This window comes from Sceloporus occidentalis, unplaced genomic scaffold (genome assembly GCF_023333645.1).
Source record: "Sceloporus occidentalis isolate IW3139 unplaced genomic scaffold, rSceOcc1.0.p SCAF_13, whole genome shotgun sequence".
Taxonomy (NCBI): domain Eukaryota; kingdom Metazoa; phylum Chordata; class Lepidosauria; order Squamata; family Phrynosomatidae; genus Sceloporus; species Sceloporus occidentalis.
Genome location: NW_028316993.1, coordinates 12,869,558 through 13,157,915, shown reverse-complemented (window position 1 = coordinate 13,157,915; position 288,358 = coordinate 12,869,558). Strand labels below are relative to the sequence as shown.

At 44.3% G+C, this 288,358-nt stretch overlaps 2 protein-coding genes across 6 annotated transcripts in view; both read right to left on the bottom strand.

The window, feature by feature from the left end:
* Positions 1-79,609, bottom strand: part of COL16A1 (collagen type XVI alpha 1 chain) — a 121,230-nt gene extending 41,621 nt beyond the window's left edge. The window contains exons 1-45 of the mRNA XM_089479163.1: positions 79,127-79,609; positions 74,500-74,605; positions 63,994-64,068; positions 63,260-63,377; positions 51,836-51,959; positions 51,026-51,301; positions 48,625-48,705; positions 46,779-46,913; positions 44,633-44,680; positions 40,253-40,288; positions 34,848-34,874; positions 32,584-32,646; positions 32,237-32,278; positions 31,875-31,919; positions 30,789-30,824; positions 30,547-30,609; positions 29,873-29,917; positions 29,681-29,776; positions 26,288-26,326; positions 26,127-26,171; positions 25,538-25,573; positions 24,914-25,030; positions 24,736-24,771; positions 23,911-23,946; positions 22,869-22,979; positions 21,965-22,009; positions 21,324-21,359; positions 20,456-20,509; positions 19,574-19,699; positions 19,113-19,148; positions 16,987-17,094; positions 16,126-16,248; positions 12,399-12,452; positions 11,675-11,716; positions 11,544-11,579; positions 10,269-10,322; positions 7,744-7,812; positions 7,565-7,618; positions 6,990-7,016; positions 5,558-5,623; positions 5,302-5,355; positions 5,105-5,158; positions 4,192-4,245; positions 3,833-3,868; positions 2,772-2,882 (exon numbers count right to left, since the gene is read on the bottom strand). Of these exons, the coding sequence (XP_089335289.1) occupies positions 2,772-2,882; positions 3,833-3,868; positions 4,192-4,245; positions 5,105-5,158; positions 5,302-5,355; positions 5,558-5,623; positions 6,990-7,016; positions 7,565-7,618; positions 7,744-7,812; positions 10,269-10,322; positions 11,544-11,579; positions 11,675-11,716; positions 12,399-12,452; positions 16,126-16,248; positions 16,987-17,094; positions 19,113-19,148; positions 19,574-19,699; positions 20,456-20,509; positions 21,324-21,359; positions 21,965-22,009; positions 22,869-22,979; positions 23,911-23,946; positions 24,736-24,771; positions 24,914-25,030; positions 25,538-25,573; positions 26,127-26,171; positions 26,288-26,326; positions 29,681-29,776; positions 29,873-29,917; positions 30,547-30,609; positions 30,789-30,824; positions 31,875-31,919; positions 32,237-32,278; positions 32,584-32,646; positions 34,848-34,874; positions 40,253-40,288; positions 44,633-44,680; positions 46,779-46,913; positions 48,625-48,705; positions 51,026-51,301; positions 51,836-51,959; positions 63,260-63,377; positions 63,994-64,068; positions 74,500-74,587 (3,057 nt within the window). The 5' untranslated portion in view covers positions 74,588-74,605; positions 79,127-79,609. The remainder of the gene's footprint in view (positions 1-2,771; positions 2,883-3,832; positions 3,869-4,191; positions 4,246-5,104; positions 5,159-5,301; positions 5,356-5,557; positions 5,624-6,989; positions 7,017-7,564; positions 7,619-7,743; positions 7,813-10,268; positions 10,323-11,543; positions 11,580-11,674; positions 11,717-12,398; positions 12,453-16,125; positions 16,249-16,986; positions 17,095-19,112; positions 19,149-19,573; positions 19,700-20,455; positions 20,510-21,323; positions 21,360-21,964; positions 22,010-22,868; positions 22,980-23,910; positions 23,947-24,735; positions 24,772-24,913; positions 25,031-25,537; positions 25,574-26,126; positions 26,172-26,287; positions 26,327-29,680; positions 29,777-29,872; positions 29,918-30,546; positions 30,610-30,788; positions 30,825-31,874; positions 31,920-32,236; positions 32,279-32,583; positions 32,647-34,847; positions 34,875-40,252; positions 40,289-44,632; positions 44,681-46,778; positions 46,914-48,624; positions 48,706-51,025; positions 51,302-51,835; positions 51,960-63,259; positions 63,378-63,993; positions 64,069-74,499; positions 74,606-79,126) is intronic.
* A 55,717-nt stretch (positions 79,610-135,326) lies between these two features.
* ADGRB2 (adhesion G protein-coupled receptor B2) lies at positions 135,327-259,918 on the bottom strand. Of its 5 annotated transcripts, XM_089479336.1 has the most exons (31): positions 259,481-259,918; positions 229,571-230,369; positions 211,605-211,688; positions 203,697-203,861; positions 195,259-195,423; positions 191,025-191,189; positions 189,954-190,055; positions 187,650-187,756; positions 186,822-187,016; positions 185,967-186,035; positions 185,772-185,880; positions 184,746-184,892; positions 184,038-184,113; positions 183,673-183,775; positions 182,539-182,582; positions 174,411-174,537; positions 167,574-167,677; positions 166,260-166,362; positions 159,035-159,185; positions 157,706-157,775; positions 156,835-156,901; positions 155,742-155,827; positions 154,522-154,620; positions 149,214-149,385; positions 146,175-146,270; positions 145,566-145,605; positions 143,993-144,657; positions 141,377-141,412; positions 137,968-138,072; positions 137,258-137,311; positions 135,327-136,335 (listed from the first exon to the last, which is right to left on the bottom strand). In XM_089479336.1, the coding sequence occupies exons 2-31, from the start codon at positions 230,352-230,354 to the stop codon at positions 136,156-136,158; spliced, it is 4,470 nt and encodes a 1,489-aa protein (XP_089335462.1). In that variant the 5' UTR covers positions 230,355-230,369; positions 259,481-259,918; the 3' UTR covers positions 135,327-136,155. The 5 variants fall into 5 exon arrangements, with proteins under 5 accessions (XP_089335462.1, XP_089335463.1, XP_089335464.1 ...); XM_089479337.1 differs by lacking the exon at positions 141,377-141,412; XM_089479338.1 differs by lacking the exon at positions 154,522-154,620.
* Between the last annotated feature and the right edge of the window lie 28,440 nt (positions 259,919-288,358).

Genomic DNA, 288,358 nt, shown 5'->3' with positions numbered 1-288,358 from the left:
TTGTGAAGTCGAAGCCTTTCATGGCCGGCATCCATAGTTTTTTGTGGATTTTTCAGTCTATGTGGCCATGTTCTAGAAGAGTTTATTCCTGACGTTTCACCAGCATCTGTGGCTTTGGCATCTTCACACAAAGTTTGCGAGTTCTCTGAAGATGCCAGCCACAGATGCTGGCAAAACGTCAGGAATAAACTCTTCTAGAACATGGCCACATAGCCCAAAAAACCCACCAAAAAACTTTAGATGTCATTATTGGATCACACAACATGGCCCCTCATTCCAGTAAAACTTTCAGGGCAGGGATGTGATTCTTCACTATGTGTCTTCTCAAAGGAAACAATGAACAGTTTTAACCATTATCCCGCTGTTGCAAGAAAGTCATCCAAAACCATACAGTTTTCAAAGCCTCTTTGGAATTCAGGACTTATTCTGCGCAAAATTCGCACAGATTGTTTTGCACGGGAAACAGCCATACTTAGATTTAGTAGTGTCAGAAATGACTTGCTTCAGTAGCTTTATATGAGGGCTTCCTCATGCTGTATAACATATATAAGACACTTGTGGCTCTCCAGAGGTTTTTGACTGCTACTCCCATTAGTCCCAAGTTACCAACACAGCCACTGGTAAAGCCAGGAATGATGGCAGTTGCAACCTAACATCCAGAGAACTACCCAGCTCTACACTTTACACAGAATTATCAGAAGAAGTGTCATTGAACTGAAACAAATATTTGCAGACCTTTTCAGATACCTGACTCTTCTAATACAGGTTGAGTATCTCTTATCCAGAAGTCTGAAACCAGAAACACTCCAAAATCGTCCGCATAGGATGCGGAGATAGGATAGAATGCGGAGACCTTTCTGATGGTTCGATGTACATAAACTTTGTTTCATGCGTAAAATTATTAAGGTAATATTGTGTATAAAGGTAGCTTCAGGCTATGTTTATGTTTAGCCTTGGGTCTCATCTCCAAGATATCACATTATGTATATGCAAATATTCCAAAATCCAAAACACTTCTGGTCGCAAGCATTTTGGATAAGGGAGACGCAACCTGTATATGTTCTAACTCATCTTCCAAAATATTACCAATGCTAGTAGAGGTGAGGGAGAACTGGAGACTACACTGAGTAGATAATTTGAAAATAAGGTCTGGATAGTGATCAATATTTCAAAATTAATAGCTTCTCTGTAGATAAGGTGATCTCTATTGCAGTTAAGACCTAGCAAATGGTCATGAATCTGGGTTGAATTGGATGATCTGTGAGTGTATTTTTGATCGGACCAACAGAGGAAAGGTTTGAAAACGATCACTTTTTGGTAACAGTCAAATGATTCATGTAGGCTAGTTGAGTACTACGTCTTTTATGCATAACTTTATGTTGATTCTTTTATTCTGTGTTTAATGTATTTTAATAAGAAAATGAATTTTGATTACTGCGAAAGAAATAGCAGACGTAGAACCATCTGTTAGGTATAATTTTATAATGATAGATATTTATTAGTGTGATTAACAAGCAGAACTATTTAAATGTAATAAAAAAACCCACACATTTCGGCTTCTGCTTCCCTATGATAGATCATTACGATCTTATAATGATTTGTCGTGAAAAGGAAGAAAGAATAGGATTGCAGTAAAATGAGAAAAGGAATGGTATATTATGAAAGGTTGGAATAGTTAGGAGTTGCATGCCTTTGTAATTGTTTTATGACAGAACAGATAATACGAATGTTTTCTTTTTAAATGAATTGCTGCTAAATAGCAATATTCACTGAGGCTTTTGCATTTACTTGGGATTGAAAGAATATTTGTAATTATTCATTCCTATGTCAAAAAAAAGGGGGGAAAAAGGTTTCCTGGAAACATAGTAAGACCATGAACAATTTTGCACCATTTTCTAAGGATGTCTTCAAAAAGATTTTTTAGCTTGAGTTCTCTTATATTGTTATATTCTATTTTATCTTTATTGTAAGCTGCTTCTATCCTGATGGAGAGGCGGGCTATAAATAAAATATTATTATTATTACTATTATTAAACTGACCAGGATTTGGTGGCTGTTTCCATTCTATGACTCTATAGGCCAACCTTGGCTGCATCCGCCCTGCAGAAATAATCCAGATTGACACCACTTTGACTGCTAGGGTTCAGTGCTATGGAATTCTGGGAGTTTTGTGAGACATTTAGCCTTCTCTGTCTGACAGCTCTGGTGCCGCAGCAAACTACAACTCCCAGAATTCCATCGCTCTGAGCTTTGGCAGTTAAAATGGTATCAAACTGGATTATTTCTACAGTGACGATGCAGCCCTTATTGCAAGGTCCTTCGCACTATACAATTGTATTGCTGTTATTCATATATAATTTAGTCCTGGACTCCTAACGTTTGGAGTTAAGGAAAGGCATTTGGGATTCCCAGCCACAAAGCCCTAGTGCCTCACCACCAAACTATAAAGCCTATGATTATACAGGATGAAGCCATAACAGTTAAAGTGGAATCATGGTTCTTGGTATACTGGGTTTGGTTCCCACCATCGATACCAAAACTCACAGATGCTCAATTCCCTTTAAATACAATGGTGTAGTAAAATGGTGTCCCTCGCATAAAATGGCAAAACCAAACTCTGGTTTTAGGAAAACAATTTTTGGTTGTTGATGGCTGAATCCATGGATGCAATATGAGTGACTGTGGAGGGTCGACTGCACTGGCGTAGTATGAATGGACCCCTGGTTCACAGTGTTTTTCAACGCCTTCTCCTTGAACCCAAAGTTACTCACCCGTGCGCAGTTATCGATACCTGGGGCCCCAGGCATGCCCTGGTCACCTTTTTCCCCTTTGACTCCATTGGAGACTTGGGAAGACGGGTTCTGAGCACAATCTCTGCAAATCTGTTGCCACGAGAAAGCAAAAAAATACCATAAGATGCAAATAAAATAAAATACAATTCCTCACTGCTTTCCCAAGATCGATTGTGCCGTTTGTCTTGTGAATGATACATGAGCCATGGGGGATGAAGGAAAGCCCTGCCAGCTCCAATCGGGACATAAACAGGTAGGTCTGGTAGTTTCTGCACTGGACCATGCATTGACAGATCTCTCAGCAAGGGCGAGTGCGCACAAACCATGCAGTAACACCAACCCTCTGAGCTCCCATAGACAACCCCCCAAGCCCCCCATTGTTTTTGTTTAAAGTTCTGCTTGATTTTCAAGTGATTTTTCACACCCAAATGGCCCAATGCAGCCCCCCAAACCATGCTGGTTTCACTCACCCACTTGCACAGACCCCCAGCACTGCTCAAATAGATGTGAAATGGCTGAAATCAGCCCCCCAAATAGTACAAAATAGTGGCTGGAAGTGGCATGGCATCACTTTGGATGTGACCTGGGAAGGTGCTGAAAATTGTCCCCCATCCCCATTGCAGTTGCCCATTCTTGGTTTAATTCATTACTATAGCCCAATGGTAAGAGCAGGCAGTGGAAAGAGAGACCCAAGTGCGAATAACTGCTCCGCCATGGAAACCCACTAGGTGACCTTAGGCAAGTCATGCTTTCTCAGCCCAAGAGGAAGACATTGGCAAACCTCCTCTGAGCAAAGGAAACTCTAGGATAGGCTTGGCATAAGTCAGAGTTGACTTGAAGGCACCCAACATTAGCTATCTTTTCTAAGGTAGGATTGATCAGTTCCTGAAACATCTCTGACAGTCCTCTAGTTGAAGTGCTCTTTGGAGCACAATCCCACTCCCTCCCCAAAACTGCCGCAATCCCAGGTTCTTACATTTTGCATACAACAGTTTTTAAAAAGAAAAAAAAAGTCAGTTTGAGAAGTCCTTTTCACCTACCTTAAAGATGTCAATGCTTTCAGCAGCCAATGGCCCCTGGAAGTGAGAAACAGAGAAGAAAAATAAGAAGCCAATGGACACAGGCAATCCTCCTCCTTCATGTTCATTTTAACAACATAAAAAGTGGAATGACGAGCTTCTAGGGTTGTTTTTTCCCAGCCAAAGCAGGGTGAACGCTTCAAGGCTTCCCTCCTCATCACTGCTCTTCAAATTCTTCTTTGTTAAAACCTTCTTTTCTGCACTCTCTTCTTTTTTTAGAAGAGGAGGCTTTGGGAATCAGCAGAGCAAAGGAAGGGACAGCCTTCACTGCAAGCCTGAGCAAGAGCAGGGAAAGGTGGACACCACAGTCTTTTACCTACCAAGTCTCCCGCCGACCCAGGCAGTCCTGGCAAGCCATTGTGTCCTGGGATGCCCTAAAGGCAAGGAGAAACTTTGAATATTTGTCATTAAATTGCCATCCCTTGATGTGACCCTTGCTACCTCAAAGGGAGCCTGATGGTTGTTAGTAGCTGGGACCCTGTGAAGGGCCAGAACATTGAACTTCAGACTTATGCTCTAGAAGAACCCATGGTTAGATGCTATAAAATGGTTTGACTGGTTCCAAACTCTGCTGTTCTTTTGGCACACCTCAGAACATACCCCTCCATGATTTCCCAGCTCCTTAACCTTGTCCTTAGACCCTGATCATCCCTTTAATCTGACCACTTAATGGCAGGGTGTCCAAATGGAAACGTCCAGATCCTATATTGATCTGCCAGAAGCTCCACCAGACGTAGCTGTGTTCCTAGCACTCTGAGGAAGTAGTCCCACTGACTACTTCCTAGCCTCTAACATTTCATACAAGTAAAAATCAGGACAAGTAGTACCAGAATGTGGTCAAGATGGGAAGCTGAAAGGAAAAGGATCCATTTATTTGAAATATGGTGCTGGAGGAGAGTTCTGCAGATACGAAGGACTGCCGAGAAGACCTACAAATGGGTCTGAGAGCATATCAAGCCTGAACTCTTCCCTGGTACCAAACAGAAGCCATTGAACCTTGGATATTTCATGGGACAGCATGGCTCATTGAAAAAGATATAGTGCTTGGTAAAGTGGAAGGTGAAAGAAGAGTGCATTAAAAGACAGACTGATTCAATCAAGGAAGCCATGGTTGCCTTGAGTTTGCAAGACCTGAGCAAGGCTGTTCAGGATCTCGTGGAGCAATTTCATCCATAAGATCACCAGATGTTGAAGCTAACTTGATGGCACCAAGAAAATATCACCATCACTGACCTGTCTACCTGGAGCTCCTGGTGGTCCTGGTGGTCCCGGAGCACCTGGTGGTCCCTGTAGTAGTGGAAGAAAAGGAGAGGAACAAACTCTTATGGGAGTGATGTGTGTATATATGTGAGAGTGAGCCAATGGGGGATGGAGGAGCCAAGGTTGCCACGCACAGGGGAGCAAGCATGCACATCCACACCCACACACACCTGAGGGCCTGGCTGAGGCTGCCAGGAAGTCCCGATCCACAGTCCTGGGGCACCCTGCGGGTCCAAAAGGGGAGAGCGTTTAGCAAAGAGCCAAGCAGGACACAGGTCGGCCTGGCCTCCAGAGCAGCAAAGGCGTTGAGCGCTTGAGCGGAGGATGGGAGGGACACACGGGCGGCTTGAATCACCATCCAGCCTGGTAGCAAATCACCCCGAAAAGGGGCCTTTGGGGGAAGTGGGAGTGTGAAGTGACGCTTACCGGCAGACCAACCAAACTGGGGTCCATGCGAGAGCCAGGCTGGCAGGTGCATTCTCCAGCATCTCCCTGGGAAGATAAAAGATGGTGGGGAGGGAAGAGTAAGAGCACCACGTGTGATGAACGAATGCATGGATGTAATGCTACAGGAGACCTTTGGCTGCTGGATTCATGGCTCAACTTGCTGGTGGCACCCCATGTCAATGGAATAGTAAATCTATCTCAGGATCTCATCTAAACTATAAAGGAGCTTGAGAGAAAGCATGATTCAGGAGTTTGAGTGTTGGACTACAATCCTGGAGATAGGGGTTCAAATTCTCACTCAACCATGGAAACCCACTGGGTGATCATGGACAAGTCAGTGACTCTCAAGCTCAGGAGAAAGCAATGGCAAACCTTCTCTGGAACACACCTTGCCAAGAAAACCCCATGAGAGGTTTGTCTTTGGGTCACCATAAGTCAGAAATGACTTGAAGGTGCACAACAAACCTGACTGTAAGAGCTGTTTGAAGATAGAATAGACTGCCTCAGAGGGAGGTGGACTTTTTCTTTGGGGGTTATCTTTAAACAGAGGTTAGATGGCCATCTTTCAGGAGTGTTTTAGCTGTGTGTTCCTGCATTGACTAGATGGTGCATGCAGTTAGACCAGTAATTCCCAAATTTTGGCCTTCCAGGTGTTTTGGACTCTGGGTCACAGAATCCCAGACCATTGGTCAAGATGGCTGAGGCTTCTGGGACCTGACGTCCAAAACACCTGGAGAACCAGAGTTTGGAAATGACTGAGTTAGACTAAATAGCCCTTGCAGTTCCTTCTCATTCTATGATTCTATGTTTTTATCCCAGTGTTGTATCTATTCTGAAGATGTAAAGAGTGCAGCAATTTGGATGACTTCTTTAAGGTTGAAACAAAAATGTGGTGAGGGATCACCATCCCATTGACGTGGAAGTCACCACCTGCCAGCCACTGGATTACTTGCATAACTAAGACTCAGGGGTCGGTGGTGGTACAGCAACACCTCCAGTCTACAGAAAAATGGAATTTGGGATCCCACAACCCTAGTTTCTTTCAAAGGTAAGAATTGTGAAGATTATGTACAACACATGATGAGATAACATCTATGTAGAGAGATCTTGTAGCACCTTTGAGACTAACTGGAACAAAGAAGTTGAGAGTAAGTGAAAGAAAGATGCATTTGAGGATGTAAACTGAAGTCTAGGAAAGCTCAAGCTGCCAACATCTTTCTTTCAGTTAGTCTCAAAGGTGTTGCAAGGTCTCTCTACATACTGATTTGACAGACTAACACGGCTATATCTTTGAAGATAACATCTATTTATTGTAGACAGTGATGCACCACGTGGAAAACCTTCCAAACCAGAGGCTGATGATAGGAGAGCGTTCCCAAACTTGGAATGGGTGCAAAAGAAAGTAACTCACCTTCTCGCCCCTGGCTCCCTTTTCACCCTAGAGAGCAAAGTAAAAGAAGAAAGTGAGTTAATACAGAATTTTGTATTGATGCAACACAGTGGTGATGAAAAACACCAAATGATGACCAGGTCTAACTTTGGGACTCAGGCCTAGGGCTTGTTCTGCTCACCACCACTCAGTTTGCAGAGCATCCAAGAAGCTCAGAGGCCCATAAAGGCATTTTTGGATTGCAAGAGCCACCTCTTTCAGCCCGGGGGCCATGTGTGTATGTGTGGTGTGTGTGACATGGCTCAAACCTTGCTCATTTTTGCATTACCATTTTGCAGGGGCTTCTCTGACGAAATGTCCAACTAGGGAAACTTCTGTTGCAATGTGTTATCTGATAGGACTGGTATCAGGTCCCACATGTTTTGAGGATTCGAAGGTCAGCGCTTGTTTTTGCCAGAAAAGGGATTGTCAGAGTTGGGGTGGGTGGGATCCAAAGAAATTCAAAACCTGGTGCAACCAGATAACTGGACAAGATTTCCGACTCGTTTCCAAACATAAACCCCCCTTGAAAGCATACAGAGCTGCAGCTTACCTACCGTTAAACCACTGGGGCCAGGAGCTCCCGGGGGGCCACTTTGGCCTTCTGGACCCTGGAGGAGAAGATGAAGACAACGTGGGAAGTTACAAAACAGGCCACGCTGGAACCTGGGAGCTTTAGGAGTCTCCTAGTTACAAAAAGACAGCCACAAAGCAGAAGGAGAGGCTTTCCACTTACCGGCGGGCCAGTGATGCTGGCACCTGGAGGCCCAGGGAGACCTGTGGCACCTTTAAGACCTGGAGATCCCTATATATATAAAACAAGAACATGGTTACAAAAACAAAGCTGAGCGCATTCTGCCTTCCTAATTGTTCCAAAGCCAGGGTCCCTCCAGTCTGGAAAAAAGAAGTCTAAGGTCTGTTACAGACTGCCAAAATAAAGCTGCTTCAGGTCTCTTTGGAGGTATGCTGTTTAAATGATGCATGCATCCTAAGAATCCGGAAACTGCACCAAAGCTGCACTCCAGTGCTTAGGAATGGAGTGTGGCTTTGGCACGACCTCTGGACTCTTAGGATCCATGCATCATTTAAATAGCATACCTCCAAAGAGACCCGAAGCAGCTTTATTTTGGCAGTCTGTAACAGGCCTAAGGCTTCATCTGCACTGCAGAAATGATGCCATTTCAAGCACTTGAACAGCCATGTCTGAACGACATGAAAGTCTGGGACTGGCAATTTTATGAGATATTTTGCTGTCTTTTTCAGATAGCTCCGGTGTGACAACAAACTATACATCCCAGGATTCCACAGCACTGAAACAAGGCAAGTAAAGTGGTGTCAAACTACAGTCAGAAATGACTAGAAGGCCCACACAACAACAACAAGGAGGAAGCTCTGAATCAGTGCATCGTGAAGACAGTCCGCACCAGATTCAGGGTTTCAGTCCTGTGTCATGTAAATAGAGACTGTGAGTCCAGGGGGAATTTGGAGTAAATCATCCATTGAGCCATCGCAGTTAAAGTAATGCCAAACTGGATTATTTCTGCAGTGGAGATGCAGCCGTAGTGGGTTTTCATGGCTGAGGAGGGATTCGAACCCAGCTCTTCCTGAGTTCTTAAACCCCTTAAATCACTACACCATGCTGGCATTTTAGTATGTGTGTGTGGGAATGTTATCCGCAGGTATGTGCAAACTATATTCATTCTTTCACAGCTATTTCCACTTCTGCACAAGGTGTCAGGATCTGGTGGAGATCCCTGTTTGCACAGTGTTTGCCAAGAGGATCCTTAATCATGATTGCAAATCATGTCTGCATAAGAACTTGCTCTTGCGCTCCATATTCCCAACACCATTAAAAGGGAAAAGCTTGCTACAGATCTGAATAATTTGTTGTGTATCACAAACGCGATTGATTTACCGAAGCAATACCTTGAGCAACGAAGCCTATACTTTCCTGCCGAATTGATCGTACAATAATATTCTGTTCACATGCCAGCTGTCTGCTCAGGTTCCTTATAAAGCAACCCTGGATATGTGGGCTTTGTTTTGGGAAAGCGACGCATGGGTATTCACAGTGTTTGTGTTGCTTTTATTTGACGGCGTTTACAGGCCACCTTACCAGAAAGTTCTCAGAGGGGCTCGCAACTTGAAATGGCAATAATTGAAAATTCAATAACCATAAAAATAGCAATGAAAGGATAATGCTGCATAAAAACACAAGCCGGCGAGATTAAAAACAGCTTAGCGGTAAGACACATTAAATGTTTCTGGGGGGAAAAGCCTCATGGTGGAATAATGCTGATGGAGGCACCGCGGCATGTCTTGGAAATGTAATTGTAAAAACTCAAAATCCATGCCGACTGAAGGATTCTGGGACCCGTAGTTCAAAAAAAAAAAGAGAGAGTAATTTTTCCATACTCTGAGCCAGACTAGCCTCTATGCGCAGGACATTCCACACCAATGTACTTCTGGAACAGAACTGGGAAAGTTGCTTGTCAACAAGGATTCATCTCTGCTACTCATTATGGTGTTTGGAAAGCATCTCTCTTTCCAAACTTGCCTGCTTCTTGTATTGTTGAAAAAGTAAATGCTTATTTGTTGGAAAAATCATTTTATCCTCATTACTTCCTATTGCTTTTTGGAAGAAGGGGCTTCTTTGCTAAGAAGAGCACGACTCTTGAACTTTTCTGTCCAAAGGGCTCAAACCATTCCATGATGCAACGGGAAGTGGACATACTTTACCATACATTTGGAAAGGGGCCCTTTGGGGACTGTGGAGCAAGGAAGAGAATATCAACCTCTACAGTGACTGACAAAAGACAGCCATAACTTTTTGGTGGCCCTTGATCATGAAGCCTCCCTAGACCATCAAAAAAGAATGAACTGTCTTTCTTGGAAGATCTTAGGAGTGGCAATTCACCCTTGGATTTGCATGGGATTTTTGGCACCGGCAAGATCCCAAGGAAGAAATTTGGCTGCCGCACCTACTACTCCTACTTTATCCACCCCTGCTCTAGGAAATGGATGTGAACAGTACAGAAGAGGCGGTTTTTGATGTTACGGTTAGCCTGGGAGGAGACTAATAATCTTTGTAAAAAGAGATATGGTATGAGAAGGTGGAAAGATGCTATCTACGATCAGCATCCGCCCGTTGCAATTTGCAGGAAATGAATGAGAAATGAAAGTTGAAGCAATCGCACCTAGATGCCAACGCGTCTCACCCGCCCCTGTAGCAAATGAAGCCATCTGCATGCAAAGGCTCACCTTGCCACCTTTTTCCCCAGCATTTCCTGGGGGTCCTCGAGGTCCCGGTGGTCCCTGCGGAAAGAGAAACAAAGCAGGAGCACAAGAAGGCAGAGAGAAGAGACTCGGCTTCTGGGGGAAAGGGGACATTTTGATGGAAACTAATCTTGCCACACACTGTTTCCCAGTGTGCATCTACACTGCAGAAGCAATGCAATTTGAGTCCAATTTAAGTCCTATAGCTCCAGTCTATGGATCCAGGGATTGGTAATCTTATAATGTCTTTAGCTTTCTCTGCCAAACAGTGTTGGTGCCTAACAACTACAGATCCCAGGATTCTCTAGGATGGAGCCACGGTAGTTAAATGGGTGTCAAACTGCATGACTTCTATAGTGTAGATTCACCCCTGGTTACAAGTGTCTAAAAACATTAAAGTAGAATTTTGTGCAGTGAATTTCCTTGTCATTAATTTCAAAGGGTTCAATACATCCCTACTTGGAATTCCTCACTTCAGTGGTGTTCCCCATCTACATCTTCTGGAGGTGTCCTCTTTTGGGACATTTTATGATGGTGAAAAAAGTACCCATGAAGCCATGCCCTATCAAGCCAAACCATGAGATCAGCTCCTCTCATGAGACACCAAGTTTCATCTGAGATGGAACTGGAGAGTTGGTCCCTGGATTTCTCTTTGGTGAGCCATTCTGCCATCTGTTCCCTCCAACATGCTCTTCTCTGGACTGGGATGGTAGGGCATCAGGGCTACATGCCCCTTGTACGATGGTCTCTTCCATACTATCCAATCCAATTTTAACTGCCAAGGTAACAACTTATGGAATACTGGGGTCTTTGGTGAGAAACTAGACTTCTCTGGCTGAGAATTGTAATACCCCTTTCTAATCTCCAAACACCAACATTTCAGAAGATGGAACCATGACAGTTAAAATGGAATCACAATGCTTTAATAGTGTAGGGTGAAAGAGCCAAAAGTAAATACAAGTCTGGATCAGGTATCCTCTGAATCAATGCATGTTGAAGAACTACAGCATTCAGACAAACAAGGCCGGGCAACATAAGAGATAGTTTTTTGAGGGTTTATAGGGCTATGAGGCCATGTTCTAGAAGAATTTCTTCCTGACGTTTCACCAGCATCTGTGGCTGGCATCTTCAGAGAATGCAGACGCTGGAGAAACGTCAGGAAGAAACCCTTCTAGAACATGGCCACATAGCCCGAAAAACCCACAAAACACTATGGGTGCCGGCCGTGAAAGCCTTCAACTTAACATAGGAGATACTTACAGGATTTCCTGGTATGCCTTTCTCCCCTAGTTCTCCCTAAGGAACAGAAGAGAAATAGTTAAATCTTATTTTAATCCCAACACGTAGCAAGGACAGCCATTGGCATATCCAAGAGAGGTGGAGATACTCACTTGTGGGCCTTGGATCCCTCTTCCTGGGGGACCTGGCTCTCCCTGGAAAGTTGCAAGAGAAAGGTTAATGAGAATATGAGATGCCCATCATGATTGAACCCACACAGGCCATGGCTACTTGAACAAACACAACAGAGGATGCTGGCTTTGTGTTTGTACTTTCCTTTGTGAGGTTTGATGTGTCTCTTCACATCCCAGACCCTGCATCTCTGCACCAGTCTCCAAATCAATGCTTTTAAGTCTTCCCATGTAAGAGTTCCATTTATCATCCCACCCTCTCTGCAAGGCATCCTTTGCCGTACGGATGATGTGGAGTAGGATGTACATCTTTCGTTTATTTTGCAAATAATTTCAAAAAAATCTTCTCTGATGAGTGGCGTTATGAAAGTTATTGATCACCCACTGGGTTCTCGTCCTTGAGTGAAGAATTTGAACCCTGGTCTCTGAAGTCCTAGTCCAACATCCAGGCCATTACGCCACATTGGCTGACATCTGAAGATGTTACATAAGTGAACCCATTCCCTCCCTTTCTCCTTATAGGATGAGAACATTTCTCAGCATCCTTTACATCTTTGTTATGGAAGCATGTTAAGTGGTTGCTTAACAACCAACCCCTTATTCTGCTTCATGCATTGCAACGTATCTGAAAAAAGCTGTTCTCTCTGACCAAACGGACCGTGTATCATTGAAACCTCCCCACATCTGACACAATAACCCGACATACCTGTAGCCCCTTTAAGCCAGGAGGTCCTTGAATTCCTGGGAGCCCTGGTTTTCCCTGGAGAGGGATGAGGAACATGCAGAAGAATTAGGAGATATAATTTAAATTTCCTCCAAATCTGCACCCCCAAAACTGAAGACCAGTTGAAAAAATTATTCATCTATCTATCTATCCATCCATCCATCCATCCATCCATCCATCCATCCATCCATCCATCTTTCAATTCATCTGTCTGTCTGTCTGTCTATCAGTCCAGCCAACCAGCTAGCCATCTATCCAGCTATCAAAATATTTATATCTTGACATTTATCATGGAGTATCAGGGTAGCGTACAATATAAACAGTTTAATACACTTACAGGCTAAAAGCAAAAGTAAATTAAACAAGGCCTCATTCCCACTTACAGAAAAATCATTTTCCGATCTGAATCAATGGATCGATTCGACATCGGATCATGGTTCCCACTACATTTGCTCCAATCGCATTGTCTGGCATGGAATTGAATCAAAATAACCCACTTATGGTTCTCATTCACAAATGAATTGGTTCTATTTAAGCTGGTCCCTGATGCAGATAACCCACTTGTGGTTCACATGGGGAAATTAATCGGTTTAAATAGAATCGGTTCCTGCGCAGGGCGTCCATTTCCGCTTTACTACATGTCATAATAAACTGATTCTGATCTGCACCCGGCTCCCATTTGCGCTGAAGCGATTCATTAAAAACTCAGTTGTGAAACCGAATCTTTAAATGTCATCACCAGTATCTTGAATTCAGTCACCTATTAGAAAAAATTCAAGGAGTCTATTTTCCTCCATAGATTTATCTGAAAGTTGACTTTGCAAAACCAGCGTTTAAAGAAAAGTACTCCAGAAAGCATTTTTGCTAGAACAAAAGATTACTGGCCTTGTATAGCCCAAATCCATGAAAAGCTATTTGCACTCCAGCTATCATTGACAAATGAAAGCTATTAGCATGCTGTACCCTCGCCTCTAAAATTGTTTACCGAGGAATACACAATAACACCACTTGTTTAAGCCATGCATCTTTGCATAAATATCCTTTAGTTTCCATACTGATTCTGTTAGTTGCTGGAAGGAACAATGACCAGTGAAGGACAATTTAAATTGTAAACCTTACTCCTCTAAAGATGATCATGAACTGGCTCTTTCTTCCAAGGATTTTACCAGATATTGTGCTTTCAGGTTTCCTTCAATAGGATATAAATCATTGCTTATTTCACTAGTGCATAGAAGAAGAGATGGTTTTAATACCTTTCCCCACAATGGACAATGTTATGAGAGATTTGTACATTTTTACATAACTTTTCACACTTTGGGACTGTTTGTGCAGGGAAAAAAGGTTTCTTCAAACATTGTTTTTATGTAATAAAAATTCCCCTAGTTGTTTTTTTCTTACACAAAACAACTACTTTGGTGCAAATGTTTCAATTGCTGTAAAATCTGCCATTTTTTTCTTGTACAAAATTGTGTGTGTGTGTGTGTGCAAATGTTTTCTCCATTAAGAAAAAAATTGTACATCAATTGGACATTTTCTTCGAAGGGTGTTTGGCTGTGCCAAGGTTGTGAACGTGTTTTGAAAAATTCCTTGCATTTCTTCCCTTTCTAGCCATGAAAAGAAAAGAAAAGGAAGCAATTTGTGAAGTCGAAGGCTTTCGTGGGCAGCATCCATAGTTTTTTGTGGGTTTATCGGGCTCTGTGGCCACGTTCTAGAAGAGTTTATTCCTGACGTTTCGCCTGCATCTGTGGCTGGCACCTTCAGAGAATGCATTCTCTGAAGATGCCAGCCACAGATGCTGGTGAAACATCAGGAATAAACTCTTCTAGAACATGGCCTCATAGCCCTAAAACCCCACAAAAAACTAAGTGGCTGGACAGACTACCCCAAAAGGGTGGCTGCAGCCACCCGTTTTTACCCTGGATAGAGGCCACACCAACCAAATAGCGCAGCCTCCATGAGGAATAAAAAGAACCCACTTCCAGGGGTTCTTTCTGGGACACACCTGGGCTGCCATTGGCGCCCTCATGCACAGCAATGACATATGCACGGTGCAGCGCCATTTGGACACGGCATTGACTGTACATCATCATGGCACCCCCCGTGTGGATAGGGGCGAGCCATGATGGCACTTGGACATCACAGTAGGGCTCAGGAGTGTGCAGACGCTCCACTCTGCCAAGCCCTAAAATCGGTGCCAGGCAGGCGCAAGATGCCATCTGTACCAGGACTGTGAAAGCAATTTCTTTTCCTAATATTTTTGGGGAACTGAAATCCCAAGCCCTGGTTAACAAAGTCTACATCTTTTTCGGTGCATTATGCATTAAATTGCAGGACACACGCACAGAGAGAGAACAGGGCTTGCGTATCTCTTGATTCTACCAGTGTGAGATAGAGCCTGCGTTTGGCACGAAGGCCAAAGAACATTGTTTGATTGTGAGAACAAAGCCACAACGCTGTCTCTGCTGAGTTATCTCACAAAACCACCACTTAGATTCCCAAACTTAATAGGAGTTGGAGTGCGGCTTCCCTTCCAGCTTTGATGGAGACAACAAAGGTGCCTCTCCTTTCTCTAACCGCGCTTGAACACAAAAATGCTAATTATTTGACATTCTCATGCTTAACAGAGACGGTCACTTTTTATCCAAAGAAGAGCCTTTATGGAGGTGGTGCGATATGTAAATCAAACCAAGTTAATTAAAGGAATAAAAAAATAGACAGTTAACACCATGTCATCGAATAAATTTGACTGGCAGCAGGTTCCGGGAGGATGAAAGGAAGCACTTTCTTTTCACAATGCATAATTAACTTATGAATTTTGTTACCGCTTGTTAGAACGGTGGCTGGCACGTTCTTAAAGGATTAGATAAATTCGCAGGAGGAGATCTTAGCCATGCCATTTAGCTATGATAGCCAGAGGACATTTCCATGTACAGAAGAAGAATGCCTGGGTGCCAGACTGGGCAGGAATAAAACAACAAGCGTTGAGACACAGAGGTGTATTACATTGGTTGTTAATTTATTTCTATCTGGTTTAAAGCTGAATTCGGGCGGCATCCGGATCTTATCAGACATTTTTTGCCACCGAATCTGCTGCCCGGGTTCATCCTTGCTTTGAGAGCTGCTCCTCCCGGCTCTTTTCGGATCCAGGATAATGAATTGGATTCCAAATTACATAATAAAATGGCCAGCAGAGCAGTTCTGGAAGCAGCTCTGGAAGCAGGGACAGGCAGCAGATTCAGCAGCAAAAAAATCTGATAAGATCAGGATGCTGCCCGAATTCAGCTTTAAACCGGATAGAGGTAAATCGATTTAATAACCCTCCACACAGGTTTCTGACTCAGAGTGTAGTGGAGTCTCCTTCCTTAGAGGTCTTTAAACAGAGGCTGGATGGCCATCTGTCAATGGGGATGCTTTGATTGAGATTTCCTGCATGGCAGAATGGGGTTGGACTGGATGGCCCTTGCGGTCTCTTCCAACTCTATGATTCTATGACTAGCCACCCCCATAAAGCTTACTCCTTCCTGGGACCTGAGATGGCCACCTGAAGTTGTCCTCTTCCCATGTCAGGAGGGCAGTGAATCCACACCGGGTTTTGGATGGCTGTAAAATCCTGAAGGTATTTTGATGCCAGAGGTTCAGAATTCAGTTGTAAAGGTATCCCAGGTCATTCTAGGAGGACAGCCATTTGAAGAGGTGGAAAGCTACTTACAGGCTTTCCTGGCTGGCCCACACCTGGAAGTCCGCGGTCCCCCTTGGGTCCAGGTTTTCCAGGGATGCCGATGGCACCAGAAGGGTCTCCAGTAAAGATGGGACAGGAGTCGCAAGCATCACCCTGTAGGCCAGGATGAAGGAGGAGAGACAGAAGATAGAGAAATGTATCAGAAAAGCAGAGACAACGTTTGATATAATACCATCCCGTATCTCTTACAATGATGTACTGTTATGTAACTCTGTATATATCAGAAACATAGCCTGGAATGTTAGTCTGGAATATCAGTATGCAATGGCATCTTGTCGCACCTTTGAAACTAACTGTGTAGAAAAAGTTGTCTAAACGTTTATAGACTTGGTCTACTTCCTCAGATGCAATGTGTACATAATTAATTGGCATCCCATCTTTCACTCAGTATCGAATCCAAGGCAGTTTACAACAGAATTTAAAACAAATAATTATTATTTCATGTACGGAGTGTAATGTTCTGCACATGTAACACAGGACTTGAGCTCTTGTGTAATATATTGCCACCTTATCAGGATGAGTCTACAATGGCAAGAGACAGTTCACAGTGTGTGAGTTTGGTCCTCCGTATGAACTTATGCATTTATATGTATTTATGTTGTGCACACACCAAAAGGAGTTTGTTTAGAGCAATGGTTCCCAATCGTTGCTTCTCCAGGGGTTTTGGACTTCAGCTCCCAGAAGCCCCAGGCACCTTGGCCAATAGCTAGGAATTCTGGGAACTAAAGTACAAAACATTTGGAGAAACAATGTTTGAGAACCACTATTTTAGAGTCCTTGGTAGCCATACGGCGGTTGTTGCGACCAACCAAACCATTGTTCCCTACTCACCTTTTCGCCTTTGGCTCCTGATGGCCCTCTGACACCAGGGTCTCCAGAAAGACCGGGCAAACCTGGCGTACCTGGTGTCCCAGGATCACCTGGGTTCCCTGCATCACCCTACGAATAAAACAGAAGGATACTTGTAAGGAGATACAGAGACTCGTTGGGGACTGGTCTCCTCTCTTCTATTCCCTATAGCCTGGGAAACCATCTCTGTCTACAGCAGAGATGGGCAGATGGTAAACCTAATGGTAGCTTTCTGGGTGATTTGCAGCAGATCTGTAAGGTTTTCTGAGTTGCAAATGGTTAGCAACATAACTGCAAGAAGGAACGGATGTCGGTGCAAGGGAACTCACAACATCATTTGGTACAAAAAGGTAATAGCAGTCCTCTGTCTTCATTCTAAGGCATGATCTTCCCTTATCTTAGTTTGTACATGACTTTGTTTGATGGATTTTGTGGTTTGGGTGAAAGACAAAATAGCTTAAATTCTTCCATAGAAGTTTTCTGCAGAGAGCAATGGAAACAACATGGAGTCTGGCCTCCCATCTGTATGATTTAACATAAACAGAACCTGGAAAAGTAACTTGTCCAAGCTCTAAGGCAGGGATAGGTAACTAAGTGGTTCTCAAATGTTGCTCCTGCAGGTATTTTGGACTTCAAATCCCAGAACCCCTAGCCAACTTCAGCCAAGGGTCAAGGATTATGGGAGATGAAGACCAAAACACTGGAGGACCACAATCTGAGCACCACTGTTCTAAAGTATATTAAATGTTTCTAATTTTTGCTGTAAGTGATGCACAAACATTACGATTGCCAAGGCTGCCAAGCAACCCAGTGGATGGGAGGCTTCCAAATGCGGTTGCTAGGGGGAAGGTGTGCATCTGCTCTAGCGATGGTTGCTAGGCATCACAGGCTTCTCTGAAGTAGTGGTGGTTGCTAGGCAACAGTGGCTGGAGCCCAAAGGCTGTATCCCAGTTGTGGAAATGGATGGATGGATGGATGGATGGATATCACCATAAACTACCACAATTTTAGGATGCTTCCTTCTCAAGGTGTAGTAATTTAAGAGACGGCTTACATTCCTTATTTTACAAATCCCTTATTCTATCCTTGGCTAAAAAGTGTTAATGCTCGCTCTTACACTTTAAGGGTGCAGTTAAACACATGCAAAAACACTACAAGTTCTCCTAGCGCTTAAAACCAAAGGATAATGAATTGGATTCCAAATTACATAACTTTAGCCAAATGGGCATTATTAACCGTATGATTTATAGACTTAATGTACCAGATGGTGTGTGTATGTTTTCAAGCCGCTAAGTATGTTACTGTAGCTTTTCATCAACCGGCTGCATTAAAGAACTGGTACTTCTCCAGCCCTTATCTAATTACCCCATTTGTAGCTTATTTTTCCCCCCAATTATATTGGGTCAATAAAATTAGAACGCAGTTGCTCCCTAGCATGCAAAATATCTAAAGATGGATTTTTCTGAGCCTCCAGTTTCACTCCTGGCCCAAAGGAGCCTTGCGGTTCCAGTATCACAGTGGGGTGGTGAATCCGCTCTGGGCTTTACTCCGAACTTTAGAGGACTAAAGGAGTTAACCAAAGTCCAGGGATGTGAATCCAGAATTTTGGACCGTTGCTGTATAGTTTAGACTAAAAGGTGGAGTGCGTTTGCCATGCTGCTGACATGGGGGGTCACCCTAGGCCCGTGAAAATACCAGATTTCATTCTCAATCTCTGGACCCAATCCAGTTGTCGTCATCATCATCATCATCATCATCATCATCATCATCATCATCATCATCATCATCATCATCTTATGTTTTAAGTTCTTAATAAGTGGGTAAGGGGATGATGTAATGTCATTTTATAGTTGTAACCCTCCCCTTCAGGGAGAGGCGGGCTATAAATCATCTTCTTCATCAACGTCATCATCATCTTCATCATCATCATCACCTATAATCCAACTTTCAGGTAAAACTGGGAATCAAGGCACCATGCCAATTAAAATAAATATAGCATCATTAAACCATAACCATATGGAAGACAGACATTAAAACACAAGAAAACTGTCAATGGCAAATGTCTTTGGGGTCATTCAATCTGATAGTTTGCTCAAACACTTTCTTACCTTCTGTCCTTTCATTCCAGATTCTCCAGCTTTTCCCTGAAAACGAACAAAAAAGAAAACATAGGCATAAAATGGGGAAATCAATTCAGACTGGACAACTGGGTTTGGCCTCCCCTGTCCTTCTGTATAAGGCAACTCCTTTTATGGACCACATCTACAAAGTAGCCAAATAATAGAGGTATTTCTTTTTATCGCATGGTATTACACAGAGCTTGGGAAATTCACTTTTTCTGGATTCTGATTCCCAGGGTTCCCCATCCAGCTCTATTTTGCCACCCCACCGTAGCTATTTCCTACTCATCGTTCACATGCCCTACCATGTATTGTACTACCACCTGCTCCAAAATCCTTTCCCTGCCCTGAGAAATCCGTTTCTTCCACACATGCAAAGGTCTGTGGTCACCGGCTCCTCACAGTCCTCTCTGCTTCCAAATGAAGCACAACACTCAAGAAACACTCACTGCTTTCCCTGGAAGTCCGATGCCAGGAAGACCCGGTTCGCCCTTTTCTCCTGGCGGCCCAGGGATGGCCACAGTGGGCTTCCCACCTTCGAGAGAAGCTGCAGAGCATTCCATGCAAGGCTCTCCCTGAAAAGAAGAAAGGTTACAAACTGAAATTAGGGGTGCCTTTCTTTCCTTATTTCATAGGAATATCTAGGTCCTCCAGTGCAACTCTATGGTCAACCTTAACTAAAAGTTGCACTGAAAGGCCTAGAGATTCCTAGAGAGAATACTCTACTAGGCGCTTGTAGCTCGTCCAGTGCAGTTCTATGGTCAGTGTCTTTGTCGGACGTTGACCACAGATTTGCGCTGGAGGACCTAGAGATTCCTAGAGAGGTGTCTTCTCAGGTAAAAACATGGTTTTTTTTAATTTGCAGTTTTTCCATATTGACGGGGGTCTTGTGCCCCTAACCCTAGCAAATATGGAGGGACAAGTGTAATTCTGGTGACCAGGGTTTGCCATGAAACCCACTGGGTGACCTTGGGCAAGACAAACTCTCTCAGAGAAAGGCCATAGCAAACCCAATCTGAAGAAACTTGCCAAGAAAACCCCAGGAGAGGTTTGCCTTAGGGTCGCCATAGGCTGGAAATGCCTTGAAGGCACGCAACGACAATAGCATTTTTTTTTCCTGGCTGAGAAAGTCTTTGAAAACTTTGCAACTTTTGAAGAGTATTTGTAGTCCAGAGGCCTTCTTTTGCACAAAATTTACATGTGGTGTTTTGTGTGTGTTCAGAAAATAGCCCTTTCCCCAACAGGGACAACTTTAGGAGGAAGATTTTCCACCACTTGGGTGCCATAGCAAAGAAGGCCCTGCTCCCATATCTTCCCACAGTCTTGCTTACTTTTTCGCCTTTGACTCCTGAACTTCCAGTGTCGCCTTTGTCCCCATGGAGTCCCTAGAAGGAAAGGAAGATTTCAGATGAGACCCATCTGTGAGTAGAACAATTAATAAAATTAATTGGAAATTAATGGAAAGAGAAAAATGCAGATTTGTTGTGCTGCACTATGGTACAAAGATGCAGAACAGCTTATACTCTTAGAGTTAATGTGCCAGTACTAGAGAGTACTGAAGAGCATTGTGTGGGTACTTTAAACCTGAAAGTGAGGCTTTGAGCTTGATACCATGTAAGCTCAAGAAATTGGCACAACTGTCATGGAGAAGAAAGTTCCACTCTATCTCAAGAGCAAAGCGATAGCAAATCAGCCAATCAATCAATTCATCAATAATCATTTCAATCCCATCATTATACATGTGACTTTGCTCTTGCCTTTGCAATATGTTCTTCTTCGTGCTACACAGTTATACCACTATGATTCTACTTTAACTGCTGTGGGTTGAATCCTGGGATCTGTAGTTTAGGGAAGAGTTCTGAGCCAGAGCGTTCAAGTGCCTCTGTGAATTACAAATCTCATAGGATGCAGCCACAACAGTTAAAGTGGGATCAGAGTACTACAAGTATGTAGTGTGAACAGGTACTATGCCTGCCTCCTGTTTGGACCACAATAAATAGCTACGCATCTGGTCTCAGGGGGCACCTGGCACTCTGAACCAAGAACAGCAATGGCATGGCCATCCAAATGTTAGTGGTTTGCAGCTCCCAGAAGTCCTATCCAGCACAGGTCATAGAGAGGAATGCTGGGAGTTGCAGTCCAACAGCATCCAGAGGGTTACATGATTCTCAACCCTGCTTCACACATTCTTATACTTACCGGTTTGCCCATGGGACCTGCAGTTCCAGTATCTCCCTAGGGAACGAAGAAGAACGTTGGGGTCACTGGAGGAAAAAGAGTGACTAAACAGATATTTCAGTGACCCAGAAATCTGAGAAAAGAAGTATTCGCTAACAGTGAAGGGTTTAATCTGAAGTAAAAGGAACCTTGCTTTTTTCATGGTGAGTGTGGTGTAGTGCTTTGTTGGACTTAAGAGACTCTGGAGACCAGGGTTTGGTTCCCAGTTTGGCCATTAAACCCACTGGGTAACTTTGGGCAAGACAATACTCTCAGCCTCAGGGGAAGGCAATGGCAAACCACCTTTGGACAAAACTTGTCAGCAAAACCCCATGATAGGCTCTCCATTAGGGTCGGCATAAGTCAGAAATGACTTGAAGGCACACAACAACAGCAACAACAAAGTATGTGAACCTCAGGTCTGCTAAGTATAGCTAGATGTGAAGATTCACAAACAAGATACGATAATATATTAGTACCATGTGCAGAGAAAACCAGCATCACATAGTGGTTTGAACATTGGACTTCAACTCTGGATTAGCTTACATTTTCAGGTAAGGGCAGGTTTTGCAGCTCCAGGAAGATCCTAACCTTCTAACTGTCAGGTAAAATATTGCTCTTACCTTTTCTCCTTTGGTTCCAGCGAGTCCAGGAGGTCCAGCTTTGCCCTGTGAAAGATGGAAGAAACAACTCAATGAAGAGGCTAACAGAAAAGTAAGGGAGGAAAAAATAAGAAGTCTTGTTAGGATAGCTCCCCCAAACTGGTATGACCTGATCTGCTGTCCCTTTGAATGCTGTATCACTAATTCAAACGACTCTGCAGGTATTATGCCATGGTCACCCATCATGGTTTTCTTCAGTGTTGTTCCGTGAAGCTAACAAGAGTGATCTCTGATCTTTGTTTCACAGGATGACAGTTCTTCAGTGATGAGAAATGGTGTCACTAGGGTTGGTGCCGCCCCAGTGTAGTAGCTCATGAACTCACCCCTAGGCATGGCCAACTGTCGCATAATCGGGCCATCATGGAAGAGAAAGGCTCTGGTTTACTTGTCACCAAAAGCAACCTTAATGGACTGTCTGTCTCCTGGCTTGTTCTGGTCTACCTGCCTTAGTTTGCAAATCCTGAAGGGCTCCAGGTGCCATTTGGTGACAAGAGAGACCTCCAGGAGTTTGCCATGGTGTCCATTCAGGTGGGTCGACTCGGTCTTTCTCAGGACCTTCATTCTCTAGTCTACCCATGGAGACCTCTGAGGTGTCACCCGGTACCATTCACACACCCCGCACCCCTAGAAATGCTCCTGGTTATAAGAGTGAAAATCTTTTTTGAAACTGGCCCTTATAATATCTACTTACCTGCACACAGAAAACACTCAGGTGATAATGGAGAGTTTTCACCATGACCCTAACGCTAACCCTAGCCCTAGCCCTACATGTGTTCAGTCTGGCACTTGAGCCTCATCCTCTCTGCCATTTTTCCCAAATCCCTATAGCGGTCAGAAAGAAGAGGTAAGGTGGTCCTCTACTTACAGGAAGACCAGGAATTCCAGTCCCTGGAGCTCCAGGTTCTCCTTTGGGTCCTTCTTTCATGGGAAATTGTGCCGATGATGCTGCAACATTGCATGAAAGACATGATGCACCCTTAGGGAAGAGTCCACAAAGCTTGGTATTAGCATCATTATCCATTTGTTTCATTTTGCAAAAAATAGTAGTCATAAGTCAGGAAAGGCTCTACTGGACATGGAGGATGAAGGAAGGCATAACTAAGCAATGTAGGGGACTCCAGGAAAGGCATGAGAAAGTAGAAAACTTGTAGTACAAACATACCAAACAGTTCTCTTGGTGCACCTAGAGAGGACATATCTCTAGGCATTTTCCAGCATGACTGTATGGTATGCATCCCTATTTTTTCCAGACACAGATAACTGAAACCACGGATATTGATTCTGTAGATATGGGGGTCAAGCTTTACTATTTTCCTCCTCACTGTGAGAAAGGTATCAAAAACTGCTCACTTGGAGATAACTCTTCCTCACCGCAGGTGACCAGGCACTCAGCTGCTTACAAATCTCCTACATTACAAGGTCTGAGTTCCCCAAAGCATCATCATCACAGACAAAACATTCATCCGTTTTAGGGGCTGCAAACCAAGGAGTACAGGTCTCTTTGTTGTGGCTTCTAGTCTCCTTTGTTGGCCTCTAAGCAATATTCTCTCAAAGTAGTGCTTTTATGAGCCAGACCCTGCATTCAAACATGTCCATTCTACCATGGGGAAATGTGTCTCTCTTTACACACCAAAAGATTTCTTCTGCAATCTCCTGCTAGAATCTGCAAAACGAATGAATATGCATTTTGCAAGCTTGTACCACCCACTGCTTTCATTTAACTTCTGGGTTTTTTCCCCTTCTCTCCATGGAGTTGTGCTCCCCATTTCAGGAATCAAGACCTAGGAACCCTCATAATGAACCCTATAAGATCTAGTTCACAGAGTAAGTTGGCAATGGTGGAGCAAATGTGACCCGGAGCCAAACAGAGACAAGAAAGGACTATTAAAAAAAGAAAAGCCAAATACCTTCTCTCCTTTGATCCCCTGGAGTCCAGGATCCCCCTGAAAAATAATGTTAAAAAGTAAGGGAAGGAGGAGAAGGGAATAAAGAATCAAATAGAAGAGATACACAGAAGAAGTCAGAGAGTCAGGAGACGCACCTGAGGTTGCGAGTGAGTTTTCATCATCCCACAGAGAACCACTTCACCTTTAAACATCCACTTTCCAACATTCGCCATTTGGCTTGCACAAAATCAAGGCGATTACATTTTAAAAGCTCATCAGTATTACAAACTGTACCGTTTTATCTGCTAAGTTAAGTTGTCTCTCACTAAAGCATTCAGCGTTTTGTTTGCTTGTTTGGGCTTGATTTAAACACAAGTTTTGCATATATTCAATTTCCCCACCCATCCAATTTCCATTTGTATTTTAATTTTTTTGTCTCCCAAGAAAAACTGAGCAAAAGCTTCTCCCAGCTGCATTGGTTTATCATGAAGAAAGCAGTGATGTGTGTCAATGGTCAGAATCGAATGAGGTCTTGGGTAGATTGCAGCCAGATCCAATTCAGAACATTGAGCTACAGGCCTTGACTAAAGGCTTTGTCCACACTGCAGGAACAATCCAGTTTGACACCACCTTAACTGCCGTGGCTCAATGTTATCTAATTCTGGGAATTGTAGTTTGGTGAGCTCTTTAGTCACAACAAACTACAAACCCCAGAATTTCATAACATTAAGCCATGGCAGTTAAAGTGGTGCCAAACTGGATTATTCCTGCAATGCAGATGCAACCTTTGCCTCACTTCCGTTCTGATTTTCCCTTGTTCTGTTCAAATCTGAGTTGGACACTTACCCTGTCGCCTTTGAGGCCTGGACTTCCAACCTTCTCCTGAAGAAGAGATGCAAAGGAGAACCAAAGAAAGTGGTTAGACTTCTATGCTCAATCAATGTTCCAGCAACCAACACACTAGCTTTACCTTTGGGACCATCTTATCTGGAAGAAAATATCCTCATTGCAACCTGAGACTCACCACTTTGCCCGGTTTCCCTGGAGGTCCAGGTTCCCCTTTGGGCCCAGTTTTTCCAGGGAGGCCAATAGCGTTGGTTATTCCTGCCGGGATAGTCGGGCAAACTTCACACGGATCGCCCTGTTGAGAAAGATTACAAGTGTCTCTGAGGTGGAGAAAGGAAACCCAAAGAAAAGTGATTGTGAAACAATCGATGCAGAAATGTTATGCCCTGTACAGAAAAATGCTATTTTCTGCACCAAACGACCATGAGTGAATTTTGTGCACAATAAGTTCCAAACTGCAAAGATTCTCCTCAATCCAGAATTCTTGCCGCCAGGGTTTCGCAGCACTTAAAAAACAGGGTTTTCAACCAGTTCCCAACCATTTTCTAATATTCTTTCCATCTCTATTTGTCACTCCCAACAAGCTGGGTACCCATTTTACCAACCTATGAAAGGATAAAAGGCTGAGTCAACCTTGGAGCCCTCTGGGATCGAACTCACAACCTTATGAGTTCCTAAGTGGCCCTCATTCAGCTCCAATTCAGTTGAGACGTGTCACCTGAGTTCGCTATTAAGAGGTGAAAAATAAGGGAGTAAAAATAATTCATGGACTATAATTCTTCCCTGCCTGGCTTCAGCTCACCTTGTCTCCCTTCAGGCCAGGAACTCCTGGTTTCCCCTGGAAAAGAAGACAGAAAACTCAGTTCAGTTAATCAATCCATCCATCATTATTATGCAGTCATAGACCTACTCTGTGCATGTGCCTTCAAGTCGCCAGTTGACTTATGTATTTCAAAGGGTTTTCTTAGGCAAGGTGGTTTTGCCAGTTCCTTCCTCTGAAACAAAGCCTAAAGCACCTGGTATTCCTTGGCCGTCTCCCATCCAGGTGCTAACCAGGGCTGACCCCTGCTTAGCTTCCAAGATGACCCATTGGTTCCTGCATCCTTGCACAAAATTCGGCGAGCTACATGATTCCTACCACAACTCAGGCTGCCAACACACTGCAGAATTAATGCAGTTTGACACTGCTTTAACTCTCACAGCATCTCCATTCTTCAATATTGGCAATGGCTGCTGGGTCTTGCACGCCAACAAAATTCTGCAAGCCAGATGATCCCTACATCTGGAGAGGCGCAGTGAGGATTCCTATTTGGGGAAACACCTTTATTCTACCCCCACATAGCTGCACTCCTGGGTCCTTTCCACTTTCACCCCTTGGACAAGGTACTTACTGGCTTTCCAGTTGAACCGCCAGGCCCTGGAGGTCCAGAACCACCCTGGAAATAGAGATCAGACAATAAGAGCTGCATTAAGTGATACTGGGAATAAAAGAAAGAAAAGAAGCATGATGTCAGGGAGAGCATCAGCAAATACCATAGAGTTTTGCCCTTACCTTCTCTCCTTTTGGACCAGGCGGTCCACCGGGGTCACCCTGAAATGAAATCAGAGCTGTTAAACATTTATTTTCTTGGAAGCAAAATGATATTTGGGGGGAAGCACCAATGTTCACAGACATCCCAAACAGGACTTGGAATCAGGGCCTGCAAAAGTTCCTTTGGGGGACTGCAATTCCTCGACTCTCTAACAAGGTGTTCTGCTTCAAGCAAAGCCTGAAAAAGTTCCTTTGGGGGACTTCAGCTCCCATAATCCCCTGTGAAGTATTCCATTTCAGGCAAAGCTTGCAAAAGTTGTTTGGAGGACTGCGGATCCCAGAATTCCGCATTAGGAATTTTGTTTCAAGCAAAGCCTCCAAATGTTCCTCTGGGAGACAAGCGCTGCATCCTTGTTGCAGAAATAATCCAGTTTGGCACCCCTTTAACAGCCATGCTATGGGTTTCTGGAAATTGTAGTTTGTTGTGGCACCATAGCTCTCTGATAGAAAAGGCTAAATATCTCACAAAACTATAAGTCCCAGGATGCATTCACTAACATTTGCTTCCAGGCACAATACAAGGTGTTGGTTATTACCTATAAAGCCCTAAATGGCTTGGGCCCAGGGTACTTGGAGGACCGCCTCTCTCCATATAATCCGCCCCGCACACTCAGATCAGCCGGGAAGCAAATGTTAAGAGTTCCGGAGGCTAGATTGTCTATCACCACCAGGAGGGCCTTTTCTATCTCGGCCCCCAAGCTCTGGAACTCGCTCCCCGGTGAGCTCCGCTCGGCCACCTCCTTAGTCCAATTTAAGAAGGGGCTGAAAACACACCTTTTTGAGCAGGCATACCCCTGATTCCTGACTCCCGAATGCTCTCCCCCCCTTCTGACAGCACTGTTGAGCTGGCATGAGATATGGTTTATTGTTTACTGTGTTTTTAATATATTGATGTTTTTATATTGTAAGTTTTACATGTTGTTAAACTGCTCTGATCAATGGAAAAGCGGTATATAAATAAAATTTTATTATTTTATTATTATTAACATTGAGTCATGGCAAATGAAGTGATATCAGAGTGGATTATTTCTGCAGTGTGGATGCAGCTGAGAGCTCCCAGAATCCTGGGAGGCATTTTGTTTCAAGGTGTTCTGCTCTACACTAAACTTCAACATTTATTGTTTCCTTAGTTCCAGCTTCCCGTGCTGAAGCCTCAAACACAAGAGGAAAAAACTCTGAGTTTGTGTGCGGTACAACAGACAGACTGAAAATTGTCTTTAACCTTAAGAGGGAATTTTGTCAGGCGTCGCTTGCCATGCAACTAGGTAGCAAGCAACAGCTGCTGAAATTTCTTCTTTTACACAACCAGGGGTCGTCTCCAGTTTTCCCATTGGCAACCCTACTCCGGGGGAAAGGTGGTCATGGTCACTTTAGCTGACTGGGTTGGAAGATAACCAACGACAATGACGACAGCACTTCCCAAACCTCTCCACCTTCCATTTCATGTTCCTGGAAGGCAACCCTCCTTTATCATTCCGCCTCTCAAAAAATCTGCCAATGGCTACAAACGTTGCTGAGATTTTGGGAAAACAACACGCGCTGGCTCTTGCTCAACGTTCCTCTCGGCTGCACAATCCACTGCGCTGGCATGGGACCAAAGTTGTAAGATTGATTTTTTTACACTTCAAAATAGATACACAGCAGAGTGAATCCAACAATTTATTACACACTGGGGAGGGAAGTTTTGTTGGCACTTCATTCAGTATTTTAAGGAAGCATTTCTTTAACAAAAACATTGTTCAAATCCTGTACTGCTATGCAAATTTATGGTTTGTCTATATTTTAATGAAGGGTAAGAAATCCATGAATAAGATGTCCTCTTTTAGGGGCCTTGGTTCAAAGCATTCATGGGACAGGGGTGAAGTAGATCACAGAAGGACATAGTACTGGTGGAAAGAGAGGTTTAAGATGAGTTGATATGAGATGCTGAGCTTTTTATAGAGGTGCTTCAAGAGGTAAAAGATATCTGTCTGTCCTTGCATGTGATTTTTCCTCACCTCCGTATCTTGCATTTAGTGTGCTTTGTGTTATGATAGGTTACTGAGCTTAAATGGGAAATCCAATTGCTGAGGCATCTGTCTCTGAGAGTATGGGAAGGGATGGTTAATTTAAAAGAGTATAAATCCTCCTCAACCGTTCTGACTCTAAATCATGCTGAAGAAGCTACTTTTTCTCCTGTGGGGGAAAACACATCTATTTATTCCTCATTACAGAAGACAAATATTAGCTGTGGAAAAGAAGGAGCTAAGTTAGAAAAATGGTATGGGAGGTAAGCGTTCAGGGGTCCCCTTTCCACATTGCAGCCCTTAACTTGATTTGTTCTCACCTTCCAGCAAGGATGCAAAGAATATGCTCTACAAGAAAATATGTCTCATTGGAGGGAAAAAGCCATGGTTTGAGATTTATTTATTTATTTGCGTTTCAGGTCTTGTTTTGCAAAAAATTCACAAAAGTGTAAACAGCAACCAAAAAGTATTTTGTGCAGTCCATCTCAAAGTTTCTGCACAAACGCCGCTGCATTTTGCACCAAGGCCAGTTTATTTTGTGCAAGGTATCTCTGATGTTTTTTGTGGGGTTTTCGGACCATGTGGCCATGTTCTAGAAGAGTTTATTCCCGATCTTTCGCCGGCATCTTCTCTGAAGATGCTAGCCACAGATGCTGGCAAAACATTGGGAACAAACGCTTCCAGAACAGGTCCACAAAGCCCCCCAAACCCTCAAAAAACTATGGATGCCGTCCATGAAAGCCTTCGACTTCACACTGGAAATATCTCTGATGTGTGTGTTTGTAAAGAAACAAACCAACCCAGCGACATTTCATGATTATTATTTTTGCAGAGAAGTCCCAGAATGCAAACAGCAAAAGTCCTGTGTGCACATTGGAAAATGCTCAGCAATGTTCAAAACCTCCACTCCATGGCGGATGCATTTTGATGCTTTTTGTGTACCAGAGTGATATAAGATTGATTCTCTGCCAAGGCTGGATCAAAGTGGTTGATCCCCAGGGCAGTGTCAAAAAACAGGGGCTCCCATTCTTCCCCAGTGTGACTCAGAGCGGAGGTGCCGAAAATTAATTAATGAAACGAAAAGTACAATAGCCGGCAGCGCAAACGTATTCCGGCATGAACCCATTTCCAGCAGGGCATCTTGGGTGAGACTAACAGACCAGCCCTTATTAATCTTTGCTCAGTTATTCAAGGAATGCCAAGAAGTTGGTGATCCCAGAAGGATCGGGAGTGATCCTACCACGCCTTTCTTTTCCCCTTTCAGAGCTTGGCCTCTAGCCATTGAGGAACCTCTGGAGTAGGAATGTTATTCTTTGCTAACATCATTCTTTGCTAAAAACCTTCTTACCGGCTTTCCTGGAAGTCCAGCTCCAGGTGGACCAGGTTTTCCTGGAGGCCCCGGTTCTCCAGCAAGCCCTTCAGGACCAACAAACCCTGGGTCACCCTAAAACACAGTCATTACAAGTCGTAAATCCATCAGAAGAACAGTCATATCTCCCTGAGGTATCTTCCGCCCTCTTGAGTTGGAGCATCCTGGTACCTTCTGGCCTTTGGGTCCCACCACGCAGATCTCTCCAGGTCGGCCCTGGAAGGAAGAAAACATGGGATTTGGAACAAGGAGCTTCTTAACTTTTAACATAACTCACCCAAGATCCTACTTATCCATATAGTTCACAAACAGTTCTGTATCCTTTAAACCAGTAGTTCTCAACTTGTGGGTCACAGCCCTTTTGGGGGGGGGGGGTCAAACGACCTTTTCACAGGAGTTGCCTAAGACCATCTGAAACACACATATTTCCAAAGGCCTTAGGAACCCGAGACACCACAATTTTATGGTGGGGGGGGGGTCACCACATCATGTACTGTATTAAAGGGTTGTGGCATTAGAAAGATTGAGAACCATTGCTTTAAACACTGGGAGGCAGCCCTGTTGATGTTCCTTACTGGTGGAGAAGGATGATTGGGAGGTGATTCAGATCATAGATAAGTAGTTGGTCTCAGCTTGGTTGGGAAAGGAAAAAAAAGGAAGGTGCCATCTCAAATGGGGTGCACCTGCCTTTTCCTTCCCCCTGGAGCTTACAGCAGATGGGTCTTCATGGTGTCAATCACCTCCACTGACTTCTCAGAGGTAAGAAGGAGCACCAGCAACTCCTCATGGAGGAGAAGACAGAAGAGAAAGCAGAAGGAGATAAGAGAGGTAGCTGGGCAACTTACGTCGCGTCCCGGACTTCCTGGTTTGCCTTGGATCCCATAGTCACCCTTTTCTCCTTTCTGTCCCTGTAGGAGACAAGGAACAAGGACTGACTTTAGTAATCCATCCAGTTCCCTCTTTGACTTGTTCCAGGTCCTGGTGAGGAACGTGCACCTTGTGGATTACATGTGCCTTCCCCCCAAAGCCAATTTTTTGTCACATATGCCTCCCTAGAGAATGTAATGTCCATTCAACATAATCTTACCTTCTGTCCAAGGCTCCCAGCCAATCCCGACAGCCCCTGTTTGCAAGAAAATTATTTTATTAGTCCATTAGTCCATACCATCACACCACGTCCGGTAGCTGTTTTAGGGCCAATGTTTGGCCAAAGAAACAAGATTTGTGGAGGAGTTGATGGGGCTCTGGGTAGTGGAGGCAAACTGCTACATTTGGGGGCATTTGGGGAGACTTGGGGGGGGGTCCTTATTCACCAAAACATCAGGCAGAAAAATAGTGAGAGCGAGGAACCAGTGCAGGGCTTCAGGAGCCACAAAAAGTGGAATTGGGGCTGCACATGGTCTGTGGGTCACCCTTTCCCCATCCCTGGTTTCAAAGGTGAAAATTTTACTGCATTTTTGGGCTTTCAGCACTAATGTGCAAAGTGAAAAATGCCAGAAGCAGCTGGCTAGATCTGGACAGAGGTGTACACAGTGCCTTTCCTGGCCTGGCTGCAGGATGCCGTGACTAAATATTTATCGTTCACAGTATAAACTTTGGCCCTGTGCAGTGAACCCGTCTCCCTGGCCTTTCTTCACATTAGCTGCACTTGACTTGGAAAACAAGTCAAAACAGCACAGGAGAGATCACAGGGAAGAAGTGCAAAACGGCCAGTTACTCCGGTCAAGGAAGGTCTGTCAGCGGAGGTGGCTGGTTCTCCGAATGACTTGCCAAGTGCAGGTGATTCTCAAAGGATGTGGCCCAAATCAGTTCAGGTTGAGCCAAGAAAAGCAGAGCGTTGGATTGTGGCACGTGGGCATTTTTGCACAGGGATGTCTTGGCTAAGGAAGATGTCTCTGGGCAGACCAGTTTCTGTTGGTGAGGGGCACAAGTCTGCAAAATGAGGCATCATTCTCTTCCCAAGGGCCTCTATGTCCAAATGGAGATCATGTCAAAATGGAGATCCAACTCCAAATCATGTACCTTCACAGGCTTTAGGAATGTTTTTTTCTCTGGTTCCGATGCCAGTAGTAGCAATGGGCATGAATCCGCTCTGGATTTTAGTTTGAACTTTAGCAGAGCCCTAAACAAAACACAAATGTGTTGTGATGCCGCTTGTTAAACTCATACTTACCTTTTCTCCTCGCTCTCCCTTCTCCCCCTTTGGACCTTCAGCACACTTTGTAAAAGAGAAAGAAGAAATAGGAAGAAAGTTAGAGTGACAGCACTGGGCAAAGTATGAGTTATGAGAAGAAGGCTGCATAATAATAATAATAATAATAATAATAATAATAATTTATTTATACCCCCGCCTCTCCAATTAGATCAAGGCGGTGGCTGCCAACATTAAAAGAACATTAAAATATAATAAAACGCTACATCCCACAAAACCACCCACCTGCACTAAAAACAATACAATTAAATTATTAAAATAAATTAAATTATTTTAAAATAAATAAATACATGGCTTCTCTCCAGAGATGGGAGGCAGCTCACCTGCAATGGGGCTTCAGGTGAGATCCGGACACAGTCAGCACCCTGCAAGAGAAGAAACAGAAATCTTAGGAGATGCCAGGAAATATTATTTTAAAAGTCACAAGGGCTCAGTGGAAGTGATGTTGTGTCTCTTCTGGATCCTATTTGGATGAATTATTGTCCCACCTTTGCCTAAGAGTATGTAAGGAAAACTGCAGAACTTATTATTAACCTTTATTTATAAAGCGCTGTAAATTTACACAGCACTGTACATACAATCTTTTAGTTAGACAGTTCCTGCCCTCTCAGCGGCAGAGTCCACACAAGTATATGATGGATTAAAGTGTGATAAAACCAGAACAACTTACGCGATCGCCTTTCTCCCCTTTGGATCCATGGCTCCCTGATGGTCCACGCTCTCCTTTTCCACCCTGCATGAAAGAGGAATACCATATATACTCGGCTATAAGTCAACCACATATATAAGCCGAGGGCAGGTTTTGGGGCCAACTGGAGTGGGGTCCATTTTGAATAAATTCATCTGTCAATGTGAACCACAAGTGGGTTATTTTATTTTGCAGCAAGAAAATGTGATTGGGGCAAATGTAGTGGGAACAATGCTCCGCGGCCAAACTGATCCATTGATTCAGATTGCAAAGCGATTTGTTTGTAAGTGGCCCTAAAGATTTTCTCGCACCTGGAGGTCTAGCTCATGGATCTTCTACAGATGTTCTTCATACATATAAACACCACACTTTCCCTCCATCCTCAATGTCTGGAGAGCGATGTAGGATTGGAAGTTAGGTGGGAGAGATGAAGAAGTGATTTAAGTGGAGAGAGGGAGTAAAAATACCAAATTTGGGTCTGGACATTTGCTTATGGTTTCCTGACTGGTAGGGAGTAACAACCCCAATGCTTGCTTTAAGTCTCTAGTCTGGAAATTAATAGCAGGTGCAGCAGCTGTTCCAACATCGGTGGTTGTCCTTCTTGGCCTGGCAAGGCAGCCACAAAAGAGCATGCTCTAACCTCACCTAAGACTTACTGAAAACATGCATAGATAAAATGCTTATGTAATTACAGAAATCGGATTGCATGCCTCGCTCTATCTTCAGCCCACAGCAGGGGGGACAAAGTGTTTAACCGAGAAAAGGACATGTCTGGTGAAGGCGAAGGAAGAGGCAGCGCACCGTTCAGACACATGGCAAACATTACCAACTTTGGAATCCATATGCAAAAATGTACAACCCGGGGAATGTTCTACCGGTCAAATTTAATCAGGAGAAGGCTTTTTTTCAAAAAGCAAATGCAAAACAGCAGCAATAGTCTCCAGCCCTTCTGGGTAATGTCTATATAGGACATTAACAACAGAAGCTCAGAAAGAGTGAAGCCTGTGAGATTTTGATCAAATCTCATACCCACCAGCGTTTCACAGATAGAAACTGGGACATGTCTGGCCAAACCACAAACCAGAGTGTGGTTGGGATGGCAAAATTTAGTAAGGAGGAAGAAGATATAACATAGGAGAGTACAGCAGTTTGCTTTTGTCTGAGCCCACTAGGAAATGCAAGATTCCCCTGCCTCCTTCCCTCCCCACTGAGTTAACAGAATGCAAACTATTTTTGCATTTGAACTCAAATTGCAGCAATTGAAATAAGCTGAGGAGAAATGGTGGGAGGTGAATGGGAAGAGGGGAGAAAAACCAGGGGGTTTATTGCATGCACTTTTTGGTCCATTGTGGGCATGGGTTGGGTGAGTGAAGGTTAATAGATTTTATCAAACTCTAAACTGTCGGAAAGCCATCGCCATGCCCTCACCCAAACATTACCCGTCCCCGAGCCGGGATCATCCTCTTAATTTTTCACTCTGTGAGAGCTTCCAGGCAATGGCATGGTGACGGCTTGCCAATGGTTTAGCATGTGATAAAATCCATTTTCTCTCGCTCACATGCATCTCCAGCCCACACCCAAAACAGACCAAAAAAGTGCATGCGATATACCCCCAGGGCATTTTAAAAGCAGGTGAAAATTGGGATGGCAGAGAATTAATCTGGAATGTCCCTGCCAAAGTAGGATAGTTGGAGGGTAAGCTACTACCTGCTCCCCATGCAAAGCCATGCCAGACCCAAACAGTAGCCAGTACTGCTCTCTGCAAAGCTGGACAGATCCCAAACGCCTGGCTTTGAGGGGTTTTGGTGTCTGCAACCTTCCAGTCTTTGTGGTGCCTTCCAGCTAATTCATTACCTCCAACAATTTCACAGATGAAAACCAAGACACGTGTGGCCAAGCAATGCCAAAACGTGGTTCAAGATGGCAAAAAGGTTTGGATAGCTAAGAGAGGCTGCAGTAGTTTGCTTTTGCCAGAGCCTACAGGGAAGGACAAGATTCTGCCTGCTCCTCCTTTTCTCTTCTTTGGATTCAACTGAGTGCAAACTACTTTTTGTACTTGAACTCATTTTATAGCAACTGATGTAAGCTGAGGGCAAAGAGGAAAGCAGGAATTGAAGACAGAAATTGGGACATTTTTAAAAGAAGCTGGAAAAGTGAGATGACAGAGGATGAATCAGGACTGTCCTTGAGAAACCAGGACAGTTGGAGGGTGTGAATTCTGCTTTTCATACAGGTGAAAGACTTACCTTCAGCCCTGGAGGACCCAGTGTTTCCTAAGGAGACAAAATAAGTGAATAAGTGAATGATAAATAAATGAGGCCATACATTGGAGGCTCTGCGAAGCATCGCTTATCTTGCAAATGGAAGCAAAAAGAAAGAAAACTGGCCAAAAGGGAGGAAACTGAGTAGTGAGCGCTAATGCTGATAAAATGTTAAAACTACAAGGGACTGTGTATCCTTAGCCTAGAGAAAACAAGATTTAAAGGCGGCATAACAAGGCTGCAAACCTAAGAGCCTGCCATAAAGAAGACTTAGAGGAATTCTTTCCCGCTTTTCCCCCCAGGGAAGAATAAAAGGGAAAAAGAGTTAAGTTGCCCAGAAGAAAAGGTAAGGATGTGATCAAAGGACGGAGGATGCGGATTTGCAAAAGCTGTTGTTGTCACTGGGAAATGAAAGAAACTGACACAAAAATAGTATTAGGAAGCTGATATTAAAGAAGGAATGCAGGAGACGTTCCAGGCCTTGGAGGCTATTTCTGTGTGCTAGATTTAGGGAGAAAGCAATTGATGGAGGGATGGAGGTGAGGAATGGGTTTATTTAATACAGTCGGCCCTTCTTATACCCTGATTTTTTATACACGGTTTCAAGCATACACAGTATGAAAATGTTCAAAAAAACGTACAAATTTCAAATATCAAAGTTTGATTTTCCATTTTTTATAAGGGATTCCGTTTTGCTATGTCATTATATTAAATGGGACGTGAGCATGCACGGATTTTATTATCCACGGGGGATCTTGGAACAAAACCCCAGCTTATAACAAGGGTCCATTGTATAGGGATACTCTGCAGAAAGGAGCAAGCAGCAAAGGCACAAGGAGCAGCAGAATATAGGGATGAAGCAGACGGCCCCATAGCAGCTACATGGATATCTCTGTGGATATCAATATCCATGGATGCTCATGTCCCATTAAATACCATGGCATAGTCAAATGGTGTCATTTATATAAAATAGCAAAAGCAAGGTTTGCTCTTTGGATTTACGCACACACACACATACAATCAACCCTCTGTTTTTGTGGGGGATCCATTTTGGAATGAAGTTTTGCATATATTCAAGCCCATTGGCTTGACTATAGGTGCGTGGCCATGGGAACGCATGTGCCTCAAGCATGCACCACATTACTCTCCCCTCCATCCCTCATACCTAAGTGAGGGACGCGGTTTCCAAAACCGCGAGAACAGAGGGAGGACTCTGTGTGTGTGTGTGTGTGTGTGTGTGTGTGTGTGTGTGTGTACACACACACACACACACACACATATATATACACACACACATACCCACGCCATATGCAGGTGCACTATACACGGCTTTCTGCTTACTCTGAAACCATGTGGCAATACAAAAAATGGTGCATGTGCCTCTGGCGTGTGTGCACCACCACATCCAAACCCCATTATATCGAATGAGGCTTGAGTGTTTTCTGGAACAGATCCCCCGCGTAAGATAAGGCTCTACTGTATGGTATATTTGTGTGTGTGTGGCTGTTTTCAAGCTGTAGATGGTTGAACCCGTGGATGCAGAATCCGTGGATATGGAGGGCTGACTGTGTTACGAAAGAGTTGGAATTAATATTTCCCTATCTACTTTCTCCACACATCCTGAATAATTGTGTATACTTCTATCACAATCCCCTTTCCGCAGCTCTTTTTCTGCCTTGTGCCATGAGCTCAGACCCAAAAAGGAATTAATTTATGTGAAAAGCCAGAAGCGGAGATATCAAGTATCTCCCCACCGCTAGCTTTCATCCTCTGTGCCAGGAGGAAATGCAAAGCAACTAGTTTTTTAAAAAGCCCAAATTAACAGGCATGTTCTGCATAGTCTGGTCTGTTGACGTATGATTTGCACTATATGCAAAGCTAAGTAAAAACCGCATTCTTCTGGATCAGTGAGCAGAACCGAGACAAAGATGCCTGAGCTGAGAACCAATGTGGGATGTAGATATGCTGCAAAAATAGCTGGCCACCTTTGGGACCTGCCCTGACAAGCCAGCATAATGTGTTTCACCTTTGAAGGCAAAGGCAGCCATGTTTATGGAGGGCTTACAACAATCTTTGTTTGTCTGGGGAGGTGAGGGGATTGAGATACAGGTTGCGTCTCCCTTAGTTATCAATTCCAAAATACAACATATTGCAAGACATTGTTCACGGGTGGCTGAGATAGTGGCGCCCTTGCGTTCTGACAGCTCAACGTACGCAAGCTTTGTTGCATGCAGGAAATTATTTTAAACTATTTTATGTATTTATTTATTGGATTTATCCCTTTCTCCCAAAATGGCATAAGATTACCTTCAGGCTATGTATTTAAGGTGCATAGGAAACATAAATGAATATTATGTTTAGACCAGGGTTCCATCTTTAAGGTATCTCATTATGTACATGAATGCAAATGCAGGTATTCCAAAAACTTAAAAAAAAATAATCCAAATCCCAAACACTTCTGGTCCTAAGCATTTTGGATAAAGGAGTCAAGTACCTATCAGGTTGCATTGGCCTACAGACAAAATTATCCTGTGGGAAGTACTTATTCAAAACAGACAAAATGTATATGCAGACTGCTCAATATGACTGAAGTTGTGTTGTTGTTCTATGCCCTATACTCCAAATTATGACATAAGGTTCTTTTGGGGCAAGAGTTAACCAGAGGATGATTGTCACTGCCTCCCTCTAAGGCTGAGAGGGTATACATTTCAACAATATTTGAAATATTTTTCAATCCAGGTTCAATCCCTGATATTTCCAGGTAGGGATGGGAAAGACAGTCCGCTCCAAAACCCCGAAGAGACCCTGGCAAACTTATACATTAATGGTCAGTGGTTCCCAAACTGTGCTCCTCAGATGTTTAGAACTTCCACTCCCAGAAATCCTGATTGTTGTCCATCCTGGCTGGGACTTCTGGGAGTTGAAGTCCCAAATATCTAGAAGACCAACAACTGAGAACCATAGCTGTAAATAACACTGAGCTGAATGGACCATTGGTTTGATTCAGAATATGTGTCCCTACCAGTTGTATCACTAGGGATGAGGTCATCCTAGTGTGGTAACTCATGGAGGGGCCAAGCCAATGGTCCCTCGGGAGTAGATCAGACTGCTATGGAAGAGAAAGCCCACCGGTGGCTGGTGGGACCAGAGCACCCAAAAGGATTGTCCATCTCCCAGGTTGTTCCTGTCTATCTGCCTTGTTTGGAGGTCCCAAAGGGGACCAGACCCCATTTGATGATGGGAGAGATCTCCAGGAGTTTTCTGTGGCATGTCAACAGTGTCCTGGCCAGGTCTAAGTCCTGGCTAAGTCCTTACCATTAGTCTCCAATACACACCACACCAGAAGGCAGACTCCCCTCTAAAGTGTCACCCAGTGTGGTCCGCACCCCCTGCACCCCCTAGAAATGCCCCTGGTCCCCACATCCCATTTCTGGCACTAAATCCAAGTTGAGGATTCAACCCCCAGTGCCTAACAGTATGTCCTTAGACAGCTAAGAGGGAGGCCAGCCAAGCCAACAAGATGCTGGTCTGTGGTTTCCTCTCAAGTGTTGACTTTTCCTCCAGAAACCCCAGTGCAACTACTTGGCAGCTCTGGCACCTTGGTCTGCTAAGAAAGTATCAGCCGGTAAACAAGGGAAGGAGGAAAGTACTAAAAACTTAGAGCTCTCCAGCGGCAGGCCTTTTCCTACCCCACCTCTTTCTTTCATCCCCACACACACAAGTGTGGTTGTCATAGGAACCCCTTTCTTAACATCTGGAAGCCATCCAAGATGTCTTTCTCCAGCTGTTCCTGTGGATGAGTGCCAGAAAGGAGCAGGGGAAAGTGGGGTGGGTTCATGGGTGAGATCGGGGACCTTTCCTTGGGTAATATGAGCAAACAGCCAAATCCAACCCACTAGATTTGGACTCAGAGGAGAGCGGGGATGATGGAAATGGGACTTTCCAGCACTGGATCCTAGCATTGGGATGAAGGATTGAACGGATCTATGCTCTTGTTGAGTTTACAGCTCCACAGCTGCTGCTCAGTCTTTTGCGTCAGCAGAGCTGAGGCTGCCAAATGGGGGGAAGATCTAAGAATATAGCCTTGTACCATTAGAGGCCCCCTGTGTCTACAGAGAGAGCTAAAGGTCTGACAGTTTCAACATTGCTCATAACTGGGAGTGAAAGGCCATTGCTTTGCTAAACTCAGGCACTGCATTTTCGGTTACAGCTGGAGTGGACGATGGTCACAGTAGTGAGTCAGACCCAGAAACACTGGAAAGGCACCAAGTTCCAAACATGATGACAGAAACTCATAAAAGCAAAGCCTTTACAAATTGTTTCAGTCCTGCCACTGCCTGCCATGCCTCTAGGTTTGTCCCTCAAAGGTCAGTTGGTGGCAATAGTTAGGTTGGAAGGGATTTTTGACCCTTGGTCTTAGCTTTATACATTGCACCCCTGATCAATGTACTTTTTGCATCATACAGATAACTGGGAAGTGGGATTGGGGTTGAGTGGGCAGCCCCTTCAATATTTCACAGATGAAAATGAGGACGCATGTGACCAAGGAACATTAGAATGTGGTCAAGTTGGCAAAAGTTGTTAGTGCAGAAGAAGAAACAAGCTAGGAGAGTCTGCAGCAGTTTGCTTTGGCCTGTGCCTACAAGGAAGGACAAGATTTTTTTCATCATCTTCTCCTCTCCACAACAACTGAGTTAAGTGACTATAAACTACTTTTGTACAGTCAGCCCTTCTTATACACGGATTTGTTATACACAGATTTAAGCATACACGGTTTGAAAATGTTCCAAAAAAGTATAAATTTACCTTGATGTTCCATTTTTTATTAGGGACACCATTTTGCTCTGTCATTATACTTAATGGGACTTGAGCATACACGGATTTTGTTATACACTGGGGATCTTGGAACCAAACCCCAGCGTATAACAAGGATCCACTGTACTTTGAACTCAGTTTGCAGCAACTAAGTTAAGTGGAGGGGAAAAGTGGGAGGAGGTGAGAGAAGTTGGGATATTTTGAAAGCTGAAAAAGTGGGACAATAATAGATAATGAATAATAAACTTTATGGCAAAGGATGAATTAGAATTGACCCTTCTAAATCAGCATAAGTTGGAGGGTACAGACAGACAATAAGGCCACCACTGCAAAAACGTTGAAGGATCTCACTATTGCTGTGCCTCCAAATCCCAGATCCTTGCTCCGTAACTTTCTGTGTGTCTGGCCCCAACCTCTAGGGAAAGATAGGGAAGTAAAAGAGGAATTTAAAAGAGCCTGAACTTGCAAACTACAGCAACTGCCCTCCTGAGTTAGCATCCAGGGGATTCGTCAACCCGGCTTGTCCAGAGCTCATTAGAAATTAATACCGTATTAATATTGGCCCCTTGACTTACATTTGCATGCGGTGACCTCTGCAGGCATGGCGGACACTGCAAAAAGGAGAGTGCAATTAGAGAGTTGGAAAGGAGAAATGCCTCTAATTAAGGTTGAAACATGGACTGAGGAAATCTAAGCATATTTATGCAAAAGTCTGCTTTGTGTGGCCTCTCCTCAGGTAACTAGGCATAGGATGGTTAGCCTAGCATTTGTTAATACTGACCGATTTTGCATGTTTCGATTAACTCTGAAGATGCCCAGGTTCATACGATCGCCGATGTCTTCTTTTTCGCTTTAACATGAACTGTTTTAAATACAAATCTTTACAAAAATGGCAGGGGGGTCAGGCACCATTTTAAAAAGAGGTATGGTATGCCCCCTTATGCTTCACACTGGAAGGATGCTCTTTTCAGATGATGCACACATGTGAGCATGTTTCATCTGAAAATAAGGAAAGACCGTTTTCTCTAGTACAACTGCTTTATGCATACTCAAAATATATTGCAAAAGGGGGTTGACCTGCAGGGCAAGATAACAAGGGTTTTTGTTAATACTTTTCAGACTTTGGGATTGCTTTTGTGAAGGATTCACTTCGTGTTTGTTGCATAACCCTAATTTATGGACTTTTTGGACATTCTGGGCACTAAAGAAAATGAGATGTGACGAGCGGAGACTTAAATGTTGCCCTACTAAGTATGTTTATTGGGGAGTAAGTATCAATACGTATGTGACACTTATTTTTGAGTAGATTAAGGAGAAGATTGGATAGTTAGGAAACTAGATGCTTTTAATGTGACAGGCCACCTCTCTTTCCCTTGGCAAAGTTCTGAATGTGGCCAAAGGCTTACACTACATAAGAGGGTTTGTGGCTTAACCACTATTTCCTTCTGCCAAACCAGTTTGGTATGAGATGATCCCCATGGGAGGAACAACTCTTAAGATGCCCAAAACCAGACTTCAGAATGTCAGATGGCAGGAATGTGGTTTCCTTCCATCAAGTCGGTTTACATAACGTTGATGGAAATTCCTGCTTTGTGGATTCTGGACAGGTACCTTTTTCTGCCTGTACCCAACTACGACATCTCTTCCCACAGATATTAGTCAGATGCTTCTGGGAATCTATAGGCATCTAACAGCAACTGAAAGACTGAATCTGTTCTGGATTTGAGTCCAGACTTTAAAGGTGCTATCCAAGAGGCTAAACTTTAAAGGACTGATCTGGAGGGTTGGGCTGAGTCTGGGGATAGTGTTTAATACCTTGAATAGTGCCTTGACAGTTAAAGTTCACCATAGGCATGGAAACCAATAGCTATTACTTCCAAATATACATGACCTGGGCATGTGAAGCCTGCCTTTTATTTCTGTACAGTTCTCTGTTTTAATATCGAAGTCAGATATCCATAGAGGCTCCATGGAACATATTAGAGCATTTCTCAGGTGTACACTTTAGGTATCCATCTGAACACACCTTTAGATGTGCATTCAGATTTGGATGATGCTCAGGATTTCCAAAGGGATTGCACATCAAAATGCAGGCATGGTTCCTTGGTTTTCAGCAGGGTCTAGGTATAAAAGCACCTACGCATTTATGAACCTGTTCGCTTAGGCTAAGCTATGCAACCGGATTAGGCATCCAATTCAAGGGGGACGTCAGTTGAAACAGAAAGCAAAAACAGAAAACACCATAAAACACACAACTGCCCTGATAATAAATAATGGATAATATATGGATGATTAGGAAATTCATTGCCTTTTAAAAAAAACCAACACATACCCATCTGTTGTCGATTGTGGATTTATTTTGGATGTTTTTCCAGTCCTGCTTATAGGCGTGCTACCATTCCTTTCCTTTACAGTCTGTTGTTTCTTGCCATTTTTGCGCTGCCCATTTCTTAATCATCCGTATATCATCCATTATTTATTATCAATGGAGCAGTGTGCTTTTGAGTACCTTTGGATTTTGCTTTTGGTTTTTCAAATAACAGATGGGAAATCTGATTGAATTAGGGATGGGTGGGCTTTAGCAGAGCTCCTCTTAGATTAATGGGGAATTGCCTCTAGAAATCTGCCTCTGTTTCTTTCTTCATGGCTATAGGGCAGGGTTGGGCAAAGTGAGGATGGTGGACCACCATGTGGACCCCAGGCCTGTTTTTGTGGCTCCCAAGAACCCCAACGGTCCAAACATTTTCAACAACCAGTGACTCCTGGTTACTTTCTAATTTCTAAAATGACTCCAGGGGGGCTAAAACATGGTGAAAATGACCCCCCCCATAACCTCTAGAAGTCATTGGAGGGGTATTTGGGGGCATATTTGTACTACTAATGTGCCCCCAAGTGTTTGTAGGAGGCTAATGTGGTTCCTCTAGCCTCCCACTGACCTGCAGAAGAAACAAGATATATTGAGCAAAAGGCACCATGTTGTTGTTGTTGTTGTTGTTGTTGTTGTTGTTGTGTTCCTTCAAGTTGTTTCCAACTTATGGAGACCCTAAGGCGACCCTATCATGGGGTTTTCTTGGAAAGATCTGTTCACAGGTTTGCCATTGCTCTCCCCTGAGGCTGAGAGCATACGACTTGCCCAATGGCAACTGGTGGGTTTCCAGGGCTGCACTGGGAATTGAGCCTTGGTCCTAGTCCAATGCTCAAACTACTATTCCACACTGGCTCAGGGTAAAACTCATCCTATTTTGCACAACCTTAAACAGATGTTTTTTGTTTTTGTTTTTTGGCCGAGGAAATCTTTCCAAAACATGGAGGTAAAAAAGGCCATTTTTTAAAATGTGCAAAAGCTCTCATCCAGCAGGGAGAAAACATTTTGAGAATTTATGCGTTCTTGAAGGTGAGAATGAAATAAGGGAAGATTTATACCTCGATTAATGACTGTAATGACTGTAATGGTCAAATGGGCAATGAAGCCAATGGTTCTTCAGGTCAGTCTATGAGCCTCCAGGGCACACAGGACTTTCCTTGGCTTCTTTGAAGCATTGATGGCTGAGGAGTCTGGAACATACAAAGAAGCCCTCAGAAACCACGGTTTATGAGGCGCTCTCCAGGAAAGGATTTGCATCAATGGAGCCTTAAGTGCTACATGCTCCGCAGGAACAAGGTGGGTTTTTATTCTGAGTCTAGGAAGGTCTGGTAGGTGGGTGGAGGAATAGGAAATTCCTTAAGAAGCTCCTCCAGGAACCCTTTCACATTACAGAGACATGCTTCAAGTGTCGTGGATGTGTCCTTTGGAACCCTGGGATTTGTAGTTTGTAGTAAGGTCTTCTGGGGATTGCGGGTGGCAATAGAAAACAACAACAACAACAACAAGAGCATGCACATCATGCCTCCTGGCTAGGCTCCATTTGTTGTCAGATCTTCCCTTGAACCTCACTATTGACTATCTAATATACCTGCTTCTTCCTGTCTCAATCGTTATTAATTAATGGGTTTAATTATTTATTTTATATTTCATTATCATCATATTAGAAATTATGTTATACACTTGTCCCTCCATATTTGCTAGGGTTAAGGGCACACAAGAGCCCTGTGAATATGGGGAAACCGCAAATAACAAAAACACCATGTTTTTACCTGAGAGGACACCTCTCTAGGAATCTCTGGGTCCTCCAGTCCAACTCGGTGGTCAATGTCCAACACACACTGACCATAGAACTGCGTTGGAGGAGCTACAAATGCCTAGTAGAGTATTCTCTCTAGGAATCTCTAGGTCTTTCAGTGCAACCTTTAGTTAAACTTGACCATAGAGTTGCACCGGAGGACCTAGATATTCCTAGAGAGAACATATTAATCAAATGCGTGAATAATCACATCTGCAAATATCAAAGCCGCAAATATGGAGGGATGAGTTTATATGTAAGGAGGGAGGGGGGATTTATTTATATTGTATGAATTTATTAGAGTTGTATTGCATTTTATTTGTGTATTGGATTGATGATTGTATTATTGTATTGTATTGTATTGGGATCGTAAGCTGCCTCAATCCTATGGGAAGAGCCTGGATATAAATAAAATTTATTATTATGTATTATTATTCCACCACACCCCCTGCCCTTTAGTAAATCTTTCACATTGTTGTAACCTTTAACAACTCTATGAGCTGGGTCAACATTAATCATCAACCTATGGCAGATAGGGCTGGAATAAAAGGTAGGAAGCCTAAGGGCAATTGGAGGGAAGAGCTTCCCAATGGATATGGCAGCATCTTATCCAGCGCACCAGAACTCTTATCCAGAAAACAGGAGATTTTTTAGACACTGCAATGCAAACTTGCCCAGTTGGATTCCATTCCCTACTACACATGCTGGGGGATTTTGGAAACTGCAGTCCAACAAACCTAGAGGGGAATGAGATTGGGATTGAAAGTACAAAAATGTTCCTCTTTTACAACTCACCGTTTCCCCTTGGTCACCTTTCATGCTAACCTTCCCAGAAGTCAGCTCCTGAGAAAACAAGAAAGAAACGGTTGTGTTATAGGTCAGCGGTCCACCAACTCCTCCTGCACCTCAACAGTTGTCAAACAATGGGGTTGTGTAGAATAACACAAGAGGTGCCTGTTGAGATGCTGTACGCCCGTCAAGGGAATGGCACAAGTGTAAGACGCTAGCAGGGTTTTGCCATTGCAATCCCTGTCCTAATGGAGAGCAGAGAGGGATAGGAGACAAGACTCAGAGCAAAGACTAGGATCCACCAAAGTCCTCCAGAGGTCTCAGGCTGCTGCTACACTGCAGAAATAAAGCAGTTTGAGACTATTTTAACTGCCATGACTCAATGCTATGGAATTTGTAGTACTGTGAGACAGTTACCCTTCCCTGATCAAGGAGCTTGGTGCCCCACCAAACTACAGCTCTGAATTCCATTGTACCGAGCCATGGAAAGCTGAAGTGGCATCGAACTGCTTTATTTCTGCCATGTGGCAGCAGCTTCTGTGGATGATCCCAATGGTTTGCTTTGGGCTACAGGAAAATCCCTTCAAAATGGTTCCTGGAGGCAGCTGTCACTCAAAGCAACACTGTCATGGGGTGGCTTTGGTCACTGCAGAAAAATGGGAATACCAATCTCTGCAACAACTAGAAGCATCCATATGCTAGCATAAAATGGAATTACGCTTCTGTGTGTGTCACTAATATCCCACTATGGCACTACCTTTCTGTTGTGATGGGATTGGGTGAGCCAAGAAGCTATGGCGACGGTACTGTTGAAGATGCTGGCCCTTGGGTACTGGGAAAATCTAGTACCAGTGGTCTCTGTGGTCGATTCGGAGGACATTTCTGTTCCTATAGGTAGTACATTTTTTTGTGTAAGCATCGCACTGCAACACGGGGAGACACTGTGAAACCTTCATCCAAGAGAAACAATAGCACCAGACAGCATTGGGAGCAGGTCAATATTTGCCAGAGGGAGAGAATCCCATCAAGACGGCCAGTTTCTGATCCAAACCTTGGATCAAAATGAGAGGATGCTGGATGCAGCCTGAATCTATTGCTGGGCAGGCTGAGGTTTTTATGGCCCATCTGATGGAAATTCAATTTGCTTTTTTACATCGCTGCGCTGCAGTTTGGCAAATAGGTTAAAGGAGGAGAGAGAGAGAGAGGGAGGGAGAGAGAACGGCTGGAATTAAACACAGCCTTCTGCATCTACGGAGAACACATTTGCTACTAATTTAAGGATTTTTCTTTTTCTTTTTTGTCCTCCTGTTAAAAAGAGTCCACCAAGGAGTTAGGGGCAGAGGACGTTTGAGGGGGAAATTTCAATTCAAACCATGCGAGGCCTTCGCTAGCCATGTGCGGACATGGCAGATGGGATGGAGGCACTTTCAGAAGTCATGGAAATACTTATATGCTGCCCACTGACAATATTTATTGTTGCTGTTATTTATTTATTTCCCTCCTTTCCCCCTGGTTTGAAACTTACATCAGGTAAAACAAACATAAAGCGTTAGATGGTAACAGCCTACGCTAGTTAAAAAGCAAAGCATTGCAAAATTGGTTAAAACAAGTTAAAACAGCAAATAAATGTCCAGCACTTTATACAAGCCACCCCTCTCTGTATGTATATGTGTGTGTGTGTGTATCCAGAGACAGCATGGTGTAGTGGTTTGACTGGACTATGACTCTGAAGACCAAGGTTCAAATCCTGGTCTGGCCATAGAAACCCATTGGGTGACCTTGGGGCAAGTAACACACTCTCAGCCTCAGGGGAAGGCAATGGTAAACCTCTTCTGAACAGATCTTTCCAAGAAAACCCCATGATAGGTTTGCCTTAGAATCTCCATAAGTCGGAAACAACTTGAAGGCACACAATAAAACAATACACACACTTAAAGGTTTGCCAGAAATGCTCTCACCTAGTTCTGGAAAGATAGTAAGCAGGACACCAGTCTAACCTGACTGGGAAGAGAGTTCCAAAGCCTGGGAACAGCCACTGAGAACCCCACCAAATGCACTTTTGACAGTGGGGCATCCCTACAGGTTTGTATTATAACCATATGAACTGCATTAACTACATCCGTTGTCTCTTCCAGGGTAGTATCTCTCTCACCTGCTTGCTCTGAGGCTCCTCCAGGCAGAAGCAACGCGTGTAGACTTTCCCTTCCGTCTGGGGATTGATCTCTATCAGGTCATTGCTCTGCATGACTTCCACATCCCGGCGGGTTTTAGAAGCTTCCGGGAAGCACTGTCGGAAAGGAGAGATGAATATTGAAAAGAGTTTTGGTGAGCAAACTAGTTCCGTGTTTATGAACCAGCCTGGCCTGGCTTACTAGAATGGGCTTGGAACTGGGAGATCAATGATTATGGATGCAAGTGGCCAAGATCTTTTGGGAAGTCAACATAATGCTCATGAGAAGACATGACTCACTAGAAAAGATAATTAGACTTGGTAAGGAAGAAGGCAGTCGGAAGAGAGTAAGACTACATTACAAGTGGAAAGACTCAATGAAGCAAGCCATGAGCCTCATTCCCACTACCTTTTAAACCGGATCGCAAATCAGTTTGAACAGGTTTAAATGACCCTGGTTCACACTTGAACCAAATTGCTGAAGTGATTCGAAGAGGGAGGCCATGCGCTAGACCCATTTTGACACTGATTTCCCCCCCGCATCCTTTTGGGTAGATCGATTCTGCACAAGTGTGAACCAGATGTGGATCGGAATCGATTTAAATCCGCCCTTCGGCCAGCTGGAGCGAGTCCATTCTGAATCGATTCATTCATCACTGTGAACCACAAGTGGGTTATTTTATTTTGCAGCAAGAAAATGCCATCAGGACAAATGTAATGTGAACCATGCTCCGCGGCCGAACCAATCCATCAATTCGGATTGCAAAGTGATGTTATAGCCAAAATAAGACAGTCTCGGTTTAGGTTTAAGAGTAGATTTAGATCTGGCATAACTCTGCTCCTCCCTCCATGTGCTTCTATTCCGTCCATCATTTGGTTCTTCTGCTGAATGGTCTCCAAGATGGGTCAGCAGAAAGGAGTCCTTCCATAATGTAGGCAGTCCAGCCTCCAGAAGGTGCCACAACAAACTACACTTCTCAGAATTCCATAGCCTGGCAGCAAAAATAGTATCAAACTGGATTATATCTGCCATGCGGATGCAGCCTTAAAGCCAATTCATCTGACTCAAGAGTCTCCTTCTTATTCCTGATCCCTACAGCCAGAGTGTCTCTGATTTAGGAATGCACCAGAAGTGTAGGACTATGACCTTAGAGTCTATTCAATTACAGTAAAACCAATGTCTCCTGATCGAATGTGTGGGACACGGATTTTCTCATTAGCCTTCTGCTACTTGAAGCAAAATAATTTTCTGCCTCTGAACACAGTTGCTGTTCCAAATGTGTGCAGGCCTGCAAATATTATCAGATTCACCCCCAATGAGCTGTTAAACACAAATTCTTCTGCATTTAAGTAAGTGCATTTACAATGGGCGCTGGGTTTATTAATCTTGGGATTATAAAATTTTGCTTTTAAAACTGCTTTCCGCTTAATCATATTTTAATAAGACGATTGGTTTAATTGTGTTCTAAGATGGTAACTTCTCGTGCCTTTTGAATTTTTGCAGTTTTTAATTCTGCGCAGAGGCCCCTTGGGTCCCTGGGAGCAACACCGGATCTCCAACGCACAGCGGCAATCCAGATCTCCGTTAATAGAAAGTCTCGCTTGTGCTTTTTGAATGGGGAACATGATGCACAATTGCAGAGACTAATAAATGTAGATGAGCGACATCCATTATTTGAACTCTGGGAAAACTGAATATCCGCTTCTTTTTTTGCAGGGCGGAGGGAGATGTGTCTCGGTTATGGAACTTCAATGGGAAAAAATATATATGCAGCAACACACCCATCGATAAAACTGACAGCTTTTGCATATCTGCAACGTGACTCACCCCATTATCAGAGATCTCGCAACATCCCTCATGCATTGCCATAGCCGGGTCGCAGTAAATGTGCAGCTGCTGGATATCAAACTGCAAAAGAAATGGGCAAATTCAGTTAGATAGGAGAGAGACTGGGAGCCTACATAAAGGAGATGCAGTTCAGGATTGGTCAAGTTGGGTTTATCCAGTCCCGAGAAAGAAGTTTCTCCCACTCAACACCATTTCTGGAGTTATGGGCAATGCTACAAGTCACCTGTCTCTATTGACAGATCCTTCTTAATTTGTCCTGTGATTCCCATATTGCCTAATGTCTGGCATTGGATTTGATATCTATGTTTTGTAGTGGGTAGCCTCAAATACTGGATATAGGAGTTTGCAGCTGTATTACCCTATGTACTCAACTGTAAGTCATTCTCATGTTGGATTATGGATTTTGATATGACCCATGGATAAATTGAGGGTCAAACTTAGGGGCACGTAACAAAGGATGTAAAGGATGATGCAAACGAAAATTATGTCGAGAACTTGGAAAATTCCAGCAGACATTAACGGTTTGTGCTGACCCTAAAGGCTGCATAGATGAGAGAATAGAGAGGATCCATGCTTCTTTTTGGTGCTCCCAGGGTGGACTAAACCCTCGCCTTTTACCAATTTATTCAGAAAAAGGGGATGGCTCCCTTTATATATATACTTATACATGAGTTAAAGTACAGTACTTACATTGACCCATGGATAAGTTGACCCAGTTTCTCCCCGTTTTCTGGAGGTAGCATTTTGAGGTCAGCCATCTTGAGAATGGACCACAACACTTGGGTCTCTGCACCATCAAAGTCTGAGTTGCTATCCATACTGCCAGGTCCCTACACCTGGACTTACCAAAATCACCATTTAGACTTCACTGGCTATTTATTCCCCTGATATATATGCACAGTGGAGGCAACATCACTGGGATAGTGATGCTCTCTGGCTCCAAGTTGCAGGCCTAGAGCTTTGCTCAGCAATGTTTCTGGATTTCTGGCATCTCTGCTACCTGCTGCCATGGATGTATAAATGGTTAGGAGCTGTCTTGCAACAGAAGTATTTTTCGGCCGTTGTCGGTGAGTGCCACCAGTAGTACTAACATCAGTCCTGTGGCAATGTTAGCATCCCAGCCCTTGCCCAAGAATGCCACATAATGACAACAGGCATAAAGGAGGCTTTCTGGAAACTGTTTGATTTATGACAAAATGCACTTATGCCCTAAATAGCTAAGTTAGTTGTTAATGATGCCTTGGCTAATCAATTCCAGTGATTTTAAAATTGCTTCCTGGAAATACAGTCATTTCTCTCTCTCTCTCTCTGTGTGTGTGTGTGTGTGTGTGTGTGTATGCAGCTTTTCTCTTCTTTCTCTCTCTAAACTCTTCTCCCATCTTTAACAAGCATCCTCATATTCTGTTACCACCTTTTAAATATCTTGTTCTTTCTAGGGGTGCATGAATGATGAAACCTCCAAAGAAATTTCATCGATCCTATGAAAACCGTATTAATCTCACACTTAACTACTCAGATTTGTTTTTTTGTCTGAACTGGGATCTCCAAATGGCCATGTGGTCTGGGAATAGGATTCTGGTCCAAAATGAATCTTTCCAAGGCTGTGAATAGACTAAGGAATTTTGCATGACAGTGTAGGTTACATTTACATATACTTCGCTATGTAGCGGAGGCACTAAGAAACCCTCTTCTTGAATTGTGAAGATGCAAAGCTACATCTGCCTTCTGCAAAGAATGTGTTTTTGTTAGGAAAACCCAGATTTATCTTGACACAGAATAATTATCTGGAACGCTTTGCAACATGAAAATACTGGGGGGAAATGCAGAAAGAGCCTGCTGCTGTGTTAATCTTTCCAATGCGATTTCTTGAGCGCTGGGACTTCTTTCTTCATGAGAAATGAATAATGGTAAATATTAATTCCATCTCAGCTTGTGGGCTAGAGGAAACCTTTCCATAGGACTGCTGGAACTTATACCACATCTATCTAAAGTGGACTTTTGGAGTGAATTTGGAGGTGAATTGCCTGAATAATTTCAAGAGGAGCTGAAAGAGTAACCGACCCAAAATATGATAGCCTCTACGAACTGCCACCAAATGTTAACTTCATGGAGCTACAGCACACAAAGTGGTATCAATCTGCTTTATTTCTACAGTGCAGATGCTCCCTTGAATATGATATCTGGCTCCAATTTCCTTTATGGTTCCTGAGAGTTTTTATGTAGATCTTAAACCCCCTTTTCCTCCTCAGCAAAATTTCTTAGGATTCAAGGGGATCTTTCTACCTTAGGGAGGGCATGAAACTAACTATATCTTTATGGTGAAGGCCAAAATGACTGAAGAAAGAGAAATGTCAGACCGCCATGTCCTACCATGACCCACCGAGACAGGAGCACCCTGTACGGCATCCAGTCCGACAAATGCGTTGCCTTCCATGGCCAGCTGTTGGCGGAGCTGCAGTGGTTTGGATGAGATGTAGCTGCAGTCGATGTGGATGGAAACCACCTGGCTTTGGACATTGAGGACCATCTTGTGCCACTTCAGGTCGAAAAGCGAGGAGACTCCTTTGCCGGTGAAGATGGCGCTGACAAATTCCTCCTCCTGGCCCTTGGCCTGGAACTCCAGGCTTCGCTCTTTGCTGTTGATGCCCAGGGAGAACTGCAGGGATGCAAACATATAGAGTTCATCATTATTATTGTTATTATTATTATTATTATTCAAAGTCTACCAGGTGTTACTGACTGGCGTTTTGGACCATAAATGATTCTCTCCAAGAAATTAAGAGGCAGTACAGACTTTGTGCCGGCCTGACTGCATATTAGTGCTGAACTAGGATGGAGCATTCACATGCTCTGAGCCCTAGTTCCACCACCCCGCCACCATCATGGCATGCACACATTCATATGGTGTGTGCCATGATGACGCACGGGCAGCGCAACGCCCAAATGGCTCTGGCTAGAAGGGGCATCATCATGGTGCGTGACCACGCCTGTGATGAGCCTTTGAGGAAGCTGCTCAGAGCAGCTTCTTTTGGGGTGTGAGTCGGTACCGCAGTGTGCGGCTGCTGCAGCACCAACCCAGGGCAAACAGGGGCAGCATTTAGCTGCCCATCTATATAACCCTTAAGAATCAGTCATGTGTCACTTGATTCTGTGGACTGTTCCAAGTTGTGTCACTTTTTGATGGACATACCTGGGGGTATCCCTGCCGATCAGCAACTTGGAAGAGGTACCAGTTCTCTTTTGTGGTCTGCTTCTTCAAGAGTAGAGTGATCACTAAGGTGAATTCATCTGGCAAGCCCAAGGGGAACAGCTGTCTGGGAACAAAGAGAAGGACAAAGATGTGGTGGCACCTTGGGCAATGCAATAAAGCCAGCTACTGATGCATGGAAACGTAAGGAGTTTGCTTCCTATTGAGTTAGTTCCATGTATTCCCCTAAAGTTTACCGTGAGAAAAAATATATCATATGAAATCTACTAGGTGACATTAGGCAAGGAAAAGGCAACTGCAAATCTCCTCTGAACAAATCTTGCCAAGAAACCCCCATGATAGGGTCACATTAGGTTCACCATGAGTTGGAAATGACTTGAAGTCACAGAACAACAACAACAACAACAACAACCCAGGCTGCTGGGGTTTGCAGTCCAACCACTACTGGGCTTCTACATTATTCTTCCCCTGGTGCAAAGCATCTTCTAATGTGCAAAAATCCACAATAGACACCGAGGGAGAGATATCTGCATCCCATTCTCAGGGAGTTAGATCACACAAGCTGAGAAGATGCCAAGAAAGAAGCATAGAGGGCCGTGCGAAGACACAAACGTCACGGTGGGAGGAAACTTGAAGCAAGTTTTAATTTGCAGATTAGTCCACAACAACTTTGTTTTATTCTAGGGAGTCCTTTTAATTGGAAGAAAGGTCATGCAGAGACACAAAATTTGCAGCTATTTTGGTGCTGTGTCTTAAAAGAACGGGAGCCGGGAACACGAAGGATGACATTTCCATCTACGAAGTGCTCACTTTTATTGATTTAATTGCAATTTATCTTTCATTTTCTTCAATATCTAAAAAAAGCATGCATGGGCAGCATGCCCATTTATTGCGCTGAAACGGAATACAGTATTGCAAGGGAGATGATTACTCAACCAAAGAGTGTTTAATTGGTTCCCCCTGCCCCCAGTAGCTCCTGCAAGAACAGAAATGTGACAAAAACAAAGACGCCATTATGCCAGCCCATTAAATCATTTCTTACTATAAGCGCAGGAAGGTTTCTGGCTTTAAATCCATCCAAAGCGCTCTTTCACCCCATGTTACGCAGTGGCTGCGTTTTGCATCTAGAGCCCACTCAATGAGATGCCACGGACCAGTTCTTGAACCCGAAGCTATATATGCGGATGATACAACTATTGCCCCTCATGATACAACGGTTGCTTCCTTGATTCAGTCTATCCATCTAGAACGTGGTCTTCTTTTTTCTCTGCTTCCTTTGACTTTCTCAGACATTATCATCTTCTCTAGTGAGCAATGTCTTCTAATGATATGGCCACCAAAAAAGACCAGGTAAATGGCTCTTAGAGGAAATCAAGGCTGAACTCTCCCAATAATAATAATAATAATAATAATAATAATAATAATAATAATAATAATAATAATAAATTTTCTTATATCTCACCTTTCTCCAATATAGAAGCCAATGTGACTAAACTGAAGCTGTACCTTGGAACATCCTGAGATGACATGGCTTGCTAAATAGTTATACAGCTGGGCCTCTTTATCCAAGGATTTTTTTATCCATGGATTCAAGCATCCACAGCTTGAAAATATTTTTTAAAAGGTTTAAATTCCAAATAGCAACCCTTGAGTTTCCATTTTATATCAGAGGCACCATTTTGCTCTGCCATTATATTTACTTGGACTTGAGCATCCATGGATTTTGTTGTCCATGGGGGATCCTGGAACCAAACCCCAGCGGATTACAAGGTCCCACTGTATTGAGTAAAACGGAGGGCAGTAGGAAAAGAGGAAGACTGTATTTCAAGTGGACTGACTTCATCTAGGAAGCTACAGCTGCCTTGTGTTTCCAAGACCTGAACAGACCTGAACATCGCACAACACAACAACAGGCTGTGGATAGGTCAACTAAAACTGAGAGTGGATTCAACAGCCCAATGACATCAGCCGCCTCTATTCAAAACACAACAAAATATTTTCAAGAGAGTACTTTAGTGAGGTCATTTTGGTCCTATCACTGGAAAAACTGTCCAACTCTCTGAAAAAAACCCAGCAGTAGCAACAGCAGCCACTAACTTCTGATCTCATTTCTTTGGACATCAAAAATAACATCTAGACCCAACCAGACATAATTGAGAGATTTGGCAGCAAAGCGGAACTGAGATCCGTTTCGTCGGTGGAATTCTTTTTAGTCTTGCAACATCGCTCACTAAGTGTGTGCAATGACCCATTCTGGGGTTTGACCGGCACCAGATATTTATTAAAAACTTTCCCACTACTGACGTCCCAAGGGCATCGCGGGGTCTTGGCAGTGCGAGTGCCTGCAAGAAGCCGATGTTTGGATGCCAGGGATGGGAATCAGGTCCCAATAAGATCTAATTGAAGAGAAGAAAGCTTGCAAAACGTGTGACTCATCCCGCAGTATGCAACCCCTCAGGCATGGACTGGGGCCGGCCAAAGAAGGGCTGCTTCCAAAATTCTTCACTTTGATTGATTTTATTTGTAATGAATTACGGAATCTTGACTTTATTGTTATGTGTCTTCAAGGCTGTTGCAACTTGGTAACCCTCCGGTAGGATTTCCTCTGCCAGGTTTGCCCAGTGAAGGTTAGCATTGCTTTGCTTTTAGGCTGAGAGTGTGTACCATGCCCAAAGCTACCCAATGGGTGTCCATGGCTGAGCATGGTCTCCCAAAGTCCTAGTCCAACACTGAAAGCATCGCCACACCTTGGTTTAGAATATTTATTCAGCAGAGGTTTGCTTTTGCCTCCCTCTGAGACAGAGAGAGTGTGGCCTCTCCAAAATAACCCAGTGGTTTCCATGGCTGAGCGAGGATCAAAATGCTCTTCTCCCTTTTTGTAGAGTTGGACACCACTTTAAGCACTGTAGCTTCATCCTATTGAATCCTAGGATTTGCATTAGAAGGTCTTTAGCCATCTCTGCCAAAGAGTTCTGGTGCCTCACCAAACTACAAATCCCAGGATTCTGCCGGGTGTTAATTAAAAGCTGTGCCAAACTGCATTATGTCTACAGTGTACATGCACCTTTAGTCCACCACTCAAACCACTACACCATACTGTCTTTCAATCCAGAATTACTGGACTTGGTTTTCCCAGTAAAATCAATGCACTGAGAGTTCATCGTGTTCCTATTTTACACACATCTAACCTTTGAACAGACCACTGCATGTACAATGCGTTACCGAACGTTGTGCCATTATGCCTATCATCCCCTGCATTCCGTCTTATGCTATTGGTCAAATTGGTATTGACATAACGCTGTAAAAGGCCAGTCTTTATACAATCGTAATTCTGCCTCCATTAAGATTGTTGCTGAATTGCCTTTTTAACGCCCCTTTAACGTTTGTATTCAGATTGTTCCAGCTATTTTGTTTTAGCTTTCTGCATAAGCCACTTTGGATCCCTTATAAGAGAAAGGTGGAATATAGTTCAAATAAATAAATAGGCTGATTAAAGCTCCCAGGTTGACTGTTTGGAGAACTACATTTTACGCATCCAATGCAAAGGAGCAGGCAAAGTGACAGAGAGGGAATGTGAACACAGCAGATGCAAGAGTTCTAGGTAGGAATAGCTTTCAGGGGCCTAATTCCCAGTACCTTTTAAACCGGATCACAAATCACTTTGAACCGGTTTAAATGACCCTGGTTCCCTGAAGGTGAAGCAGTTCAGAGAGAGGAGCCATGCATTAGATCCATTTAACTTGCGTCTTTTTGACACTGTTTTTTCCCGCGTCTTTTTGGATAAATCGATTCTGCGCAAGTGTGAACCAGATGCGAATCGGAATCGATTTAAATTTTGCCCTCTGGCCGGCTGGAGCGGGTCCATTTTGAATCAATTCATTCGTCAACGTGAACCACAAGTGGGTTATATTATTTTATTTTGCAGCAAGAAAATGCGATCAGGGCAAATGTAGTGTGAACCATGCCCCGATGTCGAATCGATCCACCAATTCAGATCTCACACTGATTTATTTATTTGTAGGTGGGAATGAGGCCTGTATCTCTCTCTCCGCAATGCTAGAAATTTGGGGACTAAAGGAAAATTTGACTGGGAGACAGAATTCTTATTTAGGGGGCAATTCTTTCATTCTCCTCGTACAAACATAGGTATACAATTGCAGCAATCCTGTTCTTTCTCTGCAGAAAGTGCCCATGTGGGCATCAGAGGCTGGAGAGAGATACGGATAAATGGAAGGAACTTAGGGCTGGGACTGGAATTGATTTCAGCAATTCTCCTAGTTGCTGGAAAACTGGCAGACAGGGCAGCTTAAACTAAAGGAACAACAATGGAACGGAACAAGGGAAATTGTCTTCTTTTTTGCCAGGAGCTTGATGGGAAACCTATTTTTTATTTTATTTTTTAATTATTTTGTCCTTTGTCTAGGATTGCAAAAACAAACACACAATAGACTGGCACCTGCCAAGTTGACATGCACATCTTGATGAGGGCACATTCAGGGCAGCCTGTTCTCAATTATAAACAATGTTCCCCTTTTTCTTCCCTAATGGATTGCAGGTTGCATGGCTTGCCTGTCCCACCAAGCTCCAAGCAGCCAAACAGTTGAGGTTAGCCCCAAGATATCTTGCTGCCAGAGATACAGAATGAGAGAGCACCCTTTGCCCATTTGCAAAAGGCGACCGGATGGCCAGGGGTTGCTTTCTTTAGTAAAGGCGCTGTGTGGGACAGGGCTATCTCAGGTGACCAGATTTCAGCACCAAAAACTTGATATTGAAGAACAACCCTTTGAGATATCATGGACATTACAAGGATGGTGTTATAAAGGGCAGTCCCTGGCAATGACATTAGGCTTGACACATTAAGCATCGACCCCAGCAGTTGCTCAGGACATGCTGCTGAAATAATAATGATAAAGATAATAATAACAACAATAATAATCCATCCTTTACAAATGAGGAATTCATAAACATGTACACACACCTTTCAAGGCAGTGCTCTCATCCTGAGATCCCTTCCCTCCCCCTGAAGTACTAATACTATTTATGATAATGATGATAATAATAATAATAATAATCCATCTCTAACAAATAAGGAATATACAAACACACACACACACACTTACTTTTCAAGGCAATGCTCTCATCCTGAGATTCCTCTCCTCACTGAGATATTTATCATCATAATGATGATAATAATATTAAGCCACGGCTAACAAGTTAATAGATAAACACGGGCACACACACTTTTCAAGGCAATGCTCTCATCCTGAGATTCCTCTCCTCACTGAGATATTTATCATCATAATGATGATAATAATATTAAGCCATGGCTAACAAGTTAATAGATAAACACGGGCACACACACTTTTCAAGACAGTGCTCTCACCCTGAAATTCTTCCTTTCATTGAGATAATAATAATAAGCCATTTCTAACAAATGAATATATAAACACGCACACTTTCCATGACAGTGCTCTCACCCTGAGATTTCACCGTCCTGATGTAATGGTAAAAATAATGATAATAATAATAATCCATATCTAACAAATGAAGAATACATACACATTCACATGCACTTTTCAAGACAGTGCTCTCCCCCTGACATTCCTCCCCCGAAGGAATAATAATCATGATGATAATAATCTGATCTGATGACACAAAAGGAAAGAGAGGAACGAGGAAAAGAAACAAATGGAGGCATTATGGAGACCATTGCATGAGACTACTCTGAGAGAAACTGGTGTAGTCCCAAACAGTAACTTTTCCAGGAGTCTGAGTAGCATTGGAAGACCAGCCTCAGAAGAGCTGAAATCTGACCCTTTCGCATATCCTCAGATCCCCAGTACATGCCAATGTCAAGTTTCACTAGCCTGCTACTGGCCTCGGTCAATATTTATGGAAAGTAGCAGCGCGTTCTTTCCATTGCAAAACCACAACAACATCCCCTTCTGATAATCATCTCCTGGAGTACGGCAAAGAGAGAGGTCCCTGGTGACGGGGAGCACAATAACTCCTTGCAAAAGTTATATCACCGTTCAGACGGTTTCCTCATCACTGCGTGGGTGGATGGATAGTTTCTCTCTCCCTTCATCTCTATCTGGCTCCTTTACTCAGGGAATGAGAGAGGCCTGAATGACTAGACCTTGGCCATGGCACCGCTACTGGCATCTCCATGGGGCTGGATGGAAACGGATCCCCTTCTTGCCCTCCGCTTGGAGGAGCGGATCCAGGTTGTCCGTCTTTCATTTGCTCCTCTCTTTTGTTTTTGTTGGGGGTCATCGTCGTGCCTGGCTTGCGAATCATCCCAGCAAAACAATAACTGGCCTAAAGAGATCATAACTGGCTACCCGGGGACTAGCCAAACAAACACACCTATTCCCAACAGCTCACGGCGCCGTCCATCTATGCAATAAACTGTTTAAAAGACTGTCAATAATTGGGAAAAGCTGCATGTGTTTGGGAAAGGGGAGACGCAGAGGGATTTGTAGCAGACATTTTTGACACAAGGGAAATGCACAGACAAAACAAAATTTTGCACTTAAGCCACAGGTTAGGAAAGGCTAAGGACCGGCAGCTAAGAAATTGGAGACTGCTGGAGAGTAGAAATTTCGTAGGCTCCACGAAAGCTTATGCTACCAATTTCTTTCTCCCACTTAGTCTCAGAGATGCCACGAAACTCCTCTGTATACTGATACGGAATAAGACAGCTTTGTCTATATTAGGCAAAGCATAGTTCTTTCCGATTCAGTCCTCCTTTGCAATATGGCAATAATAATACTGGCCCACCTTACAAGGCTATGGTCAGGTTTCCAATGCAGTGGTGCAGTCAATCCATGTCAGGTTTTAATTCACACTGCAAAAAGCTTATCTAAGGTGCTGATCTATATGCTCCAAATGGAGTCAAGTCCTTTGGACAGCTCCTTTATTGCTATCCAAGCCTTAGAATTGCTTCACCGCTCCGCTGACATGGGAGACACCAGCCAACATGTTCCTAACCCCCTGAATTGCCCTCTATGGATGCATCTACACTGTAGAAATAATGCAGTTTGACACCACTTTAACTGCTGTAGCTCCATCGTACAGAAATTCTGGGGTTTGTTGTTTTGTGAGGCACCAACCCTGTTTGGCAGAGAAGGGTAAAAATCTTGGAAAACTATACACCCCAAGATTCCATAGAATGGAGCTACGGAGCTTAAAATGGTATCAATCTGCCTTATTTCTGCAGTGCAGATGCACCCAATTGAGGCAGATTGAGAGGAACTGAATGAGGAAGGAATGGGGTGTCAACATCCCAAGCTTCAGCATTGCTGTTTTATGAGTATGTTCACTCCCTCTTCCTTCTGTTTCCTTCACACAATCACAACCATAGGCCTTCTTGTTCTGCTTCTTTGGAGGGTTGGGGGAATTTGTCCTCTACGGATTTTCTTTGTACTTATTTGATGTACTTCTGCAAAGAACGGAGCGTCCTCATGCATGCACAATAGCCCCATCTTGACTACAAAGCTGTCGGTATGAGCTGCCCAAGTCCACCATTAATGGCTTCACATGGGGTTTGCCTGCTGTGAAGATCAGATGGATTGGTCCTGGCGGCTTACCTCCAATTGCTGCTCCAAGCTGCCGTTATAGCCAATTTTTACGAGACTTATCCTGAATTGTAATTTTTTACTACGCGGCAGTGCTTAAATTTTTAAGTATTGTTACTGCTCTTTGGTGCTACGGTGGTTGGGTGATTCTAACGTTCCAAAATGGCCGATAAAACAGGTCAGCGCCGTACGTTAAGATTACGGTTACATCTTAACAAGGGACTTCACTGCTTTTCCAGTCTAACTGCAAGATTTTAGGATGGTTTTATTTTTTAAAAAGTTATGGGTATGTGGCCTCATGTGCAATTGTGGACACTGAAGAGACAGTGTAGGAGATGGAAAGAGAGTGCATTTCTTACTACACAGCACATGTCACCAAAAGGATCCTGGCCATAGGCTTTTTCCTGCCTTTTCTGTTGCCAGTAAGCTTGAGTGCCATTGAGTGGAAAACCAAATATTTGAGGAGCCCAGTTTGAGAACTACAGTGAGCCCTTAGTATCCACCAGGAGGTTGGTTCCAGGACTTTATGTAGATAACAAAATCGGTGATGCTCAAGTTGCATTATATAGACCGCCACAGTAAAATGGTGTCCCTTGTGTAAAATAGCAAAATCAAGGCTTGCTTTTTGGATTTCTTCCCGAATATTTTCAAGGCGTAGTAGATAGTGGGTTCCATGGATGCAGACTCCATGGATACTGCTGTCTGACTGGACATTCGGCCCGCCGTATCCATGGATTTTTTATCCATGGATTCAAACATCCATGACTGGAAATTATTCAAAATATATGTAAATTCCCCAAAAGCAAACCTTGATTTTGCAATTTTATATAAGGGGCACCATTTTACCATATCATTGGATATAATGGGACTTGAACATCCATGCATTTTGCTATCCGTAGGAGGTCCCAAAATCAAAACCCAGTAGATACCAAGGGCTCACTGTACAGTCCCTTTTCTTTATCATAGCATCTCTGTACAACATGTCAATGACACAACATTAAATCTTCCTGTATTGTATCTGAGCAAAGAACTCTGGAATTTTGAAAGCTGGTACAGAAACATGTCTGTTTCTGGTTGGCCTGAGGATGGTGCAACCACAACATGGAGTTTTCAAGTGTACCTTAGGGCAAATGTAGCTGTTCCTGTGTTTTTAAAAGTTGTGACTACAATGGTATCAAACTACATTTTGATGCCTTGCAGGGACGTAGCTAGGATTTTAGGAAGGGGGGGGGGGGGTCCAGACTAAGTGCCACCATTATAATGGGGCTTGAGTGCTGCGGCGCAGCAGCACACACCATTCATTTTTCTAATGGAAGGGGGGGGGGTCTGGACCCCAAGAACTCCCCCCCCCCCGGCTACCTCTCTGTGCCTTGGAACTATAATGCCAACTAGTTACCCATTAAGAGATGTTTTTCAGGTTCTGCTAGGGGGCAGCTGTCCTCTCCAAGCTCTTCCAAGAGAAGCCATCAGAGGTGGCTCATGGTTTCCATCTCAATGGCAGGTGAACCTGCTGCAGGTGGTTGTAGATAGAGGAGCTATCCCAGGTGCTAAAACCCTGTATACAAGTGAGGTCCAACTCCTTAGACAGGTCTTTTTAAGTCCAGCTAAATCCAGAACCAGTGATGGTGAAGCTTTTCAAGGTCGAGTGCCCAAACCGCAACCCAAAACCCACTTATTTATTGCAAAGTGCCATGTCCCTCTGGCTTTCTAGTAACAAACTCTGGCAAACTCTGTGCTGTGACAATGGCACATGTGTCCACAGAGAGGGCTCTGAGTGCCACCTCTGGCACGTGTGCCATAGGTTCGCCATCACTACCTGACGGATGTGAGAATACCTAGCCCAATTTCTTGGGGCTGAGAATGGCAGCTAGGAGCTCCATGGCTTCCATCTAGGTTGGTCTATGACAATGACTATCCTACAAGCAGAAGCCAGAGAGTTGGGGGGGGGGGGGGGAGACAGATTCCAAGTTTGCCTTTTCTGCTTCGCCTCCGGGCCTCGATGGAAGGGAAGGCCCAGCAAGTAAACAGCTTAAGCTGCTTCAATCCACCAGTCTAGACCCGTCAGGCTGAATGCCAAGCTTCAGCGAGGAAAAGAAAAACACACATGGAGCAATACTGATTGCATAAGGCCTTGGAAGACACCCAAAAACTCTGTTGGTTTTGAGCTATGATTTACTTTCTAGGATTAAGAAGAACGTCTTCCTGCCCTTTGGCTGTGATTGAATCACCCACAAAAAACCTTGCCTTGGAGGGGCCTAGAAACTTTATAGAGTTGACAGGTTGGATTTCTTGGGTCCCAAGACTGGTACCAACATAGACCTCATTCCCACTACCTTTTAAACCGGATCGCAAATCGGTTTGAACTGCTTCAAATGACACCAGTTCCCACTTGAACAGATTCGCTGAAGCAATTTGGAGCGGGGGGGGGGCATGCACTAGAATAATTTAACCTGTGTCTTTTTGATGCTGATTTTTTCCACGTCTTTTTGGATAAATCAATTCTGCGCAAGTGTGAACCAGATGCAGATCAGAATCGATTTATATTTGCCCTTCGACAGGCTGGAGCAGATCCATTTTGAATCGATTCATTCATCACTGTGAACCACAAGTGGGTTGTTTTATTTTATTTTGCAGCAAGAAAATGCGACCAGGGCAAATGTAGTGTGAACCACACTCCGATGTTGAATCGATCCATCGATTCGGATTGCACACCGATTTATTTGTAAGTGGGAATGAGGCCATGGGGACCCAACTGTCCGTGGCATACCGTGTTATGATACACTCAAAGGGCTCAGAGGATTCGGCTTTCAACATAAGCAACTTTCCTGAAGGCAAACACATTTGAAAGCGGACTACAATTCCCTCTGAGTCCTGCGCAGAGAAGATGCTTAACCAACCAGTTTAAGTCTGTAGCCTTTCAGCCATGCAGTTCGTCCACACAGTATATAGATCAACTGTGGAATTCACTGCTACAAGAAGCAGTGATGACTGACAACTTGGATGCCTTCAAAAGTAGACTGGAAAAAAATCTACGGAGGATGGGGACATCAGTGTCCACTAGTTACAATGACAGTAGAAACATGGAGTTGGAGAGGACCCTAAGGGGCATCCACTCCAACCATCTTCTGCCATGCAGGAACACACAATCAAAGCACTCCCTGAGACAGATGGCCATCCAACCTCTGTTTATATCAATAATATATCAATCCATTATCAAAGGCAGGATGCATCTGTAGATCAGTTGGTATGGGACCTGAGCAAAGCCAGCTTAGTAGAAGAGCCAATGTGATGTAGTGGTTTGAGTGTTGACACTGGGAGGCCAAAGTTCGAGTCTCTGCTCAGCCATGGAAACTAACCAGGAGTCCTTTGGCAAGTCCCACTCTCTCAGCCTCAGGGGAAGGCAATGGCAAACCTCCCTGTGAACAAATTCTCCCAAGAAACCCCCATGATAGGTTTGCCTTCGGGTTGCCATAAATCATACATAACTTGAAGGCACACAACTACAATAGGACATGAGACAAAGAGTGCAGTTGTCCTCATCTCTTGCTGGTGCGCTTTCCAGAGATACGTAGTTGTCCACAATGTGAACAGGAGGCTGGACTAGATAAGCCTTTGTTCTGCTCCATCATGGTTTTTCTTGTTATCTTATGTTCGTAACATGCATTTGGACAGGTTTGCAGAGGCATGCTTTCTCTGTCTGTGAAGTAGAAAATGCTCCATGCCACAGCTGGGATTAACAAGCTCTGTTTAGTGTAGTAACTTAACCCATAGGTGATAAAGCCACACTATTGATGTGCAGCCATTTACTAGCTTTGAGAATACTTACTTTGTGGGTCGAACCAGAGGGGTGCTGCCCAGCCGCAGGATCAGCGGGCCTTTGGGGTTACGGATTTTCTTAATGGCGGAGGTTTTCAGGAGAGCAAACCGTTTAATTAGATTAAATCCTGCAAAAAAGGACAGAAATGAAAAGAGCGGGGATCAAGAGTCAAGCAAGGCCTGTGCGAATGCAGCCGCCTAAATCTTCCACTTCTCTGCCAACCAAATTCCTTTGAATCTGATTATTATGCTGGCTGGGTGCTGTTGCAGGCAAAATCATTCAGAAAACCTCTCTAAAATGGAGAACAGTCATACAACATTTTTTTAAAATGCAAATTTAGGAGATATTCCTTCTTCCTTTTTGCACAAAAAAAGAAAAGAAAAAAAAAGCAATTGTTCTCTACTAGAATGGGAAATTTTGACTATTTCTGTCTGGAACTCTGCTTTTAACAATATTATTTGGTGACGCAAGTCACTAGTCCTCATGGATGTGGCCTGGAGCTTTCACTTCCTCATCTGCGCACTGCAAGCCCCATTGATCTCAACAGAAAGAGAAATATCATCTGCCTTGTTTCTTCCAGCAAAGCCTTGAAGAGAACTCCAAAAATTTGGAGGTTCTCCTGCCTGTCTCTCATTGACTTTTGCCTTTCCATCTGCCAATCTGGCTTCCCTTGAAAAACGGATAGGAAGGAAAGAAATTCTGGGGAAGGAGATGAATTTTGGAGAAATATGCAAGATCCTCACCTGTAATATTGACATATTCCTCACTGCTCTGGTCCAAGCGTAGACCTTCTTTCTGCATCTGTGGACACTTCTCCACTGTGAGACAGAACCCAGTGATTAGTTATATCAAGTTATACTTTCTGAATCTCAAGATTAAATCAAATTCGAAGGCTTTTATGGCCGGCATCCATAGTTTTTTTGGGGGGGGTGGGGTGGGGTTCAGGCTCTGTGGCCATGTTCTAGAAGGGTTTATTCCTGACGTTTCGCCAGCATCTGTGGCTGGCATCTGCAGAGAAAGATACTGAAGATGCTGACCATTACCTTCATTCTCTGAGGATGCCAGCCACAGCTGCTGGTGAAACGTCAGGAATAAACTCTTCTAGAACATGGCCACATGGTCCGAAAAACCCACAAAAACATGTAAATTAAATTCATTCAAATAACAATATCCTGCAATTTTCTGAAGGTTGTGATGCAGTCCATCTCCCCTCCACCATTGCACATAAATAGGTATGTCCCAAAAATGGGAACATTTGAAACCGTGTTTGCAAAAGTGCATGGGATTTGCAAAACACACGCAAGAACACGTCATTTGTTGGGGAACAATTGTTCAGAAATCATGCATATATTTGACAAAGTTGTTGTCGTGGGCCTTTTTGGGAGGTGGGTGGGAGGGAAGGAAGTCCACCCAAATTCATACCAGTGTTCATGCAGATCAGAGCAAAAATAACTTGCAGTCCAATGCGGAAAGCAGATGGAATAAATGATTAAAACAACAACAACAAGGGCATGAGGGAAATCAAGTCTGATCGCTTGGCCCACCTTTTAACTGGGACGCTGGTCCGGGTTTTGCCAAGACGGCATGTGAAATCCTTCAGCTTCCAAGTGTTACACTTTATTTTGGAAATTATGACAATGAATAATGAAGTGGCATTTTGAAAAGAAAACTGACTCACGCTTTGAGATGCGTTTGCTGGAAACGGCATTTCCTTTCTCTTGGGGTAGTCTACCACTCAGCTGGAGGCTCTCAATAGGGCAGTGAATCCACTCTGGGTTTTAGCCCAAACTTTACAGGAATCATCTAACTGGCTAGCCCACATTCCTCCAACAGGTTTAGCCATTTCAATGGACCCTCTAAAATCTGAACCAAGCCCAGGAGGGACTCAACCACTGCAGTAACATGGCTGCTATCAGTTATCATGGATGCTAAACGCACACATACCCTTAAAGCACCAGATCCCGCATGATCTTAGAAGCTAAAGCAGGATCGGTCCTGTTAGCACTTAGATGGCAAATGAATATCAAGTGTGTGGTGCTCTATTTCAGAGGAAGGAACTGGCCAAACCACCTGTGAGTATTCCTTGCCTAAGAAAACCCTATGAAATTCATGGGCTTGCCATATGTTGACAGGTGACTTGAAGGCACACACATACCCTGAAGCCACCAGACCCTGTCTGATCTTGAAATCTAAGCAAGATCAGCCTTGGTTAATATTAGGATGGGAGATCACCAATGAATGCCAGGTGATGAAGAAAAGTGCCCAAAAAACCCAATGATAGGTTCATCTTAGGGTCGCCATAGGTCAGAAACGAGTTGAAGTCACACAACAACAACAACAACAACAATGGTGGACTCATGTCATATGCAGTCCAAAGTCTGCATTTTTCCCACTCCTTCCAGATCGCCTCCTGAAGCAGTTGTCTCAATGTGTCTAATGGCAGGGCTGATTCTGATGCACATACCCAGATGTAGATATCCAGAGCTAATGAATAAAAGATGGGAATGCAGCGCTCCATCCAGCAAGCAGAGCCACCATTGGTTTTTTGCTTTTCATTCTGTCTGCTGCAGTTGCTAAGCCGTCTCTACTGAGCTTCTGGAGGACCCACAACACAATCTTCCCAAGTTTGGATATTATCAAAGCCCTGCCATGTCCCTGGGGTCTACAGCAGCGACACTGTATGCGTGGCTCCAATGGTGAGAGAAGGAAAGCTTCATCCCTGCAGCAGAATCGCACATCGCGAACCGTTGCTTAGAGGCCCAGCGCTGGCAAGAGGAAAGCTGGTCCCTCTCCAGTTTCCACATTAGACGGCAACCAAGCTGATACATTTCTCAGGGGGGTATCCCTCAGAAGACAGTAAAGGATGAGCTAATTCTTCCCAAAACCTTTGAAGTCATCCTTGCCAAGAGGCTGATTCTCTCTCCATCTCATATCAATCCCACTCTACTAGGACTATGTTGTTTTCCTCTTGCAGTAACTCTGGGAGATGGGATGGGGTGCCCAGGCTCACTATGGTCCAAAACACACGGCAAAAATAATCCAGTTTGAGACCGCTTTTTAAGAAGGCGACAATGGCAAACTTCCTTTGAAGAGATCTGTGTAAATTTACAGCGCTTTATAAATAAAGGTTAATAATAATAATAATAATAATAATAATAATAATAATAATAATCTTTCCAATCAGAGGCAGTGTGGTGTGATGGTTTGAGCATTGGACTCTGACTCCAGGAGACTAGGGTCGCAAGTCCTGTTTATCCATGGAAACCCACAGGGGAACCTTGGATAAGTTTCAGCCTTGGAACAAAGCAATGAGTGAAAACTAGAGAGGGCTTCCATTATCATCATCATCATCATCATCATCATCATCATCATCATCATCATCATCATCTTATATTCCGCCTTTCTCCCAACATAGGGACTCAAGGCGGCGAACAAATATAAAGCAATACAATTTAAAAACAATACAAAATGTTAAAATGCATAAATATAAAATTAAAAAAAAACACAATTAAATGATGTTAAGGATTAAAACAGTTATAAATTAAAATATAATATATTAAAATACAAACCATTAAAAATGTGGGTAGCCCCAGGGTCGGAATACAACTATTGATCTATCCCAACTAAAGTAGTGCCTTTGAGTCAACTTTTCAATGGTCTAAGTGTTTCTAATTGATTCTGTGTGTCTACTTAAGGCTGCAATAAGATTCAAGCCAATGTCTCAAGTTAAGTAGGACAAACATTTACTCTTTTGCCATTGCAGTTGACTTACAACAGAAGGATTACTTCCACTCAATTCGCCACTAATCCTGTTCCATTATTCCTGCCAGTCCATTCACTTGGCATGCGTCCCAGAAGGGCAGCAGATCTCAACCCTAAATCGACATGCTCTTTTTTTCACATTCCTCTCCGCTTTGAGCTCAAATCTCTAATTTTGATTCAAAAATCTTTCTTCTTTTCTTTTTAGAGACCTAGTCCTAGTATCATTAGTATTAATCAATCTCCCCAAGAACCCTTTACCTTACTGTCCTAAGCCCTCCGTTGTTCTCCTCCTATCCAAATGATACAGAAGGACAAAACCATGCATTATCATTAAACCCTTGTGGACATGTTGATGCCGGAGAAGTGTGCCAAGCAGGGAGACAGAGTCAATGCACAATAAGTGAAGAAGACTGAAAAGAAGGCCTTTGACATGGATCCCGCCTTTGTCCTACACATGAGTAAGTTCCCTTACACATGTGGTCATATTTCTTGGCTGTAGTACAATGACTGGATTCAGTTCATAGTTGTGGAAGTGACATCCCACAAGTTCACATGGGCCTAACCTTCTTGTTAGCCCTCACTCCAGGAGATCCATGGCACTTTCCTCTGTGCTGCTGTGCTGGCTTTCCTATGTGTATGGGCAGCATGGTGTAGTGGTTTGTGTGTCCGACTGTGACTCTGGGTTTGAGTCTCCACTAGGCCATGGAAATCCACTGGTCCCAACTAGAGGAAAATTCCAACTAAAAGAGACTCACTATATCAGCTACTGAACAGGGCGACAACACTATGTTAGTCCCTTTGATTCCATGGGTCTATTGTACAGTGAGCCTTTGATATCCGCTGTGGTCCCATTCCAGGACCACCAATGGATACAAAAATACAATGGTGTGGTAAGATGGTGTTCCTTATATCAAATTGAAAAATCAAGCTTTGCTTTTTTTGAATGCATATACACTCATTCCTCCATATTTGCAGCTTTGATCTTTGCGGCTTTGATTATTCATGGATTTGATTAATATGTTCTCTCTAGGAATATCCAGGTCCTCCAGTACAACTCTGTGGTCAACTTTAACCAAACATTGCACTGAAAGACCTAAAGATTCTTAGAGAGAATGCTCTACTAGGCCTTTGTAGCTTCTCCATCGCAACTCTATGGTCAGTGTCTGTTGGACGTTGACCACAGAGTTGCACTGGAGGACCCAGAGAGGTGTCCTCTCAGGTAAAAATATGGTGTTTTTGTTATTTGCGGTTTTCCCATATTCACAGGGGCCTTGTGCCCTTAGCCCTAGCTAATATGGAGGTGTGTGTGTGTGTGTGTATGTATATATCTCCAAGCCATGGATGGTTGAATCTGTGGATGAAGTATAGCAATAGCAGTTGAACCTCCATTGATATGGAAGACTGATTGTAGTTGAGGGTAACAAAAAGGATTGAGACAGAAGTCTTGAGGAGGCCAGGATCTGGTTCCAGCTCTGAACAGGATGGACGAGGTTGACTTTTCCTCTAATACTGCCTTGGGCCTTTTCTTATGTCCTTGGGTGTCATCCTGGAGCCACAAAGTCATGAATGGTTCCTCTCCACGACGAATGGTTTCCTTAATGCAGCGTCCCTCGAGTTGCAAGCCACATAATCACAGTCTCAGAACAGCTGCAGCCTCAGTTCACTGCAAAGTGTTGTGGTTGTTTCTATATATATATATATATATATATATATATATATGTATATATATGAAAACAAATGGACACCATAGCTCCCGAAATAAACAGCACCTGAGGGCCCTTGAGAGGTATCCAGACTACAGCATCTGCTTCTCAAATTGCTGCCAGAGCCATTAAAAATCCATCCAAAAGGAAGTCAATGGATTTGTGTGGGCCAAAGGATGCCTTTGAGCGGGTCATCTGGGTTGCTTTCGACACAGTGAAAGGACAGTGGTCCGGAAAAGAACGGTGGCTGTCGCTGCCGCCCAAATGCGCTGTGAATTTCCCCATTCCTCCTCAGGCTAAAACATCTAAAGGGCTTTGAGAGAAGCGCTTAGCCAACTTGAGCTCTTTGATGGAAATACTATGAATGTTTTTGAGTGAATCAATAGTGACTAAGGCAGAAAACAAAACAAAAAAAATCCTCCACAAACTAAGAACATCAGGGTGGGATCGTGGTTTCCTAATCACTATGGCATCTCCAGATTTTGCCCAAAGTGAAATTCAAAGAGAGGTGTCCTCATGTTGCGTGAGTCAACATCTGAGGAATTTTAAGGAGAGCATGTCTCAGTAACGCAAAAAGAGATTGCAAGGAAAGGAGAGGAGGAGAGCCTCAGCGCATGGATGAAGCCGGAGAGCTGCAAAAGGGTAAAATAGCAACATCTGAAATAGTAACTGGCAAAATCTTTGCCTGCAGGCAATGAGTTTCCCTGCGCTGCTTCCCCTCGAAGGAATTTGGAAGGCTGCTTTAAATTTCGCACCGCCCGGGAAAGAGCAAAAATAGAGTGTTTTTGCCAGAGTTTGAACATTGCAGGGGCAAGCTCTCGGCACAAATGGTTCCTTTAAAAATAATAATTGAAAAGGGACAATGGAAGGTGGGGAAAGGAATATATATATATATTCCAAAATTTCTTACTTCAGCATCGGATGTTGGAAATCATTTGGAGACCGAATTGGAATAGACTTGTTTGGTCAGTCATGGAACAGTGAGTCCACACTTAGGTGGATCCAATTGATTCAATGGATTTGTTTTAGTCGGGATTAACAACAGCTTGTTGTTTGTTATTGTCGTCGGCCTTCTATTCATTTTTCAACTTATGGCAACCCCAAGGTGACGCTATGTTGGGGTTTTCTTGGCAAGATTGGTTCAGAGGAGGTTCGCCATGGAAAACCTTGAGGCTGAGAGCATATGACTTACCCAAGGTCTCCCAATGGGTTTCATGGTTGAGCCGGGAATTGAATTGGTCTCTAGAGTCATAGTCCAAAAGTCAAAGCACTACTCCATGCACAGCACTTCGGCCCATGTTAAGAAGATACCCTTGTTCCAAAGCAGTAGTTCATACTGATCAGGGAGTATAGCATATATTCTATGGTAACCTCTTCCATCTTGAAAGCCATTCCCATTGCTCACCCTGGCTAGGAATCATGGAAGTTGCAATCCAACACATCTGGAGGAGATCAGGTTCGGGAAAGCTATTTTTATGAGCTCTGAAGAAAGTTGCCCAAGGTCATAACGGGAAATCTGTAGCAGTGCTGGGAAAGCTTGGAATTTCCTTTCCAAAGTGCCCTGTTTTGTTCGGAGCTACTGAAGTATTCTTTGTCTCTGAAGCAGCCAAACATATCTGTAGCTCACACAAGTGCCTCTTGCCTTCATTCGATGGAACTGTTCTGTTTGGGCAAACAATATCTTACTTTTCCATCTGGGTGGGGAACTGGAAGCAGGGGTCTGGAGGTCAATTTGATGCCTCCGGGACCCTTTGGGAGCCACACAGATTGTCCAAAATTGCAACAAACGAACAAACAACAAAACCCCCAAATGAAACCAGAAGTGTCTGCAAATCTACTTCTGGTTTGGGAGGAGGAGGGTTTTTTTGGCCCTCCATATCCATGGATTCTGCAGCCACAGACTCCGCCACCAACAGCTTGATTTTGTCATTTGATATAAGGGACACCATTTTCCTATTCCACTGTATTTAATGGGATGTGAGCATTCATGGATTGCGATATCCATGGGGGTCCTGAACCAAACCACAGCACATACCAAGGGCCCACTATATTTGGGGGTTGTTATATAGTTGCCAAGAAAACCTTAGGGACAACATAAATCAGAAAGAACTTGAAAGTACACAACCACAACCACAACCACAACAGCAAACATTATAAATGAAGCCATAAAGAAGAGGTGCCTGCTGTTTATAGGTCAGCTTAGCCAATTCCTAGGGGGGAAAACAAGCCCGTAAGTCAGGGAGATGGACGGTCTTTCTGTTTTATATTTCACAGTGGGAGAGATGGAGAACCCTTAGAGGCTGGAAGGAGAGGTGCAGTTCAGCTTTTGATAACAGAAATGGATAGGAGAGAGGTTGTTATGAGAGTCCATCCAGGGACCCAAACTCAGGGACAAAGTCGATCTGAGACAAACAGCCACCCTCTGGGGCTGAGAGAGTGCGACTTGCTCAGGGCCACCCAGTGGGTTTCCATGGCCAAGCAGGGATTCGAACCCTGGTCTCCAGAGTTGTAGTCCAACGCTCAAACCACTACACATCAAACAGAGTCTGTAGCAGGGCAGAAAAGATCTTCTGTGCTCAAAATTTATGGAGATATATATGCAAGTGTGTGTGTATGTCTACAAGCTGGCTGTTGACTTATGGCGGTCCCATGAATTTCATAGGGTTTTCTTAAGCAAGGAATATTTTGAGGTGTTTTGCCAATTCCTTCCTCTGAAATATTGCCTACAGCCAGTGGAAAATACTATGTTACTTTGCCAGTGATGGATGACGGCGGAAGAAATACAAGTGAAAGGGAGGAGAAAAAAGAGAGAGAGAGATTTGCACATTGTCATTGTTATGTGCCCCTGAGTTATGGCAGCTTTGTCCTAGAGTTTTCTTCTTGGTAAGATCTACTCAGAAGAGGTTTGCTGTTGCCTTCTTCTGAGGCTGAGAGAGTGTGACTTGGCCAAAGTTGCCCAATGGGTTTCCATAGCTGAGCACCAACTTGAAACCTGGTCTTCTATAGTCATACTCAAACCATTTTGTTTTTAAACTGGTGAGTACTGGACTTTTAAAAGCCACCTCATTATGGGGACAGGGAACCCCAAATAAGTTCAGTACCCTGGATGACTCTTTTCAAGAATCAGAGCGGATTCGCCATGCCAAAAAACATGGAAGCCACGATCTGGCCTTAAAACAGTTTTGCCTTTCTTATCCTGATTTCCTGCTTGAAATATATTTCTGCTTAGTCTTTTTTGGCAAAAAAGAAAACCTTCAACAGCTGACAAACCAACATGCAAAGAAACGGAGGCAGACTTGGCCTCAATGAATTATTCACCGCGCACCTGAGCATTGAGCCCAGTTACGATGTAGGAGACACCAGACATCAAATAGGGCAGGTGAGTTACCCCACGCAACCAGGAGCCTTGGGTTCCTGCTGAGAGGGGTTGGGAAGTTGCACAGATCATGTGCGTGGAGCCAGAGGCATGCGTTTGCAACCCCCCGTGAGATGCACAAGCCTTGCCTTACATCGAAGTGAGGCTGCTTTGCCGAACAAAAGGTTAGAGGGGGTCTGTTTGAAGTAGTTCCTTTAGTGTTCAGCCTTTGCACACTGGTGAGACAGAGAGAAAGAAAGAACCAGAGGGAGAAGGAAAGACAACGTGTGCTTGGGGAAGAAAAGAAATGGAAGCAAACCAAGTGTAAAGCAGAAGATGCTTTTCAAAAAGATCCAGCTATGGCTGAGGGTTTCCATGTCAGAATGGGCTCCAGCTTTTAAGGTACATTTTAAAAGGCGCTATCCAGGATGCTGAATATATTTTGGAGCTCAGGCTCAGCACCTTGGAAAGCACTTTCAAACTGCAGCCTCAATCCCAGTGTGGACTCAAAAGTTTTTCCAGAGTGCTGAATTTATTTTGGACTAAGTTACTTTTAGTCAGCACTGAGGATAACTTGGAAAACTTGGGGGAAACAAAATACTGTCTGGTAGCATGTGAGTTATTGTTGCTGTTGTTGCTGTGTGCCTTCAAGTCATTTCCGAATTGTCGCAGCTCTAAGGCAAACCTATCATCGGGTTTTCTTGGCCAGATTTGTTCAAGTTTGCCATTGCCTTCCTCTGAGGCTGAGAGCGTGTGACTTGCCCTAGGTCACCAAGTGGTTGCATGGCTGAGTAAGGAATCGAACCCTGGTCTCTGTAGTCCAACACTCAAAACTACTATGCCACAGTTTCCACTAAAGTAAATCCATGGAATTATTCATCGAATAGTGAGTTGCTGCAGAAGTAAAGCCAGCTGAATAGAATCATAGAATCAAGGAATCAATAGCTCTAATGTAACAATAGGGTTTAGGCCACCTTTTTGGGGGGGGATGACAGTCCCCAGAATCCCCCATGCCACCTGGCAGATCTAGAGAGCTGTTTTTCAAAGAAATGGAGGCCACACTTGGGATCTGAGCTGAACTGACAGATAGCATTTTATCCCGTTACAACCCTGGCCGGATGTTGGCATTGCATTTTCACCGCGACACGGACAGCTCAGAAATGTTTCTCCAGAGGCTGCCTGCAGCAAAACGCCGGGAGCAATGAAGGCAGCTATCAGTCACGGAGAATTGTTGCTGAACATGCACCTTCGGGCACCTCGATCTGTCAGTCAGAGATGGCAGCAGATTAATTCTCCAGCAGGCCTTCCATGGTTTATCTTGCTGACTTTTGCCCTCCTGAGCCAAGGCACAATGGCACAGGAATTGTGGCATTTGGGGCTCAGGCTTGATTGTGAAAAGTCATCCCGATGCCCTCAGCTCCCCAGCTCTGGGCAGAATCCTCTGGCGGGTGTTTGGGAGAGATAAGGAGGGCCTCAAGATGATGGCAAATATCACGGGACTCTTTTACAAGTGGCTTTTTACAACACTGTTGCACACAAGTTTTCCATCCTGGTTTGCAGAAACTGGCCTAAATCTTATTGTTAGTCCTCAACTCAAGTAGAACCATTGAATCAATTAGATTTGCCTACATCTTGACTCACCATTCAACAACTGGGTAGAATACAAAGAAATAGCCATGTTAGTCTGGAATAGCAGTATGCAAAGGGATCTTGTAACTGAGTAAAGGAAGTTATAACATAAGCTTTCATAGACTTGGTCTACGTCCTCAGAATCATTTAAGGAAGTAGACTAGAGGTGCATCTATATAGAAATAATGCAATTTGACACCACTACTTTAAGATCTGTAGCGCCATCCTGTGGGATCCTGGGATTTAGAGCATTCTTATCCAGAGAGCTCTTCTAATATCTCATTGAACTATACATCCTAATGGTTAAACTCATTGAAAACCAAATGTTCATTCAGGCAGAATCTTGATTTGGATGCAAAAAGAAAAATACAGCCCTTGGTTCCTGGACTCCCCATGGATACCAAAATCTATGGATACTCAAGTCTTATTATATACAATGGGGTAGAAAACAATGTCCTTTGTATAAAATGGCAAAATCTAAGTTTGCTTTTAGATTTTTATTTTTTGGTGGGGGGATATTTTCAAGCTGTGGGTTGTTGAACCTGTGAAAGCAGAATCTGGGGAAGCAACGGGCCGACTCTATGTCGCCAAAGGAAACCTTGCCTTCATAGACCAGGCTGGTGGTACGTTATTATGTGCCCAACACTCATTGCAGCTGCTGGTAGTTTGTATCGATTTTGGTAGATTCTCTGACATGTAATACAAGACGCAATCTTAGCCATCCATCTGCAGCCCATTAAGGAACCAGCTGTGTGTGTGTATCGATATCGACCACATCTTCCTATTGCTGGCTCTCTTACCTTCTGGAGAGGTAAGCAGTTTCCCTCCTCTGCAGGTTCCAAAGAAGATGCCAACCAAGCATGCAATGGGAAGCCCAGTTCTCCTCATGGTGAGTCTGTAGGTGACCTAGAAGAGAATGAGCAACGGTCAGGTAAAGCCCCTTGGCAGGAGAAAATGGCCAGAATCCCATTAAGATCACTGGTTAAAATTAAAGTCATAAAGAAACCCAGCCTCAGCAGCTAATTCTCCCCAGTTCACTGCAGAGGTCCTTCTTGGGAAGACATGAAGCTTTATATGGCTTGCATTCGAACCCTGGTCTCTCCGGATCCTAGTGCAACTCACAGACTACTACACCACACTGCCTTCCTATATGGGAATGCAGAAATTTCACCTCTCCTTCTCTACACCCTTTACTTTCTCAGGAAGCATCTACACTGTAGAGACAATGCCATTTGGCACTGCTTTAACTGCCATGGTTCCATCCATTAGAATCTTGGGATTTGTAGTTTTGTGAGGCACCAGCCCTCTTGGGCAGACGAGTCTAAAGTCCTTGCAAAACTACAAATCCAAGGATCCCACAGGATGGAGCAACAACTCTTAAAGTAGTGTCAAAACTTCATTATTTCTACACTACAGATGGACCCTTGGAATTTCCCTTGGGCTTTATCCAAGCAGACAAGGAACCTCTGAATTCACCTCAATTTTTATTTCTGTTCTTTTTGCTTCCAGTGAAATGCATTTGTAATGCCAGCTGCAGCAACCACAACAGTGGTTGTGCTGGAGGGAGGTTGCAACCAAAGACTGGCTTAGCCATTCCATATACAAATACATTTTGTGGAGGGGTTGTGATATCCACACACTATGGATGGTCAACCCTAAAGGAGATGCTCTCACATGCGCCTTCTATGCGAAGAGCTATGAAGACACCTCTGGATAGTTATCTGCAGGTCAGTTTATTCTTTCACCTTTTCTTCCTTTGTGTGTGTGTGTTTTTGACCCCACTTGCATTCTGGAAGGATGGGACATCTGGAAAAGGCATTACAGCAGAGGAACTCAGTAAGAAAGCACCAGCCTTAGTCCATTCCTCACACTCTCTTGCTCTCTCTCCGCCACCCCCAAGTTTGCTACCAGCTCTGATGAAATTTCATTCATAATAAGAAACGGATGTGTGAGGAGATGGATATTTTGTGGCAGCATCCAGGAAAGAAAAGTGGTGGCCGGGGGGAGTATGGAAGTTATTTTGTGGAATTAATTTTTGGGAGAAAAGTGTGCAGGGAAGCTGTTTCTCCACTTCGGAGGGCCAATTTTGCTACCTAGAGATAGGCTATTTAATCATTTTTAATTGCCACGGGTCGCTCATAAACTTTGTTGCTATATCCGCGGGATTTCAACACATTTTAGCTGAATCATCCCATAGGCCCGTAAGAACAAACATAAACTCCTAGCAAAAGAGTTGCAGTCCGGACGCCATCTGGTTTGGTGACCAGAATGTGAAGAAGGATGAAAAGGGAGGAGAAACTCTGCTTTTACTCCTCCACTTTACCATTCAACAACCTCCTATTTCACCTTGATTTCCTTGTCCTACTTCCCTCCCTTGCTACTATAAACCCTCCAACATTTCACAGGTGGAAACCAGGACACATGCGGCCAAGCAACATCCGAGTGGGGACAAGATGACAAATATTATTCACGGGGAAGAACGCACCAGCGAGGAGAGGCTGCAGCAGTTTGCTTTTGCCTGAGCCTCCTTGGAAGAGCAAACTCTGCACCCTCTTTTCCTCCCCTCCCCACTGAATTAACTGCGTGCAAATTACGTTTGCAATTTGAACCCATTTTTCAGCAATCAACATAAGCTGAGGATAAAGTGGGAGGAGTGAGAAAAGGATTTTTTAAAGCAGACGAAAAAGTGGGAAGGAAGAGGATTAATCCAGAGACTCTTCACTGAACTGGCACAGTTGGGGGGATGGATATGCTGCTAGCTGTAGAAAGCAGTGCTGGACTCACATGGTGCCCAGCCTATACTGCTCTTCATGGAGGTGGATAGATCCCAAATACCTGGCTTTGGGGGTTTCTAGATTTTATGGCCTTGTGGATAGGATGCCCTAAGAATTCACTTGCATAAGCAGCAGCAACCCAGACGCATAGAGGTCCAAAGGGTGAAATGTTCTTCTTATCTCCTGGAGACGGAAAGGGCAGTTGGAAGCCATTGTGGCAGTTGTGTCCCCTGGCTACTGGTTCATAGTGAATGTGTGGCTGGACACATCAGGACAGGGGGAAGAAGCAGCTGTCATCCCATAGCAGACAAAGATGGAAGCTGGTTCTTCATTCTTGGGTGTGGAAGGGAAGCTGGACAGCTCCCAGATGCAACTCCACAGCCCAGCAATGCCTGGTGAGTGAAGGGCATGCAGAATGGCATACAGGAGCTTCTGGTTGCTTTCCCACCAACCTCCCCCCCCCCAAAAAAAAACCCAATTGCACGAGATGCAAGACATCTCTTTAAGCAATGCCATTAAATGTTGGCTTAATCCATCCATATGAAGTCAGTTCTAGTCTTCCTGAATAACCTGCTTGCAATATTTTTCCCTCTCTGCTGTGAGAAAGTTGTTGAAAATTTGCTGTGGTCCTTTGAGGTTTTGGGACACCATGGGAGCAACCCACTAGGCTGTTGTTGGTAACTGCCTTTGAATCGATCTCAACTCATGTGACTCTTGGATAAGACATCTCCAAGACCCTCTTTTGTCTTCCCCTGCTCTGCATAATTCCTGCAACTCCATAAAACCCACAGTGATCTCCTTAATAGAGTCCATTATCCATCTTGCAGTGTGGCCTTCCTATCTTCCTACTTCCCTCCACCTTTCCCAGCATTATTCTCTTTTCCAATGAGTCCTTCTTTCTCATGATGTGTCCTAATTAAGATGGCCTCACTTTGGTCATCTTGGCTTTGTCCGGGGAGGTTTCCGGCTTGATCTGCTCTAGGACCCATTGGTTTGTCATTTTGGCTGTCCATAGGATCCTCAGCACTATTCTCATATTAATGGATTTTCTTCCTATCTTCTTTCCTAACTGTCCAGCTCTCACATGTATCCATGGTAATAGGAAATACGATGGCTTGTATAGTTCTAACATTTGTGCTCAGTTGTATGTCTTTGCAGTTTAGGATCTTCTCTAGTTCTTTCATAGCCACCCTCTCCATAGTCGTCTTCTGATTTCCTGACTGCAGGCCCCATTTCTATCAATGTTTGATCCCACCAGGTAGGAAATAGCAGCATTGAGGTATGCTCACATTTTAACTTTGGCAGGTCTTAACATCTGCAGAGTGACTGGGCCGCAGTGTAATTGTGAGGCTGCAAAATGAATGCATTGGTCCCCAGTAAGAATTCTGCCCCCGAATTAAATTTTCCTTCAGTCTCTGAATGTCTAGCTTTGCGGAGCATGAGACACTGAACATCATTTGCACGCAGAACCCTTCTATTTGCTGCCTTTGCCTACCTTTAGTCATGTTTCCTGCTCCTTTTCTTTGGATGCCAAAACTGTATTTCTAAATGATCAAGTGAGCAGTTTTAAATGACTGCAAAGCTAGAAATTTGGGGATTGTAGGGACATTTCATTGGGGGGCAGAATTTTTATCGGGGGAGAAATGCCTTCCTTTTGTCCCACCTTGCAGCTTGTGATTTGGTCTAGCTGGCTCAAAAAAAATGAGCCAAACCACATGCTACAATCAAAACCCTCCATCTGGGTAAAAACAAAAACCAAAACCAAGGACCTGGAGTCTCACTAGTTAATCTGCCTTGAGGGGACATGTCTCCTTAGCGAAACTTGCAACACACCTTTTAGTGATGGATTATTTATCTCATCCTCTTTTAATCCCAAATTGATTGATGTGGCATCGAGAAGGGAGGAGGAGGAGAGTTTTCTTTGCCCTGAAACATCTCCAACTGAGCCTTCGGTAAATAAAGATGGGCCCCATGGTGCATACATCATAATTTCCTTGCAGGTGTGTGTACAGAAAACATGTGCTGAATTCCCATCCAGCAACGCACTCTCTCTTCTGACAACGGCCTGCTTTAAAACAGCGTCTGGCTTCCTGAGTCAATACGGTGAGACCTTGCCTTGAAAAATCCCACCGTTTTCCCAAGTTGCAAGACATTTGTCTGTTAGTCTCTTTAGCTGGGATTTATTGCTCATAAAATACATCTGGAGGTATTTGTAGAAATGTAGACGAGATGACATTACAAAGCCCCTGCCTTTCCTCCTCCACATCTTCCTGAGCCTCCTGGTCGGATCCATGCACCCGCACCCACATTCCTAAATTTAAGCGAATGAAAGAAGAATGTGAACGCTTCTTTCCGAGTAGAGAGAAGATTTCCTCTTTAAGAATCATCAACACAGTGACCATTCAGGAGATTCCTCTTGGTGCGCGAATCTTGCTGTGGCACTACACCAAAATTGTAACCTCCTTCTATGCTCAGTGACCCCAAAGCTCTCACTCCAAATGAACCTCCCAGCAAGAATCCCCTTTGACTTGCCTAAAGCAGCCCACCCCATCAAAGCAGCACATGCACAAGCAGATCCAGACATTGCAGACAGATGTGTGGATGAGATTTTGTTCTCCCTATGGAGCTGCAAGAGATTGAGTAGTTCTCTTACCTGGTGGAGGTGCTATACACAGCTGGCCATGGCCTTTCCAAAGAAAGGAAAACCGTTGTTCCCCCAGGCAAGCAAGCAAGGAGTGAGCCCGCAGCCCACGTCACTCTTGGATCTGGCAACCGCCTGCTCCAAACTTTTGGAGTTGCTTGGAATTCCCCCTGTCTCCTTCTCCTCCTTCTTCTTTTTGGTGTGTCTGTCTGTGTCCCAAGCAGAGAAAGCAAGGAACCGGGGAGGGAGAACAGAGGAAAGCTGGTCCCAAGCTGGAGAGTAAATCTGTAGAGAGGGTTTGGGACATCCCAGTGGAACCCAACTGGATCTCTTTTTGGAGACTTTCCCTCCCCTCTTTGCTTCCACTGTTCCTTCAGAGGTGGAGGAGTGAAGATTTCGCCCCCTTTGCTCCAAGCCAGAGGCTGACTCTCTGTGACGAAGAGCGGTTACTTCACCAGGCCCCTGCGCTGGAAGCGAACGGCTCTTAAACGTGCCGGAATGCCAAGAAAGCTTAATCGAGCCCAGCTGGGACAGGAACAAAAGGCCTGCTGCAGGCTGCGCAAAACCTCATCCAGCTCATCTACTGCCTCCTTGTCTCGTGGTTTCTTCTTCTCTCGCTTACAGTCTCCCTGAAGTTTGGCACCTCTTCAGGACTAGCTTTCCTGGGCCAAGCCATCGCCGCAAGTGGGATTCAGCTTTGTGATGTGTAATCTCTCCACCATCACTGGAAAAAAGGAAGCAGCCCTATAGTAGGGCGGACCGCTGCATATACCCTCCGACTGTCCCAACTGAGCAGGGATAGTCTTGGTTAATCCTCTGCCATCCCACTTTTTAAAAAATGTCCCTGTTTCTCTCTCCTCCTCCCACTTTCCTCTTTTGTCGTCCTCATTTAAGTTGCTGCAAACTAGTTCCAAAATGCAGAAGTAGTTTGCACTCACTTAACTCAGCAGGGGAGGGAAGAAAGGGGAAGATTTTGGTTGCAGCTACAGAAATAATGAAGTTTGAGACCGTTTTAACTACCACAATTCAATATTATAGAAACCTATAATATTGTGGCACCAGAACTCTCTGACACAGAAGGCTAAAGATCTCATAAAGATGCAATTCCTAGAATTCTATAGCAATGCTATGACAGTTAAAGGGTTGTCAAATTGCATTGTTTCTTTAGTGCAGATGCAGTCAGAATCTCCCCCTGAATGTTCAAACGAATATGAAATGCGCAATTGCAATGTGAACGCACCTCTGCCTGTGCAATGCAGACTGCGCAAAATGCTTCTCCAGCTATGAAACTCACAATTGCATGGTATGACCTTTGCTTCTGCAACCTATAACAACTGAATACAGGCTTCCACATTGGAGAAAAAGGTCCAGCTACTTTGACAGGAAAATGTATGAATGCATCAGTCACTAACAGGATGGCATCAATCCATGTGTATTAGCTTGAGTTATGCCCACATATGTCACCAACAGTATTCCAGCCAAGGGATGCCACCTGAATTTCAGGGCACCAATGGACTTGTCGGTGGCCACCCAGAGAGTTCATAACTGAGATAGGATTTGAATGGGGGATTAATTTCTGGGCCTGTTCTCTGAACGCCCACACAAGGCAAGATCTTGACTTGCATAATCCCAGAGAGTCTCTCACCTCCCTTGTTGGGAACTCCGGCAAACTTACTGGCGCATGTCGGTCACACAGCTGTCTGTGTGACCACATGTGGCCTTTAAAAAGGAGACGGGGGAAGGAGGAAGGCAACCCTTTAAGGCTCATCACAAAGAGCAACCCATTAATCTTCAACACATTTGCACAGGAAATGTGTGCGAAGGAAGCTGGAGAGAGGCAGGAACCCAAAACTTGGAGTGCAAAGCACAGCAGTTGAATGAGACGCAAGATATTTTAATACCATCCTCCCTCCTCCCATTATTCCCATTTAGTCCTGTAGGTAAATGTAGATGGGATGGTGAGACTGCATTCAACTCATAGAGTTGGGGTTACCTCTCAGGCAGTAATGAATACTTGCAATCACTGAGATACTGTATTGAGGAGATGAAGCATCCTTTTATGCTGCCAGAGTTACACAGTGGTTGTGCAGTGCGGCCTCATTGGTGGAAAACATCAATGCACAACCAAAGACACAACCCATTGTGTTTGTGCATCTGCATACACAATTCACCATGAGCAAATAAAGTGCATCCATGTGTAATGAGCATGAGTATTGAAGCACAACTGTATGATTTGAGCACATCCATGTTCAATCTGCATCCACATACAGTGCATCATGTGCAAAACTCACCTGCAACCTTGACCTGAATGTAGGTGCTGCACTTGCATACCTCCATGCAGGTAAGGATAAGTGCTTGAACACTCGGGGCACTCTTCCACACTTTGCAGCTGCTAAAATATATTCTGAACTGCTCATAAACTCTTGTAGGATAATTACATTTTTCCAAGTATGCTCTTTCCCTTAATTGCCCTCTTGGCTTTTCAGTTAAAGGAGGATAAGTTTATTGTAAAAGGAAGCAGGATGGCAGGAGACAGTCAGAGATGGGGAATTTTGAGTAAGGTGTGAGCAAGAAGGCTTGAGCTGTGATTCCTTGGTGCTATTCAGATGGTGAATATAATCCTGGTAGAATGTGGGTTGAATCTTTTGTTGTCCAGATGCATTTCAAATGCATCCGATTAAGTTTTGGGGGAGGCTGCTAAAAACCCCCACTTAACCCAGAATAATCAAGCTCTGGTTTTCCTCTCAAATTTTCCTAAAGGTTTTGCATTGTCGGTGAATAACCGGTGAATACAGTCTGCCCTCCTTATCCACTGATTTTTTATCTATGGATTCAAGTATCCACATATTGAAAGTATTAAAAAAGATTATAAATTCCAAATAGCAAACATTGATTTTCCATTTTATATAAGGGACACCATTTTGCTATGCCATTATATTTAATGGGACTTTAGTATCCACGGGTTTTGTTATCCGCAGCGGGTCCTGGAATCAATCCCCAGTGGATAACAAGGACCCACTGTATATTTATTTTATTAGCATGTTATTTTAGCATTTCTATTGTCTGTATTTTATTGTCTGGTTTTGATTATATATGTTTTATGTCCCACTCTTTGGTGGAAAGGGCATTATAAATAACCATTATTATTATTATTATTATTATTATTATTATTATATTAGGCCCAGGATAAACCAGGCAAAAACTCTGCATGCTTTGAACATGTTTGGAATAAATCCGCATCATCCATCTTTATTTGCATGCCAACACGTGCGAGCAACAAGAGATGCACAGAGACGCGGTCCCGATGAAATAAATTAGTGCAAACACCAAAACCGCAATGTGTGAGTGAGATTATTTGAATAGCTGTGCTAAAACAACAACAACAACGTGAAGTTGAAGGCTTTCGTGGCCAGCATCCATAGTTTTTTGTGGATTTTTCGGGCTATGTGGCCATGTTCTAGAAGAGTTCATTACTGATGTTTCGCCAGCATCTGTGGTTGGCATCTTTAGAGAATGAGAATCTTCTCTGAAGATGCCAGCCACAGATGCTGGCGCAATGTCAGGAATAAACTCTTCCAGAACATGGCCATATAGCCCCAAAACACCACAAAAAACTGTAACAACAACAACAACATCTGAATAAGGCCCTTGCAGAAAAGAACAGGGATGGTGCAAGCACTAAATGTCTCTGTTTCCCTCTCTGGGATGCAGAAGAAATGAATGCAGAGCTTGCCTTCCTGTGGAAGCTAATCCCTGAATGGGAGCGAGCGTTGCCAACCCAAAGTGCCTCGTTGTACAGTTCGCTTTCCAGGCTTGAGTCTGCGGTTTGGTTTCTTCCAGAGTGGGAGTCATTTCTGGAGCCGAAAGAAAATTAGCCGACATTTGCTCCTTATGGAAATGGTGAAGCTGTAAGAAAAGAGAGAAGGAGGTTGGGAGGAGTGACGTGGAGGTGAAAGAAAGTGTGGGTTGGCTTGCAGGGTCTCCAGTTCAGGACTTGCAAGACGCTTGAGGAGGCCAGAGTTTGGCAAAGTTACTGTTTTGGACTCCAAATGCCCTGAATCCATCTGTAGCTTTCATAAGCTCTAAAGCAAATGGGCAATTACCATATATACTCAACTATAAGCCAACCTCATGTTTAAGTCAAGGGCAAGTTTTGCGTCCAAAAGTACAGATTTTGCTAAGACCCATGGATAAGTCAAGGGTAAAGTTTAGGGGCATATAGCAGAGCATCTAAAGGATGAAGCAAAGCAAAACAATGTCAAAGAACTTACAAAATTCCAGCAGACATAACTCTTTTTGCTTTCACTCTTAAGGCTGGATGGATGAGAGAGTAAAGGGGTAGATTATACTTTTGCTTTTCGCCAGAGGATGGTTCCTTCTTTTATATAAGAGTTAAGATACAGTACTTACATTGATCCATGGATAAGTCAACTCAGTTTTTTGGGGTCAATTTTTTGACCTAAGTTTCTAGACTTATACATGAGTATATACAGAAAACAACCACGGCTTCAGATCAGCTTCCAGGGTGAAAAATATTGCTTTTACTGTCCTTAATCCAGTGATGTATTTGAATGTGGGAAAGTTATGGGACTTGTAGCCACATGGGATAGGCAGTGCTGTATTGTTTTCACTGAGCTGTTTTTCAGAGCATCCCTGTCTTTTACGTTGGATTTTATTCTTGGGCTGTGTGCCTTCAAGTCATTTCCGACTTATGGAGACCTTAAGTCTTGGTTGAATGACCAAACATTGGTGGTTGCACCAAGGCATTGCATTTGCTGCAAGGGAGAACTGTTTGCAGTTCTGTGCAAGTCTGTGAAAAATACAGCTATGACACTGTAATCCAGAGTCCCACCAGTGTAGCATCGCCATGGCTTTCCAACCCACATATCTGGCCTCTAGCTCCACATCCCAACCATGCAACTGCGCTGGGAACCAGGGGGAAAGTTTCACAGAACAACTCAGTTTGGAACTTGGGAGGGGAAGCTTTCTTGGCGCTGGCTGTTCCAGCACTTTTTAAAACATGCCGCATTTTTGGAAATTGGACTCTTTTTAAAAACAAATAAGAAAGAAATCTCTCCTTGGAGTCCCAGGTTAGATAGCCGAAAGCCTCGTCTTAGCTATCGGCAGCACATCTCAGGCTGAGTCCCGACAATGAGGATTCTGTCTTGCTTCTTGGCACCAGCGCCAGGCCTCTGTTGCACTTTGCACATAATTGTGAAGCGTGAGCCAGAACGGTTTTCGACTCCTTTCTCTGTAACCATGTTGGCTGGGCAGACCCAACAGGAAAAAAATAAAATAAGAAGAAGAAGCATTAAAGACAGCTATTTTTGTCCCCCAAAATAGGCTTCCAGTGCCTCCTCCAAATGTCTCTGGCAAATTTCGCAGTGGTTTTTTCTTCCCCTTCTCTTTTATTTATTTTCTCATGCATTCATCCTTTGCCTTTCTTTCTTTCTCTCCTGCCATTTTGAGACCTAAAATCCTTTAATAATCCTTTTCAAATAGGGAGGTCTAGGGTTCCCAGATATCCATATTCCTTAGAATGAGAGGGAGGAATCTCAGGGCAAGAGCACTCCCTTCCAAAACTAAGCATATCTATATAATTTCCCTCATTTGTAAGATGTGATGTTTCTTTAACTGGGTGGCAGACACTGTACAGTTATTGTTGATGCTTCATATATGGCATCAACCCATGCAACGATGGCCTCATGTGCATTGCAGAATTAATAATAATAATAATAATAATAATAATAATAATAATTCTTACCTGCCTCTCCTCTCGGCTTGAGGCAAGTTACAACATAGTTAAAACTCAACCATTACATAAAATGCACACATTGAGCTGCATCTCTATGCAATAATAATAATAATAATAATGTTTTATTATATCTCGCTTCTCCAAATGATTGAAGCGGCTTACACTAAAAATGTATTTTTTTCCCTGTCAGGTCTGCCCAGCCAACATGTTTATGGAGAAGGGAGCCGAATGCAATATTTGTATTACAATACTTAAATATAAAATCCATGTTTAAAGTTCATGATTAAAAACTGCCTGGATTAGTGCAGTTTGACACCACTTTAATGGCCATGGCTCCACCCTGTGGAATTCTGGGATTTGTAGTCTGTTGTGACACCATGGCTTTCTCTGACCAAGAAGGCCAAATATCTCACAAAACTACAAATTCCTTGGCAATGAACCAGGGCAGTTAAAGTGGCGTAAAACTGGATTAATTCTGCATTGAAGATGCAGCCATGCTGCATGGCATGTTAGCCATTCCACATAATGGATTGTGTGATAGTGCATTGCACAGTTTCATGGTTGTGCAATGGTTGCACGGATGTACTATGAGGAGGCGTAGTGCAACTAAAGTGCAACTCCATCAGTATGAATTTCCTACAGCTCTTTGGTGCAGCTTGTATGTCCATAGTTTTCAGACCATGACAAATGAAATCTCACCCTCCAAAAGTAGCTTAGCTAACACAGTAGCCATATCCAATGACTTAAGTGCTATCTAGTATGGACAAATGAACCCATAAAGAACCTCGTAAATCATACTATCCCATCTCGGCACTAATGTGAGTTATCTATCTCTGTAGAGATAGATATTTCCATATATCTCTATACAGATACTTACTTCTATCAGGGATGGGCAGCCACAAAGGAAGAAAGGCAAAGAACTGCACTGGAACCTTGCAAAACCCGATCTATTCCTGCCTGTCCATTACCCAAACTCAGAATTGCACTTTTAAGAAGACTGAATACAATGGCATTCATTATATGCCTCCGTCTTAAAAAGTCACCTTCCAAACTCTGCAGATTAGTCTGTAAGGTTTGGACCAAATCAGTTTCAAGTATCCCTTTCACTTTTGCAATCAAGGTGACAGCTCAGCCGCAAAGACCCCCAAAAGCACCCAAAAAGCAATCAGCACTTTTCCGTTCCTGATGCTCACTCCGTCTCCAAAAAAACCAACTCACAAGGTGAAACAAGACATTAAGGGAAATGCCTATTCCTTAGGATTGACTCATAGTCTCACTCGAAACAAGACGTCCTTAAAAATAGATGCCTCCACAATTAGAGGGACCAATTAAACCTGTGTTTGCCTTCCAATAATGCATAAAAACATTAAAACAATTATATTCCAATAAAGTCCAATAAAGCCAGCGTGAGGGTAGTGGTTTGAGCGTTGGACTACGACTCTGGAGAGCAGGGTTCGAATCCCAGCTCAGCCATGTAAAACCCACCAGGCGACCATGGGCACGTCACACTCTCTCAGCCTCAGAGGATGTCAATGGCAAACCTCCTCTGAAGAAACTTGCCTCCCAAATCATGATAGGATTGCCATAAGTCAGAAGCGACTTGAAGGCAAACAACACACAGAGAGAGCAATAAAGCTCATTAAAAATGGCTTGTATTATATTTTTACATTGACGTGAGTATAAATGCTCTTTGCTATTGCATCAGTGTTGACTGCCTGAAATAAAAGAAAATGTATATTTAAACTCCAGACAGCCGACTCATTTTCAATCAAGTAATGAGCCATTCCTTATAATAATACACCCCAACTTTGGCACATTTTATAGAAGTCTTTGGATGCTATGGGGGGGAAAATCCACTCATTTTATTTATAAAGTATAAAGTATTTATATAGTATTTATAAAGCATGGATCTCACAGGGGATCCTTTCCAGTCCCCCCTCCCCACGAGTTCAAAATATCAAGCCCCATAGGCTTGAATGGGGTGCATGCATGCGGGGGGTGTGCCATGGGCGCGCGCCCCATTGCCGTTAATGGCAGTCGCCCCTCCGCGGATTTCCAAGTCCACAGATCTCAAGTCTGTGGACTTGGAGGGGGGGGGGTGACTGTAGTGCTGTTTATGTTGGCAATCTCATTCTGATAACATTTTCCACGCAAGATACAGAGGCAAGGAAAATGATGTGCCGGGACAAACAGACTCCTCTCAGCTCTCTTCATGAAACTTGGCCATTCTCAGTGCTCTCATATTTGCTTCCCAGGCAATATTTGGAGTGAATCCTCCCAAGTATCCCCACAAATGGTTTTTCCCCCACAAGAGGGATGGAAAATTGAAATGCAAGCCCAAGCGACATTTCCAAAACCATGTCGAGGGAGGGTTTGCACAATCTCACATCTTCCATACGTCCCACTCTGACGGCCCCAGAGCTGAGCTGACTCAGGCAAAACTGAAAACCTCAGAAGTCCTCTGGCATTAGACCCAACAAATGATTTTCCAGGAACAACAGGGAAGAAATCAAATTGCAAACCCCTTGGCCGGTCTGGCTGGGAAACCACTTAGCAAGAGGCCTTGCTCAGCAGATGGGAAGACCATTGTGAATCTGTAGGTTTTTTCAATCATCACTTTGAATCTTCTCTGCAAGAAAATGATTGAAAGTCCTTTTCAAGAATTCCTGGATGGGGAAAATGTGCTGGGTTTTTCTTCCTCTCCTTTGTAATTCACACTGTTCTTGTTGTATCTTTTTTCTTATTCAGAACTTGGAAGTAACTAGTTACCGATATCTAGTTCCTTGTTTTTGTGCCACGGAAAGGATGCGATAGCTTTTTGGTGCTGCGTCATCTGGATGCAGCACCAGAGGAGCGCTGTGACGCCACCCGCCATGAGGTGGGGTGCATGGCATCACGATGGCATGGGGCTGAGTTGATGCGTGCGTCTTGCAAACACCATGCGCCCACTCCACCCCAATGCTGGACTTTATCACTGGTCTGTTGAGGCTGTTAGTCTCCCTACCCCAATAACCTTTCTCAGGTTCCAGAAAAGGTTATTCACTTTTGAAGGACGGAGAAGGTCTGTAAAAATAACTTTGGGGCAGCACATGGCCTGTGGGCCACACTTTGCCCATCCCTGGTCTGTTTATATGACAGACAATCACAATTTGGATCTAAATGCATCTGAGGAAGCAGGCTCAAGTCTGTGAAATCTCATGCTTCCAACATCTCTCCTTCAGGTAGTCTCAAAGGTGCTGCAAGAGTCCTTTGCATACTAATTTTCCAGACTCACATGGCTATGTCTTTGCATTTAGATGTGACTTCTCCTCCTTAAGGAATTGGATCCCATTCCTTAATGGTGACAAATCTTTCTTTCTGAGAGTCTGTGGTTGTTTTCTCATTAAGAAATATGACTGCATACATCTCAATAAGCAAGCGCCTAATTAACACCTGATGGTGGCCTTCCCCACGTGGCACAATGGAGATTTCTCAGGCAGCCAAAATGATTTTGGACTGCTTTGCTCCTCTGGCGAACCCCCGCCATTTGTTTTCCTGACAACCCCCAATGAATTTGCAACAAGGAATTTATTCCTTTGCTGGTTACACATAGGTAATATGGGGGGGGGGGTTAATTAGAATTGCTGCCTATGAGATATCACACAGTTTTTATAATTCTTTCTTTATTGGGCAATTAATTTTTTTTACCCTAATGGCACTGTGACTTATTTGAGAGAAGAACCAGGGCTCAGGTTCTGCATGGTGCCTGCGCTGTGTAAATCAATGTTCACATCATGGTTGCATTGCACCACCTGTCTTCTGCATGCGCCTGCCTCTTATCTTGCTGTGCAATGGGGAATGCATAGTGGCTGCTTCTCTAGTGCCAGGAAAGCAAGGTGTCATTCCCACTTACAGATAAATCGGTGTGCAATCCGAATCGATTGATCAGTTCAATATTGGATCATGGTTTACACTACAAAGTCTCATTATTTTGCTAGCTCCCCTACATGGTACCATCACGGCAGCCCTTTGTTGGATACAGATGGTGCAAAACTGCTCTATTTCCCATTTACCTAGGCCTCTTTAGGAGGACATACTTACCTTACTGAATTCTGAGCCTGGTTTCTTGGAAAGGTCAAAAGAGGATCAGATGCCAAAGCCCATCTAGTTATTTGTCCCTCTGTCATCTGCTAACTAGTGTCCACTCACTCCAGGGTGGCTCTTTTGAATTTCTCCAATGCTTCTTATGCAATGTGATTCCCAAATCCTAGAATCCCTTTGATATCAACTCTTCTGTCTCAGGAATCACCAGGATGGGAATTCAATGCAAGTTGGCAAGCAATTAATTGCTAATAACGGCCGGTGGCTTTGATTCCATCCCAGAAGTCACTATTAAGGCCGGCTTCGCTTAGTTCCCGAGTTGGGAGAGGTGGCGCATTCAAAGGCATATTTTGAGTTTGTATTCAAATTTGATGCCAATTATTTTTTAGGCCCGCAGGGGGAGAGCCGGCGCCCTGCAGAGGATCCAAGCAGCAAAATCTTACGTTCCTGCTTCTAAGATGCTTCTCACCACCTCCTGAGCACTTTCCAATTTGACCATTTTATGAGGTGGTTATTCCACAGTAAGAGCCGACCGGTTAAGGTTTGCAAGTCTTTTCCAGCTTGCTCTAAACTAAGGGCAAGTTTTATGAATAGAAAAATTCATAAAGATTCTCTCTGTTTCAGAGTTGATCCTTTCCAAGAATGTTTAAGGAGAACTGATTAAGGTGATCCTTCCTCTTCCTTCATTGGAAATTTCATTTCTCTACATATCCATGCCTGATCAGTCTCTGCTTTATATGGGGGGTGTTGCACAAGGAGGTATCTAGTACCTCTTTGTGCAATTGTTTTTTCTGGACACACAATGGTTGCCAGTTGGCACTAGGCATCAGTTCTACCCTCTGTTCTAAACAGATACTCATTGGCCAGGGTGAGTGAGTGTGTGCATAAAGTTGTCCTTCTGTTTTGCAGACTTTGAATTCACATCCCTTGCTTACTCGCAAGGGGCAAATGGAGGGACTTAAATGGGGCACGTACTTGTGGCACACACCCATGGGTGCCCACAGGGACATGCCAACATTTAAGCCAATATTGGTGGATTTCTGTTTTCTTGGGGTGGTGGTGGTCCGGAATGGATCCCCTGCAAAAGTGGAGGGGCGACTGTATTTGGCAAGACCACTCCCTCATACCATTATTAGACTGGCAACCATCATGCTCACAGATGTCTTGTCTGCTGGTGGAAAACCATGCCCTGACAATGCTGAAGAAGATCTTGGCCATGATTTTTAGCTGTAAGGCTCTTCTAGGAGGGTATGGTTTTACATTTAAACACAGCTTCAAGGGTGCCCACTCAGGGACGTAGCCAAGGGGGGGATCTTTGGGGTCCAGACCCCCCTTCCGTTAGATAAAATGAATGGTGTGTGCTGCTGCGCCACCGCACCCAAGTCCCATTATAATGGTGGCACTTAGTCTTGACCCCCCTTCCCAAAACTCTGGCTATGTCCCTGGCCCACTCCAAATTAGCCCCCTAAAAAAGTCCAAAAGTGACCAGAACAACACTCCCAGTCCCCAAAATGTTCCTCCAGCCCTCCAGCTGTGTTCTACTACAACTAAGCTTGAGGATATGGAATGACAATGCTCATGCCCTGCCCTCCATAAACGAACATAAAAAGGACCCTCTGGATTTTTTTAGATCAGGGAGATATAAATAGATAGAAAGCGAGAAAGGAAAGAAACACTCACACAAATGCACATGCACAGAGCCATGTCAGGTTTGGCATTTAAGACAGCTTGCAGTGTACATGCGCACATATGCAAATGCCTCACAGCCCAGCAGAGCCAAACCAAACTGCTCATGCAGCAGGAGAAGGCAAACTTTCAAAGCTGCACTCTCTGGATTTTTATCCCCCTCCTAGCTTTGTGAAATTGCATCGTGGAATCCAAGTGTCACTTTAAGAGAAAACCAATTTATGGTGCCTAATTTATCTTGGCTGTCCCACTTCTGCTTCTGCCTCTTCCCCCCTTTTCTGCTTGACTATAAAGCAGATTTGTGTGGGTTAGGTTTTTTCTTGGTTGGGTTTTATATTTTGGCAGGACCGGTTTGGGGGTTAACGTTCCATCTGGTGCCCATTGGAAAAGTTCCCAATGGAGCTGCTTCAGTTACGAATAATGAGTTACTGATGGAGAGAAACCGCATGGAAAGAAGAAAGAGAGAGAGAGAGAGAGAAAAGAAGGAAGAGGGGATGGTGCTGTCAGGAGAGGAACGAAGGGGAAACAAGACCCAGCCAAGGGACCATTTTGTAGATGACGTGGCAGCAAACCCAAGTTTTTGTCTTAATGCACACTCCAGAGCTGAAGCCAAATCTGGATTTTCCATGAGACTGCTTGAACAACCTTTTATTCATGAACTATAGCCGGGATCCTATATCATGGCTGTATAGTGGAAACCTACATTCATATACAGTGGATCCTTGTTATACGCTGGGGTTTGGTTTCAAGATCTCCCGTGTATAACAAAATCCGTGTATGTTCAAGTCCCATTAAGTATAATGACATAGCAAAATGGTGTCACTAATAAAAAATGGAACATCAAGGTAAATTTATACTTTTTTGGTACATTTTCAAACCGTGTATGCTTAAATCCGTGTATAAAAAATCCGTGTATAAGAAGGGCCGACTGTACAGTTGGTCCTCGGTATCCACGGGTTCTTTATCCATGGATTCAAGCATCCAGGAATTGAAAATATTATTTATATACATGCACACATACATACATAGTCTTTAAAGAAAGCCCTGATTTTGCCATTTTATATAAAGGACACCATTTTACTATCCATTATATTTAATGCGACTTGAACATCCACAGATATTAGTATCCACAGGAGGTCCTGGAACCAACCCCAGCAGATACCAAGGGCCCACTGTAGTTACACACCAGTTGTGCTACTTTACTTTGCTGCAATGGACTGTATATTTTAGCAATGCCCCTGTTGCTTGTCCCATTGTGAAACAGGGGATGCACAGGGGCTGATCCTGAGATCCCAGTGAAATCAAGTGGAGCACCAAGGAAGATTTATGTGCCATCTTGAGAATGTGCAGCAGCTGCATGGTTGAAATCCTGATGGTGAGTCCCAGCCCAAATCAATTGCTGAATGGTAGGTCAATTCATGGGCAAATGGAGTTTGTTCAGGGGCTCTACTCTGGTTGGGACTAATAATAAGATTGAGGCTCATGCAAAATAGTTGTGGAATTCTGCTTGCATCACTATGACCTGACTAAGTCTGAATTCAAAAATATAGCCGTGTTAGTCTGTAGAATCAGTACATAGAGAGATCTTGTAGCACCTTTGGGACTCACTGCACTCACTGCAAGAAAGAAGTTGGCAGCACGAGTTTTCGTAGACTCCAGTCTACTTTCTCAGATGCATTTTGTGGAGTGGAAGCCCAGGACAGACATATATATGCCATTGGTATGTGATGTGAGGCTAGTCCCATTGCAAAACTGGATCTGCCACTTCATCTCCATGCACAAAGACATAGGTAACTGGTTTTTGTGCATGGAGATGAAGTGGCAGATCCAGTTTTGCAATGGGACTCCATAAACAAAAACCAGTTTCCTATGTCTTTGTGCACTAACAACCATCATTAAAATTGGTCCATAACTTCATTTCCATACACAAAGGACTTGTAAATTGTATTGACACCCTCACATACCAATGTCACATATATATGTCTGGGATTTAGACGTCTGACTGCTATGGCATATATCTCTGAGGAAACCCCACAGTGGTCAGGGAAATGGGTTCATCCCAGGCAACATCCATTCTTCCAAATGTTCCAGCAGTCAGTTTAGGTGAGAAGGTTACTCAGTTCGTACCTCATTGTGAATGGACCAAGTTTGTATTTCCCAGATCTGAACACAAACTGAAACACAGTTGGACATGCCATTCTGTATAGTTTGGATGTTTTCAGTTCACTGACTCATCCATTGATTCAATAGCTTTACTCTAATTGGGGTTAGCAGCTGGATTTAGGCCAGTGTATAGAGAAAATATGTGTATTTGGAAACATTTGCATACATGCTATTTTATTCAACCAGGGGTCAAAAATCACTTGCAAAAATATGCACATTTGAAATAAATGGGCACCAAAATGCAAGCATTTGAAAAGTACAAGCAAAATTGCATACATTTCAAGGGTGGGGAGTGCACATAAATATATTTGAACAGTTACATTTCCCCACCCTTTTTAACCATAATAAGATGTAGCACCAGGACGAAACAAATGTGAACGGTGGGGAGAGGGGAAAAATGAGAACCCAAGTGAAATTGTGTCTGACAGGTTTGTCCAGCCCCTAGCTAAGAGTACGATGTATCTGCTAAAAAAGTTAATGTAACCTTAGGCTGCATTAAGAGAAGCATTGGGAAAAGAATATACCCAGTGGAATAGATTATGGATGAGATTCTACACCAAGCAGGCAGAATGTAATGTTCCACCCCTGCAGTTTTGCATCCTCATCTCTTACCCCCAGCATCTGACAAGCCCTGCTTCTGCTTTTGCTCACCAATGGAGAAAGGAAGGAATGAGAAGAAATTCAGGCAAGGAAGAAGCCCCTCGGTCCTAGCTCAGGGAGGAAGAGAAATGAGAGTGTGCTCCCAGATGGAGCGTACCCTGCTTTTCTTTCCCTTGGAGCCCAGGCCAACCACATTTTCATTTCTTAACTGCCTCCATTTCCTTTGCCTCCACACTAGGGCCCTTATCACACGAGGGACTTACCGTTGCCCAAATGTACCAGAGGAACCACGTGAGCTTCTAAAATGTCATTGAGACATTTTGCTGTTATTCCATGGATGAACCATTTGCGGAGAAGCCATTTTTTTTATAATGGAAGATCCCATTATTACCAAAATGGCTTCTCCATGAAGAATTCGTCCACAGGAGAAGAGCGGGAGGGCTCCAGTGACATTTCAGAAGTGTGACCGGCGATCCCATTTACACGCTTCTGGTACATTTGGGCAGCGGTTAAGTCCCTCGTGTGATAAGGGCCTATAAGGCAGCAGCAGACCAAGGATTCTGATTGGGGTCCAAAGACCTAGAGCTCCAGATGCTTTGGACCTCCAGATGGAGGTCTGTTTTAGACTTCCACTGCCAGAATTGCTGACCGTTGGCCAAGTCAGCAAGGGCTTCTGGAAGCTGAAGCCCAAAACATCAATGTTTGGGAATCACTGAGCTAGAGAATAACCCCTTGCATCTGGTCCAAAAAAAGAAACGCACATGTACATAAGCCATGCTTATGCATCTGTATGTTGTCACTAAGAGGATGCCACTCTCTCTGTGTATGTGTGTGTGTCTATGTAAGAGAGAGAGAGAGGAAGGGAGACACATAATAGATAATGACCACACCATTCCCCCATGACTGTGGGCAGTGTCCTGCTTACCTCTCCTGAAGGCAGCACAGCAGGGGAATATACAAAGGAATAACCCAAAGTCCAGTCCAAAGGTCCCACAATACCAGTCAGTCAGTCACAACAAAGGGCAGAGGCAAGTCCAAAGGGCAGATAACCAGAGTCAGGCATCAAAGAGCAAGGAACACAGGAACAACAAAGGTGCAAGACTGGTTGTCCCTGCAAAGAACCTCTGCAGCTAGAGGTCTTTTAAAAGGCCTCTGCTTCTCTCAACTGAAACCTATTAGCTCTCCTACTAGGAGACTCCTTGACCTGTCTTGGCTCCACAGGTCCTTGCACCTGCAGCCTGGAGTCCATAGAGTCTGTTTCCCCCTCTGCAGCTTCATGCTGAGCCTCATCTGGGACTCTAGATCCAGGCAGCCCCAGATCTGCCCCTCTCTCAGCTTCCTCCATGTCTTCAGGGTCTGAGTCTTCTGACTGCGCCTCTAAGTCAGGCCCAGGGCAGTCCATGACACTAAGAGGATGTCACTCTCTGTGTATGTGTGTGTGTCTATGTAAGAGAGAGAAAGAGGGAGACACAGTGGTGGCCACAATAACAGATAATGCCCACAACATATTTTTCCCCCATGACTGTGGGCAGACTCTGTGACTTGGAATTAGACACCTGATCAGTGTGGGCAAGGTAGCATTTCCATGTTGAAAATTCTTTAAGTCTCAGAATGCAATGCCAAGAGGTGCCCCTTGGTTGTTGGTTGTCAGTAGTCGCCAAAACTCTGTGTGTGTGTGTGTGTGTGTTTAATAAAATTAAAAATTAAATGCTGTCCAAATTGTTTTAAATTTCCCAAGATCCATGTCAATGGCTTTGCTATAATGCTATTCCAAACACAACCCATGTTCCTACTGAACACCTACAGGTTTATAATCTCAAAAGACATGACACAAAAGGAGAAGGGAATAGCAGTGGGGAAGGGGATCATGTCCAGCAGATACTGCTGGTTCTTCTCCTCCTCCAAGGCGAGAATGGTAGCAGTTAAGATGGCGGGAGAGTCTTTCATCTTCCTCTGGAGCAAGGCATGGAAGAGCTATGCCTGCCTCTTCTTCTCTCCCTCTAAGGCCAGGATGGTAGCAATTAAAATGGAAGGAGGACCTTCAATCTTCCTCTGGGGCTAGGCATGGTGGAGCTTTGCTTGCCTCTCCTTGTCTCCTTCTGATGTTCACTTGCTGCCTTCTTGAGCCTTTGCCAGAATCCTGGAGGCTCCAAAACTCATCTCTTGGCTCTGGTCCCAACTGCCGATGCCCCAACGGTAATGCAAATGCCTCTTCCTTCCACAACCCACTTGATAGAACGGCTTGGATCGTGAGAGATGGGAGCCTCCAGCCATGGAGAACCAAAGGAGGACAGCATAGCACAGCATCCTGGGGATGGCAGTGGCGGCAGGGACTGAAGCATCTCCAAATCCACCAGGACAGAAAAGATTGTGTTTCCAGATAGCTCAGATTGCAAGGAGAACTCAGTTGGCTCCCTTCTTAGCAGATTTGCTTAAGGATGCAAAAGAGGGCCTCAGGCAGGGATGGGAGGAGATCGCAACTTGTCTTTCCTGGAATTCCCATAATGTGTTACTCATTCAGTGATGCATGAAGCATCCTCCCAGAATACTTTCAAATTTCATCAGTATTCCATAGGACCAGTGCCAAGCACTAGACAAGCCTAAGCTGGGCCAAATGCATCTACCTACAAACAGGGGAGGGCAATTCCACAGTGTTTGGAGGGCATTTCTTTCATTTCCGAGGCCCAATGTGGGCCACAATAACACCACCCCATAAAACCTCAAATGACTGGTAAATGTGTGGAGGGGGGGTCCACCTCGTCTTTAAGGATACCAATTCTTCACTACTTTTCTTCTCCACAAGGAAGCAATGAAACAACTGCAGAGTTTGAAGACTATTCACAGTTCAAGATGTATTCTCCACAAAAAAAATGCACATGGTTGTTTTGCACCGAAAACAGCATTTTCTATGCAGAACTAAACTGTACACACTCTGCACTGAATACAATGCTCAGAAAGATGCTGTTTTCTGTGCAGAAAAGAACATCTCTGCACAGGTATTGATATGTATCTCTATATCTAGAGATACATATATCTATCTAATGTATATCTATTCCTGAAGACTCTAGTGAGTGCAACTCTCCTATAAAAGGAAAACAAGGTCCTACAAAAGGAAAACTGTCAAATTAGCAATCTGTACGCCTTTGTGTCTGAAAAGCAGAGTATGAATACTCTCAATAAATAAATAAATAAATAAATAAATAAATAAATAAATAATCCAGGTATAAGAGGACCTGCTTCTGGCTGATTTTGGAACCTATACAGGATCAGCCCTGGTTAGTCCTTAGATGGGAGACCACCAATGACTACTAGGTGCTGCAGGCTATATTTCAGAGGAAGTAACTGGCAAAGCCACTTTGGAGTATTCCTTGCCTAAGAAATCCCTGTGAAATTCATGGGGTCACCATAAATCTACAGGGGTCTTGAAGGGACATGGAGGCACAACTTAGCAATGGACAACTTAGCAATGGAGCCATTTTTGGACCGAGAGACGGTAACAGATCTACACAGTCTTCAGCCACTCAACGCAAGGGACACAGGTCAAGACACATAACACACATCCAGGTCCCTGGTTAAAATCTTGCTTAATCTCGATCTGTTTCTTTCTAATTGCTTGACTTTATTGCTCCTTCATTTTATGATTGGCAATTTTTCCCCAGTTTAAGGTATTGTCGCCCCCCCCCCCCCGTCTTTCTGCTCCTGCAACCTTCAACCCAAAGTGGGGAAAGTTCCCTTTTTGCTCTACAACTCCCAGAATCCCCCCATCCAGGATCCCCTTACCCATACAACGTATCATGTCCCCCCCAAATCCGTGTTACTTTTGTATGTCTTCACTCTTAATTCTGCTCTTAATTAAGCAAGTGTTTTCTCTCCAAATAATTACAGTATTTGAATGCATGCTTTGATACGCTGAGGCTGCCAAGAAACTGCACTACAACGTTCAGAGAAGTGTGAAATCCCCTCGATGGTGAAGTTCCAATCCACGTTAATCTGAGAGGTGTGCATTGGGTTCATTTTTTAAATAGGAATCTGCAAATACTGGATTCCTTGAGCATCTCTGCCTGATGTACAAACTTAGATCATGTTCACACCTCCTTCTTTTCTCAGTTCCACAAATCCCTTATCTGCTTGGATGCCTCTTGGGTTCTTGCTGAGAGCAGACAAGGCCTCCAAAGGCTGAAAGTCTGGTTATACGAAGAGCAAACTGCAGGAGACCCATAAGCAAATAAAGTTTGGTCCAATGGAGAAGGGGACTGAGATAGAGGGCAGACTGGTAAAATTAGTACTCAGCTTGTTGGGGGCAAAGGGCTTACAGATTGTGATTGGCACTATAAAGCAGTAGAGAAATGTAAATGATATTGCTATTATTTCTTCAAGGCAGATGAGGCCATAGTCACTTGGCAAAGCAAACAGCACAATGGACCAATGATCTGGCTAAATATGGGACCATCTAAGCTGGGGAAACATGTCCTGAAATAGGATCAAGGGACACAAAAATGGCCTCCAGGTGCCACCCATGGCCTGGTTGCCCAGTTCTCACACAAGAGATGCTTCTAATACTACTCTGAAAATTCAGTTGGTGCACCAGAAATTTCTTCTTCTTTTTCATGGACGTTCTTCAATGTGGGACTTGGATTTTGGATCTATAAGAATTCATCCTAGACTATGCAGAAATTGAAACAGTCAATTGTCTCATTGTCTAGGATGAATTCTTGTAAATCCAAAGTACAGAACCTGTTTGGTGGGTGGTGGATAGGGTTCAGCAGCATGGAAAGTTCCAAGTTGAACGTTCACGAACGTCCAAGTTCAGGCTAAAACCCAGAGCGGATTCTCCCCCAACACACGGAGACACACACTGACATGGAAGTCCCCAGCTGCCAAGAGTTATAGAGCTGACATCCCATCCAAAACCGGGGGATGAAGCTGTGGCAAGTTCCTGGACGCTTCTCCTGCCTCCCCTCCTTCTCTTCCCCAGCCTCACTCCCTCATCGCATATGGCATCTCTGTAAAGCGTTCAAAATGCTAATTACTAACAGATGCCTCGCAAACATCTTAGTGATGCTTTCCTTTTTCTTTTTTGCCTCCCCACCCGCTTTCCGCTGGCTTGCCTCATCCTTTCCTATATTCGGAGCATGAATTATGTACTGGAGGGCACTGGGGTCAGATGGAGCACAAGGTGAGGACAGAAATAGAAGAAGAAAATCTCTGGTGCGCCAACTGAATTTTCAGAGTAGCATTGGATGTATCCATTGTGTGAGAATTTGGCAACACATCCCAGGCCATGTGTGGCACCTGGAGGCCATTTTTGTGTTCCTTGATCCTATTTCAGGACATGTTTCCCCAGCTTAGATGGCCCCATATTTAGCCGGATCATTGGTCCATTGTATTGTTTGCTTTGTCTAGTAACTGTGGCCTTATCTGCATTGCAGAAATAATAGCAATAGCATGTACATTTCTATACTGCTTTATAGTGCTGGGTACTGTCTAAGCGGTTTACAGTCAGTAACAATCTGTAAGCCCATTGCCCCCAACAAGATGGGTATTAATTTTATCGACTTACAAAAGGATGGAAGACTGAGTCAACCTGGAGCCTGGCAGGATCAAACTCACAATGTTGTGGCTACAGGACCGACATTTGATCACTGCACCATCAGGTCTCCAAATAACACAGTTGGATGTTGCTTTAATGCCATGGCTCCATCCTATGGAATTCTGGGATTTGTAGTTTGTTGTGGTCCCAGAGCTCTCTCTGAAAGAGAAGGCTAAATAGCTCAGAAAACGACAAATCTGCACAGAAAACACTTTTCCCCCAGGAAACACCTTCTTCTGCATTAAAAATGTGTGTGTGGGGGGGCGAGGTTGTGTGCAAAAATAGCCACATATTTCTCTGTGCATAAAAATCCTGCAGAACACCATGGCAGAAAATTGCATGAACATCTCATTCTTTTGACTTTCAGGAAACCATTTATTTTATTTTATCTTTGGATGGGAAATGACTAATAGAGAACATCCTATCTGTCCCATTCAGATATTGCCCTTATCGCAGAATCACAGGGTTGGAAAGGATCACAAGGTCTATTTAGTGCATCCTCCTACCATGCAATGTACTGAGAGATGCCCATCCAACTGTTGTTTAAAGAGCTCCAAAGAAGGAGAAGCCCACCACCCCTTGACACTGTCTATTCCATTGTCAGACAGGGCACACATTAAAGACCTTCTTCCTAATGTCCAGGTGGGATTTCTCAAATTTTGGGGGTGAGTTCAGGCTCTTCTTGCTGAGCAAAGCAACCAGATTTTCCACCAAGAACCACCAGGGGTCAGAAGTACCTTACTGATTTTTATTAGGTGAGGTGGGAAGGAAGGAAGGAAGGAAGGAAGGAAGGAAGGAAGGAAGGAAGGAAGGAAGGAAAGAACACTGGAGGAGAGGTAAATCATGAACATTGTAGGGATAGATAGGAAGGATGCCAGAGAGACCCTTGAAAGGAAAGCACAAAAGCCTGCAGAGGGGGATTTGCAGAAGATAGGTAATGGGAGCCCCTTTTTCTGAGTGATATGCTCCATTTGAGGTGACGGTTCACTCGGTTCACTGAAGTGTCTGCAACAAGGGAAGCCGGAGAAGAGATGAAATGAGAGATTATTTTAAAAAACAAAAATCTGTCCGCTATCAACTTTGCATGCTTGGCCACCCAAGAGATTGTCAGACACGAGGATTTGAAACAACAAAACATTTTAAAATGTTGGATGGGCACTGATGCATGCCCAGGGGGCAAAGGAGAGCTGAGCAGGCATTCCTAATTGAATCCTAGACGGGAAGGCATTGAGCCTGGTTTCCTTCAAGTGGAATGGAGACAATGTGGCAAACAGAGCATCCATCATCACCACGACCCTTTCAGCAAGGGCAGAAGAGGCTTCTAATGGATGCAGAACTCGGGGTAGCCATGGGACTTTCTTGACTGGGTTGGGCAGCTGTGCCATGTCTGGTGGGCACACTTGGTCCGTTCTCCCTCCTCCTCCTGCAAAGCATGCCTACACATTTTGGAGAAACAGGATGGGACCAGGTTTGGGGGGGGGGGGGAATGGCAATTTTGTGATATGAATGGAGAACAGTAAAAGCCATTAAATAAGAAGCAGAGAAACTGTGTACCAAGGGGAAGGGATATAGTGAACCCCAAGGACTTTTGCATGCCCCCCTTCTCCAATAACTGAAATGAACAAAACTGCTTCCACATGCAAAAGGCAAAGGGGTTCGAGAGCAGATGTGTTGTCTTGGAATTAGGGAAAGGATATTTTTGTGTTACACATTGTAGTTGAACCTTGTGGTCAAGTGATACTGGATGGCAATGACGCAGTCTGACACTGGCTTGTAGTTTTGTGTTCCTTTGCTGTAAAGTAAGGGGCTGTACAGACCGTCTCAAAAGGGGCAGCCTGTAGTCACCCGTTTTTTGCCCTCCATGGAGGCTGCACCAACCAAATGGCACAGCATCCACGAGGCATAAAAGGGGGCATGGGGGGCGCCATTGCCACCCTCATGTGCACCAATGACATATGCATGGCATGGTGCCGTTTGGATGCTGCGCTGCGCATACGTCATCATGGCCGCCCCCGTGTGGATACCTGTTGTGCATTAGGGCTTGGGAGCGTGCAGACACTCTACTCCCCCAAGCCTTAAAATTGGCCCCACTTTATACCACTTTGTAGCAGGCCTAAGTCTGCATGGTTCCACTATGGATCAATATTGTAATCACTGATATCCTACATCGCCTACTTAGTTTCTCATTATTTAGTGACACATTATCCATTAGTTACAAGGGTGCCACCTCCCCTCATCCGGGAACTCAGATACGTCTGTTATCCTCTGCAGTTCCTCTCAAAACGAGAACAAGAAGTTCTCATCACTATCACCATTTTGATGAAAACACATGTACCGGGGGGATGTATGGAGTACAGAGGTGCTTGTGGGATGGCTGGGGGTTTATTTTCATGCATTTTCACATATTTATATGCTTTCTGTGTAACCTCAGAACAAGCAGTTACCAAAGATGGCACCAATTGTTGTTGATATTTTGGGGGGGGTTAGGGGCCTAGGGGCCTAGGGGATGCATTGGAGGGCCACATGCAGCTGATGGTCCACACTACTACCTCCATCCCTGCTGTAAAGGGAAGGACTCAGTTTTGTCTTTCTCCATTTTGTCACTCCTAAATCTTCTTTCAGTCAGTTCCTAAATATTATGAGAGTGGGAGAGAAACCTCCCATTCTTTCATTTCCCTTGTACCATGAATAATCGTCTAACCTTATCACATGTCTCCTCAGTTACCCTTTTTTCTCAATTAAAGCAGCTACAAATACTACAGCCTTTCCTGGTAGGGAAGATTATCCAGCTCCCTTCCTCCTTTCCATCATCTTTTTCAAGCACCTTCCCCAGCTCTACATCTACCACCATCCAAAGGGAGAGGAAGGGAGAGGAAGACAAGCTATTGTAAGCCTGAGGGCAGGGAAATGTCTAATTAACAATTTGTAAGCCGCTCTGATAGCCTCTGGGCTGAACAGCAGAATATAAATTATTATTATTATTATTATTATTATTATTATTATTATTTTGTTTTATTTGAGATGGGAAGATGAGAACAGCACACATCATCATCATCATCATCATCATCATCATCATCATCATCATCATCATTTTTTAAAATTACAACTCCCAGAATAGGGGATTGGGGGAAACCGAGTCCAAAAAGAGGAACTTTCCCAAGATGTGGTTAGTATTGCACCGCAATGGCTTCAATCTGTAAGATCCGGCTTTGTGGTCCTCTGCACCATACCATCCATTTGAAGCCTCCTAGTACCCACTTGGCCTTGCATCTCCTCCCTTCCCTCCTGCCTCCCTCCTTTCTCTCCACAAAGATGCAAAGAGACCACACACCAGCTCCAACGACTCTGCCGCAATTTCTGGGTGACACATGTAGCCCCGGGGGATGCATTATAGCCAATCAACTCCAAACCAGGCCCCCTCAGCATGGGAATGAAGCAAATAGGGAGACAATATGTTCAAATGACAAAGCCTGATTGAGTTTTCGGCGTTGGACCCCAGTGCGCCGGGCCGCCGTGCTGTCAGATTGCTTCCCGGATTTCTCTCTGGTTTTATTTCAATGTTCCGACAGAGGAGAGGAAATTGTGCCTGATTATTTTGGCGTCTGTGTCTGTTTGAATGAATGAAGGAGACAAAACAGTGGCGGGGCAGCGGAGGAGAGCAGCTGCACAAACCAGGGCTGCTGCCGCACTGCAGAGTTCATGCAGTTTCATGCTGCTTTAACTGTAATGGCCCCTTCTTATGGAATCCTAGGATCCAACGTTTGCTGTGGCACTAGAGCTCTCTGACAGAGAAGGCTCAATAACTCATAAAACTACAAACCCCAGAATTTCTATAGCATAGAGCCTTGACAGTTAACATGGTGTCAAACTGCATTAATTCTGCAATGTAGATGCAACTCAGGAAGAGGTGGGATCGGGAAGTCAAAGGCTTTCATGGCCGGCATACATAGTTTTTTGTTGTTTTTCCGGGCTATGTGGCCATGTTATGTTCTCTTCTAGAACATAGCATGTTTGGAAGAGGTGGAATCAGGCCTCTCAGAATGGCCTTTGGTCGCGGAAAATAAGTCTTGCACACTCTGAACACTGACAAAATGGTTCTGATATTAATGTCAAGTTCCAGAAACGGCAGAAAAGCCCAAAGTTGGGGGGGGGGAACCAAAGAGTAGGGCATGGCTTTTTGCAAAGCCCCCTGCGGACATGTCCAAACGGATCAAGAAAGTCACATTTTCTAGTTTTCAAGCAAGGTTGAAATGTGTAGTAGTCCTAATAACCTGATTTTTTTTTATTAAGCCCCCCTCCCCATCGGCTCCATAAATTGTTAAAACCTTGTCAATAGCTGATTAGACACGCCGCTGCCGCCTGCCAAGCCCAGATCACCCAGTGATTGATGGGCAATGCATTTTATATTATGCATTATAAAAAGTTATTAGAGAAAGTGGCTCAGGTTCCCGACCCATTCCTGAAATATTAATAAAACATTAATAAAGCTGTGCTGCCGTTTGAGGGCTGTGGAAATCTGTCAGTCTATCTCTTGGTGCATTTCTCAGAATTGTACCGGCAATCCGAGTTCCATCTCAGCCTGCCTTCTAAAGTCACAATGAACATTTCGTGATCAGAAAATCCATGCGTCTATTCGAGTTCATTTCCTCCCATCTAAATGCACACATCTTTTGGATCTAAGTTGAATTGCTCAGTCCTAAATAACAGACCAGGAGCATCCCAGGCCCTTATTTCAGGGCCAAACAATGAAACCAAGGAACGGCTTCTGGTGATGCCATTAACTGTGATGTGTTAAGCCTCAGCCACAGTTGCTCAGAGCATGTCATCCAAATAATGAAAGCCATGTCTAAGGGCTAGTCTACACACAGTGTATTATGTAAGTATATGGCTGCAAATTTTTGCACATTGGCATCGATGTTTAATTGTCTTTACTTCACATATTCTTCCTTCCTCCTGCACATCTGTTCTCCCCCCCCCCCTTTGGTGACAATGCACAGCAATCTGAATGCATGCAGAGCACATGGTTGGCCACATGTTCAAGAATGCACATCCTTGCAGATACTTCTGGATACTCTGGTAAAAACTGCGAAGCCTTTCCCCCCAGAGTTTAAGAAGTTCAAGCAAAAGGCCTGAATTTCAGAGAATTGTGTATGGCTGGATTGAAGAATATTGGGGAATGAAGAATATTTTAGGAAGAAAGTGCAAAAGCCAAGTTACAAGGATTAATATTTAGGAAACAAAAATGATGCTCACAGATTATTTACACAACTTTGAAGTAGACAGTGAAGATATTGAAATAGTTAAAGATTTTCGGCCCCACACTTAAAATACAATACATTAAAATCATTAAGATACATGCATAAGAGTTCATATATGGCTCAGTCTAGCCACAGAGCTTTTGAATTCAGAAGGCAGGAAGTGTAGGAACAGAACTGTAATGCTGCTCCCTTCCAGGATATGAATGCCCTGCTGACATGTGTATGGCTGGATTTCATGTGGGCCTACTATACTGAGGCCTACAGGATTGTGGCCACTAAGTTGCATGACAATTATGCATTAGTGAATTGCAACATTGAGCAACTGAATGTGCCAACAAATGTGAAATGCATGACTGTGATGCTCAATGAACATGTGGAATGAACAATGGATCTACATGCACAATAGCACTGCATGCACAACTCTGCTTCCGTGACCTTCTCTTTGAATGTGGCATAGTTGAGTGTTGGACTACAACTCTGGAGATCAGGGTTTGATTCCCAGCTCAGCCATGGAAACCCACTGGGTGACCTTGGGCAAGGCACACACTCTCAGCCTCAGGGGAAGGCAATGACAACCCTCCTTTGAACAAATCTTGCCAAGAAAACCCCACAAAAGTTTTGCCTTAGGGGTCGCCATAAGTCAGAAACGACTTGAAGGCATATAAGAATAACAACAAAAGGAGTCTTTTATTTCCCATGTGGTTTCTTTCCTTTCTGCAGAAACAAAGTGGCGTGGTTTGCAGCTACAAGGAAGTGGGCACCCACGCTTTTTAAGTAACGGATGGGTCAAGCTCCAAGCAACCATGGAAATGCCAAGGGATTTTACTTTTCCTAAAGGGGACGGGCCTCGAAGCAGATGCCGAGCTTGATGGGAAGCCAAGAAGAAAACTCAAAAAGAGACATGATGAGGAAGATATTGTTGTGACAGGAAGCAAAGAAGACTGGAAGGAAAGGCAGCAGAAGGAGGGCAGCATGGCAAAGAGGAAAGCCAGCAAGGACAAAGCCATCAATGCTTAAGTGGCAGAGAAGGAAAGGGCCTCTGCTTTCATTATAAAGGTCAACATCTCAAGGGTTCCCCCCCCCCCCCCCCCCTGAAATGAGTGGTAGGCCCTCCATGGCAAAATCTGAGTTTGGATGATGGAGTGCAGGTGGGCACTGCCCACTTCCATCAGGGATGCAGGCAGCGTCTGCTGGCTTTCTTAATTAGGCTCCCGCGAGCACCTGGCACATCTTTCCATCCTGGCTTGACGTGCTTAAGGAAAGGTGATGCGTCAGATCTGATAAATCCTCATTTGGCTGCTGACAGGATTCTCCCTCATGCATTTGTCAGAGTGGGGAAAAATGGCTTCATTAGCAGTGCCACGTTGGCAGATGAAGGGTGTCTCCTTCCTTCCTCAGCAGCCCTAATGCTGCACCAAAATCCCTGCCAGGATTCTCACTTTTTTGCATCGGACCCCTGGACCAGAATCCTGTCATGCTCCCACGCCTGTGTCACCTCCCTTACTTGTGCGGTTGCACATTTTGGGCTTTTGCACAATGGTTCTCAGCAGTTGGCAATTGGGTACAGACTTTCACCAGAGCATACATCGGGGGGTACAAATGTGGAGGGTCAAGGGTCAGTTTTTGATCCCTTCCCCTCAGCAGTGGTGTAGTGATTTGAGCATTGGTCTATGACTCTGGAGACCAGGGTTCGAATCCCTGCTTAGCCATGTAAACCCACTGGGTGGCCTTGGGCAAGTCACACTCTCTCAGCCTCAGAGGATGGTCATGGCAAACCCCCTTTGAAGAAACCTGCCAGGAAAACCCCATGGTCACCATAAGTCAGGAATGCAGTGCAGATGGACCCAGGGAAATAGGCAGCATATTAAATAATATAATAAAGTAGAATAACTTCTTTTTCTCCTGTATGATTTTTAACACATTCTCAGGTTTTTCAGCCACCCCAAATGCAGGGCAGAGTTTGTTCATGTCCTCTGCCCCATCTCCCCCTTGCCCTAGGCAAACCCACAGCCTACTTTGCCCCCCACCGTCTCTTCCAGCCTCTCTGCCAAGCTTTCTGACAGAAAATATTCTCCCCTACCCCACCCTTCTGTTTCCCCTAAGCACAAATCAATGATATTTCACATGCTGGCAGAAATTAAATATTGACTTTCTCTGGGTTTGAACTTCTCATTGCATGTGCGCATCCCGGAGGCCGCATGCTAACTCGATGGCGTTGCTAGCTTTGCGGGGGATCACAGAGCCTCATGCTGAGTTAGGAGACATGTTTTACCATGTTGGGGGCCCCCAACAAAAATTCAGTACAAAATTTGGGGAGAATAAAAATTCGGCAGCCCTGAAGGATTCGGTGAGGTCTGTCTAGATCAGCCTTACTCACTGGGAAATCTCCTGCTGGTCTCTTCTAAGAGACAATGGAAAGAGCCACATGGTTAAGATAAGGTGTGCAAGAGCTGAGCTGGAAATCCATTGGGTAGCAAACTTCAATTGAAAATAAACCCCAAATAAAACATCCTCCCCACCGTTCCCATAGCAAGTAGTCTTGATGACATGGAGTCCAATCCTTGGTTCTGGTGTGAACTGTCCGGACATCCAAAATCTGCATATAGTTCATGGGTTGCACTATGCCTACCCCTGATTTTCACCATTATGGACCACCAACAGGATTCCAGACTCTAGAGGACTATGCCGATGGCTTGAAGGAGGGAGAATTGCTAACAAGATCCCAGCTCCAGATTCTAGAGCTCCAGATTTGAATGACCCTTTCTCAGGGGTTGCCTAAGACTGTCGGAAAACACATATCTCCGACAGTCTTGGGCACCGAGACACCACCATTTTATGGTTGGGGGGTCACCACAACATGAGAAAATGTATTAGGTTGTGGCATTAGGAAGGTTGAGAACCACTGCTCTAGAGGATCATGTACATGGCTTGATGGTAGGATAATCGCCAGCAGGATCCCAGCCCCAGATTCTAGAGGACCGTGCATATAGGTTGATGGAGGAAGGATCACCAGCAGGATTCCAGTGCCAGGTTCTAGAGCAGTGGTTATCAGCCTGTGGGTTGCGACGCCTTTGGAGGTCAAATGACCCTTTCACAGGGGTTGCCTAAGACCATTGGAAAACACATATTTCTGATGAGGTCTTAGGAAGCGAGACAAAAATAATTTTATGGTTGGGGGTCACCACAACATGAAGAACTGTATTAAAGGTCATGCCATTAGGAAGGCTGAGAACCACAGTTCTAGAGGACCATGCATATGGCTTGATGGAGCAGGATTCTAGCCTCAGATTCTATACACATGGCTCAATGGAGGCAGGATCCCTTTCTGGATACGATGATGAGCAAATCTATGGGCCGCTACCCTTCTCAAACCTCGAGCAACTGTACTGACCAAGTGTGGGGAGAGTCTAAGAATGCCCTTCTTGTTCTCAATGAGCTCCTGGTTAATAATCCCCCATTTAAAAAAACCTCTTTTTAATGCGATGCCTATTTCTTGTAATTATTTATACATGTCTGCAGGCTGTGAAACTGAGTCACTGTGCAGAGTTAGACTAATTAACAGAGAGGCGGAGAAGGAGGCAGCTGGCTGGGTCAGGAGAAGGCATCTGAGCTCATTAAATGGGCAGCCATATGCGCAAAACGTAGCAGGGAGAAAAGGCAACCACTTTTAGCAATGGCCTCTTACTTTTGTAGTGATTTCTCGAGGAGACCACCTCTCAGAGGGGCCCTGGAGGATTTGTTCAATGAGGTCAGCATGATGTGCCTAAATCAAATCCACCAGAGCCACATCCTGTGTATTGCATTGTTGTGGGACTGTCCATGTGCCAATGTAGGAGGAAGAGAGTCAAACAAGAGAGACAGTGGAGAAGGCTGTGTGCCAAGGCTTGGAAAAGTTACTTTGTTTGGAGGACACCTCCCAGAATCCCCAGCCAGCATGGCCATCAGCCCTCCAAAAGTCGCAGCAGCGTTCATGCCTCAAGCACATGGTGCATAACTTTCATTCGCAAAGTGAGAGGCCACTGCTGTAGTAATGAAATGCAACGTTGCTCACATGTGGGCAAACGTGAAATGGATACTTGCAATGCACAATCCACATCTTCATGTGTAGTGTGCAATGCGCAATGCAAATCTGAAAGCGCAGCACACAATGACACTACAGGACAAGCTGGAAAGTATACAGAGAAAGGTGGCCAGTCAAAGGTCTGGAGACCAAACTACATTGGCTACTTACACTGAATACAGAGTGTTTACGGATCTGTAACTCTAGGTCACAAATCTGCAACTGCAATGCTGAATATCAGCCATTCTTTCCTGTAAGAAAAACACAGTTTCCTGCTCTGGAAACATATTCCCTGTACAGAAAATGTGGGGATTTTTGTGCAAAAAGGCGATGCATTTTTCTGTGTAAATATATATATATATATTCTGGAAGAATTTGGGAAGTTCAAATTGGGAAAAAAAATTGCACAAGAACCTTGCTGTTTTTATTTTTCTTCCTGACAGGTTTTCCTGAGTGGCAGGAAACCCTCTTTAAAAGAAAACAAACCATGGAATGAATAATAATAATAGACAGCATTCATTCATCCCTAGGTGGCCATAAATGAGATTGGATGCCTGGCTTAATAGTAAAGCCAGCCCTGAGAAAGAAATAGGAAGGATGGGACAAGAGATTTGTTCACTGTCAGTTCATTTAGGCTAGGTTGTGTGCATGAAGGCTTAGAAGCTGTACCATTCCGCGTTCGCCATGAGTATTTATGTACATTGCCTTTAAAATTTGAATTTATGAGTCACCCTATAGCTGAAGCCTTATGGACCATCTGCATAATGTACATTAAATATGTACATTTAGCCCCAGGAGAGACCTTCTTTTTAACTTCTCCCATTTGCTTCCAGAGTCCCTGAACTAACATAAATGGACTAATGTCAATCAATCAGTCAATCAGTCAATCAATCAAAGCACCCGTTTAGAATGTAAAAGTGGAGGTAATGTCGATTCAGCCAATGCCACCAAGTTACTTTCAGGCTGAATGATGTACATGGGGACTGACGTTTTCTCCCCAACAGCGAATGACCCAAAACTGAAATTTGGGTCAGTCCCACTTGAAACACTTAAAACATCCCAATGGGCTTTCAGATATATTATTATTATTATTATTATTATTATTATTATTATTATTACATAAAAAAATTGGCTCCTAGCCTCCCCAGGGTGGTATACTAAAGGCAACTCGTGGTAGGCACTGGCTTCCATGTCAATGGAAAGGTGAATCCACTCTGTGATTTGGTCCAGATTTTAAAGGCACTGACCTCTCCTCCTAACTAGGATTTGTTGTTGTGTGCCTTCAAGCAATCTCAAGTCAAACCTATGATAGAGTATTATTGACAAGATTTGTTCAGAGTGGGCTTGTCATTGCCTTTCTCTGAGGCTGAGAGAGTGTAACTTGCTCAGGGTCACCTAGTGGGTTTCCATGACCAAGCGGAGATTCAAATCCTGGTCCCCAGAGTCATAGTCCAATGCTCAAGCCTCTACACTATACTAGGCTAGCTCCTTTAAATTTCTCTCTTAAACCTGGAGTGGATTCAACGCCCCACTGACATGGAAGGCATGAGCCGCTCCCGAAATAAGTGAGATGGTTAGCCTCACTTGGTAATTGAATCAAGTTAACACAGGAACACACAGCTGAGAACAGCATGGCCCAGGCGGAGTACTACATCACTTGGACGTGTCTGTATCAGCAGGTGTTACAACCGGGGGAGAGAGCCTGAATAAATGAGGCGAAGCAATTTAAAGTGGCAGGTGTGCTAATTTTCAACCTGGAAAGCAGCCGTAAATGCCAGTCAAGGGTTTCGGCAGAGGAACAAGAAAGAACGGACATCAATTGGAGCAAGGAGCGAGAACGGGGAGTTGGCCTTGACACCGCTTGCGATATATCTGACCAGACCCATGACATGATTGAGATGCATCTGGAAAAGACAGAACGAGAGTGAAGGTAAAATAGAGAGATTGGCCAAGGATGAAGGATTCCCAACAGTGAACTGGAGCAAAAATAGCTTAATGGCAATGTCATTAGCAAAAGATGCCAGAGCTTTGCTACGAGTTAAACAAGCAGCGCCTTCTTTGGTCTCCTGGCGCAAACAACAAGGCTGCAATCTTGGATCAAGTGGATGGAGTCAAACACTTTCTCACCATCGTTTTGTGTTTTAATCCTCTTCAAGCAAGTGCTGGGAAGGGCACACCGACAGTGGTTTACAAGTGGGAGGAAGGCTAAGAGCAGCAACTAGCAGCTGGTCTGGTCTGGGAGGAGAAGAGAAATGAAGGTATGCTCCCACCTTGTTTCTCTTCCCTTTGCACTCCAGACCGACTGCTTTTTTGTCCTCAGAGTTGCTTTCCGCCAACCAATAAACAGCAACAGCATTAGTCCCCTAAGGCTTGGAAGATTATTGGAGCAGAAAGGGATTCTGGACAAGGCACAAAGGGACTAGAGAGTAGCCCTTTATGTACCGTCCAAAAAGACTTTATTGTTATTGTGTACACTCAAGTCATTTCCGACTTATGGCAACCCTAAGAGGAACCTATCATGGGGTCTCCTTGGTACCACTTGTTCAGAGGAGGTTTACCATTGCCTTCCCTTGAGGCTGAGCGAGTGTAACTTGCCCAAAGTCACCTAGTGGGTTTCATGGCCAAGTGTGGAATTGAATCTTGGTCTCAGAGTCATAGTCCAACACTTAAACCACTATTCCACACTTACTCCAAAAGAGAGGCATGCATATATAATCCGGAATTGGATACGTGCAAATCACTAATAGGATTCTAATCCAAATATACATCAGGCAGCAAAGGATCAAACATTTCCTACAAAGTCCATATCCCAAATTTCTTCATTTTCATCCGTTCCTTTCTTTTTTCACAGTCTCTCATTAGAGGAGGGGGGAAGATGTATATAGAGAGAGGCAGACAGACATATACTGCATATACATTTATAGTATCCTTCTCTCTCTGTGAAGCTGTTTCTGTCCATATAGTGTCTCCCTCCCCCCTCCACTGACACTTTATTTATATTGTAACCAGTTTTCCATCCCCACCTCCTGAAAATGGCATTTTCCATGTCTATTAAGCCTGCAGTTAAAATCCTGTTAACGGCATTAGTCAAATTAATTTCCACCGGTTATCAGTTGGTACAGATTTATTTACAGAAGCTCATTGGGATGAAAAATACACACGCGCGTGATAAACTGTTGGTCATAATAGAAACATCAGCAGAAATTTATCTTTTAAAAGATGAAACCGTTGGTTGGAAAAACAAACTTTGTCTCTCCTCCTTCCCCCCATAAATTTCCTTTCCATTTTCCACCTCCAGTTCCTGGAAATGTTCAATGGAAGTCAGATTCAGGGAGGTTAAGAGTCTGAATTGTATGGTTTAGTCCGAAGTAGAGTAGACCCCTTCAATTAATTGTTGAATGTCAAGTCAACATGAAGGTAAGACCATCAGTTCCATGGATCTCCTCTAGTTGGGATTAACAATAGGATACAGGACATAGGCTGGTGACACATGGAGGCATAAATTCCCATTCTTTCTGAGCATGCATTTTAAGGTCATTGTGTAAGATCATGTTGAGATCATTGATGATGGCAGCTGAGAACATGTTGAGATCATTGATGATGGTAGCTGAGATCATCCAGCTATGCTTCGCCATGGATATCTCCCAGAATGCTCTAGGACAATGGTTCTCAACCTTTCCAATGCCACAACCTTTTAATACAGTTCCTCATGTTGTGGTGACCTCCCAACTGGTGTCTCAGTTCCTAAGACCATTGGGAATATGTGTTTTCCAATGGTCTTAGGCAACCCCTGTGAAAGGTTGTTCAACCCTCAAAGGGGTTGTGACCCACAGGTTGAGAACCACTGCTCTAGGATGACACTAAATCCAGGGAATTCTTGGGGCAAGGACAATTATGGCAACCCTAGGCAAGGAAGACTAGAAGATATTCTCCTGGGCAAAAGAGGGACCATCCATGGGTAGTTTGTCCCTGCTTAGCCAATGGACTAAACTGTCTTGTCTCACAATGTGCTACATCCAGGTGGAAGAGATACTAAGAAAGAGACCAAGCAGATTTACTTACTGGTGACCAGAGTTCACACAGATGACCAAGGCTGCATCTGCACCATGGAATTGATGCAGTTTGACACCATTTGAACTGTCATGGTTCAATGCCATGTAATTCTGGGGATTTGTGTGAGATTTAGCCTTCTCTGTCAGAGAGTTCTGGAGGCATACCAAATACCCTTTAGGATGGAACCATGACAGTTGAAGCAGTGTCAAACTGCATTCATTTTGCAGTATGGTAGCAGTCCAAGGCAATGATGATAATAATCAATGTACAGTGGTCCTTCCACATTCACTGAGTTTAGGGGTGAAGGATCCCCATGAATGTGGGGAAAAAGCAAATAAAAAAGCACTATTCTTTTTACCTGTTTTGTAATTTTGCTATATTTTGGTGCTGGCCATGCACCGTAATAATAAATTCATTCATTCATTATTCTTTTTACCTAAAAGAAAACCTCTCGGGGAATCTCCAGGTTCTCCATTGAAATGCTATGGTCAACACCTGCCAGACACTGATCATAGACTCATGCTACAAATGCCTAGAGAGGTGTTTTCTCTAGGAACTCTAGGTTCTCCAGCACAACTCTATGGTCAACATCTGGCAGAGATGTGCTGGAGGATCCAGAGATTCCTAGAGAGAACATACTAATCCAAACCGCAAATGATCAAATCTGCACAAGTCGAAGCTGCAAATGTGGAGGGACAACTGTACCATCACTGGATATGTATGAATGGATGGGCATTTTTATATTTCTATTGAGGAGTAGTAAAAGACCACAGTTATTGGTGGCTAGTAGCTTCTGTCTCCTTGAATTTCTCCTTAAAATAGGATCAGCAGCACCTTTTAATAATGCCCAAACTGAAACCTGGAATGGATTTACATCCCCATTGGCATGAGAGCCATTAGCCACCAATGTACACCTGCCTGACAAAGGAGGTTTTTACGGAATGCATAAAGCACCAGTAATTCACCATTAAAATCTGGTTAACAACTAATAAAAACTGAACAATAGGATTAAAAATGAAATGCACGCATTAAAATCAATGACCCGCTGAAGCCGTTTCCCTTCAAGCACAGAGTGCTTCAACAATAAGTTGTGCTAAAGGGCAAATGGTACAAAAATGCCACCTGTGCAAAAAAGAAAAGTCTCTGCCCCAGGTGCTTACATTAAGAGCATAGGCAGGGAGAGGCAGGGCTAATAAAGGATGCATGGATGCCAACAGAAGGTGCATCTACACTGTAGAAACAATGCGTTCGACACCACTTTATGTGCTGGAGCTCAATCCTATGCAATCTTGGGATTTGTATTTTTACCAGGTCTTCAGCCTGGTTTGCTGAAGTGCCTCACAAACCTGCAAGTCCCAGGATTCTGGAGGATAGAGCCATGGCAGTTAAAGCAATGTCAAACGGCATTATTTCTACTAGCATCCAGCATTTTTGACAGGGGTGGGTGCCTTTACTTAAAACAGAGTTCAGGAATGTTATTTTGCTGGTCTACAGCACCAAAATTCCCCCAGCCAGCAAGGCCAGGATTTGTTTCCCTGGTTGCTGCCAATGTTAATTATTTGGAGGCTCCTGTCCCAGGTGCGTCTCCAAAAACAGGTGGTACTGGCGTGCTTGAACATTGTGTTTGGTGGTCCCTATGTAGACTAATCCTCTTTGCATATCCTCCCACCATGAGGCCTTGCCATTCAACAACAGAACAATACACAGATTAACATGGAAATCACTCCTCCCAACCCAGGGTCGCACAGTGTGTATGTGTGTGTATACACACACACATACACACAGACCACTCTCTTCCATGCCAGCATTCTCTGAAGACCCCAGCCACAGATGCTGGCAAAACGTCAGGAATAAACTCTTCTAGAACATGGCCATGTAGCCCGAAAAAAACCCCAAACCCCTCTGGATGCCGGCCATGAAAGCCTTCGACTTTATAGTCCAGGCTTGATTTTGCTCTAGGACCTATTTATTAGTCTTTCCAGTAGGCCACAGTGTCCCTAACACTCTCTTGCAGCTTCCCATTACAAATGAGTGGATTTTGTTCACCGCAAAAAACTATGTTAAAAATCCCAGAGTGGGGGAAGAAAGAAAAGGTTGCAACTCAGCAGAAACTTGCATTGCCTTCCTTGTTTTCCTTCCTCTAGAATAGCAGACCTCTGCTAGGAGCGGGTGATGCATCCTTGCCCAGGAAGAAGACTGCTGTCGGAAACCAGGAGTCCATAATAACAGCCCAGGGGTGGCATTCCCTCCTCCCCATAGACTTCTGCGTCACTCTGTTCTTAATTCCACATTAATTGGATATAGGTGACAGCGGTAGGAAACATCGCTCGCACGCTAATGCGAAGAGGCCACCGCAATAACATTTATTTAACACACGGTAATTGACTTACAAGACCCAAAGAGATGATCTGCTTTCCGGCACTGATGGTTAAATATGTATCCAGCGATGACCCTTTGGGGCTCTCCGAAGAAACAAGCGGAGATGAATCTGGAGTGGGAAGAGGCTTGTTGTGGCCGCTTTGAACGTGGGAGCAACATCTTTGCACTGGGGAGCATAGGATGCCTGCGTCCAAGAAGACGCTGAAGGGTCAGAGACCTGTGGGAAGGGGGGATTATTTGGATGCTGCCAGCCTGGGGACATTTCTAAGAAGGTGAAGGAAAACAGGACGGCTGAAATTAATCTTTTGCGCTCTGATCTTCCGATTAAGCACTAAGCAGGAGGTGTATATGTGAGTCTGGCCTTTGTGGATTTGTTCTCTTGGTGAGGATCAAAGCAATGGGTACTAACCTTGGTATCTGTTTCAAAGGAAAAGAGATTAAACATGGCTGATATGTAACACATACTTGGTAGGAGAGAAGAATTAATTCCATAGTTGACATGAGCTAATGCTTATCGCTTATGCTTTGCTTTGCTTTTTCGCGTCCACATAAGAAACAGCCCAGGTCTAAGCATCTATCCTGATAAAGTGAGCTTGGGACATTATCATTACTATAGTTTTTTGTGGGTATTTTGGGCTCTAGCATAGTCCAACACTCAAACCACTACTCCGCACCGGCTCCCTACCATGACTGGTGCTACTACACTATTACACCCAGCTTGCATGGCTCCCCTTTGCCTCCCTGCCAGACTAACGCCACCAGAGCGAATGTGTTAAGTAATATGCAAACAGCATTTGGGTTCCAGCGGAGAAATAACTGTCACCAAACACTTCAAAATCTGCTGTGCTGCAGATCCTCGGGGAGGCCTTATTGAGCCCCCAGCTCTCATCAAACACATCTTTCCTGCTTCTGGAGGCAATTGCTCTTTTAAATACCGTTGCATTTCATTTTACGCATTATCCCATGAAATCTGCTACAAGGAAGGATGGAAGGCAGCCTGAACCAACACTTATGAAAGGGTTATGATACACAGAGCATGGGCCTTCATGCATGCATACAGGCAAACATTGCAAAGAGAACCCAAAGGACTGCAAGATCAATTAGACAAATGGATCTCATTAAATGATCACACAGACCATGCCAGTCTGGAAATAGTTTTTGGGGAGGTACAGAGTTGCTTGCACACATTTGGAGAGGGTTGCAGTCACTGCTGTGTTGGAAGGAGATTGATTTCTTTCTTCTCATCCTCTCAGAATCCCACAAAAGCCCTTTGTGGTTTTCCACTCCCTTTTGCAAATGTTATCTTTGAGGACTAGCACCTTGCTTTGTCAACACACACACACAAACCATAAACATCCCATCTGCATCCAATGCACTTCCATGCAGATCTGCATGTGCAATGGCATCGCACCATTACTGAAATCTTGAATTGACTGCGGATGTCCTCCATTGAACAAAATGATCCAACTGCTTCTATAAGGACATTTAGACATGTGTAAGATGCTTAGATTCTGGCATTGACACTGCAAAAGGTCTGCAGCTGTAATGGGATTCCAACAGTTGTTGGGAGAAAGATATTAACTATAGTTAACTTATTCCTTGTCCCTAGTTGCTCCTGAGCTTTGTCCAAATGCAGAAGATTCTTTGTTCAGGTCCTTGAAATCCATTACTTATACTCAGTGACATTAAAAGAAAAGTTTAAACTGCCAGAGCTCATAATGGCAGCGCATACGCAAAAACAAGAGCAGCACTACAAGTGAGCACGATACCGAACTTTATTAAGATTAGCAAGATTGCAATCCTATGAACAGTTCCCCGAGGGAGTCTAGCGCCATTAACTCTGCCGTCCTTACTTCCCGCCGCCTGGGTTCAATTTGCAAAAGGCTTTCAGCTTTAACCAAAGAGATCTTCCGACAACTGAAATGCAACCTTTCGCTTTTAATTAGAAATGCAAACAATCTTCCAAAGAAATGTTGCCTTTAAACCGAGCTATGTGTGCGTGTGTGTGTGTGTGTGTGTATATATATATATATATGGCTACAAGGTTTGCTTCAGGTCCTGATTTGGTGCTTCAGAGCACCAACAAATTTGTCATGGATTGTCTGGAGCTCTCCTAGGGTGCATCTACACTCTGGAAATAATGCAGTTTGATCCCACTTTAACTGATATAGTGCCATCATACAGAATCCGGGGATCTGTAGTTTTGTGATGCACTATCACTCTTCGGCCGAGAAGAATGTAAAACTACAAATCCCAAGGTCTCATAAGATGGAGCTACAACACTTAAAATGGCCTCAGACTGTATTATTGCTACAAGGCAACCCATATGTGATGCAAATCGTCATGCCTTCTTTTGACAACCGTTCGAAATAGGACAAAGAGCTATACCTTTTTCACCTGTTTGTCAGAAACGAATGAAATTTGCAAGCATAGTACCATCCTAGGAGGAGATGAAGACTGACAGTTTTCAAATAAGGGCAGGGAGTTTTGTGCATTTTGGCTGATGACGTCTTTATTTCTTGGCAGGATTTGAGGAAATTTCTTGGTATAGTTGCTCCTTCAGAGGGAATCACAACTGGGAAGTTTCAGAAGAAAAGGTGCAGGGAAGTTTCTGCAAGAAAAGTCTTTACAGTTTGGCATTATTCTATTTCAGTGATGGTGAACCTTTTAGAGACCAAGTGCCCAAAGTGCAACCCAAAACCCACTGACTTATTGCAAAGTGCCGTGTCCCTCTGGCTTTCTGTTAACAAACTTTGGCCAATTCTGTGCTGGAGTAATGGCACATGTGCCCACAGAGAGGGCTCTGAGTGCCACCTCTGGCATGTGTGCCATAGGTTCGCCATCAGAGCCACCTCTCTTCCTTTTCCTTTCCTTGGGAACCATTGCTATGTTAATGCCACATGGGGCAGAAATGACCCCAAGGAGGAAATCTGCAAATTTTCAGAAAGACAAATGCAAGACTTTGGGCTGGGGGAGGAGAAATTGATGGAATGTATTTTAATATATGTTGTATTTTATATTGTATTTTATCTGTTGTTGTAAGTCACCTCGATCCCGTGGGAGAGGCAGCATATAAATAAAAACCTTGCGCTGCAGAAGTCTGCCTTCCCCACTCCTTCCAATATTTGATAAGTTTTGTCTCTTTTACAGGAAGGGTATACTTTTTGTGCATTCCCTAATTTCATCCTCTAAATGCATCTTTCTTGTGTGCCTGCATGCACTCCATGGCCTCTATATTTTGCTCACATGAAGCGTGTGCATGTGAAGGTTTTGAACAACAGGTACAGGATCCCTCTTTTTTCCATGGCCTTAAAACAGGGGCATTTTTGTTCTCCCAAAAGAGGATCCCAGGGGCCTCAGAAATGGTGTTGTGTGCCTCCTTGCAGTCTGTGGTCTCTATACTTTGCCCATCCCTGCTGAATTGCAAGAATCCCATCAGATGTGAAAGCTTCCCTGAAACATGCACATATGCGCGTGCTCTCTCTCTTTCTCTCCATTGCCAGCATTAAACCCTGAACCTGAAGCTCCAAAGCCCAAGGTTACTGGCTTCAAGCATCTGCTAAGAAATCACAATCTATCAGCCTCCAGCCAAACCCTGGGGAATTCAAGGCCCCAAGAAGAAGCTTTTTTTCAAGACAATGGAGTTTGCAAAAGCACTCAGACTTTGCCCAGCGCATAGGGCCAACGCAGCAGCGGTTGCTGAAATATGGAAGCTGAGTTTAATTAAGTCAGCCTTCTTCTTGCAGAGAAAGGATCCTCAGTGATGAGGAGACACCCGCCTCTGATCCTCCTCCGCTCAGAATAAGAAAGCGTCACATCTGACTGGATTCCGGTTTGGCTTCGTGCAGAATTGCTTCCTCGGCATGGCAGCCTTTGCTGCATCCGTCTTCATTAGCATGCATTTATTTAAATATACCATCAAGGAAATGCCAGTAATGAAGACGGGGAACCTGTGCCACCTGGATTCTGAGATATAAATGGCCCACGGGCTCAAAATCCTCCCTCCCTTGTCTCACTCATGTCCTAGGCTGCAGAATTTCATTTGCAGAAGCTGAATCAACCTCAAGATTGGATGAGGCACTCTTAATTGCAATAGTTGGATCTTGGAGTTGAACACACTCTCCGATGGTCCCGATTTGGCAGGGTTCGTCCCGATGACTCCTCTGTCATAACGTCCCAGTTTCTTTCTCTCCTCCTCTCACTTTTGTCCTCAGCTCACTTCAAATGCTGCAAAGTGAGCTCCAAGTGCAAAAGTAGTTTGCAACCGATTCACTCAGCAGCGGGAATGTGAAGATGCAAGTAGAATGAGAGTTATGAGAAATAATCCAAATGGAAAGCTTTTGGAATTTAGCGAAATTAAAAACTGCTTTTGACAACTTTGCGTTTGGGTGATTTTCACGTTCTCTCTCTGTCGAGCCAACGTCGTCCGAAAAACATCCTGCAAATGCAGTCCCCCCCCAACTTTCAGTAACCCCAAACGTCGTCTGAAAAACAACCCGCAAAGTTGCCAGTTTAAATTTAGTTTCTGCACAGGATTCGTCCCGTGTGATAAACTCAATAGGCATCTTTGCTTCTGGATATAAGTCATCTTTGCTACTAGTGGCCAGTTTAAATTTAGTTTCTGCACAGGATTCGTCCCGTGTGATAAACTCCATAGGCACCTTTGCTTCTGGATATAAGTCATCTTTGCTACTAGTGGCCTATATGCACATGTGTGTGTGTGTTGTGTGCCTCCAAGTTGTTTCCAATTTAAGGTGACCCTATCCCAAGGTTTTCTTGGCAGGTTTCTTCAGTTTGCTCTGGCCATCCTCTGAGGCTGAGAGAGTGTCACACAGTGGGTTTCCAGGGCCTGGCTGGGATTCAAACCCTGGTCTCCAGAGTCATTGCCCAACGTTCAAACCACTATATCTGCATGGATGGTAAAAAGCACAGTATTTCCTCTTTCCTTGCAGGGTTTGACCGTATTGCGGATGGAGTGCAGGTAATGTGGAGGCAGGGTTTGCAAGGCTAAGAGGAGCTATCAAGTGGGCCAGAATCCGAAAGTAACCATCAAAGACCTCAGGGGTTGGTAGTCACCCTACGACTGAATGCCGGATCTTTTAGCGGCTGAACAAAGCTGAACTGTTGGTCACCTCGGATGTTTTAAAGTACTTTCTTGAAAGGCAGATTGGAAGCCTTTATCCAGGTTGCACAGTGTGTTATGTACTGACTCCAGGTTCCTTCGCAGGAGGAGAGAGAAGGAAGAAAAGAAAAGAGAGAAGTGGAAGGTCAAGATGAGAGAGGAGAAGGTTCCGCCGCCGCCATTGTGTTTCACAAACAGATCTGGTCCCATCGGGGGGGACCTGGCTCATGAAACAGAGAACGGAAATACCTGCCATATTGGCCAAAAGAGAATAAGAGAAGGCTACAAGACCCAAAATAGAGGAAGAGGGGGAAAAGAGGGCGAAAAGACAAAAGGACTCCACATTTCAAAGGAGAAGACTTGTGTTGGGATGGCGAAAAGGGGAGCAGGAAAGAGTGACACTCCTCTTTCTTTTTATGGAGATTTGAAATCTTTTCCTCCACCGGTTCCTCAAAGTTGCCAGTTCTAGGAGTCAGTTTTGGAAGCCCACCAAAGGAAAGAAGAGAGCTTGGATTGCGACATGCGATTCCTATGGAGAAACAAGAGCCCTTGCTGAGAAGAAGAGACCAGGCTGCGGGTTTGATGCAGGCATCCGAGAGGCGAAGTCCAACATTGGTACTTCCTAGAATATAGTAGACCCATTGCAATGTCTTCATGTGTTTATTTGGGGGTATACCTATATTGCCATTAAAACTGACGACAAAATAAAAGGAATTAAAACAGTACTAGTGTGCTGAGAGTGGTGTAGTGGTTTGACTCTAGAGATCAGGGTTCAATTCCTGGCTCAGTCATGGAAGCAAGTCACACTCTCTTGGCCTCAGGAAAGGCAATTGCAAACCCCTTCTGAACAAATCTTGTCAAGAAAACTCCATGATAGATACACCTTAGGGTCACTATATTATTATTATTATTATTATTATTATTATTATTATTATTATTATTATTATTATTCAGTACAATTAAAAGCATATATATATCCATATTGGATTTCTATCCTGACTTTCTCCCAAAGATGGGATTCAAGCTGGCTTCATTCTAATTTCTGACTGTAAGTCAGAAACAACTTTAAGGCACACAACAATACAATAACAACAAAGAGAAAGGGGGCAATATGGGAAAGGTATCTTTTCAATGATCTTAACATATGAGACTTAAGACACCTTGAATCCCACCTTTGGGAGAAAGTCAGGCTAGAAATCCAATATAGATATAGTTATAAATAGAGATAAGAGATAGAGATATATCCCCACCAGATGTTTGAATAATGTGTAGTTTAACAATTTGGTTGCAGTTTGCTGGGCAGTTCTGACAACGAATGTCCCCAGACTGGATCTATAGTTTCTTTAGAAAGCTTTCTGAGTATATAGTGCTGAGCCTGAATTTCTGAAGTCTGACATCCTGCTGGAACTGACAGGTTGAAAGGGAAGATATACGTAGTGCATTTCCATCTGTGGAAATATTACATTATCCCATTCCATGTCGGATAGCGGCCTTTATTCTTAACCACAACGCCTGGAGAGTAAACAGTTGTCAAGGAATGGAGGCGCTCATGATCAACATGTGTTCTACTTTCCCAAACTTTCTTCCAATTCTCCCAGTGGGAGAAATAGGAAACTTTATAAAAGAGCACCGCAGAGGTGGGGAGAGTTTGGTTTTTCATATATATACAAAACCCTCTCCTTTCCTCGCCTGGGTTGCATGCGTTTCCCCCCTGGGCTCCAAACAAACTCTAGGTGCATAAATATGCTTAATAACCGAGCACTTAGCACTTAATGGAAATTTTCTTCTTCTCCCATGATTAGTTCTGGGTCAGTAAAATACCATTTGCAGCTTGCAAGGAGTGATTGCTCTTGACGTGGCGTGTTTCTTGCCCTTCCCGCCTCTGCCCACTTCTGCAAAGTTTGATTTACAAATAAGAATGGGGAAAAGTACAATAGCAGGAGCCCCGGGTTGGTGGGCAAAGAAGAGAAGCTGCCAAGCAGAAATCTGCTGCTTTCTGAATAGGAATGGGAAAGCTTCCTGGATGGATGGATGGGTGGGTGGGATGCCATGCGAGACGGCTGCCAACAATGCTGCCCTTTGGCACTGGAGGGGGAAACCATCCGCCACCCTCTCACTGTTTCATGGAGCTGCTTTTCATTTCATAGTGATGTTCAGTGTCTCAAGACCTTCCAAGGCTGCATCTGCAGTGCAAAAATAATTCGGGCCTCATTCCCACTACCTTTTAAACCAGATCGCAAATGGGTTTGAACTGGTTTAAATTACCATGGTTCGCACTTGAACTGAATCTCTGAAGAGGGGGGGGCATGTGCTAGACCCATTTAACCCATGTCTTTTCAACGCTGATTTTTTCCACGTCTTTTCAAATAAATCGATCCTGCACAAGTGTAAACAAGATGTGGATCAGAATCGATTTAAATTGCCCTTTGGCCGGCTGGAGCGGGTCCATTTTGAATCGATTCATTCATAAATGTGAACCACAAGTGGGTTATTTTATTTTAAAATGCGATCAGGGCAAATGTAGTAGGAACCATGCTCCGCTGCCGAACGGATCCATCAATTCGGTTTGCAAAACGATTTAATTGTAAGTGGGAATGAGGTCCAAGTCTGACACAGCTTTAACTGCCCCGGCTCAATGTGATGGAATTTTAGGATCTGTAGTTTTGTGAAACATCTAGCCTTCTATGTCAGAGAACACTGGTGCCACAACAAACTACAAATCCCAGGACTCCATAGCACGGGGCCATGATAGTTAAAGCAATATCAAGTTGCACTGTAGATGCGACCCAAGTCCCAGTTATGAATGCATAAACTAGAATTTTACACTTTCTTGACTTCTGTGTTTGGAATATCTATGGCCTGTTACAGACTGCCAAAATAAAGCTGCTTCGGGTCTCTTTGGAGGTATGCTATTTAAATGATGCATGGGTCCTAAGAGTCCGGAGGTCGCGCCAAAGCCACACTCCATTCCTAAGTACTGGAGTGCAGCTTTGGTGCAGCTTCCGGATTCTTAGGATGCATGCATCATTTAAATAGCATACCTCCAAAGAGACCCGAAGCAGCTTTATTTTGGCTGTCTGTAACAGGCAAATGTATTCATTAGTTGAGAAGATATATAGGAACGTGAAAGTTTCCCCAGTTACCACTTAATACATAGAAATTCATCCGGGGCCCAGCTTCAGTTGTAATGGAGGTTGCTCACAGGAGAGGTTTGCAGAAAATCACTTTTTCCTATGTAGAAAATTCTGTTTTCTACTCAAAACAATTATAAGCATTTATTTTTTTTGCATAAAACCCCAAACTATGAAGATTCTGATTAGTCCAGGGTTGCATCTGCACTACAGAAACAATGCAGTTTGACACAGCGGTAATGGCCATGGTTTAATGCTATGGAATCCTGGGATTTGTAGTTTCAAATATTGGTCCCATCCCTAGAGACCAAACCCCTTAGGGGTCTTGATGGGACATGAACCAGAGGTGGTAACCGAAAGGCAATGCAATTTCCCTCTCTACTAGAAGCACTACTAGAGCGTCTTCTTTTAGAGCCTGAAGTCATAGCTGTCCTTGCAATGCCAAAAAACACTTTGTCAGCAATACAGTGCAATGTCCTTTGCTCCTAGTTTGCAGTTCTGGGGCTTCGCACAAGGGACAGCTTCCCACAGCTTTGGGTCTGCAGGATTGTCATCCATCCATAGAATAAATAAGTAGAACTCCTGAACTAGGTTTGTGTCCTTTCTAAGCTGATTTTGGACCCCAACAATTCCTGCTTTCTTAGGGTTGTATGAGTTTCTCCCTTTCTTGTTGGCCTCATTCCCACTTACAGATAGATCGCGGTGCGATCCAAATCGCAAAAAGACATGGGTTAAATGGGTCTGGTGCATGGCACACCTCACCAAATCGCTTCGGCAAATCGATTTAAGTGGGAACCAGGGTCGTTTGAACCGAATTGTGATCCAGTTTAAAAGGTAGCAGGAATGAGGCCGTTGTTGAGTGCCTTCAAATTGTTTCCAGTGTATGTGGACCCTAAAGTGAACCTATTGTGGGGTTTTCTGGGGCTGCAAGTTTGTGACTCAACCAAGGTCATTCAATGGATTTCCATGGCTGAGGAGGGAATCGAACCGTGGTCTCCAGAATCCTACTCAAACCTGTTGAAAACTTTGGCTCTGTTCCTTCCTATTCCTCTGCAATTTTGTAAATCTTATTTAAATCCGTTGTGTCCTTCAAAACATTTGGGATGCTTCCTTGCAAACTCACATCAAAATCCTGCCCTTGGCAAAACTCGGCAATGATGGAAGGAGTCGCGTTGCCTCTCCAAAGGTTTTGCTAATCGTGTCAAAATTCATCCCGTCTCCCCCGCTGCATGTTCCTGAGCTATTAGGCCTGCGTTTCTCTTCAGGTGAAATGTTGGTATCAACTCTCATAAAAATTATTAATGCCCTCAGATAAAATACACACACCCCGATGAAACAACAGCGAGGCAGTAAAGCAAAAGAGCATTAAGGACTCTCAGCAGGAGAAGGAGACGTGTTTTTGAACCAGGGATGTAAATCCTCGACTATTTTGTCTGCACATGCAAGGAGGAAAAGTCATGATAGTCTTCCCTGTTGCAGGGAAACACACACACACACACACACATATATGAATATTCTTCCATCACATTCTACCTGTATTGGAATATCCCAAAGTATTGTGAGTGAATTATTATTATGTGTAGAATAACAGATGGGGCTGCTGTTTTATTTATTTTTTGCAAACACAATATGCTGTTTTCTGAGCAGCAAAAACATTCCTCTTGCACAAAACAGAATTTTCTGCAGAGAAAACAGGGTATTTATTTATTTATTTATTTATTTGCAGGAAACCTGTTTTCTGCACAAGAAACCCAAAATGGTTCCCTATGTAGAATCAGTCCTCCACAACACTTTGGGACCTTTGGATACAGGAGGAAAATTGGAACAACTTCGCACTTGCCTCCTGTGCTGGTTTCGCTGAGTGCTAAAGACTTAATTTTTCAACCTAGGAGTGAATAATAATGAATATTCTCTCCATCTCTAAGGAATTAAAAGGCAGGCATGGCTCCATCATGCCGAGGCCCAGAAGCAAATGAAAGGCTCTTCCTTCACCTCAAGTGCCTCAGGAGGTAGGATCTGCTGGGTTTCATTGCCTCTCCTGCTGCCATTCCCTTTCCCTGACGTTTCATGTCTTATTCAGGTTGTCATCTTGGAGGCAGGCAGATGTCAAAGCCATGATTCGTAAGATGCCCTGAGAGCCTTTTTGAGCTGAAGGGTGAGGGTATAAATACACTAAAAGAAACGAATAAAGAAATAAGTGCCAATCATGATCCCGGTCTTTACTTTTATTTTTAGGTTCTGTCTAGTTAAGAGATGGAGGTTGTGACAAAGTTGGATGGTATCAGTTTTAAGGAGGAGCATCTGGGGAGAGGAAGAGGAAGAGAAGAAGAAGCAGAGAAGTAGAAAGAAGAAGGGAAGATGGTGAGGAGGAGAAGAAGAAAAGGACAAAGAGGAAGAGAGGAATGAGGAGAGGAAGAGGAGGAGGGGAGAAGGAGAGGAGGAGGAGGAAGAGAAGAGAGAGAAAAAGATGAGGATGTAATGAGGAAGAAGAAAGGAAGAAGAGAGGAGAAAAGAAGAGAAAAAAGGATGAGGATGGAAGGAGGAAGAGGAAAGGAAGAGGAGGAGGAGATTAAGAAGAAGGAGAAGAAGGAAAAAGGAAGAGAAAGAGGAGGTGAAGAGGAAGAGGAAAGGAAGAAGACAAGGAGAAGAAAATGAAAAGGAAGAGGAGAGGGGGGAGAAAGAGAAGAGGAAGAGGAGGAGGAAAAGTGTAGGAGGAAGAGGAAAGGAAGAAGATGAGGAGGAGGAGGAGGAGGAGGAGAGGAAGAGAAGAAGGAAGCAAAAGAGGAGAAGGAGCAGAAAGGGAAAGGAAGAAGGAGGAGGAGGAGGAAAGGAAGAAGAGGAGGAAGAAGATGAAGAAGAAAGGAAGGGAGAAGATAAGGAGGAGGAGGAGAGGAAGAGGAGAAGGAAAAAGGAAGCAAAAGAGGAGGAGGAGCAGAAGGGGAAAAGGAAGAAGACAAGGAGGAGGAGGAGGAGGAAAGGAGGAAGAAGAGGAAGAAGAGAGGAAGCAGAGGAGGGAGGGAGAATGAAGAACTTCACTAGCAGCTCTTTATTTCCCCAAGCCAAACCCCCAGCGGAAGGAACACAGAATGGGGGAAACTATATATTTTAGATGTAGAAACTTTCTCGTTAGAAAGACAACTCTGCTTACAGATAGATGCACAGGTAGGCAAATTCCCACCAGACGGCAATCAATTATTTACCTGGTTCCATTTTAATTCCTTGGGCCCTCAAAGTGGAGGCCTGAGCTGGAAATGAAAAGGGTCTCCCACCCGCTCTTAGCTCCCCTCTCTCTCTCTTTCCCGAAGCAGCGAGTGCATCAATATATGGCTTTTTAAAATTTCACTTTCACTCAAATAAGCTATCCATTTATTCCCATTCTTGGCCTCCTTTGAGGTTCAGGGATTTGCTTCTCTTTGCATCTCAACTTGCTGATGCTTGCAACTAGACATTATTTTATTTTTATGTTTTTGTAACAAGACGGTATTGCCAAAGCGAGAGTTATTGGGAAGCGGGAAAGAGAAGAAAAGGCAATGGCTTCAGTGGGTAGAATGAACAAAGTGAGGAAAAGTAGTGCTGAGCCCCATTAGAGGAGACCCACTGAGCCAATGATATTTACTTACGTGTTGATTAAACTGTTTGAAGAATGAGTCATTGCAATTAGTCATTACAAAATAGTAACTCATTGCATTGGTCATTTCATTGCATGCTCTGTCTACATTACTTTTAGCAGCCAGCGTTACTTTTGTAATGTTCCTTTTATAATAAATAAATCAATAAATAAATCCAATGGGATTGATAAGCAATGGGCCTAAACCCGGAAAAAATATTTCAAAGTACCCCTTTAAATGGAGACCCCAGAGGAAAGGATCAGAATTCAATGTGACTTTCACAGATCAGAAAGCTGGGCCAAAACTAATGAAATGAGTTTGAAACAGGGACAAATGTAGGATGCTAAATTTGGGCAGTAAAAATGAAATGCCCAGATATAGGATGGAGGACACCTGGCATGATGGCAGTATATGTGAAACGGATCACAGGCTGAACATGAACCAGCAGTGTGATGCAGCAGCTAAGAAAGCCCATGCGATTCTAGAAGGTTGGACTGGATGGCCTTTGTGTTCTCTTCCAACTCTATGATTCTATGAAGCTTTCCCTGGCCCATCCCTTTCAGTTTCATCCCTCCGAATAATCCTCAGCCCCCCTCACCCTTCCCTTAGGGATGGTCTGACACATTTTTCTGCCAGAAGCAGAGCAGAAGACTCTGTTCCCAGTCAAAGTACATGTATGACCTAAAGCCAGCCAAGTTATCTTGGCAACTAAGCAGGGAAGAAACTCTCTCTGCAATCTCTTCTTCCTTCCCTGGTATCGAAAATGCAATAAAAACAAATCCAGTCACTCACAATGGATATAGCCTTCCATAATACCCTAAAGCTCTTGCCCATCCCTTATGATGGGCATTGCCTTGCCTTCCCCTGTTCCTTGGCATGCTGCCTTTTATAAAGCCTATCTCCCTCCTTGACTGGAAGAACTTGGGAAAGTTACGTTTTTAAGTTCTCAGGATCCACCAGCCACCACAATCGTAACCTAATGTAGTAAAATTCCCAACTTCTTTGGGATTAACTCTTCCTTCCACCAACTTTTCTTGCTTTGCAGTGGAAGCTGGTTGCCTCCATGTTGGGTGTGTCGATGAACCCTCTCCAGTCTTGGAACCGGACTCAAGAGGAGATCTCCAAGTTAGCAAAGGCGAGTCTCCAAATAGGTTCAACACAGTTGGTGAACCCTACCCCTATAATAGATCCAACATCTCGGATAGTACCTCTGAAGTTCAGCCTAGAACCCAGAGCAGATGGACCACCATCTCCTACTGGTTCTTTCAGCTTGAGGATTAATAACTGCTCTGCTAATAGCAACCGGTAAGGTATCTACTGTTTTCTTTCTTTGCTGTTAAGGCAGTCCAAACAACCAGCTTCCTTGCTTTCCCCATCAAAGTGGTTAAGCAATGCAGAAGAACAAAGATCCAGCTGCCAGATCTGGGTTGCTGCTGGGGCCTTAGCGGCAGGAACAGCCAATGTGCCATCTCTGCAATGACAGATAAGAGAGCAAAGCCTGCCTGACAATTTAATTAATGCAGCTCAAACCACTGAACCACACTGTCTCTCTGTCATTGGCTGTAGAGGGATGATTTAGCAGGATGTTCCTCGAAAATCATTCCCTATCAATCTTGGTGTCTTCTTCCCCTTGAGGAAAGAGTCTCTCTGCAGCGCTCCGGCTGCCGATCCATTACTGTTTGTTTCTTGGGAGTTTATTCGAGGGATAAATCTGGGGGCAAGGCAAGGTTGGCAGCTCTTTGGCAAAGTGCTCTCTCCTTCCAGCCAGCTGCCAATCTGCTTTGCCCGCGGTCACTCTCTGGTGCCTCGAATAGACGCAACACATCAGCTTCAGAGAAATCGCCTCTCCCAAGACAGTGAGCCTCAAGGCTGTGACCTCCGGGTGGTCATTAAGCAAAGATGCGGCCACATTCATAAATGCTAAAAGGGAGCTGTCTTCCCAGCCTGGATGGGTGCCAAAGCGGGTAATTGACTTTAGTGGCCTTCCATCTTCCAGAAGCTTTGGCTGGAGATGGGGGTGGCGGAGGTGGCCATGTCAGTGGGGCAGTGAATCCATGCTATGCTTAGAAGGAGCTATCCAAGGCGCCAAAGCCCTGGTTGCAAAATTGGTTCTGGGAATGGTGAATCTTCACTTGCAGGACATTTGTTTAAAAATGGTTTCTGCAAAATCAATTAATGCTTTTCAGGGAGTGCCTTTCCTAGCAAAATGTATTGCTTTCTGTGGCACAAGGTTGTTCGGTTGGAAAAAAGGTTTCCTGCACAGCGAAATGTTGTTTTCTGTGCAGGAGACTTGTTTTCTGTGTAGACGATGCCATTTCCCCAGTTAAAAAAAAAAAGAAGAGTAGACTTTTCATATGATAAGTCTTGAACGATGTTTTTCCTGTTTAGGATCATCCCCATCAAGGTTCCCAACATTTGAGGAACTCATTTTTAAACCTGTGTTTCAAGTATTTTGGAATATTCTATCCATCCATATTAAGATGCTGCTTTGTTAAACAGACAGTAATGAGTGGCATAAAGAGTTACACAGATCACTCCCTGTTTGCTGAAAATGCTCTATTCTCCCAGTTATTCTTCCAGTAGCAAAATAGATTTTTGGAGAGATCCTTTCAAGTTCAGACTGAAAGCCCAGAGCAGTTTTGCCACTCACTGATTCATATAATAAGCCCAAGTCAATGATTAATCAGTTAAATCAGGCAGTTTTAAATATTTAAGTTGATTGAGGAGCTTGGCAGATTGGAATATTTGAATATCATTTGCAATAAAAGCAGGTATGAAAATTCAAGAACATCTGGAGACATGCATGGCAGAATGGAGGAACACCTTCTCAATGGCGATCATTTCTCCAGCCTATGTACATATTTGTGCTTCGTGGCTTCCCATGGTGTTGTTGTTGTTGTGTAACTCCAAGTCATTTTGACTCTAAAGTGACCTTAAGGCAATAGGGGTTTCTTGGCAAGCTTTTTTGGAGAGAGTTTATCACGGTCATCCTCTGAGGCTGAGAGAGTGTGACTTGCCCAAGGTTACCCCAATGGGTTTTTTAAACACTTGAGCAGGGAATCAAACCCTGATCTCCATAGTCCACCACTCAGATCACTACATTGTGCTCGCTCTCCTGATTTCTATGTTAGTGGGGTAATAAATCCCCTGTAGCCTTTGGTTGCGCATTGAAAGAGCTGTCCATGGTGTTGTGGTTGCCTTTAAGTTGTTTCCGATGCATGGTGATCTTAAGGCAAATGTGTCATGGGTTTTTTTCTTGGCAAGATTGTTCAGAGGTTTGCCATTGTCTTCCCCTGAATCTAAGAAAGTGTGACTTGCCCATCTCCAGAGTCATAGTTCAACACTCAAACCATGATGCCGCGCTGGCTCTATGTCCATGGCAAACCCCTAAATGTATTCAACACATTGGGCAGTTCCTTTAAATTTTGCATTAAAACCCTGTACAGATTCACCATGCACCTCCTGACATGAAAGTCCCCAACATCATTTATAGTACCAACAGTTGACAACCTGTGGGCTGCGGCCCCTTTGGGGGTCGAACGACCCTTTCACAGGGGTTGGCTAAGACCATAGGAAAACACATATTTCCAATGGTCTTAGGGACCGAGACACATGGTTGGGGGTCACCATAACATGAGGAACTGTATTAAAGGGTCGCGGCATTAGGACGGTTGAGAACCACTGGTCTATACCCAGATAGTAATCCTTCCCACCCTGAAATTTTACCTGGGGTTCCACCTGCAATCTTCCAGGTGCTGCCTGGCCCCTTTACCGTCATTCGTCTGGGTTGCTGGTTCATTTGAATCCAAAAGCTGCTGACCTTACTGAAACTTCCAGTGTCCCCAGTTCAAAGAGCATTCCAGCATCAAACGGTTTCCGCAAGGGAAGGACAAGAGACTTCTCTGCCTGTCCTCTTCAACCCCAGCCTCCCCCCAAGTCAACTGGATGACATATGTGGACGAAGATGCACCAGACGGAGAGATAATTTAGAGGGATTGTCTTTCTCCACGGCTCCAGCTTCGTAGCCCAATGAGGGATGATAGGAGCTGTAATGGGAAGGTAATGAACCTGCGGAAGACAGACGCTTTTCACCCACAAGACAAAGACAACAGAGGGCAGGGAAAGCTCTTCAGACCCACACCGAAAATGCAGCACATCCAGCTAAGGTGATGATCTTCATGGTTACCTACTGCTCAGCCCCAAGATCTATTGACCAGTCCCAATGTGCATCAAGAAACTTATCCGTTGCTTTTTTTCTTTTGAAAATAATGCTTACTTAAGGTGACTTAGAATAAAAATAAGACCAAAGTCTGCACCATCCTCCCAACAGCTCCAAGCACTTCCATCCTTTTAGCAACTAAGAGCCATCATCTTACCCAGCTGTGGCTGGGGGCTTCTGGGAGTTGTAGTCCAAAAGAATAACTTTTCCAAGCTCTGTGAACTCATCGGCGGCCTGGTCAGAAAATATTTGTGTACATTTTCTACACAGAAAGTATTGTAGTTGGGACTTTTGGGGGGTGTAAACTGTGTATATGGCAATTATTTTTGCACAGAAACCAGCATTTTCTGTTCAGGCCACACTTTTTTCTGCACAGAAATCTGTGCAGAAAATAATAACTAACCACCTCTGCCATGTGTTATAGCTCAGCCAGCATGGAGGAGCAAATCCTATTGCATGCCATCTTCTTCCTCCTTCTCCTTGTTATTCTCTTCTGGTAGGGTACTGATGCTGCCTGTTGCAACTGGCAGAGATGAAACCCAATTAATAGTACAAGACCTAAGAGCCCATCATTAACTGCCCTGGCTATGAATGGCCCAGTCTTCCAAATACAGGGATGCAACTTCCATAACTGAATCAACTTACCAGTATTGCGATCTTCCTGTTTTCCTATTCCCATCCACTTTACTGAGCTTTATCATCATCTTTTCCAATGAGTTAGATCACCATGGCCTGATTCCAACTACCTTTTAAGCCGGATCGCAATTCGGTTCAAATTACCCTGGTTCCCACTTGAAGCGATTCGCTGAAGCGATTCGGAGAGGGGCGGAATGCGCTAGACCCATTTAACCCACATCTTTTTGACACTGATGTTTCCCACGTCTTTTTGAATAAATCGATTCTGCGCAAGTATGAACCAGATGTGGATTGGAAAAGATTTAAATTTGCCCTTCAGCCAGCTGGAGTTTTGAACTGATTTTGAACTGATTCATGTGTGATTGTGAACCACAAGTGGGTTATTTTACACAGAAAAAAATGTGATCAGGGCAAATGTAGTGGGAAGCATGCTTCGCTGTCGAATCGATCCATCAATTTGGATCGCAAAGCACTTTTTTTGTAAGTGGGAATGAGGCCCTTGTGATGTGTCCAAAGTACAATTGCTCTTATGTGCAGATTTAATAAATACATCCACTTCTCCATTGTCCAAGTCATTTGCAAAGATGCTAAACAACACTGGGCCTAGGGCAGAACCCTGTGGTACTCCACTAATAACTTCTGTCTAGGATGAATAGGTTCAGTGAGGATGTCAATCTTTAATCTAGTTTGGACTATCAACAGGATTCAGACCCAGAGGAAGGAGAGAAGATCATTTCTCATGGTTTTTCTTCTTGCCAGGTGAGATTACTAGAGTACTTGCCTATTTTCCTTGTAGAAGGAACTGGAGATATGGGGAGGTAGTCAGATGCAACCTAGTGACTCCGTATTCAGAAATTATTCTAAATGAGAATTGATCCGGCTAAGTGGCTTTCTGCACCTTGAACCCTTCCCTTGTGTTCTGAAACCATCTCCCTTTTGCAACTGAGAGCAATTAGACCATCTCACTCCCTCCTACCTTTAAAAGAATGAGCAAATTTGCAGTCCAGCAGCATCCCCCTGTTTTTGCTTTGCAGATCCCTAATGGGGGTGAAATGAATAAACTGGCACTGGAGGAGAATAATAGACAGAGATGCAGAGGCAGTGGAGAGAGAAAGGAGGAGACAGGAAAGGAAGGCAAATGATGGAGACCAGTTCACTTGGCCCATGTAGACATGCCCTTAGTCTCTGAAGTAGCAGAAGACAAGCTTTCTCCATCCTCGATATGGCATCCCTTCAAATATTTAAGCATATTTAACCTTCTCTTTCATAAACCCAAAACGTAACACCTTTGAGCTGTGCCCACGTCTCTGCTGCAAGGTACAGAAGCCTTGGCATCTTGATAAGCCAAGCCAGAGCCCGAGCCAAGTGAAAACACCAGGAAACCCATCACAGAGATGGATGGCGTGTATGCAACAAATATACCAGCACCTCTAACTACAAACACACACACACACACACACACTTCATGTTCAAGGGCAGCGGTGTTCTTCAAAGGAAATAAAGTGGCAGCACCTCACTGTGTGGGTGATTTGTTCCTTTCTATTCCTGAGCCATTTGAAATATTAAACAATTAAATTGTAACTCAAGGCACAAAGCACGCTTCTCTGCGTAGCGCGTGTAGTCGCTCACTCATTCGGCTAAGAGCCGGGACAGGTCTCTGGCCCTAGAGCCAAGGCTTCCATTATGCAGCTCGGTTGTGGAAGCTCCACACCACCATTTCCTCTGCTTTCGAAAAAGGGGTCACTTACCTCCTTCGGTAATGGCCTGCGATTCCATTCTCCAAGAGGGAACAAAAAACCCAACAGCACAAAAATGCATTTTTGTCCAGATCTGCAGGGGCACATTGCCAATGGGACCGAGGCACCGAGGCTGCAACCTTTCTGCCATGCCAACTCAATCTCTCGGCACTCATGATGAGAGGAGAAAAGAAGGAAGGAGTGCAAAAAGGAGCAAAGCGAACCTCAAGATCTGGGACAGAGCCGGCGGCTTGTTAAGAGTGTTGCATACTCTGGTGGAGTTGGTAGCTGAGATCGGTGACTTCCCCACATAAAGCAACATCCTTTGCTTTTTCTATTTATTGACTGGAATTCTCTTGCGCTAATTGATTTATTTATAAATGGAACGAATATTTGAAAAGCATTGTTAAAAAAAATCAAACCCATATTTTTCTACTCTTAGATACCTGAATGCGAAGACTTCTGGAGTGGCAAAAACATTCACAGCTTGGGCATTATTCTGTGCAATATTTACACATGGTTATTTTATGCGGAAAATAACATTTTTGTGCGGGAAGAAAATAGCATTTCCTGTGCATAAAATAATATGTGCATGTAGAACTGTTATTTCCTCCACAGAAACAATGCAATTGGGCAAGTCACACTCTCTCAGCCTCAGGGGATGGCCATGGCAAACCCTCTCTGAAGCATCATACCAAGAAAACCCTATGATAGGGTTACCTTGTTGTTGTTGTTGTTGTATACCTTCAAGTTGTTTCTGACTTACGGCAACATTACAGTGAATCTATCATGGGATTTTTATGGCACGTTTTGTTCAGGGGAGGTTTGTCCTTGCCAGCCTCTGAGGCTGAGAGCATGCACTATAGATAAGTATACTTAATGACTTATGTGTGACTAGCTAACTAGCTGATGTAGGACACCGGCCATTGTTTCCATCCTTAGCGTCAAGGGCTGTGCCACCATTCTTATCACAGAAAAATACAAATCACATATTGTTCCTAGCTGGGAACTCCAGAAGACCCAAAATTGCCGCTGGCTTGAATTGCAGTTATAGCCCTGGCCTCCTCCGTCTTCCTTCTCCTCTCCCTTGCATAGAGAACAAGATCAATAATTGTCACTCTTGTCATTCCTCTTTTTGTTTTGCGCAAGAACAGCTGGCTGCCAACAGCTGAGTTTGGCAGGGCCACTCTGCCAAGGAGCCCAATCGATGTGGCTGTTCTCTATCCATCCTAAGAAGGTGACTCAGGCTCAAGGGGCACAGCCAACATTTCTCTTCTTCCTATCCCGCCATGCCATTCCCCACTGGTTTTATTAACTACTTGGACAGAAAACACCCAAACACCAAATTGCCCATCCCCTTGTCTCTGACTGGCTGATGTTTATTTGTTTTATTTGTTTTAATTGTTCATGTTATTTTGTTATAGTGTAGTGGGGGGGATTGATGGAATGTATTTCAATATATGTGTATTTTATATTGTAGAATCATAGAACCGTAGGGTTGGAAAAGACCACAAGGGGCATCGAGTTCAACCCCCTGCCATGCAGGCACTCACAATCAAAGCATCCCCGACAGATGGCCATCCAGCCTCTGTTTAAAAATCTCCAAAGAAGGAGACTTCACCATTTTCCAAAGGATGTCTTCCACTATCAAAGAGCTCTTACTGTCAGGAAGTTCCTCCAAAAGTTGAGGTGGAATCTCTCTTCCTGTAGCTGCATCCATTGTTCCGGGTCCTATTCTCTGGAGCAGCAGAAAACAAGCTTCCCCCCTCCTCAATATGACATCCCTTCAAATATTTAAACAAGGCTATCATATCACCTCTTAAACTTCTCTTCTCCAGACTATTACTTCCCTTGATCTAGAGACTATACTTCTATTGATGCAGGATAAAATTGCATTGGCCTTTTTAGCTGCCATATCACAATGTTGACTCATGTTCAACTTGAGGTCTACTTGGATTCCTAGATCCCTTTCACATGTCGTCTCATTCCCATGTAGTCTCGTTGTATTTTATTTGCCATTGTAAGCTGCCTCAATTCTGTGGGAGAGGCAGCATATAAATAAACATTTATTATTATCATTATCATTATTATTATGACCCACAGAAGAATAAAACAGAGAATCAGATGGTAGAAAAGGTCAACCGGGTAATTTTTTTTTCCATTTTATTTCCAACAAACACAGCACCCGCCCAGCCTGGGATAAAGAGAAAATGGGGGTGGGTGGGTGGGTAAGAAAGACAGGATTTGAGTCTTTCGGTGGGGTCTTTTGTGTGGGATGGCAGGGGGGTGGTGATGGTGATGGTAATGGTGACCTATCAAGGTGTTCTCCCTGATTGCCCAGGCAGAAAGATCTGGAGATGGTGCCAAGAGGGGGAGATGCAGGGTGCCAACTTTGACCTCAGACCCTTGGCCATGGCACACAGTGCATGGCTTGAGGAAAGATCCAGATAGAAAAGAGAGAGAGAGAGAGAGAGCACACGAGAGAGAGTTCGGATGGGTTCTTCTCTCCCCGAGAAGGGAAAATCCTTCCTGTTAAGTCCTGTCGGTGGAAATATTTCGAGAGCGACGTCCACGATCCTGTGCCCGCTTTCATGTCCCAGAGGCAAACCGCTGCAGGAAAACTGGGGAGTGATGCTTGGAAAGGGGGAAACAAAGGCATCTCCTTCGTGTGAGGCAGGTGTCTGGTGTGTCTGTGTGTCTACTATGTGACAACCGGAGAAGGGTAAGAGCATCTCCCCGCTGCATCCTCCGTTCCTCCTGCAGGACTATCTCACAAGAGGCCAACGTTTCTGCAAAAAACACCAAGGAAACTGCCGGAAGGGGAAGCAGCAACGGTCCTTTCCCCCACCTTTTTTCCCTCTTTTTTTAAAATCTTGTTTTGTTTCTTTTTTCAAAGTGTCAGTGTGAAAATATATATATATTTATATATATTTATAGATTGCTAAATCACAAGAGTCCGCGAGGCTCACACTTCCGTCTGGAAGTCCCCCTCCGAAAGGTCCAGGCTCATGCAATGCTTCTCCCAGTCGGCGGAGTGCAGCTCCAGCTTCTCCCGGTGCTTGGAAGGCAGGGAGCTCAGCGTCATGGCCTTGAAGGTGCTCCAAGACTTTTGCTTTTGCTGTCGGCTCTCTGGGCTGGTAACCTCCTGGATGGGGAGAAGAGGAGACCGAAAAAGACTCAGGACAAGGAAGGAACCGTGGAAAGAACAGGCTGGGGATGCCACCCCAAAGGGAGGACCCAGAAAGGGATGCAACTCAACGTTAGACAGTGCATTCACCTTCATAAATTCCCAGGTTGGCTCCCAAGAGTTTCCAGTTAACATTTGGAAAATTCTGACTGGAATTCTGCAGTATTATAGGATAGCAGGGGCCCATTCATACTAGAGTGTTATAACATTATTATACTTTAACGGCCAAGGCTCCATCCTATGGAGCCCTGAGATGGATAGCTAATGGATGGGCATTCAACCAGAGCATCTTAAGACCTCACTAGGGATGCATCTACATAAGCGGTTCTCAACCTGTGGGTCGCGGCCCCTTTGGGGGTCAAACAACCCTTTCACAGGGGTCGCCTATGGCCATTGGAAAACACATATTTCTGATGGTCTTAGGAACCGAGACACCGCAATTTTATAGTGGTGGGGGGGTCAGCACAACATGAGGAACTGTATTAAAAGGTCGTGGCATTAGGAAGGTTGAGAACCACTGATCTACATTGTAGAGATAATGCTGTTTGACTCCACTTTAAGCGCTGAAGCTCCATTCTATGAAATCCTGGGATCGGTAGTTTTAAAAGTTCTTGAGCCATCTCTGCCAAAGAGTGCTAGTGCCTCACAAACTACAAACCCCAGGATTCTGTAGGATGGAGCCATGACACTTAAAGTGGGGTCAAACTGCATTGCTTCTACAGTGCTAAGGCACCCTTAGCTACCATTTCCAGGATTCATAGGACAGAACTAAGCGGGTCAAAGCTGAATTATTGTGCTATGATTCTAGTAGACAACCATGAAGTCCAATAGTACAAAACTCTCCTAGTATGCCTCTCTCTGAGCATGAAAGACCACTTACCCCAGTCATATTCTTTTCGCCACTCCCTGAAGAGACACTCCATCGCTTCTCTCTCTGTGCAAGAAGAGCAACAATTAATGACCAAAGGAGAGTGATTGATTAGTTGGTTGGTTGATTGATTGATTGATTGATTGATCAATTCATTGATTAAATGTGTATTCCAAGTTGGGAGTACATCTCCAACCCCCTTTCCCTGCTCCAGCTCAATCTGGTCATAATATTCACCATTCCTTGGTGGAAAATGTACAATCTTTACTCCAGGCATGACTGATACAGCATATATGTGGTCTGTGTCACTTTCTTGTGTACCTCTCTGACACTAACCACAGTTTATTGCCACATTTGCAATTCACCAGACTATGATTAGTTAAAACTATGGTTTATCAACTAACTGGGGTTAGCTAAAGCTTATGGTTTATCAATCCATAAGAGGAAGAGGAAAGGGGGAGTAGACTAGGAAGAAACAGAAGATGAAACAGAAGAAGCAAAGGAGGAGAAAGTGGAGGTGGTAAAGGAGGAGGATCAGGAGGAAAGAGAAGATGATAAGGAAGCAGAAGAACAAGAAGAGGAGGAAGAAGAGGAGGAGGAAGAGGAGTGGAAGCAGAAATTGTTGTCGTAGTTATCATAACTGGTTTAGCATTACAACTACCCATATGACTTTATTTTACTGCCAAGGGCTTTCATTCTGTCGCTTTCTTCCCCACTTTTACCTTGGCAGCATTGGTAGCCGGAGCTCGATACCGATCCAACGTGTGGAATTTCTGATTCAGTTCGTGGTAGAGTTCTGAGTGGCGCTTTCGTGTGTGCATAACTTTCTGCAGATGTCCAAAGCCATAATTCCCAGGAGACAAGACACGGGGGGGGGGGGGGGGGCGGGGAGAGAAGGAAGAGAAAGGAAAAGGTCAGGAGTCCATCTTGGTCATTGAATCCCATAACCTTACATCCATTCAGTCCTGGGATCCCTTCTCCCTACCTATCTTAAATATCATCCCAGCCATGCACTGAGCAGACCACTCTGGTCTTCCACCCCCTTGCTTGCATATGTATGGGAATAAGGCCACATATCTCACAAAACTACAAATCCCAATATTCCATAGCACTGAATCATGGAAGTCAAACTGCATTATTTCTGCAATGCAGAGAGAGAAAGGAAGGTAGACCATTTCATCATCCATCCCTCTCTCCATGAATTCCTTTCCATTTCAAGTGGTCCACTATATCATGCTAAAAACATGAGTTTGCTTGTTTTTCTTTTGCCCTTGCCCATTCCTTCTTTCCTTCTCTATCATATGGATTTTTTTAAGGCTATAAGCCTGAGGACATGAATTCTTGGTCTAGAACAAAGATGGGCAACTGGAAGAGACTTGACCAGAAGTGATGTCCTATAACTCCTGGTTCCAGGAAATGTGTTGCTGGTTTTTGTTGCACTACTATAGGGTTTTAGTTTAATTCTTTTGGTGAGAGAGGGTTTTTTTGGGGGGGGGGGGTGTTGTTGGCCATTTTCTAATCTATTTTTACAATTTGGGGTGCATTTGGGGTCTTTCAGAGTCTCTATGAGGAGCTTGAGAGGCAGAGAAATGGTCTTCTGATAGCCACCATGGAGTTCATGGATTGCACTTTTCCCACCACATTCTCCAATTTGACACCACTTTAACTGCCAAGACTCAATGCTATGGAATTCAGGGATTTGTAGTTTTTCCAGGCTATTTAGCCTTCTCTGTCAGAGAGCGCTGGTGGTGGCCCACCAAACTACAAATCCCAGAATCCCCTAGGATGGAGCCAGGACAATTAAAGAGGTGCCAAATTGCCTTAATTCTGCAACGTGGCAGCAGCCCAAGTTGTACTTGGAGTCTATCTAGATGAAAAGAGTGGTGTGTTTCTGTGTGTTTCAGAAATACTTCAAATGAACAAATATGTCATAAAAGATGCCCCCAGGCAACAGTGGTATTAAAAGTCTTCAATAAAGGATAACTAATTCCCAAAGCAACAAACTATCACAATAAAAATCAGGTAGGAATGAAGAAACAATGGCAGCTGGCTCCGAGCATAGTTAAATTAAAAATGCAGATTGAAACAACCTCGCGGTTGCGAAGAACACACAACAAAATGAGCCTAGATGTAGTCTTTGGAGCCCTGAAAAGAGATCGCCCACCTCTTCCCTCTGCTAGACATCTACAATGGAGCAAGGCAATCTGGATTATTTCCTTCTTCTTCTGGCTGGTTGTTCTACTGATAAGAGATTTTGTCAGGTCAACATTTACGGGGCAAAATTGACTGATGATGAGCCTTTAAGGCCCATTGGAACCGCTTCCCACTATCAAATGTTTCCTGATACCTTGAGGGATATTACCTCTTCCCCCATAAACCCAGTTAAAATACTCTCATCCCCGGCTCCAGCATTTTAATCAACTGCTAACGTCCTTTATTGCCCATTATAAAACCCAGGGCGCTACGTCATCTGGTTATGGTGAAATCTCAGAGCCAGGAGGAAGGGCTGGGAGATGAAATGAACAAAATGGATTTTATTTCAGAAGTGGAGGAGAGAACACTACGCAATCGTCCCTCCATGTTTGCTGCTTTTGACTTTTGTAGATTTGATGATTCACAGATTTGGTTAATATGTTCTCTTTAGGAATTTCTAGGTCCTCCAGCATGATTTCAGGGTCAATGCCTGCAGAAAGGTGGCCATAGAGTCATGCTGGAGGACCTAGAGATTCCTAGAGAGAACACTACTCTAGGTATTTGTAGAGTCCAATGTGACTCTACGGTCAACCTCTGCCAGATGTTGGCCATAGATTTGCACTGAAGGAACTAGAGTTTCCTAGAGAGAGCACTAGGCATTTGTAGGTCCTCCAGTGTGACTCTGTGGTCAACCTCTGCCAGATATTGACCATAGATCATAGAATCACAGAATAATAGAGTTGGAAGAGACCGCAAGGGCCATCCAGTCCAACCCCCTGCCATGCAGGAATCCAAATCAAATAATCTCCGACAGATGGCCATCTAGCCTCTGTTTAAAGACCTCCAAGGAAGGAGACTCCACTACACTCCGAGGGAGTGTGTTCCCCTGTCGGACAGCCCTTACTGTCAGGAAGTTCTTCCTAATGTTGAGGTGGAATCTCTTTTCTTGTAGCTTGCATCCATTGCTCCGGGCCCTAGTCTCTGGAGCAAGTGAAACAAGTCAGCTCCCTCCTCAGTATGGCATCCCTTCAAGTATTTAAACAGGGCTATCATATGAGTTTCCTAGAGAGAACACTACTCTAGGCATTTGTAGGTCCTCCAGTGTGATTCTGTGGTCAACCTCTAATGGAAGTTGGCCATAGATTTGTGCTGGAGGGTCTGGAGATTCCTAAAGGAAACAATTCTCTAGGCATTTGAAGGTCCTCCAGTGTGATTCTTTGGTGACCTTCTGATGGAAGCTAACCACAGATTTGCGCTGGAGGATCTAGAGATTCCTAGAGAGCCTCTTTTGTCATTAACGTTTCCATTTTACCTTTTTAAATGATTGTAAGCTGCCTTGAATGCCATTGTGGGAGAAAGGCAGGATATAAATAATAAATAAATAAATAAATAAATAAATAAATAAATAAATAAATAATTTCAAACAATACATTTTGACACCACTTCCACTGCCATGGCTCCATCCTACAGCATCGTGGGATTTCTAGTTTGGTGAGGCACCAGCACTCTTTGGCAGAGAAGGTGGAAGACCTTGCAAAACAACAATTCCCATGATTCCATAAGATGGAGCTGCAGCTCTTAAAGTGGTGCCAAACTGCATTATTTCTACAGTGTAGATGCACCCAGGATCGGAGGGAGGGAAGGGCTGGATCTCTGGAGGCTCCTCAAATCCTAGGATTTTTGTTTTAAAATCAGGTGAAGATAATAGACAGTTCTCACTAGCTCACATTTACAGTTCCCACATTTTGGGGAAGATGAGGAAAGAGGGAATTATTCTTAATCCAATTGAGGTCTGCAGTGCAGATCAACTGAAACCCAGAGAGATGTGTATCACATCCGTTCCTGCTGGGCAGGACATGAAGAAAGAAATCTCTTCGATGCCAAAGAACATCATTTTTGTTATAGCCGACGGGGGAATGGGACCAAGCAGGATCTTACCTCAAAATCCAGGTCAGAGTACCGTAGTCTTTTCCTCTAAGGAGGCAGACGTGAAGCAGGAACAGCACAAAAGAAACAGAAGAAGGGTTGGTTTGGGGATTTTATTTTAACTGGTTTGTCCAGAAATTATGGAGATATTTATTTGGACAATATGTGGAGATCCTGGGAAGTAGAAGCATGAAGGTGGACCACCAAGCGTAAATGCCAGAAGGTGGACCATCCATAAAGAAGTGGGCAACCAAGCATAAATGCCAAAGGGTTCACCTACATTGAAGAAATAATGCAGTTAAACTGCCAGGGCTCCATCCTCTGGAATCCTGGGATTTGGAGTTTTGTGTAGTTTCGCATCAGCGCTCCTTGGCGGAGAAGGCTAAAGACCTTGTAAAACTGGAAACTCCAGGGTTCTAGAGGATGGAGCTACGGCACAATTGGTGTCCAACTGCATTATTTCTACAGCGTAGATGCCCTCGTAATTGGACATTTTACACTGTTTTATAGTGTTGCAGACAGTTCAATTCTATTTTAACATTGCTTTTTAAAAAACCCAACTGTACATAATTGACTGTAAATCGACTGCATGTAAAATCAAGGGCAGATTTGGGAGCCAATATTAGGGATTTTGGTACGACCCATGGATAGGTCAAGGGTAAAACTTAGGGGCATGAAATAAAGGATTTAAGGGATGAAGCAAAGGAAAATGATGCCAAAAAACTTACAAAATTTCATCAGGAATATCTGGTTTTGTTCCCACGAAAGGTGGGATGGATGATGCTTCCAGAACAGATTATAGTCTTGCCTTTCACAGATACTACACTAGTGTAACTCCATGTGATTTCAAGGCTACTAAGGAATCCAGACCATTGGGGAGAGGAAGATGGAGCTGTTCCCATGCATCTTTCAAGGAAGGTGCGCAAACCAGTAACAAGGCCTTGTGTAACAAGGCTGGTTACACAAGTGTAAGTCACCAACAGTGCTCCTGCCTTTGTTTGCAACCCAGGGTTGCAAATTAATTTACAGCCCCCAATACACACCCCATGCTTTCTTTTCCATCTCTGAAGAGAACCCAAAGCCACTGTTTTGCAGGGCTTATGTATGTGTCCTGTGAAGCAATGAATTAACTGGACAGTCGTCCTCATTGCCGGCTTTGTCTGGAGTGACTTCTTTCTCCTTTGGAAATCTGCACTTGAGGAGCGGCAACACAAAAGGAGCTGCTCTGGCTACACAATGCAAAGCTGGGCAGCTCTTTTGCAAATGAGGAGGCACAAGAGAAAGTGGAACAAATGTAGGGAGATGAGTGAAGGACTGGGAAAGGGGAGAAAAAACCCAACATCTGATTTCTTTCCAGCTTTCTCAAGCCAGGGTTGAGAATCAGAAATTTCCCTGGGGTTTAGAAATGAGTGCTGGACTGGGTCATCTCCTAGACATAGTCCAAAAGCTGTTGAACAGGGGCTATGCTCCACTGTAGAAAGGATATTTGTTGCATTCTTACTCTTCAGTTTCAATCCTGGCTACTTAGCACATTTTGTTGTTGTTGTTGTTGTGTGCCTTCAAGTCATTTCTGGCTTATGGGGACCCTAAGGCAAAAGGATTTGTGGGGTTTTCTTGGCAAGGTTTGTTCAGAGGAGGTTTACCATTGCTTTCCCTTGAGACCGAGAGATTGTGACCTACCCATGGTCACCCAGTGGGTTTCATGGCCAAGCTGGGAATTTAACGCTGGTCTCCAGAGTCGTAGCCCAACGCTCAAACCACTATGCTATGTTGGCTCTCACTTAGTGCATAATGTGTTACTTTTCACCTACACAGTTTAGTAGGTTTCCACCTTTAACTGGTTCAATAGTTAACTGCTGAATCCTGGGTAGTGCATTTGTACAAGAGGTTGACAAAAATACCCTAAAGGCGCGAGATGCTGTTTTAGAAGCTAAGTGGGCTCAGCCCTGGTTAGTACTTGGATAGGAGACTACAAATAAATACCAGACACTGCAGGCCATATTTCAGGGGAAGGAACTGGCCAAACCACCTCTAAGTATTCCTTGAATAAGAAAACCCTATGAAATTAATGGGGTTGCCATAGATCAACAGGCAATTTGAAGGCACATACACAAGGATGTCTAACAGCATTTGCAGCACCTTTGTCAAACCACAATTCCAATGCTTCTTAGGGAAAATGACAATTGTGGGCCACATGTGGACCCCAATTTTCAGCCATTGAAACCCATCTGCCTGTCCCCACAAAGCCCTCCAAAACACATTTTAAAAATAACATTGGTGCGATTGGGGCAGTGGGCAATTTTGGCTCCAAAACCACTCACAAAGTCTCCTAAATGCAGAAAAACACACAAAAATTCTGTTGCCTCATCCATACAATGTTCCACTATCCCCCACAAAGATACCAGTTTTCATCAGAGTCCTTGTTTTGTGAGATATTTAGTTTCTCGGTGAGAGAGTTTTAGTGCTACAACAAATTGCAAATCCCAAAACTAAGCCACGGCAGATGAAGCGGTGTCAAACTGTATTATTTCTGCAGTGCTGATTAGAACACACACACACGGAGTCATGTTTCATACATTGCATTTCTTTAAACACAGAAAACACACATTTTAAGGGGAAGGCTCTTACCTCCAGGGAGCCCACCTTCATGGAAGAGCCGGGCACAGTGCGCGGCATGGTGCGACTGCGCTCCGATAGCTCCGAGGCCAGGATCTGACGCACGGTGGGATGCTGCTTAAACTGGAGGCCATAAGGATGCTTGACCGTCCCATAGGGCTGGTTCAAGTTGACGTTGATGTGGTCCACTGAGGCAAAGCTGGGGTAGGTGTTGGCCTCTATGGTGTGGCGTCCCTTAGCCAGGCCTGGCGCTTCCTCCAGCTTGATGTTCAGTTTGCCCTCTTCCCTGGCAAAGGGCTTAAGGCTCACTGTCCGCCGTGGCAGCACCATATAGTTGCCCTCGATGGCAGCCTCCTGTGGTTGCAGCCAGGCATAGTCCAGTTGCCGCAGGTTGCTATCGCCACAAAGGTAGAGTGGTCCTCGGGCTGCATCAAGGTTGACGTCCTTCTTGACGGGTGGGTCGTTGAGCTCGTTCATCCCTTTCATGACGTTGTGTGTCATTTTGGGCACCTGGACCAAGATTGAAGCGGGCGGGATGTTCCCAGGGAGAGTGGAGAAACCCAGGCCACTTTCGGAGTTGGTGTTGAGCTTTGGATCCTCGTCCCCATCCAGGGAGATGCGCGACAAGGTGCTCGTGATGGTGGCTGGGTTGCAAGTGTTGACCTCCTTGAAAAGGACTGGGAAGGAAGAGGGCAGTCATAACAGAACAGGTAGCCAAGGACATATAAGGAGAATGCTTCACTCTTTGGGAATGCCTCTCTTTGGGGATGAGGAGGACAGAAGAAGAGGGAAGAAGAACCTCTCCAGTCCATTTCAATCTTTCATGAGTTGTGAGGGACAGTGGCACAGGTCGCTTTGGTTCAGATTGCCACAGCTGGAGACAATGGCCAATGTGGCTTCTGGGCTGAATATGAGATGCGGCTCTTGTAGGCTTAATTGTCCATGTAGCTGGATGCACACTGCAGAAAGGACGTTACTGCTGTACATCCAGTCACACATAATGATCCCCCAATTTTGGTCCGCCACTTATTTTGGACCTCAGTGCCAAGAAACCCCAGGCAGCCTTGGCCAAGGATTAGGGATTCCTGGAACTGAAGTCCAAAACTTTGGGAGGACCAAAATTTGAGAATCACAGATGCTACAGGAATAGAGTTGGGCACTTTTCTGTCTCTCTCGATCACCCAGAAAATGGTTGCTTTTTGAGGGGGATGTAGAAGCTAAAAGGTGGTTGGGGGGTGGGGTGGGGTGAGGGACAGGCTATAGTTCCACCTTATAGGACTTCATGGACTCTCCTCCTGATCCAGGATCTGTCAGTGAATGATGAAAGCTGCAGAAGCCCTGTATTCATCCTTACAACCCTAATGACCAAGCTTTGGGATCACAAATAGCCTCTCTGATGTGTAATCTGGTCCTACACATGATGTTCTCAAGGGCTGGTATCTGGGCATGGTAGTATGTGTACCCCCAAACTATGCTCCTTATTTCTGCCTTCCATGGCAACTTGGGGCTTGCTATGTCCAGCAGAAGTCCTTTGACTGGTTCCTTCCCCTGGCCAAACCTTCTTCTGCCGGAGGGTCTCACTCACCTGTCTGACACGCCAGGTCAACATCCTTTTCAAAGTCTGTCTATAAAAACACAGAAAGAAGGGGAGAAAGAGAGAGAACAAAGAAAGAAGGGAGGACAAATGAAAGAGAGAGGGAGAGAGAAAGAGAAAGAGAAGATGGGAGTGGAGAAATGAATGCATCATGGGTAGCAAATGGAGTCCAGTTGTATAGCTCATCTATTTTGGGTGCCTTCCAAAATGGCAAATATTTCACTGGATGGGAAAGTAATTCTACCTATGTATGCATGCACAGGAATTTGATACGAGAGCAGTTATACGAGTGAAATCCCTTCAATGGATGTTAAGTACTCGGGTGGGGTCTAGCAATTTCAATGGGGTTTAAATACTTATTACTAGGTAGCCTCCAAATGTTCAAGATGGCATACATGATGGAACCATAGACTCTTTCTGTATCTCAGCAATAGAGCCAAAACAAGCTTGTGGAGGCTGATCTACATGGGATGGAAATGGCATGGCTCAACCCAACCATCAAACTGTATGATGGTCCAACCCATTGAGCTACGCAACCTGCTGCCAACAGCCCTCCTCAAGACCACCGCTAGCCATGGCATGGGCCCCACACTCACTCACCATGATCTGGACCTGCCCATTCTTGCACGAGTCGGGCGAGTTCTCATTTTCATCACTCTTGCACACTCCAATCTGGCATTTCACCACATCTTGGACCTTGGAAAGGCAAACAGATCATGTGCTCTCAGTCAGACTCTATTCTACCACTCCTTTGCTAATACACATTTTCTATTAGAGTAGATCAGGTTCTATCTGTGTCTCAGGGCAGTTCTTTGCCAAGTGGGATGGAAATTTGATGCTCTTCCTAAACAAGCACCAAGTACATGTGTAGGGAGATATATTTTCAGTGCTTACAAAGCCAATGGAAAACATACTGGTCCCAACTAGTATAGACTTGGGGTTCATCTACACTGCAGAAATAATGCAGTTTGACACCGCTCTAAGTGCTGTAGCTCCAGCCTATGGATTTGTCACTCTGCAATGTATATAGGTAAATCCCATTGGTTTTTAGAGTCTTTCTTGGTTGAGACTTAAGAATAGGACACAGGGCACTGGCTTTCTGTAGAAACAGAAGCAGTCACTGACTGTCCTGGGGCTAAATCCAACCCCAATTATCAAAACTTTAAACAGTGGTTGGATGACCATCTCTCAAAAATACTTCAGCTTTCCATGTTGATACATGGAAAGGGGGTTGGATTCATGGCCCTTGTGGTACCTTCCAGCTCTATGAAAACAGAAACAGGGGAATGTGTAATGAAGCAGCAATAGGGGAGGGGGGGGGGGGGCGCTCTGCTGAAATACAAATTTGGGAGGCATGCAGGAAATTGAAGAGGGTTTGGGACAGGATACCCTCCAACATTTCACAGATGAAAACTGGGAGATGTGTGACCAAGTAACATTATAGTACAGTCAAGGCACCTCTAGTGTAACATTAAGAGGCCATGGAATGGCGAGAAGCTGTGGGGAGCATGAAGAGGGAAGTGTGGTGGTGGTGGTGGGGAAATCTGTGCCCCAAAGCCACAAATTTCCCACTCCTGTCTTACTGTTGCCTTGAGAGTATTTATTATGAGCTGCTGTGATATCTCCCCCACGCACCCACCTATCCAGGTCCCTGAAACTTTGGTTTATTAGCCTGTAAACATGCTGGCGCTGCCTCCGCCGGTGTGCCCAAAACACGCCAGCCATTCCAGACGACCTTCTTAGCACCCTAACGTCAGCGTTAATGTCTCTAAGCTGCCGCTTTTGCTGCAAGGACACGGCCATTATCGGCTCCTTCCTCCTGACAGGCAAGTGAGGGATGTGGGCAGCAGCTGGCAGCAACAGGCCCTGCATGCGCCACTTCCATGCGCCTGTGTTTTATGTTTATGGAACAGTCGCTGGCCGCCCATTGCATGAAGATAAATGGGGGCATTTAAAGGCTGTGGGGGCGGGGGAACTCCAGCCTTTGGAGCAGGAGATGGATGAATGGGGAGAAGGAGAAGGTTGTCTCCAGGTAGAGGGAAGGAACCGGAGACAAATCTCCATCCCTGGACCAGGCAAACATTCATTAGATTGATTTAGAACTTGAGAAAGTGGTAGCAGCTTCGAGAGGCAAATCCTTCCTTAAACAACTTGGGACTGAAAGGCCTTAAAACTGTGTGTGTTGGGGAGAGTGTTGTTCCTCAAGGGTTTACAGACTGCAACGCCCATTAGCCTGTCCCATGATAGGGAATTTATTTGGGTCCAAAGAGCTATCGTATTTACTCAACTATAAGTCGACTTCATGTATAAATCAAGGGCAGGTTTTGGCCCCCAAATTATGGATCTTGATATGACCCATAGATAAGCCAAGGGTAAAACATAGGGCCATGTAATGAAGAACGAAGCAAAGGGAAACAATGCCAAAGAACTTAAAAAGTCCCAGCAGGCATAACTATTTGTGCTCATACTGAAGGCTGAATGGATGAGAGAGTAGAAGGAGGCCAGTGCTTCCAGGGCAAACTAAACTCTTGCCTTTCACTAAGGGATGGTGTGTGTGTGTGTATATATATATATACACACACACACACACACACACACACACACACATATATATATATATAGAGAGAGAGAGATAAAGAGATTGAGTTAAAGTACAGAACTTACATTGACCCGTGGATAAGCTGACTTATCCATGGGTCAATTTTTCAACCTAAATTTCTAGACTTATACATGAGTATATGCAGTATGTTACAGTCTAGACTCTATAGCTTTACAAATCTGTAATTGTTTTTGCAGAAATGCTAGGAAGCTTATTAGTGAACCGTGATGATGCACACCCAGGCATGTGCGTCGGGCACTTCTGATGCTCATTGGGCACTTACAATGTCTATCAAGCCTTCCTGATGAGCAGCAAGCACTCCTGCTGGGCTCTAACACTTTCTAGCTAGTGTTTGGATGCACATCAGAGAGTGCCCCATTGTGCATTGGTGTGCAATACACATAGGGCCATAGCGCACCAGTAATTCCACCACTGTACAATGTATGGCCATATACTGTAAGGCCACAGTAGCTCCTAGGTAAATAAGGACCGTTGCAAAAGTACTCAGTTTGATCTTGGGCACACACAAGGCCATTTATAAGTCCCAAGCAGAATGCTAGGCACTATATATATATATATATATATATATATATATATATATATATAAACTGTTTATATCCCTCCCCCTATCTATGGTCCAAAACACACTGCAGAAATAATCCAGATTGGGACCGCTTTAACTGTTGTGGCTCAGTGCTAGAGAATCTTGGTAGTCCTACTTTATTGTGACATCAGGACTCTCTGAAAAGTCTCACAAAACTACCCTTTCCAAAATTCCCAAGCATTGACCTAGGGCAGTTAAAGCGGTCTCAAACTGGATGATTTCTGCAGTGTGTTTTGGACCACAGTTATCAATGTATGGATTATTGTAGCTATATTGCAGTCCAAACCATCTGGAGGATTCCATAATTCCCACTTCTGCTTGCAATGCAACCCAAGAACTGGGGCTGCCAACTGATAAGCACACATCCAAATGATTTTTAAAGAAAAAGAACCCCGTCGGGATTACAGCTATTGGACATTGTCTGAGGCCCACTCACCTCTCTGCGCAAAAAGCAATGGACAGTGATGATGACAAAGCCCTGGATGGAATTGAAGACAGCAAAGAGGACCTGGAAGAGGATGGAGCGCCGGTCGGTCATGGCGAGTACGGCCGACATCCAGGTGAGTGCCAGGAGGGGGAGGACCACGCAGGAGCTCCACAGCGATGCCCTGGGAAGGGAGAAGGTGAGAGAGACAGGCGCAGGGGCCAATCACAGAGGAGAAAGGGTTTCGGAAGAGGTGGAAAATGCACACAAGGCTGGTCTAACCCCATGCTGCCCCCTACAAGCCCTTTGTGGCTGATGGGTTGGTGACCAAAGGACCTGCGATGGCTAGCGGTGATGGCAAGCAGAGCTGGCGAAGGAGGACGGGTTTAACAAACAGTACAAGGTGAGTAGGCCAGGGAGAAAGATCATTTTGACATTCTCCAAAACTACTTTCAATCTAGAAAAGGAAGCAACAATTGTCTTCCTGCTGCAAGACTATTTAAATTTTGGACACCCCCCCCCCCCCCGGAACAGCATTTTTTTTTGCAGAGGAAAATAGTTATTTTGGGGGCATGGATATTATTTTCTCTTGAGAAAATGTTGCACGCACTGAAAATGCTGGCATTGGAGACCTATTCTGGGCAAAATCTACATGCTTTATGGGCATAGAACAGCCTTTTCCAAAGGAGAAACGGCCTTTTCTGCACAGGAACACCATTTTTTCTGCAGAAAACGCTCTTTACCGCACAGAAAGGGTGCAAAAGAACACATGCAAGTTTTGTACAGAAGCAGCTCCAAACTGTGAAGATTCTCATCAGTCCAGTCCAAGGTTTTCTGATACCTGAGAAACACATTTCAACATTGTTGTGTTGTTGTCTTTTAATATTTTCAAATATTCTTTCCATCTCTAATTTCAAGAGAGGGGTTGGGACTCAAAACACCCCAGAAAACATGGAAGCACTCTTGAATCATCCGAAGAAAGCACTTTGCACATCCTCATTTTCTTCTGTCCTAAGTGCCAGGTTTGAATCCTGGTTTGAAAGAAGACTTTGTCTCAAATTTGGGTGGATTCCGAGGGTCTTGAATGGAGAAATTCTCAAGCAGGAACCAAACGCCTTTAATCCCATTAATCCCTCAGACCTAGAAGTGTCTGGTGGCTTCCATGTTGGTGGGGATAGCAAGTCCATTCTGGATTTTAGACTAAACTTTAAGAGCTACACAAAAGGATCAACCCTATTTTGGAGGGAGGGTTCCCTGCCATTTCCCAGTCTAGCTGCAAGGTATTTTATACTAATGTAATATAATGTGTTGTTAGACCATCATAAGGAACCAGCAGGAACACGTTCTCCATTCTTCTGTTTCTCTGCCCTCTCAATTGGTCACTTTTGATGGGGAATGGGATGGAAGATAAAGAGCCTGAAAACGCCAATACAGACATCATTATTGTATTCATTTTTCTATGAATACTGATGGGAAAGAATCTTTCCCCTCCCCCCCCCCCCCACCCCATATATGTTGGATTCTCTTTGTGTCTCTGTCTCTGCCCTTTTGCAGGCACACAGAGCGAGGAGGAGATGGATGGACGGAAGAACGTATCCATACCCATGCGCAGATGTGCAGGGGGGAAAAGGCAGGCCTGGAGTTAGCTCAAGCATGACATTAATTAGCTCTAACTATCTTTTAATTCTAATGTCCCCCCTTGCGCTATGGTTGGCTGTGAAAGACTCATTAAAAGAAACACACAGTAACCGAGAAAGCATTTCCAGTCATTTAAGCAAGAGAAAGCAGCATGGTGGGAAAGAGGATGAGCGCAAACGGCATCAGCGAAGGTGGCAGTGGAGTGTCTCTCTACAGCCGTTGCTGATTTGCCAAAGGTAGTCAGAAGGTTGGTCTTCTTCCACCTGTTTTCTCATCTGAGGACGTTGGCATGTGCCATGCACTGAGAAACCTGAATCTCCTCTTGCAAGGAACAATGGTGGCTGGTTGCTCCCATGTTGTCCACATGGCAGCAAAGCCATTGCAGACTGAATTTCAAAGTGTTATCCACGGTGCTGATCTCAATCCTGAAAGTAGTTTCGGCACTTTGGACAGCTTCTCTAGCTTTGAATTCAAAGATATAGCCATGTTAGCCTGGAAAACCAGTATGCAAAGGGATCTTGTGACTTAGTTTATTTATATAGCACCGTAAGTTTACACAGTGCTTTACATAGTCATCAACGAAGAAAGACTAACTGAAAGAAAGGAGTTGGCAGCATGCGCTTTTGTAGACTTGAGCCTATTTCCTCAGATGCATCATGCTGCAGAGGGTAGTTTTGAAATGGAATTTTTCTTATGCTCAGGAGCTGAAAATTATAGTGCTGAAATGTATTGAGAGCAAAGGTTGCTATTTCAGGTCATGTCAGATCCTTGGCTCTGGAACGCAAGGGCCCCGAAGTGGTTCCTGCTTTAAGCTATTATCCAAAACAAAAGAATGTAATGCAGGACAGTTGGAGACAGTAAAAGAAAAACATATAGATAACAGTTTGATTGATGGGTACCCACGAGGGATGGAGAAACGTATTCTTGGTATCCAATGGGGGTAAAAGGGGTGCATATGTGTAATGTATGTATATCCAATGAATGTAATTTGCAGGCCTGTTACAGACTGCCAAAATAAAGCTGCTTCGGGTCTCTTTGGAGGTATGCTATTTAAATGATGCATGCATCCTAAGAATCCAGAAGCTGCACCAAAGCTGCACTCCAGTGCTTAGGAATGGAGTGTGGCTTTGGCGCGACCTCCGGACTCTTAGGACCCATGCATCATTTAAATAGCATACCTCCAAAGAGACCCGAAGCAGCTTTATTTTGGCAGTCTGTAACAGGCTGTTAGTCTTCTTTGTTCAAATCGCTATAAAAATTGGGTTCACTTTGAAATCTAGGTACCAGTAATTTGGATCTAATTTCCTCTGGGATTACTCTATCAAATAAACTATGTTTTTCTTTGCAATTGGTTCCGGGGTCTCCCTGCTAAGTCTGGTTAAAATTCTGGTTTTAAATTAATCTACAACAGTGCTACCAATTTCTTTCTTTCAGTCAGTCTCAAAGATGCTGCAAATTCCCTTTTGCATTAAAGAGAGGGATTTATCATCTCACTGACATAGAATCCATCGGTGAGGAAAGCCCAACCCACCAAGGAAGGTTTCTTGAACAAGCCGTGATAAAATGAACCAGTGCCAGAGCATGGTTGCAGTGCCACTGTTTAAGGGGGACAGTGTGAGTGCAAGCCAAGTGCTTATTTTAGCTATCTATTTGCAAGAGGAAATGATAATGCGCTACACTCTTCTCCTGGGGTTGGTAGGGAATGCTACAACATGCTTTCAGCGTGTTGCCAAAATGGTTCCGATCTTTGGCAATTCACACATCAGATCAGTTTGTTTTTCCTAAAAAGAAAAGAAAAGTGCTTCTTCAGCAAGTAGGGTTTTTAGTGCCATTAAAAATTAAATGCCCCTGAAGCTGTAGGCACCTGCTTCACTGCCCATTCCCCCAAAGCATCCCTAGATGCTCCCAGCAACACCATCCGGAGCAGAATAGTAGTCACGGATGGCGGAGGTAGTACAGCCAGAGGGCCTTACGGGTGCCAAACACATCCTGCAAGATGGAGCGGAAAGCTCTCCTCCCACTCCTGATGGTAGCACTATACTGGGCTATGCTCCATGGTTTTCTGTTCTGGAATGATGCAACTTTGCTAATGTAGGCTATGATCGTGTTTAATGGCTGCATAGCAGAGCTACACCTGAATTAAGGTGGATTATAATAGACTGTACTATAGAGCAACCAATTGTGCAACCAGTGACAATGCTTGCTTGTTGGGCAATCATAGAACTACAGAGCTAGAAGATGCTCCAAGGGGTCCAACCTCTTCTGCCATGCAAGAAGACACAGTCAAAACACTCCTTGTGACAAATGGTCATCCAGCCTTTGTTTAAGAACCTCCAAAGAAGGAGACTCCACCACATTCCAACCAACTACAAACCCACCTAACAATAGCATTGTCTAGCCCATAATAATAATAATAATAATAATAATAATAATAATAGGATATGATGGGGGAACTTGTCAATGGCCTTACTGAATTCAAGATATGTTACATCCACAGCATTCCCTTCATCTACCAAGCTTCTGACTCTATCATAAAAATAAGACTAGTCTGGCATGACTTGTTTTTCAGAAGCCCATGTTGACTTTCAGTGACCATGGCATTCCCTTCTAAGTGTTTACAGACCGTCTGTTTCATGATCTGTTCTAAAATGTTTCCTGGTATTGATGCTAGGCTGACCGGGTAGTAATTATTAGGAAAATGTTGCAACATTAGGCCAAAAGGGCACACAAATGCTCCAGTTAGGGGGAAGGATGCATTAAGGTGTGGAGGAAGAAAACTCAAAATCTCCTAAGGCAATATGAAACGAGGAAAGGAAAGAAGCAGATGGGATTGGAGCAACTATTGGAGCTAGACAACTATTGATTGTCAAGGGGCTCTGTTGGGGTACATTGCATGGTCTCAGGGTGGGGGGTCAACAGAGCCCCCTGACCACCAATAGTTCTCCAGCCCAGTTGAAGGGGGAAGCAAGTTTCCAGGATCCTCAACAACTGGTCCTGCCTAGCCTTGCGAATCTGAGATGCTTGAGATGCCATGGATGGAAGCAGGGATCTCTGCATGCAAGGATTTGCACAGAACCCTTCCACACACACAACAATCAAGACTTTGTACCAAATGTTCCCCAAATCATAAAAGGATTTTATGAAGCCAATGAGATGCAGCTTTTGATATATTAAGTGACCTGGAAATCACTTGTAGTTCCCTTCCTGTATTTTTAAGGCATCCGCTAGGCACAAAATGGCCCAAGGCCTATAGCAACAAGAGATATGTGACCCCTTCCATGCACACTATAGCATGTTTGAGGGCTTTCAGTGGCACAAAATTGACCCCAGGGCCACAAAACTGGCTGTGGGGGTTAAATTCACAAGCCACCCCTTGCTCACCCCAGCTCTATAGCAGACCATTCTTATATGGGTCATCCCTTCCACAGTCGAAAGCAGCTTCTTATGTCCAAAAATAAAAGGCAACCCAGTTTTGCAAGCTAAGGAAGGATGCTCATTAAGCGAACGCTAGCAATTCCCATGAGAAGAGGCAACATTTTTTAAGTGCGAGAGATTGTGAGGTGTGGCCAACCAGGGGAGGGGGGTGGGCCAGTGATCATCCATATGCATTATGGATGTAGAGCTTGAGAGAGAGAGAATGGCTCGGAAGACAACGTGTGCATCAACTCCAATGGAAACTAACATGGCGCTGTTGGCTGTGGCGGAAGGCAGGGCTGTGCTCGAGATCACCCCACACTTGGTGCATTTCAACAGCAGGCTGCCACAGGGAGGGTTCTTGAAACTGAGAGCGGACCCCGTTGCCCCAACGCACAAGACCCCCAACCCCCCCCCAGCCAAGGGGAGGGAAGGAAGAGGCCCAACGGTGAAAACAAGTAGCCCGAAACAAAGAAACATTGAGGCCCCACAACACAACAGACAGGAGGAAGGAGGGATGGAGAAGACAGGTTGGAAGCCAATTGGGGGGTGGGTTGAAAAAAAGAACAGAGAAAGAAAGAGAGCTGGGTTAGTTGCAGGAAGCATAGCTTGTTAATGGTTAGCAAGAAGCAAGGCGGGACTTCAGTTCAATGGCTGGATGCTTCCCCTTTGCTAGGTCCTATAGGAAGGCAGGAGGAGGCTTCCTTTGGGAAAGGAGAAGAGTGGGGACCATCAGTTTTGTCTCTTGGGATTTAGGGTCTATCCACCTGTCTCCCAGCTCTTTCCCCTAATATTACAGTCAGCCCTCCACATTTGCAGCTTAGACTTTGGTGGATTTGATTATTCACGAATTTGATCAATATCTTCTCTCTAGGAATCTCTAGGTCTTCCAGAACAACTGTATGGCCAATGTGTTGCAGACGTCACGCTGGACAACCCAGAGATTCCTAGAGAGAACACTTCTCTAGGCATTTGTGCATCTTCCAGCACAATGCTATGGTCAATGTCTGGCTGATGTTCACCAAAGGGTTGCACTGGAGGACCTAGAATTTCCTAGATGTGTTCTCGCAGGTAAAATAAATTGTGGGGTTTTTATTATTTATTTACGGCTTTTCCACTTTCATGGAGATCCTGTGCCCCTAACCCCAGCGAATGTGGAGGGCCCACTGTATAAGTAAAGACATTACTGGTGTGTGTGTGTGTGAGAGAGAGAGAGAGACAGAGAAAGAGGCGGATGGCTCTGCTAGGGATGTAAATCCTTATTTCTTCTTTGCATTCAATGGAGGGGGGTGCCCTGTCTGCAGACATGTGGACTGGCACAAAGCTGGTGTAGGTCAAGAGGGAGGTGCCGAATATCTCTATCCACATCAAAGCAATGGGAAGAGGTACTTCTTGGCAAGCACTGCCATGCGTTCCATCCGCAAATGAGCATGTATGTTCACATTGGCAGTGTGGCATGTATTGTTGTGTCTCCGTGTGCAAACTTACCCAGCCCGCTGCTTTTTGGACTTATCTGAGATGCCATCCCTAGACATCAGCTTGTTGAAGACAATGATTCCAATTAGCATGTTGACCTGGCAAATGCAGGAGAAAAAAGAGACAAGTGTGGGGTCTGTCACAAGCAAAACTCACAGGGCTATCTCACGACTAGGTCACCCTCCAATCTCAAACTCCCAGGGAAGCCGTACAACGGCTTGTAAAATTACAATGAAGGCATTAACATGCACACGCAAAGATAAAAGCCCAGAAAGAGCAGCCGTAAAACCACTGAGACCCAGCAGAGCTAGACAATAAAAACTAAAACCAGTCATTAAATAGGCTGAAATGCCAGGCCAAACACAAAAGGCTCTGCCCAACATGGAAGGATAGCATGCTTGGCATCGGGTGAGATTTCCTAGGGAGGGCATTCGTTGGGTAAGATGGGTGATTCTGCCAGAACGACCCTTTCTTTGGAATAGCTTTAAAAAGGAGGCAGGGAGAGGGGATAAAAAGAAGGAATGTGGCAGCATCTTGAAGACTCACTGGTTTTTTATTTTAGCATGAACATGGAAGGCAATGGCAAACTACCTGTGAGCAAATCTTGCCAAGAAAACCCTATGATGCTGAGATGCTATATTTTCTCTCTGAAGTTGGTTTGTATGTTATTCCACTACTACAGCTTGACACCTGAAGACGCCAAAGTAGCATTTAACCCAAGGCTTAAAGTTGGCGTGATGTAGACAATTTTTTTCCATTCAGCAGTATTAGTAATTGATCTAGTAACAGTCCAGTAAGTACTATTGGTCAGTTAAATTAATTTTTGCATTATACTGTTTGTTACTGTCTGTATATAAGTATATAATTGTTAGTTACTTTCATGTTATTCTTTGGCTAATGCAATTTCGGTCATTATATTATTGGTAGTTACTCCCCTCAGTTATTTTTTGTCCTTTTTCTAATACATTTGGTACACACAACACACACATGGACACAACCCTTTGAAATGTTAGGGCAAGGGATGTGGTTTTCAACCACAAAACACAAGCAAACGAATGGGCAAGGCAATGCCCATCAGAGGCCAGGGGAGCCACTGGACACCTACCAGAACGATCACAGCAGCAGGGCCGACAAAAGCATACAACAGACCTCCTTCAAGGGACAGCCAGCAGCTGGAAAGAGAAGGAGAACATTGTCTCCAAGTCAAAGAAGAGCAGGATAAGGAGTACGGAAAGCCCTTCTTACCTGGAAATGGGTCTGAGGTTTCTAACAAGCCTGCCCCCGCCTCTTGTTTTCCACCCCCCAAATGCAACAACCTCTCCGAATATCCATCTCCCTCCCTAAGATTAAGGCTATACAAGTGACCCATTGATATAGTAGGGTTTTTTGGTGGGTTTTTCGGGCTGTGTGACCATGTTCCAGAAGAGTTTATTCCTGATGTTTTGCCAGCAACTCTGAAGATGCCAGCCACAGATGCTGGCGAAACGTCAGGAATAAACTCTTCTAGAACATGGCCACATAGCCTGAAAAACCCTCAAAGAAACTAAGGATGCTGGCCATGGAAGCCTCTGACTTCAGACTGACATAGTGTATAAGATATATTGGGAACCAGCGGAGGAATCGGTAGAAGCCCTCCCAGCCCTCTCCCTTATATATACACCAAATATGCCTGGGAAGAGAATGGGTACAAGAAAGTCAAAGCTATATCCAAATTTCCTAGAGAATGGGTAGCTAAAATAGATGCATTGTCCCACTGTTTTGGAAGCCAACCACCAGCGTTGCTTGCCACTGTAACCTGCGATGGCATTAGGGTCTGAAAGGCATATCCTGATTAAGAGTTGCTTCTGTGGTTCCTTTGGAGCCTCGCTCATTCCCTGACAAATGCAGAACTGGATATTCCTCTCCTCCCTTGCTTCTTTTTCCCCACCACCCATTTATTTCAAGGCATTAAGGAGGGCATCCCCTGCAAAACCTACTAGCTGGATGTTCCATATCCTTTGGTCCTAGTAAAGCCAACAGAGACTGCAACAACCAAGGCTGGCAATCCTAGGTGGGAAAAGAGACAGACAAAGAACATTTGTTCGTTTATTACTTGGATGCAACAACCCATTAGCAAATACTCTCCAGGCAACGTACGGAGATTAAACCCCAAATAAGTTCAGTATTAAACATACATTATGCAATAGTTTAAAAATGAGCAACACTAAAAAAGACCGCATAAAACTTTCTTTCTACAGAGACAAGGAAAAAAAATAGCAGATTAATTAAGCTCTGAGAAAGAGGCACTAAAGCTGCACCTGCACTGCAGAATTAATGCAGCTTGACACTGCTTTAACTCCCATATGGATTTCTGGGATTTGTAGTTTTGAGAGATATTTATCCTTCTCTGTCAGAGCATTCCGGTGCAACAACAAACTACAAATCCAGGGTCCCCTTGAGCCATGGTAGTTAAAGTAGCGTCAAAGAGCATTGTTTTCGCAGTGCAGATGAGACGTTTGAGAGCATTCCTTGAAAGCAGCACTAAACCCCTTGAAGGGTCTAACAAAGAAGGACCACGAAACCCAAGAGTAAGGGCTGTTCGCACATACATGCAAACCACTTGGTCACTGCGTACATAGATGCGTCGGAGGGATATTGTGGGGCACAAAGCAAGGGCCATTCTGTGGTTTCCTCCACATTCCTCTGCAACATCTGAATACAGGCAAAATAATGTGGAGGAATATTTGTGTTCTTCCACAGTAGAAACTACAGTGGGCCCTTGGTATCTGCTGGGGTTTGATTCCAGGATCCCTCATAGACATCAAAATCTGTGGATACTACGACCTATATCTACATACGTTATGTCTATGTGTATGTGTTATCCATGTTATTAACTAATAAAGCTTTATTTTTTAAAAAAATCTGTGGATGCTCAAGTCCCATTGTATACAATGGCATAGTAAAATAGTGTCCTTTGTGTAAAATGGCAAAATCAAGGCTTGCTTTCTGGAATTTCCTTTTCGTGAATATTTTCAAAGCATGGATGGTGCGATCCATGCATTAAAAAACTGTGGATATGGAGGGCTGACAGTACCATAGTTATTCATCCTTGCATGTGATTGTAGTTGGGACTACAAGTCAGAGTCAGGTCCAAGAGCTTCTATGCCCTGACATGACATTATTTTCCTGGTTGTTGCAATCATCAAGCAAAGAGTCCATGCCAGTCTATTGCCATGTATCCCAAGCTTCCCTCCCTTCAAGCAATGCTTCCTTGACCTTCCAATCAAGAATGTACCCCTCTGATTCCCAGAGATGTCCTCTCTTACCCCATCCAAGGCAGAGGAAACGTTTTCGAACGAGGCGGGTTCGGATCCTGCCAATCACAGCCAAATAGGACTGCCAGGCCTCAGTCAGCACCCAGCAGAAGGAGGAGAGGAAGAAGAAGTGGAGGAAGGCTGCTGTCATGGTGCAGACACCCTGGAACAGAAGAGGAGAAAGAAAGTTAGTGCAACAGACTACAGAGAGGAACATCCAGATCCTTTCTCCACGGTGATAAAACTGGCTGGAAATAAGGAAAGTTGACCTAAGATTGAAAGATCAGCATTCAAACCCATATTCGGCCACGAAAATGCAGTGGGTAGATCTTGGGCAAGACACTCTCTGGAGACTTGGGTTCAGATCTCCGCTTGGCCATGCAATCCCACTGGCTGGACCTTGGGCAAGTAACACAAGAAGAAGGCAATAAGAAACTCCATCTAAACAAAACCTGCCAAGAAAACCCAATGATACAGTCTTTTGGGGGCAGCCGTAAATTGGAAGCAACTCGACGGCACACAATGATAACAAAGTAAGCTGCTTTGGGTGCCATATTGAGATAAAAGTGGGGCATCAATCTAATAAATGACCAATAATCATAGAGGATTTGTGTTATGTTTCAGACACTCAGCACACCACATTCGAGTTACTACAGCCATCCTTTTAGCAGTACTCTAAGGCAGTAGTTCCCAACCTGTGCACTGAGGAGCCCTTTGGGCTCCAGGTGCTTTGCAGCCACTCCAGAAAAAGGAAAGAAATAAAAATGGAATGAAATGAAAGAATAAGAATATATTCTTATATACACTCCTAAACACCATTAACGTGTAAGACAGAGGGTAGGCCTCTTAGGGGCTCTGCCATAGAAATAAGGCCTCCGCAAGTCAAAAAGATTGAGAAGCCCTGCTGTAAGGTATGCTCTAAGGCAGCTGTTCTCAACCTGTGAGTTGCAACCCCTTTGGGATCGAATGATGCTTTCACAGGGGTCGCCTAAGACCATAGGAAAACACATATTTTATATTATTATATTAATAATATTATTGGGGGGGGGTCACCACAACATGAGGAACTGTATTAAAAGGTCACAGCATTAAGAAGGTTGAGAACCGCTGCTCTAAGGTATGCTGATACCACTAGTGCCCAACTGTTGAGATGGACCGAGGCAAATGGCACTGACTGACGCTGCAGCCAGTATATAAACTCTGAACCAGAGGCTCAATCTTTACCAGCAAGTTACTGTGCAATCTAGTTTTTCTAAGACATCCTCGCCTCCGACGCAGCGTTGTTATCAACCGAATCACGTGGGTTGCCACAGCAACCAAGTGGATTAAAACAGGAGTGCGAGCAAGCTGCGAGGATGACTGTGAAAAGCAAGGAGCAGGGAGCTGAACGATGCGGTGAAGAAGAGCATGGAAAGGCCATGAAGGCGCCAACAACCCACGTTAAACAGGGGCATGCTTTGCGTTGCTTTGGGGCCACTTCTAAAAATGATCATGAGGCAAGTGCTCGGCTCCGGTTGCAACTGGCCTTTGGCAAGCTGCTCCAGCAGCTGGCGCATGAATGGGCCCATGTGCGCATGAGAGCTCCCTGATCATGATCTGGATCCCTGGGCCCTAGCCACTGTTTGTTTGTGTATGCTGATGTATTCAAATGGAGCACGGTCCCTGCACACGCAGGGTGCCGCGTGCCCAACATGATGTCATTCGGAGGCTCGATTTCAAAGCCCCAGGCAAACTACGCAACAGATCCACAGCCTCCCTTTCCTGCCACTCAGGAAAGCATATATCAGTTGCAAAGTAGCTTTTCTTCCTTCCCGCTCCTCCATTTCCCTCCCTCCCTTCTTCTCCTCTTTGCTCCTTCCCTCTCTCTCTCTCTGGATTTAATCAATCAGTGGCTGTATTAGGTTTACTGGCGTTGTATCAAACAGACAAGGTGACAACAGAGAAGGTTTGGCTCAGGGAAAGAGTGTCTTACTGTTCGCAGCAGCTGAGCCAGAAAAAAGTTCCCTTCTCAAACTACACGGCTCCAAATACCCCAACCAGCATGGTTAGGAAAGGAATCCCAAAAAAGGAACTTCCCTAAGCTCTTGCATAGAAAGGACACACATGCAAAACCCCAATACTCTTGGTAGCTGTGATCCAAGAAAAAATATGACATACAAACATACAAACCCAAGACCATGGTCCATTGAATCAATAGGATTTCCCTAAATGTCGACTTAGCAAATGACTAGCTGGGATTATCCAACAGGATCCAGACTCGTAAATCAGGTTTAGGTTATGATTTTGATTCCCAATGGAATTGCTTCAGCTATTTGGTTCAAGTGCGAACCAGGGTCATTTAAACCGGTTCAAAGCGATTTGCAATCCAGTTTAAAAGGTAGCGGGAATGAGGCCCTAGTGTCTATCTCTGGACCTAGCCCAGAAGAAAATGTCACATCCCTTGGCCATTGAATGTACCAACATTTCGATGAGTACGATACACTTGGAATCTGCACAGATATTGTCCGCTGGATTTACACATGCCCCTTCTTGTTCTCCTCGTGCCTTGAACACACTTTCCAGTCTGGTGATGTCTCTGGTACATCAAGGGAAAGTGCCACAGGGCAGTGATCTATTATGCACGAGGTTGCTTGCCAATATGAGCCCCCGCCATGACGGTTCAGCTGCCCGAGGGAGGAGAGAAGAGTGTGTGAGAAAAAGTCTGGAGCCGCCTTTGATTTCTACAAACTAAATTAATTCTTGAAGCCGGAGGGTTCACATTGGAGAACTGGCAGGCTTGGAGCGGAGAGGAAGATGGGATTCTCACCTCCAGAAATGGGAATGCTAAGATATGAAATGGGTTCCTCCTCTCTTCCATTCCCCTTCAGAGTCACAGAGTCAAATCTGGGCAGGCAGAGCTATTTTTGCTTTCGCGGTTACACTCGGTTTTATTCCCTCTGTGCTGCTAGATAAAGAGGAATGAAAGTTTTTGGCTGAGTGACCTGTTGGGCCAGGGACAACACCTGCAGAAAAAGAAATGAACGTGGACACCAGTGGCACACTGTGACTTTCATGTCAGGAGTGCGGTGACTTTAAAGGTGCTGTCCCAGGTACCAGACTTATTTCATGGACAAGTTTCAACACCCTGGAAAGCTCCTTTAGAATAAAAGAGCATAGAGTACAATCCAGAACAGATATGGCGCACCCCGATGTAGAAACAACTTGACTTCTACTGGCATTTGCTGGAGGGATGTAAATCTTCATAATGTTCATTCTCACAGGCAAGATTAAATCAAAGTCTAATTTTCCCCCTCTTTGCTGCGAGAAAGTTCTTGAAAGCCGCACAGTTTTTGAAAACTATTTGCAGTTCAAGACCTCTGTGCAAAACCACACCATTTTGTGTACGGAAAATAAACCCTTTTCTGCAGAAAACGACATTTCTGTGTAGAAACCACATTTGCAGAAGAAAAATTATATTTACTGTACAGGAAGCTTGTGTTCTTGGCAGAAAGTGCCGTTCACTGTAATAGAAAATGTGCAATTTGTGTGCAGAATAAGTCCTGAACTGTACAGAATATACCTTGATCCTGGAGCGAAGCTTTCTTCCTTAAAGCCAGTGACCCTCCAAAACCTGGAGTGCTGTTGCTGGTGTTTTTGTGTGCCTTCAAGTCCAGAGTGCTGCTTCCTTCCTTAAAGAGTGAGACCCACAAAAACCTTTTACCTTAAAGCAGCGGTTCCCAACCTGTGGGTCGCGACCCCTTTTGAGGTTGAACGTCCCTTTCACAGGGGTCACCTAAGACCCTCAGAAAATACATATTTCCAATGGTCTTAGGAACTGAGATGCCGCAATTTTATGGTTGGGGATGTCACCACAACATGAGGAACTGTATTAAAGGATTGTGGCATTAGGAAGGTTAAGAACTGCTGCCCTAAAGCCTAACTTTGCATCTATAAAGCACAGAACCTTGGTTCATGTATCTATGGAAAATAGAAGATCTTGGATACTGAATTTGAATCTAGGCACCGCCTCTCTCCCATAAATTAAAGTATTTTTAGCACACACAACTCCTTTTTTTCTCTCCTCTTAGCATCCTTCCACCTACCCTTCCATCCACCCACCCCAATTTTTTTTTCTCTTGGATATATACTTGCTGCAGATAAGCAAATATTTCAATTTCTCCCCATGCAGATGAACATACAGGGGCAGTCTCCTGCACTGAGGATGAGTCACTTCCAACCAGATGCTGCTTCGTTCCCTCGTCCTTAGGGACATAGCCCCAGAGAGAGACTGAGAATATGTGTGTGTGAGAGAGAAATGTTGACAGGAGCTGCTGGGAAGATTCCGCAAATCCTGCCGAGACAGAGCAGAAGAAGAGCCCTGAAGGATTGGATCAAGGGACTCTCTGGTCCAGCTTTTTGCTTGTTGCAACAGCATTCAATTTGCCTCTGGGAAGCTTGGAGGCTGTTCCTTTATGTACCGAGATCTGACACAGACACCTTCCAGATGCAGATTCCAGAGCCAAACAAGAAGAAATCGCTGCAGCGATCTTGGGTCCAGAGAAGCTGGCCTGGCACATAAGAGGAACACTGGTGGAGACCATGGTTATTCCTCTTCCTCTTTCTGGAGAATGGCCAGAGGACAGGCCATTGGGGATTGCAAGCAGTAACCCCCCATTTTGTGGTTGCCTCCTTCCTTCCACTCCCCCACAAGCCATTGAATGCTGCAGCTACTTGGAGGCTGGGAGGTTTTGTATGGATCATAAGAAGTCCCATTTGAAACAAGACATTGTTGTCGTTTCCTTCCAAGTTGTTTCTGACCTTGGGCAACCCTCTCACAGGGGCTTCTTGGCAAGAGTTGTTCAGAGGAGGTTTGCCATTGCCTTCGCCTGAGGCTGAGAGAGTGTGTGACTTGCCTAAGGTCATACAATGGGTTTCATGGCTGAGCTGGGAATCGAACCCTGGTCTCCAGAGTTGTAGTCCAACGCTCAAACCACTACGACAAGCTGGCTCTCATGAAACAAGACCAGCACATGTTATCTTGAGCTACTCATGCGTGTGTTATTAACAGGATTTTGGACAGAACAATACAACCAGATGAACATCACATCCAGACCTTTCACCTAACAAGGCATCTTCTATTTGCCATATAAGAGGGAATACTTTCTAGATCAGTGGTTTTCAACCTTTGGTTCTCCTAATGTTTCGGACTTCAACTCCCAGAAGTCCCAGCCAGCTTGCCCAAATGATCAGGGATTCTGGGAGCTGAAGTCTAAAATGCCTGGAGGACCAAAGGTTCTCAGACTCTATCTCCCATCATCTCCATCCACTGACTGGGGCAGATGGAAGCTGGAGTCCAACATCAAGAGGATGATTGGTTCCTCATTCATGACAAGTACTATTGGTCCTTTGACCACTTATCTTTTTCCTTCTTTGTACTTATCTTCTTTCCTTCTTTTTCATTCTGGCCTCATTGCAAGTGAGTTTTTCTGTGTTCTATGTAAAGCTGTCCATCCATCCATCCATCCATCCATCCATCCATCCATCCATCCCTCAAAATGTTGTAATTAAATAAACAAGGGACCATGTTTTTTAAAAGTCCTATAATCATTATCAGAGGCAATAGCTCATGGATCTATTCTTTCATGATGACTAGACACATCAAAACCCACTTTCTGATCGAAGGGAAAGCAACCAAGACGTTTTAAATGTCCATCATAACTAGGCTCAGGTTCAGGATACTCCATTTCCCCCAAAAGATCAGGACGCTCCACTTTCCCAAAAGGTGACCCTTTTGGACTGAATTGCAGTCCAAATTTTGAAAATTGGCACATTTCCTTCTCGCTCAACAGAGATGATGCATTAGATCAGAAAGGACCGAGAGTGACACGCAATTACTGGAGGAAAGGATATTCAGAACATTTTTCAACCTCCAAAGCTAAATGCAAAATTCAACAAGGTTGTTTGCCTCCTGCATGAGGCAAAAAAGGTGGAGCGCATCTCCATCACATTTCCCTGCAAACAGTACAAGAATCTAATATTTAATAATTCAGTTTCTATCTAAGCTTTCTATTAATGTGGGACCCAAGGTGGCTCAGAACACATATTAGAGCACACTGCAGCTTTCTTTTTCCTTTTTTTAAATGTAATTTAAAAAATTAAAGCAATTAAATATACTGCCCTATTAAAAATAGCACTAGCTGGAATTATTTTAAAGCATTTAAAACACAGAAGTACAGCATCCCCATTTAAAGATAGGGATGCAGTTCTTCACTATGAGTTGCTTCTTGGAGGAAGCCTATTAGCAACTGAGGACTTATTCTGTGCAAAATTCACAAGCGGTTGTTTCTTGTGCAGAAAATGTTGTTCTCTATGGAAATCAACCACGTGTGAATTTTATACACAACAAATAACTAAGTATAGGCTTTTCTGTGCAGGAAATAATATTTCTGCATAGAAAGAGTACTTTGCGTGCAGAAAATGCTGTTTCCTGCACAGAAAATGTTTTCTGTGCAAACAACTATTTTGCACAGAATAATCTCCAAACTCTGAATATTCTCCTCGATCCCAGATTTTTTCTCAGCAGGGTTTCTAAACGCTCAAAAATATTGTCTGAATATATATATTTTAAATATTCTCTATGCCCCTATACAATAAATAGTCAATTGCTCAAAACCTTTTTACATAGCTTTTCCTATGGGAGACTACATAGCTTTTCCTATGGGAGACAGCAGAAAGGAGAGCAACCCAAACTCCTGTGGGAGAGAGTTCCTCAGACTATGTAAAAATATAGTTTCTTCCTTCTTTTTTTTAAAGCAAACCAAACACACAGAGCTAACACAGAAAGACTGGATTACTGAATTCAAAAAGGTGCAAACCAGCAATCCAAAACCTCATACGTTTCAAAATCATACAGAGCAAGGGCAACAAGAATTATGGTTTGCAGAAAAATCCTTTGTGCAATTTTCACATGTATTCAAACCCTTTCACCAATGCAGCTTCGTTGTACAAATGTGCAAAAGCTCTCACCTGGTAAGGATTAAAATCTGAGGTTTTCCTTATTCTTGTTCTCCTTTTCAAAACCCAGTTGAGCAGGGATTTACATCCTTAAATACAATCAGAAGCTATACATTTCAAAATCATACGGAACAAGGGCAACCGCAAATCCACCGCAAAAACACAGCACGATTCAATGCTTCCCAAGATGGAAGCTAAGCGGCAGGATCTGGAGAGACCTTGCCAAAACGTTAGCTGTTCTTACCTTACTGAGCATCTGGGATTGCCCCACCAGGATCAACACATTGGAAGCCAAAATGGAGACACAAAAATTCAGGAGAATGATGGAGCGCTCCGACTTGATAAACCTGAAAAATAGAAGGGGCGGAAAGAGTAGGGAACATCTCTTTTCAGAGATATCTGGATGTCACACATACCTCATAGTATGCTTCTAGGGAGACACAGTCTCTTCTCCGGTCAGCCCTCCACATTTGTGGTGTTTCCTTTTGGAGATTTTATTATGATTATGATTATGATTATTAACCTTTATTGATAAAGCACTGTAAATTTACACAGCGCTGTACATACAATCTTTTAGTTAGACGGTTATTTATGATTATTTATGGCTTTGGTTAATATGTTCTCTCTAGGAATCTCTAGGTTCTCCAGTGCGACTCTGTGCCACCTTTCATCAGAGGGAGGATCTAGAGATTCCTAGAAGGAACACTTCTTTTGGCATTTATAGATCCTCCAGCACAATTCTAGGTCAATATCCAGCAGATGTTGACCATAGAGTTGTGCTGAAGGACCAAGCAATTCCTAGAGAGAACACTTCTTTAAGCATTTCTAGGTCTTCCAGCGCAATCCTATGGTCACTTCCAGACACTGACCACAGAGTTGTGCTGGAAATCCTAGAGTTTCTCTCAGGTTAAAAAAGATAGTGACTTTTTTTATTTGCATTTTTTCCCAATTTCACAGGGGCCCTGAGTCCAAGAGAATATACAGTTATTGTATTTCCATGTTACAAGACAGCAGTAGAGGTATTTCTCCATGGATTCATCTTACGATATTTTGTAGATATGGGCAACTGTACAAGTATGCCCCTAAAATTAGCTTCTCATGTGTTTCTGATTCCGTACATCAAGGTTGGGCAAAGTGTGGCTTCTGTTTTGGGACACAAAAATTGAAAACTTTTGCAATACATTGCAAAATGTGGCCTCCAAATGTGGTAGAAGTGCCCTTCGCACCTATTAGAAGGCATTTGGGGTATCTTGAACCACTGCACAAAAAAGGTGCAGCCGGCTGCATGTATCATGAGTTGCATTTTGCTCAACCCTGTTGTAGTTTCTCCCATTTCGTTGGAGGCTTTAAAAATGCAATGGGATGGACCCATGGCAAAGCATACTATGCTACATTACAATGCTAATATAATGTAACAGAGAAAATGTCTCCATTCTTATGTTTTCCTTCAATTTTCCATTGCATACCTGGTGCGCTGGCACTTGGGTTAACCCTGGTTGGATCCGATGCCAGTTTCTAACCCCTTCCCTCCTAACCTTAGACTCCTAGTCCGACTTACCTCCAAAAGGCAGCATAGATTACTAGCAAAGTCAGCAAAGCCATACACGAAACGGCACAACCGATCATAAGAGGAACGGAAGGAGAGGCACCAGAGTCCATGGCCTGCAACAAAGACAGAAAAGAGATATTGCAAGGAGAGAGACAGATTCGAGGAGTCCTGGTCCAACATTCAAACCATTAAACCCAACTAAACCACCGAATAATTGTTGCTTAGTGAGTCAATATAGTGATAAATCATATTGATTCAATGGGTCCGCTCTGTTTGTGCCTAACAATAAGGTTCAGTCCATGGTGTTTTTCATTAAAAAGTCCGCAAATGTGAAAATAAACAATCAGAAACTGTGCAAAACTTTAAGTGAAAACATACAATTTTTTATTATTATTATTATTGTTAAAAAACTGCCAGCAGTTTTCTGGCATATCTGCAAAAGATAAGCAAAGTGAAAAGATAAGCATATTACAATGTGTCACACGGAGACTTCAGGTATCTCTCTGCGGAAAACCAAATTAAAATGTCCTTCCCGTTCTGTGCAAAACTTTTGTAATCTCTGGCAGCAGAGAGAAAAAACTTTCAAAATGACTAATTCTTTCTCCTGAGATTGAAATAAGCAAAGATTTGCATCCCTGGGAGCCTCTTTCAAGCCTTCAGTCTCTCAAATGATAAACCTTATTTTTTGTTTTGTATAAGAGAGGGGAAAATGTTGGGTATACATACACACACATATATTATATATACACACACATACACGATTATCAAAGTGTGTGAATCACCCAAGATCATCCAGTGGGTTTCTACAGCTGAGCTGGGATTCAAACCCTGGTCTCCAGAGTCCTAGTCCAATGCGCAAACCCATAGGCCACACTGGCTCTTCCCAGGGTGTAACCTCTCTCCATTCGTCTCTTCTTCTTCACAGGTAACATCTGCCATCCTGACCATGCTCTTGCCTGGCCACGCTTTCTTGTTTTTGTTCAGTGCAATCTTGGGAGGGCATGACAGGAATCGCATGATGCTTCCTTGCTTCCATTGGGATCACCTTTCCTTCTCCTTGACAACTGGGCATGCCTTTGGCATACCAATAAACCAGGAAAGGAAGCATGGCCAAGACCAGAGGGTGAAGAACGTGGATCGAACTTGCTCTCTGTTGACCAGCCATTGCCAGTAGCACATAGGAGACCTAAGAGACCTAGAGTTCGAACGCCATGCTCTTCTTGCCCATTTGCAGACAGTGCCAATTCCCCACCCTCGCACTAAGCACCCGAATGCCTGGAAGACTTTTTAATAACCCTTATAAATTTCAACAGGCTCAGCAGCCGAGGAGGATAAGAGAGGGGGAAGGAGGGTGAGGAAGGCTGCAGAGAATAGATCTCCATTATCTACTGCAGCAGTTAAAGGCACCCTCTGGAAAAAAGGGAAGGCGTTCAGAGAATGGAAGCCGGAGGGTGGAAACAATGGGAAGACTTGGAGGAGGAAAAAAGGAGAAGCAGAGGCTGAGCAGAGGGGGGGGGGGAAATAAAGCAGATCTTGGGTGGGGGCGAGAAGGACGAGGAAGGAAAGGAGAGATGGCTTAAAAATAGATAAAAATGGAAAGTGTGGCAGGATTTCAGGTGTGCTTCCCCCCCCCCCTTTCCTGGATATGACATCCTTTAGCCTCTTCCAGTAATGTCCAAATCACACATTCCCATTGCCTTCCCACGGATGAAGGGACAAAGTACAATTGTGAAGTGCAAAAGCGGTTTGTACTCAGCTGGAAAGTAAAGGAGAGGTAAGGGCAGAATCATGTAGGCTCAGGCAAAAGCCAACTGCTGCAGGCTTAGAATAATAGAATCATAGAGTTGGAAGAGACCACAAGGCCAACAGACTTTCCTAGCCTGTATGTTCTTCTCATCAATATGTTTTGCCACCTGAACTGCACCCTGATGTTACTGGACCACACATGCCCTGGGTTTCACCTATGAAGTATTGGAGGGTATAAGAGTCCAGCATTCTTATACAATATTCTAGCTATTGCCTATGTAGTGACATACATCTACTAGGCTATGAACTATTTATGTCCTTCTCCTTCACGTGTTCTTCTCATCTGTGTGATGTCCTGGCCCAGTCCCTAAAGGCTGGGGACCTGAGAGACGATCCCAAGGGTGTCTGGTTCATAGAATCATAGAATGCTAGAATTGGAAGGGACACCCAAAGCCTAAACATCTATGATTCAGGCATATACAGAATACTTGATGTTTGTCTCCTCTTTTTAATTACGCTGTCTGTGATGTTTTTTAAATGTTCAACAGTGGCTGAATTCATATTCTTCCTCTCTGTTTTTATATTGCTTACCTTTTGCATTGTGTTTTGTAGGAAGGATCACGTCTGTGCTAATGGTCTGTGACTGCATAATAATGATTGGATCTTGGATAGTGCTTGTTCAAATGATGACTTTATCATTGCTTTTTTATGGTTGTTGTTACGTCACAATTCCCTGGGTTATTATATGAGAAAACTTCTGGGCCAAACTCTGAAAAATGTGGGCCTCACATTTCCTAGCATTGCAGTAACTTAAACCTTCAATTGAAATGGAGGAACAAGGTCTCTGTCTCTGTAATGTATTGTGTTGCACTGCATTTGGGGTTGATTTGCTTATTTTATGCACCGTGTGTATATGTATATATGTATGTATGTTCTGTTATATATGTGTGTGTTTGTAGTTGTAGTTGTTGTGTGCCTTCAAGACGTTTCTGACTTACGCCAAACCTATCACAGTGTTTTCTTGGCGAGTTTCTTCAGAAAGGGTTTGCCATTGCCATCCTTTGAGGCTGAGAGTGTGACTTGTCCAGGTTTCATGGTGGGGATTTGAACCCTGTTCTCCAGAGTCATGCTCTAACATTCAAACCACTACGTCACATTGGCACATGCGTGCACACATAGATGTGCATATATATGTATATGTGTGGGTGGGTGGGTGGGTGGGTGTGTGCATATGAGACTTCAGAAGCAAAGAAGCCAGCCAAGAGCACAGCAGATATAAGTTCAAGGTGTGAATGATTTTCACTGTTTCCATCTCTGCAATGCTAAAAATTTGAGGACTAAAGGAAAATCTCAATGGTGTTTGTGCCAATTATTTTCTAAGGGGGAACTATGCCCTCATTTTGCCTCTCTGTTGCTACAGCCCTGAGCACCACGGACTCTACTCCATTAAAATTGCTCACAGGAGTCCCTTTCCTCCAGAGTTATTCCTCCACCAGCATTTGTGAGACCCCTTCCCCAAGCCTTTGTAAGCTCTTCTCTAGTCGTGGCCATAGAAACCATGCTGGCTTAGGTAAGACTCCCACCATCCCTTCCTGGGCTGAGGCAACACATGGCCTCCCATCTGTTTGTGGGTGGAAAACATGCGAGGGATGGGACTGGCATCGCTAATAATTTGGGGGGCAAACAGGAAAGAAACGTGTTCTGGAAATACACAGAAAAAAATTGGCCCCATTAATACAGACTGAAACTCCCATCTATGCTTGTCTGTAAGTCAACCAAATGTATAAGTCAAAGGTGGGTTTGCCAAAATGATGGATTGTGATACAGTGCATGAATCGGTCGAGGGTAAAATGGAAGGATATGTAACAGACTTGGAGCAATTACTGAAGACGGTCAAGGAGGAAAGTGCCAAGATAGGCTTAGTGCTGAACATTAAGAAGACAAAAATAATGACCCCAAAAGATCTCCAAGAATTCATCCAAGATAATGAGAAAACTGAAACAAAGAGGTCAAACATTGATCCTAAAGTGGCTGTGTTCTGGAAGAGTTTATTCCTGATGTTTCAATGCCAGCCACATATCCTGGCAAAACGTCAGGAATAAACTCTTCCAGAACACGGCCACATAGCCTGAAAAACCCACAAAAAAGCTATGGATGCTGGCCATGAAAGCCTTCAACGTAAAGATCCAACTTTGAACACTATAGTGAGGATAGCCCAAGCCATTGTATTCCCCATCACCATGTATGGATGCGAGAGCTGGACAGTGAAGAAAGTAGACAGAAAGAAAACCAATGCATTTAAGATGTGGAGCTGGAGAAGAATGCTTAGGGTGCCATAGAGGGGCCAAAAGACAAATAAATGGGTCCTAGAACAAACTGAGCATAACTCTCCCTAAAAGCCAAGATGACCCAACTGAGATTGTCATACTTTGGACATATCATGAGAAAGCATTAGAAAAGACAATAATGCTAGGAAAGAGAGCAATAGAAAGAGAAGAAGACCACATGCCAGATGGTTGGATACAACCAGAGAGGCCACCTTGAGGGACCTGAGGAGAGCAGTGGAGTGCAGGAGGTATTGGAGATGTCCCATCTACAGGATCACCTTGAGTTAAAGTCAACTCTAGGGCAGTCAACAACAACAACAACAAGAGAGAATGTAAAGAACCAAAGAAGAAGGATGCCAAAGAATGAGCAAAATTCTGGCAGTCATAACTGTTTGTTCTCACCCTAAAGCAGTGGTTCTCAACCTTCCTAATGCCACGACCTTTGAATACAGTTCCTCATGTTGTGGTGACCCCCAACCGTAAAATCGGCTCCTAAGACCATTGGAAATATGTGTTTTCCAATGGTCTTAGGCAACCCCCAAAGGGGTTGAGAACCGCTGCTCTAAAGGTTTGATAGGTGAGGAGGGTACCATAGTAAATGGTGGCTCTGCAATGTCTGAAGGAGATGACCAGGTATGGATGGGACTAACAAAACATGCATATGTCAAAAGGGATGAAAAGGCAAGGGTTAAGGTACAGTATCAACACTTATCAAAAAAGGAACAATCCCTTTCTCTGAGTGGAATGGGGAAAGACAAAAGCTTAGTCCATGCAAGGAGAACCTAGAACCATAGAAGTAGGAAGAGACCTGAAGGGCTATCCAGTCCAACCCTCTGCCATGCAGGAATACACATTCAAAGGCCTCCTGATAGATGGCAGTGCAACCTCTGTTTAAAAACCTCCAAAGAAGGAGACTCCACCACACTCCAAGGAAATGTGTTCCACTGTCAAACAGCTCTTATTGTTGGGAAGTTCTTCCTAATGTTTAGATGGATTCTCTTTTCCTGTAAAACTAAGCACCAAGAGCCACTACCACTGCTGCTACTTTCCTGTCTAGGCATTTGGAAAGGCCAGAAGCAACAAGAGTGGGTCACTGCTTCTTTTTGGTTCTTCCAGGATGGACTGAGCTCTTGCCTTAGGCCACTCTACTCAGAGGATATGTGAAGGAACAATAATGAAAAGTGGCAGAGACTAAAAAAACAGGCTGATTTATGCACCCGTAAGACAAATAGGCATCTCTGTTATTCTAATAATGCCAATAACAGTACAATTGCGACTTAACAACACTTAATCACACTAATAGATACTTAGTATTTACATAAGCACCTTTAGAGTGTACAAAGTGCTCCACGGAGTATTGTTTTTGGTGCTCTTACAACAACCCCACAAAACAGGTTAGGATTTATTATCCCCAAATCACAGATCAGGAACTAAGGCTGGAGGTTTGCCTGCCTAGTCAACTCACAATGGATCGGAGAGAGAGATGAACTAAAGACTTTCCAGATTCTGGCCTTTCAGACCCGAATCCAAGTTTTAAGAGAAAAGAAAGGCAATCCTCAGTGTGAGTCCAAATCTGAAATTTGTACAAGAGTGTGACACAGATGTGGGTCTATACCTGTAAGTGAGCACAGCCAGCCTCAGGGAGGTGGCCTACATACTTCTCCTAGTTTGGGATCTTAAACAGTTTTTGGTAGATTTCTGATCCAACAGATACAGATTATACCAAGGAAAGTTGCATCTCCCTGAAGCAGAAACTTCATTCTTTTCTCTCTCACACCCACACCCACACACAAAAAGACACGCACAAAAGCTGTATCTAAAGTCATCCAGGCACTCGACGTGGAAAAATCCAAATAACATCTCACCCCAACCAACAAAATGCCAAAGAACACTGGTCCAAAATCTGGTAACCAAGCTGGGATGGTTTAGCTAGGAGTATAGCAGACTGAGAAGTGGTACAACCATTACTTTTAAATATCTGTCATGTAGAGTCTGCCTAAATACCCTAAAGGCACCAGATCCCATCTCATCTTGGAAGCTAAGCAGGATCAGTCCTAGTTAGCACTTGGGTGGGAGACTGCCAATGAAGACCAGGGGCTGTAGGCTCTACGTATTTCTGAGGAAGGAGCCGGCAAAGCTGCCTCTGAGGATTCCTTGCCTAAGAAAACCCTGTGAAATTTATGGGGTCACCATTGGTCGACAAGTGACTTGAAGCCACACATATGTACATATCATGTAGGAAGATTAGGCAAGCTTGTTTTTTGCTGCCCCAGAGGGTAGGACCTGAACCAATAGATCCATGTTACAAGAAAAGCAATTCCAACTAAACATCAGGAAGAACTTTCTGACCAGGAACTGCTTGACTACCTCTTTATCAGAGTTTTTTTAAATAGAGGTTGGATAACCATCTCTCAAGGATGTGGATTCTTGAATGCCAGGGGTTAAATTAGATGGCCCTTAGGGTTCCTTCCAACTGTATGAAGCTATGACACTATCCACATTGGTAAGAAATCCTCCCTCACTGAAACCCCAGACTCTTGGTTTGGTCCTGTTCCTTGTTTCTAAAAATTGGGACCCCACATTAGAAGACATTACAAGCTCGCAGAAGCCCCATGGACCAGAGTTATCTCATATCAGTTAGCCTCCCGCCTCCACCTTTAAAGGCAACCCAAATCCACCACCCCCTTGACCCACTTGCCTCGTGCCCAGGCCTCTTCCAAGTATGCCAAGGGAAAACCCAGCCTCCCACCTCTTCCCTCAAGTCCTGACTTACCAGGTCTTTGGGCAGGTGGGCAATGACAGCGAAGGTGGAGAGCTGGCTGCACTGGCACTTGGTGTGAGCCGAGAGGGTTTCCACAGTCTGGCAGCTTTCGGCGTCCCAGTTCCCAGCCCCAACCTCCCTGATGGATGGAACGCCAAGGAGAAAAGGAGAAGATAAAAGAGAGAGAGAGAGAGAGAGAGAGAGAGAAAGAGATTTCAAATGATCACACACACCACACACTCTCACACACAGCCCACATCCCTTTTCAGCTCCCTGCTTGCATTAACTCTTTGGGTCCTGAGGATGGAGTGCTGCATGGCACCTAGTAAGAGAAGGCGAGTGAGCAGCCGGGTGCCTGGTGCTGTCTGAGCTGTTTTGCCTTCTTTCCTGACCCAGTTGATGCCTTCCTCGCTCCCCATCCTCCTCAGACAGAGATCAACCCAGCCCCCACCTCTCTGCTTCTGGCATAGCCTTGCCTTGTTGCTACAGACTCATCTCCCTGCTGGGGAAGAAGATCAGGGAATGAGCAAAAGGGGGTGGGCTGGGGAGAACTGTAATTGCAGCCAGCATTGATTGCATTGGAAGGTTGATGCCGAGAGGGGTTTCGGAGCGATGGAGATGGACGGGGGGAGGACCAGGCCTGAAGGAGGTCCAAAGAGGGCCTTCCCCAAGGCATGCGAGTTAGCCTGCTTGCCCTCTGGCTTGCTCAACCAACACCCAGGAGATGACAGGAGCTCTCTCTCTTGCTGGAGCTTTTTCTTTTGAGAACTTGGTAGTGAGCTTTTGGTATTCCTGTTCAAGTATTTGCATACTGAGGATGGAGCGAGCTTGTTTTCTGCTGCTCTGGAGAATAGGACATGGAACAATGGATGCAAGATGCAGGAAAAGAGATTCCACCTCAACATTAGGATTAACTTCCTGACAGTAAGAACTGTTAAACAGTGGAAGATGCTTCTACCTCGGAGATTAGTGGAGTCTCTTTTGGAGGTTTGTAAACAGAGGCTGGATGGCCACCTGTCAGGGATGCTTTGATTTTTGAGTTCCTGCATGGCAGTTGAGTTGAACTGGATGGCCCTTAGGGTCTCTTCCAACTCTATGTTTCTATGATTCTAGCTGCTGGGGTTCAGTTCCAGGTATCAAAATCCGTGGATGCTCCAAGTCCTGTGAAATACAGCATGCAAAGTTGACGTTGCACTCGCACAACTGGATGTGCGCCCTGCAGGGCTGTTATGCGCCTCACTTAACTAGGTGCAGCCTCTGATACAAACCATAGCCTGTTGTGAGGGATATACTCTGGGGCCATGTTTGCACTGCCGAAACAATCCAGGTTGACACCACTTGAACCGCCAGTGGCTCAATGCTCTGCGATTTGTAGTTTTGTGAGACATTTTACCTTCTCTATCAGAGAGTTCTGGTGCCACAACAAATTACGAACCCCGGGATTCCAAGTACCGAGTCATGGCAGTTCAAGGGGTGTCAAACTGGATTAATTCTGCAGTGCATCTGAGGCCTTGGACTGGATCGAGGCCATCGGGTATGGAGGAGGAGGAAGGAAAACGGACTGTGGGTAGCTAGCTATATGTGGATAGCAGATGCAGAGCGCTGACAGAAATGGAGTCAAAACTGGGCCACTGAGAAACAATTAGGGAATATTTAGCACGCTTGGAGAACTCTGAGGTTTACAGCAGTACAAAATGTCTCAAGAGGGTGAAAAACGAAAGAGGGGGAGAGAAATACTGAAGAGCAACCCAGTGAAGACTGAGCATGCTCAACAATCATACAACGCCAAGTACTACTTGGAAAAGAAGAACAAAAATGGAAACCTGGGGGACAAGCGACCAAGAAGGGGGTGTGAAGGAAGGCATAACTGACTGAATGGGACCCTAAACATGAACAGTCCAGTGTGGGGTTAGGACACAAGGCACTATTTTGTTGTCAATTCTATGTGGTCCTCCAGACATTGGTGCAGTTCCCAGCACTCTTCACCATTGACTATGCTGGCCAGGGCTCCTTGGAAACTGTAGTCCAACAACATCTGGAGGATTCTTTCCAAAAGTGTATTTTTTGGAGAGAACCAACATGGTGTTGTGGTGTGAGCATTGGTGTACGACTCCAGGAGATGAGGGTTCGAATCCCTGCTCCGTGATGGAAATCTATTGGGTGGCCTTGGGCAAGTCACACTCTTGAAGCCTAAGAGGAAGGCAATAGCAAACCTCCTCTGGAGAAACCTTGTCAAGAAAAACCCAAAATAAGTCTGAGGGTCACAGTAAGATGCTAATGAATTGAAGGCACACAACAACAACAATCACTCTTCAGGATTCCAAGTTATCCAGCAAATCCCAGGATTCCATCAGATGTGAGCCTTGGACAATGCACTCTAATAATGTGCAGACTCTATATGGAAGACAACACACACTCTGAAGGTTTGCATTAGACTGGATAAAATGGAAACAGAGGAAGGGGAGATGTTTGAAAGAAACAGTTGGAATACTACAAGTAGAGGAAGATGTCATTTCCATGCTTTGCCAGTGACGCAAAGCAATCTATGATGGGGGGATTCGGGGCCTTAAGGACCAAAACATGGTAACAGGAAAGTAATTTCAAAGCACAGTGATGTTAAATTTTGGACTGAAACATCCAGAATCCCCCAACCAGTATTTTCCTACTTAGTTTCACAACACCAACTTGACAATTTCAGGGGCCAGTGGGAACAGCAACATAGATTTCTCAAGCAATCGTCCAACTCTCTAGCTCTAGTTCCCAAACTGTGGTCCTCCGAGTATTTTGGACTTCAGCTCCCAGAATTCTTGACTGTTGGCCAAACTGGCTAAGGCTTCTGGGAGCTGAGGTCCAAAACACCCTGAGGACCAAAGTTTGGAAACCACAACTATACACCCTACTGGATCCCAAAACACTCTTCAAACTCTTCAGTCACAGAATTCAAATTCATCTGACTCTGGGTTAGGTTGGGTTGGAGGGAGGTATTCAAGATCAGTCAAAATGTAATGGGATGGTAATGGCAATCTTACAGAGCCATGCCACTTCTTCTCAGTTTGTTATCAAGGGGTCAGTTGGATTATAAAATCTAATTTCCTAGAGCGACAGAAATGAAAACAAAGTCAACCAAGATTATCATGTGCCTCACTTCCTTTCAGTTCAAAGAAACACTAAAGCACACAAATGAATTTATGTAGGCAGGCACTTTCTATTAAATAACAATTCTGTAGGAGTTTTCAGAGCAAGAGCTATGTTAATGTGTTTCCATATAAAACAGGAAAGAGGTGGGATGGACTCTAATGGCACCGCGAAGACTAACTGACTTAGTTTAGCCGGAGGCTTCATGGATTTCCATCCACTGCTTCAGAGGCATTGATGGAATACTATCTTCAAGCCACAGAGACTGAAGCATAGTTATATACACTTGTCCCTACATATTCACTAGTGTTAGCATCACAAGACCCCTGTGAATGTGGATAAACCACCAGTAACAAAAACACCATGCTTTTATCTGAGAGGACACCTCTTTATGAATCTCTAGGTCCTCCAGGGCAACTCTGTGGTCAATGTCCAACAGACATTGACCCCAGAACTGTGCTGGAGGAGCTACAAATGCCTAGTAGAGTAGTATTCTCCCTTTGTAAACATTTTGTAGGAATTCTCTCCATGTCAGGATCCATTCCTTGGTCAACAACAAGTAAGCTCACCCAATGTGGAAATCTCTCTCCTCGCCTCCCTACTTTGATGTGAAGGGAGACCACACTTCAAAGAACGGAAGCGATCTGGTACTCGCTTTGCATTGCAAGCAACACAGGTAGCGGGATCAAAGGATTTTTAAAGGGGTACGTGACGCAGGAACAAATCCATCATTTGGGGGCCGACAACTTCAGTGTCAGGAGTGTGTCTAACCGGTTCCTTTGAAACTCACAATCACGCCGACAAGGGTTGCAGTTAGAGAAATCAAACGCCTTCTAATCTAGTGGCACAGGTAGGACAAATAGGAAAGTTCTTTGAAACAAAAGAAAAGAAAAGGTGGGTACAAAGGGGGGAAAAGGTCCAGCAAAAGGTTGAAGGAACCCCAAGATTTCAGAAATGGAGGAGGTCGGCTTATCGGTGCACAAATAGACTACCTCTGCTTTCATGGGAACCGGTAAGATAAATGTTTGTGGCTGTGTATGTATGTTGTGTGCCTTTAGGTCATTTCCGGCTTATGGCAACCCTAAGGAGAACCGAAATTTGGGTTTTTCTTGGTAAGTTTGGTTCAGAAGAGTCTGAGGGAATGTGACTTGACGAAGGTCAACCAGTCACTCATGAAAAAAGGGTGGAACTAGTAGTGAGATCCCTGTAGAAAAGATGTAGGTACAAATTGACCTATCACACATGGCTAGATCCACTGGTAGCTCCAAGGCCAGAAGGCTGAAGGATTCACTACATGTTTTAGTCCAAACTTTAAAGGATCTTGTGGGGGATGTTCCACGTAAACCGCTGCTTGTCCACCAGATGTGAGATTCTGCCTAAACCTTCGCTGCCACCAAATGCAAAGGCTTCCACAAATCTCATTGTTGCCACCAAGAGTAAAAGCTTCCCCTGTCCCCACCTCTGACCCCAGTGTAAGGACTTCTCCTGTCCTACTGCTGTGGCCACCAACTTTGGGGACCTCCTAGATGCCCTCAAGGTACCTGTGTAAAATATGGGGTGACTCATGTCTCCACCAGACACCACCCCTCTTTTATTCACTGCTACCACTACAGACACTGTGTCTGAATCCAACCTTGTATAACATTACCAGAGGAGAAAGGTAGATAAATACAAAACTAATACACTATTAACAGAAGTTGAATCCAACGAAGCAGATTGGATATGTAATACACTTACATCACAGCTCACACTCTCTCGCACACGCTGCTCCTAGCTAACTCAGACTCTTCAGCATCACCCATTAATTCATCAACTTGACTGAGGCTGCATCTGCCATGCAGAATTAATGTAGTTTGATACCAATTTAACTGCCGTCGCCCAATGCTATGAAATTTTGGATTTGTCATTTTGTAAGATACTTAGCTTTCTACACCAGAAAGCTCTGGTGTTACCACAAACTACAAATCCCAGGATTCCATTGGATGGAGTCATGGCAAAACAAATTAATGAGGGATCCTGGGGGGTTCAGTATCTACGAACTAGGCCATTGGGGCCACATGTGGCCCATAAACTGCCCTTTCCCCATCCGTATTTTACATGAACAGTGATCAGGGATAACATACTTTCGATCTAAAATGAATCAATTTTGTGGTGTGATGTACTCTAAATTTATATAATCTATTTGTACCTTTTAATGTAAATTTTATTCCTTTGTTTTAAGGTACAGTGTATTGTTGGGTCCATTGACTATAAATAAAGATTGACTGATTAATTGATTGATTTTACAAGAACAGCACCAAGGACCACTGCAGCTTTTGGATGGCTTGCCTCCCTCTGAGTTTCTGCAGCCAAACAGGAGGCCGCAAGTGCAAAACCAAGCGATGCACACTGCAGCGACTTTCTTCCTAAGCGTTCGGAGGAAGATGTGCCCTATTTTATCCTCTGCCACGGTCCTCTCTTCCCAGCCAGCTGATAATGAATTACATCTGGCAGGCAGGAGGCATCAATTTCTAAGCGTCTGCTAATCAATAGCTGTTATTAACAAAGTTAACCCACAGTGAGAGGCGGGGTGTCCTTGTTAAGGGAGACTCTCGCTCTTGGCACAGGCTAGGATTGCCAGAAGAGGAGACACTGTCAAGCTCCTTTTTTGATGTTGAAATGTGTGCCTGCTGCAATACAACACAGGCTGGGAAAATGGAAATTTCAGCACCAGAGGAATGGACAGTGCTCTTAAGAGCACTGTCCATTCCTCTGGTGCTGAAATTTCCATTTTCCCCGCCGGAGCAATAACTCTGAACTGTACCCCTAACCCTTGCTTTTCCAACAAGACCGCCCTCGCCAGAAAACTTGAAAGGATCCGGGCTGAGAGTTTACAGAAAGGTTGTGTGGTGGCCATCTTCACATGCAGAGTCCTGCATTGATTATTCTAGGCAACCCTCATAGCGAAGGGCAACTTTCTGCCGACAGACCGTGCACCCGAATGCAAAATCGAATGTGTGACCCACATCTGCAATCGCATTCTCAGCCGTGCAAAACCAAATGTGCACATTTGCATGCACAACAGTTCTGCAAATGCCCACTTCTGCTTTGGCAACCTGCAGCTAAATGCTGGTGTTCTTTACTAGGGGTACAATCCCTCACTAAGGCTGCTGCCACACTGCAGAATTAATGCAGTTTGGCACCGCTGCCCTGGCTCCATCCTAGGGAATCTTGGGATTTGTAGTTCATTGTGGCACCAGAGCTTTCTGGCAGAGAAGGCTAAATATCTCACAAAACTACGCATTCTAGAGTTCCATAGCATTGAGCCATGGACATTAAAGCGGTATCAAACTGCATCAGTTGTGTAGTGTAGATTCCCTGCACAGTAAACAGGTTTCCTGCACATAAAACAGCATTTTCTGCACCGCAAACATTGGGGGGAGGAGATTGCAGGAAATTTGTTTTCTGCACATAAAATACCATTTTCAGCACACACACAAATAAATCACATCCATTTGCAATGCAAAGTAATTTCTGGACCGTGAAGATCCCCATCTCTCTAGGATTCTTCTTATCATGGTTTCTTAATGATAATGACATTCATTTTTTAAAATATATTTTTTAATTTTTTAAAGTATTCTTTCCATTCCTAGTCTCAAAGGTTGCAAAACAGACCTTCAATATGAAAAGCCAATCTTTTTCTAAGAAAGCGCCATGATAAACCTTCAGTCCCCAATACCCCCTGCATTTTTCTATCGCAAATGGAGAGTACATTGCTCCATTAATTTGCATGAGACTTCAGAGCATGAACTGCATCAGTTATTGCTGAAAAAGCAGAAGTATGGAAGTCATGCATCATAGAAGATGCTTAATAGCTTTGTAAAGATTTCAGCAAGATCTCGCTGTGTGAACTATGGATGAGCAAGAAAATGAGCCTACACAAAGCCAACACAACTTCCAAGCTGGAGAAAGAAGCATGGTGGATGGCAGACCCATGGAATCACTAAACAAGGGCTGAGTGACTTGTTGCCCTCCTGATGTTGTAGGACTACAATTTGCATCAGCTTGGCCAACACAGCAAATAGTGATGCATGATGGGACCTGTAGTCCTATGACATCTGAAGAACTACACAATTCCCAGCCCTTCACTAAATTTATGTACGCCCCTAGTGCTAGAAATACACATTGCATCCTAGACAAAGTACAGTATCACCCAAAATCCACAAAACAGTGATACCTTCATTGGGTCTACCAAAATGCACATAATACACGTTGCATGCTTTCGAAGCCCCAGCAGCTTCTTCATCAGATAAAGGTGTTAAACATGATAGAGGAGAAAGAAAGAAAGAAAGAAAGAAAGAAAGAAAGAAAGAAAGAATCGATGTTGTTAGTCCTAGCCCTGCATTTGGTCACGATGTTGTGGTTGTTGTCCTTATTTCAGATGGTAATACTGTTTTGTGGATTTTGGATGATATTGTACTTTCCTATATGGCCAACATGGCTATCCCTGGATATCCATTATAGGCAAGACAGCCACTGGGCCATTTTGGAGAGCCAAAATCTTTCTATTGATTTCATTCTAGAACCACACAAACATGGATTTGGCCCCCATCCTAGGATACTTAATAGTCTCTGCCCAAGCATGAAATTACAAAAAGGACAGAAAAGGTCCCATCTAGTTAGGGTTAATATAGTCCGCCCTTGGCATACACACCCTCTCCAACCACGGATTCCAGCTTACGCAGATGGTGAGAGGCAAGGAACAAAACGGTGCACGTGCCAGAGGTGCATTTCCACCACGGCATGCAGGATTGCGCCACCATTCAATTAAATGGGACTCTGGCATAGGCTAAATTTGCCTTATGCGGTGGGGTCCAGAACAGATCCTCAGCATATGGCAAGAGAGGACTGTACTAGGATTCAGTGTTCAGTCACTCCCTTTCTCTTCCCCAGTCAGATGCAGAAGAGAACCTCTGTATGGATTCTCTTATAGCTCCCACACCATAGTAAGAAGAAATGTACTCACACTCTGGTGTACTCCCAGGTCACACACTGTGGATGCGAAGTGCCCTTGGGACAGGAAAAGAGAGAGTGTGTTTAGTTGCATGCGGCACCGAAGGGTAGAATTACCGCAAACACTTCACCCACTCCTGGATTTCAGCCTCTCTCTATAACAGGTTTGTTTTCATCCACAGAAAGGAGCCGTTGCACAATTTGCAGATCACTGCCTAGGCACTCAAGCACATTTTAAAACTCTACTTGTATTTTTAAAATGTTTATTGTTGACTGCCCTTACAGCGGTGCCAAACGGTGGGATAGAAATGTTCTCCTAATAATTGATGATAATAATCATCTTTGCCAAGAGAGAATTCTTGCATTAACTCCTTAATAAAAGCTGCTAGTGGGGGAAACCCTTTCATGCTGAGCTTACTAAAGCTGGCTGACTCACAATTTTCTTTTCCCCTTCCGCAGTCCTTTTTATTTAAGGCAGAAACATATGATCTTTCCCTTGTTAAAAAATATTTCAAAATACACGGGGAACAAACATCAGTCTGTGCTGCTTTTTCTTTTCTGACTGCTCTCTCTTCCTTCCTCTCTCCCCCTGGATGCTTCTACACTGTAGTTTGACACCATTTTAAGTGCTCTAGCACCATCCTGGGATTTGTAGTTATGCATGCTCTTTAGCCTTTGCTGCCAAAGAGTGCTGCCGCCTCATCAAACTACAACTCCCAGGATTATGTAAGATGGAGCCATGACAGTTAAAGTGGTGTCAAATGGCATTATTTCTAGATGCACCCTTTCTCTCACACACCTCACATGCCAAAGAAGCAGAACCGCATGTGTAAGAGATCTTACATATGTTTATGACACCAACTGGATTTGGACCTAGGTCCCTTAGTTTTACAGGTCTCCCTCTGCCTCCAAGTCAGCCACTGATCCTACTTTGCTGCTTCCACCTCTATTCACAACCTGCTGAGGTTACTTTAACACATGAGAGATAACAGATTTAGAGGGGCGATGAGGCTAAAATAACCAGCAAGGATGGGACATTCTTCTGAACTTCACGTTAGATGAGACCTGTCCGTTCCACTCCCTGTGCAAAGTTTGCCACAAGTGTCTTATGCATAACTTTGCCAAGAGTGCCTTGTGCCATACTTACATTGATGATATGGGACAACTCCACAGTTATCAAGGGCTCCATGGCCTTGGTTGGTGGCTTCACCGTCACTGTGAGAACTTTGGACATGACTGCGAGGGGACTTCTGTGGATGGAAGGGGAAAACGGTTGGTTCTTCTGCTCAAATGTGGTGCCATGGGCCACTCTGCCACTTCCTTAACTGAACTCATGACTTTGTAGAATGGGTGGAAGCAATCATAGGATCCTATAGTTGGAAGAGACCCCAACGCTCAACCTGTTTTTGGTCATCCCTTAAGGCATGCAAGCATGCAATGCACACACTCTTGAGCATTTGAGCGTGCTGCTTCCCACCCACTTCCCACATGCCCTCTCCCACAACCGCTCACCTCGGGGGAGGCAGGATTAAGCCCAACGTCCGATACAAGATGGCACCAATGACAAAATAAGACGATTCATCAGTTTCTGTAGCAGGGAAGAGAGAAAAAAATGACAATTTTAGCTGAGACTATGCTCAGAGAAGATCCTGGACAAGCAGTGACAGACCCTTATTAGTGATGTAGGCTTAAAATGAACTTGTTCAATCATCATCATCATTGTCATCATCATCATTAAGATTTGTATTTTCAAGGCTGCTATTTGGGCCACCAGAACTGCAGCTTAAGCCCAAACATTCCACACTTCTTTCAGATTCACTTACTATGGATATCTCTTTTTTAAATGAGTAAACAATTTATTTGTTTGTTTTTAAAGACAAAAATGCAACCCAGAATCCCAGTGGTGATGTAGGCAATGATTACAGGTTCCAGTGTTTCTGCACGATATTATTTTCTTCTACAGAAATGTTATCATCTGCACAAAAAATGTTGTTTCCTGTGCAGAACATGCTACCGTTCAGATCTGACGCTGTGCAAAAATTTCACATGTTTTTTTTTGACAGAAAACATCATTTTCCACTTAGAAAATAATGTTTCTCTGTAGAGACATTATTTTCTGCCCAGAATAGGCTGTTTTCTTAGCACCCTTCTGAGAGACGCATAAAGGAAGTGACCAGCCATATCCATGACCAGCCATCCCAACACCCAGGGACTACATACCAGAAGAGGAGAGGGTGAGCACTTCTTTTGGGATGAAGATCTTGTCTTCGGAGTGGCGGGCCCAGTCTTTCATTCCCCTCCGACCTTTCATGGGGAAGTTGATGTCACTGGAGACAGCAGAAACGGGCTCCCTCTGGATGCTGATTACTGCCAAAGGTGGGAGAGAAAAAGGGAGAAAGGGGAAGGGGTCACTACTAGATATGTATGGGTGAGTCTTCTTCAATATGACCTCCATGTCCAATGAGGAGCGGCTTAGGGAGCAAGGTATGTTTAGCTTGAAGAAGAGAAGGTTAAGGGGTGGGATGATAGTCATGTCTAAATAGTTGAAGGGATGTCATATCGAGTATGGAGCAAGAAGCATGTCTTTCCCAGTAGGCATCCTCCATCCACATATTGAGGAGGGAGCAAACTTGTTTTCTGCTGCTCCAGAGAGTAGGACATGGAGCACTGGATTCACACTACAGGAAAAAGAGATTTCACCTAAATATTAGGAAGGACTTCCTGATGGTAAGAGCTGTTCAACAGTGGAATATTCTGCCTTGCAATCTCCTTTGGAAGTTTTTAAACAAAAGCTGGAAGTGCTTTGAGGTGTCTTCTTGCAGGGCAGAAGGGGGCTGGAATGGTTGGCCATGGGAACAAGAAGGAGGTCTTTGGGCTACTTCTCAAAGGAGAAGTTTGTCTTTGTTTGACATAGCTTTATAAGCATCAGGCAGATAGCTACAGTATATTTTTGTTTCTCTGGGGCTTGGAGAACATACACACTCTGAGGAACATGTATGGTCTAAATGCAATTCTTAGTCAAAACTACAGAAGAACCATTGAACCAAATGAAGAACCATTCAACCATTGACCCATGTTTTGACTCACCTACTGTCTATTCTAATTAGGGCTAACCAACAGAACTGAAACTATGGTCCTCAGAGTATTCTTTCCATGGCTTGGTACCCTCCACAAGAGAGAGAATGGTGGTCTTTCCTTGTGGTATTCCATCCCCCAACCCCATCCTTTTCCATCCCAGCCACTCACCTAAGTTGTCTGTGACAATGAGGGAACTCTGAAAGGCTTTGAGTGCATCTCCCACCAGATGAATGAAATCTTCAACCACTTTCATGAGGAGGACAGAACCAGGCAAGACCTGTGCAGTACAATGAAAGAACAAGGTGTGAACATAGGCTTGGGGTTCCTGACGCTATACCATGCCTCCAGTGCGTGTCAGCTCACCTGCTGAGCATCTTCCCACTTGTCTCTGTTTTCTGCATCCACCATGTAGCTGACAACCTGGAAGAATCGCTGAGGATGGAGAGAGAAGTTAAGGTGTACATATGGGGAAACAAAATTGATCTATCTCAGAAAATTAAGGATGTGAAAGGACTGTCCTGAGAAATATTACTAATAATTGAAACTTTGGCCAGAATTCTGATAATGATTTGTGTGTATATAGCATTAGGTTAGAGAGCTAGCATCATATAAAGGTTTCTGTATGGAGTTGCGACTTCATGAGACAGAGCCCCTGCTGTGCCAAGGAAACCCACTGGATGATCTTTGGAAAGTCCCACTCTCTCAGCCTTAGAGGAAGGCAATGGTGACAAACCTCTGAACAACCGTGGCCAAGATTATAGGTCACCACATAGTGGTGAAAGCACATGGCAACAGCAATGGTGGGTTATGCACATCTGGTTTGGGATAGGTAGCAAAGAGCTGTTCTCCAACCTTTTGTGTCCCAGTCAAGACATTAGGAACACCTAAGAAGATTCCAATTTATGAAAAACAAGTTTTAATTCCAAAATTTTCTGTGCATCTCTTTGAACCTTCTCAGAAATGGCAGAACAATTTCTGCAAAATTAGGAGATCTATGCAAACTTGCTTAATTTGCATGATTTGAACAGGTCTCGGAAACTGGCTTTCTTCAAGGACAAATTTGGATTTTGCCTAGAAGATCCCAAACCACATGCAAGAGTTCCCCTTGCTGCTTTTCCCTGTCATATTATAACACAAAGAAATGGCTTCATATATCACAGCTTTCTAACCCCAAGCCAAGGAAAGACCTCCTGCGCCTTCAGAAATTTGGCATGTTACCTGCACATCATCTGCGGAAGGGATGTAGGTAGCTCTCTTGTAAGTGTCAGTGACATTCCGTAGGATTTCCACCGAGAAAAGCAGGTCCCCGCTGTAGTAGGTTTTGCGGGCGACGAGCTCCAGCAGGCTACGGACCACCTGAGACATTCCCTCACCTGCCAGCATGCGCTGCCCCTTGGCGAGATGCTCCCGGAGCTAGGATTGGGACAGAAAGAGGGAAAGAAAAAATCGCAGCTATGGATGGACAATGATCATGTGCCAGTGAACCTTTCAGATTACCATGGGGCTGAAACCTCTAAGTGGCATTCCACTGGGTATGCATTTCTTTATTTGATTTTTTTTTAGTATTGGAAGAAGGCATTCACTACCTGGTTGGCCAATATCCACCCACCAAGGTAGCTTTCAAACACCCACAATGTATTGCAATGGTGCGTAGTGGCCATGGCAGTTCCTTGTCCTAGATGCAATCCTGCAGTAGGGAGATTAATGCTAACCTCACCTCCTGGACTTCAGATCCCTTTTTGTAGCTGCAAACTGGCCATGGCAAGGGGCTCCAGTTCTTGGAACCTATCTTCCGGGAAAGTGGAACTGTGCAAGCAGAGCATGACAATCCACCCACATGATGTAGGATCGCAATCACATTAGGGAGGATTTATATTTCAGCACTGGACTTGGGAGGTATGGGAAATGACTGGGAAAGAAGAGAATGTCAACTGACTAGTAGGGCCCAATTGCACCATTGACCATCTGGCCCTCAATGGGTCAATATAGGGCCCCTAGAAAAGGAAGAGTGTGATAGGCAGTTTGCCTGCTACAGTTTGCACCTACTGAGAGATGTAAGTATCGGTACTCATGGGATACGCAGCGCGCAAAGCTGGGCGCACCCCAGTAAGCCACACCGTTGGAGTTGAGCAGGCACTGGCGGCTGGCAGAACCTGGGAAGAAGAGAGGCAAAAAAACGAGTGCTTAGAAAATGGTTGCAGAAGGACTTCAGAACTAGCATCTGAAATAGGCAGTTTACAGATGCTGGGTGGCTAAGCATTAACCATCCTGATGTGCTAGAGACAGTCCTGATCAATGTCATCTCACTTTTTAAAATGTCCCAGTTTCTCTGTCCTTCCACCACTTTCCCCCTTTGTCCTCAACTTACAGCAATTGCTGAAAACTGAGTTCAAAAGCCAAAAATAGCTGGCATTCAGTTAACACAACAGGAGGGAAGAAGAGAGAAGGGGACCAAATTCTATCCCTTACAGTCGGCTCAGGCAACAGCAAACTGCTCCAACCTAATCTTTGTTTGTGTGCTTTTCCGCATTAATAACTTTTGCCATCTTTGCCCGACTCTAAAGTTGTACAGCCATGCTTGTCCCAGTTTTCATCTGTGATGCGTCGGAGGGTATGCTGTCGGAGGCATTCTCAGTGGAAGAAAGCACAGATTGACCAAGTTCCTGCTACCAGTCTTATTAATTTTGTATAAGGGAACAGCTTTGGTTCCCTTTGTGAAGCATTGTTTACAGGCCTGGGACGCCGCATTCTCTTCACACGTGGGCTTTCTCCCCCCTCCCGTAGCAAATGATCTATTCTTCCAACCTGGGGTTGTTCCTTCTTTTAAAGAAATATAATGTGCCACACTTGCAAGCAGCCAGATGTGTGCCCCTGTCGACGCTGCTAAATTTGCAACTCTGCACAAAAATCTTCAAAGTAGGGAAAGGACGAGAGAGAAAGAGCAGAGAGAACGTTGCCAAAGACATCGCAGTGGGAGATTTGCAAAAGACATGGCACTGTGCAAATTTAAAGAATAAGATTGGGAAGAGGGGTTTTTTTTAATGTAAGTGCAACCAGATTTTATTTAAAAGGAAGAGAAAGGCTGAGATCCCATATTGCACTGATGGAGTGTACAGCTTCCACAGGCTCAGCTCTGCTTCCTTCCTTCATATATTTCCAACCTTTGAATTTGTTGTTGGGTCACCATGCGGTCATTTAGTGGCTGGAGGAGAGAGGGGTGGTCAAGCAGTGACCAGCTGTTTTTCAGCATCCTTCCCCCCTTCCCCATATTCAAGAAGAGCCTAGCAGGTCCACAAGAATGTCTTTTTCTTCCTGTGGACAGTTGTTGAAACAGAATAACCACTGCCTGGCCTTCCATGCCTTTCCCCAGCCACTAAATGGTTGGCTTGACAATCTGCTCCAGGAGCGAAACTGGGATTGTTGGTTAGGGATTCATTGTAGCTGGAGGTACCCAATACCAGGATGGAAAGAATATTCAAAAATATTTGAAACATCATTGAAAAATATGTTCTTTGAGTGTCGAGAAACCCAGACGAGAAAAATCCTGGACTAATGACAATTTTCACAGCTTGGGACTTACTCTGCGCAAAATTCACGGGTGGTTGTTTTGCACCGGAAGCAGCATTTTCTCTACAAAAACCCATATTTTTAGGCTGAAAACAATATTTCTCTGTGGAGAAATGTTATTTTCTGCGCCAAAAATGCTGTCTCCTGTGCAAAACCACCACTTGCAAATTTTGCACTGAGTTGCAATCAGTCTTTGAAAACCTTATGGTTCCCGAAGACTTTCTCACAGTGGGAAGAAAATTGCTAAAATCACTCACTGCTTTCCTCAAGAAGAAACCAAGGGAAGAATTGCATCCCTACTGAATAGCCTTGTGCTCAAAGAACATTAATGGATATGTAACGTTATGCCTGCATAAGTGACCAACAGGGTTCTGGCCAAACTGGGGAAAGGCTGGGCTATCCCTAGGTGGAAATGCAAAATCATTTAATATTAATCCAAGCAAACCAGCACTAAAGGAATGCCACAGAGCGCCCAACCAAGAGGACCATTCTGTTTTTCAGACTGCAGGAGCCCATTGTCATGCAGTGCAAACCGGAGAGAGACAATGCAGTCAACCAGAACCAAAGCAGCTGGTGCAGACGTAGCCTGTAAAAGCCACAGGGCCTTCAGCTTTCAGTGGGCAACCTGTGTTGGCATACAGATCCCATGGGGCATCTGTATTTTCTCTCTCCATCTGTCTCTCACAGTACCTCCCTCCCTTTCCCTGTTTTTCTCTATAGTTGTCAAGCCTCCATTCCAGAGCCTGGAAAATGCAGATGCACTACCCACAAACAGTTGCTTACCTGTGGCATTGGATGGGCATTTGTTGTATACAGTCTCCCCAGCAGCCGCTTTCTTCCAAGTCATCAACATGACATATTCATCCTTACACATCTCATGGAAGGCTGAGGAAAGGAGAAGAAGGTGACAGCTGATGGGACCGACAGTATGGGACAGGTATCCCAAAGCAAAGCCTAATGATATTCATGGAGTCGCCATAAGCAAACCAGCAACCAGAAATGGCTGCATAACTTCCTATCTCCATTTTGGAGGGGCAAAATAAAGTAGTTGCAAGAAAGCAGGGATGTCCAGGGGATTTTAAGAGGATTGCATATTTTCACTTATTTGGGGAAGTTGAAGGCTTTCATGGCCAGCATCCATAAATCTGTATGGGTTTTTGGGGCTATGTGGCCATGTTCTAGAACAGTTTATTCCTGACGTTTCGCCAGCATCTGTGGCTTCTCTGAAGATGCCAGCCACAGATGTGGGCAAAACGTCAGAAATAAACTCTTCTAGAACATGGCCACATAGCCCAAAAAACCTGCAAAAAACTGTTTGGGGAAGCTTTGGACATGAAGGCTGCATTTTCCCTGCCCTTGCTCCAGGAATATAGGGACCTTGCAAAGCATTTGGAGGGATTTCTCTGCAAATAAATCTGCATGATTTTTTTCTTTGGGGGGGGGGGGGTAAACATACTTTTTTGTGTGCAGCGAACCTGTTTTCTGTCCCAAAGAACAAAAAAAAACACTTAGGTATATTTTTGCACAGAATTATTCCCGGAAAGACACTACAAAGTGCCAATAATCTCCACGGCTACCCTTTCCTTCTCACAGGCTTTTCGAAACCATCAGGGAGCCCACGGTTATGCAGGAAAACGTATAATACTGAATATTAGTTCCACTTGGGCTTTTATTATTTTTGCAGGGTATGGCCCATGGGGGACATTTTCTGGAGGGAAAAACATGTCCCCTGTCCCCTTACAGAGTTGCCTATGTCAGATGATGGAGTTGCACATTGCAAAGAAGCATTTTGTCATAAGGAAGGGAGGAACGATGGCATCTGGAAAGACTCAGCCCAGAAATAGGGCCAAGTACCTGGACATTTCTTCTCGTTGCATGTCTTGACCTCCTCTCCGCTGCCTTCGCACGGGTAGCCTTGCACGCCCGTCCCCTGGCACATCCGGAAGCGTCTCTGCCAGCCAGTGTCGCACGTTTTGGAGCACAGACTCCAGTGATTCCATGGCCCCCACTTGCTATCGGCTTTGGTTCGGGGGGAAGAGGAGGGAGGAAGAAAGGAAGAAAAATTAGGAAACCCTTCTAAACTTGCTCTTTTACTCTCTCTCACACACGTTCCCAATTTAGATTCGTATTAGCTGGAAGACCCGACAGAATGGCATGGAGATATAGAAGACTTCTTTCTTTTATCACTGAGGTGCCACTCTGCTGGCTGATAATTACTTTAATCAAATATTCCACAGATGATTAAACCCATTTATCAATAATTCAGATCTCATTTAAGCAAAAATCCCCCTTCCCCTTCCCAACCAGACCATGACCACAAAAGGGTGCCCTTAACAAATGGGATTCATTTCCATCCCTCCAGAGGTGAGTTGGTTTCGTTCAAGGTTTTGTCTTTCTAGAGATCTTAGAAACAGCTAGGCTAACCGAGTTTAATTTCCCTGTACAATAAGAGGCAATTTACTGAGGATCTCCAGGCGACAAACGCTGGCTTATCTCAAAACCAACAAAACACCCTGACAAGCACCCAGTAGATTTGAACACAGGTTTCCAGAATGCTGAAAACCTAGGCCTCATCTGCACTGCAGAAATGACGCAGTTTGACACCACTTTATTGTATGGAATTCCAGGACCAACAGTTTTGTGAGATGCTTTGCCTTCTCTGTGAGTACTTCAGTGCCACATCAAACTACACATCCCAGGAGTCCATAGGATGGAGCCATGGCAGTTAAAGCGGCATCGACCTGCATTATTTATGCAGTGCAGATGAGGCCCAATACTTGCCAGATTTCTGTAAACAGGGCCCACTTTTCTTCCAAATCAAAATAAATAAATACAAGAAATAATATCCAATATTTAACAGCTGCAGACATGTGTGGCCAAGCCACAACAGAGTGTGATCAAAATGGCAAAAGAAATGTTAATGAGGAAACACACAATAGCTAGAAGATGGTGCAGCAGTTTGCTTTTGTGTGGATCCACTGGGAAGCACAAGATTTTGCCCCTTCTTCTTCTCCTCTCTCCTCGACTGAGTTCATGGAGTGCAAACTACTTTTGCACTTTGAACCCCATTTGCAACAAGTGAAGCAAGTTGTGCATAAAGGGGGAAAGTGGACTAAGGAGACAGAAACTGGGACCTTTTATAAGCAAAAGGTGATAGAGAATGGATTAGGACCATCCCTGCCAAGGTTGGAAAAATGGAGGGCATGCAACTCGAATTGGCAATAATTTTTCTCCCAGAGCATCGATGAATCCACATCAGACCACAGGTCTCAGGTGGATTCGTGTCTGTCTGCCAGGTACTGATGCAGGAATTACTTCGCGAGGGTGTTTGCAAACGTTAATAGGAACCTCAATTGATAGCATCAAGGCTCCAAGTCCTAACATTATAAACTTCCATGTCAATGCTCTGCTGCTTTTCCATCACATCTAAGACACCGGAGGGCAGCTTCTAAAGGTCAGGAGACTTAATAGTCAGTGGAACTAAGAATCTGACAGCCAATAAGTTTGCCCTTGCACCCTTTTTACGGCACATTCTTTTCAAGAGTCTTGGGAATGCAACCTCTGGCCCTGTTATTGTGACTTCTACTGAAATACTCTTATGATCATGAAGTTTCTGACTCTGGCTGAGCTGATGGGAGACATAGAACACCCAAAAGCATTCTAAGTACTTTGGAACAATCCTCTATCAGAAAAAAATTACAGCCCAGTAGTGGGGGAAAGAACCTATAGACAAAATAAGGTTTTTGCTCAACAAAACCCACATGCTTTTCTATGTGGAATAATTCTTCTGCAACACTTTGGGATGTCTGGAAAATTTTCACTATCTTCATGATGAAGTTTTTTGACTGTTGGGTAAAACCACTTTTTGACCAAGGAAGGAATAATAATCTCCATGCTTTCCAGAAAGTGACTGGATATGCCTAAGTAATCCGAAATGTTTTCAAATTTGGATGATGATGATGATGATGATGATGATGATGATGATGATAATATGTATACCCCACCTCTCCATTAAGATCAAGGCAGCTAACAACCTTAAAACATTCAAATACAATAAAATACAATGTCCCAGAAGCCCATGCACCTATAATAACCAATAAATCATCATTGTATGCATTAACAATAAAACAATACCGTTAAATTATTAAAATGGACAAGGCTGTGTAATCAATGGGGGTGACTGCGTTTCTAATCTGATGATGATGATGATCATCATCTTTGAATACTTTTATTTGCATATACGTACATAGAAAGGTACGTTGGAGACGGGACTCAAGTCAAATCACACAATTCACTTATGTTTCATGTACACCTTATAGCTTGAAGGCAACTTTATACAACATTTTGAATAATTCTGGGCATGGAACAAAGCTTGTGTACATCGAACCGCCAGAAAGCAAAGCTGTAGCTATCTCAGCCACATGTGGAAAATATTTTTGGGTTTGGGGATATTTCAGATTTTGGAATTCCAGATAAGGGACCCTGAACCTGTACTGGTTTCTTTTCTGGGCATCTTTTGAGGAATGATTTCTTCACAGATAAGTAGATCTAGGAGTTGTGGTGTGAGTTTCAAGGTAAAATGCCCCCATTTTACCTTGGGAACTTTGGAGGGGCCTTGGGGGCCACAAGAGAAGTCCTGCCTTTGGCCCATTCTGGTCCCTACAACCAGCGGTGGCCATACCCAGCTCTTTGGATTCCCACCCATAGCTGTCACTCTTCAGTTAAATTGGCAGATGAAAACCAATGCAGCCGGAGGGAGCAGAAGAGGGGACGCATCAATCGAGGGCCATCTGTCACTGCTGCCTGATGACAGGCGTCTCCAAACCCACTGTATTAGGTTCGGTGGCTTTATGGAGAGCAGCTGTCACTCCAGACAGATTGGCAGAACGCGGCACTTACGTCAAGGCATCCAACGCCAAGCTCAGGCTCCTAGGTGACAAGGCAAGGATCTGGGCGGGGAAGGCCCAAGGTTCGTAAGGTTGGGACAGTCTTTTGTTTCATTTATTAATTTAAATCTTTATATCTCTCCCTATAACCAAAGATAGCTGGTTTCTCATAGAGGTTCATAAAGCCCGGGAGCTACTGGACCTGTCCTTCAAAGAAAAGGCCTGCCATTGAAAAGCACACATAGTGCCACTGTGTTTGTCCCAACTAGAGTAGACCTATTAAATCAGTTGCTGAATGGTAAGCCAACATATCAGTAAACTCACTCAGTTCATCGGCTCTGGTTTGGATTAACGTTAGAATTCAGACCTTCCGTACCTAAGGCCTCATCTGCACTGCAGGAGTAATGCAGTTTGACACCACTTTAGCCTTGCAATTTGTTTGAGCATCCAGGATACAGAATTATTATAAGCCTTATCTATCCTACTTACATATACTGGATGATTCTTTGGTGATAGGATAACTGTTTTGCTGCTACTACTGCTCTGCTTTAACACTTAGGAAGACTTTTGTCGAAGCACATTTGGACGTTTTGATACTTTTTACTCTCAATGCATTTTGGAAGTTTAGACACTCCTTATCTTTAATGCATTTTTGTACACTGCATTGCACTGTTTATACGCTGCTTATTTTGATGTAAGGGAGTCCTTTGTCATTGCATCATCAGAATATTTTAGACATTAGAACTATTTTTACGTTTTACTCTGTGAACACTTTTTGCCTAGACCTTTCCATTTGGTGTACTGTTTTGTTTTTTGGTTTAGGCTAACACTTTGTTGTCTGGATCAATACAATGGCATTCTGGGATTCAAAGTTTTGTGTGGTACTTAGCCTTCTGTGTCAGAAAACTCTGGGGCTACAACAAATTACAAATCCCAGGATTCCATAGCATTGAGCCATGGCGGTTAAAGTGGTGTTAAACTGCATTATTTCTGCAGATTAAACCTCACTAACCTGCTTCCTTTCTCCTCCCTTAGGAAGAATATGGAAATGCAAACCAAGCCTCCACAACAACAACACAAGTGTCTATGGGCCACAACAGGCACAATGGGTAGTTCTTGTTTCTGCAGGACTCTTGGCCTTGGAAGGGCTTAGAGTTTCCATCTTCAAACATCCCATGTTTGGAGGTTCATAGGTTCCTTACCTGGACATTCTGGGTTGTGGCACTCCCTGGCATCGGCGTGTGCCCCCTTGCACTCTGCCCAACCGTGCGCGGAGACACTGCATTTGCGGGTGCGCTGCTGGGTCCCATTGGAACATGACACAGAGCAGCGGCTCCAGGATCCCCAGTCCAGCCACTGACCTTCCACTGTCACAGAGAAGCACAACAAAACATCCCATCAGTGCATGGTGCAACTGGGCAGGAGGAGCAAAAATATGGAGACTCCCCATCTCCTGCCAATCCATCCAGTGATAGCTGACAATGTGCAGAAGTGTGCATTCACTTTTAGTCTAAAACAGTAGTTGTCAAACGTTGGTTTCACCAGGTTTTTTGGACTTCAGCTCCCAGAAACCCAGCCAGCTTGGCCAACAGTCAGGAATTCTGGGTGCTGTCATCCAAATCACTCGGAGGACCAAAGTTTGACCTGAAATTTAAAGGCAATTTCCAAGGTTCTAAATAGTGATCTTCCATGTAGGGTCAATACCCTGGGGAGCTTTGTAAAAGGGTGGCTTACACATAGGTTGGAGCCCACCTCACTGGTGCACCCCATGCATGTGCGGACGTAGGTCCGAGTCTACAAAAGCCTGGCCCAAGCCTCCGAAGTGCGCAGCTGTGATAAAGGCAGGTTACATTTGAAGGGTTATTAGGCGATGGCTTGAAAAATCAAACAATTGTGATCATGGTGCCTCTAGCAGAATTTATGGTGTGGTGCACACAACTCCGGTTGATTCTTCTCCAGACGGCTGGGAAAAGTACAGAAAAGGCCAACAGAAAGACTCAAGAGGTTGGAACACTTGTCATCAATCAAATCTTTTTCCTCCCTAAAAATGTGTGTGTGGATATTAGATGGGGAGTAAAGGAGATGGCAGATTTTTATAAAAATGAGAATAATAGGGATTAATTTTTTTCTCCTTTCCTTCTAGTATGAGGATCTGAAGTTGTCTAGCCACTTGTCCAAGGCGCAAAATTTTGACTATCGCATGGCTAATGTGTAGGGTTCACTGCTCCAAGATGTACTGATATCCACTCGGTGAATGATATTTACTGGATAAGTAAGGACAAGTAAATGTATCTGTTTTGATTTCACCCACAATTTCAGTATTGCAAAATTCCAAGAAAAGCAAGCAAGCAAGTAAGTTTGTTTTCTGCAGCTCCAGAGAATGGGATCCAGAGCAATGGGTTCCAAATACAGGAAAAGAGATTAGTAAGAACTTCCTGATGCTAAGAGCTGTTCAACTGCAAAGATGCTCCCTTGGACTTTCACTGGAGGCTTTTAAACAGAGGCTGGATAGCTATCTGTCTAGATTTACAGGAGTGCCTCAAGGTGCTGAACCTATTTAGTAATGGGATCAGCACCTAGTTCCTTTAAAACCTGGAAACTACTTCTGTGGAAGTGGCTGGATTTATTTGTCCAGTGCAGAAATCTGCATTCAGTTAAAGGTTATGATAGCAGAGTTGTGCATACTGTGCCAGTGCACATGTATTGTGCACTGTGGTTGGGCATTTCATATTCAATTGCATATTCAGTTGTATAGTGTCACAATATAATAATGAAAAGACATTGTACATCACATAACTCCATGGATATAATAATATAATAATGAGGAGACATTGCACATCACATAATTCCATGGGTATAAAGTTACTCTCCATCTCCTCGATATAAGAGTGCAGCCAGTTTTCCCCCAAACATGACCGGCATCCATTACAGCCACACTCTCATCTTGATTTAAGCCTTCATCTTCACAAATTCAACCCAATAATGCTGCGACATCCCCGAGAATATTATGGCTTTTTGAAATAAGATGGGAAAATGAAATGATATTGCAGCATAACTGAATGAAGCAGAACAACAAGACATGTAGCAGAAAATGAATCTCTCCCCACTTCCACAGCGGCCTAGATTGGGCGACAATTAAGCCAATTGTGTATGCAATAAGCAACGATTATCCAGATCTGCATAAATGTATATGGTAGCCTATGATTTTGAATGAGGGCAAACCGGATGCGAAATTAAGTCAGTTGCACAAAGAAAGCACAACAGTTATTCACATCTGTATCTGCTTATATTCCATGTTGACACTCACGGATGGGGAGCATGGTGCATGACAGGCCCATTGCTTCATGGAAGAACACCTGCTCTGCATACCAAATGTCCCACATTCAATCCCAAATGTCTCTGGGAAGAGTTAAGAGTCATAGAGTCATAGACAAATGAAGCTGGAGATTGGGATCTCAATGACGACTTGGTTCAACTCTTGTGCAGGTATCCGCAGAAAGACCATCCGGGACTCTGCTTCTAACCCTCCACTCTCCCAGGCTATCTACTATATATATTCATGTATAAGTCTAGTACCTTGGGTCAAAAAATTGACCCAAAAAACCTGAGTCGACTTATCCATGGGTCACGTAAGTCTTGTATCTGAACACTTATTTAAAAGAAGGAATTATGCCCCAGTGAATGGCAAGAATATAATCTATCCTGGAAGCAGCAATCCCCACTACTCTCTCATCTATCCAGCCTTAAGAGTGAGCAGAAAGAGCAACGTCTGCTGGAATTTTGTAAGTTCTTTGACATTGTTTTGCTTTGCTTCAACCTTTGCTATATGCCCTTAAGTTTTGCCCTCAACTTATCCATGGGTCATATCAAAAACCATAATTTCGGCCCCAAAGCTTGCCCTCAATTTATACATGAGGTCGACTTATAGTTGAGTATATATGGTATTTCACTGTTGAATAGCTCTTAATATCAGGTAGTTCTTCTTGAAGTGTATTTGGACCCTCCTTTTGAAAAATAATTTGAACCCACTGTTTGAAGTCTTATCCTGTGGAAGAGGTAAAAGCAGGCATGCTCAATCTTCCACAAGACTTCCCTTTAGATGTTTAAAAAATGGTTATCAAAGTGCTTGCTTGGTAAAGTGGAAGTCAGTAGAAAAAAGGCATTAAGGTGGATAGATTCAAAGAAGCTATGGCCCTGAGTCCAAAAGATCTCAGCAGGGCTATTGTTAACAGGGTGACTTGGAGGTCTCTCATTGATAAGTCTGCCATAACTTTGCCCATTCCCCATAAGACATGGCTTCCAGACCTTTCACCAGCTTGGTTGCCCTTCTCTGGATACATTCCAGCTTCTTGATATCCTTCTTCAACTCTGATGTCCCAGAATTAGACACCCAACTCCAACTAAAGTCTAACCCAAAGGTGCCCAGATTTTGGTCCTCCAGGTGTTTTGGACTTTGGCTCCCAGAATCCCCGACTGTTGGCCAAGTTGGCCAGGGCTTCTGGGAGTTGAAGTCCAAAACACCTAGAGGAACAAAGTTGAGGAACCACTGGCCTAACCAAAGCAGGATAAAGTGGGACAATGACTTCTGCTTTCTGTTGGGAGAGACCTCTTCGCCAGAGATTTTGAACAGACATTGGCCACTGATATATTGGATTAGAGAGGGACACAATGGTATGACACCAGTTGGAGACTGCTTCAGATGTTCCTCAATGTGCAAGCAATGTAGGGCAATGGTTCAGCTAAGCACTGATGCTTTAGTTCTTGAACAGCAACCTATAATTTGGATCTCCATTTCAAGAGGAGAACTATTCACTTTTGCTGACAGAAGACATTGTCAATGCGCAATGCTCCTTATGTTGGATGGAAGGAACTACCTGCCAGAATAAACACAGGAATTGCTGTCAAAGTACCAATGCTTCAGCATCAGTTGTGGATGTGGCAGTGAACAGTGCTTTGATATATCAAGAAAATGGTCAATTGCAGTGAGATTATTATTATCTTTTCATTTTGAGACCTCTTGGTGGGGGGAAAAATGGCTTGCCCCCCCCCCCCAAAAAAAAAGGCCGGTATTCAGTGCTGCAGTTATGGATTTGAAAGGTAAGCATTACAAATCTGCAACTGGTCTGTATTCAGGAAGACTACATAGTCTTCCCATGAGAATGTAGTTATTATTGTTGTTGTGATGATGATGATGATGATGATGATGATGATGATGAGGGAAAACAAAAGAATATATAGAAAGAGACTGGATTATATTTTATGACTATTTGAAAAAAGAGATGGAAAAGACATTATAGTTGTGCAATAATGCGAATCTGGGCTAATATATAAGGAAAATGAATATATTATGTATTTTGAACTAAGATATATCGTAAGTTAATTAAAATAAGAATTTATTCAGATTGGTCAAAGAAGGTCAAGCAGATAATCACAATTTAAAATGACGTAACTAAAAGGATATAAGTTAATGTACAGTTTACACAACTGAAAGATATTAAGATAAAACAATAAAATTAAAAGAAGAGATGGAAAAGAGATCCTGGGTAGAAGGAAGTCCAACTTTTATGTTACGTGTTTTTATCAAAATGAAGGAAATGTAAGTTTTATGTCATGTAGTATATGTTTTATGTCTGATGTCAATATGTGGAGATATATATATATATATATATATATATGAATAAATGGCAATAAAACATATTTTAAAAAGGATTGGCTGCATTTGGGAGATCAGTGAAATTCTGCTTTCAGAGCATCAGTCACAATGGCATGAATGTGGCATCAGAGCAGCTGTCAAGAAGGAGTGCGCAGAGAACATGGCAAGGGAGATGGTTTCCAAAATGCACAAGACGGCGTTTTCGGATTGGCCTCGAAAACATTGCTGCACGCCGTACGAAGAAAACTGATTCCCAGCTCCATCAACCAGTTAACAGGCGACGAAGCTTCTGGGCTTTCTCCCAAGATGGCCACTTTGAAGAACACCTGAACAGCTTTCGGGTCAAAACTAATCAACATTTCCCCATTTGTCGCTAATCCAAACTGTTCACAATAATCACTCACATTAACACTTGCCCACTTGTTTTACCTTGCTGAAAGTAGGGAGGTAGTCGTGAGGTTTGTAATTTTGTTATTATTTAAGATAGGAGAGGGGGACAAAAAACCCCTTTTAAACTGACTCCACCTTCCAAAATAAAATCTACTTTGAAAGTTTCTGCGTCTTCTGTCGTACCTTTGGCATTTATATTTTTATGGGTTTTCTAACTATGTTTTGATGCAACTTTTGGAACTTGAGTCCCGAACTGGAGGAACGTAGGATATAATAATGATGATGGCCAAGATCAACTACTCTGCTGCTTCCACACTGCAGAAATAATTCAGTTTGGTGCCACTTTAACTGCCATGGCGCCATGCTATGGACTCTTGGGATTTGCAGTTTGTTGTGGCACCAGAGTTCTCTGACTGAGAAGGCTAAAGGTCTCACAAAACTACGCATCCCAGAATTCCATAGCATTGGACCATGGCAGTTAAAGTGGCACCAAGATGCATTATTTCTGTAGTGTGAATGCAGCCTCTGCCTGACCCTACCAATCCTGACTTATTGCATGATGGAGGTCTGTTCTCCTTTCACAGCAGACACATGTTTCCACCATTCCCACAAGATATACAGTATATGAATCCCTAGTGCAACTCCTCCTTACACCGTTGTGTTATTTTCCCCCAGCTGGTTGCATTTTAGTCATTCTCATATGAAAATAAGTGCATTGCTTTGCAGGCATGTTGGCAGCCTTTGAGACATTTGCAGAGCGCAGTTATGCTATGGTGAAGAGTGTTGAGCACAATGGAGTATCTTTCCATCCCAAACATGTCATGTCTAGATCCAGGGAAGTCATAGTCCCACTCTATTCTGCTTTGGTCAGACCTCACTTGGAATCATGTGTCCAGTTCTGGGCACCACAATTCAAAAAGGATGATGAAGCTGGAGCATGTCCAAAGAAGGGCGACTATAATGGTGAAGAGTCTGGAAACCATGCCCTCTAAGGAACGACTTAGGGAGCTGGGTATGTTTAACCTGGAGAAGGTTTGAAGGTTAAGAGGTGACATGGTATGAAGGTTAAGAGGTGACATGATAGCCCTGTTTAAATATGTGAAGGGATGTCATACTGAGGATGGAGCAAGCTTGTTTTCTGCTGCTCCAAAGACTAGAACATGGAACAATGGATGGAAGCTACAGGAAAAGAGATTTCACCTCAACATTTGGAAGAACTTCCTGATGGTAAGAGCTATTTGACAGTGGAGGGTGGTGGAGTCTCCTTCTTTGGAGGTCTTTAAATAGAGTCTGGATGGCCATCTGTCGAGGGTGCTTTGGTTGTGTATTCCTGCATGTGAGAATGAGCTTGGATGGGCCTTGGGGTCTCTTCCAACTCTAGGAGTCTATGATTCTACATGAGCAGATCACTACTTTAGATCTTGCCACTTGACATAATAATAATAATAATAATAATAATAATAATAATAATAATAATAATAATGGTGGTAGCAGTGAGGTAAGATGCACAGTGATGGAAGAGGCAGGGCCACCCTGTCCAGATCCCTCCTAGTACGTTCTTTCAACCTTTGCAGATTCGGGCGGGTAGATGAGTGTCTGACCAGTCTAAGAAGAATCCAGATGAGATGGAGGGAGAAGCAAGAGTTTTTGTTGCTACAACGACCTCAAGAGTTCACCCCAACTCCGTGCCATTCTGTGTTTTTTAGACAGGAGCCAGATTTTTTCAAGTTGATGGCGATCCTTCATCGATTTGCTGTCATGGGCCCTGAATACTAATTAATGCACAAACTCTTCCCCGGCCTTTAAAAGAAAGAAGCTCAAAGCTATCCAGCTTTTCAGGGGCTGCAGAAGAGCTGCAGGGTTTTTGCAGAAGCGAGAAAGAAGCCAGATCTCATCTGCTTTTGGAATCTAACATCCCTATTGTTCAGATTACATTCAATGTATACAAGGCGGCCTACATTCACATCCTACAAATTCCTCCTACATCTTTCTCTCTTCTTTTTGTTTTTATTTTCCCTTTGCTTTGTGTTTATATTTTAAAAATCCAATATATATATATATATATATATATATATATATATATATATTCCATTATTTAGGAGGACTTTTCATATTATGGATTTTTGTTTCTAATTTGCATAGGCTACGTCTCGCCACTTCGAAATAAATTCTGTGTTCCCAGGGCGGCGAGCGCCAGTTGTAAGGAACCAAAGTATAATCAAAAGAGCCATAAAAATAAAAATAAGACGTACAAAGGGAACACAACAAATTGAAGCGGCAGCAACCCATTCGAGCAGATAGCAAAACCCAAACCCTCTCTGTGTTCAAAATGCTAATGGCAGCAGCTTTCAAAAGGCTGCGGAGCAACACATTTTCCTGGCGCCTAAATGATTGCAGCCTGATGCACTCAGGGTAAAATACTCTTTAATTAAGTTGGGAGCATTAAAAACATGTTGCAAATTTACCACTAACCATTCCTGTTATTTTTTATTTCATTAATTTTTCACAGTACTTATGGGTTATGGCTGGAATGCCTTTAGAAACTAATTAGGCCTATTAACCTGCTTGCTGTCATGAACCAGAACTGAAAACATCCCAGTGAGAGAGAGAGAGAGAGAGAGAGAGAGAGAGAGAGAGAGAGAGAAAGGGCAGCAAGCCTTGGAACGATTGATTCAATCTTAATAGGCTGGAACAGGGAGTAAAGCAAGTAAAACGGACAAAAACGAAACCCAATCCAAATATTTAACATCTGATCGCCTCCTCCTAAGAATGAAGAATGATTTGGAGCCTGAACAGACAGGCCAAAATAAAGCTGCTTCAGGTCACTTTGGAGGTATGCTGTTTAAATGACACATGCGTCTTAAGAGACCCAAAGCACTGGAGCATGGCTTTGGCACGGCTTCCAGCCTCTTAGGATGCATGCAGCATTTAAACAGCATACCTCCAAAGTGACCTGAAGCAGCTTTATTTTGGCCTGTCTATTCAGGCCCTTGGTTAACTAGGGCTGCATCCCCACTGCAGAAACAATCTAGTTTGACACTGCTTAAACTGCCATGGCTTCCTGCTATGGAATCTCAGGACTTGCACTTTATTGTAGCACCACAGCTCTTTGATAGAGGAGGCTAAACAAATCCCAGAATTCCACAGCATTGAGACATGGCCATTAAAGTGATGCCAAGCTGGATCATCCCTGCAGTGCAGATGCAGCCAATGGCAAGGTTGTGCAGAAATAATCCAGTTTGACATCACTTTTAACTGCCATTGCTCAATGCTATGGAAATGTGGGATTTGCAGTTTGTTGTGGCCCCAGAGCTCTCCATCAGCGACAGCTAAATGTCTCACAAAATGACAGTTCGCAGAATTTAACTGAGCTATGACCTTTAAAGTGGTGTCAAACTAGACTATCTCTGCAGCGATGATGCAGCCAATGGTTGTGGGAATGCAAAGCAGGAAGTCACTGAGAACACAGAACAGGTAGTAACACCCAAGTAGGCATCTTCCATGAATGCAACCCAAGAAAGCAAAGGCAAAAGCAGAAAAAGGGGGTGGGGGAAGCAAGGAGGAACAGGACCAACCCTCCCCATTCTCCCAGTCTACCTGGGCAGGTGGCGGTATTATTGCATATCCGGCTCTCCCGCAACAACCCGCTACACAGCGTCCCATAAGGCGATGAGACGCAGGAGCGAGTCCGCACCTGGGTACCCTGCCCGCAGGTCAGGGAGCAGACACTCCACTGGGACCACTCCTCTGCTGCAGGGTCTCCTGTGGGAGAGACAACACACATGCACACACATGCGCGCACACGCAAAGCAGACAAACATAAGGAGAAAGAAAATCAATCCAGCCATCCCTAGGAGAGATGTGCAGATACCCTACAAGTCCTTCTGTTGCTGTTGCTCTGTGTCCAAACTAGGCTTTCCAATCCTGTATTCAGTTTCCTCCATCTCTCCTGTTTGATTTTATTTTTATTTGAACTCTGCACACAAATTTGTACACTGTTGAATGTGCATTTCCACCTACCCACCCAAGCACTGCTCCCTAACACAACATATATTTTCTCACTCCATGTTGCTCCCTAATGGTACTTGCAGGAATCCAACCTGTTCTGGAAGAGGTGACATTTATTTATTTACTTGGTGTATACTGTATTTCATTCATTCGTTCCCCAAAACTGGGTCCCAAAGAGCTTGCACCGCCTTTGGAGAACTGAACTCTTTGTTCGTTTGCTCTTGGACTTGGGTTTCCACCTGATTTCTCAAAAGGTAGCTATAGCCAGGAGTGCTTTTTGCCCAGTTTAACTGGGATGGCTTAACTGGAACAACTGCATTTGTCCCTGTTGACCTTGGGTACATCTAAGTGGATTGCACTCTAAATGGATTTACATTTTGAGGCATCTTCAGAAATCGCAGATCCTACAGAACGCAACAGCTGGTGAGTGGTGCAAAGCCTCCAAACTATTTTTGAGAGGGTTGCACTGCATCCTTCAGAAATGAACAAATTTCATAGAGCAACACCTTGTTTTTGAAATAAGTTAGCATTAAAACAGAGACCAAACCAATTTTCCTTCCAGTCCCAGAACTTGAGCACAATGAGGACCATGATGGCTTCCTCCTAGATGAAACATTCCAAGGGATTCTGAAAAATGCTTCTGAAGAACTCCAACCCTAAGCTTAAATAGAATTGCATACATTTTTCCAGAATGTCTCTGTAAACTCTTAGCTTGCCACCAGATTTCTCCTAAAAATAACACTTGATCCAGTTAGGGAACTGAAGTTGGACACAACAATATCTGGAGACCCACCACCCTAAAAAAACACCCCAGCCAGAGAATGTAATTCTGAGGAGACATCTGCCAGTCAGCTTTTTCACCCTTGCACCATCCCTATGTCTGACTGCATCTTTTGCAGAAACATTTTGAATGGTGTTGGCAAATCTGAAGGATCCCATGCCATGTGTCCTCTTTATGCTGACTTTCAAATGCTCTTCAGGAGGTAAGCATTTGGAAGTCAGCGTTATAATCAAACTGCATTATTTTTACAGTATAGATGGCCCTCTAGAGTCAAGTCATCATCCCATTGACATGAGTTGCACCAGCCTCCCCTGGGTTTCAGTATTATGTCCATGGGATAGGCACACTACTCACCTATCCCATGGACATATAATGCTCAGACCGAGTGGAGACTGGTGGATGTTGATATATATATTTCTAATTTGTATTGAAAATGTTCAGATGTGTCAATGGTTAACTAAGGTTTAAAATGGTTCCTGTTGCAGGCCAGAGAGCCTAGGCCTGGAAGAACAAGTCTTCAAGGACATGTGCTGAGACATAATATAAACAAAATGTATTATTGTTATGGTCTTGTGTAGTATGGTGACTTCATGAGAAATAGGTGTGTCCACTTGGTGGGAAAGTTGATCTTGTGAGAGAACAAAGACTGATGTCATATTCAAGTTTCTAGCATGGACTCTGAAAGAGTATAGATGTATAGTAGCTTGCTGTGTAAAGTGTAAATAGCAACAAAGTTAATAAACCCTCATTTGAGTGAAAATCTGTGTGGAAGTTACTTTGATATTGAGTAGCTGAGAAGACTGCATCTGTTCCAGTTGGTACCAGTCCAGAACCACCGGTAACAAGAGACATCAACCATCCCAAAGATCTTTTTCTCTAACAGTGGAACCCATGCCACTTTTTATCCACCACTCCGAAAATGTGGAATGATCTGCTGGAGGAGATCCACCAAATTACATCTTTAGAGGCCTTTAAAAAGGCGATAAAGACGGATCTCTTCCGGCGAGCCTTTCCAGACTAACCTCCAAAATGAGAACCTGAACTGCTCACCTACCCACTGTCTTTCCCTATGACCACTCCTGTAAATATTTTTCTGTGCTCCTAATTTTAGCTGCATTTTCTATGCAATTGGGTGTAATGTGTGATACTGCTACTGTTGGTATATAGTATGATGTTTTATTTGTATTTTAGCAGAAAGAAGGAGGGCTAGGGGATTGGGTTTATGTTACTACTGTTTTTAAATGTTATATTGGATTGTTGTTACCCGCCTAGATCCTCAAAAGGGAAAGGCGGGATATAAATAAATAAATATATTATTATTATTATTATTATTATTCACTCTAGAGGGCGATCTACACTGTAGAAATAATGCAGCTTGACACCACTTTAACTGCCATGGATCCATCCTACAGAATCCTGGAATCTGGAGTTTTGTGAGGCACCAGAACTCTTTGGCAGATATGACTATAAAGATCCTGTAAAGCTACAAATCTCAGGATGGACCTGCAGCACTTAAGGTGGCATCCAACTGCGTTATTTCTACAGTATAGATGCACCCTAGGTTTTATTCTGCACTTTATAGGACCTGTCCCAGGTGCTAAAATCTATTCTTCCAATATCTTCAGCACTTTGTATAGCTCATTGGACTAAAACCAATAGCTGATTCATCCCTCCGCCGACATTGGAGCCACCAGATGCCAACGCTGGGACCAAACCGTAGCTGTGACACGAAGCCTGAGGTTTCCCTGGCAGTCCTTGTTGCCACCTTTGTTCAGCCAAGGCTGGCGGATCAAATAGAGCAGCCAAGGTCGCTTTCCCTCTGCCCCAAGCAGAGAAGACACTGACATTTACAACAATCTGGTTCTTTATTAAACTTGATGATCTAGCTGAAGTTCTTGGACAGGCCTGAAGTAGAGAACATCTATTTAAATTATGGAGGAACAGATGGAGGAGGAAGGAGGGAGGTGGCTGGCTTTCATTTTTCCGAAGAGCAAGAGAATGGGAGCGGAAAGGAAAACAAATATTAGCGGAAAGGGGCACCGGTGTGAGAAGTCATTCCTTCCGAAGGCTGACCTTCAAATATGAGGACATAATGAATATTAAAGGAGCTGTGTGGGCGGGGGTTCTGTTTCCAGAATATAGCAGAGAAAAACAATATTGATAGAGGGCACTGCTTTGAGAACAACAGACTCAATCAACAGTGGCTGGCATACCCAGGGTGCCACTTCAAGGGCACCAGGAGATCTGAACTGGGCAATTTGGTGTCCCTTAAATCCCATGCTGCATTTATTATCAAAACAGAACCCACAATCAGAAACCAGGAGCAGGAGAATAAATATTAGTGCTTCCTTCCTTTCCAAAACAATACTGTATATAATCAACTATAAGTCGACCTCATGTATAAGTCGAGGGCAGGTTTTGGGGCAAAATTATGGATTTTGATAAGACCCATGGATAAGTCGAGGGTAAAACTTAGGGGCGTGTAACAAAGGATGTAAAGGATGATGCAAAGGAAAACAGTGCCAAAGAACCTAAAAAATCTGCCAGGCATAACTGTTTGTGCTCATCCTATAGGTGGATGGATGAAGGGTAGAGGGGATCCATGCTTCTTTTTTGGTGCTCCCAGGATGGACTAAGCTCTCGCCTTTTGTCACTCTATTCAGAGAAAGGGGATGGTTCCTTTTATATATATAAGAGCGAAAGTACAGTACTTACATTGACCCATGGATAAGTCGACCCAGATATTTTGGGTCAATTTTTTGACTAAACTTTCTAGACTTATACATGAGTATATACAGTATGTTTTTTTTAAAAAAAGGCTTCTAGTTCTTTAGGATACAGAAGAATTCCCAACGTGACACTGGCACTCATATTAAAGGGGAGAGATAAATCCTGGTTCTACTAGATTTGGGAACTGGGGAGGGTGGAAAAACAATCCAGATCCTCTGCTTTCTTGGGGACCATTTTGGTGCAATCCAGATTTAAGAATGCAAGACTATAAAGGCCAAGGCCTGGGTTTTCCTGGTAGTCCTCCTTGCCACCTCCACACAGCCAAGGCTGTGCAGATGCACCCTTAGTTTTCTCCTCTGCAACACAGGTAAAACCCATTAATTCAATGGGTCTATTCTCATCAATGCTAACAAGAGGAATTAGGTCCATGTGCTATAATTAATCCTTCTTAATGCTGATAAAATCTCTCCCCAACCTTGTGGAAGAGAGCGTTCTCATTTGAGTTGTACAAATGGAGGAACTGAGGCTCAGAGGTAATAAACGTGTCAAGAGACCCTCTGTGAGCACCGTAGCCAAGCAGGTGCTTGGGATAATAATAATAATAATAATAATAATAATAATAATAATAATAATAATAATAATATTTTCTATCTTCCCGCCTCTCCCAATGGATCGAAGCGGGATCACAACAAGGTTAAAATTACAATTACAATATAGCAGCATTAGTTACTGCACCATTTCTGCAAAGTCTTGGACACCCCCGTCAAACAATGTAGGCCCCGTGCCATGTTCGTTTTAACAACAAGGCCTTAAACCCCGGTGCCAGTATCTCTATTTGCACAACTGGCTTAGCTGATCCTCCTGAACTCTCTTGGTTTTGGCTCCATTTGTCTTCCCAAGCCATGCACACAATGGCCTGGAGACTATAAATCAAAACCAAGGAGAAAGGGTGGCAGAGAGGGATGGCGAACGCTGTTCACATTACCCTGATGAATTTGCTGAATAAATACACAGGAGCTAAACAATTAATACATTTGTTTTCTTTATAGGTCTCGGAGGAAGGGGCTAAGAGCATGCCTAAATGGAGCAAATTAAACTCACTTGCACCAGGGAGTGGAGGGGAGAATGGAGAGGGAAGAAGGGGGTACGTGCCTCATCTCACTTTGCTGTCACCATGAATGTGATGGCGCTCAAGGGACTGAAAGGAATGGAAGATGAGATGCAGGTTTCCCAGTCGTTGGAGAGGCTGCATCTTAATTAAATTGCATGTGATTATTAGAGCTAGAGGAGAAGCCAATGATGAACCATGCATCTCAGCTTAGTCAGAACACCTGGCATATACCTTTACCTTAAGACAGGCTTTGAGCAACTCTGGGGGATGCTATCAAAACCATCCATATTTGCAAAACGCATGGCATTTTCTAAAACGGGGCTGGAAATCTTTTGGTCCTTCTGAGGTCATTGACTAGAGGTGAAAAGAACTGGAAAGAAGATTCAAAAATATTTTTAAACGGTCAAAAATTGGGTTTCTTGAATGACAACCCCGGTGAGGAGAGCCCTGGACCAACAAGAATCATCACAGTTTGGGATTTATTTTGCCGAAAATTCAACATGGAGGGTTTGCGTTAGGTTTCGTTTGCATCTTTTTCTCTTCTTGCAGATGGGGGAATAAAACAGCATTTTCGGTGCGCAAGCAGGCATTTTCTGCGTGGAAAAGCAAGATTTGGATCACACCACTGTCCTGCTGAAACTGTAGATCCCATGCCATGTCAGGAGCTAAGACTGTTGATTCAGAAGTCTAAGAATCAGGCATTTCCCATCATCTGCCTCTCTGTCACGAACCTGCAAGAGGTCTGGGTATCTCCCCAGAGTAGCCCTGAGGATGCTGACATGGGTATTCAGATCCATCACCCAGCTGGCATCTGCAGACGTTCTCTGCAAAATGTGTCTCGTCCCGTCAAAATGAGTGCCGGTTTCGCTCGTCTCATCACAATTCGGGGATGTCGCCAGGCTGCATAATTACCTGCTTCAGAAACCAATTAGGCCAGCAATGCAAATGTTGCTCTCCTCATTTCACAACACTGAGGCTTTTGGAAGGAAGATGTGGTAGAACTCTTCATATGCTAAAAGGCCAAGGAAATATTGGGTGGGGTGCGGAGAGAGTTGCCAGAGAAAATGTGAGGAGCATTTGCCAAAAGTACAGGCTGATCGGATGGGGGAGTTTGAGCCTGAGCAAAGGGATTTTGCTGCTCCTTTCTTACAAGGCTCACTAGGCTTTGCCCACAGTGATCTGCAATGTCTTACCTTCTTCTCTGGGCAATTTTTCTTGGATCTGTCTGAGCACAGGACTAGGACAAGACACCCATAATGCACTCATGTGACATAGCAGAGCCAGTATTTAAACTCCATTTAATAACAATGGTATGATGAAGCCAGTGCTTGCTGATGAGTAGCGATGATGATGGTGATGATGATGATGATGATGCTGTCAAGTCAGTCATGTCTGATGACCAGCCCAGGGACATGGATCTGTCCATGCTGCTGACACTATAGATGATCTATCCAAGGTCCCCTGAACATGGTTACCGAACTCTGGTCCTCCAGGGATTTTGGACTTCAACCCTCAGAAGGTCCAGCCACTTTGGCCAACAGTCAGAAGTTCTGCAAGCTCAAGCCCAAAACATCTGCAGAGCCAAAGTTTGGGAAGTGCTGTTTTAAGGCATCTATCCCAGCTGCTGAACCGATTTTAAAAGCCTCTGTCCAAAGTTCTGAACTTATATTTACTTGCTCCTTTGGAGTCTGAACAAAATTCCAGAGAAGTTTCTCCATCTCACTTACATGGAAACCATCCCCTTCCACACCATCCTGTGCCACTCCTATACCAACAGGAACAAGTAACGACTCGTACAGTAGCAAAGGGAGGTTGAAAGGATTTTCCCAGTGCCCAACAGTGAAATACAATGCAAAGTATTTGGAAGGTGGCTTCATTTCGAATGGACAACACTACTGTACCAAAGACCTGCTCTTAGTAGAGGTAAAAATGTCTTCTGAGGCTGGGTGTGACCAAGCCTCAGTAGAGACTTGGGGGCCTTGAGTATGACTTATGGGCCCAGGTTGCCTTTACTTATCATGCCAATTTTCAGGATGAGTGCCTGCGTGCCAGTATTTACCACTATACACTGTATAGATTTTGTTTTTGCAAGGTGTGGTGGAATTCTAAGCCTTCTAACTCAAAACAGAAAAACTTAATAATCCCTTCCTCATTGCAATAAGCGTCTTTCAAACGCTCCAGGTGTTTTTAGGCTATAGAAGTATGTCCACAACTGGTTTAAAGTTACCTTTTAGGAGAAATCTGGTTAAGATCTAGGACAGGCTATTCCCCATCCTGGGAAATATCACGAATTGAATTCAAATGTTGTTAATTTTCATTAAAAAATTAATAATAATCATGATATCTTTCATCTTGGAAGGCCTTCCCAAGTGCACTTTGGACACTTAGCAACATTTCAGTACTAATTCTTATACAAGCCTTGGTCTGAGATATAGGTCTAAAATTGATTGGTAGTATTTCCAGTGCAGAAATGTGTTGGAAATCATTTGTGTTTCCTTTCTTTTTGGGTTGGATAAAGGTGAGGACAGTATTACCACTGATGGCAGTTGCCTTTCATGCTAGTAGGGTGGTAAATCTGCTCTGGGTTCAAGTGTGAAGTTTAAAAGATATATCCAAGGTTATGAACCTTATCTGGAAGGATAACCCCCTTTAAAGTGGCCTCAAACCCAAAGTGGATTGGCCACCTTGCTGGTATGGTGGCCGCCACCCGCCACTGTTGGTCTCTACAAATATAAATACATGGATTTTTACAAATACACGTGTACACAAAATTTGAGCACATTATATGATGACCATTGGCTGCAAGAACATTTCCTCAAAGATTGCCCCGGTGACTTTCTATGCCTCTCCACCACGTGCCACCAAAGGTTGTTACCTGTTTGTGCCATGTACACCCCTGGTTCATCAGCTGACCGCGGCCACTGTGTTTTCACCTTCTGGTCTTCTTGCACACCGTCACCTGAAAGAAGGAGGCAACCATGAGACAGTTGCGGATCTGGGAGAGTGAGTAGGAGGAAAATGGAAATGGAATATCTGTCCAGTAGGAATACACTTCTCCAGGTTTATCTGTACTGTATGAACCATGCTTCCCTTATGGATGGCATTCTATTTTCCAGGATTATTATTCACACAATGCTATCAACGTCTATAGCATCCCGACAAGTGAAAATACAAGGAGAAGGTAGCCATCTAATATTCAAGCCAGGAAGATTCACAAAATGCATAGAAAAATGCACAACATTAATAGAAAAACAGTTTCCTGCACAGAAAACTCAGTTTTGCAAAAACAATGTCCAAAAACAACATAGTTTTTGTTGAGGTTTCATAGCAGATGTGGCAACAGAATCCCCCTCCAAACCTCACAGTGGATAAAACACAACCTCCCACACAAGGTTTGCAGGTGATAATGACTCAGTGGTATTTTATTTAGTCAGGAGCAACTAGTATTGCATTCATACAAGCTGCCTATTAAAGCTAGAGTCCTTGAGCACAATGTCTCCGACGCTTAGTTACAAAACAAATAGTCCTTGAAGCTTAGTCCTTTAGCATTCTTCAGCATTCTTCCAAGTAGTCTTTGCAGCATACGTTTTAACCGAAATTACCTTCATATTCATACCTTCATAAATCAGTCTTCATAAACCAGCACCAAGCCTCTTAGCATGCCTTCCAACAATACAGCACTTCCTTCTTGCTAAGCTTTGCTACTCTTGTGGTACACTGGGTTTGGCACACCTCTTTTTATATCTATTATAGGATGACTTAGCTCTTCTCCCTGATTAACTAGAATCACATGTATGCCTCACAGTTTGTTTTCTACTTGCCACTCCTTTCTCAGTTGTAAAATACTACTACTTTACTACTACTGACTTTACTACTACTAACATTTTTCTTGTGCAAATGTCCTAGTCTGTCTGTCTGTCTGTCTGTCTGTCTGTCTGTCTGTCATCTCTCTGTATGTGTGTTGCGTGTGTGTGTGTGTACCATGTATTTTTACCCCTGCAGAATAATTCCTGCATAACATAAACTATAAATCCCAGGATTCCATAGGATGGAGCCGTGACGGTAAAAGCAACGTCAAATTGTATTAATTCTGAAGCCATAGTCAAGGACCTATATCTCTTATTACTGGGTTGCCAATGCTTAGAGTCCAATGGGCTTTCTTGGAGTAGGAAACCTGGGCCTGAACCCTACAAAACCCTAAAACAGATGCATTGAATCAATTACGGAATGGTGCTAGGAGGACAAATGGAGATGTTATGAGGCACCTTCCTTTGTTCAGCATCTCTCCTGGCGTGCCGACTCTGCCCTTTGGGTCCTTAATTCCTATTGCACACTGCGGTTTGACTCTCCTCACCCCACTACTGTGGACTTTTTGTGGCTCATTCTTCTTTTACACATCTCCCGCTGGAGGCAAAAGAAGCAGCAGAGCTTAATTTATGTAGAGGGTGGAAACACAGAGATGGAGATCAGAAAGGTTCTCCACCGGGGAGCAGTGCTCCTCGCATACTAATAAAGTAGGGGATTGGGGGCAATACTGGGATTACTGGAAAGTATCAGTTTATCTGTCTGTCTCTCTCGCTCTAATCTGTCTAATCTGTATCATCTATCTGTGTCACAATTGGAGGAGAGGAATATCCCACTCTTCATTTTTTGTTACGGTATTACAGAATATACAAACTTCATCCGAAATGTTGTTGGAGAGTTAAAAATGCATACATTACAGCACTGCGCAGTGACTCCTGTCTCAGGCTGCATCTGCACTGCAGACATAATGCAGTTTGACACCACTTTACCTGCCATGGCTCCATGCTATGGAATTCTGGGAGCTGTAGTTTTGAGAGGTATTTAGCTTCCTTTGTCAGAGAGCTTTAGCGCAACAACAAACTACAAATCCTATGATTTGGCACTGGCGACCAGTCTGTTTCTGGGCAGAATTCCATGTGCTGGATATGACTTTTAAAGCCCTATACAGCTTGGGTCCAATGATCTTAAAAGCCGTTATCTCCTTGTATAATGGAGAAAAGAAGATGAGAAAGATTCCATCAAAACATTAGGAAGAACTTCTGGATGGTAAGTGTGGTTTGACAGTGGAAGATGCTGCCTTGGAGAGTGATGGAGTCTCCTCCCTTGGAGGATTTTAAACAGAGGATAGATGGCCATTTTGGGGGTATGTTTCGATTGCATCTTTCTGCATGGCAGAAGGGGGTTGGATTGGATGGCCCTTGATGTCTCTTCCAACTCTATGATTCTGTAAACCTGCCCAGGTTTTAAGATTGTTGGAGGAGATCTTCTCTTGGTCTCACCACCATCAGAGGGATGTTGGGTGAAGACCCAGGAGAGACACTTCTCAGACTGTGGAATTCACTCCTGCAGGTGGTTTGGTTGAACTCCTCTCAACTTTCTTTTCACTGGCAAGATAAGACCTTCTTATTCAGGCAGGCCTTTGGTTGAAAATCTATGGCTTTGTGGTGTGTGTGTGTGTGTGTTGTTGTTGTTGTTGTTTTTACTTTTTATTATGATCTAGACAGTCCGCCTCAGCATACATGCCCTCGCCTTACACGGATTCCAGCTTACGCGGACGGCGAAAGGCGAGAGACAAAATGGTGCGCATGCCAGAGGCGCAAGAACATGCCACCATTCAATTGCGTGGGACTCCAGCATACATGAAATTTGTCTTACACAGGGGGGGTCCACAACGGATCCCCCAAGTATGGCAAGGGAGGACTGTATTTTTATACTCTTTTAATCTTCTTCTTTTAATTCAATTGCTATTTAATTCTTTTTAAAAAGTTATGTATAATTGTTTTTAATGGTATTTTAGGGTGGGAGGGAGATAGGGGAACCAGGATCTAATATGTCCTGTTATGCTTTTATCTATTAATACTCATGTTTGATTTTATTGTTCTTGTTTGCTATTACCCGCCTCATTCCAATACAGGGAGAGGCAGGATACAAACAACAACAACAACAACAACAACAACAACAACAACACTATCGGCCCTTTATATCCACAGATTCTTTATCCACGGACTTATGCAAGTCTTGGAAATATTCAAAAAAGATACAAATTCTAGAAAGCAAACCTTGATTTTGCAATTTTATATAGAGGACACCATTTTACTAGGCCATTGTATAGAATAGGATTTGAGCATCCACAGATTTTGGTATTCATGGTGAGTCCTGGAATCAAACCCCAAGAGATACCAAGGGTCCGCTGCATCATCATCATCATCAACATTATCATCATCATCATCGCCAGAGAAGATGGCAATGGCAAACCTCCTCTGAAGAAATGTGCCAAGTAACCCCCATGATAGATTAAGGCCACCATAAGTTGGAGACTTGAAGGCACACAACAACAACAACAACTATTATTATTATTATTATTATTATTATTATTATATTTATTTCTCTTCTATATGTCTCCTAAAATTGGAACTCAAGGCACCTTACCATGGAAAAACACAATACCATGAAAGCATACCCAAAAAAGTGGATGTTATAATAGAATTAAATGTTTGACAACATTAAAAAGATTTAAAATGACATTTAAAAAGGAAATACCATTAAAAGAGAAAATAACGCTACTCATAAATAGCCATTTGTATAAATAATGCTTTAACCGTCCCCTGTTTTTTAAATGCTAATGCTACAGGCTGATGCGCAGGGAGAGAGGTGGGCTATAAAGCAAATCAATTAATAAATGAAATAATTTTGGAAGTAGGAGCTGCTTGCTAGTAAAAAAAACAGGTAGTGCAAGGAAAGAGGCGGCGGAGTGACGTATCCGGCGCAGTGTTTTTCTTTTCCTTGGCCTTGCCTCCAGAGGTAATGAGCGCAAGATGGAAGTGCGGAGCACCCGCTTTAGTTTTAAATCCCCTGTGCGCCAACGGTTCTTTTGCATGCGCACCGTTCACCCTTCTCCATCTTTTCCCCCTCCCCGAAGCCACGGCTGCCGCCCAACATGCACTTAACAGATTGCTACAGTGAGATGTCACAAATTTATGGCTCGGCTCACGAAAAATAACAAGAGATCCATCAAGGGCACTTTGCGTGAAATTAACAGGAATGTAGAAGAACCGGACAAAGATGCACACTCAGCTGCAAAGGGAGGGAGGAAAAAGTGGGGGAGGATTTGATTACTCCATTGCCCTACTTTACCAGCATCAGACATTGTGTTTCCAAAGCCATCTCCTTTGAACCAAGGCATCCAAACCACTAGTTCATGGCAGGAGTGGCCTCATAAAGAGAAACAGCAATAGCAATAGCATCTCTATACCGCTTCATAGTGAACCCGGCACTCTCTAAGCAGTTTACAATCTGTAAACCAATTGCCCCCAACAAGCTGGGTACTCATTTTACCAACCTATGGATGGAAGGCTGAGTCAACCTGGAGCCCTCTGGGACTGAACTCACAACCTTGTTGCTGCAGTACCAGCATTTAACCACTGCGCCGCCAGGGCTACCTGCTTTGAGAAAGTCCTACTTTGTCCAGAAAGGGATGAAGGTGAAGTTGATACAGGGAGGCCTATCTGGACATGGCATACTTGAGCCCATGGTGACTCTGCCTGCTGTTGAACTTGCGACTGAGGACAGTAGACAAGTGGTCCAACTGTGGTCAGATAGTCTATTGATTTATTGCTATAATAAATCAATTGACTGTTAGGAATCATGCAGTCCCTCATTTCATCATCATCATCATCATCATCATCATCATCATCATCATCATCATCATCATCTCCTTAGTCCAACTGTATTATGTATTGTGGTTGTATGTCTCCAAGTCATTCCTGACCATGGTGGCCCTAAGGTGAACCTATCACTGGGTTTTCTTGGCAAGATTTGTTCAGAGGAGCTTTGCCATTGCCATCCTCTGAGGCTGAGAGAGTGTGACTTGCCCAAGGTCACCCAGTGGATTTTTTATGCTTGAGCCAGGAATTGAACCATGGTCTCCGATTGTGGCCACGGTGGCCTTTTAGAACATTTATTGTTCTTGTGTGCTGTTCAAGTTGTTGTTGACTTATGGTGACCCTAAGGTGAGCCTATCACTGGGTTTTCTTAGCAAGATTTGTTCAGAGGGGGTTTGCCCTCTCCTCTGAGGCTGAGAGAGTGTGACTTGCCCAAAGTCAACCCAGTGAGTTTCCACAGCTGAGCAGGGAATTTAATCCTGGTTTCCAGAGATGCAGTCCAACACTCAAACCACTACGCCATGCTGGCTTTCCATATTATATATACCTATCTTTAAGTATCCAAAGGTCTGTCACACAGAGGATAGAGCCATTCTGGCCTCTTTAGGAAAGGAATTCTAGCTCCTGGGAACAGTGACCAAAAAGGTCCTCTCCTTAAATTGTGAGACTGCAACTCCCAGCAGGTTAGTAAATCCAATGATGGAGAGCAATGGGAGTTGTAATACAGCAATATAGGATAGGCATATGATTCCCATCCCTATTTTATACCTGGGGAGAAATTCATTGGGTTCATTGTTCGGTAAGAACTCTCCAAAGTTGACAATTTCATTTTCAATGAAGCAGCAAACAAATCTGAGGTATTAATCCATCCAAGCCCAGAGCTCTGGCTGTTTTGATCTTAAAAGACTGGCTCTGGATCCCGGTGTCTTCTTCCGTCATGGTTATGGGCTGCATTAGGGTTGCCACCTCATTTTGCTGGCCAGTTCTTCATCTTTAACAGCTACATGGCAGGCAGACAAAACATGATCTTTTCAGTGCTGGGAACAGCTGTACCTACTTAATTCTGACAACCCAGGTGGTTAAGAATTGTGTTCCGAGTTCATTTTTTATTGGCGTGTTCCAAGTTTTGCAAATCTGATGCCGGGGTGTGTGTGTGTGTGTGTGATTTTTTTAAAAAAGTGAATATGGGAGAATGAAACGCTGACAGTTTCATGCATTCCTCTGCCCAGCAAGCTGTGAGTCATTAAACACCTTGCCAGGTTCAGGGGGCTGGATCTGGGCACTGCCAATGAAACGTTGGTGTCAGTTTTGCTGAGATGTTAGTTTTAGGACTGAAAGCAACAGGGTTGTCAGATTTACAGCGCTTTATAAATAAAGGTTAATAATAATAATAATAATTTCAGGGCCTGCTCCTGAATCTCCAGTTTTGGTGGGTCATCTCCAGCTGGGAAATGAGGCCCAGTCCTCTAGTTTGGAGAGCTCAGCTCCGGGGGAAAGGCTATGGGCAAATCTCCATTTCAGCTAAGCAGCAGCTTGCTACAATTTGCAGAATATAATTGATTCACACACACACACCCCCCCCATGCATTTAACCGTATATACTCAACTATAAGTTGACATCATGTATAAGTCGAGGTCAGGTTTGGGAGCCAAAATTGTGGATTTTGATATGGATATGTCAAGGGTCCTCGTTTTTCCAAATTTCAGTCTTTATAAATTGTCTGTGACTATTTCACATGTTTACCAAACTTTGCACGTGTCTTCTTGATTTTCTAGTTATTGAAATCCCAATCCCCCTTCATACCATTATGTCCGTTTTCTTCTGCAGACTTGAGACTTGACTTAAGAGTTGATATGAAAGTATCTTGCAAGGACTTGAGACTAGACCTGAGACTTGAAAGTCAAGACTTGGAGTAAAATACCCAAATACATCACTGTTAAACAGCACATAGAGCCCTGAAGCCTGTATAGTGACTTGCTTCACCTGGTATAGTCTAGCAGAGAAAATTCACGTTTTATGCAGGTTTGGGGTTTCTGGAGAGATCAATGCCCACAGATGCAGCCTTGGGGCCCATATGTGGCCTCAGGACTATGCTTTACCCATTCCTTGACATCTACAGAGTTAAAAACTACCAAGGATTGTTGCCATTCAAAAAGAAAAAGGAAAGAGTAGAAGAGGAGGGGAGGTTCTGTTTGGAGGCATTTCATGCACGCCAAAGTGATCAAATCCTATCCTTGCAGCCCTGCTCCATTTCCAGGGACTTGTTTCCAGGAATCTGCAAGATTCCTGGGGTGCTTTTCTCCAGATACTATCAATGTGAGGATTGCCTGTCTGTCGCAGAGTCTTACCCCCAAGGTAAACAGAGCAGGATTGTCAGCTATAAAAGTGGTCCAGCTGCCTCCTTTAATGGCCTCATAAACTCTCTGGCGCAGAGGACAGGGAAAAGGTGGAGGGGGGAGAGACCCTCCCTGGTAAAACTCTTCCACTTGCTCCCTTCTTCTCTTCTCCAAAGCAAACAGTAGAGTAGAGGTCTGCATTGGTCTGAGCAAAGTGGACAAAGGCAGGGATGGAGGAGTAAGGTAGAGTTGCCAGATCTCTGGGTCTGGCCCCAAATCTCCAGTTTTGGGAGATCATCATCCCAAAAGGAGACAAGGATAAAACATTTGGAGCGGGGTGAAGGTAGGCTCAGGTATGGCCTATGTGCAAACCTCCAGTTCAACCATGAGAGCAGCAGCTCACTCCAATTTGCAAGAGTCAATTGATTTGTTACTGCAACTTGCAAAGACTCTCCAGGGAGTCTCTTCATTTACTTAGCATCCTCCTCCTCTTGCCTTACTCTCTACTACTCTGATCTGCATCCACCTTCTGGCTGGAAACCAATAGTCTTAAATGTTCCTCATCCTGGCTCCCTAAAAGTAAGTGAGATGGAAAAAAAACCCCACTTTCACCTTGGTCTGGAAACAGCTCCTAAGATTTCTGTTCTAATTTCCAAACAGGAAAATATGTTCCATTTCAGTGAGGTGTGTGTTTCAATGATAAGCTGTGAGAAACTGAGATTGGAGCGCCATGATGGCATGACCAAGAGCACTGCTGGCATGATGGCATGACCAAGAGCATTGCTATCTCCTAGGTTTTCTCCTGGAAACTCCAGTGCCTGGGATGATCCTCAATCGGGATCCTTACAGTTATTAGAGTTTAGATGTGGATAGAAAGGTTTAGTGGTCCATCTGAGTGAAGGGTGTCAATGGCTCAACTGAACTGTGAGCCATGGATTGATCGGCAGGATTGCTGTGACTGAAAATGCAAGAATCTGCTAGACTCCGCTGTCCCTGTGGGTTATACAAATTATGACTACAGGCTCACAGCCAAAGATTGAACTGATTATTTCAAATCAATATGCAAACGCCAACTTTCCGCACTTCTGCAGCTCCTGCTTGTGGAAAGGTTTCCTCTAGGCCTATTGTCCCCAAACCTACCAACATTCCAATATTACTTCTTCTCCTAGGCTGCATCCACACTGGAGAAATAACCTGGTTTGCCACGGCTTTAACTGACCTGGCTCAAGGCTATGGAATTCTGGGAGTTGGAGTTTGTTGTGGGGCCTTCCTTCCTTAAGCTTTGCTCTGCTCTAGGCTCACAACAAATTCGAACTCCCAGAATTCCATAGCCTTGAGCTAGGTCAGTTAAAGCGGTGCCAAACCGGATATTTTCTCCAGTGTGTATGTAGCCCTAGACAACTTTTTTCTCTTTTTTCCTCTGGATCTCCTTCCTTCCAACCATTTTGCCATGGCATGTATCTACATTGCAGAATTAAAGCAGTTTAGCACTACATTGATTGCTATGACTCTACCGTACAGAATCCTGGGATTAGTGCAGAGTGAAAGGCCTTTCACTGTGAGCTCCACTGGCAGAAAAACCAAATATTCACACTGGTTCCAAATAGCCCTTTGATGCTAGCATTGAGATTCCACTTTAATTGCCATGGCAACAACCTACCGAATCCTGGGATTTGCAGTTGATAGAGAGAGAGAGATGTAGGATTCTCATCCAGATGCTTCTAGTTGTCTCATGAAATGACAAAATTTAGGATTCCCAGAGAATGCTGCCATGGCAATTGACGTGGAATCATAGCACTATGGTTGCGTGGCATGAAAAGACCCCAAGGCCCCAGTGCTGAATGTAAGGATAGAATGCCAAATGAACAAATCAAGAGAACATCCCCCAGTCCCCAAAGGCAACCCTTCAACTCCTTTTCCATGCAAGATGAGCTGTCACCAAATCATGCTGGCTCATAACAATAAATACACTAACAGCAGTGCAGTGCTGATGATCTGGCACAATAATGGGGGCCAGAGAGCATCATGGATGATGATTGGCAGAACCAAAAATGCATAGCGATGAAGGGGAAAGGAGCCAGGAATAGGGCAAAGAGGGGGGGAGGCATGAGGATGGAGCGAGTCTCCCAAAGGGAGCACTGTCAGATCATGTCAGAAACTTTGATGTTGTTTGAAACGAGGCAATGCCTGGATGACTGAATAAAAAGGAAAAAGATAGCAGGGTGTTGTTGTTTTTTCTTCTTAAGATCTGGGATGTTTTCCCCACAAAGTACTAGAATAGTAGGCTGCAGAAATAGGGAGCAACCTCCCTAGAAAGAGGTGTGTTGTTGCATCTCTGTAAGTCACATCTGTCCCAGAGGCTAGAGATTTCCCCTCAAGGTCCACAAGCTACTTATGGTTGTGAGGACACCTTCAACAGACTCCAAACCCATGTCATCCTAGTGTATATCTATAGGGTAGTGTCAACCAGGATCTCCTTGAGATCCCCTTCTTCAAGGAGGTCATGACTGGAGCCCTGGTGTCGCAGTGGTTAAATGCTGGTATTGCAACCACAATGTTGTGTGTTCAATCCCAGGGGGTTCCAAGGTTGACTCAGCCTTCCATCCTTTTGTAGGTCTGTAAAATGAGTCCCCAGCTTGTTGGGGGCAATTGGCTTAAAGACTATAAACTGCTTAGGACATTATCACATGAGGCACTTACCACACTGGAATCATTGCCTAAATGCTTCAGAAGTGCAAAGGTGGGATAGCCAGTCACACTTCTGAAGTGTCACCGAAGTGCATCCTGCTCTCCTGTCAATGAATTGTTCACGGAGCAGCCACTTCTGTAATAACGGGATCTTCCATTATTCAAAAAATGGCTTCTCCATGAATGATTCATCGATGGGAGAGAAGCGGGACGCCTCAATGACGTTTTAGAAGCACGAGGAACGGTCCCACTTCTGCGCTTCTGAAGCGTTTGGCCATGATTCTGGTGCAGGAAGTGCCTTGTGTGATAAGGTCCTCAGAGAGTGCTGAATTCACTATGAAGCTGCACAGAAATGCAACTGCTATTGCTGTGACGGAAAGAGAATGGCAAGCGCAGGAAGTCGCATCTGCTCCAGTTCCTGCTTGCTATTCATTACCTGTCCTGTCTGAAAAGCGAAAGGCTTACCTTCCTACGAAAGTGTAGGAAATGACAACGAGAAGGGAATCAAAAGGGTTTTCTCGCAGGCAGGCCAGCCATATCAGCAAGTTCCTGCACCAGCTCTAATTAACTCCCTTGCCCTTCAGATCTGTCGACAGCCTTTCAAAGCAATCCCCTGCTTAGCAATCAGAAGCAGTGCCAGGGTTTTTTTTCCCTTTCTCATTTATTTTTTTTTAAACTATATATATATATTATTATTATTAGGCACATCAAGTGCCGCTGATAACAATCTGTCAATTACACAGAGTGGGGTTGTTCGGCACTTGTGATGAAAATCTCCCATCTGGTCGCAGCAGGCGAGGGCTGCTGTCGAATGGCACGCTGGCCCTTGTGTGTGTGTCTGTGTGTATAGGCTGGCAGGCGGCTGCTCCTCGCCCTGCAAATGGTCCTGGTATTTGCCCAACAGATGCTCCATGCCACAGGGATAAAAAGGGTGGGGGGAAACCCACATGGAAGTGCAGAAAAAAGCAAACATACTAATTGGCTTTAATGCCACCGATCATGGCTTTGAACGCAGTCAGAGGAGGAAGAAATGGGAAAAAGAACCAGCTGCTGCCACTGAATATGTCCAGAGGAAACCAAGCACTTATAGGGGATGGCTTAGGGGAGTTGGGCGTGTTGATCTTGCGGATGGGAAAAGCCGTGTCGAAAATGGAGCAAATTTGCTTTCTGCTGCTCCAGAGACCAGAACACGAGCCGACAGATTCAAATGACAAGGAAAGAGATTCTGCCTAAATGTTAAGGCTGCGTCTGTGCTACAGAAAGAATTAAGTTTGACAGCACTTTTATTGCCATGCTTCAGTGCTATGAAATGATGCGATTTTTAGTTTTGTGAGACATTGGGCCTTCTCGGTGAGAGAGCTCTGGTGCCACAACAAACTACAAATCCGAGGATTCCATAGTATTGAAGCACGGCAGTAGAAGCGGCATTGAACTGTGTTATTTCTGCAGTGCAATGCAGCCTAAGAAGAACTACTTGACCATAAGAGCTGTTTGACAGTGGAACAGACAGCTTTGGGGGATGGTGGGATCTCCTTCTTTGGGGCCTTTAAACTGAGGTTGGATGGCCACCTCTCATGATTGCTTTAGTTGTGTATTCCTGCATGGCAGAAGGTTGGATAAAATCACTCTTGGGGTCACTTCCAGCTCTATGATTCCATGATTCCTTGAAGTGGAGGATATAAATCCAATAAACCAGTATTGCTCAAAGCGGGTCCACTGATCTGTGCCTATGTACAGTTGCAACCCTGTGTCCTTCAAACTCTTCTTCCAAAATCCAAAACATAACACTCATGCTTTCTCCTCTGAGACAGCCATCACTAAGGCCAGCGAAACCTCCATCCTGATCCCTAACCACTGTAATAACTGGGCAGACAGAAGGGAAGAAAATAAACTGCATCTCATTTTCAGCATCTCTTGTTGCCAGAGCTGCTTTCTGTCTTCCATTCTTTTCAATGGCTGTGGTGGTCTTGCTCCTCCCTTAGCCATCTCAATTGTCAGCTACTGGGGCAGAGACAGTGGTTCAAAACAACATAATCCAGTTTGAGACCTCTTTAACTACCCTGGTTCAGTACTAGGGAATCTTGGGCATTGTACTTTATTGTGGCACCAGAGCTCTCTGACAGAGAAGGCTAAACGTCTCACAAAACTACAGTTGCCAGAATCCCTAGGACAATTAAAACAGTCTCAAACTGGGTTATTTCTCCAGTGTGTTTTGGACCAGTGTCTAGATCATCAACCCCGCTCCCTTTCCATATTGTCACAAAGTGTGCAACTAGTTCCATTCTTGCAGAAGGAGTGGTCCAACACGTATTATTATGCTTATGTTTATTTATACCCTGCCTTTCTCCCAGTACTGCCAAGGACCTTGTAGGCATCCTAAGACTAGGCCTCTTTAATATTTCATCTCCAACATCTTATCAAAACTGGATTTTATTCTTGACACAAAGACACCCTACTGCTTCCAACGAAGCCAACAGGCTGCAAAAAACCAACCTATTGACTCTTGCCAGTTTTTCTGCTTTCATCCTTTCTCATCTGCTTCCTTGGATGCACTGATCGCTGTGACACTTATTGGCTCCATAAAATGGGTCCAAATTTACTAACTTTCCCGGTGCACTCTATAATCCGTGCCCTGCCGCCTTCTTTCTTGAAAGCACTCATTCCGCCGCACGCCAGCACTGTTAAAAATAAAACCTTTCTACCCGCTCGAGTCAGGAGGAAGAACCTCAGCAGCTCCAGGTGAGGAAATGTATTCTGTCTCAGAGAAGCAACAAAACTTATTGCTTCTGTCGTTGATCTAAGAAGCCAGGCTCCAGTGTCTTGGTCTATAAAGATCATACTTCAAGGCTGTCATCAACTTCTTCCATTTGTGTACTTGGGCCAGGATCCTATGATCTAAAGCCAGTCCATGAAGCACCTTGGACCAAGTGGCTGCAATCTGATCTTCCCCCAAAACCCTAGAAAACAAAGTATTCACCCCAAAATCCCCTCCACATTCTTAAGCCATTTCACCCTCAGCCGCATAAAAAATCAAGCAGAAAAATCATGCATATTATTTTCACCTCTGCTTTGCAAAAGCATGCCAGTTGCCATAGCTACCTACCAGCTTTCAACTACTTCCCTTTTAACCTCCTTGGCAGGAGTGTCGTTGCTGGTGGCCAGTGCCAGATGCCTTGGCTATTTAAGCTTGGAGACATAGGGAGGAATTCCCCAGGGATGTTCATCTGCTCATGGCCCAGAGCCTCCCGACAACCAACAAGAGAAAGAAAGGGACTCCAAGGGACCAGGTTCTAGTGCCACAGAAAGTGGAGATCCTTCCTGCTGGGCATTTGGAAGCAGCAAGAAAAAGGGAACCCACATGCCAGCATGCCGTGCCCATGCACTGAGCCACTCTATGAGTCACCCTGACACATGGACTGGAAGAGGTACGTAGCCTAGAGAAAAGGCCACTGGGAACTATCGAAGCACAGAACAGCAGAACGAAGAACGCACGAGAGAGAGAGAGGCCAACCCTCAGCTGGCACATAGGTTCGGAGTGCCTGGGATGGCATCTTTGACAGCAGCCAGAAACTGGGTGATGGAATGGCCTTGGGCCATCTTCTGTCAATCACTCCCAGGGAACCCATATCTGGAGCACATTTGCCAGCACTTTATTTCACCCATGGGCCTGGAAGCACTCACACAATGTTTATTGGCACTGGAGGGTATCCTCCTGAGAGACCAATCAGGACCAATTTATACAACCAACTGAACCAGGGAGACCAGACAGGGCCATATGTATCCTTTCCTACTTCTGGGAAAATTGCATTTCCATCTCTCTGTGACTGCCACCCACTGAAGTTCGTAAGCTTCCCTGTCCACCAAAAAGTATGGTGTCGGGGCAAAGCGCATAAGTTGGAAATGACCTGAAAGCACAGGACAGAAGTTGACTCCCAGATTCATTCCAATTTCCCACTCCAATACAAATGAATCCATTATTGGTCCCTTCTCATGGGTTTCAAAGCCAGCTGAAGAATAAAAGCAGCCTCAAAAGAAAACCCCAATAAAAAATAAGACAAAATTTGAGAACGTTTAAAGAGACAAGCAAAGAGCCAGCAGTCACCAAGACAGAGCCTTGGAAAGAAAGCATGTTGTTGTCACTGAAGAGAAACCATGCAAGAACATCACTTGAAAGGCTGGAGGTTAAGTTATGGCGATGCTAGAAATCTGTGGAATGAAGGAACATTTAATGGAGGGAGAAGAATTCTTTTTCAGGACCAATGCCTTCATTCCCTCTGGTTCTTATCTACACCTTGGATGAGTTGGGCTAGCATTGGCTCCAATCAAGCCAGTGGTTGACCACATACAAAGTCAGGATGGCTCTGTACATCAGTGGCTGGAGGATTGAAGTTGAAGGATGCAGTGGCACTCATGTCCTGTTAGTGGGTTTCCCATTGGCAATGCCCAGGCACTGTTGTGAGCAGACTGTCAGACTGTCTCAGTCTCAAAGGTACCACAAGATCGGTCTGAATACTGATTTTCCCAACTGACGTGGCGATGTCTTAGGATACTATCAACTTGGAAAGCTAGCTCAGCCTAAAATTCTGTTCCTTTTCAGACTACCTTCTGGAACAGATCCACCACCCCACCCTGAAGATGGAAACCCCGACAGCTATTGCAACCAACAAGCTCTGCATCCGGTGAAGTCTCTGCAAGACAAAGGTGTCTTCCTTGAAGCTCTGGCACTTTTGTACACTTGCGCCAAGCCCCAGCCTGGCTCCAGCCACCCTCCCTATTCCTTCCCGCCCCCACCAGCTGCAGTCAATGTGTTCCAGAGAGCAAGTCCAATTCCCTCCAGCCTGGCATGTGTGATGACTCCGCAAATAATTAAAATAAAAACCCCTACATTACCCCCACGACTTCCCGGCTACACTAACGTTTTACGTCCAGGTGCCTCGGGGGGTTTTAATTGAATGTCAAACATAATTTGAAGAAGGTAACGGAGAGTTCAAGCCACTGCCCTTCGAAAGCAATCCGGCAATTGCAAATTATCCACACGCCGCCTGGCTTGCTTGCTTGCCGCAGCAGAAGAAGGAGGATGGGTGATCTCTTTTCTCCCCCTCCAACATCCCCAATCTGTCCCTGTGCAGCTTGGCTGTGAAAGGAGATAAAGAAGAGCAAAGAGAGGCAGTCGGAGCTAATGCACTCTGCCAAGGTGAAAAGTAAAAGCACTCAGTGGCACCAGTGTGCAGCTAGAGTCCAGCCTGTGGGATGCCTAGACCTCCTTGCCTTTTTTGAGTTTATTCCACTTCCCTTCCATCCTTCCACTGGAGAGAGGAACAGAAAATGCTTCCCCTTGCTGTATATTACCCACACCATGGGATCATTCACACACCATTTTGTTTGAGCACCAATGTGAATCATCACACTCATGCATTCTGGGTTTGTTATTCACACTTTGGAACCACATCAACCCACATCCTGCAAGTTCAGTTATTCACAAGCACAAGCATTCAAATAAAGATGCAGCCGATGATGTGTATGCATTCAGAACCCCCTTTTTTGGTATGCTGCATTTTATCCCAGGTCTATTTGGTTCCATTTGCATTGGTTATTCAAACTACAGTGGAACCTCGGGATACGAAATACCCGGGTTACGAATTTTTCGGGACCCGAAAAAATCCAATTGGAAATTATTGATCCGGGTTACGAACGTTTTTTCGGGTCCCGAAAAAACTTTTGGTGCTTTTTGCCGCGATTTTACACCAAATCGCGGCTTTTCCCCATTAGCGGCTATGGGGATTCGGCTTGCGAAAGCCGTTCGGGTTACGAAAGCGGCCGCGGAACGGATTACTTTCGTAACCCGAGGCTCCACTGTACTGATCTTTTTAAAACCTCATATCCTGGATTAAGTGGATTTTTTGGCAGCCCCCAAAAGACTTAATCGGGTGCATTGGGGATGTGTGTGAACAATGGAGATTTAACCTGGGTTCATCCTGGATTATTTTCACAGTGTGAATAGTTAAAACAAAAACCCAAAGCAGACCCACTCAGGTGGAAGCCCCAGAGCTTGTTATTTACTGTTTATTATATTTCACTTCTATGCTGGCTATCTGCCAGAAAGGGCCAAAACGCATTGCAGAAATAATCCAGTTTGAGACTGTTTTAACTGCCCTGGCTCAGTGCTAAGGAATTCTGTAATTCTGTGAGACATTTAGCCTTTTCAGTCAGAGAGCTCTGGTGCCACAACAAACTACAGTTCCCAGAATTCCCTGGGAACTACAGTTCCCTGGATTATTTCTGCAGCATGTTTTAGCCCAAAGGGACCCAAGGCGGATCACAAGATAAAAACATTTTTAAAAGACTAGTCAATGGATTTGACAGGCAGGCATAATAAAAATGGTTTTTGGCAGTGCAGAGACAGATCCAGGTAGGGAGGTGGAGGAACAGGCCCTCCAGAAGGAACCATCTCATGGCCCACGGCGAGGCAGTCACTGAAATCATGTCTGCTGGCCCAATGAGAAAATGTTTAATTCCACGTTCGGCTCCTGCTACCGTCTAACAAGCAAATGGCCTCATTCTGCCTGGTTAATAGTCTGTTTGGGCTGAATTGCAGCTCCTTTATATTCTGGCTTGGAATAACAGGCACCTGGGCTGTCACAGTCAAGGGTAATTTGCCACGGGGAAAAGGGGTCATTTTCCCCGTAAATTGTTTTCTCCCTCTCCGCCAACAGCAAGCGACAAGGGCCTTGCACTCACAAGCTCAGAGGGGGAAGGTCGGCAGGGAAGACATGGCAACATGGCTCAGCGGAGGTGAAAGACCATTTCTAAGAAGATGAAGAAGCAGCTTTGTGGCTGGGAGATGACCTTGGGTAGAAAGACCACAAAGAGCACAGAGCTGGGCCAGTGGAGGGCCTAAAATCCTGGAGTTCATGCATAGGCAGTGAGAAGGGACCTTGGAGATCATCTAGTCTGAAGCCATGCTCAGTTTGGCATCTGCAAGTGTAGGATATCCCTGGAAGGTGACAACATTGGTTTAAAATCTTCCACTGAAGGAGGGTCCATTACCTCATGCAGCCACTGGTTCCACTATTAGACAGTTCTAGTCATTCAGACAATCCTCTTAATGTTTAGCAGAGATCTGAGATCTGATTCTTTGCAATAACTACGTATGGATTCTGGTCCTGCCTTTGGAACAACAGGCTGTTCCATCATCTGCAGGACAACCCTTCAAACAGGTGAAGGCCATCCCATCAAAATCATCATCATCATCGTCATCATTGTCATCACTCCCTCCATCTCTCACATCGTTTAATGATTTTGTCCAGCTCTATGCACAGAATACACGTGAGTAAGCAATCCTTCCCACACTACATAATAAACGTATGGAACTCACCACCATAAGATGCAATTTCTAGGAAGGCAGGGGGTTTTAAAAGTGTGGCAGGGTGAGGATGAGAAAGTGAGGACAAATTCATGGTGGCAAGATCATTCAACAACTGTTCATCAGAAAAGCTAAATGGAACCCATGGCCAAGATCTTACATTATGCTTGTGTAGTTATTCTACTCACTAGCCTAACCCTAACCAGAGATTTGAACCTTAGCTTCCCAGAGTCCTAGTCCAGCTCTCAAACCGTCCTTGACAAGGTTTCTTCAGACAAGGTTTTCCATGACTTTCCTTTGAGGCTCACCAGGTGTACTTGGTCACCCAATGGGTTTCCAGGGTTGAACAGGTATTTGAACCCTACTCTCCCACAGTCCTTGACCAACATTCAAACATGGTTTTTTGTGAGATTTTCAGGCAATGTGGCCATGTTCTAGAAGAGTTTATTCCTGACGTTTCAGCGGTATCTGTGGCTGGCATCTTCAGAGAAATTCTCATCCGCTGAAGATGTCAGCCACAGATGCTGGCAAAACGTCAGGAATAAACTCTTCTAGAACATGGCCACATAGCCTGAAAAACCCACAAAAATCTATGGATACCAGCCATGAAAGCCTTCAGCTTAAGATTCAAACAGCTATGCCCTGCTGGCTGGGAAGACTGTGCCACATAGTTTTTGGGCCTGTCTTTTCTCAAACCTTGCCATGCTACCTCTCCAAAACCTGCCACCCAGAGACAAAAAAGGATGCCACTTATCCACATCTCCTTACCGTATTTAATCTCCGGAGAGTATACATCATTCGCATTCCCAGAATGCAATTCGGTCACGCAGCAGTCACGACCGTTGCTGCTGCTGCTGCTGGTTGCGGGTGGAGTCAAGGCATTGGAGAGCGTCTGGTTGGGCTGTGGAGGGGCTGGCAGAGTTTGTGGGGTCTGGCAAGTGCAACCGGTCTGTGAGAGGCCACACGGCTGGCCAGTCCCCAGGCGAAGGCACTCCTCCAGCCAACGGCACAAGACGCTGCAGGTGAACTGGCTGGAGTTGTTGTTGTTGATCAGGAGGACTTCCACGAAACGGAACTCCACCGCCTCTGGCGGCAGCAACCGACTCGCCGCCTCCGGCTCCTCAGCCAGGCAGAGCTGGACGAAGTTCTTGTCAAAGTGGAAGAAGGCGACGGGTCCCTCACCTTGGCAGAGCTCCAAGCGGATCTCCCCGCCGTCTTCCTCTTCCTCCTGGGGCAAGGCGGTGCCCTCTGGCTGGCTGCACGTGTCGTTGGAGAGGTAATGATCCAGCGGGAGCACCATGGGCGAGTAGTGGGTGCAGACCTGCTCCTCCCGGTTGAACTTGAGGTACAAGGAGTACTTGGTGGGGTCGGGGTTCTCCAGGGTCCACGAGCAGCCGGTGGAGACGGTGGGGAAGAGGTCCTTCAGAGAAAAGGAGCCGTAGAGGACCCCGGAGGCCAAGGCGGAGCAGGCGCTGGGAGCTGGGTCAAAGCCCTGGGAGAGCCACAGCAGACACGATATCACAGACAGTAAGAGTGGTCCAGCAGGGTTCATCCTATGACATTTGCCCTTCAGGGAGAGACAGAGAAAGAGACAAGCAGAGCAAAATGGTTAGAACTAGAAGAAGGAGTTGCCCAGAAATTATTCTTCAAGTCTAAACTCAAGTCCAAAGCTCAGTAAAGTATACCAGGCCCTTGGTATCCACTGGGTTTTGGTTCCAGGACCCCTCGTGGATACCAAAAACCATGGATGCTCAAGTCCCATTGTATTCCATGGTATACTGACAATGGTTTCCTTATCTAAATGGCAAAACCAAGGTTTGCTTTTTGGAATTTATATATTTTAAAAATATTTTCAAGCTATGGATGCTTGAATCTGTGGATATGGAGGACTGGCTGTAAGTGTTCAGGTTGGGAGCACCTTGATGTAACTGTCTTTCCTGCACCTCTATCCCTCCCTCTTCTCATGTACTAGCCCTTCCTATGGATGTACATTTTTGGAATATTTTCAAGCCATGGGTGCTTGAATCCATGGATAGGGAATCCATGGACAAATGTAATGTTTTTATGGATGACTTTCCCCAGATTTCTCCAGCAAGCATTGGGCTGGGATCTTTAGTTTGGCGAGGAGCTTAGAATCCTCTCCCTGAAAGCACTAGTGCTTCCACAGTTTAGAAAATCCAGGTATTGCACAGGAGGCAGCCATAAGAACTGTAGAGGAGGCATCAGGGTGCTATAATTCTGCAGCACTGAAAAAGACCTCAGGCTCCATCTTCAAAGGTTAAAGGGGTTCTTTCTTCCCCTCTGTAGAAAGCGACAAAGCCATCCATACACTGAAAGCATAGGACTCTGTTCCCTCACCCACCCTCCACATTTTCTTTTTAATCTACCAAGCCGTTAAACCCAAACAAGTTGGCCACGGGTAAGCGCTGTTTATAGAGTCATAAAGAGCCACATCTCTCAGACTCATAAACTCCCGCAGGGTGCAGAGTTTAGGGAGCTAGTGCATTTTCCAACCTGAGAAGGAGATGGAAACCCAGCTGCAGGAGAAACAAAATGCTGGTTGAAAGAGCTTCTGAATTTCTAATTTCTTCCTGGGCATCAACCTGGAATATTTTGGCAATGCAGATGCAGCCTCCGCAAGCACACTGCTCTCAACCGGCATGGCACAGCTGTTCAAATGTTGGACTGAGCCTCTGGGAGACCAGGGTTCGAGTTTCCATTCAGCCATGGCAACTGGCGGGGTGATCTTTGGGAAATCACACTCTCTCAGCCTCAGAGGAAGACAACCCTCCTCTGGATAAATCTTGCCAAGAAAGCCCTAAGAGAGGGTTGCCACAAGTCAGATGTTGCAGGTCTATAACAACACTATTCTCATGTAGGAATAAAGGATCTGCCAGGAATGAAGAAGGAAGCAGCGGAGAAGGAAGAAAGGAACAAAGGAAGGAAGGAAGGAAGGAAGGAAGGAAGGAAGGAAGGAAGGAAGGAATTAAAAAAAAGAAAGAGGGAAAAGAGTGATTATTGTTGGCCCAGCTAAAACACTTGGCTCAGCTTAAAGGAACACTTTTAGCTCAGGATGAATTATGATTTTTATTGATCCAGCAAAAGCAGCTATTTTCTCGCTAGATCTCTTGTCAGAGGTTCAGGCAGAAGTAGGTAAAATGTGCCTCCCCCCTTATTTTTGTGATCCTTGACCACTCCAGACTTCCAAGCACAAGTTATATAAGTCTCTAAGCAAGCCATCTGCAAAAAACTGGAAATTAATATAGGCTACTGTAATGCACTCTATGCAGGGCTGCCCTTGGTGATTACTCAGAAGCTGCAGCTAGGGCAAAAGGCTGGGGCTCAGCTGTGGTTGGAAATACCATACAAATGTAATATAGTGTGTGTTTGTGTGTTCAAGTTGCCCGTCAACTGATAGCAACCCATTTTTTGTACTTGTAATGTAACAACGGCAGCATGCTTTGGCCAGGTCTGAACCTGTGATTTTAGCAACTCAGTACTCTCCATAGAGTCAGTAACTTCCCTGCAATCTGTCACATGCAGCCTGCAGCTGTTCTTTGTAGCAAAACCAAACAAGGAAGGAAAGCATGGAAGAAGAGGGATCCTGCAGAAACACTCATCCACAGCCACACCAATGAAGCAGGAGCCTGCCCTTCTGCTTCTAAATTTAGAGGCCGGAAGGCGGCCCCTGACACAGAGACAAATGAGCCGCTGTCGAAGACGCAGCTCCGCCGTTGAAAAATGTGCATGCAGACATGGAATACAAGGCAAGGGAAAGGGGAATGAGCATAGACCACATTTGCGCAATTTCTGCAGCAGGTATTCCTGTATGCCTTAGGCTCCCTATGGCTTCCTCCATCCGTCATCACTGAATGCATCTCCACTGCAGAAATAATGCAGTTTGACACCACTTTAACTGCCAGGGCTCAGTGCAATGGAATTCATGGCCCAATGTTATGGATTTGTAGTTTGTTTCGGCATCAGAACTGTCTGGCAGAGAAGGCTAAATCTCTCCCCAAACTACAAATCCCAGCATCCCATTGCATCGAGCCACAGCAGCGTTAAATCGCATTATTTCTGCAGTGCAGCTGCAGCTAGAATCTTCAAGAACTGGCTGAATGGGACTTGCTTTGGTTGAGACTAACCAACAAGGTGTTAACCTCGGTCTCAAAAATATGCAAGTTATAAAGAAGAATAAAAATTAAATCTGATGACTGGCACAGCCGTGAGACAAAAGCAAACGCCAATTCCATAGTGTCCCGGCAAGGAGCATTCAAAAGGTACGGCCGTGTTAGTCTGGAAAAATCAGTCTGCAAAGGGGTCTTGCAGCATCCTTGAGAGTAACGGAAAGAAAGAAGCTAGTAGAATGAGCTTTTGTAGACGTCAGCCTACTTCCCCAAATGCATGTTTTCTTCCACAGCATTGAGCAAGGAGAATTTTGTTTGCATTGTCCCGCATAATGCGCGATGAGAAACCCAATCAAAGTGTACATCTCCATTTGTAAACTAGTCTTGGTTTACTCCACATCTCCTTGCAATACCTTTAACAGACTTTCTAAACATTTGGGGTTTGGTGGTTTGATTTTTGACCCCCAAGTATGCCCTCTGGATTGCCTTTCCTTTGGTTGCAAGGCTTGATCCTCCCCCATCTGTGCACCGAATACAGGAGTGTGTTAATTCAAGGGCAGGAGCAAGGTGAGTGCTTCAGCTTTATTGATCCGGGCGTTTGAAGAATCCAAGGCGGGGAGGGCAGAAGGGAGGAGCTTTTCATCAACACCTCAGTTTTTGGCATCTGGGGTCAGGGAGTCTTGACAGCCTCATTACCTTGAGTCATAATCTCCTTTCGAACAATTAAGATCCAGCAACTGGGAACCATGAATCAGCTGGACCGATGCGTCTAACCATAGATAAAAGTGGCACATCGGGACCTCGGTGAGTTGCAGGGGATTCTGGGAAACCACCCTATTGGATAAGAGCCAGGACTGCAGGCTGTTGCAAGGGCCAGCTTATCCATGGTTCAGTTGCTGCAATTGCCCTCCAAAGGAAGAAGGATCCTACTTTCCACACCTTCCTTCCTACATCCCACAACCATTGTCCAATTGCCATCTGGTTACCACTGTACGCAGGCACAAATCATGCTATCTACATGGAGTTTCCTTTCCGGACAATGTACAATGTACAATGCCATCTGCCAGCCAAATGGTGAAGCACACTGACATATACAGAGTAGGATGCAAATGCACCCTGCCTCTATGCATTGACTTTCCTCATTGCGCATGGGAGTTACACGCAATGGATTATGAGCCATGCACATCTACTCTCAGCCCATAAGTTCTGTACTACATTGGTATTTATTAGAGGGGTTGTATAACTTATACCCAGTGGTCGTGCCCTTCTCAGAAGTCTCTGGCAAAAGCAAAGTCCTAGCTTGTGTGTTTTCCCTTGTTCATCCCTTCTTCCATCTTTGCCACATCTCCCAAAATCCTGCACAGCAAGCATAGCCAATTGGAAGTGGCCATGTTGGCAGAGGAGGATTCTGGGAGATGTAATTCCCCAAAGGTAACTTTTCCAAGCTCTGGGGGGGAAAAGTGCCATTTGAATATGTACTGGATTCATTGGCCTTTATGGAAAATTTGATAAACCATCAACTCTCTCCTACTAAAAGCAATTGTGCATCAGCTACCAAATATTTCCACTCTTCAAAGCTGCTCCCTGCTCAGCTATTCAATACCGTCAAGTATCAAATATTGAAATTAAGTATCAAGGTATCAAGGAGATACTTGGTCAAATATTTATAGAGACAGAATACCTCTGGAGAATATGAGATTTGGTGTCAAAGATACTCAGGAGTATTTTCGGAGCATAATTCACTTCGACTCAGCTACAAACCTGCTTCAGTCGTATTAAATATATATATTTATTACTTAGGCTATTTTAAAGACATGCAGCGGGTGAATCAGAAGTTGAGGTGGGGATTTTAGGAAAGAGTCAACAGTCCCTGAATAAATTAGGGGCTCCTCCCTCATCTAACCGATCATGTGAAATAAAAAGAGGGATGTTAATTTTGGGAAAGGAAACATTAAATCAAGTATTCTTCTTAAAGTACAGCAGGGATGGCACCTGCAAATGGCAGGAGTACCCATTATTTGCCCCCACACCTCTTTGGTTGCCTGTGCCCCCCCCCCCCCAAACGCCAGCCAGAAAGTAACTGCAAACAAAACTAGAAGTAACTTCTGGTTTCCAATTTTGGGGACCAGAAAAATTTTGGATTTTGGAGTTTTTCAGACATTGGGATATGTCCATCGACAAAATGAGATATTGTGGAGATGGGACTGAGTCTAAACATGAAAAGCATTTATGTTTCATGTACACCTTATACACATTGTCTGAAAGTAATTTTATACACAATGTTTTAAATAATTTTGTGCATGGAACCAGGTTGGTGCACACCGAACCATCAGAAAGGAAAAGTGTCACGATCTCAGACGCCCACGCAAACAATTTTGGATTTTTGGAATATTTCTGGTTGTGGGATTCTGGATAAGGGATACTCTACCTCTTTTTCTTCTGAGTAATGGGGTTATCGAAGAAAGAGAGAAAGAACTGGACCAGCATCATGCAGTGTTGAGCGAAAAGCTGGCACCGTACTCTTTATGCCATGCGCACCGTTGCAAAAGACACTGCTTCCAAGTCTGTTTCGAAACGGATGCCAAAGAATCTCTTGTTGGAGAGGAAGGGAGGGAAAAGCTGACTTCTGGAGAGCAACCCAACACGCATAGCCCCCTAGCCTTCAAACCGCTTTTTGATAACTGATTAAGAAAATAATGAGTTCGGGGTTGCCTTATTAATTCAGAACTCTGAATCCATAATGGGCTTAAGGCCACCTCTGAGCAATTCAGCTGCAAAGGGATCCAGGAAAGGTGAAGCAGAGCCAAGGAGAGGTTGAAGGTCTGCAAAGCAGCAGAGAGAAAGAACTTGAGGCTAAACCCAAGAGAATTCTTTAAAAAAATCCTTTTCCTCCACTCATGCCTTCCTGGCCCTTGTACACAAAAGAGATTTGGAAGGGTGATCTGATATAGAAGGAGAGAACATGAGTGTGATACCCAGAGTATTTGGAGGCCCTCCAAGCTGTAGGAGATGTCTCTCAAAGACACAGAAGACTAGAAATATCTATCAGTAATCTTCAAGAGTTAAAAGCAGACAAGGCCTGGTCTTTCCTGCAAGAAGCAACATGCAACAAACATCTGGTTTCTCTTCTTACATCTTCACAACAACCCCATCAAGTAGCCTAGGCCAGTGATTCTTAAACCATCTCATGTTTAGGACTGGCAAGATTCTCCATCTCTCCTCCACAATGTGCCAGGAACTGCTACCATATTTGTGCCCACTGACTACGCCTCTTTCTATTTTCCCTAGAAACTGCCCAGGCTAAAAGCTTAGGGGACTGGCACTGGTGCAGTGACCACTATGTTGGGCAGTATCGGGTTAGGAGACTAAGAGATAGTGGTCATTCCAAGATCGCACCATGGATTTTCTTTTTAGCAGGGACTGGAATCGGAGGTTTTCCAGTCCCAGAACAATACATGGTCTTTCACCATCCAGATTCCCCGGACTGTCCTTTTCCCAGACCCAAAAGGACGGATGAATCCTCTCCTTCCAAAGTCTGCAGGAGCAACAATTAAACTTTTTAACAGGTTGAAGGTTCCTTCTGCACTGTTAAAATCAACAGTATATGTGTGGGAGGTCAAATCCTGAAGTGGACTCCTAGCTATTTCTATTTGGGGTGCATGCCTTGCTTTTCAACACTTTTGGCAATCAACAGTACTTCAGGGGGTCCCACAAACAGAAAGCTGACCTACTCCAGATCTGCCACAGTTGCTCACTGCTGTTTTAACCTCTTCCAAAATCATCTCGCAATGGTAGGCAGGTGTGAGGAGCAGGGCCCAATTTTGGGGCGAGCAACCAAAACCAAAAGAGCCAGCATAGTGTATTGGTTTGAATGTCAGACTTGCACACCTGGAGACAAGGGTCTGAATCTCCCACTCAGCCATGGAAACCCTTGGATAGGTCTCCTTCTCTAAACCTCTTTCAAATCCAAAGGAAGACCATGAAAAACCTCCCCTGAAAATATTTTTGCCAAGAAGACCCTATGGTAGGGGTCCCTTTGCTTGCTGTCAATCAGAAGGGATGTGAAGATGGAGAACAACAACCTAAACCACTGCATTTGTGGACATTTTTGTGAGCATTTTTGCTACTTTGAGTGTACAAAGGACCCCCCCCCCCCAAATGGTGTGAATGTTTTAAAAAATGGAGTGGGCTGTAGGGATCATCAAGAAGGCCACGAAATGAGGTTTAGGGCTACATAAAGCCCATAAGCCAGACCTTCCTTGCTTCTCACATAATGTAATGCTTTCAAAAATCCCAATGTCTGAAGGCAGAGGATAAAGACACCCAACCCATCGCTGGCGCCTCCAGCCCACAAAATGAGGTTATCCATAAATCCATCATCCATCTTGTTGGACTGGCCGCTAGGCAACGTGACCCTCCCGCTTGAAAACAGCGCACCAGCCATGTTTGGCGCACCTCCAAGGACGTGATCAACCCAATTAAGCACTTGGCAGCCGATAGCGCACAAACATTATGGGAAGTGCATGTGGGATGGGGTGGGTCACACATTGTTCCAGCCAGTTGAGATCTGGAAAAGTCTCCAGTGTAAGTACACACACACAAACATCAGGCATGGAAGACATTCTGTTGCAGCCAGCAGACCTATCGAAAGATCATTGCTATCTCCCCAAATGTGCTCTAGAACAGAAATGCATCTCCCCTTGGGCTTTCATAACTTTGAGAGGTTCACATGTTGCTTTCCAAAGAAAGAAACCAGCTTGAAAATGCCAGCGGCTGAAGTCCACACCGTTGGACAAAAAACCACAATCAAAACATAGCAAGATTATTTAATCAATAGGAAAAATGAGTGTAAATAGCACCAAAATTGCTCAGTTTTTCTAAATGCAGTGTAAACAGCCACCTAGTGTTGCTCTAGAGCAGTCGTTCTCAACCTTCCTAATGCCGCAACTCTGTAATATGGTTCTTCATGTTGTGGTGACCCCCGAACCATAAAATTATTTTCGTCGTGGTTCTGAAGTCCATTGAAAACACATGTTTTCCAATGATCTTAGGCAACCCCGGTGAAAGGGTCATTCAACGCCCAAGGAGGTTGTGACCCACAGGTTGAGAACCGCTGCTCTAGTGGAATCCAAATCTTCTGGGAAGATCGTGAGCAACAGGTGAGTGATTTACTCCATTTTAAGGGTGGTACACCACTGGTTCGGTATTGGCTTGGCCATGCGTCATCTGGACAGTTGGCACAAGAACTCGAGATTGGGCCTGCATTTATGGACTTATCATTGTGAGAATATGGGGGAATGGAGGCAGAGTCTTGCCCTTCCCAGCAAACTCAGGCAAATGCATACTGCTGCAGCATCTTCTAGCTTATGTGTTCTCCTTTGTTAATAGTATTCACCATCTTGGACATGCTGTGATGTTGCTTGGCTACACATCTCCCAGTTGTCATCTGTGAAATGTGGAGGGGAACATGTCGCTGGGGATGAAAAAATTGCAAATAATCTGTATATACCTTTTTCCCCCCTTTCCCGACCAACGACCAAATGTACAAACAATGGGAAGAGGAACGTCAGGAACAAACCCTTCTAGAACATGGCCACATTGCTTGAAAAACCCACAACGGGGGTCATGAAAGCCTTTGACTTCAAAATGAGGAGAGAGGACTCCCCACCCCAGAAGATATGGAGCAATGCCTGGGCTGCTCTCTATGAGGATCATTCTCAGCTTGCACCATGTTGCACCAAGCAGGGACTTGGTCGGAAGCAATGCAAGGCCTGCTCGCTTCCAGCTCCCCGATTAAACAGCCCCGCTGGCCTTAATGCAGGTTAAATCAGCAAAAGGCAGATCGGCTCCGAGCTTCTGCCTCTTGAATTTCCAAATAATTAGCCCAACTACTGAGGAGCGAGATGGAAACGCACACAACAATTAGGAGCCTGCGAGCAAAGTTGTGAGTGAGCGCTCCCGCCTATTGTACTGGCACAAAAGCTGATTTGCTCTTGTGAGAGGTGAGTGCAGAGCTCTTCTGGAAGAGGAGGAAAATCAATAGCGTTTTCGATTCAGGGTGAATTGCAGGAGCAGAAAAGTGGGGCGGAAAGGGGAGAGAGTTTGTGTGCTACGTGTATAAACCTGGGTGCCATTTGCTTGGAGGTAATTAAAGACATACAAAATGGAGGCAGCAGGTGGTTCGGAAAGTCGTATCCATACAAGTCTGTGGACGAACCTAGACAACATGTGTTTGGCCTCAAGCAAATTGCTCCCAGGCTCAGTTCTATACCAGTATAATGGGCACAAGTATGTTTTGCTGCAAAGAGGGCATATAGGGGCATCACTATGGGGCTGACACCACTGCTTCCCAAACATCTGTTTTGGGCAGAAACAGGTTATGGAGTTTGCCAGCATCCCTTTAAAATGCTGAAGCCCAGCAGAAAAGATGGAGTGACTTGGGTGAGTCTCAGTGGAGAGAGAGAGACCTCAGGGATATATAGCTATAGATATAGATAGATATCTATATCTATAAATATATATAATTAAATTTGTTAATTCTTTTACAGTTTTCTTTAGAAACATCGCATCTTACCGAATTTTCACTTTAACAGCATGTGTATGTAAATACATTTAGGCTGTGTGAATGACACTGTAATTCAAAGATATGGTTTTATACCCCTGAACTCCACTCCAGCCAGCATTGGATTTGTTCATTGTTTTAAGGTGTGTTTTAAAATTGTGTATTGTTTAATTGTATTTTAGGGTGGGGCTGGGACATTAGGACACGGGACTGTATTGTTTTAATGTGTAAGCCACTCCGGTTTTGTTGCACAGAGAGGCGAGATACAAATAAATTATTATTATTATTATTATTATTATTATTATTATTATTATTTTCCAGGGATCTTCAATGATTTAATGATGTAACTCTCATTAGTATGCAGGACCTTCCCCCTGCCTTTAACCCTTTGAAGTCCTCAGATGAATGAAGGACCCATTCATCACAATGGGGAAAGTTTTTCATGAGGAAAAACAAACAAGGTAGAAGATGCTGCAGCAGTTTGCTTTTGCCTGAGCCAACTGGGAAGGGCAAGATTCAGCTCTCATCCCTCTTCCCTGCTGAGTGCAAGCTATTTTTGCAGCTTGAACCCATTTTGCAACATCTAAAAGGAGTGGAGTTAAAAGGGAGAAAGTGCAGACAGAGAAACGGGTGCATTATAAAAGCAGCTGAAAATGTAGGATGGAAGCAGATATATCAGAACTGTCCCTGCCAAAACGGGCCGGTTGGATGATATGGGAAAGGCAGGTTTAAATCATAATTACCATAAATATTAGAAATACCCATCCTGAAGCTGAATCCCATCCTGGCTCCAAGATACAGCTTGAGCAATTGTTCTCCCAGCTCCTCCTCTCAATTTGTTCCATGCATACAGAACAAACGCCACGTTCCTGGTTTGTCAAGGCAGCCGACGTTGGGCAGCAAGGAGGAGAAAAGGGGGGATAACGTATTCCTCCAGGGTACTTTTTCCCCCATACTTGTCTCTTTGTTTTAATTACTTCCAACAGAGTGAGCTTGAGACGTTCATTCGTCTTGATGGCTCAGGATTGTTTCTGCCTGCTTCAATCCCACCGGCTCTGGGAGAGGAATTGGACAGTTGGAGGCAGGAGTAGGCCAGCACCAGGACGAAAGTCCAAGGAGTAAGGCCGCATCCGCACTGCAGAAATAACCCAGTTCCACACCACTTTAAATGCTATAGCTCTATCCTACAGAATCCTGGGATCTGTGTTTTGGAGAGGCCCCAGCACTCTTTGGCAGAGAAGGCTAAAGACCTTCTAAAATTACAAACCCCAGAATTCCATAGCATGGATACAAAGCGCTTAAAATGATGTCAAGCAGCAATATTTCTACAGTGCGGATTGCACCATGGCAATTCCTGAGCCCAGCTTCCAAGGAATGTGTAAGGAGATGGTAACCATTTCAAATGTCCCTGGGTTCATAAAGCACCTTTCATGTATAATCGCCAGCAAGTCCTACTGGACTTTTTCCAAAGTCTTCAAATGCTGAAAAATCAGCGAAATGAAGTCAAAAGAGGGACTATTATCCTAAAAAAGGGACTTCTCCATGAATTACAGGATGAAGCTGATGAATACTAGTGGTTGTCTCTGATGCCTAGTCATCTTAGACTTCGGGTGAGGATAAGAATGACTAAATGTTCCATCACAAGGGTTTAAGATCCCCCTCCCCTTTTCTAAATTGCTTCCGTCTTCAAAACTATCACATCAGGGAGAAGGCTTGACTAGTTTTATGTGTGCAGGGAGTTTGTTATGTTTCTTGAGCAAATGTCTAACTAGTCCCCGGAGAGCAGCCGTGCCAAAGCTTTGCATTTATTATCATGCCGCTAGGAGGACCTCTGCCAAACAGAGAAGGACAAGGGATTGCGGAGGGTGTGCACTTGGCAATGAACACTCCCCAGAAAAAGAAAAAGAAACACTGTTTGGCTGCCATTGCTCTATAGAGTTCCTACATTGCCAAGACCAAGATCATAATATCAGGAAAACTTGAGACCTTTGGGATTTTTTTTCTTTTTCTTCTAAAGTTCCTAGTCCTTGTTATTATTACAGAGAGACTCTTGAAAGTGTCTTGGTTGGAGGCCTGTAAGTTAGTCTCAAATTTAGATGCACCAAGAGTGCATCTACACCATAGATATAATGTGGTTTGACCGCACTTTTAATGCTGTCGTTCCAACAGATGGAAATCCTGGGATTGGTAGTTTTATAAGGTCACTTCATTCATCTGAGGACTCACTCTGTTGGAAGTAATTCTTTGCCAAAGAATGCTGGTGCCTCACCAAACTACAAATCCTAGGATCTTATGGGGAGGTGCATTGACAGTTAAAATGGTGTCAAACTGCATTATTTTTACAGTATAAGTACTGAATGGTGAGCAACACATAGGGAAATCCAATTGATTCAATGGCTCTAATTTAGTCAGGACTAACAATAGGATTTAGGCCACCGGTCGCATTTACCAAAATTATATGTTCCTGAAAGGGATGTTTCTAAAAGGCAGCCCTATCATCATGGAGTGAAAGGTGTTAATCCCAATATCTTCCTAATGTATTCTTTGCATATCACCCTGCTCCTCATAACCCCATAGCTCTCTACAGTTGGTCTGCCATATCCACGGATTCTTTATCATGGATTCAACCAACCACAATATAAATTCCAAAAAGCAATTTTTGATTTTTGCTATTTTACGGTGTTGACATTAATGGCTCTTAAATTGTCTTCAGCGTGAATGAGACACCTCCAGTTCAACAGCTCCGATAAGGGGCACCATTTCACTACACCAGTGTATATAATGGGACTTGAGCATCCACAGATTTTGGTATCCATGGCGAGTCCTGGAATCAAACCCCAGTGGATACCAAGGGCCCATTGTATTTATATACAGCAGCATTTCTAGAGAGTGCTGGGGGTGTAGACTGCACTGGGTGACACCTCGGAAGTTGTGTCCCTTGGTGTGCTTGTGGGAAAGGAAGGAACTGCTTCAGTTTTTACTGTTGCACCTCTCCATGGATAGAGTGGGACTTCCAGAGACTGAAGTCAGCCTCACTTTCAGCACCTTGGATACTACTTCCATTTTTCAGGCTACAATCTTGGAGGGACCTGGTCCACCTGCCTACAGGTGGCAAGGAAGACGGCTGGAATATTGTCAGCACACCACAGCAAAAACTTTTAGGTCTCTCACCAAATAGTGCCTGGACATCTTCGGAGTTGCAAACAATGGTGGGTAGACTGGAATGGCCTGGGACATGGGTGGCCCCTTCAAGTGTCCCAGTCCACCTGTCATTGTCGGCAAGTAGACCAGAGCCTTTCTCTTCCATCATGGCCCAATCTACTCCTGCAGGACCATTGGCCTGGCTGCAGAGGGGGCACCAGGTATGCATTACCACACTGTGGTTACCAACCCTAGTAATGCCACTGTTTATGTATGCCCCCTATCTTCCCATTCAGTCACCCCAACCTGCATGCACAGAGGCAACAAACACAAAAACCTGTCTTCTGCAACCCCTCCATGGATTATGCAGTGACGCCATCACAGAAATGTACCACGCTCATTCCAAAGACAAGCCTGAATCCTCTTGGTAGTCTTGACTACAGCAGACGCATGGAATCGATGTGATTTGCATTTGTGTTGACTCGCCATTCGACAATGAACTCAACGGGTCAACTTTAGTTGAGAGTCCCCCAGAGGATACAGGCCACAGCATCCCGGTTTTTCGTCCCCTTCCCCTGCGGAATCCCAGAGTCTCCAGGAAACGTGGATTCAACCAGAGCTTCAGAGCCATAACAAAACAGGGGAGAGAAAAAGGAGGGAGGTGGATCAGCTCGCCTGAGGCCTCAGCAGCTGCTTCACGGCTGTTTCATTCTGCACTATGCTCCCAGAGGTCTGGCAAGCCGTAAGGATGCCCAGATTTCTCTCGGAAGCCCTCACCTGAGCGACAGACCCATTAGCGCAATCGAGGCAGCAGCCAAATACTAAGAGAGCCATTGACCCCAGTGCAAAAAACTCCACTTATGTCAGATAACAGGGCTACACAAGGGAAGCCGTTGCAAGCCTTTATCTCTGGACTCAAGAAAGCTCCGAAGTGGAACGCTTGGGACTTGCTTGAAGATTTTTATTTATTTACTTTTCTGACAGCATGATTCCATCAGCATGCACACAATCAGTTACGTACACCGCTTTCCCCGGAGACAGCCTGATAAACTGGATCGAGAGATTTCCCCCCAAAGAATAATAGAACTGTAGAGTTGGGAGGGACAAAAAGGGTCCTCCGGTCTAACTCGCTGCCAAGCAGGAATACACAACTACAGCATTTCCAAGAGATAGCAATCCAATCTCTATTTAAAGGCCTCCAATGAAAGAGAACCCACTACCTTCCAAAGGAATTGGTTACACTGTCAAACAGCTCTTAGCCTGAGGAAGCTCTTTTCTTGGAATTTGAATCCATCTCTCTTAGCCTCTGGAGCAGCAGAAAACAAGCTCGCTCCATCCTCTACATTGCATTCCGACCACTTCACATTGCATTACATTACAGCTCCCTAAACCCAAAGGAAACAAGTCAACATAACCCCCAAAGAGTCAAGGCAACCTCAATAGTTAACTTCCCCTGCAATTGAACTGGGAATGCATTGGTTTCAACATGCCATTCAAAGCTGTGATTAATCATCATGGCTGCTCCAGTGTCTGCAGAACAGCACCCCCTAGTGCCACACCTATGCAAGTGCTACTACAACTAAGGCTGCATCCGCACTGCAGAAATAATCTGGTTTGACACCACTTTAACTGCCGTGGATCAAGGCTATGTAACTCTAGGAACTGTAGTCCGTTGTAGCACTAGTGCTCTCTGACAGCGAAGGCTATCTCACAAAAATAACAAATCCCAGGATATCATAGTATGCAGCCATGGCAGTAAAAGCGGTCTCAAACTGCATTAATTCTGCAGTGCAGATCCAGTCGAAGTAGCTATGCAGGGATGTCTTTTAATGATGGGTGGATGCTGCATGTTTATTTCTGCTGCCATGTATTTACATATATATATATATATATATATATATAGATGTTTTAAAAGGTCAGTTTGTGTATTCATACGCAAACAGAATCTGCCCCTCTCAAACACAGAATCAGTTTTCCAGCATAAGAAAGAGATGTTTTTCCCCCTTTTCTTCTTTCCTAGTTAATAATCTTGAACCATCATGTTCCAGAAAGTAAACGGCCAGGAATCCGATGACAAGTGTTTCCAATATTTATGTTGAAACCCTGGTGATCTTGGGATATCAGCTTTATTATTTAGAAAAGCAAAGAATGGCTGACATATCTCAATACTCTTTTGTCTGTTTTAGATTCCCCTTTAAGAAGTTATTTAGTTGTTAACTTTGCATTTAATGCCAGATCTCTCCTCCACTTTGCTGGAAAATCCTCTTCCTCAGCATGTTTCCACCCCTTAGCTATAACTATTCCAGCCACTCATAATAAAAGTCTATTAGGGCTGCATCTGGATTGCAGAAATAATGCAGTTTGACACCACTTTAACTGCCATGGCTTAATTTAACCGACGGGAAGTCTGGTTGCCATTTTGTCACCGCATCCTTGACACAGAAGCCTTCCTATATTAAGCCAGCCCTTGAGAAGGCATCTCTTTATGAGGAATCCTTGCGCATCCTTAAGGTTCGGGCAACGCAGCCTCAGGAGGGCAGATGGAGGTGGCATGCAAATTTACAGCGCTTTATAAATAAAATCTAATAATAATAATGGAGAGAGCCTTCAGCCTCCCAAAGCATTGCACTTCCATCCCTTGCATGCCTCCCTTCCATCTTTGCAGGATGCTAGCTGCCTCATGCCAATGTCCTGTTTGATGGAGGTCATTGCCAGGAATGAGCCCAGGTACAAGCTCATAAACCGAAAGAACAAGCCATGCCTTTTTACTGCCTTCTGTTTTTTACGAGGAGATGCTATGAACTGGAACAAGATAATATTCTGTTCTTGAAATGACCAGGGCTGTCCGCTTGAGGAACTTGCCCCGGGAGAGATGGTTGCATCAAGGTACTCCGGAAGAAAGCAAAAAACCCACTGTAGGCCACAAGCGATAGAGTCCCTTTCCACCAGTCCAGGGCTCTACCACCTCCTTCTTCTGCAGGCTTCAACCAGCCCTAAACAGGCATGGAAAGTGTTTTACACAGCTTTAATCCCTAACTGCTAGTTAAGATGCTGTAAGCCGTTTAATGTGCTCTCAGCTTCCCTGTTGTGAACTTACCCCCCAAAGGAATACAGCAAAGAGGGGATCAGAAATGGTAGGATTTAGTTATCTGCTTACCCAACCAGGATCAAGGGGGGGCTTGGGTTGGGGAGGAGAATCATTGGGAAAAGGCCGAGAAAGAGAGATAAATAGATGGGAATAATAGCTCCTGAGATCCTACATTAGAATCATAGAGCTGGAAGGGATCCAAAGGGCCATCCAATCCAAAACCCCACCATGCAGGAATACACACTCAAAGCATCCCTGACAGATGGACATCCAGCCTCTTCCATAGTGGAAATCCACATTCACATATTGACACAGTGGTTGTGCTATGCCACTCTTGGGTTGAATGCTGACCTTGTCGGGATTGATAGTGTACCTGCCAGCGTGCCTCTGTGCGCATCTACACTGTAGAAATAATGCAGTTCCGACACCACTTTAACCGCCATGGCTCAATGCTATGGGATCCTAGGATTTGTAGTTTGGCACCAGAGCTCACTGACAGAAGACGCAAAGTGCCTGGCAATCTCAGAATCCCATAGCATTGAGCCGCGGCAGGTAAAATGGTGTCAAACTGCATTATTTCTACAGTGTAGATGCACCCTATGAGCCACTTACAACCACAAAGTTGCCCACTTTGTTTATTCCAGTGGAAATGCTGATGGGAAACCCAGTAGACAACTGGAACGGGCAAGAAAGCATTTAGAGATACCTTCCCATCCTTTGTTTTCCTTTTAAAACAAACCAAAAAAACCCTGAATCCTCTTGTTACTATCAGCTGCGTAAGACCCACTGAACTGATGACATTTACTTATCTATTTCAAGTCACCAATTCCACGGTTTATTTATGAGGCCTAAACAATATGATTCAGGCTACCAAAATACTCTTGTTACTATCAGCGACATCAGACCCACTGAACCCATGGCATTTACTTACGCATTTCAAGTCGCCATTCTACGGTTTATTTATTGGGACCAACCAGTATGATTCCGGCCACTGAAATGCCACTTTTTCAGCTTGGAAGGACTCTGAAAACCCTATCATTTGCATGGCTGTCTAAGTGGAATCATAGGGTTATCGCTTTGCGGTGTGAAAAGGGCCCCAGAAAAAGATAGGAAACTTTGCTCCATCTCTCCGCGGCCAAAAGAGGCTGTTCCTTGTTCGGAGACAATTAGCCTTCATTGTGGGTTTTTCATTATCTTGCTCAGCAGCAGCCATGGGGAAAAAATAATAAAATAAAAGGAAGGTAGATTTTGCAGCAGAGAGGCTGGACTGTTTCAATTCAATGTTCCTCTCAATTAATCCCAGAAGCAAGCAGAGAGTGGGGGGAAACCCCATACTCTGTGTAAGGATTTGGGCTTTCCCCTTGAAAGGCCTGCAAGATAACTAACCACTGGGGATGCAGACCATCAACTATTTCATCCCTGCATGCGAGGATGAATAACTGCAGTACTTTTACTCCTCCGCATGACTTTCCTGGTGCTTGAACACCCCAAAGTCTTTTGGAGGAACTCGTCTGAATAAGGAGGGAAAGCAAGTGCGTTTTTGTATGACAAAAACTGTTTTCTGTGCAGGAAACACTGTTATGTTTTTGTGCAGAAAACACATTTAGTGTACAGAAAACAAGGGATGCATGGGGGAAAATTATGTTTTTTTGTGCAAAGTAATTTATTTGCAACACTTTCGGATATTCAAATAGACTTTGGGATATTCAGATTTATTTGCAACACTTTAGGATATTCAAAGTAATTTATTTGCAACACTGTAGGATATTCGCTAGGGTTAGGGGCACAAGACCCCCGTCACTAAGAAAAAATCGCAAATAACAAAAGCACCATATTTTTACCTGAGAGGACACCTCTCTAGGAATCTCTAGGTCCTCCAGTGCAACTCTGTTGTCAACATCTGACAGACACTGGCCATAGACTTGCACTGGAGGAGCTACAAAGGCCTAGTAGAGTGTTCTCTCTAGGAATCTCTAGGTCCTACAGGGCAACTCTGTGGTCAACGTCCGACAGACACTGCGCCGGAGGAGCTACAAAGGCTTAGTAGAATATTCTCTCTATGAATCTCTAGGTCTTTCAGTGCAACTTTTGGTTAAAGTTGACCACAGATTTGCACTGGAGGACCTAGATATTCCTAGAGAGGAACATATTATTCAAATCCGTGAATAATCAAATCCGCAAATATCAAAGCCTCAAATGTGGAGGGATGAGTGTATTCAAATATTGGAACGAAATTGAACAAAAATTCCGTCTGGTCTATTATTCTGCCAACTGTCAGGAAACCCATTTTTCTGACCTGGAGACAAATCATCGCAACTGTCCTTTCCCATTGCTACTAACTGATGTTAGAAGGTTGATCTTCTATGTAAATCCCAGGTGAGAACTTTTATGGAGTTGCATGGAGGTGAGAAGTCTTTGGTTCTCCAAATGTTTCAAACAACAGTTCCCATCTTCCCCCTCTCCAGCATGGAGAGCATTGCTTGGGGAGCATTGTGGGAGATGCAATCCACAACACTGAGAAAGTAATCTAGTTCCGAAATGAAATGAAATGGATTTGGTGAGGCTATGTTGAATTGTTAAGTGTCACAATCCTCCATTTACATGAGCAGACTATCTCCAGATCTCAGCTTCTGGGAACGAATGACAGGCAGCAGCTACCAATTTCCCATTCTGCTTATGAGCTTGCAAAGGAATCTCTTTGGCTGGTGTTAGAAACTAAATGTTTTGGACCAAATTAGATATTGAGCTATTACATTATTTTATGACTGTCTCCAAGGCTCTTTAATTGGAGCAGATTTCCAGTCTCTGAACCATAAAGTCCACAAATGGGCCTTAAAATAATCCTGCCAAAGAAGCCATCCTGTTTCAGAACATCAAGATCCATAGAAAGCCCAAAACCAATAAACCCAAGACAACCAAATTTGACTGTTCCTTTGAACCAGCTTGAAGAGCAATGGTTGGCATAACTTGGAAATGGTTCTTTCTTGTATTGCAGCGCCCAGAATCCCCCTGCCAGCATGCCCTCCAAGTCTGGATATGTGCAACAGGCTCAATACAATACAAAACTGAGCTGAAGGAGATGTAGACTTCTTTTATATGCCCTGTATAAGCCTAATATAAAACAGGTCGAAAGTACTACAGGAGAACTGTATAGCATAAAACTCTGCTCAAACTTATGCATTATTTGTGCTATGGAGCCCATGTGCAGAATGGCAATGCTCAGCGACTGAACCAAAGACACAAAATGTGCAATCCAGTGCACAGCTATGAACAATGTACCGCGTGCATCCATGCATACAATGTTCATCCAAGTGCAATGGCACCACATGAGAAACTACACTTCCACAACCTTGATCTGAAAGCAGCCGTCCAACCACATCTGTAGGTCAATATTCGCCTGAGTGAGACAACAAGAGAAGTCAGGCCCAGAGCTTCATCTCTTGGCAGATGCTCCAAAATTGGCTCGAGCAAATCTAAAACAAAACTGATGGGGTGGTTTTCAGTTCAGGTTTTAAGTCATAAATCGTTACAAAACCCACTCAGACACATGACACAAGTTCTGTCTGGTGTCTTGAGTTCTTTAGGATTCTCACCTGTCTCCCTTTTCTACTTGGATACTCTTTCTTCCAGCTAAGTCTGGTTCCATCATAAGACATCCTGAAGACATTGCCTTGGGTGGCATATTCGGAGTAATGATGGAAAACTTTGGAGCATCTGATATGATGGTATCTTTGGAGATACATCACATAAGCATGCCCAAACTCCCCTGTGTCTACCCTTGGTATCAACTAGGGGTTGGTCCCAGGACCATCTGTGGATACCAAAATCCATGGGTACCAAGAGCCAGTGTGGCATAATGGTTTGAGTGTTGGACTATGACTCTGTATACCAGGGTTCGATTCCCAGATCGACCATGAAACCCACTGAGTGACCTTGGAGAAGTCACACACTCTCAGCCTCAGAGGACGGCAATGGCAAACCTTCTCCAAAGACAACCCTATGAGAGGTTCCCCTTAGGGTCACCATGACTTGAAGTCACACAACAATAACAAAATCTGTGGATGCTCAGGTACCATTATATATAAAATGTAAAATGGTTTCCCTTATAGAAAAGGTCAAAACCATGGTTTGCTTTGTGGATATTTTTTTTGGAATCTCTGGATATGGAGGACCAACTTTATAAGGGATGCAGCTGAGCAGATATCTGGAGTAAGCTTGTGTGATGGATGAGGATGCTTCACAAAGGCAGGGAGGAAGGGTGTAGCCTCACGACACAATTATAGTGGTCTGATACCACATTAACTGTCATTAATGCCATGTTATGGACTCCTGGGATTTTGGTGAGCTACATAGTACAACGGTTTGAGGGTTGGACTACAGCTCTGGAGACTAGGATTCGATTACTTGCTCAGCCATGAAACCCACTGGGTTGACCTTGGGCAAGTCACTCTCTCTCAGCCTTATAGGAAAGCAGTGGCAAACCTCCTCTGAACAAACCTTGCCAAGAAAAGCCCACGATAGGGTCACCATAAGTCGAAAATGACAACAACAGCACAAAATTCTCTTCCGTGAACTATAGCACTAAAGCTTTCTAGCAGAGACTTCTAGCTACAGTTCCAACGTTCTCATTCATCCTGCTTCATTATAGCACTGTGATCCCATTTTAACTGCCTTGCCTCAATCCCGTGGAATTCTGGGAGTTGTAGTTTTTCAAGGGACTTAGAATCCTCCTCCAGTGAGAGCTGTAGTGCCTCACCAAATTGCAAACCCCAAGAATCCATGGGATAGAAGCACGGCATTTAATGGGGTGCGGTAATTGGGGTGCATGGATACAAACACACCGGCATAGCATTTTTACACCAAGGAATAGGACAGTGAATTTCACCCATGACGAATTTTTTGCAGACTGGTGCCAACAGCCCGAGGATTTCGAGACAAGCTTGACTAGCACCATTTCTCTAGGAATATTCAGAGGGAGAGGTTTAGAGAAATTCCAAATCCTTGCGGCTCAGATTGGATCTTGGTAAAAACTATCTTCCTATTCTTTCGTAAGTATGGGAAGGGTTTACAAAGGGGTATGCCCACAATCTGTTGTCCTTGTGTGCACAGGGATATCCCGACAATCTCTTCCTTGAAAGCTGTGGAAGGAACAGGACCTCCATCTCTCCCTTCAGAAGGCAGATTTCTTTCAAAGTCGTGTCGATGTTTGCCGGATAACATCACAGCAGCAACAGGAAGATAGCGCAGTTCCCCCAAGACCTTATTACAATTCGCAGAGACTTCGTAGAATATCAATTAAGGGCAAAAGGAGGCTGCGGCAAGCTTGGTTTCCCAGGGTTGGAAGCAAACCAGGGCCTTTTGTGGGTCTGCAGCAGGGGTAGGCTATTGTAGGGTGATAGAGGCATTGTTGTGGCACTAGAGAGCTTCAACAGGGAAGGAGAAATATCCTGCAACACTATACAAAATTCATGGGCCACAAAGAGATTTTTGCAGCCCATGCCTGGGGCTAGTCCTAGGATTGCCCAGAAGTGTCTGAAGATGGCCTCACTGGGCCACAAGCCAAGGCTCCTCCTTTCCCTCCTGGCATCATGCCACCCGGCGTACCAGTCACTCCGCTCAGCTGCGGCAGTTAAGGGCGGCATTTATTACTATTGCTATTATTATATTTTGCCCATCGCTGGATCGGCATTGCAAGCGCTGGCAGGCACAGGAGGACCTTTCGGGCCGGGGATTTATTTGGCCTTAACTGTCAGCTTAAGAGATGGTTTTCCAAATGGGAGCTCAGGCGTCAAAGCTGCTTGAAGATGAAGAACAGTTCCCTGCCAAAGAACACTTAGTGCCTTCCAGCCTGGAGAGATTTGCATGATCTGGAAGGATGGGATGGAGAAACCCAGCAAAGGAGAGAGATAAAAGCGGCCCCAGTACAGCAAGATGTGGTGGATGGACCTGATTGTGGTAGCTCAGACTGATGGGCTTTGCAGTCCAGCCACATGGGGAGGGACCGACAATCTTTGCCTTGGGTATGAAGGCAGAGGAGAGTGTGGGGAGACAAGCTGGAGCAATGGCTATTCATGCAACAATGATATCAAGATTTTCAACAGGGATTGGGGGGGACTCACTTTTTGAACTACAAAGCCCATAATCCTGCCCAATGGGCAATGATGGGGGATTTGGAGCCTTACAGTTTGTAGTGTAGTAGTTTCAGCATTGGACTACAACTCAAGATCAGAGTTTGATTCGCCGGGGGGGGGGGGTCACAGACTCTCAGCCCCGGAAAGCCCCATGATGGGTTTATCTTGAGAATACCATAAGTTGGAAATGGCTTGAAGGCACACAACAATAACAACCCCCCCCCCCAAAAAAAGGTGGAATGTTGACCTTCTAATCTAAAATGCTTTCCTCCCCAAAGCCTTCAGTGAGGTTATTGTGTCTTTAACCTCCTGACAACAACCCTATGAGGTAGGCAGCTGGTCCCTTCCAGGATTAGCACAGCTGTGAGGCAAGCAAAAACAGGTGTTGCCCTCGCACCCACAAGTGATGCCCCTTGGTCTCCTCTGGTCAGGACTAGCAATCGGATTTATTCCAAAATGCCCTTTCTAATGGAGCAGGGCCATTTATCCAATAGCTGTGAGCTACATGGAGAGCTTAGAAAAGGTACTTTCTTGGAGGGTATTTCCTGGAACACTCAATTCAAAAAAGCAGCTTTTCTAGGTTGTGATGGAAACCCACAGGTAGGACATGAAGGCAAGTGGTCCCGGGTCATGCAGGCAGAGGATGATGGAGATTGTAACCCAACACATCTGCAGATTGCAACAGATTGGGGGGGGGGGGGGGGGGGAGAGTAGCTCTGCAAGACCTTAAAACAGAAAATACAGCAAAATACAGAGGCAAGCCTGGCTGGTGGAAGGGAATGCCCGGTGGGTGGCAGCATGAGTTACCACACTGGGATGTCACCAACCCTAGTGCCACCATTGAGGAGACCCACTGAACCAATGGAATTTCCGTATGTGTCAACTGAGCATTGAGCATTGATGTTTTTTGTCTGCATGGAACTAGCAATTTCATTTTGGATTTGCCCTGAATCAGCAAGGATGCAACCTTCCGTTCTTAGGGCAATAGGCCTTTTTTATTTAATAGTCCGCGTCTTCTTCTTTTTCTTCCATCACTAATCTCTCCTTGCTGAGCTCTCCATTTCTTATCTTCTCCATCTTGACTTTTATTCTTAAATCCTGCAGACCTCAAGAGAGGAAGGACAGACTGCTTTGCTCAGCAAGATCCATGGATGAGACAGGTGCTGATAAGAGACCCAAACATCTCCTGGGAGCAAGCAATGCTGAGTTTGACTCTTTAGCCATGGACAGCACTCCAGGGCTGAGGCTATGGATAGTAAGAGGGGTATCTATATGGTAGCATCCGAGTTTTTGAATACCTTCCCCTTGGAGGTCCGACTGGCACCTACATTGCTATCAAGTGAAAACATGGTTGTTTTCAAATACCTTTGGAGCCTAACTGGTTTCATATGGGTCCACAGACATGCAGGGTCTTGAATTGCTCTAAAGTGTTTTAATCTGGCTTTTCGACTTGTTAATATGTTTTGAGCATTTTAAAATATTGCTTTTCACTGAACAAGATGATTTTCTTGTACCCCTAGATCTCTTGAATGGCATCATTCGAGAGCAGAATACAAATGTTTTAATAAATAAATCAAGAGTTGCATTCTAGCAAGCAGAACTTGAGAAAGGTTCCTTTTGGAGACTACAACTCCCAAAATCTCACTGCTAGCCTGGCCACTGACTCTGGATCACCTGGAACATCTCCATATTTCATCTGATTTTAGAAGTTAAACAGGGATGGGGCTGGTTAGTACTAGGATGGAAGTCTACCAGAGAAGACCAGAGATCTCCAGGTAGAGCTATGAAAGTAATCCTATTTGAAACCTTGGAGAACCACTACTGGCCATTTTAGTTGCCAGTTTTCAGTAGAAGAAAGTTCTCTCTGTGTTGCTCCTGTATTGAACTTTCCAAAATCTATAGTCAATGCTGATCTATGACCATAACAATGATGAACTGAACTGAACTGAAATAGTCAGTGCTGCTTCCAGCTAGGTGGATGGACCAACCATTAAAATGGCTGTGACTGGTGGCTTCCATAACAGTGGGATGAGGATGGACTGCAGTTCCCATCATGTCTGACTCTTGACTATGCAGGCTTGAGCTGAGGAGATTTACATTCCAACTATGCCTCGAGGGCTACCATGACTTTCCTACCTGTCCAAAGGAATACTTCCCCTTGCAGAAAGCAGATGCTTACCAAGTGGCCAAGAATCCTCCTTGGAAATCCCCTCATGCAAAGACCCCCTTGAATCCCATTTTGGAAGAAAGGCGGGATGCAATGTACATCCAATGAATAAATAAAATAAACAAACATTCTTATTTGGTTGTGCAAAACTCAAATGTGAAAAAACTGGGGGGGGGGGGTCGGTTGAAGGATAGGAGAAGGGGAAGTCAAGAGAAGGTTGGACAAGCGCAACCCACCAGACGGAGCTGGCTAATAAAAACCCATCATTCATTAAGCAGACAACGTTGAAGGATCCTGGGACCTAGAATCCAATAACCACTTGAGGGCCACACTTGCCTTTCCCTTCAACTATTTTTCCCAATAATAATAATAATAGCATGAGAGGTCCATATTATATAACATGGATGGAAATCATCCAGCTTTTGCTAGAGTCAGCCCTAGTGAGTATAACTAATGATGAAGAATGATGGGGACTGTAATCTTCCAGTAACGTCTGGAGCATCACATTGGGCCCACCTCTGAAAAGAATATCCCTTATTCTAAAGGAGATTGAAACCACCAGGATTCTTCTTGTTCTTATTGCAAAAGGATGCCCAAGATATGGCAGTGTGGGAGAGCAGAGAATGTGCAGGGGAGCATGTATTACCGCCTCCCCAGACCACTATTCCTGAAGGGCCACAAGATTGAATCCTGTCGCAGGCGCCGGCCAAGAACGCAGGTGGAGAAACTCAGAGGGAAAGGCATCAGCAAGAAAAGCACATCCCTGGCCTCCCACCCGGCTTTCGGAGCAAGCTGGCCCCTGCCCTCCTCGGCAGACATTAACTGGTGAGAGCATCCTTATCAAATGTGACACGTTCCTCGTGCTCCCGCTTGGGCTGTGACAGCTGTCGCATTGGGAGGAATTACAGAACCTGGATGAAAACAGAAGCTCAGCACTCTCACAGCATTATCACTGGATTTTCCTGGGTTGATCTGTGGGGGAGGCAGAGGGTGTGGGTAGAGAAGGTTTGGAGAAACCATCTCCCTTCTCATCTCACTCAGCCATTGTGGCCAGAACCTCTTGCAAGCACCTGTTTGCATTCTACTCAGGATCCATCTATCCATTCATCTATCAGTGGTTTCAGTGTTGGACTGGGACACGGGAGACAACCATTCAAATCCTTCTCTACAGAGGAACAAATTCCACCAAGACAACCCCTTGACAGGTTTGCCTTAGCTTTCCCAGAAGTTATCAATGACTCAAAGGCACATTCATTTTATATAAAGAGCCAGTGCAGTGTAATGGTTTGAGCATTGGGCTACAACTCTGGAGACCAGGTTTCAATCCCCTGCTCGGTCATGGAAACTCTCTTGATGACCTGGGTTGAGTCACAGTCTCTCAGCCCTAGAAAATCATATGACATGTTCACCTTAGCGTCACCATAAATTGGAAATGACTGAAGGCACCCAACAACAACCTATGTAGCTATTAGCCAGTGTATAACGGATACAATTCAGTTCCATGGTTGTGTAAGCCACGTTCCACAGGTGGAACTGATTCACATGGAACCCAGTTCTGTTGCCAGTCCTCTAGGTCTTCAAGAGCAACTCTATGGTCACCATCTGTCAGAGGATGACCATAGAATTGCACTGGAGTACCTACAAAGGCTGCAAAATTGTTCCCTCTAGGTCCTCCAGCGCCACTCTATGGTCTGCCAGAGGTTGATCACAGAATTACACCGGAGGACCTACAAATGCCTAGAGAACTCTCTAGGTCCTCCAGCACAATCTCTGGCCAATGCTGACCACAGAGTCTGACTGGAGGACCTAGAGATTCCTAGAGAGAACATATTAATCAAATCCGTGAATAATCAAATCTGCCAAAGTCAAAGCCGCAAATGTGGAGAGCCCTTCTTCCCCCAGCCATGCAATTTCTCCCTCTTTTGGACCCAGAACAAAGATGCCAAAGGGATTCTGGGCTGGACCATATGTGCAAGAAGCAAAGAGTTAAGCAATGACCTAGAAAGGCAAAAGAGGTCACTGCATTGCCTCCTTCTGGGATCCAATGCAAGGAGGTCCCTGCAAGCTCAGGGACTGGCAGTCGCCTCCTCAGCACCAGCTGAGGCCAGAGTTAAACAAAACGCATCGGTGCCCTCAAGCTGGCACCTCTTTAGGGAGAGGGAAGGGGTGGGAAGGATGCAACCACACCATATTTTGCTTGACTTCACTATCCCACTCTTATTGTTTGCAAAGCCCTGCAACACACTGCGTGACCAGAGAATTTCACTGGAGAATCATATTCACCACAGATGACCAGACAAGAGACAACTTTGCAAACCTTTGTTAAAAGTGAGTGAGTCAACTGCTTCCTTGAGTGCTTTTTTGGAATAGTCCAAAAAATATTCAATATAATTAAAGTACTCCTGAATCTTATTGTCCTAAATAGAGAAAACCCATTGAACAAAGGACTTTTCTTTGGTGTTGGATCACCATTCCACAAATCAGCAAAGGAGGTGCGGAAAAACTCAGGAGAGACTCATTGCTATAACTCTCTACCAGCATTTGAAAACATCCATTTTTGTGTTTTTATCCATTGCACACACAGATATTTCCCTCACCGTATTCTTTTACATACACACATATGCATATACATACATACATGTATGTATGTATGTATGTATGTATGTATTTTTCCATACCAAAGCACTCAGCCTAGCAAATGGATCAACAGCTGCTGCAAACAGTTAATGTTTTGGAGATCTGGAAATATTTTGCATCTCATTTCAGATCTTCAGTTTGCTTAGACAAAATTCAGGGGAAATTTTTTTATTGGACTATAGCTCCCCAAGGATTCTGGGAGTTGTAGTCCAAAAAGGGAACTTTCCCAAGCTCTGGGTTTCAGAGAAACATAGAATCATAGGACTGGAAAGGATGCCTAGTCCAACCCCGACATGTAGGAATACACGGTCAAATCACGCCCAAAAGATGGCTAGAAATAAGACCAAACCAATGTTTATCATTAGAAAATGCATCAGAACGAACAGAACACCCCAAAAGATTCACTCTCCATTTCATTTAACCTCAGCTTCGGAAAGTCCACACGAATATGTTTAAATTCTCATGGAAGACATGGAAGTTAAATTTCCTGGACTTGAAGAAGATTTGCCCCTCCATATCATCTTAACTAAGAAGACAAATTGCAAAATGCAGGCCTGTGAATAACATCTTCAATTCATTTTCTCTCCTGTTTGGTTTGTAACCCCTTGCCTGATGAAGAAGAAGCCGGTGGAGCTTCGAAAGCTTGCAACATGGATATTGTGCATTTTTGGTTTTCCCAAGAAAAGGATCCCTGTTTGGCTGATTTTACTGGAATTGCTATATGGCCAACACAGCTACCCCTGGGTCCTTTTAAAGAGGGATCTGTCAGAGGGAGGGCTTGGGTTGTGTATTCCTGCATGGCAAAAAGGGGTTGGATTGGATGGCCTTTGGGGTCCCTTCCAACTCTTGGATTCTAGGATTAGAGCGAAAAAGCCACCAGTTTTGACAGCGCAGTTCCTCCCTTCTCCTTTAGGGGGCGACAAAGAACACATCTGGCCAGAACAACCATCTTCCCCTATATATATAATTGAAAATTGTTTAATACTTTTTAAGAAACGGCGTAGGAGTTGCAAGTGGAACATAGAATAAATAAATAAATAAATAAATACACTTTGGGTTCTGCAATTTTTTCCCTCTCTCCTAGCCCCAAAGCAGAAGCCTTCCATGTTCTGATTTTTTAACTGGGAGGGACAGAGACCCCTTCCTTATGTCAATACCCCATAAAAAAGAAGAGGGATCTTGCAGCTTGCAAAGGGGGGGGGAGCAATAAAACTCACGAAGCTGGCAAATCCAATTGCAATGTCGCCTGCTCCAGAAGATGCTCAGCGGCTTTTTAATGCTCCCAGAAAGATAGGAAGAGGGAAAAGAATCACCTTTCCAACCAGTATTCGGAAATGCAAGCCAGGCTCGATGGTTTTTCTATGTTCTCCCCTTCCAAAAATTAACACCCCACTTGGAAATGGCCAAGTTGTTTGCAATGGACCCCAGCTGCAAAGATCTCTTCCCAAACCCATCAATAATAATGATTTTTAAAACCCTCCTATGCTTAAAAGCCTCTTTAGAGCTGGAGGATTTATTGGTCGGGTTTGGCATGGCTCTTTCCAACAGGCCAAAGAGGAAGGGAAGCGGGGGGGGGGGGGAAGAGGACAGTTTTGGGGGGAAGAGTGTAGATTTCCCCCCTGAATGGAAAATGCAGCAAAAGATGAGCCACAGAAAAGGGGAAAAACCTAGGCATAGACCGGGAACTGGTGCCTGGTCTGCTTCCTTCTCTTCCTGGAGGAAAGCAGAGAAAGAGGCAGACAAGGGGGCATTTATTCTCTATCACCCCCCCCCCCTTCCAGCCCCCCTTCCAGCACTAAACATGCCAGGAAACACTTGCAAGTCTGTTCAGCCCCCTTGGCATCCTTTCGCCCATTGCAACATGCCTTAGGATGAAGGCACCCTTCTCTTAAAAAAAGCATCCAACTTGGATGGAGGAAGGCACTCGACCCTCTCTTCTTCTTCTTTTTGCAAGGGACCTTTTGGGTACCATTCTGCCAAGTGATGGATGGAGGAGAGGGAGATGCTTCAGGAAAAAAGGAGAGATGGGGGAAAGGAGGGAAGAGAGAAGTGAAGAGGGGACTCCAAAGGAGGGGTCCGCCTCTATCCCTTGCAAGCCACTCTGGCCCTTGCTTTGGGCCTGATCCTGAAGAAGGGGGGATCGAGTCTGAGGGAAACTCAAGGAGTGAATCACTTGCCTGGAACCCTCTCCATCCCTCACCCCAAAGACCACATCCATCCCTTTCTTCTCGCCTTGGCTTGCTTTGAATCCATCCCTCCCATAAATATGTTGATAGAGCAATATGAATAGATGATAGATAGATAGATAGATAGATAGATAGATAGATAGATAGATAGATAGATGGAAGGTTGGGTAGTTAGATAGCTATGTAGATAGATGGATGAATGGAAGGATAGATAGATGCAGATAGATAGATAGATAGATAGATAGATAGATAGATAGATAGATAGAGGTAGAATAGATAGATTTCTCTATATATACATAGATAGAAGATAAATAGATAGATGAATGGAAGGATAGTTAGTTAGATAAGCAGATAGAGAGAAAGAGGGAGAGAGATAGGTAGAATAGATAGATTTCTCTCTATATATACATACACATATATATAAGATATATAGACAAATAGGTAGAGATAGAAAATCTCTCTCTCTCTCTCTCTCTCTCTCTCTCTCTCTCTCTCTCTATATATATATATATATATATATATATAAGATAGACAGACAGATGTTCAGATAGAGAGAGGTAAGATAGATAGATAGATAGATAGATAGATAGATAGATAGATAGATAGATAGATCCCTTAGTAACGGGAGGACTGCCTTACCTGGTCTTTGTTCAGCAGGACTTTAACATCTTCCAGGTGGAGGCAGCCAAGGAGCCGAAGTTTGCCATCCCTTGGGGGGGTCTGGGGTCGATTTTCCAGAGGGAGGTGGCTGGGTGGCTTATAGATATATATCTTTTAAAGAGAGAGAGAGAGGAGGAGGAGATGCTGTGCCTGTAATAAACGAGTGAGAGGAATGGAGATTTGGCTGGTCTTGCAAAGAAGAAAAAGATAAAGTCTCCTCGGAAGTTGCGGCGTCCACGAAGCTCCTCCAAAGGCAAAGCCCCCCAAAAGAAAGATGTTCCAAGAAAGAAGAAGCAGAGAGAAAGAGAAAGAAAGAGGAAAGGGGGATCCTTTCTCTCCCCTCCCCTGCCCCCCACCCGAAAGGAGGGGGGAAGGGTCCTCTGCAAGGCCTGGATCCCTACTGGATCACTGGATCACTGGATCACTGGATCCCGTCACTTGCTCTCCCTCCGGAGTGGATCCCAGATCTGGGGGTGCCAAGGGGGCTTGAGCCGGTGGGCATCCTCCTGGCACTTGGGGGCTCGCCTGGCCCCTCTCTTTGCCCACCGCCGCCTTCCTCTCTACCTCCTTTCCTTCCTTTTCGCGTTCCTTTCTTATCCTTCTCCTCCTTTTCCTCCTCCTCCTCCTTCTTCTTTTTCCAGCAGCAGCAGGCAAAGCTGGAGGAGGCGCTCTGGTTCCTGCAGGGCTGGAGTGTGTGTGTTGGTTATGTGTTGTGTGTGTGCGTGTGTGTGTGTGTGTGTGATGCCAACAGCAACAGCAGCAAAGGAGAGCTTGCGCGGATGGATGACAAGGAAGGAAGAAAGGAAGGAAGGAAGGAAAGAGAGAGGAAAGGGGGGGGATGCTTAAGGAGGCCCTGGACAGATCCAGCCTGGAAGAGGAAGGTTGGGATGGAAGAAGGATGGAGCACTAGGTGAAGGAAGGTTGAAGATGGTGGAGACCCTTTGGGACCCGTTCCCATGTTAACTTGCGGGTCAAACCCGTGTTTGGCTTCCCTGCATCCTATGAGGGATGCTTAGCCCTCCTGGTCCTCAAATTGGTGCCAAGGCTCTGGAAGGATACAAGGGAGGTCTTCTGGAAGGGAGCTAAGCGGAGTCGGCCCTGGTTAGCCCTTGGGTGGGAGGCTGCCGAGGAATGCCAGGTGTTATTTGAGAAGAAGGTCTAGGAGAAATCACCTCTGAGGATCCCTTGTAGGGTGGCCATAGGTCAACAGGCAACTTGAAGGCACCTACATACACATACAGAAAGACTCCTAAAAGGCACCAGATCTGGTCTGGTCTTGGAAGCTACATGTCCTGCTTACCTCTCCTGCGGACAGCACAGCAGGGGAATATACAAAGGAATAGCCCAAAGTCCAGTCCAAAGGTCCCACAATACCAGTCAGTCAGTCCCAGCAAAGGGCAGAGGCAAGAGCTTAGTCACAAGACAAGTCCAGAGGTCGGATAACCAGAGTCGGGAATCAAAGAGCAAAGAACACAGGAACAACAAGGCTGCAAGACTGGTTGCCCACTGCAAAGAACCTCTGCAGCTGGAGGTCTTTTAAAAAGCCTCTGACCTATTAGCTCTCCTACTAGGAGACTCCTTGACCTGTCTTGGCTCCACAGGTCCTCGCACCTGCAGCCTGGAGTCCATAGAGTCTGTTTCTCCCTCTGCAGCTTCATGCTGAGCCTCCTCTGGGACTCTAGATCCAGGCAGCCCCAGATCTGCCTCTCTCTCAGCCTCCTCCATGTCTTCAGGGTCGGAGTCCTCTGACTGCACCTCTAAGCCAGGCCCAGGGCAGTCCATGATACCAAGCAGGGCTGGTTAGCCCTTGGGTGGGTGGCTACCAAGAAAGACCAGGCACTATAGGTTATATTTCAGAAGAAGGACTGAGATAAAGCACCTCTGAGGATCTCTTGACTGAGAAGACTCTGGGACAGTCATGGTGGTGCCCATAACTCAATAGGCAACTTGGTGGTGATGGTGTGTACCTTCAAGTCATTTATGGAGACCCTTAGGTGAACCTACCATGGGGATTTCTTGGCAAGATTTGTTCAGAGGAGATTTGCCATTGCCATTCTCTGAGGCTGAGAGAGTGTGACTTGCCCAGTGGTCTTCATGGCCAAGCCGGTAATTCAACCTTGGCCTCCAGAGTTGTAGTCCAAAGCTCAAACCACTCCGCCATGCTGGTTTTGCTGTCATCTTGTGCATGTGTCAAAAGGCACCAGATCCAACCTGGTCTTGGAAGCTAAGCAGGATCCGCCCTGTTTAGTCCTTGGATGGGAGACTCCCAACAAAGACCAGGTGCCATAGGTTATATATTTCACTGGCAAAACCACCTCTGAAGTTTCCTTGCCAAAGAAGACCCTATGAAATTCATGGGGTTGCCATAGGTCAACAGGCAATTTGAAGACACATACATACACATCCCCTAAAGACACCAGATCCCATCTGATCATGGAAGCTAAGCCAGGCCAGCCCTGGTTAGTCCTTGGATGGGAGACCGCCAACGAAGATGAGGGACTGTAGGCACTATTTCAGAGGAAGAAACTGGCAGAGCCACGTCTGAGGATTCCTTGCCTTAAAAAAAACCTAGGAAATTCATGAGGTTCCTGTATGTCTTTTATTAATAATGTATTTTAAATTAATTAAGTTACTCTCGTTATTGTTTTATCCTTGTTTCGTTATCTTTGGCCATTGGTTTGACTCTATCCTGTTTTAATGGTAGAACGTCTCCAACTGATGAAGAAGGCCTTGCAAAGCACAGAATGGCAGGAAAGCAAAAAATGGAGAAATTTGCACAGCTTTCCAAAGCCTCAATGAGATTTCCTTCAGCATAAGCATTGCATAGGACGAGGCGGCAACACCCACATTTTTGATGTAATGATTTGTGGAAGCCATGTGGGCAGATGGAGAGTGAGAGAGAGAAAGTGCGTGGGAGAGAAGCAGGATCTCTCACTGGTGAGGAGGATAGAAGAGACAGAGATGTTCATATTCGGACAGGACAGTCATGCTTAGGATGCTGTGAGGAAGGGACATAGAGAGCCTGATTCAGACACTACTTTTGGGTGGAGGTATCTCACCCACTGTTTTACAGAAAGCATTTAAGGAGGACTTGGGTGAATCACTTAAGACTGGGAGGAGGAATGCTCAGGATGCCATTGTGATGCAAATGTAGACCAAAGAAGACAACCCATTGCAGACAGTCATGGCTAGTGAGGGTGATGAATCTTCTCTTCAAAGAAGGTATGGAAAGTGCTCCACCTATATAATCGAACATGGTTCAGCACTTTGGATCACTTCTTTTCCATCTTGCAATATAACCCAGAATGGATTTATGGGCCCTCGGACATGGAAGCCACCATTGGTGTCACAATTTTATCCCATGTGTTGATGCCTACCACCCCAAATAGGTTCCACATCTTGCACAGTTCCTTTATCGTTCAAAATAAAACCTGGAAAATAACGCCTTTTCCCAGCTGACATAAGGACAACTCATTGCAGGAGGTTGCAACATTTCAGATGTAGAAATGATGGGAATAAGTTCCTCAACCCAACTCAGGCACCAAACCTATTAGGTGATCTCTGGAGCTAGTTTAACCTACCTGACAGGGCTGTTGTTAGAATTAAAAGAGGAATCATGTACATCTGACCTAGTGTTTTGGAGGAACGATGGGAAGAAGGATAACAGCTGCAGTCATGATGGACCACCTTTTGGTGAAACTTATTTTGTTTTGGCATTAGAAACAAGTAAAATTTTTTCCCACATCAGTGAGATGGGACTCTAGCCTGGGTTATAGTCTGAATCATAGAATCATTGAGTCATATGGAGTTGGAAGAGACCGCAAGGGCCATCCAGTCCAACCCCATTCTGCCATGCAGGAAATCTAAATCAAAGCATCCCCAATAGATGGCTATCCAGCCTCTGTTCAAAGACCTCTAAGGAAGGAGACTCCACCGAACTTTAAGAAGTTATCCATTGTGGTAGAGATCACCTTGGATAGTTCTTTTAAAGTTTAAACTAAAATCCAATTTGGGTTCCCATGTTCAAGACCAGCTGCCAATGCCTTTTGTACGGCAACCAACATAGCATAGCTTCCATGTCATACTTTCAGAGTATGAAAGCCACTCCTATTGGATGGGTTTAAAGGAGATCCCCAAGATTCTGGACCTTTAAGACCTGGAGTCAAACCTGGACTGGATTCACTGCCCTTGACATGGGAACCACCAGCTTCTGCTGCATAGGAGGCTTAGTTGTGGGTGGTTTTGGTGTGGGGGATGGCACCTGCTTCAGAACACTGCATGGTAGCACTTTTTCAGGAGCTGCTAGCCTTTGTCTGGAGCTGCCACAGGTAGCAGACCATTGAATCAGAGGTGTTCAGATTTTTCAAGAGACATACCCACAGGCTTTACACGGACTCTCTTCACCAAGACTTTGAAGCTAATAAAGATGCCAACCATGTCGGGTGCTTTTCAGCAGTCAAGGCCATTTGTGACCGGCTGAGCGACTGTGATGCTTAGACTTTGGCCCTTGGGGGTCTCTTCCAACACTATCATTCTAATGGAGAAGACTAAGGGAAGAATGTTGACAACCAAAATAGTTTTTTGTGAAGGAGGGGAAAGGTCAGTTTGGATGGAGGATGAAAGCTTCCTTGGAGGCCAGGCACATTTGAAAGATCATAGAAGTACAGAGACGTGGGAGGCAAGCGCTGAAGAACATCGGTTGCTTTGATGTACCCACTCAAACCTGGAGGTAACAGATCATTTGACCTTCTGCAAACCTATTAACTGCAGAACTTGAAGAAGTTACATTTTGCAGTGGGGGATTCTGGGAGCTGTAGTTCAAAGGGGGTACTTCTCTAAGCTCAGATTGGCCATGAGAGTTCAGTGGACTCCCATGTTCAAAGGCAAGACACCTCGGCATATCAGAGAGCTTTTGCCTTCTTCCCTTTGGGGTGAGTTCCCTGAATGCATCTGTTTGCTGGAGGTGAAAGAGGATACAGGACTAAGATGGACTTGCCTTCTGCTCTATCCATCTGACTTTTGTTATAGACACTGCTGCCCTCTCCTGGCTCATTTTAGATCTTCTCCGGAACAAACCTATAGAAGGCCAGCCTTCCCCAACCTATCGCCCTCTGGATGTGCCAGACTACCATTCCCATCATTCCCAGACAACATGGTCCTTTCCTATGGGAGTTGTTGGCCAGCACATCTGGGCAGGGGCCAGGTGTGGAAAAGCTGCCGCAAGGAGACTTTGTTTCAGAGCCTCTGATGAATTCGTTCATTATAGAAAAGGAAGATATTTCACTTTATTAATGGGGGAAGGGGGAGCCTTCATTAGCTGAGCTGCCATCCCCTGGTTAAGTGCATGCTACCAATAATGGCAAATTAGTGTCTGCATGGCCATAAACATGGGGGAAAGAAGCTGTAATTAAAAGCAATTAGTAGAGAAAGACTAGCACACCATAATATAGCAATATCCTCATAAATGCAATTAATAAGTGCATAATACGGGGAATACCCCGGGATTAATATATGCAAATGCTGATACACTGCAGCTGCATGAGAGAGAGGAAATGCCCCCATAAGAAGCTTGAGCTGATAAGCAGCCGCTGAGTCCAGCCACGGTCATCGCTGAGGTTTAGGTATCTCATCTTACTGGGTAAGAAGTCTGAACTTCATGGATTGTTTCTTGCCCAGGCTTTTATAGCACTTTTAGAGAACTTCCAGATCTGGTGGGGAATGTATACTTGCATAAAATACCAATAGGATTCTGGTCAATCTGAGAAGAACGGTGGTTGGAGGGGAGGTCCCCTTCCTGGTTATATGACAGATTTGCAAAAGTCTTTGGTTTACCCCTAGATCTGGGCACCAGCTTTAGTAGCTCCTGTAAAGAAGTCTGGGTGGGTGGGTGGGTGGGTTGGTTGGTTGGTTGGTTGGTTGGTTGATCTCCTTGTAAGTTAATCTGATGGTCTAACTATGGAGTTTATCACACAAAAAAGATCGGAAATTTATCCCATGAATATCCCAGAAAAAGCACGTAATTATGTAAAACGGTTTCACACAATGTTGCACAAAACCCCCTGTTAAAGTGGTCACAAAGAAGCATTAACACACATCCCTTTACTTTCGGGATTTCAGCGACAATGCATTTCCGACATCGTTTTATTTGCGCAATTGCATGTGATAATCACTCGTGCAATTACTCATTGTTTTCGCTTTGTTTGTGTGATGCTTTAACTGTGCTTTAATCTCTGTTTAATGCCAAAATTAATCCCAGTGTGATAAACTCCATAGTATTTAAGGACTTGGTTTTTGTCCTGTTAGTTTCAGACCTGCCCCATAGTGGCCATTTGTAGAATATCCTTATCCACTCTAATACCAAAACTGCCTTTACAACAGTGGTTCTCAACCCTTTGTCCCCGAGATGCTTTGGATTTCAGCTTCCGGATGCTCCAGCCAGCAAGAGCAATATCCAGGGATTCTGGGAGTCGAAGTACAAAACACCTGGAGGGCCAAAGGTTGGGAACTGTTGAATTAGAGCATCTGGAAAGCTGGACTGGACTCCCCCGCAAGAGACCAAAGTCTCACCTCTCTCTTGAGTGATGCTTCCCGTGTGCCCTTAAAGAAATTAAAAGTTCCCTGCAGTGCATTATGAAGCAATTAAGGCAAATCCATGTGGCGCCGCAGATCAGATTTAACTGTTGCGGCACACATAGGTTGCAATTAGAGTGGCAGTTGCAACCAGGAAGGTTATAAGACTGGGGCATGGCGGCAAAGAGGAGAAATGAGGTCTGTCCTTTCAGGCAATCAAAATGAGTCCTATTGACATGCTTCTCGGAGAACCCGGCATCTATAATTTTGTTACAAAATAATCTCGGCCGTTGTCAAGACATGACTGCAGGGATCCAAAGCGAGGGACCTGACCCAGGGTTGCGATGCTCAAATTGCACTCCTCCACAGGAAGATAATCAACGCTTTCTAGCTCTCCAGTTTTTGACTCAAGGCTCCAGGTAAAAGCTCCAAGTTTTGCTCATCCCTTGGCTGAAAGTTGCAACTGCTTCTGATATGGGTATCACTTGCTTTGGAGGCTGATTTTGAAATGGATTGGAAAGGAGAGTTGTAAACACATCAAAGAAGGAAGCCCAGAAGATTATTTTTAAAAAGAGGTTGTTGAGCTTTTCCTCTCAAGCTCAGAATTAAAGGCCTTAGGGAGCTTGTGACACTAGGATGGAACAAGAATTACAGACATAAATCCCCACTTCTTTCTGGGATTACATTATGATATGAGCTGGTTCTGATGTCAATGGGAGCTGGGAATCCCCTCTGGGTTTTAATCTGAATTTGAAAGGAGACATTCAAGGTGCTAAATCCTTTCCTCCAAACAGGTTCGGGGCTTTGGAAAGCTCCTCCAACATTCAAACAGAGAGTGGCTTTGATATAATTTGATAATCCAGGGATGGACACTGTCATGGAATGTTGGACTTCTAGTCCGAAAAAGGGAAATTCACCATTATCTGTCCCAAGCAAGGTAACCACTGGTGAGGTGGACCTATGTCATTGGGCAATGAATCCAACCTGGGTTTTACCCTGGCCTTTAAAGTTCCTATTTGGAAGATCTACTACCTTTCTTGACACCACAGCCACCAGCCACCAATGGCTGGAAAAGAATGGTCCCTTCCTCCCAGTAATGTAGATTTGAATCAAGTGAATCAGACTCAAGTTGCCTCAATTACTCGACTTGGACTTGACATGGACTCGAGAAATAACTGATGCTTAACTTGACTTGACTCAACTCAGCTTGTGACTTGTGTATTTTAGTAACTGACTTGGTCACCTAGCTTCATCTGGAAACAGAAAGTGTATACACTGTCCATGATGCACATCAGAGGAGCCTGCTGGCTTTAGAAGGATCATTCTGCCTCAGGCCCATTGCCCAACACATGTACTTCCCCATCCCACAATGTTGTGCACCCCGGTTTAACAAATATGGTTAAAATTGTCGCCATAGTTTGGGGGACTCAGGACTCTCAGAAGATACAGGAGAACTAGCATGGCATAGTGGTTTGAGCACTGGACTACAGCTCCGATGATCAGGGTTCAAAACCCTACTTGGCCATGGATCCCACTGAGTAACCTTGGGCAAGTCACACTTTCAGAGGAAGGCAAAGGCAAACCCACATCTGAACAAATGTTGCCAAGAAAACCCCATGATAGGTTCCCCTTAGGGTCACTATACATCAAAAATGACTTGAAGGCACACAACAACAACAGAAAAGTGCCCGCTTTCTGCTCTGTAAATCTCTCAAGTTGCCATAGGTATGTGACTGTCATTTCTGCGAAGAATTGTGCACCCTTGTCATAGCCTCCTTTTGCTTAGTTCTCAGCACTCCGATAAATCTCACCGCAGAAAAGGGGACAGTTGCTTCCAACACAATGCAACTGTAATTGTTTTATTTTCAGGATCATTTCTTTTAACGGCAAATGTCTGAGGTGAGGAGACCTCCTCTTTCCCTGGGCATCACAATCTGTGTGTCCTCAGCTTGCCCCACAGTTCAACTGAAAGTGCATTGGAGTGAGTGGAGCACAACAAGAAATTGATAGCAGCGTAGCCTGCATTTCTTTATATAACCCCAACATTATAAACAATTCTTTGGAAGGCATCATAAATAACCATGCCACAAAGGAACCAGCTATGGCGGGTGGCTTCTGTGTCCAGCAGGGCATTGAATATACTCTGGGCCTTAGCCTGAACTTTAATGTTGTGTTGTTGTTGTTGTTGTTGTATCTTCAAGTCATTTCTGACTCATGGTGATTGTAAAGATGAATTTGTTCAGAAGAGGTTTGCCGTTGCCATCCTGAGAGGTTGAGAGAGTGTGACTTATCCAAGGTCACCCAATGGGTTTCTATGGCTGAGCAGGGATTTGAACACTTGTCTCCAGAGTCCTCATCCAACTCTCAAACCAATAAGCTATGCTGTCTTTGGATGGAGCCACCCAAAATACCGAACCTAATTTAGGGATGACGGATAACTCTTGCAAAATTTGGACTGAAACTCTGGAATGGATCTATGGCTCCATTGGTATGGAAGCCACCACTTCCACTATGAGTTTCCACCACCAAGAGAGGCCAAAGAGGACTGGAGGAAAGAAAGAGAGATAGAGAGAAAAATAAATTGTGGATGGATTAATGTGAGTTAATTGCGGGAACATCAATTTCAACTTCATCTCTGTTGGGATTGGAAAAACAGATATAAAGAAAATCAACTCATTTGAGATGTGGTGCTGGAGAAGAGTGAGGAGGATACTGTGGACGGCCAAAAAGACAAACAAATGGGTCCTGGAAAAGATAAAACCAGAAATCTCACTGGAAGCCAAGATGGTCAAACTGAGGCTGTTGTACTTTGGCCACATCATGAAAAGGCAAGATTCACTGGAAAAGACAATAACGCTTGGAAAGGAAGAAGGTAGAAAAAAGAAAGGTAGACCGTCTACTAGATGGATAGACTCTATGAAGGAGGTCATAGGCATGAATTTCCAGGACTTGAGCATGACAGTGGAGGACAGGGAGTCTTGGAGATGTCTCATCCATGATTCCAAGTCAACTCGCGGGCAGTTAATAACAACAAAGATGCACCCACGGTCATGAAGCATTAGCCTGAACTGAGTGTTGCCAATTTTTGGAGACCCAGTGACTCAATTGTTGAATAGGGTAACCAATGCATAAGTAAATTCCATTGGTGCAGTGAGTTTACTCTCATCGGACCCAGCAGGAATCAAACCATACATTCCGAAATGCTCTTCAACCACATGAGTGAGTACCTTTCTGTTGAGTTCAAACACTTCCATAGTTCACATCCCTCTCCTACATAGAAGAGAGAGACCCAGCTGAGATGTGGACAGCTGCTAACTCTTTGGAGAAGTTGGGATGTTGAGATACGTTCTGTAGCACCTCAGTATCCATGCCAAGAGCTGCAGAAAGCTCATTTCAACAGCAGCCAAGGCAAGTTGCGGCCAACGATGGCTGCGGTTTCAGAAGCCACTGCCTCCTTTACCACTTGGTGTTTTTCCTTTCTTTCCTTTTTGTCAAGTTGCATCTGATTTGCAGGACAAATTGGCAGCCCCACTGTTTTTCTTCCTCATCAATATGCTCTCTCCTTTTAACCAATCTCTCATTTGTCTCAGTACCACTGCTGTGATGCCCATAAAGCTTAATTTTTTTCCCATACAGATGTATTGAGAGCATTAATTGTGGCTGGAGGAGGTAGATCAAATAAAACATGAAAAGAATCCTTTCCATTATCTGTCTGTATTTGCATATAGGTATATAGGGATCTTAATTCTTTGTTAATTGTTTCCTTCAAGAATAGAATAAGAATAAGACCTTATATATAGTTCTCCTCTCAAATTTTGAGACACAAAGTGGCTTACAAATTAATGGAAAAACACAATTAGAAACACACAAGAATGAGCATTAAAATAGAATTAAACTAGTACAGTATTTAAGACACATCACTCGTTAAAAGAATGAAATAGAGTTTAAAAGATAAAAGTGCTTTAAAACAGTACACGCTGAAACAAAAATCTTTAGTATTTTTAATTGTTTCAATACGTACTGTTTTTAAATGCCTTTTAATACATTGAGGCTATAAAAATAAAACTACATACAGATACAGAATAATTTTAGTCATTCACACACAAATGCACTTCAAGGAAGTCTTCAAAAACTTCAAATACTATTCCCAGTTTGGGAACGATTCTGCACAACATTCGTTCTTTGCTCCCTTGTACAGAAAATAGCATTTTCTACCCCAAAATTAACGTTTCGGCAGAGAATGGCGGGATACATACCGCCATATAGTACGTATTGTATACGTACTAGGGTTAGGAAGGGGCGGTGCTTCCGCACCCCCTAACCCTAGTACGTATACAATACGTACAAGATGGCGGCGCCCCTTCCACATGGGCGCCGCCATCTTTATGTACTGGACGCATAGCGTCCAGACGTGTCGCGGCGCCTATGACATCGCGAGTCCGTGCCAGGCGCTTCGCGACGTCATAGAGGCGCCGCAAGAAGAAGCTCCGAAATGGAGCTTCTTTTTTGCTCCGCGCGGGAGCCGCGCGGTTTGACTGCTGCAGCTCCCGCGCGGAGCAAACGGCGGCGGCGGGGAAGCGCTGCAAAGCGGCGGTTTGTATCCCGCCAATGCAATATGTCTGCAACAGAAACTGCTGTTTCCTGCACAGAAAATCTGAGTGTGAATTCATGGGCCAAATAAGTCCTGAACGGCAAAGATACTCATCAGGCCATGATCGTCTTCAGCATTGAAAGATCAGGTTTTCCAACCGTTTTAATCTTTACATAGGTAACACTATTACGGTCAGTGCGCTCATCCTACTGGAGAGATCAATGCAGAAGCTCCAGCTTTAAAACAAGTCTGGAATGCATCCCGCTGCAATTATAATCTCGGCATGGACAACTTGTTCAGCTTGAATAAAAATATCGACAAGGACACAGATTTATCTAGACTGTTGCGGGTTCGTTCGATGCATCAAGCTGGAAGGTTGGTTCACCTTTAGGCTGATTAGTAAGGATTTTTAAGCAAAACAAATCTCCAGTTTGTGGAACGGCCTCAGCTAACGTAAGGTCGACATTTGTTAGTCAAGAGGTATATGCCCTGGCGTTCTTGTAGGGGGGAAAATGTGTATAAAGCTATGTTGTTATAAGAAAGGATTTTAAAAATCTTTTCCGCTGATGCATTTTGAGTGTAAACCATTCTTCGAGAGCTAATTCGTCTGTTTCTTTCTATTGTAGCCAGAATTTCTAGCATTAAGTGATCACTTAATGAAGGCCCACAACAGCAACAGTATTCAACGTCCATTTGGACTATGGCTCTCCGAGAACAGTTGAAGGATTTCTTGTTGGTACGGCAGTGAATCCACTCCAGGTTTTAATCCAGGATTTAAAGCTGATGGACCTTGCTCCTGAATAGGTTCAGCACCTTGCAGAGGTCCTTTGAACAGAGTGAAAACCTGGCATGAATACACCAAATACATCATTGCAACCATCTCGAAAGTCCTCAGTTTGTATGTATCCAAAAATTGGTATTTTTCCAAGTTCAGGTTTTAAACCAAGTGGCAAAGTTAGGGGAGCATATTGGCACTTGGGGTGTATGAGATATCTGCAACCCCCTCCAAGAAGAAAGGTCTCCAGTGCTCTTTGGGAGAATGAAAGATACTTTCAAGGTGCTTTCTGGGCCATTTTGATCAACATCCAGGTCACTTTCCATTGGAAGACTTGCCAAGGCAGGTGGAAAAGCATGGACAAATTACAATAAGTTTCATACAAAATGTTTGCACCGGTTCCAAAATGAGAGATCCATCACTGAGGGGGGAATTGCACAAAAATCCTTGCAACTCTACTCAGCAGGAAGAAAACCTTTGCAATCCTTTTTATTTCCCCCTTCCATGCAACAATGAAATGAGTAACATTTTGCATCCCTACCTCATATGCTTGTGTCTGAGTGCAAAGAAACATGCCCCATCCATGTAAAGCCCAAAGGCAGCATTGAAAAAGTTGTCAAAGGTAAAATGCTATGATGGGTTGTCTTCCCAGCACCCTCCCTGACAGAAAATGAAGCCGTTTGCTGAGCAATAACCACAGCTTGGCAACGGGAAGAACACCTGGACAACAGGCATGTTCTGGTGAGTAAAGCAGGAGGAGCCCAGCTGTTTCTATTTGAGTTTGTTTCCATGTTGTCTCTGCGAACGATAGCATCCCCTGGCCACACAATAACATCACTTTTCAGCTGCTTTGCAAGGAAGGCGGAAGAGGAAAAAACAGGCATGCAAACGAAGTCTCACATTGCATCTGCAAATGCTTTAAGCATCATTCACTGGCCTTGGAACAATAGGATGTAAGGAACGAAGTTTTCAGGTTTTTCATTTAAAGAACCATCTCCAGGGAGGCTCTACAAAGTCCGAACCTGAGTTGGGGCTATCTCCAAACTCTATGATTCTATGACTAGATGTCCCCTGAAGATTGTACGAAGTCATCCCAAAGCCCCATATAGTGTCTATGTATCTGGTTTTCCATTACACAGAAAAAAGTAGGGCTAGGTTGGGAGCTCTTAATCCCATTCTGACAGCATCTGATGCCACAAAGGAACAAATGCCTCTAAGCATATGTCAAATACCTAGCTGACGTCCTACCTCCAAACCTTTGGAGTTAAAGCTCAGGATTCTCTCGAACCCCAGAGTCTCTCTTTTGAAGGTGGAACGATGAGGAGAGATGCCCGACTAGACTGGTTCACATGCCTCAAAGCCATTCTTGTGAAAAGCACAATGGCCTCCTCCACCGCAGGATCTTCTTTTTCCCATTCAGAGAAGTTCAATGAAAGCCGAAAGCGTCCAACTCGCCCCCAAAAAGGGTAGTTTGAGAGAAAAGCCATTGAGATGATTAAAGGGTCTGCGAAGAGAACAAGGGATTGAAAGCATTTGATATGTGTAGCTTAGCCAAGTGGGCAACTCGGCCGGAATGATAAAGTGGCTGTGAGAAGGAGCTACACAATGGAAAATGCAAGCTAGGAGGGAGGAAAGGAGTATAAGGGATGGCTGGGGTTATCCATCTTGGTTCCTTGAGCTCCGTCACAAAACAAGGAAGAATGTTCAAGAGTTTCGGACACATTGAGGGTTTATTATTATTATTTCAGGCCTTTATGATGAAAATTTCACTCATTTTGCAGTGCAAGAGAGGGCAAACACAATGCTTTTGCAGGAAACAATAATAATTGCCAGCACGTGGTTTGCCCATGAATACCCCTGATTCCATTTACTTGGGTCCAAAACCCACTGCAGAAATAGTCCAGTTTGAGACCACTTTAACTGGTTGGCTCAGAGCTAGGGAACCCTGGCCATTGTAGTTTATTGTAGCACCAGAGCTCTTTGACAAAGAAGGCTGAAGGTCTCGCAAAACTGCAGCTCCCAGCATTGCCTAACATTGAGCCAGGGCAGTTAAAGTGGTCTCAAACGGGATTATTTCCACAATGTGTTTTGGACCTTGGTCTCCAAAGTATGAAGGAGCCAGTGGTGTAGTGGTTTGTGTGATGGATCAGGACTCTGGGTGCAACTCCCTGCTCAACCAAGACAACCCAGTGGGTGATCCTGAGCAAATCACACTCTCTCAGCCTCTAAAGAAGGCAGGGGCAACCCTTCTCAGAATCAGTGTCTCCAAGAAAACCCTGCGATATAGTTTTTTGTGGGTTTTTTGGGCTCTGTGGCCATGTTCTAGAAGAGTTTCTTCCTGACGTTTCGCCAGCATCTGAAGATGCCAGCCAGAGATGCTGGCGACACGTCAGGAAGAAACTCTTCTAGAACATGGCCACAGAGCCCGAAAAACCCACATGAAAGCCTTTGACTTCACTCTGAGCTATAGTCATTATACATTGGAGTTGCCTTGGAAGGCATTTAACAGCAAGGAGATAACATGGTGTAGTGGTTTGAGTGTTGGGCTACTATCCTGGAGACTAGGGTTTGAATCCCAGCTTGGCCATGGAAACCCACTGGGTGACTTTGGGCCAGTCACACTCTCTCGGCTCTAGAGAAGGGAAGGGCAAACCCCCTCTGAACAAATTCTGCCAAGAAAGCCTCATGCCTTAGGGTCGGAAACAACTGGAAGGTATGCAAGCAACAAAAGCAAAGGAAGTACATGTGCCATGTTGCGAGCAGTTCCTCCAGCCTACACACATGATCTGTATTCATTGCAAACCAGATACCATTTGCAAGTGTCTCTGCCTCCCTTGTGTATGCAATGTGGAGGAGATTTGGATGGAAATAAGATGCTTGGAGGGACAGATCCAAAATGTCTCTCCTCCTCCTCCTCCTCCTCCTCACACCATTCATGCGTTTCTGCAACCTGTAGCCCTGGCAAAGTCATCGGCAAATCTCTCCCGTTGCCTTATCACCGATGGATTTATCATTCCTCTCAAGCATCTGGTTACTGTAGCAACTGATACCAACACAGCCTTTAACTAACAAGGCAGGGCAAGTCGAAACAGGTACATGTTAATGAGGGGCAGCCATGCCATTGTTGCAGGGATTTCATGTCTGTTTGCAACAACTGGCATGCTTACTCCAGAAATAAACCTTGGCAGAGCCTTGTGGAAAGCCAAAACTCTTTTAAGGACCAGAAGCAAAGAACATGCCGGGGCTCTTTCACACGCCACAAGTATTGCACTTGTGCTTCTACTGCCATGGCTCCATCCTTTGGATCCCTGGGATTTGTAGTTTTAAGGAAGAGTATGTAGAATTTTCTGCAAGATAGTGCTTCACCAAACGAGAAAAACCCAGGAATTGCTAGTTAAAGTGGAATTGTGTGCAAATTTGCAGTACTTTATAAATAATGTTTAATCATCATCATCATCATCATCATCATCATCAATCATCATCATCATCATCCTGGTATAACTGTGGTCCCAAGCACACTGCAGAAATAATCCAGTTTGAGAACGCTTTAATAGCCCTGGCTCAGTGCTAGGGAATTCTGAAAATGGTAGTTTAGTGAGCCGCCAGAGCTCTCTGACAGAGATGGTGAAACGTTTCACGAAACTACATTTCCCAGAATTCTCTAGCATTGAGCCAGGGCAGTTAAAAAGGTCTCAGATCAGATTATTTCTGCAGTGTGTTGTGGGACCACGTAACACAAAAGGGCTCCCATCCATTGCAACCCATCCGTTGCAACAAACTGAAACGGATTGCCTTTTCTGTGCAAAAACCAAGTTTCCTGAGAAGAAAATCATGTTTTCGGTGCAGAAATGTAACTCTGTGCACAGGAATGGAGGAAAATGGGAAATGCCATTTGCAGAACAAATCCTAAACTGCACATAGTCCTTTGCAATTTTGTAAAATATTCTCACAGCGGGAAGAAAATAGTAAAAATTATTGCGAATGCAACCGTTTCATCACTGGTTCTGCTTCTCTCTCAAACTCTATTCCTCCTGAATTCTGCTTGCCTTCCCCAATTCACTTCAGGCTAAATAGCGTCTTGGGTTTTGAGGTTCTCTTTAACTCCTCCAGCTTAAAATCTGTTGCCTTTTATACCTGTCTAATGCAAATAAATCTTCCAACTGAGGATAGCGCTTCACGCCTCTGATGCAACCGACTCTAATCGATGGTAGATCGCGCCAGCAGATCATCTGTTCGCCTTTCAGGTGTCATGAGGTGGTTTGTTGCTTTAACTTCAGGTGAAATTTTCAATGTTAACTCCTTTCAAAAAACATTTATCTTTTTCTTTAAGACAGGGGAAAAAATCCATTCTGCCTTACAGTTAACATAGTGTCAAGACAGTACACAAGATTTCAAGAACAGACAACCGTGTTGAAATACATAAAACATTAAAATGATTGAACAGCCCAAAGGGTGATAAGATGTTGCCAAAGAGCAGCGAGAATAAACCCAACCTCTGAGCTCTATCTATATTGATCCAGAGCTAAAGCTTATTGTTTAATGGACATGGTCCCAGGTATGGACTGGCCTTCACCTTTGGATACCTGAATGGTCTGGGGATAGGGCTGCATCTACATGGCAGAATTAATGCAGTTTGACAGTACTTTAACTTCCATGGTTCAATGCGCCAGAATTTTAGGATCTGTAGTTTGGTGAAATATTAAATCTTCTCTATCAGAGAACTCTGGTGCCCTACCAAACTACAAATTGCAGGATTTCATAGGATGCACAGTATAAAGTAGTATCAAAGTGCATTAATTCTGTAGTGTGACAGCAGCCTAGGTTATCTGAAGGATTCCCTGAATGAGAGGTAGCAAATTTCAGGTGCCGCCCTAACCCTAACCCTAACCCCAACCCCAGCCCCAGCCCCAACCCTAACCTTCCCACTATTCCAATCTGGTAGGAACGCTCCCTATTATTCCTTTGCCATCCCACTTTTCCAGCTGCTTTTAAAATGTCCCAGTTTCTTTCTCCTCCTCTCTCCACTTTCCCCTTTTGTCCTCAGCTTCCTTCAGTTGCTGCACCATCCATTAATATCCAACTTCAGGTGCAAACATTGCAATTTGACCATGGCCCCAAAAATGTGCAACTGCTTGCATAAGGGAACTTGCAGGCACAGGAACACCAACAAAGATGCCAGCTTCCAATTGCCAGACTCCGCAAGCTGGCATGACCATTCTGGGAGCTGTAGCCCAAGAAAAGTGACTACTTAAAGCTCAGCCTAGAATAAAAAAATCCTCTGGCAAGGATCCTAACATACAGGTTCAGGTGGGAACAGGTTGTTCTTTTGCTACCGGAGCACTTATGACATTATCAACACCTCTATGGGCAAGGAAGCTTTTGGCTGAAGCTATAGGAAGAATCTGGGCATGAAGAGGATTTACTGGGCTTCCTGCCCACCTCTATCATCGTGCCCACCTTCATCTTTGCTTTTGGAGCGAACATTGGAAATTAAAAGATTCCACAAGAAGCAAAAAAAAAAGTGCTCTGGAGCATGGAAAGTTGCCATAAATATTCATGGTAATTAATATACATGAGGGCTGCAAAAAAAGATGCCATCTTAGCTTTCCGAGGGAGCGTGCTATCCTTTTCTCTTCCCCTCCCCACAGCTCTTTTTTTCCTGGTGAGACATTTTATGGAGAGGAAAATAGACCCGACATTTTTTTCCCCTTCCCAAAGCAACAAAAACCCCAAATCTTCTTTCTAATGTTTGGAAGAATAGGCTTCCTTCTTCCCCGCTGTGGAACACAGCTTAACCGCGTGGCCCCATTTATGCGGCTGGCGACAGAGCACCTTGAAGCCCCGAGCCATCAAAGGATTTTTTTTGTACAAGAATAAAAAAAACCTTTCCATAACTGCTTCTCGGAGACACAAAAAGCTCTGATTTCTATCCTCAGCTGCTCCAGCAATGGCTGAATAAGCAGTTTCATCGGAAGCGTGATAGCTGCTGTTTGGTGAAAGGGCCACGTTCCTCTAATGCCAACACTTGCAAGTTCTCAATGTGCCATCTCTGCACAGGAGTCTTTTGCTATCTTACATACTTCAGGCTATTCTCTTTGGCTTCTACACTACTACAACTCCCATCTGTAATGAGATCATGGCTTCCATGTCAGTGGAGGAATGAATCTCCTCCAAGTTTCTAATGCCAACATTTGCAAGTTCTCAGTGTGCCATCTCTGCACAGCTCTTCTGCTATCTTACATGCTTCAGGCTATACTCTCTGGCTACCACAACTCCCATCTGTAGTGGGGTCATGGCTTCCATGTCAGTGGAAGAACGAATCTCCTCCAGGTTTCTAATGCCAACACTTGCAAGTTCTCAATGTGCCATCTCTGCACAGCTCTTCTGCTATCTTAGATGCTTCAGGCAATTCTCTCTGGCTTCCACCACTATCACAACTCCCATCTGTAGTGGCATCATGGCTTCCATGACAGTGGAGGAAAGAATCTCCTCCAGGTTTCTAATGCCAACACTTGCAAGTTCTCAATGCGCCATCTCTGCACAGGTCTTCTGCTATCTTACATATTTCAGACTATTCTCTCTGGCTACCACAACTCCCATCTGTAGTAGCATCATGGTTTCCATGTCAATGGAGGAATGAATCTCCTCCGGGTTTTTGGACTGACAAAAATTCCTATTATAAAAAAGTGAAGGAGCCAGTGTGGTCCTCATGGTCCCAGTCTAATGCTCACACGATCACACCACACACTGGGAGTACTCTCTCTGGGTATGTGCACATAGATGCTTTTGAAGATGGCCCTCTCTGCCCTTTCTTCTGAGCACTGGAGCAGAGGATGAAGACCATGAGATCTGTGAACTTAACATTATTGCTCTTTTTATTGTGTGCCGTCAAGCTATTTGCCACACATGGCAATACCATCATGGCTTTTTCTGGAGCTGAAGGATATGACTCACCCAAGGTGACCTGGTAGCTTCCCATGGCTGAGCAAGGAATCAAATCCTGGTCTCCAGTGTTGTAGTCTAACACTCAAACCACTACACTACGCTGGACCTCTCTACGCAACATTGTTGTTAACTGCCCTTGAGTCAGCCTTGATTCATGGCAACCCTGTGAATGAGACACCTCCAAGATCTTCTCAAGTGCACTGCTCAGATCCTGCAAGCTCATGGACATCTCCTTCATTGAGTCCATCCATTTGGTATGTGGTCTTCCTCTCTTTCTACCGCCCTCTACCTTTCCTAGCATTACTGTCTTTCCTAGTGAGTTGAGTCTTCTAAGGATGTATGAATGGGATTTTCCCGTTCTTTGCAAAGTAGGGGAGAAGTCCGGATTGGGTATGGGATGCCATGAATGGAGAATGGTATGCCTACAGCCTGGGCACAAAGGTGTGCAATAAAATCCATGCTTAAAAGTTTTCATCCTGTACCTCAGTTGGGAGGGAAGGACAGGAAAGGGCAGTGCGATAAACTCCTGTGACTTGTAGCAATCTTACAAAGGGGAGACCTCCAAGTATCCCTGCTATCAACAGACCTGCTAAGGTCTTGCAAACTCATGGCTGTGGCTGAACAAAAACAAAGGAAAATAAGGAATGAGGGGGTAGGAGAGGAACTGGGCTTAATGGCTAAAAGTAAGTAACCTAGCAAGGAGGGGGGATTTGGGTTGCAGGGGACAGCTGGTATAAAGTTTAAAACTTTCAATTCTTGCCTCTGTGGGGAAATTTCGGGTAGATGGAAAGCCAGCGCTGACAACCTGTCTTTCCCATGTTCCCCAAACTTCCTCACTTCTTTCCCAGCCTTCATTTATGTATGTATTTGTAGCCTAGGCTGCCCTCAGGGCAGCTTCTAGCAAGAAACAACAACAACGGAAACAATTTAATTATTCCGTAAGAACACAAAAAATTGGTAACGGTATAAATGCTGTTCTCTGTAGTCACGGGGGCCTCAGCTTGCAATGGCAGAATGCAACACCACCTTTGCTCCAACCATAGGCTGCCTGTGAACACATCCAGGGTCACTCACCATCACTGCAAAAAGAGGACAACATAAAGATAAGACAGATTAAAAGGCATTGGAGGCGGGGGAAAGGCTTCCTTACTCCAAAACAGTGCTAAACCAGAGCCTTTTATCTCTAGGATGCACAGCAGGAGAGCAGATTAAAATGATGAGAAGGTCTGAAAAGTCTGAGACGTCTATGTGTATAAGGTGTATACAAAACATAAGTGAATGTCATGTTTAGACTGGGGTCCCATCTCCAAGATATCTCATTGTGGTTGATGTTGTTGTTGTGTGCCTTCAGATCATTGCCAAATGTCTATGCAAATATTCCAAAATCCAGGGCGGCGGGGAATCCCAGACCCAAAACACTTCTGGTCCCAAGCATTTCGGATAAGGGAGAACCAAGCTGTAATAATAATAATTGTGGCTATTTTTGACACCACATGGTTCAGGGGCCATATGTGGTTGGCCATACTCTAGGCCACTCCATACCTAGAAGGAGCCAGGGGTATTAAACACCTCCTTTGCAACGGCTCAGAAAAGACCATGCATTCATAATCCCAGGTTCCGCGTGTTTATGTCACCAGTGGGATTCCAGCCAGAAAACATTGTGCAAAGTGTTTCCAAATACGTGTTTGTGTGTGCCAGCTTTGGATAACACTTGGTGCATCTTATGTAAAAAAAGGTTCTTCTGGCCCATGAAAGCTTTCACGACAATAAATCTGGAAGTATTTATGGGTGCCAGAAGACTCTTTGTCATTCGCATTTATTCAGAAGAGCACAATGTAGGCTCACAATGATTAGTTGCCATTGTGTACAGAGAAGAAAGCCTTGTTTATTTTCCCCTCTGCCTAAACTGTGACAAACTTGAGTGCCGTGGGGTAGAAAACCTTGAATGTCAATGCGTGGGCGGATGGGGGAACAAGGAGACCTTGAACCTGAAAGGGAATCTTTAAGAAGGACTCCTATCTTGGGGGGAAATTAAGTATGCTCTTTGGAAAGGGATTGACTCAACATCATGAGTCAAGAACAGAGATGTGAAAATCTATCTGTCTCATCCTTGTGTTTCATAGCATCCCGTTGGGATTTTTATTCCATCCTGGTTCCAGTCCATATTAGGCTGCAAGGCTCCCAGCTCACCATTTCTGCATGGATCTTTGCAGACATACATACATCATAATGGAAACATCAATTCCCCCCCCCCCCCCCGTGCACTCTTTTTTGTACGCATGTTTCTATCATTGCATGTCGGTGCAGATTTTCAAATCTCCATGGTATGGGTTTGGGGTTTGATCAGGGACACTACCTCCACAAATGGATTCAAGGGTACCCATGGCAAGGCAAAGTTCTGTACATACTCATGTGTAAGTCTAAAAATTTAGGTTAAAAAATTGACCCAAAAACCTGAATCGACTTATTCTCAGCCATCCAGCCTTTAATATCTGCACAAATAGTTATGTCTGCTGGAATTTTGTAAGCTCTTTGGCATTGTTTTCCTTTACTTCATCCATTACATCCTTCATTACATGTGCTTAAGATTTACCCTCGACTTATCCACGGGTCATATCAATATCCAGCATTTTGGCCCCCAAACTTGCCCTTGACTTATATATGAGGTCTGCTTATAGTCAAGTATATATGGTAGTGGATGCAAAAGGTAATTTACAGGTGCTTCATGGGCTCAGACTGTAGGGTGCATCAGAAAAAGACCAACTCAACACAACATAGGTCATGGAGGAAGCACCCTTTGGAAGATCTCATGGACCCTGAGCATGTATGCACATAATCACCATCTCAGAGCTTAGCTGGAAGCCTGGTCAAACGCATAGGATTAGATAGAGCACCCTGGAAAGTTTCGCAAAGACATTTCCCACTCTTCAGAAGGTATTGTTATTGTGTGACTTCACGTCTTTTCCAATTTATAGTCCTCTACCATTGGGATTACAATCTATGTAAGACACAACATACAAGGAAAAGCAAATAGCATTGGGGGACAGGATATGATCCCGCAGATTCTGGCTGCTCTTCACCTTCTCAGACCAATGGTAGTTGGAACATAGAAGGAGTGTATTGTGTAAATATATGAGTGTTCAACTACACTGTCCTAAATATCATGAAGGCACCAGATCCCATCTGATCTTGGAAGCTAAGCAGGGTCAGCCCTGGTTAGTACTTGTATAGGATTCCACTAAGGAATGCTGGGGTCTATATTTCAGATGAAAGCAATGGCAGACCACTCTGAGTTTCTTTCTTAAGAAAAACCCTCGAAATGGGGTTGCCATAGGTTGACAGGTGACTTGAAGGCACAGAGGGAGGGAAGGATTTACACTATGGAGGCGCCATGTAGGATCTCATTCTTTAACAATTAAATCCACAAATGTTCCCGACGTTGGCCATGGGCTCAGCGGCAAATGTCAAGCGTTGCAGTGTTTGCCCCTTTGCCCTCTGGCTTCTCCTCCTGCCTCTTTGCCAAGGAGTAGTGAACCCTCTGGCACTACAACGGGCCGCCTTTGTCAGAGTGCGTGTAACATGCCAGCCCTCCGACTGCTGCTGAGCTGTCGAGTAACATGGAAGTGGCAGGTTCATTCTGACTTCGAAGGCAGAAACCAGCAGGGTATACTAAGTGGATGGGGATGGAAGTCAAGAGACAATACTTTGCCCACGGCTCTTTCAAGAGAGACAGATAAACAGGAGAGGGAGGGGGGGAGTAAAGGCAATACATTTTTCTTAAAGAAAGGATGCCCTGCAGGACCGAGGGGGAGAATGCATCTCTTGAGCCTCCGCAGAAAGCATCGGTATAAACAGTCGACCCTTGGAGCCAACCATTCCCGAAATAATGGCATAATTGGCAAATTAATCAGGGGAAAGGAAGCAGGAAGATTTAATGGCCCCACCAAATAGGCATTGCATGCCCTCTGGTATTTCACAGACGAATACCGGGACATTCAAACGTAATTGCAACAGCCCTGCTTTCACCAAGTCACTCGCTGCTGGAACAGTGCACAGTCACACAATTGCAGCCACATCAACCATTGCTGGAGGTTCCACTCAGCCTCTTGCAGGAAATCTTCCCTTATCTATCGTCCTTTCTTTTTTAAAAAAGCATGCACATTAATATAAGCTGACTGTAGAGCCAAAAGAATATTTGCTTGGAATCAGGGACTGCAGAGCTTTTTCTTCATGCATAGACAAAGCAGTGTGATCCTCTGATCCTTGAGCAACGGGTGGTGAGCATGTTTTATTTTCCTTCCAAACACAGAGTACAAGTCTTTTAGGCACAGCACTAGTTCCCCAAATTTGGTCCCCCAGATGTTTCGGATTTCAGATTGTAGAAGTCCTAGACATCTTGGGAGCTGGACTCCAAAACATCTGCAGGACCAAAGTTTGGGAACGAATAGGGCTGCATCTACACTGCAGATCGAATGCGGTTTGACACCACTTTAACTGCAATGGATGAATGCTATGGCGTTCTGGGATTTGCAGTTTTGTGAGATATTTAGCCTTCTCTCTCTGGTGGAACACCAAACTACAAATCTCAGAATTCCATAGCATTGAGCCATGGCAGTTAAAGCGGTGTCAAGGTGCGTTCATTCTGCAGTGTTGCAGTGTTGTTACATATCTTGAAGTGGTTTCTGACATGTGGCAACCCTAAGGCAATGCTATCATGGGGTTTTCTTGGCAAGATTTGTTCAGAGGCGGTTTGTCCTCCTCAGAGGCAGAGTTTGTGTAATTTGTCCAAGGCACACACAGTGGGTTGGCATGGCTATGCGTGGATTCAAACCCTGGTCTTCCAGACTTGTAGACCAATGCTCAAACCACCCTGGCTCCCTAAGTCAGTCAACAGATAGGTAAACTTTGTCTTCTCCACGCTTAACATACTCAGCTCTCTAAGTCACTTCTCATAGGGGTTGGTATTTTCCAGACCCTTCTCCATTTTGGTCACTCTTCTCTTGACACAATCCAGCTTGTCCCCAGCCTTCTTGCTTCCATGATCCATCTCACAATATTTGGGGTGGGGTGGGACCTTGTCTCTGGAGCAGCCAAAAAAAAAGCTTGCCGCATCCTCAAGATGACACCCCTTCAGATATGTAAACATGGCTGTCATGTCCTCTCTTAACCTTCTCTTCCTAAGACTAAACATACCCAGGTCCCTAAGCTGATCCTCATGGACCTTGGTGGTTTCCAGACATTCCACCATTTTGGTTGCCCTCCTTTGGTCATAACTCTAGTTTCTTGCTACTATGGTCCATCTCTCACAATATTTGGGGTGGTTTCCAGACCTTCCACCATTTTGGTTGCCCTCCTTTGGACATACTCTAGTTTCTTGCTACTATGGTCCATCTCTCACAATATTTGGGGTGGTCTCCAGACCTTCCACCAGTTTGGTCACCCTCCTTTGGACACGCTCCAGCTTCTCAACATCCTTTTTGAATTTGGTACCCAGAACTGGATGCAGTATTCCAGGTAAGATCTGATGAGAGCAGAAATAGAGCGGTACTATTACTTCCCTTGATCTAGACCCTATACTCCTGTTAGAAAATTGGGGTGGGTAGTACATTAGTATATGTGGGTCTCAGAGGCACTGTGAAGGTGGCATGTGGCCTAGACTTGTAAGACAGCAGTTTCAGTTGCAGAAGCTGAGAAGTTATGGCGCCTTTCCCCGCTATATCTGATGAAGAAGACGTGACAAGCCAGGAACTTCATGCTCTCTTAAGAAACCCATAAATTAAACATTTCTGCACCTCCAAAAGACAATGCCTTCCTCACCTAATGATAACATTAAAAGAGGGAAGGGAGAGAGGGGGGGACGAAGTGTCGCGAATTGGATTGAAAATTTGCATGAAGCTTATTAGAACACCCTACAAATATGGGCAAACCTAATCCAAACACATTTGGGTGATAAAATGATATTGACTCCGAGTAATTAAAAATCATTTCCATATTCAAATGGGACTGATGGAGGAGAAATGGCTTTCCTTAATTGCTTGTAGGAGAATTATCGGCTCGCAGAGGTTTTTTAGTGGCAGAGTAAACGGATTTTAATACCGTGGCATGTGTATGCGGTGGTCAGGTGAAAAGGCAGATGGTTCGCATTTATTTATCCACAGGGGGGAAAAATGGACTTGGAAGCTTAGAGAAATGGAGAAGCTTAGAGTTAAGAGTATTCCCTTTTCCTGGAGAAATTTGTGCAGAAATTTGGGGTTTGCTACTGTTTTCCTCTGAGAGAGTATGACTTGTCCAATGTCACCCAGTGGGTTTCCTTGGCTGAGAAGGGATTCGAACCCTGGTCTCCCAGTATCCTAGTCCAACATCCAAACCATTATATACTCATCCCTCCATATTTGCGGATTTGATATTTGTGGATTTGATTATTCACGGATTTGATTAATATGTTCTCTCTAGGAATGTCTAGGTCCTCCGGTGCAACTCTATGGTCAACTTTAACCAAAAGTTGCACTGAAAGACCTAGAGATACCTAGAGAGAATACTCTACTAGGCCTTTGTAGCTCCTCCAGCACAGTTTTATGGTCAGTGTCTGTCGGACGTTGACCACAGAGTTGCATTGGAGGGCCTAGAGATTCCTAGAGAGGTGTCCTCTCAGGTAAAAATACAGTGTTTTTATTATTTGCGGTTTTTCCATATTCATGGGGGTCTTGTGCCCCTAACCCTAGGAGAGACAAGTGCATTACTATATTCAAACCATTATATCTCTGAGCATATTCCAGTGACACAAACAACATGCAGCTGTTGTGGATGGAAGGGCTGTAGGCTGGAGGTCTGTAGCATTCATATATATATATATATATATATATATATATATATACACACACACACACACACACACACACACACACACACATATACATACATATATAGATATATAGATATGGAGTGGAAAAAAATCAACAACTGTAGTTACCTTTGAGAAACAGGAAAGTAAACAGGTAAAGGCCTTTGTGTTTTGACAGTCTTGTGTTTGTTGACTGGGCATTACCGAATGGTATTTCAGTAGTGGGTACTCTACTTTATCATCACTATTATATTTTCAATGGCTTTGGGTTGTTTTATTGCTTTTAATTTGATTGCATATTTAATTTTATTTAGAACCCCTTTTGTCCTTTCCATTCTTTTGGCTCTGTTGGTTTTCACCAATGATTGTCCATGAGCCACCTTGGGTCTCGCATTGGAAGGAAGGTGAGATAAGAATTAAATGGCTAAATGAGGAGTCCCAGGTAAAGCCTGAGATTTTATATCAATGTAAACATCCAGCAGTAGAGTTATGTTATTTAACCCCTGTGTTGAACGTTAATGTAAATGTAACATACGTGGATCAGTGGTCAATGCACTTGGCTGACAACCCGTTATGCAACTGCAATGAGTAATGTGAAAAGGCAATGCATAGAAGTAATGCACATTTGAGCACTACTCGGGGTAGTTTAATGTGTTAGTGCATGCAGGATGGTCCCACATGCTTCCTATAGAGTGCATCTACATATACTATAGGGTACATCTACTATAGGGTGCATCTAAACTGTAGAAATAATGAAGTTTGACGCCACTTTAAGTGCTGTAGCTCCAACTGATGGAATCCTGGCATTTGTAGTTTTGCAAGGTCTTTTGCCTTCTCTGCCAAAACATGCCGGTGCCTGACAAAACTGCAGATCCCAGGATTCTGTAGGACAGAGCCATGGCAGTGAAAGCAGTGTCAAGCGGTATTATTTCTGCTGTGTAGATGCTGGATAAAACCACTGTGCATTGTTCAATAACTTCACTCAGCATGAGTAGCACATCCTGTGCAGGTAACTAACAGGATACTAAACAAAGACTGTAACTATAGAGGCAACTAACTACTTTGGGACTACTTTCTAGGCTCAGTGAGTTTTGAGCAATAGAGTCTCTGATATTGATGACATTTGTATTAGCAAATGGCCAAAAACCAGAGAGAACTGGAGCCGTTCAGTGTTACTGAGGCAACATATGGACCATTAAACAAGAAGCATTTAAAATAGAACAGGTGAGAAACACGCTGGGGTTTATTTTGAGACGGAAGTCATTTGGGTTTACAACCACACGAGATTCTGGGGGGCATGTGTTCTGCAAGCTTAGCAAATGGCCCAAACTGTTATCCTACTGATATCCCTGAAATAACTCTTGCATAAGCAGCCGTGAAGTTTTGTGAACGCTCAGGGCTATGTTGCATGTTCAGGATTGGAGGATAATCTTTATATATGTGTGTGTGATTTTGGAGCAGAAAGCATGATTTTCTACATGGAAAGGGACAACACGTACATGTTCTGTGCACAATAAGTCCCAACGTATGAATTGTCTATCTAGATATCAGGGTATCAAACCATTTTTTGGATCATTTTCCAAATATTTTTAATGTTCTTTCCAAAGGCCCTGGATGCTACAAGGAGCCGTCAGCCGCTGTGCATGCGCCAAACCTCACCAGAGACCCCCAGTTCCTCCTTCTCCTCCATTTGTCATTCCCGATTACACCGTCGCAGATGTTCCTTTTGTTTTTCCGCTTTCATTTGTCTGTGTCCCCCATGGATCACTTCTAAGACAACAGGTTGACTGCAAAGAGCTAGAAACCTCCAGGGGAGAGATGCTGGCAGAGGCTGGAAGGAGCCACATCAACAAAGCAATGCTTTCTGGCTCTTCTAGACAGCTTTTCCCCAGGCTCTGGGGTCTACTTGCATGGCTAGATCCTCTTTCTCTCCATCCCTCAGGTGCCAATCTGGAGTGATGCCTGGGCATCAAAAAAGAACTGACAGCTCCAAAGCCAGCAGTCTCTTCTTGCCATCTTGGGATGTCGGCATGTCATCCTGACATCAGGTAGCCCATTTCGGCTTTAATGAGGTATCCTGGATTTCTTTTTGGTTACATTTCTGGGTCTCTGGGGACCTTTCCTTTTGTTGAACTTGCCCCTGGCAGATGGTGGCTCTCCATCCAGCGGCGCATCGATTTCTGCCTGAGCTTTTTCAAAGCTAGTTATTATGCAAGATGCTTAACTGCTTTTCGGACTAGGTTTGGCACCTTGGACGCCACCTTTATAAGTCGAGAAGAGTGGTTCTTCTCAACCTTTGGTCCTCCAGATGGTTTGGGTTGCAGTTCCCAGGATCCTTGGCTATCGGTTATGCTAGCTGAACCTTCTGGGGGGTTCAATCAGATTACTTCCAGCTTCTTTTTCCAGTGTTTGAAATCAGTATCTCTGCACTATAGAAATGATGCAGTTTGACACCATCTTAACTGTCACGGCCATTTTGTGTGCTGGTGTTACAGGATCCTGGGATTTGTAGTTTTGTGAGGCATCAGCACACTTTAGCAGAGAAGGCCTCATAATAGTGCAAATGCCAGGATTCCATAGGATGGAGCTACAGTGCTTAAAGTGGTGTCAAACTGCATTATTTCTACCATGTAGACCCACCTTGAGAAGGGTTTTGAGGGCAAAATTGCCATCCTTTCTTGACTCTGATCTTTCTGGTGCCAGATGGAAGTGGAAAAATGTCCTCAAAATATTTTGAGGCTGAAGGTTTCAGCAGTCTTTTGCTGTCTTTGTAAAGGATTCCCTGGGACACATGAAGCTCATGGGCCACAGTTTTCAGACCCCTGTTTTAAATCCAGATTGGGATACAAAAAAAGCAGGAATGATGGAAATTCAGGCCCTTGTCTTCTTTCCTTACCAGTCCTATTGTAGCTATGGCAGAGACACATTTCCATGCTAGCAATGGCTAAAGGAGGACAAATCTTGCTTGTGGGCCGTCTTGGGTCCCTTTCTGGGAGAATGCCAGCATAGAAATTAAATAAATAAAATCATAAAAATAATAAAATGCAAAGAAAAAAAGAAGAAGGGAAGGAAAGGAATCGCCTTTTCGAATGGAAAATAATCCAGCATGAAAAAAAAAATTAAAGCTAAAACATC

Bases quoted from the DNA above. Each gene is read 5' to 3' on its own strand.
- ADGRB2 (XM_089479336.1), bottom strand. From the start codon at position 230,354: ATGAACCCTGCTGGACCACTCTTACTGTCTGTGATATCGTGTCTGCTG. The intron at 195,424-203,696 runs GTAGACTGGGAG...TCTCTGTGACAG, and splicing joins TAATACCGCCACCTGCCCAG to TGGAAGGTCAGTGGCTGGAC. The intron at 186,036-186,821 runs GTAACATGCCAA...CTCCATCCTCAG, and splicing joins CTTCCGCAGATGATGTGCAG to CGATTCTTCCAGGTTGTCAG.